At 43.2% G+C, this 232,302-nt stretch overlaps 6 protein-coding genes across 17 annotated transcripts; 3 read left to right on the top strand and 3 right to left on the bottom strand.

Moving 5' to 3' along the window:
• Positions 1-3,172: 3,172 nt before the first annotated feature.
• On the bottom strand, positions 3,173-72,588 carry CAB39L (calcium binding protein 39 like). Of its 2 annotated transcripts, none has more exons than XM_075421649.1 (9): positions 72,564-72,588; positions 50,828-51,051; positions 28,573-28,737; positions 23,995-24,113; positions 18,377-18,545; positions 14,797-14,856; positions 13,176-13,241; positions 12,347-12,490; positions 3,173-5,119 (listed from the first exon to the last, which is right to left on the bottom strand). In XM_075421649.1, exons 1-9 carry the CDS (start codon positions 72,571-72,573, stop codon positions 4,940-4,942), a joined length of 1,137 nt encoding a protein of 378 aa, XP_075277764.1. In that variant the 5' UTR covers positions 72,574-72,588; the 3' UTR covers positions 3,173-4,939. The 2 variants fall into 2 exon arrangements, with proteins under 2 accessions (XP_075277764.1, XP_009941088.1); XM_009942786.2 differs by lacking the exon at positions 72,564-72,588 and adding an exon at positions 39,978-40,126 and having other exon boundaries at positions 50,828-50,917.
• Positions 72,589-73,027: 439 nt separating this feature from the next.
• SETDB2 (SET domain bifurcated histone lysine methyltransferase 2) lies at positions 73,028-94,436 on the top strand. Of its 9 annotated transcripts, none has more exons than XM_075421571.1 (16): positions 73,028-73,089; positions 73,296-73,676; positions 74,482-74,541; positions 76,838-76,960; positions 78,311-78,376; positions 79,132-79,234; positions 79,919-80,485; positions 82,780-82,899; positions 84,103-84,272; positions 84,706-84,931; positions 86,735-86,819; positions 87,818-87,926; positions 88,719-89,050; positions 91,409-91,497; positions 92,416-92,463; positions 93,488-94,436. In XM_075421571.1, exons 2-16 carry the CDS (start codon positions 73,661-73,663, stop codon positions 93,603-93,605), a joined length of 2,232 nt encoding a protein of 743 aa, XP_075277686.1. In that variant the 5' UTR covers positions 73,028-73,089; positions 73,296-73,660; the 3' UTR covers positions 93,606-94,436. The 9 variants fall into 9 exon arrangements, with proteins under 9 accessions (XP_075277686.1, XP_075277676.1, XP_075277722.1 ...); XM_075421561.1 differs by lacking the exon at positions 73,028-73,089 and adding an exon at positions 73,134-73,218; XM_075421607.1 differs by lacking the exon at positions 73,028-73,089 and having other exon boundaries at positions 73,148-73,373; positions 73,528-73,676.
• A 4,565-nt stretch (positions 94,437-99,001) lies between these two features.
• PHF11 (PHD finger protein 11) lies at positions 99,002-123,304 on the top strand. 2 transcript variants are annotated; one of them, XM_075421632.1, is made up of 12 exons: positions 99,002-99,142; positions 101,917-102,060; positions 102,622-102,735; positions 103,625-103,760; positions 105,612-105,719; positions 107,500-107,633; positions 110,568-110,614; positions 113,889-113,947; positions 115,278-115,344; positions 117,077-117,199; positions 118,519-118,590; positions 122,455-123,304. In XM_075421632.1, the coding sequence occupies exons 4-12, from the start codon at positions 103,653-103,655 to the stop codon at positions 122,592-122,594; spliced, it is 858 nt and encodes a 285-aa protein (XP_075277747.1). In that variant the 5' UTR covers positions 99,002-99,142; positions 101,917-102,060; positions 102,622-102,735; positions 103,625-103,652; the 3' UTR covers positions 122,595-123,304. The 2 variants fall into 2 exon arrangements, with proteins under 2 accessions (XP_075277747.1, XP_075277755.1); XM_075421640.1 differs by lacking the exon at positions 101,917-102,060.
• Positions 123,305-124,794: 1,490 nt separating this feature from the next.
• RCBTB1 (RCC1 and BTB domain containing protein 1) lies at positions 124,795-151,719 on the bottom strand. Of its 2 annotated transcripts, XM_075421530.1 has the most exons (12): positions 151,541-151,719; positions 144,500-144,670; positions 143,534-143,684; positions 142,889-143,055; positions 140,082-140,240; positions 138,872-138,979; positions 137,830-137,972; positions 134,589-134,779; positions 130,329-130,455; positions 129,686-129,837; positions 128,853-128,983; positions 124,795-125,734 (listed from the first exon to the last, which is right to left on the bottom strand). In XM_075421530.1, exons 2-12 carry the CDS (start codon positions 144,641-144,643, stop codon positions 125,594-125,596), a joined length of 1,614 nt encoding a protein of 537 aa, XP_075277645.1. In that variant the 5' UTR covers positions 144,644-144,670; positions 151,541-151,719; the 3' UTR covers positions 124,795-125,593. The 2 variants fall into 2 exon arrangements, with proteins under 2 accessions (XP_075277645.1, XP_075277654.1); XM_075421539.1 differs by lacking the exons at positions 124,795-125,734; positions 129,686-129,837 and having other exon boundaries at positions 128,859-128,983.
• Positions 151,720-162,507: 10,788 nt separating this feature from the next.
• Positions 162,508-163,706, top strand: ARL11 (ARF like GTPase 11). Its single transcript, XM_009942834.2, has one exon. The coding sequence runs from the start codon at positions 162,513-162,515 to the stop codon at positions 163,116-163,118; it is 606 nt and encodes a 201-aa protein (XP_009941136.2). The 5' UTR covers positions 162,508-162,512; the 3' UTR covers positions 163,119-163,706.
• Positions 163,707-179,233: 15,527 nt separating this feature from the next.
• On the bottom strand, positions 179,234-231,966 carry KPNA3 (karyopherin subunit alpha 3). Its single transcript, XM_075421519.1, has 17 exons — positions 231,761-231,966; positions 212,479-212,523; positions 199,318-199,407; positions 199,076-199,105; positions 198,944-198,996; positions 198,759-198,854; positions 196,343-196,428; positions 193,302-193,388; positions 192,735-192,904; positions 191,633-191,677; positions 188,949-189,080; positions 187,680-187,808; positions 185,922-186,026; positions 185,715-185,786; positions 185,447-185,609; positions 184,434-184,528; positions 179,234-181,842 (listed from the first exon to the last, which is right to left on the bottom strand). Exons 1-17 carry the CDS (start codon positions 231,842-231,844, stop codon positions 181,744-181,746), a joined length of 1,581 nt encoding a protein of 526 aa, XP_075277634.1. The 5' UTR covers positions 231,845-231,966; the 3' UTR covers positions 179,234-181,743.
• Between the last annotated feature and the right edge of the window lie 336 nt (positions 231,967-232,302).

Below are 232,302 nucleotides of genomic sequence, written 5' to 3'. Positions count from 1 at the left end.
GTGTCTCACAGCATGTGCTGGGACACTCCCCATCCCCCCAGTCAATACCAAGCCAGACAGGTGTAGGTGTTGGGGGGTGGGGGAAGCCCCCTCCCTGCACAGCTGGGCACGGCCGTGGCTGCCGATGGCAACCTGGGCACAGGCTTTCCCCATGCTCCTGCCACTCGTGCTGTGGCACAGCCTGAGGTGGAAAAGCTGATTTTCACCATGGCTTTGCAAAGCCCCTCACAACGGATGCCATAGGAGAGGGGTTGCTCACGCAACTGTTTTTCCTCCTTTCACTTTCCTGGAACGAGGGACCAGCGGGCGGCAGGCGCAGGGGTGCAGGACCGTGACGCAGCAGGGCTGGGCTCGCCACCGGCCTCTCCCTGTGGCTCCTGGGGAGCCAAGCCATGCCACAGCCCCGCGAGATGCTTGCCTTACAGCAACCACACGGCCAGGACCTCGCCCCGTCTTCTCCCTTAGCCTCGCCCTGTGCTGCCTGCCCAGCACCAACCGTGCTCAGCGCTGGCTCGGGCTGCCGCTGCCTCGTGGCCTCACGCACCGCAGGCTGAGGGGTCCCAGCCTTTGCTGGGGTCAAGGCTCCCCTTCGACACGGGCTGGGGTGGCAGGGGCTGTAGCTCCTTCTTCTGCCCAGGCCACAGCAGCTCTCACGGGTGGGACTGGCCCTCGCTATGGGGTTGGACCTCTCACCAGAGGCTCTGGGAGACTTCATGCCCAGCCTTAACAGCTTGTGCTGCTCCACGTGGTGTCCGTGTATGGAGTAAGTGTTCAGTGGGCCTGAGTCAGTGACTCCACTGGGACTGTCGCTCAGTGGGAGGGGAGCCCTGGATTTGCTCTGTCTGGGTGGAAAGGCTGGCGAGCCCTCCGTTAAGGTGCTGGCTGGGAGGGGCAATGCACCAGCTCCTGAGGCTGGGCCTGCTTTTACACCAAAAACTGATGTAAACCAGCAGCTCCGGGACTTCGGCTCCAGCAGGGAAAGCCCTGAGGAGCCTGCGTTCATCACCAGGCAGCAGTGAGCGCTGGGTGTCTCCTGCTCAGACCCTAGGAGCACTGCAGCCCAGCAGAATTTCTTCCACCTATCTGCTCTGATGGGAAAGCACCTGGCCACTTTCGGCCCCCTCAGCATGAGAGCTTGAAATGGGCTTTCACTGCTTGGCAGTAAATGCAACAAATCCTTCTGGTCTACGTAGTCCTCCGCTGCCTGATGCTGTTCAGCCGGAGGCCGTGTGTACGCATCCAGCGGGCGACGCTCAAGGCAAATGCAGAGCGAGTTCCACACAGGGAAATGGGCAGGTGCCAAAATGCAACTCCAGAAATGGCGGAAGGCCACGGAAACTCATATTTTCATGCAAGAGTGCTTAGTCAAGGAGGAGAAGAGCTGGGTACAATTCCCTTTTGTGTCATAGAAACCAAAACCTGCATCTTCCCTGCCTTGTAACAGCCTGCACCACCAGGCAGAAGACATTCTGCAAAAAGGTGCTTCCAGCCAAAATGGTGAAGTGCTTCAACTTCAGACAGAAGAATGAAGCATTCGTTGGCCCAGAGAAGCAGCCTCTTTACTGACCAAACATCACTGCACCCCAAGAGCCTGAGGTCTCTCAGCCCTCCTCCAATTTCACAGAGAAGAGCAGAGCAAGCACTAGAGAACAAATGGGATCCAGAACTCCTCTCCCTCATGTGAGTGCTTTTATCATTAGATTACAAGGTCCCAGTCATTCTTTCCTTCTCATGTGATCTTGCCCCTGGAGCACGCAGATTAAGAGGCTCAAGCGGTCTTAACGCCCACAGTTCTTGACGGCCAGCGTCCCACCTCCTCCCTTGGCCTCACACCGGCTGGCGTACGTGCCGTTATAGGCAGGGGAGGCCGCCACCGCTCCTCATCAGATTTTTCTTAGTAGCACAAGCTGCCCAAACCCCAGGACAGAAGCTTACGGTTCAAAGATTCCTGGCACTCTGTTGTGTCAAACGAGGTTTCACATGCAGGATCGTACATCGTATGTTGGCAGAGATTCACTCGTACGATCCGAACCCCCCTGACTGCTGGGTGGGGATCGGAACGGAGAGGCTGCAGCCCAAGCGTCCTCTGGCTTCTTTCTCGCTCCGGACTAGAGTCTTCTTCCCTGTCCTCACTGGGATGAACCGTGTCCTCCAATCACACAGCTCCCCCTAGATACTCATTTCGGAGAAATGGTGAGTTCCTGGTGGGAGCAGACGCCTAGGCAGAAGAACCACCTTGACTGAATGCACCAAAGGAAACTGGAAGTGCTATTGTTACTTCAAAGTTGCATTAGAAAAGACCTCATTTTCATTTAATTAGGGATGCATCCCCACCTGCTGTGAAATATTGTCATGGTGCCTGATTTCATCTTCACCACTTCCTTTTCTTCTTTCAAAGAGCGAAGCAAGTTGAGCTTGGGGAAGACTCGATTACTTCGAGGTGTGTTGCCAATATTTACGTCAGGACTGGCTTCTTGTATGATAAGCTGCAAGGGGCCTGGCACACGGCATTTTACTGGAAGCCCACTCCTTCTTTTTGCTCCTTTCTCTTGCAGGCACACATGCCCTCAGACCCCTTTTTCACAAGCCCTCCTTACCACGTACCCCCACGCTCTGCTGGCACTGGAAAAGGCTGCCCTGGCAGGGATGGGGCCCGCCGCGCTGGTCGCTGTTGGGCTGCCGCGGCTCTGCCGGCGCAAACACCAGGCTGCGGGTGTCACCTCACTCCTCATGTTACAGCCAGGTTGTGGTGTCTTCAGCTGCACCTCGGTGTCCTGACCCCGCTCAGAGATGCGCTGGGCACCTCTGCGCGGGTCACACCCACGTTGCCACGGGCAGGCACTCCCCAGCAATAAGCTGTCTGGCATTTTTCCGAGCGCGGGCTGGAAGCCCGATGGAAGCTCGCTGACAGCGAGCGCTGGGGGTGAAGATGGCAGTCGGGCTCAGCTGCATAGCAGCCCCGGTTGCCAGGCCCCCTGCCAGCCAGGGCTCCAGATGCGATGCTTGCAGGGTGCGTTAGCCCTGAAGACGGTGCTCACCTCCCTCTCTCTGTCTGCATCTGATGAAACTGGCTGGCAAAGGAGAGAAAGAATTTAGTGCTGCGCGGAGCCTGGCTATCCAGAAAGGCAAGAGGAAAAAAACAAAGACAGAAATATAGGGTGATCAGTAATCATGCCTTTAATAGCTTGTAAATTTTTATTTTTTAATTCCAGGCAACAAAGATGTACATTTGTTGTGTGTATCTGACATTTGAAAAAAAAAAAAAAAGAGTCCACAATCTGTTCTGTTTCATCCCTTTTCTAAAGCACATAAATTAAAGAATCGGTCACCCCAATATACAACAGACTTATGAGGGAAAAAGTCTTGTTCTGTTTTTACAATTCAGTGTCACCTTTTTAACTGAAGCATTAGCTAGAGTTTTAGCTAGGTAACTATCTTACAGCAAAGAGGAAAACGCAGAAGTTAGGCTGTCCAGAGAAATTCAAGAAATTTCCGCTCCCTGCTCTCAAACTCCACTTCCTAATAAAGCATCAGAGTAACATTTTAATTTCCCGCTAGAAAACAAAAGACCCCAAAAACTCTTCAAACTCAACCTGGGAAACACTGTTTGGACCACAGACCTTGCTAAACTTAAGCATCAACAGTGCAACTATTTCCGCTTCTACAGCTTCAGTGCAGAACCTGAATTCACATCGGGATGGAGAAGGACAGAAAACGCCAGACCACAAGCAGCCTTTGGTGCCTGGGGTACACTCAGCTTGGGTATCCAACAAACGCCCTCAGCTTTGAGCAAACCCGCAGACTCAGGGACCCTGGGCCACTCAGCGGTTCAGGCCGAGGCCGTTTCAGTATCCCCTTGCTGAACTCGGCTCAACCCCGGCTTGCGCAGCCGGGATTTGAATCTGGGTGGGAAGACGCTGAGGACCCTCCTCTCCTGCTGGGCCTCAGCGCTTGGCATGACTTGGCTGGGAGGGCTGGACTAGATGACCCACAGAGGTCCCTTCCAACCCCTACCATTCTGTGATTCTGTGATTCTGTGACTCAGCCACGTAGCTCTGGTCACCACCCAGTATTATTCCCACTGAAACTGGGGACAGGCTTCTCTGCTGATTTTAGTAGGTGCAGGATGACTTTATTAGCAATACAGCACGGGCCTTGACGGAGGGGGGTTGCTCTTGCTTTCTTCCCACTGGGGAGTTTGTGGGCACCGTGTACCCGGGGCTGCTCCTCGTCGCTCTGCTTGGGAGCTGGTGGGAACAGCCTGTGCTCTAGCACAAGGTGGAGTGCGTACAGGAAAATGGGAGGCAGGCAGAAACAGCTCATCTGGCTGGTGTCTTCATCCATTCCCTAGCACTGAATAGAAAACCTCTGATCTAGGGGAAAAGAAAACTTAAAAGATGAAAGAACACAAAAATAAAGCAAACACATGACCTTCACTGCTTTTTCATCTCCCACTGTTTTGACTAAAGAACCCGGTCTGTAAGTGCAGCTAACTCCAGAGACGAGCGTACTCTTTCACAGTCTTGCGTGTGTGCAGCACTAGAACAAAGTCACAGCTATGGGTGCAAAGGAACAGCGTTACAGTCCTCGGAAGACCTACTCTGTGCACTCACCAACAGCTCGAGTTTGCTGACAAAGTTAGGCAAAGAGGTTCATTCTTCTTGAGCATAAACGAAAATCTGTCAAACCAGCTTCTATTACAGAGATTCTAAACTGACATAAATAATAATAGTCTTGATTAAAAATAATATATTATTCTAGATTTTTGTAGTTTTTTAGTTTTCATGTAAAACCCCTATACTCTTGACATCTAGGAACAAAGACAAAATAAAAATCAGGCACTTGCTGTGCCTTCTCAAGCACTATTGTGGTGTTTAAGGGACACAGAGGAACTTAACAAATGAGATTAATGCCTACAGTGGAAAACGAGAGGACTTCTTCATGCCGTTGGCTTTTTCAAGTCTCGGATTTGCTTGATCAGGTAGTTCTTCTCATCAGTGAATTGTTCATCATCCGTCCTCTCTTTCTGGAAATTGCTCAGAAACTCAATTAGCTTGGGTTGGTTTTTCAACAGGATCTCCACAATAGGCTGTGTTTTGTTTGGACTGGCCACAAAAACCTAACATGCAAACAAAACCAGGCACAGCAGGACAGAGAGAGAAAGAGAGAGGAGCATCAGTCACAACATCCCCAGACGTTACCTTCCACCCAGTCAGCTGCAGGCTGGCAGGCAGACCCTCTGCTGCTGCACACCTTGTCCCAAGGCAGAGGAGTTACAAACACGCTGGTTCGACAGCAAACTGAAGCAAAGCTATGCCTGCGTGTGGTGTCGCTTCCCTTTAATTTTGCTCTCTGTTGCTAAAGCGTCTGATTGTAAACGCAGCTGTTGCGAGCGGGCTATCAATTCTCAGTCTCTTCCACATGCAAGACTTAAATAGACAGAAATTAATTATCAGGAGAACGGAAAAGCTTTGTGTCAGTATTGATATCATTTCCATACTAAACCAGGCCTAAAATTAGACTTGCCAGCTTTGTTTTGGTTTGGAAAAATACGTCAGAGGCTCCACTTCCCTCTGCCTAATCCATTCATGGGAGCATGGAAATTTCCAGCAGCAGGAGCCCCGTGGTGTGCCCGGTGCCGTCGCTGCCCTCGCCGAGAAGAGCAAGAGGGCAACGCAGGGAGGTGATGTGAGACACGGATACTCACCCAGCACAGCCAGCCCAGCGCTGTCAGCTTATTGGTCTCCTCAAATAGTAAATTTTAAGAAAAAACCTAGCCATGACTGATTTTTGCTCCTGCAAAAAGCCTAAAGCCACCGAGTTTCCCAGCTCTGAACACAACCCCCTACACCGCAACGCTGTTTCCTTAACATTTTCTCTGCCATACGTGCTGCCTGACGACAGGAAACTTAAGGCCGGTTGTAAAGGCCGGCGTTGAGAAGCTCTTCCCAGGGACCCGGGGCTGCCGCGGAGACGCAGGCGCTTCGGACGTCGGTCCCGGGGGCAGGCGGTGGGAGCACCCGTGCAGCACACCCCCGGCCACCGCCCGAGCAGCTCCCACATCTGGCACGCACCAAGGTTACCATGGCTGGTCAACAAAACACCGCCCGGGCGCTTGTGCAACGACATAAATAACTCGAGTTATTCTCTACCCGAAGAGAAGAAATAAAGGATGGACAGGACTGGAAAGCGTCCAGTTTCCCTCCAAGCCTGTTCAACCCAGAATGAAAACAAACATCTGCTGACGGTACAGAATGGCATGTTGGCCGGCCGAGCGCAGGCAGCACCACCACTCGCCCAGCCCCAGAGCCGCTGGCTCCAGAGCCGGGGCTCTTCTGAGGGTTCATTTATCTCCGCTGAGGTGGTGCCCACAGGAAGACCTGGGCCGTGTCGAGCTGCACAGGGAGCTGCCGTGTTACGTGATGAGGACAGGCACACACCATCCCGGAGGGCTGCGGTACAGCCCCTTGCCCCCAGAAACAACACCTGGTAAAGCCTGGGGCAGGATTCAGACCGGACCCATCGTTAGGCTTCGTACGTCCCAATTAGGGGATGTTATATGAGTGGTGGGGAAAATGCCACATGTGGGGAATGTGTGGAAGGAATGGGGCTCGGCACATGTCAACAGTGCCACACTAAGTACTTCTGCCCAGACAGGAAGGTGAGGCTGCTTTTCTTATTCCATGAAGGTGAGGCAAAGCATCTGCTCTTAAACCTCGGCATCCTGATGCCTTAAGAGCCCTAATCCCTTCTTAGGCCTTTGTCTCCTCTGGATCCCTCCTCCTCAGGTGGCTCCCAGGAGTCCCTGCTTCAAGGTACTTTTCCTTCTCCTCTGGGGAAAGAGCTGCAACCTCTGCCACGCTGGCTGAAGGCTCCCTAGCCCAGTCCCAAAATCTTTTACAAAGTTTTCCTTGATCTAGTGGCCAGGCTGTGGTCCCTGTGACAGTAAAACACCTACAGTTATCCACAGTCTCTTTGTACAGGTCTCCACATTGCCTTTCTCTGATCACCCTGAGCTATAATTTCAAATAATTTCTTTTTATGCCCACTTGTCACCTAAAGCTTCTGAAGAGTGGCACCAACAGCCCCAACTCCCAAGGACCCGTTCAGAGCGGCCGCTCTAAAATAACAGCTTTCCTGCGAGTGCAGCATCTTAGTGGGGACCCATCTCTCAGTGGGTCAGACATTCGGTTCACAGCTCTCACTACACTTCATGGACTGCCGAGAGCCGATTGTTCTGTCGCTGCCTGCAGCACCTCAAAGCAATAGCTCTTCCTTTGCAAGTCACTTTGATATGCTGCTACTGATGCTTTGATTCCCCATATGAGAAATACAGAAGGGTTGGGGATGTAAATCGCCACTGAAAGTACTTTACAGCTTTCCAGTCTGTGCCTTATCTAGGGAACAGGAATCTTGAGATCTCGTGGGTATGAACGTTCGGCTCTGGCTGAGATTGCGGCAGTTCATGTGCTCAGCTCTAGCGGCCCCACGATGCAGCTCCCCACGTGCTGACCTACAGCAGGTCACCATGCTGACGGAGGCTGCACACTTCCAGTATATGGACCGTGATTAAGCCCTAAGTTGTCGGGACAAGCTTCCTTTGAGAAAAGCAGTACGTAAGCCTACAGGCAGGGATGAGGAAAGTAACCATTACAGATCTTCATTTAAAGTTTTAAATTTTGGAATTCAGTTCCCCCTTTGTGACCAGGAGCAGAAAACGATAAGTAAACTGAAAGGACCCAGATTTTCAGAAATAATCTGATTATGGCCTGAGCTGGAAGGGCTGAACATCTTCCTTCAATGAATATTAGGCCTCCTCATAAAGATAACTGAAGGCTGACTCTCAAAATGAAGAAATCTAAATCATCCTTCTTGTAAAAGCTATCTGGTCTGTGAAGAGAACTGGAAGGTTTTAGTGATAAACATAGTAAATACCAGCATTTCGTATTGGTCATAGAACTGGTATTACCAGAGCAAATAATTAAAGAACTTCGTTTAATAGAAGACATCACATCCTGTTTATCTTCCTGCTCGGTTATTTATAGATCATAATCTTCCCCTTGCAAAACTGTCAAATTCAACATTCAAACAAAGATCATCTTGATTGTCAGCCTTGCTCAGTGTCAACAGGAAATCATAAAGAGAGAATGTTAAAGGACCAGAAAATTCCTGAAATGTTATTCAATACTTTGGCTAAGCAAACGGAATCAATTCTGCCAGTATCAACTAATCAGCTTCACAAAGCCCAGGATTAGGACCACCATGAGACTTTACGTTTAAAAGAGCCCTCCATATTCAGATCTCTGTATTTTCACAGAGGAGAAGATAAATCCCTGAAAACAGAAATAATGATTAACACTATCTGGAACATTTCTACTAAAATGAAGTACAACTGAAGCTAAAACACTTCACACAGAACTTTGTTTCACCTATGGTTTTACTATGAAAGGCTGTGTGTTCTAGAACTCTTAATTCAGATAGATGAGAGAGGCAGAGACCAAAACAAAGAGAGTACCCATGTTAAAATTCCAACTCCAAAAATAGCTGTTTCAGCACAGTTCCGTTTCGTGAATATTTGCTAAAGGCCTGGAATGAAAATCAACTCTGAAGCTTCAAAAGTTGTCCAAAGTTGGACTGTCACTCTCTTCTCCATTAAAAGTCATACGCTGGATTTCTTCAAACAAATACCAAAATCACTTGATTAGAGAATCTGACCTTGTTTCCTTACAATTAATAACCAGGAACCACCAGCCTCTGGGACTACAGCAGAGCAAAAGCCATTACAGAGGTTGGGTACGCTGGATTGAGTATTTTAAGACTTACTCAGGGGTCACGCACAATCTTACTGTGTCAGGAAACTGCACGCAGAAGTGCGTTATGGTTGGCGTTGCTTATAGCGTAGTGCTTCACGTAACGCTTCTTGCCCTGTAAACTCTCCAGCTAAGAAACAGAGAGGACACATCCCCACAGACATGGTTTCAGCTTCGTACCAAGAGGAAACTGTCAGTGCAGTCAAATTACGTGAGACCATTTGCAGAGCAAGCTGCAGGAGGTAGCTCTGTAATGTGCATGAAAGTGAATGGAAAAATGAAACCAAGGTCACAAAACACAGTGTACCCATTCTATTTTTAGATTTAAACAGTAAAATACATCTTGCTAAATGTCTGCTTAAGAACAAGAAGGTTACATAATCCAAATTCACCGCTACAGGGTGTTTTCCTCAAAAGAATCTAATTGTTTACGTGAAAGCCAAGAGAGGTTGCTATTAGCCTTTACTCCTAAACGCATAACGTCAAAGGAATAGCTGCACCATGTTCACATACGTCTGAAAGCTTTGCTCTCCCCTACAGGGAAACTCACAGCAGCCTCCACTAATAACTTCCACAAATCTATCACAGGAGCTGGAGAGCCCTTCCCAACATTTGGTCTTCAAAGTGTGCATGCTCAAGACTGGGACCTCTCCACTGAAATCAACGCAGAGAAGAACCGGTGACTCCTGAAGCGTACAACTCCCGGAGACCCCACTGAATTATTTATGGAGGAGGAGGAAACAGGTGAGGTGCGTTAGCTTTTCCTAATGAGTAAGTACTGGCTAATCCTCATGCATACATTGTCTGGGACATCCAGATTTCCAAAGCAGCTGCAGGCCTTTAGGATGGTGCCACAAGGCAGAAGCTCCATTTTGCTCAGGCAAAAGGAAGAGAAGGAGCTGGAGCTTGGAGGAAGATGAAGCATCTCCTCAATGGAGAACGGAAGGACGCACTGCAAGTGTGCGCTCAGTTTGTCTTCAGTTTCCCACCCAAAGCATCCTGGATGAGTGGAATGTTCTCACAGCTTGAGGGGGTACTGGCATTTTCAGCCATGAAGTGTGCCTGCAAAATATTTTTGCACTAGAGGTGCTCATAATTTTCATCTCTATCTTACAGTTTTGAACCTTCAATAATTAGAAATTGCCTCAGAGAGGTAAGAGTTGTACAGCTTTTTGGGGGTTAGCTGGGGGCATGGGAGTGTTGGAATCTGGATGCTTACAAAACAAGCACTTTTTCATTTCAACTGTGTCTAACTGGCGAATCATCTAAATCAGGTAATTTAAACCCAAATCTTCTGGCAGCTCAAACAGAGCAGCAAGTATCCACTTCTCAGTAGTCCTTTGATTTCAAATCACTGTGGTTAGTCTACTGTAATTTCAACCAGGACTGCACAGGTATTTTGCAAGAAATAAAACGCAGACGTAGTTTAAAATTTATGAGAGTGAAAGCTGAGGACAAGATTCCTCTCCCAGTTATGTTAGCATGGAATTATTGCAGCTGACAAGAAACCAGGCTGAGAGGCACTAACCCAGAATCAGGAGGCAGGGACACTGAAGAACAGGGTACAACCAGCCAGCAGTGTTTTCCCCCATTCTCTTAAATATTTAAGGACTTCCTTTAGCAGCTCTCAAGAAGTCAGAATTCAATTTAAGGAGTGAACTCGGAGGAGAACACTCTTCTCTGACCCGCTGTACAAAGCTAATTCACAATGCAATTTTCTGTAACACTCCCTGAAACTCCCCTGCCCACCAGGGAGAAGCTGAGTGCTTCTATATCCAGCTAGCCCAGATCCTCAGTGAGGACCTAAAAGGGGAGCTCTGCTGCACCTCTAGATTTACTCTAGTGTGCTGCCGGTGGTTATAAAGAAGCAAATTCCAGCTGATCAGGTTCTGCTCTGGGTCTGTGTGTGAGACAGCATGAGACACACCATGGCACCACTTAAATGCTGCCGACAGGTATTGCTGGAAAAAAACAACAACATCTCATGGAGGTTAGTGTCCAGGGAGGGAGTTTGGCTCTTTCAAATGAAGAGACACAATGTTTCCACCACACACTCTTTGTTCTGCTGGGCATCCCAAGTCCTCAGCATTATGTCCACAGGGTAGCAATTGCAAGTGGTCAAGCAAGGCTGAGCCTACAGTATCTCCTCTCTAACTGGAAATGGGATGCAACACACTGGAAAAGGAAAGGAAGGGAGGAATGGGAAGGCAGAACGGGAGCAACAGCAACGCGTGACATGGTTGCACACTGCAATCCTTTCAAGTTAGTCCAAATCCTTTCAAATGCTTCTTAAAATAAGCGAAATCAGCTGTTCCCAAGGCCTATCATTAATTCAGAAACAGCAATCCACGTGTTTCATACATAAAAATCTTGCATTTATTCACAAAGTGGCTAAGAGCCCAATCCTCTGGTCCCTTCCCTCCATAGGCATCTCAAAGGCTGTAAGTGTTTGGAGCCTGACTGCTCACTTATCTTGGAGCCACATACCTCCTGATAAGGAGGATGAGCAGAAGTTACAGGGGTTCAGCTGACTACGGCAGAAGTCAGCAAGGGAACAGCTTATGAAGCTGCTTATTTCGGGGAGTGACTTTTTTTTTTTTTAATCCTCCTTGAAGCTTTTTTTTTGGCAACAGAAAGCTTTTTGGAGAAGCTGCACATCCTCTAAGCCTCCACACCGAAGATCTGAAAGCCTTTTTCCAAATCAGAAATGGCAGAAGAACAAAACCCAAGAAGTGACCCTGAATTAGTGGAGGGTGATGTAACCTTCTCGCAATAGATCTGGTATCTTTCTTAACTATCTTGGGCAAGAATATTCTTATGGGCTCAATATTGCTTTTCTGAAAAATCATTAACAAGCTTATTTACACAGTTTGAAATTAACGTGTTCATTCCAAATTAAAGGAAGTTTTACATAATAACAGTCCAACGCCCTCTCTGTCCCAGAGCAGAGAACTTTTCTGACAGGAAAACAGTAAACTTTTCACTTATTAACATTAAGCATCATGAAAAAAGGGACACTGGTTGGGTCTGGTAGATGTTTAAGACTGAATTAATGATTGCTGCAAAAGGACAGAAGGATTAAGCTCATTTCAAGCTCAGATTTACCAAATCTTTTTAATACCTTTAAAAGGAAATTTAAAAGCGCCAGCATCATCTACTTTTATTCTTAATATAGAGGGGTGTTTTTTTTATCTTTACCCGGAATCCCATTGTAAAATGACCTAAGAGTTGGGGGAAAGTACCCTGGATATGACCTAGAAGCTGTGTATTTTGTTACCTGTAGCATCCACCTCATCACCATTTGAGTGACTACACTTTGCACAAACCAAAATGATGATACTTAAGACCTCACCTGAAGAAAGGCCAACAGGTATCAGAGGCTGAGTGATAGAAACGCTTTCAATTAAGACATTCTCAAACACCGGAATTGACTGTAAACCCCAGCCTTCAGCCTTCTTTTTCTTTTGCCCACCTTGAAAATCACTTATATGAGGAGAAGAGAAAGTCTGCCATCTCTACAGCTCATACTAGCTCACCTTGAACACGTGGAATGCTTCAAACTGAATGTTGGGGCTTTTATCTCGCAGCAAGTTCATCATCAGCTTCAGATTTTCTGGTTTGCTGATGTATTTTGTCATGATGGCAAAGTTGTGTCGGTCCAGAATCAATTCACCCAGCAGCTATAGACACAATTACAAAATAAACATTTTTTTTTTCAGTTCACCACGTTATTTTTGAATGCAAAGAAAGTGGCCACATATTTTAAGGCTTGCCTAAGAGGTTTCAATGTCACTACCTTTAAAAAAAAAAAGTAACTAGACTTGTTATCGTGCAGCGAGTTACTTAATGCCCAGTAGTGCTCATCATCTAAATACTACAGAGAGGGATCCCACACATGGGCTGGGTGCAATAGGAGCTGGTGTGAGCCAGCTGGGACAGAAGCAACCGCAGTGCAGCTGTCCCACAAAGACACCTTCACTTCATTCGGATGTTACATTAACAGGCCTATCTGGTCCCATCTGCAGGTCATGTCAGACTTGGCGCTGCAGCAGCAAGCAGCACCAGACAGAGACTATCACGATACTCCAAACTCCATTCTAACCTATGTTCTGTACCAAAGTACAGATTTGAGGTCAGAGGAAAAATGACAGTGCTTGTTCCATAGAAACTGCCCAATGCTTCGCCAGAGATCCAGGAAACAAAAGACACAGCAAGCTCTTGTGCATTGTAAGAAAAGCATCCCAAGCCCTTACTTCTTTTTTGTTAGAAACTAAGTGGCTGCTGCATTGCCATACATGCATCTTGATATTCCACATAACACGGAGTTCAAATTCAGAAGGAAAGTGCCAAGAAACCTTACTTTACCTTCAAAGATTGTCTCTTTGTTACGTAGTTCTCAGAATGAAGGAGTTTTTCATAATCCTCAAAGATCTAGAGTAACAAGAAAACACAAATGCATCCAACTCACGTTCATCCTTCCTCCTCCTGGTCCTTCCCAACCCAGAGGAGCAGCAAAGGCCACAGCAGTGCCACCCTCTAATGCTTCCCTGTCATGCCAGGCCCAGCTCTCATGGCCTTTTTTCTTGGCTGGTTATCACGCAGTGAATTAATGCCCAGGAGCACTCCTCTTCCAAATACTGCAGCAAGGGATACCACATATGGACTGGATGTAACGGGAGCCAGTGCGAGCCAACTAGGACAGAAGTAAGCCAGCGCCTGTACAGCCTTCTCTTACGAGAGGGTGAATCTGCTGCCAGGACACACGGGTCCAGCAAGTAATGTCCACTCACTTGTATCATCATCATGACTTGTTTTGTGATTTAACGCAATACCCCAGACAGTGATGGTGCATCCCGTACTGGTGTATGCCAAAAATTCCTCTTGTGAGGTGCCACCTGCCTTGAGCAGCTCATTAAAGCCGTTTGCCCAACGAGGGTCACTAGGAGTGGAGCGCTTGCTGGCTTTTGCAGGATTGGGCCAAGGGAATCTTGTGGTCAAAAAGACCAAGAGAGAAGGCTACAATATGTTTGAACCATCTAGCAAACAAGCAAAAAACTCCAACACTGTTGTCCAAGAATCATCTAAAAAATGCTCATTTCAACAATTTATACTTAAAATCTTAAATGTTAAATAAAGATAGAACGGGGACTGTTCTAATGCAGCACTTCAGTACAAAGACACAAAATTAGCACAGACACTAATTTTGCTCCAGTTAAGCTGCATTTGTGACTCAGCAATAATAAGCCTGATCTTTATTTAACCTTCTTGGTAATTCTAGAATAAAAGAAATCGTCTTCAGCCTTTTCACTTTGGCAATGAAATAAAGAATACCTCAGGTAACATGAGAACATAAACCGTAGTCTAATTCCATGATCTGTATCAGTCCAATTTAGCTGATTCTAGTGGAATTTTTCTGACCCACGTTTGATTCAAAACCAAGCCAAAAAAATCAAAGTGAAAAAAGGCAGCAAAGCAAAGGAACTAATTGCCTTAGGATGGTAAGAAGAATACTCACACCTCAGTCCCCCAGTTAGGTACATGTAATTTCCAGAAATGATAAAACTTCTTCCAGTAACTCTTCTCCTCTGTCCAAAAGTATTATATATGACACTGGAATGGCCCTATCGGTGCTGGAATATCACATAACTCTTTAAAAATGTGCACATTTTCTCCTCTATGATCTATTTACATACAAAGTTGACAGTTCCATTCATATATGAGGAGATAAGATGCATGCAGGGAAGAACAAAATTTGCTTTTAAACTATGAGTGCTCCTGAAGCCTTGGCACATGTCCCCATGTGTGTGCAGAGGGGGAACCTGTATTTCAAACACCATGTGACGACTCTGCTTTAGTAAAAGCAATGCTTAGTTTTGCAGTCTTATGTGACTATTTTATGTGGAGCATGAAACCCTCTGCTATTGAAAGCACACTTTTTCCAGCCAAGCATGATTTTTAAAAAAAATGTTCTGTGATTTACACTTACCACATCATAATTTTGTTCCAGAAATTCTGCCACCAACAATTTGTGTCGCGTCAACAGGTCCTGGGGAAGAACAGAGGAAGGTTACCTGAGAGAGCATGCTCATTTGATCGTCCCTTGATTCTCAAATGTATTTTAGCATTTTTTACCAGGTCATCTTTTACAAGGTATTTATAACGTGATTTCTACAGACAGAAAGCATTTAAAAACAATACTGCATTGTGTGGAAATTAGGATTTTAAGCAGAATTCAGTGAATGCTCACAGAATTAATATAGAACTATTCTAATGCTTGCTTTTTATATTCCTTTTCATTTGCACATTTTCTTAAGGTCATTGTGCAGAGTACTTACAATAAACCACGGTGGCGGAAAGAAATAAATTAAATTAAAATAAACCCTTTATGGAGGGATCAGCTATGGTCCCAAAGCCAATCATGATCTACATGCTACCCCGCAGTTAGAAAATTATGCTAAGTTTGACCAATTGCTATTGCTCATCTCCAATGAATACAACAAGGCAGACTCAGATTCAACCATTCTATATATACATTTATGTATTTAAAGCCTAAAAAAGTTAGGCACCAATCTAAGCCAGCCATCCAGGCTCCCTCCACAGCCACTCCACCCCCCGAAAGGGGTCTCAGGTAGGTGAGATGAATCCCTTCTGCAGCTCTTCTTCTGCCCAAGGTGGGCTTACTGACACAAGCAGCAGCAGAACCTTTAGTCAGCTGGATGCAATGACTCCCATACTAAAAGGCCAACTAATTAAAATTTAAATTAAAGCAACCTCTCCCACAGAATAGGAATGCTGGTGCTCCACGACAAAGATGCAAATGTTCAGCTCCAGAAGAAATCAAGTCTCTTTACTGGATGAATACCTACGAAATGAAGTGTCCAGGCCAGTTAAGAGGCATTTTAGTTTATTTTTTATCTTATTGCCTCTTTTAAAACATAACATTCATCACACTAAATGGCTGATGAAGTCCATTCAACCTGGTATTTTTTTGGTGAATCAGTTTCTGCTATCTTTTCATCATCTTTTCCTTGGTTTACCTAGCAGTCAGAGATGGAACTTGATAAGCAGCTGAAGCAGATGCACAGACACATCCTCTACAGCATTACAAATAAAAGAAATCCTTTACATACTAATCTTCTAATTTATTTTTACCATCAATTATAAGAGGAAAGCAGAGTGCTATAAAATGCAGTACATGTTTTTAATACATTCCTTTATTTAGCAGGACTGCAATGATAGCAGTTTAAAAGGCTGAGTGCAACAAACATGATTCATAAGCTTTTATGCCAGGCACTTAGGAGGCAAGCACAACATTTTTCAATAGGGGGCACAAATAGAATATAATCCAAAATGAGTTTTTCATAGCAAATCACAAGAGAACGTGGAGCAGCATTATTCAATCAGCACGCTTTCCAACCGCTGCTGCTACCTTCCACAGCCGACTGTATTTCAAAAGACAAGCTGCTTTCCTCTGCATTTTTAGCAGTTCTGTTTCCTCTCTGCAGTGCACCTGGCTGAATTTAATTAAGAAGTACATCTCCAGATCATCAAAAATTCCACCACTTCACTACTATAAATATCCTCAGACTTTAATGCACATTTAATTAGCCCTCCTCTGGTTGCACAGACTATCCAAGGCTTTCAACTCTGAACCAGACACCCTGGTCGCAACACTACAAACCCAACATGGGGGAAACAGAACTGAAAACACAACTTCAGTAATCCAGCCAGCGAGCAATCATAGCACTTATTTTTATGGCATTAGAAATGAGGTAGCTCCATATTTCATGATTCAGTCACTTCCACATCACTTCTTCCTGTTCCAGCTATTCAGAGTAACAGACAAATAGGAGATGAGATGAAGACCTCATTTACTTCCAGAGCTGACCATGTATCAGGTCAGGCAATTTAAAATAAGTAATTTTAAAAAATGCGGTTTATAGATTTTCCCCAAGCATTTTAAAAGGCGATTTCTACCCTATGTCTGAGGATGAACTGCCCTCATACTCCACTCTTTCCAGTGCACATGAGGATGTAGAATCCTGTTTCTAAATCCTGCTAAAAATACACTCAGATCACAGGGGACAGAAGTAAGTTTCACAGCTGTAGATCCTTGAATGACAGCAATCCCTCTTTTCTGGGGAGGGTCGCAGCCGTCTGCAGTCCCTGCCACAGCTTAACTGACCCTTGTCCCCATCCTGCTTCCTGGCTGGGCTGAAGACTGTCCATCACCAACCACACACTGCTGTCCTACTCAAAGCAGGGCCTGGGGAAAAGACACAAATCACTTCTGTCAAGCTGGGAACAGAGTCCAGGAACACTTTTGCTGACCACAGACAAATACTCTCCCGAGTGCAGGGTAAAATGTCAGAGACAGAGGAATTAAATATCTGTTATGTTGCATTTTTATACAGTCCTATACTTTTACTTTTCTGTGTTTCTGTGCTACTTCCGCTTTCATAAGATTTAGCTAATGAATAATGGAAAGATGTTGCTGTCGATTAACAGGTGGTTTGAATTGGTGATCCTGCTCAGCTCATTACTGAAGAACACAACTTCATCTCCATTATGCAAATCTTTACCCCATTCAGTAGGTTAGTAAAAACTAAGGCCGGGTTTCAGTATGCGTTGAATTGCCGAGCTGAACTCTAAACATTCCTTACAGTTATTCCTAAGGTCTGTCTAATCATGCTCCTAATTAGCTTTGAGAGGAAAGAATGAACATCTTGTTTCTATGACAGCAAGGATGAAAAATGATAGAAGAAAAAAGGAGTTATGTCCATATTTAGAAGAAGTCTTTACCTGAAAAGAACTTTCCCCAGCTTTCTTACATTATTTTTCAGAAATAAACTATTCTTCCCTGTACATTAAGCTCACAGGCACCAAATTTTGCTCAAAGACTATACTAGCACCTTGCAGGAAAGATGATGGTCACATACAAATGCCAAAAAATTTGGCAAGCTTCACCCAACTTCATTTTTAATACAACACAGAGACTCTATATAGAGCCTAACCGTGCTTTCACCTCCTTAGCTCTTAGCAGCATGGTCCTTACACTGAACACAAAAGTAAACATATGAATACGTTGTAAATCAATCAGGGGGCACAGCATTAATCTAAACTTGACTGCTGTACTCAGAAGGGACAGCAAAAATTACAAGGATTTCAAAAGTGAGTTTTAAATGATTCCTTCCCTTTACTGGTTGTGGTCATGATGGGTAGTGGTTTTGTATCCAGGGGCAGGTAGGGAGAGAAAAAGGTTAAGCATTTTGCAAGAACCATATGTAACACATGATTAATTTGAGTTTTAAGTGGTTGCACAAAAGACTTTGGGTTATCAAGATGAACAACATTAATTCAATACGGTTTTACATTTCACTAAAGATTCTTTGCAGACTTGATCACTGTTGTGAATCCTGCTACAAACAGACCAAGGATTAATTATATCCTTTACCGAACAATAAAAAAAGCCACTCAGTTTAAAGGCAACATAACATTCAGCGGTGACTACTTGATGGAGTGTCATTTTTGACACAACGCTATGATGCAGGTATTAAATAATTTACCTTGAATGTAGCAAAGGCATCAGAAGCTATATCAAAAGTTGACATCTCCACGTATTTAAAAAAATCTCTGAACTGTTCCGAAAAAAGTATGATTTTGGCCAAGGGTTCATGCCGGATGCACTCTCTCAGCATAATTCCACAGCGTAAGGCAATATTTGGGGATTCATATCTGAAGAATGAAAATAAATGGAAAAGATCAAAATGTAGAAGAACAAAGATAAACGCGCACTTTTGCAGCAACAGGGAACTTTGTAGCATAGGGAATGCGTGCGCCAGGGGTGACACAACACACGGACGGCAGCTCCCAGCCACGGTGCTGCACCCAGCTTCAGGACCTCAGCCCAAAGCCAAGGAGCAGACGCACAGATCAGGCTGCCATTGCAAACCTCTGCCTTCTCAAGCCAAAACACATTTCGGTGTAAATGTGCTTTTTACACCTCCTCTCTGTGGAAAGACTGTGGGGAGCGTCTAATGTTCCAACAGAGCTTCTCCACCCTTTTAGATTTATGAGAAAGCAAAGCCCATATAATATAACAATCTCCCTTTGCAGATTGAACTCTGAGCTCCTCAGTTTATCCAAGAAAACTATAACACCTCATGACCATCCATCACCTCCCACTCCTCTTCTAGAGAACGTTGCTCTAGAATATTAATGTCTAGTGAGGAAGGTAGGAAGAGTCTATCCAGGCAGTCTACACAGGATTAAGCTTTCTGTAGCTCTGAAGATTTTTTTTTTTTGCAGTTTAGGAGGAATTCTGCTCAATCACTCCTCTGCAGAAGCTACAACTTTGTTCAGGAGAGAAGTATTCGTTCCTCAAGTTACAATCCTGTTATGGCACAGACATTCCAACGGCCAGGAGCCAGTACCCTTCTGGATCTTGGAGAGGGAGGGAAGGGGTGGGAAATTCAGATAATCTTCTATTTCTATAAAGTTTTGATTTCTTTAAAGCTGAAATTAATCTGAAACAAAACGGTGACAAACACATTTAAAAAAAAATAAAAAAAGGATGAAATCCAACAGTCAGGAAGGACTTAAAATGAGCTTCCTCCAGCAATCTTCAGTCACGCGAAAGTGGTGAAGTGTAAGGGGACAGAAAGCATGCTCTGTTTTAATAAGCTGGGTATACTATATGAGAATTGTGTATTATCACCCGGAGCTTATCAGCATCGTTCTTCCTTTGCAGAATTAATTCTTAGCACTAGGCTGAGACACAAAAAAAAGAAGAAAAACACAAAATGCCATCTGTGCTGTAAGTGAGTGGGCCCTCAAATTTACCACCAGCTTGCAATTTAAAAGAAGGGTAGTGTTTTGCGAGCATACCAGAGCTGCATACTTCAACCTGATGTCAACAATAGTTGGCTTAATGAAAAATGAATTACTATTCCAAACAGGCAAATGCAACTTCCCACCCTCAAGGAAATGCAGGCACTCCAGCCCCTATTTGATTCCTTTTGGGAAACATTTGCAAATGTGAATTTATAACTCTGCAGATAATGGAGATTCGCTGATGCTTCTCGTTGAGGCACACCTCAACTCCATTAACAGCAATACTAATTTTCAAGGAAAAAAAGGCGGAGTTGCTCCTAGGAGCGCAGCCAGGAAAATATTTAATAGTTGGCTAAGGAATATTTTGGTTGGAATAAAAGCAAATTACATTGTTTCTAGCACAATAACTTTTTCAAACATTAGCATCAACAGAGTAATTCTTCGTCAAATGCTCCATTATCTGGAAGTGTGTCATGGACCTTTGGCTGCTCACATAAGCGAGGGAAGTTGGGTTTGGCTCCTGGAATATGCCTGGAAGCAGTTTACAGGCTGCCCAGTCATAACTGGCATGTTCCCTGCACCCACACTTACATGCAAAGCCACCAAGCAGGAATGATAGAAATGCGTTTCAAAATCACTTCTAACGAGCAATTAGTGCTCTGTGCTGACGCATTGCCGCAGCAGAAGAAAAATATTGAGGAGTTCTCTGTTCGGATGAATTTACAACCTAAAGAAACTCCCATATACTGACTACTGAGGGCAACCAGAAAAGGAAATAACGGACTTGAAATATTTCAAAACACTTATTGTGGAGGCTGAAAGAGGCAAGACTGAGAGCAGACATGCATCTCAGTGCAAAGGGAGTCTTACTTGCATGGCTAGTGCAGAAGATGGTACAAGGTAAAGAACACAGGCAGGAGACTAGGAAGGCATCAAGCCTGGGAGAAACAAGGTCTTGACAAACAGCTATATTCTGATCTGATTTTACACTAACTTCTATAGCTTGAGTTTATCCTCGGATAAGGAGTTTATCCTTGGACAAACTCAAGGGGAATTCTGTAACTTCAGCCAATACACCATTAAAGCTTTCACTGCACTGTGATATGAAGAGATCATCACAAAACAGATCAGGGCAGTGACTGAGTACATTAGATAGCATGCGGCATGATACATATTCACAAAGGACCTTACAAGTTTACGACTTGTGAGAAACAATGCAAGTGCCATAAACTTGAAGTCCTCTACAGTACTGTAGTAGAGGGAAAATATTTTCGATTACAAAGGACCAAAGTTATTTCTGGGCTAATGCAATACGCTGACACTGGAGAAAAATATTGGCCCAGATATATGCATTACTCTATATACACCAAACCTTGCATTCATCTGAAATCCTGCTCATACACAAAACCTGCACACACCAAAAATAAGATACTATTCAAGCAAGTCCTCATGCAGCAGGAAGGTCAATTAACCTACCAAAAAAAGGTAAAAAAAAAATAGTAGTAAACTATGTGCTGTATGTTTTTCTGAAGCTGAGAAGCTGGAAGGAAGCAGCCAACAAGTAAAACGAAGCCTAAAAGGTAAGAACAGTTATCTTAAGCTGGCAGTGCCGCTGGAGTATCAGGCAGGAAACACTGGACGGGAGCTCTGATGCAGGATCCTTCCCACTCAACAGAGCTCATATTATGCAATGAAAAAGCAATCTTGTGTTGATGCTGTTGGGAAATGACTGTCAGGGGGCAGAGGAAATTTTGCATCCAATACAAGTAAAACAATGACAAGCCTTCACAATAGTCCTGGGCTGTTTCTTTTATAGTCACGGTAGAAATTTTTTTTTTTTCCTTTCTCCAGATAATGTCATATAACAAACGCTGAATGGTACAAGCCAGCCAAGCCCACTTTTCCTTTCCTTTAAGCAGATTTCTATTTCATATATTTCATTTAGCATTAAATAAATATGAAAACGTGTCCTCAAGTCATGTTTTCAAGTAGTGGTGTCTTACATGAAGTGCATGTTTCCCAGTCTCATAGCTTATTGCACACAAGCACCACACACTCCCTGCATGCAGCAAGCTGCGTGGACAGGGCCCTACACTTGCTGTGGGCAGACATTTCAAGTATAATTTTTAGACAGTCCCAAGCAGCAGGACATAAGCAAGTAATGCAGCATCGTGTTTGAGACCATTACACTGCTCTGCAGCAGCTGCCCAGATTCCATCAGGGCTGGATAGGACCGTCGTCTGGATTACCACTGATGAATTCAACAGCACTTTCTAATGAGAAACTCCAGAAATGGCAATTCTGGTACAGAGCAGTGCTGTGGACAGATAGCCAAGAAATCAAGAATAAGGAGCCAGAGGCCCAAGCCAACATGGACACGCTGCCACACGCAGCAGCAGTCTCCTAAGTGATGCCATTTAAACACATCCTCTGGCTCAGGTCATCTACAGTAAAATGTCTGTCAGCAGTACCTATGCATAAACAAAATCTTCACTATCATCTTAATATTGTTACAGATGCCAAAGAGTATCTGGGACGTGATCCAAAAATATTTTTTAGCTTTAAATAAAGCCCAGACATATGGTAGCAATACATGCACAACGTGCAAAAACAAAATGAGTGAAAAAAAAACAAAGACAGAGAAAAGGGAAGAAAGTTATTGTATCTATACATGAAATTGAAAATAGTTGTACAACTTCATGACAACTGAGAGAATTATCACCACTGTGCTGAAATGACTAGGTTAAGGTTTATATAAATGGTGAATTTTAATGAACAAATGAAACTAAAATCCATTTAACTAGCTTACCCACTTCCTTTCTGAGGAAGCTGGCATTTAGTAACAGAAAACAAGTCAAGAGTGTCAAAATTAAAGATAAATCATAACAAATCACTATACTTGTAAGAGCAAGACCTAACCCAGGCCAGCCATCTGCTTGGGCTCCCCATCGCCCTGCCTGCAAGGAAGGCAGCGAGTCCAGGCCTCCTCCCGCCGCAGGAACCAAGAGCTTTGCCACCACCTTCAACCACAAGCTCCCAGTCCTTCAAATCCCTGGTACTGACTAGTTCTCTTGGTTACTCTTTTCCCCACTCAGCTGTGCTGGAATGTGGCCAGTTTTGAAGGAAATAACTATTTCAGAGGACTCCTGTGCCTATCCCTGTCCTGGCTCCGGTCTGCCCCTGGGAGAGGGGGAAGGCTGAGGGGAATTTTACGCTTGGGGCTGCAGCCTTGTCCTGCACAAATCTTGGATAGTGCTTAAGTATTTTCCTAACTCTGGCTGTGGAGCAAAGGGCAAAAATGCAAATCTTAAGCCTCAAGAGCAAGAAAGACATTTTAAAAATTAATTCTCTTAAGAACCATTAGTTTGAAAGGCTTATGTCATGTTTTTGAATGGCTGTTGCTAGTGTGACCATACAACTACTATGAGAGTCCGTGTTGTTTCATACTGATCAGCTAATAAATGCACTTATTTCTACATCAGTTCTTTAATCCCAATCACATCTATTCTCCTTTCCTTATGGGGAAAAAAAAATATCCTGAATCTTGCTTCTTTGGCTTCTGCAGTTTAGAAAACCAAGCAGAAAACAGTAGACTTCAAGGACTGGAAAAGCCAACTTCTTGGCCAAAAGAAAAGGGGACAGAAACCTCAAGAGTTTTAGGCCAATACTCATGCACTGCTGAATACCGCTACAACTGATGTGCTCTCCACACAGCAGTCTGTTCCCCCTCCTTGGCTGACTTACTTGGGAACCACTGGGTTACAGCTGAGCACTGACTCCCTCAGAGGTTAAAAGACAGAAAAAAGATTTAATGCTGAAAGTTGTGGAGTTCATTACTGAATTAAAGTTGAAGTTCACATGTGGCTACAAGCATTGGAGAAGTCTGCCCCACAGACACAACTATTCTTTTTATGCATTTTTCCTTCCCTCTGTTCCACCACATGGCGGTCCAGCATTTGACTCCAGTTATTTACAGACACCGCTATAAGTCAATCCTGCAATGCAAAAAAGGTCTAAATGAAACCCAGCAGTTGTCAACAATGCTACAAAAGAGTTTAGGGCAAGAACTGAAGTACACATCACGTGGGGAGCAGTCAAAAACAATCAGTGCATAATTATTCCAACATGAAGTTTGGTGTAGAAATAATGGCCAAATAAAATACTCCAGTCATTAAAATGCATACAGTTATGTAGAAAGTCAATATGAAACAAAATAAGAAATCTGGAAAAAATAATCTGAAAATCCTTTTTTTTTTTTTTTTTTTAAACTAAAAGTGAGAAAGTAGATCAACTGCAATGCCAGCATGTTCCAGGCAATGCTCTTTAATGAAAAACAAATTAAAGCACCCACCCTTTTAGAAGCATGAATAGGATATGTGGATGGGCACTAATGTATTCCACAGTAGGGCTGCGTGTGCCAATTTGTCTTCTCAAGATGTTGTTAAATATCTGGGAAACGTCCTTTTTGCCCTGTTAAAGAAGCAAAATGTATCTTCAACTGGAAAAACATGAACAAATTACCATTTACTATAATCTCTATTTAAAGTGGAAATGAAATTGAAAACAAAACAAGTCAGTCTCTTTTTTCTGGGCTCTCCACAGCCCCACCACCTCATGCTTGCTGTTTCCTCAATGCCACAAGAAGAATTCCTCCGTTGGGTGGCTCTGAAGACTACTGATCCCCCCACTCCCATTTACATCTCTCTCTTTCTAAATGAAGATGTGCATCCCCCTTATTCTGTCAAGCAAGTCCCTGGCTATCTTAAATAGCAACATTAAAGTACCAAAAAAGCAAGTCAGTGTGTACTATTGCTCCCACAGCCTCCAACTTCAAGATGTCAAGCTAGTACCAAGTACACCACCTCATAGCCTAGATTTAAAAAGCTAAAGGTTTTCATTATTCAAACGCAATCCACGCCAAGTGTGATTGCGTTTTTGAAAATCAGAGTGAAATTTAAAACTGTGCCCATTATTTCATCACGAAGAACAAAATAATTACTACTGATTAAATGGCTGCACCACAAACATGTCTTTGTTTTAGTCACAACTAAGATCCTTCACTTTGTCCCAATTTTCTCCTGTATCTACATGTATCTGCACAATCGCTTTTTGTCTTTGAGGGCTTCCCTGCGCAAACAGCTTTTCAGAAGGTCCCTCCAAATTATGTTCTATTCAACCATAGAGTTTGCCAATACGTCTTGCATTAGAAGTCCTCTTCCTCCCCCAACATTTTCTCCCCCGGCCGCAGGAGACAAATTGATGTGTGAAATTAATGTAGGGGGGAGACCACTGCACTATTGACCAGTAACCAAGGCACTGGGTCAGCAGCGGGTCACTATGCACAGGGCAAGCTAAAGTAAAAGGTTACTTCTAATCTGTGAATGCTCATTGATCTCTCTCTCGAGGACAGACATTCCTTGGTGGAGAACTTATTGAACATTTGAAGCCAAGGAGCAGATAGTTTCACACAGATGGAAATTCCCTGGTTTCACCTCTGCAAATAAATCACTGCTGAGAAACACAAAATATTCTGCTTTCCTGCTCGTTCCAACCCAGCTGGCTTGGAGACTTGGGGAATTGGAGAATCGAATCAGAGCAGGTCAGTCCATCTGCCTTTGTCTGCAACACTTCTGACCACTGGACATTCTCTTAATTAGGCTAATTCTTTATAAAGTCATCCCATTCTCCCCTGTCCTTACAACACCCATAATGTATGTCTGGAACCCAGTGATCTCCAGCTGCTTCAACAGTTACTCCAAGATTAAAACAATCCAGACAAGAGAAGAGCTGTTAAAAGGGCGAGGTGAAAATGGCCATAAATTAAGTGAGCCCCTCTGCTATGCCAAATTTTACCTTGGTTAGTTACTATTAGGTGCACTGCAGCATTATACCAAATAGCAGAGAGGAGATATATATATCTCTACATATATCTCAGAGAGGAGAGAGATATATATCCAATTATATCCAATTTTCTAGAGACCAGCTATCGGGAAAGCCAAAGGTTGGTCTCTCTGGGTTCTCCTGGAGGGAATGGAGTCAGATAGGAGGGAACAAAGGCAGACTTCCCTCACCACTAGACATCTATAAAAATTGTAGGAGTACTTTTGCAACACTCCTTACTTGGATCTGTGACTCGATTTTGCCATATAATGAAATACATATGGCCACTGAAGCACAAGATAAAGCAGCATGGAGAGAAAGCGGCTAGACAAGAACAAAAAATCTGCACAGGATGCCATTATATAAATAGCAAATTGCATGACACTTATACCATAATGTAGCTCCTGTTTCAAGACAAAGTAAGGGAAAGCTTCTGATGTCACTGGTCCTGGGCTCGTGGCTATCTGCTGCCTCTGAGTGGCTTTACAGTTTGTGAACCTTTAGGCTTACATGCACTTAGTAACATAGTTTCTTTTAACTAACTTTTACTCTATGCACACTTTCCTCAGTTCTTCAAAGTTCAACAATAAATTTCATATTTTAGATTTCAAAAAATCCAGTCTGATCTTGATTCTGGGCTCCTGATCAAACCCAACTTTCACGCTTCATAACAGTATCATCAGCAGAATTATATATTGTTTCTTGAGTGGCAGAAGCAGCAAACCTATGTTTTCTATTGACGCGTGATGGACACATGCAAGGACATGACAGTCTTCCCCTACATGCACACCCACCCTAGCCACACATGCTGTAAGTGTACTGGCAGATGAAACATGAATGAGATAGGACTTGAGTATCTGCTTCTGCCTTTTTCTCGGTGGGGGCATTAATTCTAATTTCACTCACAGCCATCAAGTTTCATGAAGTCTTTGAAAACATATCTTCAAAAGTTAAGTACAGCTGTGCAAAATTTGGATCACAGGGGACAGCAGGGTTGGTGAGGAGGAGATGGAGTCAGGATAAAACAAAGTAACCTACATAAACATTATTCCCTTCAGAAATTACATTTTCAAGTAATTTATGATTCTGCTTTCCATCATTACATGCGGATCAAAAAAATAATTTGCATGTTTTAAAGAGATGAAATTACTTGTTCAACAAAGAAACCTAAATGCCAGCTGTGGCCACCAATATAACAAAATGAAAGCAAAAATGTTGATGAACTGAAAAAGTCTATGGGAATATAAATAGAGAGCAGCAAATGCTCCTTTATCTTCTTGTTCAATAACATTTCATCTCTACTGTTTTGCCAAAAAGAGTATCTATAACGGTTTTGTTAAACGATTGAAAAGCTTTTATCATGGAAAAATTCATTTTGCAATAAAAGTTATTAGAACTGTTTGTAATACCAATAATTCAGTAACACATTTGGTATTTTATTCAGTGCTTGCATTTGAACACTGTGGGTTCAATAAGTTCAGACAGAATTTTTTGTTTGACAAAAGCAATACAGACTGTCAGGCAACTAAAATAAGGCAGGAGTTTCCCTTCCGTGGTGTATCTGCTAGTAGTATCTTCTCTCTTGTAACTGAGACATTTAACAGTAACCAGAGGTGGCAGGGAGGTAACAAATGAAAGGATCTGAAGAAATTCTAGCATGACAAAAAAAAAAAATCTCCTGAACTCAAGACCTTAGGAAGAGTGAGAGAACTCCACTAATAACATTTTCAAAAAGTAATAATAAATAAATCAGTCAGTCCCTTGAATCTTGGCTTTACTGGAGATGGAGGGAAGAGAAGGCATAGCAAACATTCATCTCCCATCATTCCTCCCTTTCATTCACTTACAAAATGGAAAGGAAAGAAAATTAAAGCAACAACAAATAACTTCAATAAGGGGAGAAATCTTCCACAAGAAAGTAACTCCCACAAGAGGTGACTCCGAGAGTATCAGACTCTCTGGGGAACCGATCAGATGTCTCTGGGGAACTGCATTTTAAATTCAGCAGCTGCCTGTCCTACACATTCAGTACTGCCCCTGCTTCAGATCTCAGTAGCGGAAGTTTGGTTCCTGGGAGCCAGGGACTTGCCCCTGCTCAGAGATGCTTGGACACTTGTGATGATTCACTCGTGCCCAGAAGCCATAGAAATCACGGGACTCATAACAGCAGTCCCTGGGGACCACTATCCCGGCTGACTGCAGACCACAGGAATACTATAATGACCTGCCAGTGACTAAGTTTCTTCCCAGTTCCTGCCAGTCAAAGATCAGTTAAAAGGGTTTATATTTATCCTCAATTACTACAATCTTTTCTACCATAACTCTTCTTCTCCTTAGTTATAAGTTCAGTTGTCTTAGTAGTTTATCTGCTAAGTTCTTGGCTTTAATAATAAAACTGGCAAGGAGTTACATGGAATATATAATTACTGTTATATAGATTTTTTTTTCCATCTTTCTGAAGATCTTTCTGCTGGCAAAAAAAGTTATATTCCTTTCTTCTTTAGTCCAAAGAAATAAATGGAGGCAATCCAATTTACCTTGCAAGCTGCTGTCAGTTCTTAACACCTTTTTCAACTCCTTTGCTCTCAACTAAACCGTCTCATTTTTTTCAGTCTTTTTCACATGAGATTTTCCCATGCTTCAAGTTATTTTATTCCATGTCCCTGGACCCCTTCTAAATCAGACACACTCTTCAGAGATGGCAGTTGGCTCTAGCTGCACTATGACAAAGTAAGAGGTTCATCACTGCAGCTTACAAGGTTGGTCACAGACAGTATTCTCAGTATCATTTCCTACCTTGTTTGGATACACATGGCAGTATTTCTTTATTGGTTTTGTTTTAATTAAAATAAATCAGATGCATTGCATTTACTTCCAGTATATGAGCATGTCTAGCAGAACACTGACCAATGTACAGCAGCCACTTTCTTCAGCGTGTGAAAAACAGTTTCGAATGCAATTAAAATATTTAGACTTCAGAAAAATACAGCTCTACTCACTGACAACGCTGAGACCAAGGAGATGACAAGGTTTATGGATGCCGACCTACCTCAAAATCTATCAGCTGCAGGTTGGCAATAAGCGTCACTAGAAGGCCACTGTTGTATAGCTCTTGTGCCAGCTGAGCCACTATTTCTGTAGGTGGCTCCTTGTCTGTGGTCCCACACAGAATTTCCTTCATTGCTTGCAGAGATTTTGACACTTCCTCCGATGCCTGTTCACCAGCAGACAAGGGTTTTGTGTAAAAAAAGAAAACAGAAAAGAAAAAGTACTTTATTTTAAAAGACGAGCAGTTCAAAACAAAAGCTTCTAACCATATCTATGACGATCATTCTCTATTGTAAAATAGTTTTAATAATTTTATGTAATCACTGAGGCTGGAACGCACACACCAGATCCTGCAGGTTCTACACAAGAACATAGATATGTTCAATTTCCATACCATTGCTTACAGACCACGGGCATAAAACAGCGGCAGAAGTGCAATTACCAACTGGTGTCAGCAGGATCCTTCACAGATCGTTCCCCTTGTCCTCCCCAGTGGACTCCACCGACACACACAGGGCGAGAGGTGCCAGACTGAGGTACCGAATCAGTCGGCTTCTGGCACCAGCAGGGTGGCAGCTACACAGCTTCCCTATCAACTGCTTGCTGAGGGACTCTCGGCTCCTCTACTGGCAACCCAAATACATCCTTATACCCTGCCAGCTTTGCACTGACAACACCTACACCTACTTCTCTTCATCATGTGTGGTTTGAGCCAGCATCTTCTGCAAGGGATTCACCTACTGATCACACAGGCACTTCAGTCTCAGCTTGGGAAAGTAATTAAACATTTTGCTTTAGTAAAGCTTGACAGCTGCCATCAACCAAAACAAAATAAATCTTTCAGCTTTTGCTCCCACCTAATTCCATGCAATGTTTCAGGTACCTAATGCAGGTGACAAATCAGGAATTACCTTACAAAATATCTCAACCAGGAAGCTTACAATAGGAAAATGAAAGAGAAGCACATAAAAGCGGGTAATAGCTTGACGTTCGTGGCAGTCAGCAAGTTTCAATCAGATGTGAATGATAATGTCCCAATTCTCATGGGAAACGACCGCTGGCCGCAGCGCAGCAGCTCTGGCTCGTGCTCTCAGGTTCACTCCGCTTCGTATAAATAAAGACTACGTAGAGGAAAGGCGTTATTTTTCCACCTGTGTGTGTGCTTTAAATCCCACCTGCTCTAGCCATGGGGCTATGGAGGCAATGACTCTTTCTGGGTCGGGATATATTTAACACACGCGTGACCCGCAGCAAGGCTGGTTGGATTCTTTGGCAGGGAGTGGGAAGGAAGTAAGGGAGAGGTTTGAAAGCAAAGCTGAGAATGACAAGAAAGTGCCAGCCAAGATGGTTAAAGATGCTGATGATAGGACAGCATTTCACATCTATACTGCAAAACATTTCTTTGAAATGAGCGTTTTGTTAGCTTAGCGGGGGTGAGCAATCCAGACACATACAGAAAACCCAAGAGTAATTTGTAAAAGCTAGCTGGACATTAATGGATGTTCAAAGCTAGACCAATAATCTCAATACATTCCTCACAAACTGAAAGGAAAAATGTCATGCTTTCAAATACCACTCCATCAACCTGCATAAAATAATCCCACAGTGCTATGGAGAGGCATCTCTCAACTGTTGCTGATCCCCCAACACTTTAATATTGATTTATATCACAGATTTTATCCACATTAGTGAATAAAAATCCTAGAAATCCTAAAAAATAAAACAAAAAAAACACACCAAATGAAAAAAAACAAACAACAACAATAAAAAGCCACTTTCACATTGCATCTACGTGGAAGACTCAAGCATTGATTTTGCACAGCATAAAGAAATGTTCTTTCCCAGTCTGCTTGTACCTACTCTCAGTTTTCTGCTAGTTGAGACAGGCGAACATGAACGGCATGTAAATGAATATGACTACGTGATGACTTTAACCACAGCAGAAGTCTTATTGTTCCATACTGTCGCTCAGCAAAAGAGCCTATTTTTACCTCAAATGTTAGTGGTATGTCACTAGAGATATCCCACAGAGTACAGATGGGATTAACAACAGGGGTGCTATCTTGGAAACTAAAGCCCTAAATCTTTAGAAGAACTGTGCATATATTTTAATATCAAAGGAAAAACCCATATATTTTTGGCTTTTCACCCATTCTGCTGGGCAGGGCGTGAATATCTCTGGCATTCTGTGGTTTAAAAAAAAAAAAAAAACCACATTACTACCTTTCCTTTCAAGAATAAGTAGTCCTTTCTGACATGTAGCAAAATGTCTACAGAACACAGCTTTGTTTCTCAAAGAGGAGGCCAAAAAGTAAAGTGCTGCAGGAGAAAAAGAAACCACAGAACACTGCCGTGTTGATGGGCACAACTGGGCACCACAACTGTATTTCTCTAATCATCTGCCATCCCATCCACTCATCTTCTCAGCTATTCTACATGCAATTTACATTTCATGTTTAACTTCCTCCCCCCTCCATATCCTCTGGATAGTCTGTGGTTTGACATTCAACTCGCCACCAAAAGCTATTCCCAGTCAAATCTAAGGAACGCTCTTCTGTGTCTATCCCTCATCATCTGTCTGGAGGAAAAACATAATCCCAAACACAAATTCTTAAATTAACAGCCACTTCTAGCCTTCACTTTGGCATTTCCACTTAATCTTACAGCAGTTTTAGAACATAAGCACTGTTTCTGGGATAGAAACTTGCTCAAGACTCAGTGGGGAAAGAAAAAAAAAAAAGAAAAAGAAAGAGACATGCCAAGATCCAAAGACCCAAGATCTGTCCAAAACAAATGACAAATACATACATTCACTTGACTACATGGAAAATACAAGACAACAGAAACACAGCTGCAGAACAGCTTATCGTAAGAAGCCAGACTGATCCTGACCCTCTTTAGGAATATTTGCAAAAAACAACAAAAACCTCAGCAAGACACCACTCCCCCCAGTGATGCCACAAACAGAGTTTCAGTGACAAAAGAGAGAGAGATTTACTAGAAACTCCAAAGTCTACTATGAATTCCACACTACTTTTTATTTTCCATCAGCAACAATAGCAAAGTGCTGCAACTGTCACTTCAGAAGTTATAAAGCAAAAGAAAAGGTTCCATGAAATATCTAAGCACTTAAGCCATTTGCCTCGTTCTTGCAATTAAGCATGATCTTATTTCCAGCAGATTTTCCTTTTACCCTCTAGGTACGAGTCCTTCACATCATGACCGAATTTATGCCACTAGATTTAGACAAACTGATGTGAACAGAGGGGAAAAAAGGGGGAGAGGAGAAAACCAAACACGGAATCCTAAACAGAACAGCTTATATATATTACACACAAATGTCAAAAGCGGGATATGCTGAACTTTGGACAGTTGCAGACAGGGACAACAAAGCATACAATGAAAGGCAAGGTGATTCCCAGCACACACATGAATTCAGCATTTGCGTTGCTGTCACTGCACAGATGTCAGGATCTTGACCTCCTAAAGCAGCTCACAGGTTTCTAGTCTACAGGCATCTCAGTTCACAACATCCAAACTCGGGAGGATCCGATTCCACCACAGAACACTAAAATTCCGGGTGGGTACATGGGTCAGCCACAAATAAGGCACAAGGTTGATTTGCAATAGCTGTGTAAGGGGAGTGAAGGAGACCACAACCCGTACCGACCTGTGCAATGAAGGCAGTTTTTTCAGTGATGGCCATTTCTTCTCTACTTTCACCCAACACAGGATTAACAAGTTCTTTCCAACACGCAATAACTCTTTATCCACAGAGCATAGTTTATAGTGACCAGCAACCCACAAGAGGTTTTCTGGGTCCATTTTGAAATACAACATTTTATGCAAATGTTGAAATCTAACAATCCTTGGATTACTCTGCTAACCCTACTGGACTAGATGACGTACAATAGCCTTAGAGCTGGAAAACTGTCAACATAGATAAGCCTATGTAACTTCTCTAAGTTAAATTATAAACGTATTCAACCTCCCCTGCTTATAAAGTTGTTTTTTTGTCAGCATTAATGTGTCTTTGCAAACCTAACAACAGCTTCAAAAACAAGAGTTGGAAACTTTATGAGTTGAAGATACTTGTCTCAAGCTTATTTTCGTCACAGATCCAAGTCCTGTCATTGTTGACTTAACAGGATCGCAACACAAAGAAAGGAGTGTACAAAGAAATAATTCCCTGAAATTCCATATGGGGGGAAAAAAAAAATCTTCCCTGAAAGACCTCAAGACTCTCCTATCCACAGCCTAACACATGTGAAGACCAGACGATTTTGCTGGAAACGTCCAGTCTTTATTACAGAATGGGTAATACTACTATGCTTATATTGAAATCTTTCCGTACTCCAGTGTTAATCTTCCTTCCCCACAGTGGTAATACTGGGTTCTTCAGTTTAACTTGCTTTGCCAGGTCTAGAAGACAATTTCTGAGTTTTATCTATTTTTTGGGACTGATCTTTAAAGGAGGGCGAAAGTCCGTAACAATGTTCTTAGGCCAGTAATTTAGCACTATTTAAGGAATGCTGCAAAATAGTTAAATTTCTCTCTATATTCCTCAATTATACAAGACAGTTCAATAAGGAGTTTCCTGTTTTTTTCATTAAGGGATTACAAACAAATCCTCCAAGTCTTAATTTTTTTCTGTTCTTCTAAAATCTTCCAGAGAGATTTAGCACGAAGGCTAAAACAAAGGTCTTTCATGCAGAAAGCTGAATTTTTATTTCCATATTTACATGAGTTGGGACTTTCCGTACTCAAAAGCTAAGCTCTTCTATATGCAACACTGCTTGTACGCAATATAGCAAAATAAACAAACTAGATCTTCTGTTTCAGAAATCAAAACTTCATACAGGCAGTTTTTTAAAAAACCCACAGCACAACAGAGAGATACTTTACCAAGAATCCCCAACTTCAGAAACTTAAATTTCTGGCTATTCCAACTGGCTCATAAAAATTACCTCGTTACTAACCTTGCCCTTCCCCTCTCCTTAGCTACTTTGGGCAATTTTACATTCACATTAAAAGTGTTGTAGTAAGTGCTCGTGATCCAGACCTACTATGCCTGTCAAAGAGAGAGAGAGATGGATCTCCTGTTACATAGTGTAGATCCATGGCATCTTTTTACTCCTCTCCAAGGAAGATTACACAAACCATAAAGGGAAAAGTGTTTGGCCTTGAATAACCAACAGTCTGAGCTCCTACACCTGAACTGCAACTTTCCATAGCTTTCAGTGGGTTGTTTCTATTTTCTCTCTGTTTCACGGGCGGGTTAGAGGTTTCACACTTATGTACATATGTTCCAGGTCAGAAGGGCTTATTCTTACTTTTATTCGTCTGGGGACTTGATATAACATTTATGACTAACCATAACAGTGAAGAAAAAACAGATTGTATGAACTTTTTCCACCTTTCCAAACTCAGATACCAAATATACATAAGAAAAATACAGGATGCCTGACATCTGGCACCTGCACAGCGATCACAAAACCCTCAATTGTTCCTAAGCATATGGAAAATAGGATCATACCGCTTCAGATTGTGTACCTAGCATATTTCCAGGGCAAAATATTCTTCTAACCTATTGCACTCTTACACAGCAGCAGACAGTAACACACACAGATGCCTGCCAGCGTGACGCAAAATACTCCAATGTGTGATTCAATGAACTGCCAGTACTCCACGCTACACATTATAACCAAAGGCATAAAGCTCCTTGGCTTGGCTTTGTTTGTTTTAACTTGCAGTCTTGTTTAAAAATATGCTCAGTGTGTGATTCAAACCATTTTTTCTCCTAAAAGAACAGTGCCAATGCAACTCTATCTATATGCAACTCTAAGGACTCCCAATACGAGCCATTAGCAGAGTCTGAATCCAATGTCGACGCAGCTTCAGGATCATCCCAACTGACTTATTCTTGGTACAATTTCATGCTAAAAGGATATATAGGAATAAATTGTGGACATTTTGGATCAGGAGGCATGAACTCTATCATTTAGCAAAATATTACGGCCTAGTACTCAAGGAAGATGGCAAAGACCATTTGGCCAAGCAGGCACAACAGGGAAACCCCTTTTAAAAGGTTGTATGATTAGATGAAAAAGACAGGTTTGTCCCACCTGGACATAAATTCCTTTCCCACTGTTAATCCTGCACTTGAGACAAAACTAAAGGTTGTAAGGTCCTTAAAAATAAAAAAAATAAATAAAAGGCAACCAGAAGAGACATGTTTTAAACTCCTGGCACCAGCACCTGATAGTATCTGGAGTTTCTCCCATTTCTAGAGCAGTAACAGGCCTTAGCAGAACAGGGAAGCTGAAACATGAAACGTTCCACAAAACCCCAGGACATGCAGAGCTAGAAGCCAAGCTCTTCTTATCTCATTTGCTCGGTTTCAGTGTGCAGCAATGAAGTTGAAAGCAATCTTGCAACTGACTTTGGCAGCTGCAGAATCGCATCCATGGGTATTCACGCTTGCAGTAGTCACGCAACCATTCTCCCATGCAAATACACATCATGTCCTCCTCAAGCACCTCTTCTCACACACCAGTCCCCAGCTGCTTTACCAGCACAGGAGGGAGCAAGGTGAACAGGAGCTGATAATGGCTTCACTGGTGCTACGTAAAAAAGCAGGATTTATTCATATAAATATTTGTTCTGGAAATCTTAAAGTCTTTTTACTGTAGCTTTATTTAAAGGCTGCTCTCTTGACCCTTCTGAACAGTACCAAATTTGTTACAGTACACGGAGACGAAACAGAGGCCAGACTACAGTGATCCACCCAAGCAAGCAGTCTTGTTAGATGTATTTTACATCAGGTTATTTTACATCTTGCTTCACTATGTTTCTGAACACTGACTAAGAGCGCTGCAGCATGTGGTTCTGCCTGCCAGGAAAATGCTCAGCACAGCACCCTGAACCAGCTCTAACTCACTCAGGTTCAGCTTCCACGACAAAACGAGCTATGGATTTGGACCAGCTATGCCAGAAACTGCAAATCTTTCAGCCCATCTAGGGCGAGTGCAAGGAATTAGGCCAAGTTTCAACTGACCCCAGATCCTTTTGCTATTCTAAATTAAAAGCCTGTGACACTTTGAAGGCTTTTGCCGCAGGGCGAGTTCAGACAATGTTACCAAACCTGTAGGCACCGAAGATGGCACTGAGTCACGGGTGCCGCACCCCAAGGTGTTTGGTTAGCAACGAGAGGGTGATGTGTTCAAAGACATGCATCAGTGACATTCTGAATGCCACCTGCGCTGCTTTGTGCTGACCAGGCTCGGAGGCTGAATAAGACTTGGAGAGGTCGGGATGTCACCCCCATTTGCTTGTGAGATAGGTCAGGTATCCTTTCTATTGATGTTCTTTTACAACATCCATCAACAAAAGACATGGTGGTATATCAGTAATAAATGGAGCAGTACGACCAGCGTGTCACTTGCTGCCCATTCTTCCTCAGGTTCAACAGATCCATTCACCTGATATCAGGGTTTCTCCTCTCTTGCTCCACATTTATGTACATCCTCCAAACACTACAGGAGCTCGTGCCAGAAAGAAGGAAGGGAGCCTAAGTTCTGAAGGCTTCATTTCCTAGGCATTTAAATACTTCCCCGCTTTTCTAGTTAATTCCGGAATGGGTATTTCTTGTTCAGTCCAAGCACAGTTTGGTTCTACACGACCAAGATTAACTTTTTATGGCATTTATAGAATTCTGTAATAAAAAGTAACTAATTATATGATTCTATGAATTGCTCTTCACTGCATCAAAGCCTGAACAGCATTGTCAGCAATTGTACATGTAACAAGAACACCTTATTTATTTCAGATGTTGGAAGAGAGGAGGATGCTTGATAGAGAAGGCTTTAGTCCACTTTTCCAGCTCTGTCTTACCTTACTTAAGCCCCCTGTTGTTACATTTGATTTGCCAGTGCTGCAATACCTTCTTTAAAATAGATGTTATTTTAAAAAAAATTTAAAAGAAGGTATTAGAAAGAGCACTTCAGAGGAAGAGAAGCCATGTGTGGTGGCACTTCTCAACCTGTGGTCTATCAAACCCACCAGCACATAGCTGAGAAAACGCAAAGCTTTAAGCCCACACACATCCATGCAAGCAAGCAAACAAAAAACCCTACCCACAAAATACAAGTGACAACCAAACATTCAAACTTAGCCTATTTTTCAGTTGAGACTGTTTTAAAAGCATTATGGCAACACTGCACACCTTAATAGGTTTTTAAAAAAAAAGACACATGGAGGAACTAGGTCAAATTCAATCCTTATCTAAGACGACAGATGCCAGTACAGCCAACAGAGTTCAGTCAAAGTCTGAATGGGGGCTATTATCCGACTAACAAAAAGCATCATTAAGAAAGAGTGCAAACTTCTGTATATTATGTGTGTACATGGAAATGTGTCTCGGAAAAGATGTATAATTGCCTTTATACTTACAAGTGGCTTCTCTGCATCCTATCTATCAAGTTGTGTCCTCCCTGCTCTTCCCATTACTCAGAAAGCCTTAACTGATCTGCTGTAAACCTCCCTCTATGTGGGCACTGCATAGCGAGGTAGGAATGATCATTTCTGCATTGTTTAAAAACAGACCCTCTGAGGCACAGATGGTTTCTGGAGGAAGTTGCACAAAGTCTTATTAGAAGCATCAAGCCTCTCCCTGTGTGACCTCACACCCCCCCAAGCTGCCCAGGGCATCTTCACCTCGTACTTAGAATTTCTCAACTGGGAAAGGAAACGAGGAGGTTCTCTGCTAGCCTTGCGGTTAATTTAGGCTTTGCCACACTTCTCTGCCAATTCCGGCTGTATTAGCAGCTTTTAGCTGTCTCAGCCCACACACCACACTGGCTGTGCTACAGTAACAGCTCAATTGTCACCGGATAAATCTTCTTGTTTAAACATCTGAGGCAAGTCCTAGTTGGAAGCTATTCTGCATGTGAGCAAAATCAAGGATGCTGTGGAGCCATACTCTGGAAGTCCTGGGAACCTTGGTTTTATGGTGAGGCAAAACAGCACCTCCCCAGTCCACATGGAAGATGACAAGCAGCCAGAAATCTCAAAAATCGGAGAGCCTTGATTCCCAAACTTCCGCGTTCACAGGCCCACAGGATCCGAAAGGAGCTCTGGGATATTCAGGATCTGTGGCTCTTCCAGGAGCCAGACCTCTGGGCCCTTTCATGAAAGTTTGACACATTTAATCTCCCTTTGGAAATCAAATTGGAGGAAAATTTCAAAACCTTGTCAGGTTTTGAAGAGCACAAAGTGCATCACTGTGCTCTGTTTTCCTTTGCTTTTGTTTTCAGTTAAATTTCTACAATCACATTCATGAAAAGACAAGATGTTATTCACTAGAAGAGTCTACTAAGTGAGTAAATTTTGAAAACCTGCATGCCATTGGAAGTCTCCCCATCATCTTTTCGTCTCTAATTCAAAATGCAAACAGCACTCAAAAATGGTTTTACTGAGCCCGCAAACTGTATGGATACTAAGAGATGTGATGGGGTGATTGTTTTGGCAAGAGTTATGTTTCCTGTCATTTTTTAAAGCTTATTGTTGTCACAGTACTAAACATATTCCTTATGATTTACTCCCCTAAACTGAGGAGAATGAATCCGGCAATTTTCTTTAATAGGTATTTATTTCAGGACAGCTCAGTGCAACACTTTAGATAAAAGGTAGCATTACTAAGGAGTCTCACATCTTCCCTTCTGACGGGAGAGAGGCCCTGTGTGCTTCCTCTACATGGCGGCGCAAAGTCCTGAGTCAACAAGTCACATAAAGCATATGTGTAAATACCATCCAAAAGAAGGCTGTTTTCTTCACTTTCTGCCTTGCTGCTGAAGCAAATGCCTTGTCCCCACTCCCCTCCCCCAATCACCCACATTCACCCCAGAAAGAGCTTCCATCCCACAGCGATAAAGTACAGCAGAAAATACTGAAAAACGACCTCCTGTTGTAAAACAAGTACCGTCCTTGAATTTGTGAGCTGTTGCCACCCTAATACACCAGGGAAAAGCTCCTGTATCTTTTGCTTTGTGAGGAAAACATGCAACAGCTGCTCTGACTTTTATGAAAAATTTACATCGAGTTCTCAATTTTCTAAGAAGTCTGAATTTTTCCTCCTTTGTCACTGACACCCAAATAAACAAACAGCTCAAAGCCAAAAATCCTCAAAACCACAACCCAGAAGAGTCATTCTGCAAAGCAAATCGAAGAGAAACCCGAGTCTAGAGCTTCTGCTTTGAACGTCTTCTTTAATCAGGCTCCTAAGGATGAATTCAGCAGGGGAGGGCAGACTATGTTGGCTTATTTAGTCACTTATTTTAAGTTTTAGTTCAGAGTCAAATTCTCTCAGTACTTCTCAGTTAACTGAAGGTATTTCAGCATGAGACATCAAATACCAGAGGCCTCCCTGAAATGCTTGTGACTGATCTTACATAATTAACACCATCTGAGCTACTTGCTTTGAACCAAAGCTTCAAGACAGTTTCACTACGGGCACGAAGGGCTCCGTGCTTACCTTTTGGGCTGGGTTCGTTCTAATACAGACTTCTGCACAAGGTGGGGGAAGCGCAACATGCACACACAAAACATCAGCTGCACAAAAACTGAGTTAATGTCACTTATCAGCTATTTCTGTTTCCACTGACTTTCAGTTTTTAAAGTTTGTTGTTAATTGAAGTTCTATACTTCTACTAGAGCAATAATATAAAGGGCCAGAGTCTCAGATGCAAAAAAAAATATTATTTGCTGTTATGGAAGCACGAATTTCCAACTGGGAGCATTTTGTATGCTGGGGTGCATCTTCTCAACCGGTTAGTGGAGGAGTGGCAGAAGTAACTCAGGTCTGTATCACAGAGTTAGAGGAGAGCAACAGCATTAGCAAAAACCTAGCAACATAATTGGAATATGAGTAGCACAGCTCATTTAGGAAGCTCTAGCACCCAGAAGATTGGAAAGGATTGATAGAGTGGATCTCCTTTTATACATCTGAATACATACAGGTTTGCTGGTCTGTGCAAACAATGTTCAGCAGAAGTAAGTTTTACTCTGTGGGTACCTACACATTAATTTGCAGTCTCGTTTGTTATCCTGCTAAACCAATTAATGGTATAATAGTTTTCAAATCGCCTTCCAAGCTGTTTTGTTAGCTGTGATCACGCTTTTCTTTTGGCTGAGGCTCCTGGATCTCAACATTTTCTGTCTGACCCCCAGATCTGTTGTACTTCACTTATGCAAAAGCCCCCTGATTTCAGAACTGTTCAAACACAAAGCTACTTACATGTGCAAGCACTTGCAGATTCATGGCAGTGAGCAAACACACTTTTACTCCCTTTATTCTGTTTCTTCCCCAGCATAAAAGACTTATTGGTCTTCTACAACATTACCTCATACCTTGTCTGTCTTTTTTTCTTGTTTTTCCAATATGGCCATATTTTCTTTCAGAATTTTCACAATCTCAGCAGGATTTTTGTGTGATTTACTAAACAAAGGCATGGTTTTTCTTCACCTGGATTTCTTCCTTCAGGAGTGAAGAGGACTGCCTTAAATCAAACAAGAAACAAAAATAGCTTTTAAGGCTTATATGAAAATGCAATAAAAACACACAAAGACATTCTGAACAAGAAAAGGTTATGCCTCAGGCACCATATTTTGCTTCAGCTACTCAGCAGAGCAGTAGAAATTCTCACATACAGTCACAAGCCACTATTAGCATGTGGAAAGCAACTACTCAGCACCTGCACTGAAGTTGGATGCTTCCTAAAGCCCCTGACGTACAGGTCAACGCTCCAGCGAGTCCATGTCCAACTTTTTTTTGGACACTGCTTATCTGGCAGGTTACACTAGATTTCTGATAGGGGTTCCTGCCAAACTTCACTGGCTTCATCACGATGCAGGTAACTGTAGATGCCAGAATACCAAAACGTCCTTTGTTTAGGGCATCACAAGATAAGGTCCCAGCTTCTCTGCCATCACTTCTTCTTCTTCAGCTGCTTTCCTTTTGCAGCCTAAAGCTTCTCAAGAAAAAATAGCTGAAGCTACCCCCTAAGTCTGACAGACTTAAAGAATCTGTGGGTCAGATCTCACTTGTGTAAAACACTGCCTGAATTACGTAAGGGACAGAGGATCAGCCCCAAATACGGACATGTTTTCATGACATTTAAATGAAAGACTGAGCATTTTAACGAAAATGGGTTTGTTTAGTTTAAAACATTCTTCCTCTGTATAGTTAGAAAGGGAAATACCACATCACTGTATTTATACATGAGAGAAACCAAGTAGCTTAGTTTCTGAACCTACAGAGCACTAAGTTGCAAATTTCCACAGGTTTTGCTGAGGGTCTGATACAAAGTCAATGGACAGACTACAGATGGGAATATGCTCTGGTTAAGGCAGTACCACTTGCCAGGGAGACCGCAGCACCATTCTGGGCTGCACTCCACTTTGTACAATAACAAAGAAAAGGAAAAAACCAACCAAACAAACAACAACAACAAAAAAAAAAAAGCAAAAATAATCTCAAGGTTTCATCTCTTTCCACAACAAAAGACAATCACCACCATCCCTCCCCACACAGATCTGCAAGATCAGTTGTGAAAACATACATATATACACAAAGCACTTCAATCTTCTTCTTGTTCTTCAACTTTTAGAATTTAACAAAAGCTTTATACAGGAGGTTTTCAAGGAGAGAATTAAACGAGTGCAATACACACAGTATAAAGAAGAAAACAGAATGGTGTAATGCTTTCCCAGAGGTCCCAAAGAATCCACTCCTCTCATGCTTTGTTGTTACTACTGACATACTACACGGTCCATCAGGAAGTGTGACCCCATTTGTGCCATACATCCATGTGTTGCTAATCCCCCAATATCCTATGGAATTAACACCCAGATTAGATATACACTCTATCACAACTATAAATAGCAACCATACAAAACAGCCAAGTACAAAATGTAAACCATAGAGGAGTACTCTAACAAAAAAAAAAAAAAAAAAAAAATCTTTAGACTCTGTCCTAACGTCTTACTAAAAACATTTCAAAATATTTTTGCAGATTATCTTTACAAGAACAGTTTCTATGACATGGAGGAAATATTTTTAATGTCTTATTTAACCCAAAAGTTCCTTTATAGTGTCCAGAGCAGGTGAATTTGTATACAGCTTCTCATTTGTTGCTAGGTCAGTTTTACAGGAATATTTTCATGTTCAGCATCTGAAACCTCACCTTTTTCAGATTTCCATTTTCAAGCTCCTCACAGTTCAGTTCAAACTCATTTTTATTTCTGCAGTTTTGGCTATGTAACCTTCACTCCTTGGCTGAGCTCTCAGCTGTGAAGTCCTGCTCCCATGGAGCTCACAACTGCAAGCTTTGGCAGCACCATCCAGCTAGCAACAATGCAGAGTCACACCTCAGTCTGACCATATGCAAGACTGAAGACTGGATATACTAACAACTAACTCATCTGAGCACGTTCAGCTACACAGAAGCACTGGAAAAGACTGGGATGCCAGTACCATACAATAGATTTCTTTAAATGCTGCTAGCAAGCACCAGCCACCCCATAATCCCACACGTGCTGCAATTAGCAGCTTAGTAATTCACAACACACTTTGAGAAGGACCTGATTCTGCATGTTTTTATTATCCGTGAAGACACAGCATGAGGATATGAAGATGGAAGAGCAAGTCTGAGCAGGAGCTTAACAAGCGCATTGCATTTTCAGAAAAGAAGTATTTGCATCCAAGGTGGGGTAGGATTATTCAGATTGCTGAAGCCATCCCTTCAGCCTCCCCTTTAGAAGGAAGGGGAAAACACAAGGAAAAGCAAAGGGGGAGAAAATCTGATTTGTAAATTGGAGTACTCATGAGCTAGAGGTTATGAGAGTTTAAAAAAATGAAGTCCACATTTCTAACTGAAATGTTGACTATAAATTATAAACACATTTTCTTCCCAAAAAGTAACTTGCATAGCTGTCTAAAGCATGGTGCCTGTACTTCAATAATCATTAATTTTACCATAAAACTCTAACAGCCAGGCTAGCATTTTTCCATTGTATTGTTCCAGGCTCAACACCAAGTCACCACAGCACTGCTTAGTGATAAAATACCATTTCTCTCCACTTCATACCCTACCAGCATCCTGATCGCAACAGCAAAATCACCAAAAATAGGACAAGAAGGGACTCAAGAGACTGTTTAGTTCATCCCTCCACTGAACAGAGCCAAGTCTCTGCTTCACATTTACCAGTCTTACATATAAAGCAAAGCATCTGCTGTATGCAAGTGGAGAGTGACAGAGAGAAAAAGGGGAATAGCCCCAGATATGCATTGAAGAACGTTTTTGGATTTATCCCTTTCCAGGACACAGTTATTAACCCATCAGTATCTGGCAAAAGATGATCCATCACTTCAGAAAATACATGCTGGTAGCTGCAGGTTATGGTCCCTTTTCACAGAATCACAGAATAGTAGGGGTTGGAAGGGACCTCTGTGGGTCATCTAGTCCAACCCTCCTGCTGCAGCAGGGTCACCTACAGCAGGCTGCACAGGACCTTATCCAGGCGGGTCTTGAATATCTCCAGAGAAGGAGACTCCACAACCTCCCTGGGCAGCCTGTTCCAGTGCTGCGTCACCCTCAGAGGGAAGAAGTTCCTCCTCATGTTCAGACGGAACTTCCTGTGCCTCAGTTTGTGCCCATTGCCCCTTGTCCTGTCACTGGGCACCACTGAAAAGAGCTTGGCCCCATCCTCCTGACACCCACCCTTCAGATATTTATAAGCATTTATTAGGTCCCCTCCCAGCCTTCTCTTCTTCAGGCTGAACAAGCCCAGCTCCCTCAGCCTCTCCTCGTAGGGGAGATGTTCCAGTCCCCTCATCATCCTTGTAGCCCTCCGCTGGACTCTCTCCAGTAGCTCTTCATCTTTCTTGAACTGGGGAGCCCAGAACTGGACACAGTACTCCAGATGAGGCCTCACCAGGGCAGAGTAGAGGGGAAGGAGAACCTCCCTCGTCCTGCTGGCCACACTCTTCTTGATGCACCCCAGGATCCCATTGGCTTTCTTGGCAGCCAGGGCACACTGCTGGCTCATGGTTAACCTGTCGTCCACCAGGACACCCAGGTCCCTCTCCGCAGAGCTGCACTCCAGCAGGTCCACCCCAACCCTGTACTGGTGCATGAGCTTGTTCCTCCCCAGGTGTAGGACCATGCATTTGCCTTTGTTGAACCTCATCAGGTTCCTCTCTGCCCAGCTTTCCAGCCTATCCAGGTCACGCTGAATGGCAGCACAGCCTTCCGGTGTGTCTACCACACCTCCCAGTTTGGTGTCATCAGCAAACTTGCTGAGGGTACATTCTAACTCTTCATCCAGGTCGTTGATGAAGAAGTTAAACAAGACTGGGCCCAGTACTGACCCCTGGGGGACACCACTTGTTACCAGCCTCCAACTAGACTCAGCGCCGCTGATGACAACCCTCTGAGTTCTGCCATTCAGCCAGTTCTCTATCCACTTCACTGACCACTCATCCAGCCCACAGTTCCTGAGCTTCCCTAGGAGGATACCATGGGAGACTGTGTCGAAAGCCTTGCTGAAGTCGAGGTAGACAACATCCACGGCTCTCCCTTCGTCTACCCAGCCAGTCATGTCATCGTAGAAAGCTATCAGATTGGTCAGGCATGATTTCCCCTTGGTGAATCCATGCTGACTACTCCTGATAACCTTCTTTTCTTCCACTTGCTTCATGATGGCCTCCAGGATAAGCTGCTCCATCACCTTTCCCGGGATGGAGGTGAGGCTGACTGGCCTGTAGTTCCCTGGGTCCTCCTTCTTGCCCTTTTTGAAGATTGGACTGACATTGGCCTTTCTCCAGTCCTCAGGCACCTCTCCTGCCCTCCAGGACCTCTCAAAGATGATGGAGAGTGGCTCAGCAATGACATCCGCCAGCTCTCTCAGCACTCGTGGGTGCATTCCATCGGGGCCCATGGATTTGTGGACGTCCAGATCGCTTAAGCGATCCCTCACACAGTCCTCCTCGACCAAGGGAAAGTCGTCCTCTTTGTAGGCTTCTTCTCTTACCTGCATTTGCTTCTCCATGCAGGAATCTCCTAGGTGGGCATGTGCTAGTCTTACGGCTGGCTATTCCATCAGGCACACAGCAAAAGAAGGACTTCTCTGCTCCAGCTTTGCTCCTCATGATTGGATTCTCTAGCACCAAAGAAAGCATGAGCTCTTGCTAAAGCTCTTAACGCGGCTTGGGCATTTCTGCCCTGCCCTCCTCATTAAATCAGCTCTCTAAGTTTTACTTGAAAGGTCTTATCTTCAGTAGAGGCAATAATTTGGTTTAAATTCCCTGTTCCTTTCATCACCCATTTTCAGTTTGTTTTTTTTGAATTTGGTATTTTCCAGGCATCTAGCCCTCTGTCAAGATTGCTTGAAATCGTCCGGTAAGTTCAGAAGTTACCATGTGAAGAGAAGTCAGATGAGAGATGGACAGCGTGACCACATAAGCTTCGTTTCCTCAAGTAACCAGTCTAAAAATAACTGAAACAGAAAGATGAATGACATCTGAAAAGACTGCAACACAGGCTTACCAAGGGTAACCCATACTACAATCTCTTATTAACATATTTTAGACAGAGAAAACACTGTAGAACCCATGCATCCGACATGGAAACACACCAAACTGAATATAGGAGAAAATAAGCTAGTTGAAGGAAAATTGCCATGTAAAGGAAGACTGATCATCTGAGAAGATAAGAGCAATCTGGAGGTGGGATCTTACTTAGAGAGGCATGGGAATTAAGAGCTTACCCAAAAATTGTAGTGACTCAGAATAGGAAGATACTAACATAGAAGAGGACTGGAATATCACTACCTGAGAAACTGGATGGCCTCAAGGTCTGAGATAACACAACTGGGATAAAAATTAAGAGTAGCAAGAATCAGATAATGCTGAACAGAAGAGACAGAGACGTGGCAGATGCCCCATCCCTGGAAACATTCAGGGTCAGGTTGGATGGGGCTCTGAGCAACCTGGTCTAGTTGAAGATGTCCCTGCTCACTGCAGGGGGGCTGGACTAGATGATCTTTAAAGGTCCCTTCCAACCCAACCCAATCCATGATTCTATAAATATCTGCTTCAAGCTGAGGACTTGCCGTGAGAAATGGTAAGACACCCAGTGACTACACTGGTACTTTATAGACAGGAGAAAGACAGACACAAATCCATGATGAATTAACAAAGCAACCAGTATAAAGTACAAACCAGTACAAAGTTATGCATGTCTTCATGTAAAGTTTTGATGTAACTTCATACGGAACATTGTATACAATCCTGAACATCCCCAGTCAAGTAAAACCAACAGCGACTAGAGCAAGTCCAGAGAAGGACCTTATGCTGGCCAGAAAAACAGAAAGATCAAGCATCTCTAGGAGGCTAAAACTGCTCACCTTTAAGCGTAAGCTTAGAAGAAAAATACAGGGAAACCCAAGAAGTTATTTCAGCTCAAATAACAATAACACTTTATTTATGCAGAAGCAAGTGGCTATAAACTGTCAGTGAACAAACTTAAGCTGAAAGTGTAAAGGTTTCCAACCATTGAAGCTTGAAGATTTTGAAATGACCTGCTCTACTAGCCACACTACAGAGCATCTGTTCATAAATATTTGACACTGCTGTCTGGCAGCAAGGGACACAGTTGAATGAGCCCCTTTCTTTCCTACTTTCTAGGAAAACTTTTTCCATCTAATGGTTATTCAACATCACATGCTTTTATAACATCAGAAACGCATTGTGGACACCCCTGAATTTGTAATGGGGGACCAGCCAACTTCTTAAACATTTAGTTGTGATCATTTTATTTCACTGGTGCTCTTGTGAGGAGCTTACCAGACCAAGGAAATAAACAGACAAATCTCATCAGACCGACTCTCCCAGCCTCGGAGGTTGCCTTTCCCGCTCGTGGGGGGAACGCCCTGGCAGTACTGTAGGAGGAACGGTGGTTTCCAAAGCCTGCTGTTGCCATCAGTATGAACAGGACATTTCATCCGCCAGAGCTGGAGTGTCCAGCACATCTTATGAGCCTTACTTTTACAAAAGTACTTTCAGGCAATATAATTCTGTGATTGTTTGGGAGAAAAAAAGGGCACTGATTTTATTTTAGGTAAGTGACAGAAACACCACAAGGCATTTTTAAAGCATCACTTTCTAAATATTTGGCTGTTTCTGTTCAAGTCCAAAAAAAAGAAAAAAATTACACAGACTAAAGCAGCAAGGTGAAACCAGAGGTGCACAAGGTTTACAAGACATGAGTTTTAGGGTATTCAGTAGCCTGTCAAAGGTAACATAACATCCCTTCATACCCAGGGCATGGCTTCCCTCAGAGGCCTCTACCAATGCAAACACTTAACCAAGATGGAAAACACACTGCCAAAAAAAAAAACCTATATACCTGCTGTTACTCTACCCCCTCTGCAAGAGGAGAGGCTAACGCACAGACAGATTAGAAGACTTACCTAAGGCCACATTAAAAAAAGTCAGTGGCTGTGTCAGGTATGAAAACTAGACCATTCAACACCAAAGACTATGCTTTATTAGTCTTCAAAATACTTCTTCTGGCAGTTTATCTGATCATAAAGGGAATGCACTAAAAAAAAACTTAGCGTAACTTGAGCTCTTTAATAAAGTCCACTAAGAGATCTAGTTCTGTTTATAGGCACTCTCCCCAATTCCTGTGCTCTTAGTCATGTATTTTCTCAAAAGATTACAGTGCAGCTGAGCTTGTAAGCATGATGAAGGAAAAATGCAGATGGCAACATCACTCTACTCTCCTGCCCATCCCACTATGAAGTGACTCAGTTAAACAGCTCGGTAACAAACACTTCCTCCTGCCCACAAAGGCAAGAATGAGAGAGGGCACGTGAGCTGATCCATGCGCTCTTCACAGACATTCCTCTGGATAAGCCATTTGGTCTTCAGAAATGAGTAAGTGTTTTGGTTTCGGCTGCCGCCGGCAACAAAAGCGCCACGCGGCCACCCCTCCCCCTGCCGCGGTGTGGAGGAGAATGGAAAGAAAACAGGCAGAAAACTGGTGGGTCGGGATAAGGGCAGTTTAACAGAACAGCAAACAGAGGGAACAGTAACAACAACGATACAGATAAGGAGAAAACACGACAAAAACAGACCCGCTCTCTCGGACTGCACCGGCGCCGCACCCTCCCGAGCCGCGAGAGCGTTCCCGCCGCGCCGCCCCCCCACCGGAACCCCGCGTGACGTCACATGGTATGGAATACCGGGCTCTGTTTGGCCAGGTGGGGTCAGCCCCCACCCCCCGGCTGCGCCCCTTCCTGGAGTCCGGTGAAAATTAACCCTGTCCTGGCCAAACCCAGGACAGTAAGTGAAAAAATTTTCTTCCCTTCAAGTACTAGACACCTGTCTTGTCATAGCTCCTAACCTTCATCTACTTATTGATCACAATCAGAACATTTCAGTAGCTCCTTTGGGTGAGAGCTTCTTTAACGGAAAAAAAGACCTTCATTTTCCATTCACTCCAGTGTGCCTAAGACTCTCATATTTTGGGCCTGAATGAGCACGCTGTCTTCATAATTTTGCCTTCATAATAAAAGTGAGGCCTTATTCCCTCACTTCCACCTCCTGCAATATTTGGGAAAGCTTTTGCAACTACAGTCACGTACTCAAACCAGGGGATGGAAGCCACTGGATCACCTGGAGAAGTCCAATCTGTTCTCCCACACACAGTCCCCTCACACAACCCAAATTTCATTCGGTACGCAGAAGGAATCAGGGCTACACAGTAAGTAACTTCTCTGCAAATCCCCAATGAGTTGCAGATTTTGGAACATACATTGCAAACGAGACAAGAGATTACCAGGAGAGAGGACAGTTTTAGGTTAAGCTGAATGAATGCTGTCTCTGCTTGGCAACAAAATAATTCCAAAACCTCAAGAATTTACTCATCATAAGCCTTGCTACTGGCTACTTGTTGCATTGCATGGAACCAAGGTGGATAGTGGCTGACACTTCACCTGACACACAAAACATTGTAGTAATGCCTACCACTGCCACAAACGCCTGTTTTTAACAGGCATCAAGCATCCTGAAGATCAGATACGGAAAATCAGTAGGCAGCTCTGCCCTTAATCTTACCACCTCGACAGAATGTGAATAATAATATCACGTAGTTGTTCGATACTGTTATGAAAGTGACGGCATTCATAGTGATGCTCCGCTCCAGTGCTGTGGTGTAGCTCTATGGAAGCACTCCAAGAAATTAATAATTCTGGTTTTAACTGAGTGCTTGAATGCCCATTAAAGAAAAACCAAAAAGCCTATATGGTCTCTCAGCAAACACAGGGAATAAAAATGAAACACTGAACAGCTATCTGGTCACTGAGGCCACAGTTTGATAAACACTTTGTTCCACGATGGTGCGACCCTGCTCCACATCTATTCGTGTCTCTACAGCCTCTGTTGGAGGGGTACAGCTGTTTGTACAGCCATGTGTAGCCTGGTGGGGAAAACAAGGTCACACGGGTTTCCAGTCCAGTTCTCCCCACAGCCTTACAAACAGCTGTACCAGCACAACAGGGGAAGAAGGGGATGGAAGGAGAGCAGAGAGACGGTGCTGCTGGAGCAGATGTTCTCTAGGTGTTCTCAGCTCAGGCATTCTCCAGCCAACCCGAGAAAGAGGCAGGGATGGTGGGAAAAGGGGTATAAATGTGTGATGATATAAAACAAGACTGCCTAGTGTCCTTATATTGCACCATGTCCTGTGCTACCACACCTATTATTATTATTATAAAATATTTATTATAAAATAGTATTTGCACACTGCAATGCCAGGTAACATTCAGATTCTAAACCTAGCCAGAAGCAGCATCTTGTAGCACCATACTACCATACCTGCAGGCAGGCACCATACCTGCCTCAATCATCCCTATCACAGGTTTATCTGTGATACAGAGATGCTCCCAATTATGCTAACAAACTAAATAGAAGTAGTAGGTTATTACTTTATGTTGAATACAACTAGAAAGATAAGAAATCGGCAGATTTTACAGCCACCAAATATTCAGTATTGACGAGTCAAGAATATTTGGGATCCTCATTCCCGTTTGTCACCACGGAGGTCTTTTAAACATAAAAAAATTAAGAATTGAATTCCATGCCTAACTGTAGTCCATAGCAAAACTCCCACAAACTCAGTCATGCAGAAGGAGGTCTCTTAACTAACATCTCTGAAGTACGCACAATTCTAAGGTAACAGCCCTTAACAGCTTTTCACTTACTTAAGTAAAAGGGAAACCAAGTTCAATTTCCATTTCTACTAGCAATAATTACTGTGGAAATAATTGAAACTGATAATATAATTTAAATAACATAGGCAGCAGCCAAGAGGGAATAGGACTTCCTCTAAACCCATTAGCAAGCAACGTGAATACTATTTTTGCTTTATGTTCAGTATTACCAAAGTTACCTCTCTACACAGCATTCACTTCACCATGCCTTTAGCAAGCCTGCTGTGTTACTTTCATTATCTTCAGAACACATTAAAATAATTTGCTACAGCAGTAATTTCACTTTACTACTAATAATGGCCCAAGAAAGAGTCTTTGCTCAAGAAAAAAAAACTTTCCTTACGATCAATGAAAGTTCTGCCTGATATCAACTTCATGAACAGCCCATTGCATAGAATTAGCATTTCAGGTCGACAAGACCTATTGACTATAAATAACAAGATGGTTAATTTACATATGCCGTTTCTTGTGACAGTTCACACGCACACTCACCTTCCCTTCATTGCTAACCATTTCTCACTGTCTTATGCAAGTGGTTACGCTCTCATTCCTCTGCATCTCAAGAGCCAGTCTGCAGCTGCAGGCAGTCAGCGGAGAGGAGCAAGAGAAATGATATATTGCAGATATTTTATTTTTGGAAACCACACTGTAAATAAAGCCATTTCCAGAGATATTCCATGGACACAGAGCGCTTGGTCGCGGAGCTAGCGCTTTATGTAACAAGAGGAGTATTGTTTAGGGTTGCCTGCTTTAAAAAGCCACTCCTGGTAACGCAGTTTACAAAGCTATAAAAAGCTAACAGCTTAACTATCGAGAACAGGCAGGCAAGCGGTTTATTAGAAAAAGGCTGGTGCTAACTGGAAAAAGTTTTATCAAATCATTGAACTTTCTGTCACTGGGAGGACATCATCTTGGCTGACACTTACTGCGTGCAGAAAGGTGGGGGCTCCTAGGCAGCCCTGCGCAGCCCCATGGCCAGGTGCTGAAGACAGCTCTGCCGCCTCCTCACAGCCACGCCACCAGCAGCCGCCTTCAGTTATCTTCCATTTAATGCCGCTTTTTCCTCCCTGCCGATTATCGACACGTGGCAGAGACAAGGGATCCCGCGACTCGGCCTCCCGCTCTTCTTCTGCCGAGCGACCGTCAGCCTCTGGAAAAGCAGAAAGGATCGCTTGAACATGCACAGGCGCTCACAAGCAGCTGTAAATTTCCACTCCCCGCTGCCTGCGGCCGGACTCCCGGCCTCGCTCCGGCTCCTCGCCGTTCCTGCTCCGACTAACTCCGTGGCTGGGTGTGCATTTTTTCCCTGCTGCCCTCCCCGCTCCCTGGCTCGTCTTGCTCACAGGCTCACACCCCCCCAAACTCCACGTCACAGGAATGCGTGGAAAAGCGAAGGGAGAAGCGATCGCTCCGCCGAGAGGTTTCTCCAGGGTTACGGGAGGAGATGCGACGATTTCGCATCACTTCTGTAAGTTTCCATTCCCCTCCGAAGTCTCTCGGTGTCGGGAGGCAACGCTGACGGGTCCTCGCACCATCACGTGGCGGAGCCTGCTGGAATTAAATTATTCACCTCGCCGCCCTGCTGAGAATGCAAATAAGGGAGCCCAACAGGGGGCTGCTGTTACAAGATAATAAAATCAACACGCTCACGCACCACGTCTTTCAGCGGAGTCCTGCTCAGAGACGCCAAAGTTAAGCTGCTTCCTGCCTAACTATATGCTATACGTGTATGTATATACATAAAGATAATCCTTGTTCACAATAATACTGGGGGGGTGGGGGAATCTGCAGTGTACTCTAAGCAAAATTTAAATCCCACTGAAGAAATGCATTAGCCTAAAGTATTTTTTCAAATGCTAATGCAAAGGAGAAAACAAAAAAATGCATACAATTAAAATATTCTGAAACAAGTGCTACCAGCTATTATCAAGCACACAAATAAGCGCAAAATGCAATTAAAGGAATTTTTAATGCTTCACTCTCCTCTCTTGGCAGCTATTGCTCAGCAAGTGCCACATATTCCCAAAGGGAACTGCGAGTGCCTCTCCCCCAGCTCCCCGCCTTGGCTGTCTAACAGGCGTTAAGAGCAGGGAAAGGAGGATGCTTTACCAGCCGCCACAGGCACTGCAGGACGGGATTTAAATCCCATCCTCACCCAGATCTCAGCCGAGCCCCAGAATGGATGAGAGCCCAGCACATATTTATGCTGAGCTCACCAGCTGAGGGGGAGATTTCACCTCCCATCCCCTCTTCCTTAGGGCAAAGCCCAGATAAACTCCCACATTATTAAAAATAAATCTGTATACTACGTTTGCTTGGGGAGCTAATCTCAGCCCCTGCCGCATACCAGCACTCCAGTTGCATCAGATCTTAACTTAGGGCTCACCTGCAGTAGCTATGCACAGCCCTACATCAGTGGCAATCAAAAAAGCATGAGACACCTCATTTCTGAGGAATACAGATGAAGCAGACACCTTTTAAAGGGCTAACATCCTTTGCTAGCGATCCCAGCTCCTAACCAAGACAAACAGGAGTATCCTAAACCCTCACTCCGAAGAGCCAAGAATCAGCAGCCTGCCTGGCTTCAGCCGCTGCCCGTCCCTCCCGGGCTCGCAGAGGCAGAAGCAGTCCCTGCTCCCTTAACCTCCCTGCATTTGCTTCTGCGTTTACGCAGGAGGTGCCGAGCCGACCTCAGATCAGCAGATCTGTGCTCTCGACTTATCTGCAAAGCACGCCGCCGTCTGTGCTTACATTTTACTCAGCAGATCATCAGGATACCTCAGCCTCATGTTTTTGGACTCCCCTGAACAGTACTGGGAACAGGCACTAGCGCTGCTCCCGCTGCACCCAAAAGCGCTGCAACAACTGACACCAAGTGGCAACTTCTGCTCTAAACGTGTAGTGAGATATTGCTCCAGCACAGAATTAAACACTTCACGTTAAGACACCCAGGCCAGGTTTCCTCTCCAGGCCACCACCAGAGAAAGCTCAGCGAGGGACGCTGTGGACACCAAGCTCGGAGCAGGACAAGCTGCCCTCCAAAGTGTCATCTTTCTCCACGAAGCTAGCAGGCACGTGGGCAACCAGCACAGGCCAATGTTTCGCCACACAAAGGACTTGGGGCAGAGAGGGGGGAATCGGCGCCAGGCACCTATCTATGGGCGCCTTGCTCTCCCCTAGCTTGGCGGGGAGAAGGAAGGAGCGATGCGCCCTACTGCACCTTACCCCCACTCCGGGGCTGACCCTTTCTTTTTTATCAGATACCGTGGCCTTTGGGTAAACGTCATAGTGAAAGTCAAACGATAAAAACTCTGCCCTTGGACTACTACTGAAGGTACCGGCTTTTCCTAAGGCAACACAAAAGTTTAAGCACGTTACGTCGTTAATTTGCACTGTGTGTTTTCCAGAGAGTAACTCCTTCTTTTCCTCTCTCGAGGGAAATTATATCCTTTCCACAGTGCATCCACCACTACTTCAACAGATAAAGACACCCCTCTGTCGCCCTGTGGGGTGCAACATTGGTGGGCACCACCCTGCAGTTGAATCATCACAAAAAAGACTGAATAATCAGCAAAGAAAGATGGTTTAGGTGCACATTAAGTGGCTCCGCTGGATAATCTGTGTATCATGGAGTTCTCTGAAGTATTCACAGCACATTCCTAGTAAGCAGCCCTTTAGAAGCACAAGAACTTTATCTAAAAAATTATTATCCTCTGTTTTGGTCTAAATATGCCTGTTTTCTTGGTTCTGAGTAAACGGAATATGCACTCAATTTACAGTCCAACTCTGCCAGTCTTTTATCTGCGGAAATGCTTTGGGACTTTAATAAGAGCCCTCTACACACTGGGAGAGCAAGAAACACGCCTGCCCCAATCCCTGCATTGGAGCATGAGAAACAGTGCAGAGTAGCTAAAGGGAAAAAAAATCTCTGCTTTTCCAACACTTTTTTTCATCTTCAGCGCAGTTTATTCTCAGATGACAGGAAAAAGTCCTGAACCATCCAACAGGAATTAAGCTGTAATTACTTAGCGCTCTTACATGATGGGGGGCTTTTGTTACCAAGAGGTTATTAAAGTATTTCAAAAGAAACATTTGCTTCAATTCATAATTTGTAGTCATCCTAAATCTGGAATGATGTAATTATGAACAGCCAACAATTCTTTAAAGTCTCAAAGTATGCTGAAAAAAGAAATCTCTGTGCACTGCTAAAGGACTCCAACCTCCACATATTTAAATTCCATTATATTTGTTTCTTCTAAACTGAGCAGCGTCCTCAGGCTAAAGCATGGTTAGAGCACTTTTAAGATACATTTGTCCTTGTTTTCATAACTTAAAATCAGGCCATCTAATAAAGACCAAACCCCAGTCCATTATTCCTGCCCCTTCCACTCATTTTCTAAAGTGGAAAATAGGAATTAGGGAGCTTAAACAATGAGTGTGGTAGCAATAATTTACAGAGGCAGATGATAAACACACAGTACATATATACCAATTCTGCTCACTTAATCACCCACTAACCAGTCTGTCTACCTCCTCCAAGATGACTTCCAGCACTTCAAAGCCCTAAGCAGCCTCAGATAATGACAACATAAAATTTCCTTCTTTTCCCCCAAAACTCCTCAAAGCCAAGGCTCTAGGCCATCAAAATTCCAATTCTCCACAGCAACAGGTTTAGTTGTGCAATACTGGATTATTAATAAGAAAAACTTCAGCACACTAAAAAGCTTGCCCCATCCCCCAAAATCTAAAAAGTAAAGAACAACACCCCCATCCCCCCCCCCCCCCCCCCCCGCCCCGGGATTTCATCCTACTCTTTCAGATGCCAAGATATCAACATTATGGCAATTTATCAGGGTGGGGGGAACTAAAAACAAATTACTTACATTATCTACATCATAAAGCTTACACTTTAACTCAAGGCATTTAGCTTTACGACAAAGCAACATGGAAAGTGTGCCCAATGACACTTCTAAAACCTCATGAAATGAGAGACTTTACAGCGACTTTGTGCTTTTATGCTATTCTACAAGCTTGCATATACTAATTTTCCTCAGATCCCCTGCAAGAGCAATGTGGCCACTCCAAATTAATACTATTAACATTCTTCTTCATCTAATTGATACCAAATACAGACATACAATAACATCCCCACTTTCTCTCTTTCTCTCCCATGTAATCTCAGAGGGCGACAAGCTCACAACTGAGCCTATACACCAATCCCCCCCCCAAAGCCACTATCACCGAAAGGCAAATTAACCTTTGGCTGCTGATCTAAATACAAAACAAGGCAGAAAAAGGGGTACGGTCTACAGAGGGTCAGGTAGTTTTCCCTATGGCCATTTGAAAAGCTCCTGGCCTCCCTCAGGACTAGAAAACTGACATTTCTTTAGCGAAGCGTGGGGGAACAGAGAGCAGCCAGAGGCAGCAGCTGACCTGTTGCTGCATTTTAGCTGAAGTAAGAGGGAGGATTTAAATGGATGCTTTGTATAAGCTATTCCTAAAAATACAAACATGTCCTCAATGGTTTTCCCCTCTTCTTCCTCCTGGCTCCCTCTAGTGCTTTTAAGCGCATACTGTCTTTTTCTTCCTGTCCTATTTAATGCAAATATAAACAGTTGCTAAGATGATTTTTTGTTTGTTTGTTTTGTTTTTGTTTTTTTTTTTTTGTTTGGTGGGGTTTTTTGTGTTGTTTTGTTTGTTTGTTTGTTTTTTTAAAGAGTTGCACCAATTCTCATGAACAGCGCAGGAGCTTTTTCTGAACGTATTCTTCACATGTACATCACTCCAGCAAGCATGCACTGACACTGGCCTTTCTACCAGAATCCTTTATGTATTAAATACTTTACATATGGCCAGCATATTTGAACTTTTACTCATTCTAAAGGCATCCATCAGCTCCATCCTTAGAGATTAACCCCTTTCCCTGCAGGTTCCCACCCTGAACAGGAATTACATCTAAACAAGAGGTTACTAAAGCCCAACAGCTGAAAAATAAAACAGATCAAAATTTTACGTATGCTCTAAAGGGTTACTTATCATGTGAATTGCATCCCTTATCTACTGTGTGCCAACATAAAACACAGTTAAGAACCATATGTACACTCCCACTTTTACGTGTGTAGGAATGGTGAACTCATGACGACATCGTGACTTTTACCTGTGGATGTACGCAAACAGAAAATAGTCCTGCAAAATTAGTAACTCCCTGCAGAACTGAGCAGGTATTTTAAATACACTTAAAGCCTTCACCTCTCCAAACTGCTTCTATCCCAGCTCTGCACAGTCAAACACTTCAGTGGACATGTTTGTTTGTTTAAGGTCTATCCACAGAATTAAAAATATGAAAAGTAAAGCTCATTTCAGAAGGAACATGAAAAAGAACTTTGCTGAAAATCTAAAATTTAACCTCTCATCACGTGTACCAAGAGAGGCCCAACCTTACAGTTCACACTGCAGCACTAAAAAAAGTTATTTACAGTAGCAACAAATAAAAGATGAGCACAACCAAGTAAGCCCTTGCTGTCTAATAGGCTGGAAGACAGTCCTTGCATCACTGCTAGCAGTTTTCTTCACTAGATTGCAAAAATTCTTTCATGCAAGAGCATTTATCTGCCATCTCCCATTTCTGAAATATCCAAATGATATTGATACTGTTTATTCTTCTTGCAAATACTGAATTTAGTTGCTGGTTTCCACATAAGTTCAGCAAGCAATTTTCTGAATGTTAGGCACGAGCTAGTAAGACAGCGTGGGGTACTGCAACTCAACACATCCCCTTCCAACATGCTCACATATGAAAAAAACCCTGTCTGTGTTCCCTACAACTTCCCTGGTGGTAAAAGACAATGGAGCATCGCTAAACAGAACTCTAAACTTCCTAATAGCGCTTGAAGCTGAAAGCTGTCTTCGTGCACATTCATCTCACTAACGTTGATGTGCAATGAAAATACTAGGCATATCAACTGAATTTTGATGACAGTAATTCTTTGTACCTAATGTGTGGCTCTGCTTCTGGGAAGGAAGAAGGCAGCTTTGGAAAATAAAAACCAGTGGACTACAACTTTTCCTCTATTGACCACTCCTATAGAAGACTAAGGCATTTTTCATCAGATGCTCTCAAGCTGACTTGCAAACACACAAAATGAAGCTTAATTTGAAATGCAAGTTAAACACTCTTGTGAGGCATTCACCGTAACACCCACTTTAGTATGAGGAAATTGAGGTGGCACCAAGCAAACATACACAGACGTGCACTCTAAAATGTATCATTATAGAATGTCAGTAAACAGGAACTGTCATTCTGGATCAGATAAAGCTCCATCAAATCCCATCTCCAAGCGTAGCTGACACCAAGTGCAAAGTACAAAAGCAGCATGTATCAGAAAGGGGACCACTCTACTCTTCCAGCTTCTGGCAATTCGCACCTTAGAGGTTTGCTGAACTGTCATCCAAAATTGCTATGCTAAAGACCTACAAATGGCTCCACACTCCTTCATTTTAAAAATTCTAGAAGAGCCAACTATTCCTTTTCTTGGGAGACTTTGAAATCATATCTGCAGTACTTACGTATAACAGATTGCTTCACATTGCTTCTGATTCTCAAGACTGAGCAGTCAAGAGAGCTCAGAGACAGCTATTCTCACTAGGTGAGAGATCAAACAAGAAATCACCACCATCAATGATTTACTGCATCCCAGTTAGTTACTTTCTCAGGGCAGCAAAGGCCAGGGTTTACCTACAGAATCATTGTACTTCTCAAGTGATTTTCTCAGACAAGAGAATAACTACTACCACAAAATCCTATAGAGAGTTAGGGTATTTTACCAATGAAAAAATTAGTTCAGACCAAAGAAGCCAAGAGTCAGTTCTTATTTGTGCTGCACATTTCTATGTGATCTTGGAAAAGCCACTTCGTCTCCCCATGGGAAAATGAATGCATTCAAGACCACAAGATGCTTTGACACTACAGTGCTGGAACAAACAAACATATTAGGCAGTACCTAGCTTGCTGCGTCCTTTTCTTACAGACAGTCTTGCAGTTTGTGTGATGTACATCCCTAAAAATCATACCTGCGGACTTAACAAACTTCTGAGTCTCTTCTCATGCAAGTTAAGCATCCTACTAAAGCAGAATGGTTGAACCAAAAGTCTAAACTGCTGCTTTCAGATGAAGAATTACAGTTTTTTCCAGTGTCAAACAATTAAACCTCAGCATTACTATAATTCGTAAAAAACCAACTGATTTTTCAAGCAAGTGTTGCTCTAAACTGACTTGCCCAAAGTCACACAAGAAAATCTCCAGCAGTCAGCACTGTTCCCCCTGAGAAAGAGAACCCAGGTCTTCTCACATTTTGCTACTTACCAGTTTTTGTTCTGCAACAATGTTAGTTTAACATACTACATCAGGATAGGGAACCTTGAGAATTCATCAAGCTCAAGTTGCACACGGAGACATTGTCTTCACAAATACCCCAAAGTCATTTCTCCAGATAAGCTATTAAGTATATTCATCACTTGTCAGACTGCAAATATAATTGGCCTTCATGTGACAGATACGTGGTCAGTCAATGCAACACTGGATGCTTGCACTTTTTGTCCCACAATAAGGATCACAACATGACTTTAACGTGATCATTCTACCTCTTAGGTGGGGAATGGTCCCTGTTGCCATGTATCCCCTATCACAGATGTTACTCACACATTCTTCTGGTCCCAGGATGGAGCCTCCAGCACCTCCCTAAAGAGCTATGTAGTCCATACTGGCTAAAAGTCGGCTATATTGAGCCAATTAACCTGTATGGTATTCTATGAAGCCCTACACTGTTACTCCCCAAAGGGGAAAACCTAACCATGCACATTCCCATTCAATTAAACCATCTGCTGTCTTCCCCATGTGTGCTGTCCAACAACGACACTCCAAATTAATTATTATGTCAGATACACACAACCACAAAGCGTCCCATTAAGGGCTGAGTTCCTTCTGTTCTAATTAATAAAACAGGGTCATTCCCTGAATTCCTTAAATGGCAGCAGGCACGCTGCAGGCTGGCATCTTTTAGTGCAGGAAGCCTGTCCTGAACAAGGACCAACATGCAGCAGTGTGCTTGTCTTCAGCATGATCTCTGTTTTGGAGGGAGCGCAGCTGATGCAACTGGTGTGCTTTGATTCCACTCTGCTCCTGGGTAGCCTCAACGGTGAACATACCTGACAGGCTCTGGACAGCTGGAAGAAAATAACTCCCCACATGACATAAATGACAAACTCTAGATATATAGGTTGTATCAGGTCAAATACACTGATGGAAATCTTGGCAAACATCACTCCTTTACACATCTCAATGAAATCTGACAGCTCCTTTATTATGCAGCACATAGATCTATACTTACAAGCATCATCACATGCTCTGGAAGTAATTTAAGTAACAGTTTTCTCATGTTAATGGTAATTTACATACCTGCTCTCTTCCTGCGAAAGCAACTGATAATTTTTCCTCCTCTGTGTGTTTGCAGTGTGCATTCACAACACAACTTAATCTGCCACCAAAACCTACACTTCTGCAGGGTGAAAGACTGCTACTGTCAAAAAAAGGTCATGATTAGCACTTTCGTAAGGTGTATCCCCTCACAAATGAAAAAGGAGTCTAAAGCTGTATCAGCCCTGACATGAGAAGTTACCCAGTATCTTTGAAAAAAAATAATGCCCGTATCATCGTCAGAAGATATCCAAGTCTGAACACCAGCAGAACACATTTTCTAATATCAAACATGCATTCAAGACCTCAATTCTCCCTCTCATATGACATTCCTCAATGTCATGTCCAAGCCTAACACCATGAGGAGACAAAACTCCTCTACTAAATGGAGTGGAGATTCCCAAACGCAAGGAGTCAGAGCTGTAGGCCTTAAAGCAGAATTGAGAGAAAAAAAGTCCTGAAAACATTTCTTTCAAAACAGCAGTACTCATAAGGATATAAAATTATGTATGGCATTATTGCCGATTTTGGAGTTTCCACCCAAGTGCCAGGAAAAAGAAACGGCTTGTTTTCTGAGAGCAGGCAGAATCCTGTGACAAGGTCACATAGTAAGAATCATACCAGTTTAACTTTCCATGACCACAGCAAGACAGTCTCTACTAGCTGTCATCAAGGGATGAAATTACTTTCACAAGCATTAAGAACTTTCATTGAAAGATTTTAGCACAAAGACTCGTATCCAAACAGCTGCATATTAGCCAAGTAACTAAAGACATAAACCTAAGCTATTTAATACCTTGTCATTTAACCCAACAACCCCACTACCTATTTTTACATTATTCTATTTAAAAAGAATATAGATGGAATCGTTAAGAAGTTTAAAAGTAACACATAATGAGGATCTGTGACAATTTACACAGAACTTCAAATGCAAAGAGGTCCAATGCTTCCTATAGACTAATGAAATAAGACCTTCTTCGGGGAAAAAAAGTTGGTAACAGATTTTTTTTCCTCTTCTCAAATCAAGAAATGAATGTTATTACTACCAACAAAGGAATTTAAAATTTGCAAATATCTACTCTGGTTCTCACAAAGCAGGAATTATTGTCTGAAGTAGGTCAAATTCTTGAACAAGAGCAGTTTTTTAAAAGATCTTGGATCTAGACATGATTGTCAAGTGTTGGAGCATCTATGAAGTCCATCAATAAGCTAGTGCAACAGTTAACTAGTTATCACACATTTTGTCATTTTACATAAGTTCATACTTTTTTACTTGCCGCTTCTTGCTGCTGTGACTCCTGTATTTACAAATATATACTCTTTGAAGGCTCTCCATTTCGTTCATGTATATGATCAAATCACTTCAACAAACTCCAAATGTACTTCTTCGTCGCTATCTACATTAAGTGTTTAGACACATTTTTCCAACACCTACAACCAGAAGTGATTTTTATTTAAAAATGTATCTTGAAGCGAATTCATCAAACCTGACGATATTCCAGAATTGAGGTCAATAATATTGGAAAGGAAATCTCACATTCTGTGTTCAGTGTATTCAACTACTATTAGCTCTTGGCTGCCACTTACCTACAGCAAGCGTCTTGTCCACTGACTGTTGCCCATGAGCCTCGATACCTTGCAGTGTTGTTTATTAGGATAGCATTCCTCCTCCTTAAGGTGCAACCAGCCTTCTTCCATAGTGATTAACTTCCCAAAGGTTTGAGTCCATCTTTCAAAAGAATCTGCTAATGTGCTCTTTAATTCAATCAAGCATATGAGGCCATGCCATCATTTGTCATTTTTCTACTCTACATGGCCTAGATAAAACTGTCAGGAAGGATTTTGCATTTTCTTCCAACTGTGTGTTCATTTGGGATTGCTTTATTTTTGCAAACAAACATCCAGTGACTGAACATAAGAAAATTTTATCATAATTCAATGATTCTTCATTGAGTGTAGCACTTTCAGGAGTCAGTTTCTTAGACAGATGAGCTCAAACCCTTAATCTAACTGATATATTAGATATTTTATAATACCTGTTTTCTATTAATCATATTGAATAGCATTTGTTACATGTCAATCCTTACTATTTTGGACAGTTTTACATTAGCCATTTAAAAATAAATAATCCTTAGTCTCCATAAATTTGTAACACAGATTTCAAGAAGTTTTCTTTCACTCTTTATTTATTGCTGTAATATGATGGATTTGTTCATCGTTATATGATCAGTTGTAATACTCAGCTTTGTTCTCACTACAGATGTATATAACAGTTCTGTCTTTTCCGCTTCGCTGTTGACAACTTTAGCACAGCTATCGGTTCTATGTCACTGTTCTTTTTGTTCGTGGTTTTTTTAGAACTTCTCATTAGCCCTAGATCCTAAAGAAAATCTGAAGAGTTTTCTTTAATCACCTTCATAAAAAATTACTTTTATTTATTCCTATATACGGGTTGCTGCCCTTGAGCCACTTATAAATCAAGATGGGACTCTTCCTTTGCTTAAACGACCTTCTAGTATTTGTCTCTGCACATTCTAGATAGCCACTTTTGCACACTTTCCCCCCCAACTTTGAGAGAGACTCTCATAAACAACGTGAGAAATATATTAGTGATGTAACAGCACGCCACGTCACACAGAACTGAATATTTGTTTAGTCCGCCATGTTTTCCAGCCTCAAAGACAGGAATGTCACATACTTTTGCAGACATCTTCTCCCATGACCTCATGAACTGAGATGAGGAGACACTCAGTTTACATGGTAGACAGAGTTCAGCAAGAGACAGGAAAAACAATGGGCAACATCTCTGTGCATGTCTTCTTAGCATTTAACTACTGCCCAAGAAACTAGAATAGCATGAGGATATCTCCGCTAATCCTCTGGCAAAGTCTTCCTTTCCCTCACAAAAGAGGGCAGAACACAGATTAATTGTAGGGGCATGTATGTCCTTATATTAATTGAGAAAGAAATTGAGCAAAGGAGGCAGGAGACCTGCATGGTTAAACAAGGAGCTTCTAGCGGAGATCAGGTGGAAGAGAAAGGTCCATGGAATGTGGAAAGAGGGACAGGCCACTTGGGAAGAGTACAGAAACATGTTGAGAGCATGCAGGGATGCGACGAGGAAGGCCAAGGCTCACCTGGAATTGAAGCTGGCAAGGGATGTCAAAAACAACAAGAAGGGCTTCTTCAACTACATCAGCAGCAAAAGGAAGGCTAGGGACAACGTGGGGCCGCTGCTGAATGAGGCGGGTGTCCTGGTGACGGAGGATGCGGAGAAGGCAGAGATAATGAATGCCTTCTTTGCTTCAGTCTTCAGTGCTAAGACTGGCCCTCAGGAATCCCAGGCCCCGGACGTAAGAGAAGAAGCCTACAAAGAGGACGACCTTCCCTTGGTCGAGGAGGACTGTGTGAGGGATCGCTTAAGTGATCTGGACGTCCACAAATCCATGGGCCCCGATGGAATGCACCCACGAGTGCTGAGAGAGCTGGCGGATGTCATTGCTGAGCCACTCTCCATCATCTTTGAGAGGTCCTGGAGGACAGGAGAGGTGCCCGAGGACTGGAGAAAGTCCAATGTCACTCCAATCTTCAAAAAGGGCAAGAAGGAGGACCCAGGGAACTACAGGCCAGTCAGCCTCACCTCCATCCCGGGAAAGGTGATGGAGCAGCTTATCCTGGAGGCCATCATGAAGCAAGTGGAAGAAAAGAAGGTTATCAGGAGTAGTCAGCATGGATTCACCAAGGGGAAATCATGCCTGACCAATCTGATAGCTTTCTACGATGACATGACTGGCTGGGTAGACGAAGGGAGAGCCGTGGATGTTGTCTACCTGGACTTCAGCAAGGCTTTCGACACAGTCTCCCATGATATCCTCCTAGGGAAGCTGAGGAAGTGTGGGCTGGATTAGTGGTCGGTGAAGTGGATAGAGAACTGGCTGAATGGCAGAACTCAGAGGGTTGTCATCAGCGGTGCTGAGTCTAGTTGGAGGCTGGTAACTAGTGGTGTCCCTCAAGGGTCAGTACTGGGCCCAGTCTTATTTAACTTCTTCATCAATGACCTGGATGAAGAGTTAGAATGTACCCTCAGCAAGTTTGGTGTCGTCAGCAAACTGGGAGGTGTGGTAGACACACCGGAAGGCTGTGCTGCCATTCAGCGTGACCTGGATAGGCTGGAAAGCTGGGCAGAGAGGAACCTGATGAGGTTCAACAAGGGCAAGTGCAGGGTCCTGCACCTGGGGAGGAACAACCTCATGCACCAGTACAGGCTTGGGGTGGACCTGCTGGAGAGCAGCTCTGCGGAGAGGGACCTGGGTGTCCTGGTGGACGACAGGTTAACCATGAGCCAGCAGTGTGCCCTGGCTGCCAAGAAAGCCAATGGGATCCTGGGGTGCATCAAGAAGAGTGTGGCCAGCAGGACAAGGGAGGTTCTCCTTCCCCTCTACACTGCACTGGTGAGGCCTCATCTGGAGTACTCTGTCCAGTTCTGGGCTCCCCAGTTCAAGAAAGATGAAGAGCTACTGGAGAGAGTCCAGCGGAGGGCTACAAGGATGATGAGGGGACTGGAGCATCTCCCCTACGACGAGAGGTTGAGGGAGCTGGGCTTGTTCAGCCTGAAGAAGAGAAGGCTGCGAGGGGACCTTATAAATGCCTACAAATATCTGAAGGGTGGGTGTCAGGAGGATGGGGCCAAGCTCTTTTCAGTGGTGCCCAGTGACAGGAGAAGGGGCAATGGGCACAAACTGAGGCACAGGAAGTTCCGTCTGAACATGAGGAAGAACTTCTTCCCTCTGAGGGTGACGCAGCACTGGAACAGGCTGCCCAGGGAGGTTGTGGAGTCTCCTTCTCTGGAGATATTCAAGACCCGCCTGGACAAGATCCTGTGCAGCCTACTGTAGGTGACCCTGCTTCGGCAGGGGGGTTGGACTAGATGACCCACTGAGGTCCCTTCCAACCCCTACTATTCTGTGATTCTGTGATTCTGTGATTAATGTTGGGTTTTTTGAAGGGAAAAATCTTTCCAAACAGCACATATCCTAAAAACCACCAAGCCAACCTGACCTAGAGTTCACTCAAACTACCTTTGACCAAAAGCACTTTGTCTTTTACTTCTGTATTTTGCCCAAGGCTGTGTGTGATGCTTGCAATAGAGGAGTATAGATGTCACAGGCAGTTACAGACCTAAACATGGATTGTCATGTAGAAGACAGGACATTAATGGCTTGCATATGAGAAGCAGAACCAAAGGTCAACACAATTTCTATGCAATAAGCTTGCATTCAGAAGGTTCAGTCTTACTTAGCTCATTTGATAAGAAATATTAACCGATTTGTCAAAAAAATCCCAATAAAAAACCCCAACTAAAAATTAACAAAAAAATCCAAACCCACACTTTTCCCAGAGATTGATTATGTGATATACATAATATTTACCTTAACAGACGACTAAAACCACCCTGCAATCCTGCCCTAACACTATAAATTTCAGTTTGTTGCCTTATTTGTAACAAATAAGTCATATATTGCAGATAGCTTCTCCTGTCTCCAAAACACGTAAGTAGTAAACTACCACCACAAATTAGTAGTCTTGCTCATTTGCAGAAGCAAAAGACAGCTGTGTGACTCCCAATGAACTCCAGAAAGCAAGAGTACACAATTAAAAGGTACACCTGAGGAGGGAAAGTTGATACAGCCGTGCCTCCCTGCTGACATGTGAAAAAAAGGCATAACAAAGAGATGAATGTTATGTGTTGCTAGGTTCACTACAGATGCTGGAAGTGAACCCTTTCCGCATTATTTACCCTTTCTGTATTCAGCAGTCTCCAGCATCCTTACTGAAAAAGCTCCACACAACTTCCTTCCAACACTTAAGACCAAGTCAGCTGTATGTTTTGCTGCAGTAAATTTGTACATGTAAATTTGTACAAGTGCCTTTCTGCTAGATTGACATGGGGTCTTTAAAAAAGGACCACCCAGTCCAATAGTTGTCACTCAACTGTCCCCACATTTCAAAGTCAAATTACGCAGCAGCACTTTCTTCCATCTTAATTATTGTCTCTTGCAAAAGCAAACACAAGGCACAAACATCACTGATATCAGAAGTTATTTTTTTTCAAACTCATGCTGTAAAATCATTTAAAGACGTTGTTTCATAATTGATTAAGTTGCTCTAAGATTACATTGCTGCCAAAAATGAGAGCCATGCCCTGCCTGCCATTACCTCCCTCACACCAGTTCTAGGAACAGCATGATTGCAGAAGGAGACAGATCAGCCTGCCGGCCACCCTGAAAATTTAACAGCTGGAAAAAAACAAACCCCTCTTACTTCCCTTAAAAATGCAGCTTTTGGAGAAGTCAGACGAACCGTGGAGTCACTTACTACATGTAACTCACACGAAATTTTTGGAACTGCCTTTACCAACCATTTCTAAAATGGACAATCCAAGCTACAATACTAAAAGAACAACAACAAAAAAAATCCATCCACCCACTAACACTTTTTTGGAGGAGGGGGGATACAATTTAAAAATATTTCTACAATATGTGGCAGCAAAAACAGTGTAAAAAAAGTTCCTGACCCTTCTTCCTCATCTCTATACCCAGGCTGCAACCACACATCTTGATCTGCTATTGCAAGGGTTGTAGCACTTTGCTATGATTTTGTTAAGAAAATCAATTAATGTTAAAAATAATCCTTCACTTAAAACTTATGGTACCAAACCACAATGCACTTAATTGATTCATCACAAACCTGACAGAAACCGTATCTGCACACTAAACTAAGCTAACCAGCAGTATTCGTGGAATCTTTTTTTTTTTTTGGCAGACACACATGAAATTTATTTGTCTAGCAGCACTCTTTTTTTTTTTTAAGATGTCAGTCTACGTACAATCTAAATTGGTTTTGGTACTGCTTTGTAACAAAGAGCATATGTATCCACCTCTGAAAGGAGCACCACATTCATACATTAGAGTAATTTATGTAACATTTCTTATGAAAAAGGGTTACAAAGGTTTGGGTCCACAGTTTAGTTCACTTAGTGCTGCTGATAGCATGTCTTGCACATTTTCAACACAGCTTCTTTGGTTCCAGTCATTAAAAAATTTTAGAGAAAAAAATAATAATGAAGTTAAACTCAGTTGCGCCCCAAAAAAGCCTGTTCATCTCAACTCTCTGTAAAAGGCAGGAGGGGTTTTTGGTCTAGCAGAACCGAGAACGCAGAGAGATCCAGGCTTTGGACAACATTGCTGTGTGATAAAGACCATCTGCAGTAACCCAGACACAGTAAGTGTTCTGGCCATTCCAGCACTTTGCTCATACTAAATTCACTGCAGATACTTTAAATTGGGATAAATGACACTGATGATAAAATTAGAAAGCAATCCATCTACCTCCAGATGCTCATTTTGCCCCTATGCTACCCCCGATTCCCTGAGAAAAGCAGAAATACCAAGTAGGTTCACAGCAAATTAGATGGGGAAAGTTATTTAGATAAAATTAGCTAAGCCAAATAAGTAACTTTTTTAAAAATCTCAACCAGTTCCCCAAGCAATGACAAGAATGAACAGGGGACGGCTGAGAAGCACAGGGAGAACAGAACTGTTTCTCTCTTGGCCCATGCCAATTCAAAATGCTCAGAGGACTGTGGCTTGCCTGACCCTTCATAATCATAGAATCATTAAGGTTGGAAAAGACCTCTAAGATCAAGTTTAACCATCCACCCAACACCACCATGCCTGCTAAACCATGTCCCGAAGTGCCACATCTACACGTGTTTTGAACACCTCCAAGGACGGTGACTCCACCACTTCCCCGGGCAGCCTGTTCCAATACCTGACCACTCTTTCAGGAAAGAACTTTCCTAATATCCAACCTAAACCTCCCTTGTTGCAACTTGAGGCCACTGCCTCTTGTCCTATCACTTGTTACTTGGGAGAAGAGACCAACACCTGCCTCACCACAACCTCCTTTCAGGTAGTTGTAGAGAGCAATAAGGTCTCTCCTCAGCCTCCTCTTCTCCAGACTAAACAGCCCCAGGTTCCTCAGCCGCTCCTCACAAGACTTGTTCTCCAGACCCCTCACCAGCCTCGCTGCCCTTCTCTGGACATGCTCCAGCACCTCAATGTCTGTCTTGTACTGAGAGGCCCAAAACTGAACACAGTTCAGTTCGAGGTGCGATAATGCTCATTAACAAAACTAAACGCAATAAATATTAATAGGACAATATTGCTTCCCATCCTTGCTCCTCCTGTTCTCCACACTTTACTGCCAGTTTCCACACCTCTACAAAGTTAGGCCAAGCCAACTGCTGATACAGCACAGTGAACTGGATCAGGAAAAAAGATCAACGAAAAAAAACGTATTTTCTACAGCTAAATTAGTTTTCCCATAGGAGGCTGCAACTAAGGACTGTTTAGTCCAGAATTTTCTTTTCAAGAGCCCTATTAGTGAGCCTCTACACCGCGACATGTATTTACCATGTTTTCTATGGTTGTAGTCAAATTCCTTGTATAATATTTGAAACCTTACAGGTTTCAGTTTTATTTGAAAGTGGTTATTCTATCTACACACAATAATGACTTCAACCTTTTGCCATATGCTTCCTTTTGATGGCTTTTATCAGGCCAGGTCCAATTCTGTGCTAGGCACTCACTCCTTTGCCTTTGGACAGCTGCTACCAAGACCAGCACTAACTGATCAGCCTTACAGTAGCTGGCATCACCAGGACAGCTTCCTCCACACTTTGATTTAAAAAATAAAAGGCAAATCACAAAAGTTGCGGAGCACTCCACAGAACATCTTTTAAGAGTGGGAACACTGCAAATCCACTAAATCTTGAAGACTGCTTAGAAATTTTTGTCTGCTACATCTTCATTTAATGAAAATACTTTGTGCACATACTTTAATCTGCACTCAAACCTGCAAACAGAGCTCAGATAAAGGGTCAGAATACTTTACAACTACTAGATTTACTGTGAAAAATACCAGCAAAAATTTATTTCAGATAAATACATAGTTACATTCACATGAAGAAATGAAGATAAAAAGGTTTTTAGGCATCCATTTATTTTGGGTTCCTTTCATCATATATATCTACTGCCCGGTTTCCAGAGATCTCAGGCCCTTTCAAGTACAACTGTAATCACAGGCTTTCAGATCTTGCTAATTCATCCGAATCACCCAAAATTAAGAGCACACAGTTTTAAGTCTTGATCAATGTCTTGTGGTGAGGCTGTGTCACAGCAAAAACAATGCATGCTGCTCAACTTGGTCCAACATTATCTAACGTTTAAACCAGACCTTGCTTTCTGTGTTCACGCAACTACCTGGAATCCATGCTGGCAATGAATACTGAGACTGTATAACAGAAATATAGCTAAAACTGAAAACATTTCTGCTACATAAACAGTCTATGAAGATGAAATCCATTACATTACCAGTCTCCAAATGCAGACCTTGAAGGATATGCCAGATAGTGGATGGTTAAGAGTTTCCGCATGTTGGGCCAGACTCCAAAACCCTCAAGCCAGTTGGTAATTAACAGACATCTAGGTCCTCCACATGAAAGAAGTCTATTGTTTAAACAGTGACACAAATTTTTCCTTTCCCTTTCATAGCCAGTCTCTGCCTGTGTTTTAAGATTCCCTTAGGACCGTAACAGTCCATGATTTTAGAATCTCCACTTCCCAAATAGACAATTTGTTTGACTTTTAGTTGCCAGGAATGCAAACGTGCTTACATCACAGGTAGACAAAAACCATTTTACAGGCTTCTCAGAAATCCCAAATCTCTCCTTCCTTTGATTTAATAGCTGGAAAAATTAATACCCAAATAACCTAACTAAAACCTAACATATCTACAATAGCAACAGAATTACAAAACATAGTAACAAACATACTGAGGGCCTGTAAATATTCTGTGATAAGTCCAATTAGTAAGCAACTCACCTACAGGGAATATTAGTCTGTGTCTTCAAAAACAGTGATGTGTTACAGCAAAACGTCTGAGATAAACCAAAGGACGCCCCACTGAACACATTTTGTAAAGAAGCAATGATCTGTGATCTGTATAAAATTGCCTGTTCTCTGATCTGTTACCTTACTTAAGGTAGATTAGATGTGTGAAAAACTACATATAAATAAACCATACCTAAAATAATCAATGTAATAGAAGATAACATTATGTTAAAGTTGCATTTTGAAAGAATGAGGTGTGGACACTTCTCTGTAAGGAAGAAACTTAAATCACCAAGAAGGGTAACAGAGAGGTCAAAGTTTCAACTGATATGAAGATACTTTAAGAAGAAAAGAGTCACTAAAACAAAAGCCCAATCTCATCAGAAAAGGCCAAAAGCTAAAAGAGAATTAGAAAACATTTTTCAAATGCCCATGGCTTTCCAAAATCTACGGCTTTGACTGCTTTGCTATTTTCTGGAGTCTGACCAATGTCTCTGTACCTCACCCAAGCCTATCTGGCCCTATGAGGAAACATGCAAATCCCCACCACATACAAGATGATAAAAACACCCCCAAAGAATAGAACTGGATGAGATAGTTCCTTTTGGACCAGCTTCATCTCCTCCCACTCAAAGCAGCCATTTGCCATCTGCCTGTCTACACAATCGTTCATCTGAAGTCTCTAAATACGACCAGGACTATGTAACACAAAAGTGTAATTCAGTGACTCAGTCAACAAGCACCATCCACCAGGACAGTCAGCCTTTTCATTGTCATCCCAACAAAGGTGCTAGCAAATGTGGAACGGGCTGTCCTCACCTCCAGATGCAGTTAGTCAGTCCAGACCTGGACTGCAGAAGCTGCTGGGCGAGCCCCAAGAATCTTGTACCGCTGCTAGAGGAGTGCTGCAGGCAGGTTACTGGGATGTCAGATGAGCGTCGCTTGTGAGCTTCTGCCACCCGACAAGTTTGGGAAGAACTGAGCTTGCTGGCTCACAGGCAGAATTTGCTGCTATGTTGCAGAAAGCATTTCTTACAGTTCTAGATAAAAGCAAAACCAAGGAAACTCAGGTATGTTTCAAAACTGACTCAGAGTCATCAATCTTTGTCTGAAGATGTAATTCCCATTCCTTTTCGCTTCAGGTAACAAGCAAATTGTATTACTAACTTCTGTTTTGTCCGAGAGGCATGCAGTCATGTGCTGCCAGCTTCTTCCATCACTCCCAGTTGCTAATAAAAGCTTTTGAGTGCTACTAACACTTCATAGGGAATAACACAGATTACACCAGCGTTACCTCTTCACTACATACATTCTCCATGCACTTCCTAAAATACAGAAAACTGCATTTCCAATCACACTGACATAAAACACATTTTTATACACGTGAACAACACACAAATCTAACTTCAGCCAGTCTTTAATTTCATTTTAGTAGATTCCTTGCATTAGTCTCCAGGGTCAGCCTCTACACTTCCCTGCTTTCTTTTCTGGAGCTTGGCCTCACCACGAGTGATCAGCACGGAGCGTGTTCACTGACAAGCGCCGGGCAATAGACCCTGCTATGGCAGACAGAAAAAGCTCCAGCAGCTTGCTCAAAGGGGCTGCTTTCCTCAGTGCTGCCGGATAACGCCACTGGCTGCTCCCAAGTAACATCATCATTGGGGTCAGATTCCTAACGCTCACATTTCAATGAATTACTGATGGAAAAAGGCTCGAGCTCATGTGCTGCTTGGAACCATGAAGCATATGGCAACTTTATCATCACGAAATCCCTATCATTTCCTAGTCGTATCAGGTAAGCAGACATATACAATCCTGTTATCCAACTGTAAATATGATTATTTAACAACACTCATTGCTCATGAGAGTTTTACACCATCTCCATATTGCTGATTAATGCTTACCACACAGTTTCAAATCACGCAGGCAAACACAGGAGGCAATTTAGGAGACACTTATTGAAAGAATGAAAACTTTATGAGGAAATCACCTTTTAAAAGAACTTCTAACTAATACAATCATTATGATGCTGGACTCCACCTCCTCTGTGTTTGGTATATTCCTCATATAGAATTTGTAACACTACAAGTGTTTCATAACACTCGGTATTCACTTGCTCATGCCTATATATTAATAATTCAGTAAAACAAAATTACATAATCCGCAACCATCATCTTATAATGCCATGTGTTTTAAGAGCAAGAAAAGCTTGTACTTATTTTTTAAATAATCACAGGAGAGAAATCTTTCTTTCAAAAACATAAACTACTGTTTTTGTCTGGAGACTTGTCAGCACATTAGTAATGCTGAGCCATGCTGCTCCCAACGATGTTAGTTGTCTGATTTCTCTCTGTAGAGTTAGGCAGTACTTGTGGGCTAATCAGTGAACTTCAAACACAGGCACAGACATGGGCATGCCTATGTAAACATTTAAAAGGTTTTATAAAAGTACAAAGCAGCTGCTGGACTTCAAATATTCTGGAGGATCCCGGGTCTGACCAGCGCTCCAAGTCATGTAAACATACTGTTCCCCCAAAGACAAGTTAAATTTCTATTCCCCCCAACTAAAGAAATACTTTTAATAATATCCCCAAGATTGGAAATGCTTTGACAAGCTATTTAAGCATATCATGTTTATCTCTACAGTTTAAAATTTTGGTAATGAAATTAGTGATAAATAATTGAGGAAAAACCACCCTCCCCAATTTTTAAGAGTGGGTTAATTTTTGTGTCTCTGGAAAAACCCTTCACATAGCCACAAAGCAAACACTTTTAAAGTAATGTTGCTGAAAACATTAACAGCACTGTAAACTTTTTATTTTCACACTTTGAATCAGAAAAGCAGTAATAATTTAGCACTTCATAGGGGGTACAGCTGTAACCATCACAGACAAATAGCAGGGGCCAGCAGTGAAGTTAAGCAACTCATTCACTTACCAAGTATTTTAATTTGGTGGACTGGAATCTAAGGCCCAAACGCCCCTCAGTACCTTCCTTTTATTCTCCCCTGCTCCCCACCCGTGTGCCTGCAGCCCCACTGAGCTCAGCCAGCAGCCAGGACGACATCCCGCAGAGGCCCGGACTCCACAGCAGCTGTGGGAAGTCCCACAACAGGCGGGAGGGGGACACAGCAGGCCGCCTCACTCCACCCTTAATGAGGCACCACATCCCGCAGCACCTCAGGCCAGGTGAGCCCCAAAACAGCGGCCGGTGCCACCGCCGCAGCCTAACGCTCACCCAAGCGCATCAGCTGCCTGAGCCGGCCCTTCGCCCCTAGCCCTCCCCGGCCAGGTGCTGCTGGGCCAAGATGGCGGCGCCCCCGCAGCGCCCAGCACGCCTCGCCACCGCCACCAAGCGGTGACGGCACGGCACGGCACGGCACCGCCCCGCCCCAAGATGGCGGATGCACCTGCTGTCCCTCAGCTCTCCGCCGCCGCCGCACGGCCCGCCCTCCCCCTCCCGCACCGCCCCAGCGGCCAGCGCCGCGCGCGCCGGCACCCCCGCCGCAGCCAATAGCAACAAAGAAAGCTGCGCGGTCCTTGCGCGAGCGGCCCGCTGCCTGCGCACAGCCATTCAGCCGTGCGGCCCGGCCCCGCCTCGCGCATGCGTAGTAGTGAGGCGACGCCGGAGCCGATGGCCTCGCTCGTGGCGGGGCGGCGCCCCCTGGCGGGCGGCGGTGATGCTGTGCGCGCTCCCGGCGGCGGAGCGTAACCCGGGGGGGGAGGGGGGAGCGCGGCTCGGCCCAGCCGAGCGCCGCCCGCAGGTACTGTGCGGCGGGGGCGGGGGCGGGGGCGGGGGTGAAGGAGGGGGAGGAGGAGGAGGAGGGTGGTGGCTGGCCGTGGCTCCCCAACCCCCCCAAGGAACGCGAGCCTGAAAGAATACGGGGTAACCGGTGAGGTAACCGGCGCGCCTCAGCGTCCCTCTGTCGGCGCCTCACGGCTTTAATCCTTCTCTCTCCTTAATCCCCAGGCGAGCCGAGAGGAGCCAGGCCAGAGGAGGGCGATCCCCAGGCGAGCCGAGAGACGCCAGGCCAGAGGAGGGTGGAAGGTGCTGGGGCGAGGCCCCGAGTGGGGCGCGAGTGTCCCCGGGTGGCCCCCGCGCAGAAAGCTTGGCCCCCGCCGCAGGTTTGCCCCATGCCAGCCGTTGGCGAGCGCTGGCCCAGCGCTGCCGGCCTGACGGGCAGCCCGGCTCCCGTCCGCAGGCCCTGGCGCTGACCCTTCGGCCGCGTCGGAGGACAGCGAGCGACATCGACGCGCCGCTCTCCAGCCGAGCCGGGCTCGGTTTTGGCGATACCCCGACCAGCGGAGCAGCCCTCCGTGCAGCCGCCCCGGAAGATGGAAGAGAAAAGCAGTAAGCCTTAAACAAAAACCCAAAAAACCACCCACATTTTGAACGGTCATTAGGCAGATCTTGTCAGAAGGTTTTATAGGAATCAACGTTCTTCACTTAACCTTTTTTCCCAGTCAACCAAATGAAATTTCTGTGCTGGAATAAGTGGAAACGTTTTTTTTTCAGTTGTAGCATAGAAAAGATGAAGTAGCTAACTTACAAGTAAGGTATGTTTTGTGCACTCTGTGTCATTAGTGTTGATGGTCAGAAATTTGGTATCTTCAATGTGGCTGAGAATGCTGCCTTACATTTCCTTACTGCTATTCTAGTGGGGATACGTGGCTTTGTCTTGCATCCGTTGAGAAACAGATTCAGAGGTTTTTTTACCTAAATAAGCCGTATTTTTTTCTTAGGTAAGTTAGTTTAGTTGCAATACTGCTGTGCTGACAGCATTAATTTAAAAAAAAAAAGAGAGGAATGTGAGCTAATAGGAAATGGAGATTATGTAGGCTCAGCTGAATGTGCTGGAAGGTATAGGTCATCTCATGACAGCTTCGTTCTTGAGGGATAGTAAGAAATGACCTATGCAAAAAACATTCCCTCACATAGCTTGTTTCATTTGAGCATTCTTCAGCTAGGGTCTTGACAAGATGTGAGATGACTGTTTGAAAGTGGGATGACTGTTTCACCACAACACTTTCTCACACAGTGCTCCACGGATATCTGCTGTAGTATTTATTTGTATAAATTTTGAAAAAACTAAGTAGCTGCAACCATTTCAATTTCTCACCTGATCTCTAACTTGTCTGTTCTGTGCCTCTTGCAGTGTTGTGCAACTGCGTTGAAGTGGAGAACCTTACCAGTTCCAGGGAGGAGAGGACTGAAGGTAGTATAATTTCGATTTATGGAGGGAAAGGGGAAGATAGTATATATTTGGCACCACTTCAGGTGTGAAAATGATAACTGTAAGACAATAGTTTTGCCTTTTATGGTGCATGTGTAAGTTGTTAGTCAGCAGCACTATAGGTCCTATATAGGAAACACACACCCAAGGTTTTTTTCCAGTAGCTGGCATAAGCAGCCTGGGCCTTGGATGCTTGTTTCTTGCTCTAGCATCGTTCCTTGCATGATGCTGAAAAAAGAGAAACATGACCACAAGAATCCTATAGAGGGAAAACAAAGTCCCTTCATCAGCTGGTGAGATCATTGTGAATGCTGCCAAGGTAGATGCATCCTCTGTCTGTTCATTCTCAGTCCTCCTGGCTGGGGTTGACAATAGCAGCATTAACACTGGAGAGATTAGTGATGTGGACATCTGTCTTTTTTTGAAATGAAGATTCTACTGTGAACTTCATATGCAATCTTTGCTTCTCAGTGCAAAACCGAGTTTTTGCTGTTGGAGATTTGAGGCACTCCAGCATGAGAATTGGGGAAGCATTTCCAGGGTGAGTGAGTGGTTTGAGCACTACACGTGGTAGTATATGTGTTATTTCCTTTTGGCCTACGCAGGTTTATAACTGATGACCCAGAAATGAAAAACTCTCTTCTGTCACCCATCCTCCTAAGTAATCTATCCACCAGTACTATCCAGACTTAGTAAATGTATTGAAATATATGAAAAAGTATAAGAAAGAAGGACGGCAGTTTTAATCTGCAGTGGTGGAACTTCTTGCTAGAATTTCTGAATGTGTGTTTTTAAACACAGGAGTTTTATGTACCTATTTCTCGGTATTTTAAATTCGTGACACTGTCATGCGCAGCAAAAGGGTGGGAATGGTCTGGGACAGATGTTGTCTCTTAGAGCTGTAGTGTAGGTTTCCAAGAAGAGTTGTGGGCATGTTTTGTAACGAGACTTTGACCTTTCCACACTTGTCAAAAAGTTCTGTGAATATAAAAGCTCATCAAATGATGTTGAGAGTTAGTGCCAAATCAGTTGTTTTATGAGATAAAGTACTTTCAGCGTTGCCTGTTAATATCAAATATTATGCTCTTAGCTGCTGATGACATAAGCGGCTGGTGTTGTGGTGACAAAAGATTGTTACTCTCTTCACTGCTGTCCTGACACTTTTGAGAGTAGCCATAGACTCTGTACTGCCATAGCATTACTTAGTTTCTGGTATCTTGGGCAACAGAAGTCATTCTCTACTAAGGAAAAAATTAAGGAAATACTTTTTTGCTAGTCTTACCAGAACACAGAATTTCATGAGTGCCGGGGAGATGTCACTGTAGCACATTTGCCGACCAAGATTTGCTGTCTGAAAGCAGAGTGTAAACCTAGTATGGTGACAGTGGACCCTACCTCTAAAAGTGGAATAGGAAAACAGATCTACTTACTCTTTTCTGCTTGAATGTTGAAGAAAAGAAACATTAACCATGAGAGAGAGCAAATTCTCTTTTCTGGCATCATCTGTTGACACACTGAACCATATTCCCTTTTCAGAGTCCTTACCAAAGATGCACTGCTAATGTCTTAAGAACAGCTTTCATGAATGGGCTGTACTTGGAAGGGAAGAGATTTTGAATCAGTAGCTCAAAAAATATTTATTTAAACAAAATGTTCTTTATAAATATTTCTAGTGAAGGAAGGAGGCACGGTATAAGGGGTGTATTAATTATGGCAACTGATATTGCTTGGTGAACAAAATTTATCAAACTGCTTTTATCTGCAAATATTTTGAACATTTTTTTCCCTAGAAAACATATCAAAATAGTGATGGGATAGAATAGTCAGCTTGTGCAGCTAAGGGAGGTTACAGCTATAAAAAAATTTCCAAATGTCTTTTGGTTAATAATGTGTTGAGTTCATTCCATTGAAAATATTCTCCTGTTTCACTTCTATGAGTTTCAGTGGTGATTAATTTATAATGGAACTAATTTGCTAGCGTTTGGAGAAAGATTTCTACAGCACCTGTGTAGACATGCTAGAAAAGTTACCTGAAGGAGCATCATGGACCATCAGAAGCCACTTCAGTTTGTCGCTTGACTTCTGTTTCGCTTCCGAGGTTTAGGAATAGACTTCTGAAGGTTAAAGCCTGCAAAAGAAGACAGCTGTCCTGGCTGTTTTTTCAGAAGTGCCTCCCAATGAAAGGAGTGGGAGCCTTTGAGAAGTCCACTAGGAGCTACTTGTGGGTTTAGACTTCTTGGGAGCCATACAGACTTGTAAATGGAAATTTGCATTTCAGGTGATTTGAAGACATTTTGGACACAGTTGGGAGGTAGAAGAGTGGACGTCATATTTGAGCAGGTGCAAAATGTGCTGCTGTTGCTAAAGCAAAAGATCAAGAATGGAACTGCCACAAACCAAGGTTTGAAATCCTTGTAACGGTTAAGCTAGACTGCAGGGGAGCTGTGGCCTGCTTTGTGTAGGGCTGTGTGACATCTGCCACAATTCAGATTCTTCCGAATTTAAATTACTTAGTAGCTGGTGGATTGCCTGCATACTTTTCAAACAATGGGTGGCTCTTAAGCACATGGAACTGAAATGTTTATTCTTGAGAAGTAATGAAATATCTGCAGTACCTTGTGTTTTGTTTATTGTCAGAAGTTTTAGCCCTTCAAGCTGATCTCAGTGAACTGCATGGTTTTGGGGTGGGATTATAATCATAGGAGTATTACTTCATGTCGGAGACACCATTATAACTTGAAACATTAGTAGAAAAATGTGGCAGCAATGCATTTAAGATTGTTACTGGTTTTCATGGAAAGGAGTTTCCTTTATCTACGTCAAAATTAGAAGTTTGATAAGCCTAAAGCAGTGCACAGGCTTCTTTTTACTGGTTTATTTAATCCAGAAAAATTACTGTTTTTTAGTAAGACATCTATGTAAATGTAATCTATGAATCTTGTTGCTTTTTTGTGCAAGAAAATGTGCAGTAGTGTAAGATGCTTTTGATCTGGCACACTCTGCATTGTGCTGTTTGCTCTAAATCGGTAGCGCATTTTTTTGTGTACTTGAACTCCCAGATTTTGGTTTTTATGACAAAATATTACAACAGTGCATAGGTAGAAGTTGAACTTGAATCCTCAGATGACACAATGAATTGATGACATAGTTAAATTTGAATTTTTCTATGCTTTGTTCTGTAAATATTTTGAACTAAAATATTAACATAGATTTTGCTGACATTTGGCACCTTGTAATGTTTATTACTTGGGTTAAGAGGTTGAGACACAACTGGTCTCTCCTTTGTGTTCTTATTACCCGAAGACCATTTCCACCAATTTAGGAGTAGCATTAACTTGGTCTGCCAAGATCCAGCCCTTCTTAGATAGAAGATGACTAGTCTGATGACAAAGTAAGGAGAGAAACTTACATTAAATGGTTTTTACGTATATTACTGCCACGGGAGGCTAGTGGTTTGTGTGCGTTTGGAAACATTCCAACAGCTTTCCAAAAGCCAGAGGACGTTCGGTGCTGATTCACAACTACTAATATGAGCTGTAATTTTATTGTAATTCGTAGATGGGTCTGTTAAGGACTGTGGTGCAAAAGCGTTCTAATATTATGAGTCTTGCAATGCTCTAGATTAACATACTGAGGAAACAAGCGTCTCTGAAGGACTTAGGCTTTGTTTTCCCTTTTAGTAGTCCCTATTATTGTTGTACTTATTACTTAAATTACACTTCATATCTGTTTTGGTTTGGTTTTTGCGTAGAATGCTGGCAGGCTTGGGCACTGGTGAATGAAGCTAATCTAGGTGATCTCTTAACCTTGACAAATGGTACGTGCATCTCTATTGTATTGATTTGGTATGTATATTTAATTTGTCTTGTTTTACTCACCAGGAGCTTATTTTCCTTTGTTGAAATCAGTAAAATAGATCTGAGAAGCCTGTTAGCATTACAAGGGAAAAAATATATTATTAGTGTCCTCAGGTAGTGAACTGTGGACTTTCACCTGCATTTGTACTTTTGTGGTTTGTATGTAGGAGTGTATGGCTTGTACCAGCTGAAGAGAGTTTGAACTGGTAAGCCCTGATGAACCCAAGCTGACTGCAAGCAGAGCCATCTTGTGCATGGCTCCACTAGCTGTAATACCCTGGCATATTACCTCAAATAACGAAAAGAACTCTGTATGTGTGTTTCATATGTGTGTTGTCTCGATGCACTCTGAAGGCTACATGGAAGACTTTAATGTGCAAATCGCCAGATGACCTGTGAAGAAGGGCATTTCTGCCCGAAGTTTGTCAATGCACACCCTCTTTGGCAAAAGGAAAGCAGAGAGAGTGAGGGAGAGGAGGAGCAAGAGAGAGAGTGTGAGAGTGTGTGTTGTGTGTCAGCTAGTCACTCACTTGCACACCTATATGCAAACAGATGACTTTCGTGTACGTTATAAAAAGCAGCTGCTTTTTTTTAGTAGGGCACTTGCTAGCATGCTCTTTGTTAGATTGGCAGTTATCTCTTCAGTAACTAAAGTGAGTTCAATTAAATGAAATGTGGATTGCTGAAGTTTTTGCTTGCGTTCATATTTTTTCAGCAAGTGATGTGTTTGATGGAAATGGAATACAGGAAACCAAACCCACCTTGCAGCATTGTCTTAAAGATGAGAACACTGCAAAATCTGTAGAAGGTTCTGACAGGTCAGTGTGTGTTGCTAGTTTATTCCAGTTCATTGTTTGACATACTGTGTAGTGCGTTTGAGAGAGATTTTAATCTCTCTTTTGTATTTCTGAATTCAAAGTTTTAAACCCAGTTTTGAATCCTGACAGTTTTCAAAGTGAAAATATTTTTAATTTGACCTACATGCAAAACCTGAGGTTTTCAGTAGTCTTGTATGATGTACTATGTGAGAACACTGCAGAATAAAACAGGGGCTTCGGTTGTGAATAAAAGTCCATGAGTATTAACAGGTTTATTGAGGTTAGGACTTAACAATTTTTGACTTCTCAGGGTTTCACAGACTGTGCAGATTGTCAGGCACGTGACTTAAGTCTCTCTGTGTTTAGCCTCAGGTACTGGTTTGGAAGATGGGGCTAAAGTTACTGTTCCTTTTTTTTTTTTTTAGTTGTCCTTGCTGTGTATCTAAGTTCTTTCTGGGAAGAAGCTGTTCCCTTTGTGTTTTTTTTTCTTTGAATGCCCCTGAACATGTCTTCATATGATGTAAAGACAGTAACACAATGCAAGCAGTGATCCGGTGAAACCCTTGAACTTCTAGCAATGGGCTGTTTCTTTTCTGCACTAGTATTGAACCACTGAAAACCTGAGTGTTTTACTGGTTGTCTAAGATACTGCTCTTTCTTCTTTTTCTTTTTTTTCCCAAATAGCAAAAAGGAAGACATGGAGAAAACAGGTTCAGAGAGTAAAGAAGCATCTAGTAAAATTCACAATTTACCTTTAAGCCTGCAGTATCAGAATCACAAATGCTCTAGTGCATGTCTTGCCAACAGAGCAGCGGGCTCTTACAAGGGTGAAAATCCTCTTAAGATACCAATCCTGTTTCACTTTCAAAGACGCCATGCAAAAGCAGACTGCTTTTCGAAATCACTGGATGTGAATTACAAAGCTCCTTGTGGCCGAAGTCTGAGAAGCTTCCAGGATGTGCAGAATTACCTGTTTGAAACAGAGTGCAATTTCTTATTTGTTGATCACTTCTCCTTCAACACATACGTACTGCTGGGCAGGAACACTGTAAATCCTGAACCACTCGTGTTTGATTTTGATATTAGCAATGGAGCTGAGTCTGTGCCCATTTCCTTCTGTAATGATCTTGACCGCGCAAGATTACCTTATTTCAAATACCGGAGGGCATCGTGGCCACGTGGATATTATCTCAACAATTTCTCTAGCATGTTTGTTGATTCGTGTGACTGCACGGATGGCTGCATTGATAGGTAGGTGGAAGAATCTAGTCCCAGACAAGTGCCACATGATGCCTCAATAGCACAGTGGTGGTTTTAAGTGTGAAGGTGCGCAGTACCGAACGGTGCCAAATAACAAAAGGCCAACGCTGATGGAATATCTGTGGTAGTTGTCTTGTGCCACGCTCCGTGTTGCCTGACACCACTGTGTCTTTGTCTTCTCCAGACCTTGGGTGCTCCTATCTGTCCCGCCTCTGTTGTAGGGAAGGAAGCGATCAACAGGTGGATTATTGTGTTCCTTTCCCTTTCTTCCCAAACTGGCAGTGGTTCTCCTCCAGATGGAGCTGGCAAGCAGATCTCTCAGCTTTGGGAAAGGAGTGGGGAAGGGAGAGTCTTGTGCCAGCAGGGGAAGGCTCATTTTCCTGGCAGGCAGGGAGGGATCCTGCGTAACAACTGCTGCTGCAGCTCCTGCTGTGGGATAGTGTCCTAGAGATGGGATGGGACAGCCTGGAGAGATCAGATCATTTGGAACTGAGAAGGTTACTGAGGGCGAGGAAGAAACATCCCCATTCATAACCTCTACATCCCATCCTTCCCCTTGCCTAAACAGAAACTATGAAACCCTGTGGTCACAGCATTTGTGTTCTGAGCAGTTCAAATGGTGTCGCTCATTGGTGTCACCTTCTAAAGCCCAGTAACTCTAGGCTACATAATTACTCTGTGGGAACCTGTCACAGTTAACACATGCGAGTTTGGTGATAATTTTGTCTGCTCTCTTGAAGGGTGTTTGTCTTTGACCTGCTCTCTGCCTGTAGGTGTTACTTGGCATTGAATCCATTCTGTAGTATTGATAACTAGGGCAGCTGCATGTGGTTGTGTGCAATATAATTGCCTATAACCCCCAAAAAACTCGAAGTCACAACCTAGTACAATGAAGTTTCAGTAATTAAAGTTATTTCATTTCAGCTGAGTGGTGGGGAACAGCAAGCACATAGCATGCGCTTCTTTGCACTGAACTCCCCCAAGACTTGAAATGCTTTTGATGTGCGATTTTGGGGTTCGGGGTTTGGTCCATTGCTCTTTGCACAAACACTGTGGGTCTTTGGACATGTTGTAAGACGGTGAAGACCAGAATTATTACTTGAGTTCTCCACTTCTCACTTTCTGGGGATTAGCGTGGGAGGAGGGTAACGAAGTAGTGGCTAACAGGCAGGGATGCTGTGCCAGAACAGGTGATTTTCATTCATTCATTCAATCCATTTGACAATGTCCTGTTTATAATACATCTCTGTTGTACTTCAGCTGTTTGCATGTGCCTTTTGCAGAGCTTGGCAGAAGAATGGGGTTGGAGTGAAGGGAACATGATTATTGCAAAGCACACGTAACCAGGCAAGAGATAAAGACAAGGGGAGGAACAACCCCATGCATCAGTACAGGCTTGGGGTGGACCTGCTGGAGTGCAGCTCTGCGGAGAGGGACCTGGGTGTCCTGGTGGACGACAGGTTAACCATGAGCCAGCAGTGTGCCCTGGCTGCCAAGAAAGCCAATGGGATCCTGGGGTGCATCAAGAAGAGTGTGGCCAGCAGGACGAGGGAGGTTCTCCTTCCCCTCTACACTGCACTGGTGAGGCCTCATCTGGAGTACTGTGTCCAGTTCTGGGCTCCCCAGTTCAAGAAAGATGAAGAGCTACTGGAGAGAGTCCAGCGGAGGGCTACAAGGATGATGAGGGGACTGGAACATCTCCCCTACGAGGAGAGGCTGAGGGAGCTGGGCTTGTTCAGCCTGAAGAAGGGAAGGCTGCGAGGGGACCTAATAAATGCCTATAAATATCTGAAGGGTGGGTGTCAGGAGGATGGGGCCAAGCTCTTTTCAGTGGTGCCCAGTGACAGGAGAAGGGGCAATGGGCACAAACTGAGGCACAGGAAGTTCTGTCTGAACATGAGGAAGAACTTCTTCCCTCTGAGGGTGACGGAGCACTGGAACAGGCTGCCCAGGGAGGTTGTGGAGTCTCCTTCTCTGGAGGTATTCAAGACCCGCCTGGACAAGGTCCTGTGCAGCCTGCAGTAGGTGACCCTGCTTCGGCAGGGGGGTTGGACTAGATGACCCACAGAGGTCCCTTCCAACCCCTACTATTCTGTGATTCTCTGGTAGGGTGTCTGAAGTGGTCTTGTGGAGTAAAAGTGAGGGGAAAAAAAAATACAGGTATATATAAAACTCTCTGTGTGTGTGTTTGTGTTTATAGTCAAGTATGTTTTAAATTACCTAGGTTTATGTTTTATTTACACTGCCCTGAATACATTCTGTGATGTTTTACTGTTGTCTTCTAGGTCAAAATGTGCATGTCTGCAGCTAACTGCAAGAGGCTGTAGTGAAATTACTCTGTCTCCAAGTAGTAAAACATCCCGTGGATACAGTTACAAAAGACTGGAGGGACCTGTTCCTAGTGGGTAAGAAATACAGAACTATTAACTGTTACTTTGTATGCTCTTATATTACTCCTGTAGCGTAAGTACTACAGGACTAAAATAACTGCAGTTTCTACATTACTGAAACCTTCCATTTTTGTCAGAATTTTGCTGACACATCAGGATGATAAAAAATAATTAAAGTGACTTCGGTAACAGGAGGGCAAAAAACACTTTTGTACTGTAGATGCTCAATTTTCACAGCTTAGTTGAAGGTATAAGAAGAGTGTGAAGAGTAACACGGTATTAGCTGGTCCAGGAGCTCAGGCCATATCTGGCCCATGTGCTGGTTCGTTCAGGCATGCCAGGGGGAGAAGGGAGGGGGGAAGGGAACCTGCCACAAAGGAATGAGGTCTATCACAAGACCATCACAGTGTCTGTCAGACAAAGAAGTGGGAAGCAGTAGCCACGCTTGGTTTTTGTCCTGTATCTTGTCCACCAATTTGCTCTGTAGGACCGGAGTCCTAAAGAAGTATCAGCCAGCTGCTGTTGCCAGAGTTGGTTACGTGTGACCCTTTCAGGAGTCTCCAAAGCTGTCCCAGTGTCTCCTTTTTTCTTGTTCAGCTCCTGTGGATTAATATGTGACCTGAGGAAGGTGCCAGTAACCTCAGGTGTTAGGAAGAGGAATTGTGCAAGGTAGCTTTCTGCAATAGCCGAGGGCTGAACCCATAGGCTTAAGGAGCCCCTTTCACTCCTTTCTTGCTGTATGATGTTAGTTTATGGTTGGTGTGCAGAATTAAAGCTGCCAGTGAACACAGAAACAAATGGAAAAAAACACAACTGTGAATTCTATTAGAAATATTTCATTAAATCCTAAAACTCATGACAGCTACACTGAGGTCTGAGCAGACAGATTGTCTTTGCTAAAATCTGTTCCAGCATAGAATGAAGTGCTTCATAGTGGTTTCTGCTTCTGTGTGATTTACTCCTAGAAAACAAAAAGGTAGCATTAATTTTTCTTGTCTACATGTACCAAAATCTGGCTGAGAGACTCTTAGAATTGATGAATCGGCATTCAGGAAAGTCATGAGCTTCAGAGCACTGCTGCACAGTCAGTTTTAGCCAGAGTCTTTATCTTTTCAGTCAACTGCCTTATTAATGCTCAGGAGGGAAATTAATAATAGCAACTTTGTTTTGGTAATGCATTCTTTTATATTGTGTTTTTGTTTTGCTTCCTCTTGACAGAATTTATGAGTGTAGTGTGTTGTGCAGGTGTAACAAGATGATGTGTCAGAACAGAGTTGTACAGCATGGCATTCAGGTCAGGTTGCAAGTGTTCAACACGGAGAAGAAAGGCTGGGGCGTCCGCTGCCTAGATGATATCGACAAGGGGACGTTCGTTTGTACTTACTCAGGTAACAGAAGGAGACCTGTGGAAGATGTATAGTGTAATTTTCCACAAAATTCCTGTGGCCTGTGCCCTGGAATTTTTCTGAGAACCAAACAGGGAAATAGAGGATTGAAAGACAAGTGAGTCAACATAATCTTAACTTGCAAATGATAAAACGGATAGAAGAACCTTGAAGAACTCTATAATGCAGTAGTGCCAGACAAACAATCAAAACATTCTGGAGCAAAGCAAAGCCTGTCTCAGACTGTTGGTTTTCCTCTCACAGGCCTGTGCATCCTGTGCCAGGGATAGTTTTTTTCAGTGTGAATGCATTCGTATACTGCTTTCCCAGATAATGTTGTTGTATTTTTTAGTGTAAGTTTGAGCTATGATAGTGAGTGTGCCTCGTGTTAGCAAACAAATAATTTTAAAACCCCAAAATTTTCTTTTTCTTCCAGGCAGATTAATGAGCAGATCTGAAGCTCAGGTGTTGGGAAATGCTGGTGAAGAACTGAAAGAGGAAAGTGTTGTGAATGACAGAGGCCATGGCTTTTTTTCAAAAAAAAGAAGACTTGACACTGATTCTTCAGATTCTGTAATTGAATTAGTGCAGACTGGCAAAAATCACATTGAGAAGCAGGAATCTTTGTCTCAGGCTATGGATAGTGAAAATAAACCAACCCTGTAAGTTTATCAAAACAAACATAAGCATAACGAAACTAATATTCTGCTTTTTTAAAACGTAGAGTAGAACTGAATGTCCTCAGCTGAGGGTGGGTTTTTTTTCCTTCTCATCGTTTTTATTAATTGCTGATTAATTCTTCTAGTGGGACAGAATTTTTCCTCTATATTAATTTTACTTACTGTGTGTACCGCTTGGCATTTTCTAGAAATTGAATTCATCTCCTGGGTGTACTTGATCTTTTCAGGGCATTAATCATTATGCTAATTTGAAAGAATTAGTGAAAGATACTTGAGATAAATGATTTAAAGATACTTGATGACACTGAAGGGTTTAATAACAAATTTGCCACTAACTGCCCTGTCCTTTGCTCCCAGTCTCTAAATCTCTTGTTCTTTGTAACCTTTCCTGGTAGGAGTCACAGAATCACAGAATGTTCGGGGTTGGAGGGGACCTCTGTGGGTCATCTAGTCCAACCCCCCTGCCGAAGCAGGGTCACCTACAGCAGAGTCTTAACCTTTCCTGTCAGGAGTCTGACAACACCTTGCTTATGCAGTGAATTATGCAGAAGTTCTGGTCTTGTTTTCATTTTACAGTCAGGGTCTTATGGCCATATCAGGATTCCTAAAATAAAAATACTGCAAGATAACCATGTAGCTTTGTCAATAGCACGCTGTAGTCTTTTCAGAAGGAAGTCAGGAGTTTGTTTTCTTAAAATTTATTCCTTGCTCTGCCGCACTACTTTGTAAACAGTTTCTTTGTACTACTCATAAATGATTGCAAATTCTTGCTTGTTTCATAGTGGAAGATTATTGTGGATCTTTAAGAAGCACCATGAAATGCAAATGGAAGGTTTTTAAAATATCTGCCAATATATTCTCATTTGCATTTCGTTATCTTGGAACTCTAATGAATTATTAATTTTCTAAATCACAGAATTATCAGCAATCAGCTATATTTTACTTCTGCTAAATGCTTTTACTAAAAATCTAAGGGAAGCACAGATTTAAAGTTGCATTTATCATACTTTAAATCTCATGAATTTCCTTTCCGGACAATAAAAATGTTTCACGTGTAGGCTGTGTAAAAAATGTGAGAGACTTGTTATTCTGCCTCTTAAGAAATGACAATCCAGCTGATCTGAGAGGACATCAGTGTGCTAAGCCTGACATGTCATTCACCCAGATTGCCTTTGTAAGAATGTAATCATGTAATAATATCATAATTTCTTGTGGCTGCTGCACCTTCTGAATTCACAAAGGGGTTTAGATCTTAAGAAAGCCTCAAAGAGTAGCAGAGAGGGAGGTTCTTTTGTGGGAGAGTATTTTCTGTATCTGCCATGTATTGACTGTCTCCCTCTCTGTCTCTCTCTCTGTCCTTTGTCCCGGCAACATCTTTGGTTTCCTGTTTGAAAGCTACACTGTCAAAACTGTTGAAGGTGGTAGCAGGAAAAAGGCAAAACTCCGTCTGTAGCTGCTCTGTGTTGAGATTATTTGATGTAATGGTAGTAAAACAACAGATAATTTGATTCCCAGCAGGGGAACTGGGAAAGCAAGTAAAAGCAGATGCTGATCTCTCAAAAAAAGTATGAACAACTGTTTTTTTTTCCAAAGACTATCAAGAACCTAACCTAGCCCCTCAATTCTTAAAGGCAAAATAGTCACAGAACCTGGGATGAGGCCAGGCTGCAGACTCTGGTGTAGTCTGTTCTTTATGAACTAGAGACTGTTAGAGAAATGTGTGTTGTGAGAGTTACTTATGGGTCCTTTTGTCTTTTATAATTTCCTTTTGACCTTTCTATACAGAGTTCATCCAACGAGTTTAAGTAGTGCAACTGCAAGAAGACCTGGAACTAGAATAGCTGGTTTTCATAGTCACCAGCTAAAAATGGTAATAATAATAAGTGACTTTAACAGATTAATTTTTCATTGTGCTGAGTATATATATGTTATTTTTGACCTTTTAATCTAATACTTTTAAATAGTATTAATGATCTTTCTTCATGAAATTGTGTCACACTGTGAGCTAAGCTGATGTGCTCCAAGCTATACCCCATCCCTTCTCTGTTATCAGTCCTTCAACATGTGCCCTGACACCAGCAGTAACTACTCTCACAGCCTTCCCTTCTCCACCCTTCACTCACACTCCAGCCTTGAGAGTCTTAAGAAATCGTTTTCCCCCTTCACCCCCCGTTGTAACTAACTGCAGGGTTAGGGGGTCAGAGTGATAGTATTGTTGTGGTGTCTCCCCAAAGAATGACATTGCAGGGAGAGAAGAGAAGAAAATCTCAGGAGTTGGATGCAGTTCTCTCATGCAGTGGCACAGTTGGGAGAATTTGATCTGACCTGGGTGTGAAGTGTTGCCTGCAAATACGTGCCAAGGAAACCGGGGTAAACTTACTCTATAGGTTTCATTGGTTTTGTTGCACTTAAGAAATGCACGTGGCATTTTCATGCTAACATTTGGCGGTGCTATCCATTCTGGAACTCCTCTAACTGTTATCCTCTTTGTGGTGGGGGAGGAGAAATCTTGCCACTTCTGTTCATTTTATTGAAACCATGTGAGAAGCATGTTTGGGCTTTGGTTCAGCAGCTTACACAAACATGTTTAAATTCTGGTGAAATTGTTGGGACTTAAGTGCTTATTTAAATGTTTTATTGAGTGGGGAGTTCCTTCCAGGTTATTCTGAAAGATAATTTGAGATTAAGAAAAATGTTGCATTTTAATAAATGTGTGAGCTTTTGAAACTTAGGATAGCCATGCACTACGGTAGTTTTGAAACTTCAACTGTAGAGTCCTAAAAGCCACTTGGTGCCCTGTGTTGACCCAGAGGTGCATACAGCAACTGTACATCACAGCCTGTTCATTGTCTTTTATTCTGTTTAAAGGAAATTGATACACTGGTGCACAGCACCAGCTCAGATGAAGATAATAGTTCTCAGATCCATCGGTCAAGCAAAACAAAACTAACCAGTGGAACAAATAAAGGAAAAGAAAGTAGGTTTGCAGAGCTATTAATACTGTGCTCTTAGTACACTGGTGCCGCATCGGGTGATAGCCTTAAAATGTAGAAAGTGATCTTTGGATGCGGGCAGGCCTGTTCTCAAAGTAGAATGATGTCTGCATAACGCCTAGGCTGTCTGAAAAGAGCTCAGCAGTACAGAAATTATTGGTGCCTTGCATATTACAGTGCATTAACTGGTACAAGGCAATCTTTTGCCTGCGAAGTTGATCTTGGGTCATGTTGAACAGTCCTGGCAGCAGCTTCTCAAATACGGTGCAATTGCGGGAAAGTCAGTCTTGCAAATCCAGTTGTGTCACACCCAGTACGTGTTCCAGTCAACAAAAACTGAACAAGTTGTAATGGGGTGTGGGGGTGTGGGGTGTGTCTCAGGCTGGAGAGGCAGTGTGAAATTGATGCTATTTAGATATAAGACATCTAAAAAATTACAGTTTTTTATTCCGGATTTAAGGTGGAGAATGATGATTAAATGCTACGTGGAAGAAAGCCATTTTGAATGGGATTTTAGAAGAAAGGATAGACTAGATCAGTCACAGGAGAGCTGACCAAATCCTTTAGGCACCACAGCAGGGAGCATAGTTATTTGCGGGAGGATTGATGAGAGGCATGGAAAATGGCAGTTGTGCTATGGACTTGTAAATAGCAAGGAAGCTGTGTACATTTTGGAGAACAAAGAAGGGTGGGTGGATAAGAGTTCAGAGGCCAAACAAGGGGAAGGCTTTGGCTTTAAACTGGCATTAAAAAATAACTTGCGTATCCATTGACAGAATCCACTCAGCAGCAGAAGGAAGATCATCCGATGGAAATTGCACAGACTGAGTCTGCCGACAGGGACAGTGCAGAATGCAGAAGAAAGAGTCTGTCTCTGCAGGGTGTTGATTGTGACAAGTCAGGTGTGCTGGGTGACACGTGTGTTGTGAGGCCATCCAAAAATGTACCGCTGAAAGCTGACTGCAAAGAAGAAGATCACAGGCAGTCAAAACAAGACGCATTTTGTGAGGAGGCTGATGGTGACAGGACACTTCTGAAGAATGCTAATGGAGAAAATATTTATGTACTGGATGCCACAAAAGAAGGAAACGTGGGTCGTTTTCTTAACGTAAGTAAAAGGTTGCATGTGTTCTCTTAGTTGCCTTTTCTTCAATAAATAAATGATGTATTTGCATAAACTAGAAAGCTTTTGTGCATAAACCATAAATGTGGTAGGCACATGACGAGGCAGGCTGTGTGGTGCTCCATGCACTCTGAACTGATGGAACAGCAGGTTGGGCCACAGCGGCTGTTAGTGCCTCCATAAGGTGATGCACGCTGCATACAAGTTGTAGTTTTTGGCACCACTAGGTTCCTGAGTGAAATATTCCCAAGTAATGAGTGAAATCTTTCTCCTGGATTTTTGAACAGGCTTTTTTGGGGGTCCAGAGAGCAAATGGCACATTTTGTTGAACCACAAGTCTTTTCCCAGCCTTGTTTTTTTATTCCCCAACCATCGTAAATTCTAGCTTGTGCTGATTTAGGAGAAGTGTTCTGATACTGTAGGAAATTTCTGTGCCATTCGATCATAGGTTCAGAAAGTGGTCTGTCATACTGTGCTACATATCTGCTTGTTGCGTTATAAGGGATGGAGTAATTTGGCAGAAAGTAAACCCCCTTGCTTTCTAACTCTCCTCACCAGAGTGAGAGGCTAGGTGCGGCTAGGTTTAAATTCTGGGTGATACCCAATTTGCCACTACCAGTCCAGTCACGTTTAATGTGTATATTAAACTACCACGATTCTGGATACACTAATAGCAGTCTGCACCTTCAGTTCAGTTGTGCTCATGAACTAGCACGGCCACGCTTAGGGTTTGGTCGCGTTCAGTGAGAAACTGTGACAACTGGCCACTGAAACAGTGCCGTTTTATTTGTGCAACAGGTATATTGGTTTTTTGAATTGCTGGTGATAGTGACTGTCTGCAAGAAAGCACGTGCAAATATGATGTTATTAAGTATAAAATGCGTGAAAAGGCTATAAATAATACAGCCTGGCTATAAATGTTAGGGAGTAACTCTCTAGAGAGGTTTCAAAGATTCCTGAGAAAAGAGCTAAGTCTCACCCAAGGCGTCCCAAGGTAGGGAGAAGCAAGGCTCAGCCCATCGGCCGATCCCGGTAGTCAGAGGCAGTCTGAGATGGAGTTTCCCTTGACTTGCTCACAGTGATATCTTCTGCCAGAATTCCCCATTTCCCTGGCTATTTTTATATCCTTTCTACATTCAAGGTGGCGTTTGAGTGACTGTAGTCATACATACCTTTTATCATGATTGGTGTAAAATTCTCTCACTTCGCGTTTAAAGGTATAGTTTACAAAAAATCGAGGACGCAGACTCAAAGAGGGGTGGTCGCACCTCGGGGGTGGGTAGCCTTCGGGATGGAGATGTGTTTTGGTATTAAAATGACACTAAAACAAGCAAAGTTCACGAGAGGATAGCACTTTGGCAAGGTCTTGAAAAACTGTTGGCTCAGGGGATGAGATGGGCTGCTTATCAGTTCTAGAGGACCATCTCTTCCTGCTTTATCATCACGGAGCATGGCCATGGAGTCTCCACTCCGCTCCAGCCTCTATGGTACATTGCAGGGAGTTGCTGTGTTAGTGGATTCCTCGCATGCCTGCTGCAGCTGTGTCCCATCCTCAGAGCTCCTTTTGATTTTATGCTTTTCCTCAATGGGTGAACAATGCTACATTTTCCATATAAACCTTAATCTTCAGATGTAAACCTTAATTTTACTAATAATTCCACACTGCTAAATAAGTCTCTCAATTTTGACCTGCCAAGAAATAGTAATGAATTACCAAGTACCTCCAGCGAAGATTAATGTTTCATAGACATGTCTGCATGTACTCTGAAAGTAACTTGTTTCTCTTCATTGGCATGAATATGTGTCTTACAGCAAAATCCTTGCCTATGTTTAAGCTGTTCTTCATTGCAGAGGTAATATGGTGTTAAGATTAGTAGTGTCTCTTGCTGAAACTTGTATTCTGCGTCCATGACCATACACGTGTGCCTGAATGACCTTCCATGTCTCTTTGCCAACATACACAATGATTTAATCTGTTGCTTGCTCCCTAGCACTGCTCCCCTGGCTGACGGTGAGATACATCTGTCACATACTGATCATTTGTGGTGCATCCTGAATCTAAGATGAATTCTCACCATAAGTTTCTGGAGGACAGCTTGATAAAAAAACCTTATTTTTCCTAGGGGAAGTGTACGTTCATAATGTGATGGAAATAATACTTTAGAGAGACAACGTTGCTGCAAAAATAAGTGGCAGTGGCATCGAGTAATAGAGTTTCTGTGTGGGCTGGAGAAGGGAAGGAAGAAACTACCATTGCTAGTGACAGATATCTGACACAAAACAGGTTCTTCAGCCAGCGATGAGGTGTTTCACTGTTTCTAATTCAAATATTCTGTTTTACAGCACAGCTGCTGCCCAAATCTCTTTGCACAGAGCGTGTTTGTAGAGACTCACAACAGAAGTTTACCATGGGTGGCGTTCTTCACAAACAGGTGAGATTTTTGAAGTTTAATGTTGTTCATTGAAGGCACTAGGGGAAAAAGCAGTGCTTAGTTATTAGGAAATAATTATGCTAAGGGGGGCAGATGCTTAAATCATGAAACCATAAAACTACCTTCTTATTGGTGACTCCTTACTGTGCACGGAAGACTGAAGAAATACAGCGGTTGATTATCTATTACATCTATTATACTAATGAGTTTTTCTTCAGTTTTGCACTGAAATTTAAAGTGGGATAGCTTAATTTTGATGCATCTATTTCAGTGATAATCTGCTTCAGTGGAAAAAGAAGTTTAACTCGATACAGTCATTTTGAACGCCGAGATTCATTAATCCCAGTGTTGTGTCTGAAGGAACGGCCAGCACATCTGGGTGCAATAGGGCAGGGCTGGAACCTACAGTGTCTTAAAGCTGAGATACTTTGTGGGCCAAATAAGCTGGCTCCAGGACACCTTCTCACAGCTACCAAGAGAAGCAGGACTTTGTGTAGCCCAGCATGCCCTGGGGAGGTGGCACTAGGATACTCAGAGGTGAAAACTTCCTTTGAAAGCAAATGATGTGGATCTTGCCGTAGTGGATGACAGAAAAGAAGGTACAGAAAGCTGGTGCCAGTGAGACACAAGAAGGCAGCAGCTAAACCCAGGAGGGGAAAGATTAATTGTATGGATGAAGCTAGCTAATGGATGTGACTGTGGGAGTACTAGGTGAGAACAGTAGAGAGGAGAGGATTCATTCCAGACAAACCAAACCCAAGGAACACTGATCCTCTGTGGAGTCTGCAACCTTGGTCCACGCTGACACAGATGCTGTGGATTGCACTGTGAGGAGGGCTTCCAAGAACTGTGAAGATAATGCTTCGAAATATGTCAGAAAAAAAAGATTCTGTTTTAGCTAGAGTCTTTCTTTCTCAGGTACTCGGTAAAGAAGTGTGTGGTGGGGACTGAGGCCGGTGGAGAGAGGTAACAGTGGTCAGCAGAAGACACTTAGGGGGGAATATTGTTGAAGGAATGTTCCCCTGGCTGGCCCTCTTGCTTTCTGACAACCACCCTTTTACAATTTTGTACATTCAGGACTGCTTCTGGATCATCAAGCTTAATTGTGTATCTTCCATGAACTTGCCCAGTCACCTTTTTATTTGGTTTACATTTCTGGCCTCCAGAACATCCTAAGGTGGCAAATCCCAGGTTGCAGTTCTGTGGTGTTTGAAAAGTCCTCATTTTGTTTGTTCTCAGCCTGCTGCCTGGTAATTCACTGGATGTCCCTTATATCGCATCCAGTGAGAAATATCAGAGAATTACTCTCTTCTCTGTAATACACGTATTTTATTGTATTTTCCCTCAGTTGTCCCTCAGCATCTTAGTCTCGGGTATTTAATTTGACATTTATTTGGGGCAATGAATTTCCTACCATAGAAATTTCTCCTCTTTCATGTACTGTCAGAGCAGCTGGTTCTTGAAAGGCATGTGTTTAATTCTGAGTCTTAGGTTTTGTGCACATAAATAGTGCAATTGTGTGAAAACATAGCTTGTCAGACTAAAGATGATAGTCTTCATCACCAGTGTATCTAGAGATATCTTCAAACCTCAGTGATGCACTGTACACAGTAAAAATAACAAAACTGTCCGTTCTCATTTAGATGTATTCACTTATGTGTTTTTTTCCTTCTTTTTTGTTTGATTTTTGTTTCCCAGGATTTGCCTCAAAGTTAGAGCAGGTTGTTTAGACTCTGACCCTGTCACACTGCTTGATAAACTCTTTTCTCCTAAGTATGGTATTTGTACTCTCTGTGGCTCTGATGGGCAAAGCAGCATGCATGTACCAGAGACTTGTTGTATCTCTTGGTTCTCTCCCAACAAGCTGCCTGTGTGATGCTCCCTGCCCCCTACAATTTTTGGGTTTGCATGTGAGTTGTCGGTGACAAATTGTAAGCACAGTACTGTTTCACTCAGTTCGGACAAATTGACCAAGTGTTTTATTTCTTAGGCATGTGAAGGCTGGAACCGAACTCACGTGGGATTATGGTTATGAAGCTGGAAGCATGCCAGAGACAGAGATCTCCTGTCAGTGTGGAGTTCAGAAGTGCAGGAAAAAAACCTTATAGGCAAAGCTTTCCTACTGTCATCACAACGTGTACCTGGAGATCTTTATGCTGGGAGGGGCTATTACACAGTGAACAGTACGCTTCAGTCTGTGGTGCTAATTGCATTCAACTAAAATGCCTTTCACCTGATCGTTTTTGAAATTTACATTTAAATGTCACTTTTGTAGTTTACAGAATTAGAACTGTTTGTCATAAGAACAGGCATCAAACTTTTCCTAGATAATTTCTGTGCTCGTAGTCTTTTTCCCCCCCCGCTCTCTTTTCATTCACAAGCAAAGTTCGCAGTGCGCCGGAAGAACTCATGCTTCTGTGCCATCTGCAGCAGAGGCATGACTGGTTGGTTAGCTGACATTTCCTCTGCCTTTCCGCAATGCTAAGCTACCAAAACTCAGTTTTCTGAAACTCATCATGAATGCAAGTCTGCCTGTCTGGGGGCTAAGGTTTATTAAAATATACCTAAGCCTGATGGATCCAGTGGGATGGATAAGTCTTGAACAGAAATGAGATTAATCAGAACAGTTTTGCAGAGCTGTGTTCATGCTACAAAGTGAGCTGGGCAAGTCTTGCTGCTGCAGGAGAGAAGTGATGGAGTTTTGTGGGGTTGCATCCCTCCATGTTTGTGACACATGGAGAAATCTTTGAGAAATCCCAGTGTGCCTCATTTCAGTGCCATATTGTGTAGTGTGGGCCACAGAAGTCCTTGCCAATGTAGTTTGTTGGTGAGAGAGAAAAAAGCTACATTAGATGACTCTTGAGTGCAGATGCAGGAGGCGGCTCCGAAACGGAGCAAGGGGTGGGTGTGCAGGTGTGTGGCTTTTGAATGCGTTGGAGCCTTGTGCAAAGAAGGTGATGTCACGGATGGGTGATTTAGACTGCTTGAAGAACCACTGCCAAAGGTATCAGCAAAATTGGTTTTACTGAAGATGTTGTAAAAGTGAGACTTAAACTTCAGTGGCAAGGTTCACTCTGCTACTTACTGCAGAGACTATAACAACGATTCAGAGTTACCAACACAAAATCAAACTTACCGATACAAGGTTATGTGCCATACCGGTCACTTACCACAGATACGCGGTTGGTAAGGGGTCTCTCAGCCTAGAGGCGTAACCTCGAGAGGCGTCCCAGCTCAAGGGCAGATCACCGCTGTGCAGCCAGCTGCTTAGCAGGGAGAGCTCAGAGGTGGCTCGCTCAGGCTGTCACACTTATGGAATCAAGTGGCTGGCTCGCAGTCAGGTTACCTGGGATGGAAAAGGTAAGCGTGAGACTCCTTGTACCCACAGCTTTCTTTGTTCCTCGATAAATGAGTCTTGGAAGAACCACGTGCTATTCATGTGTCAATCGCATGACGGTTGTTCCAGTTTCCAGGCCCATACGCACTGGTGCTTGACATGTCACCTTGTTCCTGTGTGGGTTTTCAGAGAATGGGTTGGAACTAAAGAAGTTTTTGGCCCAGTTACAGCTGAGGCGTTTGCTTCTGTTGGAGACTGAACCAAACACCACTAGTTTGGTCAAGGAGTCGAGTGCGTCTGTCACAGGTGGATTTAAAGCTGGCCCTGCAGTTTACCTTATCTTCGCTTTCTGAATTTGTTGGAGGCTGTGCATGGCAGATCATGCAGAATTGTCTGTTGGTATTTGCTTAGCTGTTAGCAGATTTTGTCGTTGGATTTTCTGTTTTACAGAGCTGTCATGATTTAACTCGGCAGCCAGCAACTAGGATTCCAACTCCACAGAAATGAGAAAGAAAGGTTCCTGCCCCCTGGGCGGGACAAGAGCAGAGAGAAATACTATTTGCAGGAGTTAGTGATGATTTAGGCAATTGTATATGGGAGTGAAACATGCCAGTGAGAGACTGTCATGGCCACAGAGTAGACATTTCAAGCCTGCAGCTATACTGCAAAATGAAAGAGAAGCAGGAACCAGTTCTCGGCCGTGAGGCCAAGAGGCAATGGATGACTTGTGTCCACATGGCTTAGGGTTAGTCCTCTTTCAATTGGGTTGCCTCTCTGCTGTGTAACGGTGGGCGAATGTGGTACGTGTGGCCCTAAGCTGGTTTTTGAGTTTGTTTTGGATACTACAGGCTTAAAAAACATGGGGTTGTGCTGCAACACACGATGCTGTTGAATTTCTCAACAATCTGAGCATGCGTGAGGAGTTTAAGCCTGTTAAAAATGGACCCTTAACAGAGATTACAGACCTGTGAACCATTCTGCTTACGGTGAAACCTCAGCTCTGCTCTCCCACGGCCCCGTTCGAGAGCTCCACGTATCCATCAAGCAAACTCCTCCTCAGCTTTTGTCCCAGTCGTCACACTACAGGTTTGTGTGTGGTTTCATCGTGCATCTTCAGGGCTAAATGCAGAAGAGTGAGGTTACCTTGGTGTTGGTGCAGTGCTTCAAAGGGTCAGAGCCACCCACTCTTGCCCTGATCAGTCCCCTTCCACCCCTCTGTCACTGAGGAGCACCACCATGTTAGCAGCAGTTGGCATTCAGCTCAGTTGCTTCTTGCTTTGAAGATCTGTCCCCAGAGGCAATATGCCTTAGGATAGCATCACGTCATGTAAAAACCACCAAAGACATGCCAAACTGCGTGGCGGCCACACTGGTGGCCTTTTAAACAAGTGAGGATGCGAAAAACATCTGTCTCTAAGCTCGAACTGAATGTGGAAAAGCAGATGGGAATGTCATTAAAGCATTGGGGGAGGGGGGAAGTACATTTTACGGCTGTTGATTGTATTTTCCAGATCAGTGGTAGGAATTATGGTACTGGGCTGGGCTGGTGAGGAAAAGCTGTTTCTTGCTGCAGAAAACTGACCTGATATTTTAAAAGATAAGACACTTGCTCTGTGTGGTCTGCAGCTATCCGAGAGCCTGCTGTCAGCGTGGATTTTACAGTAGGTATTTGTGTGAGGTGGGGCTTTTTGGCTAGCTGTGTTTATCGGGTCTGTCTTCAGGCTGGTGCTTCTTCATTCTCCTCCACATGAGGATACACTGGATACAGTGATTGCAACCCGGCTTCTAGTCCCCTCGCAGTCTGATGCTTTCACTGCTTGTGAATCCAACATACCAGACTAGAGATCATAACCTGTCCTCTTGCTAACGTACAAGGTGTGTTTTCTGCCTATTTTTGTAATTTTATTAGAACGGCTTCTGCTGATGGTGGCTGGCAAGTGTCATCTGCAGAACATGGCTGTGCCAGTTCAATAGACGCTGTGAGAGTGCTCCTCTGAACTTGCTCTCTGCTCAGCCATCAGTTCCTCTGCTTGCGCTTGCACAGCTCGGAGGTGAGCGTGTTTCTGAACGTAGCCCCTTGGGCCACCCGCACCTGAGCAGAGGATCGCGTAAAAGCACCGAGCAGAATCACGGATGGAAGGATAGGTGGAAAGGTGGAAACACTCGAAAGCGCCTGTGGAATGACACATTTGGGACTTCTTGTCAGCCTGTCAGGGCTATCAAAAGAGGAGTGCCTGATGGGAATTAGTCACATTGAGACCAGAAGCAGAGCTCTGGAGATGCCCTGAAATCACAGTTTCTATTGACCTGCAGGGGAGCACAGGTTTTACAACGCTGGTGGAGGACCAGCAGAGGGCATTTCTGAAACCAATTTAGGCTTTTTCAGTGTGGTACCTTCTTCCTGTGAAATGGTGTCATCCAGCCATGCAAGGTGGAAATTGCTGACTCTTCTTACAGTGAGCAAGACTGTCCCAACGGAGGAACAGTAGGGATGTGAGGACATGTAAGGGCTCCATGACCTACAGGGGAATAAATATTAGCTCCCAAGGTGAGCACTCAAATGCAAAGACAGCTGAAGATCACCTATGGCACAGGTATAAAAGAAACCTGACTGGAGCACACCACACTGAGGGTTTGTTTGTGGTTTTTTTTTTTCCCCCAAAAAATTACTGAGCACTAATTTCCAGCTACCCCTCTTTCAGCAGAACTATAGGGCTATGTAGAGCAGGGGTTTGGAAGCAGAGCTCACAAGGGATTTGCAGTCAGTTTTCCTCCACAGAGAATTATTTTTTCTGTGTTGAAGAGCAGAGTTGTGTTAGGAAGATTTTCCTAGTTTAAGACTTGTGCAGCTGTGAGGGTGCTTGAATCCGGTTGACTCGTTTGAGTGCCGTCTAGATAACAGGTTCGGGAATTGGTGTTGCATAGCAGCATGTGGCTAATAGATGCAATCTAATTGCAAGCCTGGAGACAGGGGCTGGCCTCAGCTCTGAAATGCTGCGCGAAGGGACTTGGGAAACCAGCCAGAACAACGCCAGCAGTGCCGACAAGCTGTTCTAGCCAGTAAAGGGAACTGATCGAAAAATACTCCATGTTGCGTTTGGTGCGGCCTCCCGAGGGGCCAGAACGTGCCTGCGATGTTGCGGCCGGTGAGCTGTCTGGGTGTGGAGGTCTAGGGTTTGTTTAATTGTCCCATGCAATGCAGAGGAACTCCACGTAAGCCTCAGCCTTGGTCTTGCTGGTACGATTTTGCCCTAAGCCTTGAGCTGCTGGCGTTCAGAGCGCTTGGCAGAAACACGGCACCTGCAGAGCAGGAAGAGGAGATCTCTCGGTGGCGCGTGTGGTGCTGAGACCTGCAGAGCAGCGAGGTTCTCCCAGCGCTGCTCACGCTTCGCGGTTCGCTAGTACGCGCTCGTCATGTTTGCAAGGGCAGCTGGAGAGGATCAGCCGAGGTCTGAGCTGTCAGGATTACGGTCAGGAAGCACCGGCAGAGCCCCGCAGCGAGGAGCTGGCATGGTAGGAACCCCGATCTCCCCGGTCGCCTGAGGACAAGCCCGTCTGACCTCCTGGTGAAAGAAAGTGCTGACCAGGGGCAATGGGACGGTCCGGACCCTGTGTGCGGGGTGGGTGCTGTGATGACGGAGTGTGCAGCCACCTCCTCCTCCACCGCGGAGGGAGCGATAGAATAAAGGGCCTGATGGCTGCGGGAGGCACACCACCACGTCCCGGCCTTTCCTCTATCAGCTGCGTGGGCCCATGTAGCACACTGGGCACCGATGGTGACCGGCCATGCCCCTGCCCGCACTGACCTGCTTAAGGGACGTGCAAAAACGGACGGGGTCGATGGCAGAATGCAGGATGTCCCCCTTCTCCTGGGGAAATCCCTTGGGAAACGGCGGCCCGACGGCGGTCACCGGGATTGCCGGGCGCGGGTATCGAACCTGGGTCCCCCGGTCCCGGCACGCCCAAAGATGCGGGGGATGGGCCGAGCGCCTCTCCCTCACCACGTGACCGGCGGACCGGCGGCGCGTCTCCACCCCTTTCCCCTCCACGCCGGAGCCGCAGCCAATCAGCGCCGGGACGGGGTGCGCCACGCGGAGCGCCGGCTCCCTCCCTACGCCCCTCGCGTCGGGAACGGCCGGGCGCCCACTGAGCATGCTCCGTGCCGCGGCTGGGCACGCCCACTTCCGCGCGGGAGAGTTGTGAGGGGTGCGGGAAGGTGGGGGAAAGGCGCAGGAGGCAGGGCGGAAGCGGCGGGTTCTTGCGGGCCGGTGCGTGAGGACGGGGGTGGATGGTTCCCACCGCCCCGCGGTAAGTCTCGCTGCCGAAACGGGGCGGGGGTGGGGTGGGGGAAAACTGGGACCGCCTGGAGTTCGGCTTCCCCTCTAACCCCACCCCCCCCCCTTCCGGAGTCTTGATGAATGGGCCCGGCTGGAGGTCCGGGCTGGGAGGGCAACCACGGGTTTCCCTCAGCGGTGGTGGCCGTTGTCATGGATGTCACCTCCCCATCCCCGCAGCCGGGCCTGCCTCCCGGGAGGCTCAGGCCCGAGGCAGGCCCGGCCAGGTGACAACTCGCCTTGCTAGGCCTCGAAGCACTGAGGCGTGAGGGAAGGTCTCAGCAGACCCCGCCCCACGTCAGCGCCCAGGTGTCAAAATCGGTGGAGAGTCGATCCGTGTTCTTTCTCCTCGAGTTCTGCCGTAGCGGTCGTATCAAGGCAGGAAAGGTTAGTCCCTTAAAAATGGCACTGCTGCGTTTGAAGTGCTGGAAGCAGCAGCGTGTCAGTGGAGGGTAAGGTGTTACTGTATGAAGTGCATCACGGAGCAGTTGAGGACCTCTGACAACAGAAGTCCAACCTGGAGTCTTGCGTCCAGCTCTGGAGCCCGCAGCACAGGAAAGACATGGACCTGTTGGAGCGGGTCCAGAGGAGGGCCACCAAAATGATCTGAGGGCTGGAACACCTCTCCTGTGAGGAAAGGCTGAGAGAGTTGGGGCTGGTCAGCCTGGAGAAGAGAAAGCTCGGGGGAAACCTTATGCCAGCCTTCCAGTACCTGAAGGGGCCTGCAAGAAAGCTAGAGACAGAGTTTTTACAAGAGCAGGTAGTGATAGGGCAAGGGGTAATGGCTTCAAGCTAAAAGAGAGTAGGTTTAGATTAGCTATACAGAAGAAATTCTTTACTCTGAGGGTGGTGAGGCACAGGTTGCCCAGAGAAGCTGTAGCTGCCCCCTCCCTGGCAGTGTTCAAGGTCAGGTTGGATGGGGCTCTGAGCAACCTGGTCTGGTTGAAGATGTCCCTGCTCACTGCAAGGGGGTTGGCCTAGATGATCTTTGAAGGTCCCTTTCAACCCAACCATTCTGTGGTCTTGTGAGTAGGTGAGAGTTTAGATCTGATGAGGAGCCATCCAGTCACCCCTGTCACTTGGATCAGTTGTGTTAACAGATCCCTTTCGAAAGAAAATGTTTTTTTAGGTCTTTAAAAATATTTCCCCTGTAGCAAGTGAAAGGTGATCAGAAAGATGGATTTTTTTGTTGATTTTGTTCTGAAAGCTTGGCAAAGTCTGGGTGTGTTTATGTTGCTGATGACTTGGGGAAGAACAGGTGGGGGGCTCATGCGGGTTGTGCCTCGTTAATGCATGACTGGCAGCGCTTCTTTCCCTGCAGAGTGCAAGTGGAGGATGCCATGAGTGTGGGGTAACAGGTGCATAATTTCCTTCTTTCTCCGTACTTCAGTAAATCAACTCCTTCATTATAATGAAGCGGAGAGCAAAGCAGGAGCTAGGACAGTGGGTTTCCGTAGTGTGTGGGAAGTTGGGGAACTTGGGTTCTTTTCCTCACTCCCCTGCAGGTATGCTGAGTGGTGTTCTGTTCCTTAGGTTTCTCCTCTGTAAAATGTGTGTATTTAGGTGCAAGGATGCTTTCAGAATTGGCTCTGAAGAGGAAATACTTGGAAAAACTGGTAGTGTTTCAGCAAGGTGTATTTGGAAGCAGCACAGTCCTGGCGCACTTGGCAGCAATGTTCTCCTCCCTTTTTACTTTTTGTTTCCTGTTTTCTTCCATTTTGTCACTGTTAAAAAAACAAAGCAAAAACAAACAGAAAAAAACCCACCAAACCTGCTTATAGGAAATGGCACAGGTATCAGAGAAGCAACCAGAGGCACGTGACTGTTGCTTTCCTGCAGCTGCTTTCCTCTGTTTTCTGTTTTGCAGCTTCATTTGTGTTGTCATTAGTAGAGGCAGTGGACGGTCCTCCAGCTCTTACAGATGAATTAGTCACTGTAGGTTCCCACACTCCGCTTCTGAGGAATTGAAAGTGAAAGCTGGCTGTGGAGAATTGCAGGATGAGTTTGTGACAGCGAGTGATTTGGCTATAAAATAGCAGGTGAAAATCTAAAAGAAGGGGAAAATGATGCATGTCAGAACAACAATCAGAGCGTTGATGCCCTCCATCCTATCTGATACCACCTAGGAAAGAGATCTGAGGGACTATAATATGTAGTTCTATCAAAGTGTTGACTGCGCAGAAGCAGTGCAAAATGTGATTGAAATATTAAGAATTATTAAGAAAAAAAGAAGAGTACAGAGCGCCATTGTGACTTTCTATTGTGTATGGTAGCCCACCCTTTTGAAGGTCGTTTGCTCCTATTGGAACACAGCAGGAGCAGAGAAGAGATCGAGTAGTGACAGGGATGATCAGAGATGAGGAGCAGCTTCTGTACAAGGAACAACTAAATAGTCTCATATTTTTCAACTTGAAAAAGAGACAGTAGGAGAAAGAATAACAGATTTACGCTGTTAAAAAGCATCTCCTTTCTCACTCAAGAGCAGCCAGCCGGATCCACTGCCCCGTTTTGCACAGTGTCATGTCCCTGGCAGTAATCTGTAGGAGAAAGCTAGGGAAGAGCACAGGGCCAAAGCACCAGCCCTGTGAGGGACAGGATGCTGAGCTAAACAGGGCGGCGGGCGTGGGCTGGCTGCTTCTGCAGTGAGGAATGGCCAAGAGCTGTCTTTCCACCACATCAGGGTTCCTGCAAAGGTGCTGGAGTAACCCCAAGGCTGACCGTGACTGAGTGTCCTCTGCTCTCCTGCAGCACCGGGATTTCTTCTGAGCCTGTAAGAGCGCCAGGGACTGTAGACTCCTCCTTTAGCCTCTTCCTCACAAAATTCCCAGAGCCTCCGGAGCTGGATCCTCTGACTGGGCCTGAGCAGGGCCTATGTATCTGCATCAATTCCAGGTATTAGCTTGCTGTAGAGAACTTTTTCTGAGTTATGGACTATTCAGACTCTAGCTTGTTCTGCTTTTTAATTTCTTTCCATCTTTGTTTTCTGTTTCTAATATTTCTATAAGTTTCTATTTGTTTCTATCATGTTTAATGCTTAAGTTCTGAGACTGATAGATAGATATTGGCAATCAGTCCCTACCCTACCTTGCTTACAAGAGATAGAAGGATGGGGGAGGGGGGAAACCAGATGTGTGTGGAGGCAAAGTGAGTGGCTGTGATTAAGTAAATTCTCAGTGGCAGAGCCAGGGGTGGGGGGGTGAAATCCCTTTCTATGCTGGTAGTTTTCTCACTTGAGACTGCCCCTCCATTTTATGGAAGGGAGATGGGAACTTATCAAAACAGAGGCTGGCTGCTGAAAGCCACAGAAAGGTGTGTGAGATTTGTTGGACTGTGAGATTTCGTACCAGTTTTGGACATGGACCTTACTGCCTCTCTCTCACTAAAATAATTTAACTTCAAATCTCGCTTATTTCTTGAAAGTAACAGCAGACTTTTCTTACCCTTGTCCTACAGGAGTTGTGCTGTCAGAGGTGACGTCTCCAGCAAAGGGCAGTTTGGAGTATTGCACCTAGTAGGAGAGGGAAATTGTTGAAGATTTCCACGGTGGACTTGCACAGAAACCACAAAGTAAAACTTTTGCTACTGCTGTGTGGTGTGATGCACTGAACTGCTGGTGGGGGATGTGGGTAAAGGCTTATCTAGAAGCGTTTAGGCTGTTGTGTGAAATAAGTAGCTGGCCTTAAAATTTTGCAGCTGCTGGGGGAAAAGAGGGACTGTGTGAAGAGGAACAGTTAAGACTTGAGTGGGTATGGCCAGAAAAAGAGAACAGATGTCCATGGGATACATCCCAAGGTATAGAGGAAATTATGTCACTCATGTTAGTGCTTCACCTCATTGAGAGAGAATGTTCAAATCTCTCGTTTCTGACTCTGTCTTCTGTCCCCTTTTGCTTGCAAGCCTCTCCGCTTCTTTGCTACATCTGTTTTACAGTAAGGAATTGGTGTTTCTTCCTTGTTTTCTGTGAACTCCTGGAAGGCACTGGAGAAGTTTGGGAACAGCTATTTTTCTGTCCTCAGTTGACTTGCAGACCAATGTGTGGCAGAACTAGCTTAAGGAAGGCACTGCCATGAACAACTGACCTCCAAATAAAAGGGGTTTCACACCTAGGACATGACTTGCTGGCCCATTCTTGGGCCTGTTGTGGGAGCAGATATTGCTGAGCAAGCTCGGAAACACTTGTGTCGCCCCTTATGACTTGTTAGTGACTTTCCAAGAGGAAATAAACCAGTTGCTTGAACTGCTGGAGCTCCTGGGAGCTGTTTTCCATCCCACTGCTGTCCCAAGAGCGGGCTTTGCCTATTCTAGTAATAGTTGTTGCTGGAGCAGCAAAGCACCAAGGTTCAGGGGATGCAGGTGAAGGACCAGTTAGAGGGCAAGCGCTAGCAAGCTCTGCTTTCCTCTCTTCGTCCTGCTTGGTGTATGATAGCTGCATCAACTGCTTTGTGTTTTGTTCCAGTTTTCCTGCTCTAGGTGTTTTCCGGATAATGGCGAAGATGGTGAGAAGAACGTGTGCGTTTTGTTCAGAAGGGGAGTCTGGTTCTGTAATGTATATTGCCAAAGAGAGAAATATTGCAGCTCACCAGGATTGTCTGGTGAGTGGCTTGTAGTTGGTTGGCATCTGAGAGGAATGGAGACAAAGGGCTAAAGGGGAAGTTTCCACTACTTGTCTATTTTTGGCTCTGCGATGGTGTCTGAATTAAAAGGATTAAAAGCAAGCTTATATTAGATTGAAAAGCAACAGGGCTAGGCCGGAATTTCGGAGAGGGGGAGGACACGGCTGCACAGCTGGACACGTTGATTTGTGGTGTTTTCATGAGTGTCTGTTCCTGATCAGCGGTTCTAGGCACACATACAGTCTGGCAGCAGGAATAGGTCTGCTTGAGACACTAAATTGAAGGAGGCTTCTCAGGCCACAGAAAGTTGTGTACTTACTTAAGCCTTTGCAGGAAGATACTCACATTGCTTGGTATATCAAGGTAAAAAACTTCCCAGTTTGTGCCTTATATAAAATAAGAAATAAAAATATCAGAATCTGATTAGATAAAAATATCTGTGAAGCTCTAAATGTGCTGTGATCCTGGAATGTATTTACTCCCCTTGCTGTCAAAAGGCTTCCCCTTTGTTCTGGGATCATAGTGGAGCTGGTTCTTGGTGTGCAGAATCGATTACAGATGCCATATTCTCCCTTTAGTGAGGGTTACTTAGTGCAGGAGGTGCATCTGCTGCTGGAACAGGTTGCCCAGAGAGGTTGTGGAGTCTCCTTCTCTGGAGATATTCAAGACCCACCTGAATGAGGTCCTGTGCAGCCTGCTGTAGGTGACCCTGCTTTGGCAGGGGGGTTGGACTAGATGACCCACAGAGGTCCCTTCCAACCCCTGCCATTCTGTGATTCTGTGAACAATTTTCTGGCTTTTGCCGTTCCAGCCTTCTTATTCTCACAGGTTTTATGTTTTCATCTTTATTTTTCTAGTACCTTTTTTTTTTTTTTAGCAGAATGTTTCAGAAACATCTGATAATTATTTCACAGAGTTACGTGGACGTTTTGTTTGAAACAGGGTTTGTTAGGTCTATAATGTTGCTTCAGTGTTGAAACTTTTGGGTTTTGTCTTTTGGGGTTTGTTTGGTAGGTGTTTTCCTTTTTTCTTTTTTTTTTTTTTTTTTGGTATTTTGGAGGGGGCCAACAACTTTACTAATTTCTCTGGCTTAGTCTTCTCTGCACTGTTTGTTTTTTTTTTGCAGTTAGCTATCGCCTTCTGAGCAGACAGACTGTGCCTGTCAGTTGACATAAGGGTAGCTCACTTTTGTTTGGAAACTATGTATAATGATTATATAGATGTATATTATATATAATGATTATATATATGTAGCTATATGTAATTACTAGAAAAAAGTTGCGAAGAACTTCCCTTTCCTCACTTATTGTTGTGGCTTAGCACTTCTGTGGGAATTAAAGTGGCCCAAATGTGCATGTATTTTTTTGTGGGTTTCTCCCAGGCTTTGTACGGTGTTCCTATGTTTTTCATGTAATCAACTGTTGTCAGTATTGGACTGTATGGAAATATTATTACAGAGAAGTGTTGCATCCAGCTGTAAGCCTGAACAACTGGGCAGATAACAAGATGTTCAAGGTGTGGAGGTGTGTCAGCCGAAGAGCTTCTCCTCCTTAGTCTGGGCAGCTTGAATTCCAGACTTTCTTCATTCACTTTCTCACCTTGTTATCTTTTCTTAGTTCACCTTCAGGCCATGTGAAATCTCCTGTATAGACAGAAGAACTTCTTTTGACTGGGAAAAGGTTTAAGCACAGCTCTTTGTTCAACGTAGGTGAAACCTTGTACAAACACAGAGAAAAAGTCAGCCTTTCTTAGGCAGGGCAAGTGCGAGAAGAATGCACTGGTGACTGAGTCACTCTGTTAATTCTTAATATCGTCTCTTTTTGTCTTTAGTTGTTTTCCTCAGGATTTGTGGAATCTGAAGAGTATAACCCGGATAATCTGGATATAAGGTTTGATGTGGCATCAGTGTTGAAAGAACTCAAGAGAGGAAAGCGGCTGGTAAGGATTTTCTTTCTGAATCTGTGTTTAGTCTTATCTCATAGTACTGAAGGTTGTCTGGCCTCTTTTATACTTGGAAAAAAAATGCAAAGAAGTACTTGGTCTTTCTGATCTACTGAGATTAGGGAAATTACAAATTCAGAGGTAGAAACATTGATTTGACATATTTGGTGAAATTTAGTTCCCTTTGTATTAAAATGTGTTGGTTGTTCTGACCTTTTCTCCACCCCACCCCCCACCCCACCCCCCGCCAAGAGAAAAGACTGAGAGACTAAGTCCTTAGTCTAAGTTTCCTAAGAGACTTTGGTAAAGGACTAAAGGACTGGTTGTGGAGACCAGTGACGTCTGGTATTCCTCAGGAGTCAGTAATGGGACCAGTGCTGTTTAACATCTGTATCGGCAACACGGGCTGTGGGATTGAGTGCACCCTCAGCAAGTTTGCTGGTGACACCAAGCACTGTGGTGTGGTCGACATGCTGGAGGGAAGGGATGCCATCCAGAAGGACCTGGACAGGCTGGAGAGGTGGGCCTGTGTGAACCGCATGAAGTTCAACAAGGCCAAGCAGAAGGTCCTGCACGTGGGTTGGGGCAACCCTAAGCACAACCCCAACCCCAATACAGGCTGGACAGAGAATGGATTGAGAGCAGCCGTGAGGAGAAGGACTTGGGCGTGTTGGTTGACAAGAAGCTCAGCATGACCCAGCAATGTGCACTCACAGCCCAGAAGGCCAACCGTATTCTGGGCTGCATCAAGAGAAGCGTGGCCAGCAGGGCGAGGGAGGGGATTCTGCCACTGTGCTCTGGTGAGACCCCACCTGGAGTCCTGTGTCCAGCTCTGGAGCCCTCAGCACAGGAAAGACATGGACCTGTTGGAGCGGGTCCAGAGGAGGGGCACCAAAATAATCCAAGGCCTGGAGCACCTGTCCTGTGAGGAAAGGCTGAGACAGTTGGGGTTGTTCAGCCTGGGGAAGAGAAAGCTTTGGGGAGACCTTATTGTGGCCTTTCAGTGCCTGAAGGGGCCTACAAGAAAGCTGGAGAGGGACTTTTTACAAGGGCAGGTAGTGACAGGACAAGGGGTAATGGTTTCAAGCTGAAAGACGGTAAATTTAGATTAGCTATACGGAAGAAATTCTTTACCCTGAGGGTGGTGAGGCACTGGCACAGGCTGCCCAGGGAAGCTGTGGCTGCCCCCTCCCTGGCAATGTTCAAGGCCAGGTTGGACGGGGCTTTGAGCAACCTGGTCTGATGGAAGGTGTCCCTGCCCATGGCAGGGGGGTTGGAACTGCCTGATCTGTAAGGTGCCTTCCAACCCTAACTGTTCTGTGACGAAGTCAGTGCCTGAAACACTTATGGATTGCGTAATTTTGTTTATATGAGGTTTCTCTTATTGGCTTTGTCCTCAGTTTCCTTCCTTCGTTTACACCCTGGGTGGATTCTTTTCATTGTGAAGTTAGCCCAAAAAACACAAATACAAGCACTAATGCCAGTAGGTGTAGAAATAACTTGAGCAAGATTTAGGGGAGGGAGGGAAGTTGTCCAGTGCCCTCACATGGCTCTTTGCATCATTTTACAAATTCATCAATATGAAATAGAGGTAAAATAGCAAAAAGGTGGCTGAAATAATGACCAGTTTGCAGGAGCGAACTTGCCTGTTGAGTGACACAGAGGCAACTTGCAATGAAAGACTTGATTTTCCCACAGAGGGTAGTATTTGCCGTGTATGGCAAGATGTTCGGTAGCTGTCTGCAGTGCTTACCTGCCAAACCTCATCCTGTTGTAGATGTGCAACTTCTGTCGCAAGAAAGGAGCCACCGTGGGTTGCGAGGAAAGAGCCTGTCGCAGAAGTTATCACTACTTCTGTGCACTCTGCGATGATGCAGCAATAGAAACGGATGAAGTAAATGGAATCTACCGGTATTTAACCAAGTATTTTCTAACTAATTGTTGTCAAGATTTTGGTGGTGGTGTCAGGAAGAGAGATTTAAAAATTGCATGGTTTTTAAAGTTTTTTAAAAAGGACATATGCTCTCCTCTCTTAAAGTGATACTCAATCCTTTGGTCACAATCAATAGGGGAAATGTTTTGCTTTCACAGGAAAACATCACATCAACAGTTTGGTGTCTGACCCTGCAACACACCTGAAAGATCACTAGGGCAAAACTGAGGAAGTCAGTCTGTATGGCTTTCTAGATAGTCTTCAAGAACCAACATTTTTATTAATGTCACTCAAATTCTCAATTTTTGTCGGTTCAGAAGCTTCAGTAAATGTGGTCTGAGCACAGAGCAGGCTATAGCACTTCTGGATCTGTTCACATTAGGGAAATTCTGGTAATTTTCCCTCAGTATGCTGCCAGAGAGCTTTGTATTCCCACCAAAGACAACCTTAAATTTGAAATACATTGCTAGCATTAACACAGTTAAACAGACTTCAAATAAATTTTCTGTCCTGATCATGCTAGTCCTGGTGTTGGCTGCCCTTGGGCTGCCTGCGTTGCCGTTAGTAGATGGAACGAGTTGTTTGAAGGATGCAGATGAAGGAGTTGAGAAATTGGGTCTCTAGGGACCTTTTGGAGCGTTGAAGTTATAGTAAAGTCTGAGGTGTAAAAAAAACCCCCAGTGTCCATTTCTGTGCAAGGCCAGAGAGATCACAGGCCATGTTAGTCTGAGATTAATCTGGTAGACTGTCTAATCCCTACTTATTTCAGGAAGAGGCAGACTAGTGCAGTCCTTACGAGAGGACCCATCTTCCACTACCAGTATCAAAACACTTGCGCTCCTGGCTGTTTCACTAGGGCTCTCAGTCCAAAATAAATATGTCTTTCTGCAAGGCTGTAAGCCCAGCCATATATGGAAGATGTGTGTTTAAGCTTATGCTTATAAAGTCTTCGGGATTCTGCGAAGCTCATGAAAGAGTGTAGCTGGGAAGATGGAAACTTTCCATGATCGCAGAATAAATCGCTCTCATCATACAGCTTTAGAAAAGATACCTCAGGCTGAAGAAGAGTGAACGTCTCAAGATGCTGAAAAATGAATGGGACTAAGAACAGTCTAGATAACCAACTGGTAAAGAAGTGGTTGTTTGGTGGTTTTCCGAGCTGGTGACCTTGGAGGTTTGGAAGAGGGACCCTTAAAATGTCTCGCTGTCTGAGACTCGTTGCTTGTCCTATATAGAAATACAGGAAACTAGGCTATAGCAACCTGTGTTGGAGATGAAAGAGGACTGGATTAGAGAAAGGTAGTCAGACAGGTTTCAGGGATTTGAACCCAAAGACTTTTGCGCTGTGTCAGTGGTGTAAATAAAGCACAAAATTTGTAGCTAGCCTGAAATTGTTGGAGAGAAGACGAATAAGACTTGAAAAAGAGTGGGCATGGATTGGCAGTCCCCTGCACTTTCTCATGGTGAAATGCAACATGCTGAAATGCATATCAAAAGAAAGAATTCCTTCAAGAGAGATAGCTGGTGTTTTTAAATTTTGAGTTGCTATTGTTGTGATGGTGAGCAGTGATTATCAAAACAAATAGAGCAGAACAAAAAGAGAAGACATACAGTGCTATGGAGGTGACTCGTAAGAGCAGAGGCGGGGAAACAAGCGTAGTTTGTACTGCCATCTTGTAAAAATGATAGTAGGGAAGTGCTTCCAAATAAAGTGGCTTGAGTATTAAAAGGTATTGTCTGTTCTTTATAAGATGTTCTTATACTTAGGAAGGTTGTTTTTAACTGGGAGAGCTGGCTTGTCAAGGAAGCAGACTGCGTTTCTAAGGTCAGTGCTTCTATGTTGTTAAAATAAGAGAATGACAATAATTACCAAATGTCCTAGAAAATACAGTTCCCTTTAAAAATTGCTTCCAAACGCTGGAGGATTAGTCTTGGCAAAAAGATTTGTAACGAAGAGATCGGCTAAACCACACTCAAGACAAGGCAATTTTGCTTAAAAAGTGATTTGGGATCCTTCTGTAAGAAAGGCATATTGTAGAAGCTGGTTCACGTTCTCTGCACATGACTGTATCCAGAAGATAAGGAAAAATTCCAGCTGTATTTGTTGCCTTTTGCCTCTTCCAAGGAATTTGCATTGCTCTCCTAGACGCAGAGAGAATATTCCCATCTCGCGTGTTACCAAAGTCTTTAAGGAACGAATGGATCACACAGCTTTAAGCTACTGGATCTCAGACAGCAGGGTGCCCTGCTTCCTCGGGATTTGGGGACCACCTCATCAGCACTGGGCAGCGGAGAGGGAGGGGCACAGAGATCTCCAAGCAAGTAACTGGTACTGGGCATGGCCATGCAGTGCCGTGTGGCTGTGCCGGCACAGCGTGCAGGGCCTGTAAGTTCAAGCTGCCTGGTAAGCAGATACATCTGGAGAGGTTCTGGACCTGGCCCGAGTGGTACAGGGCGAGGGGTCAGAGCTGCAGTAGCTACGATCGAGCAATATTAGTAGTGTGGTATTCCATCTCGAGGGCGTTAATTTAATTTTAGTAAGGTGTTTCGGTAAGAGTACCTCTGCCACAGCAATCGCCACATGGAACGAAGTGTGTCTGGCTCGGGGTTTGAACAGTGAGCAAGTCCAAACAGAGTGGGGTAATGGAACTGAGAATTCAAAGCTTCAGTGTTCAGAGTCCAGTGAGGCTCTGAAAGACAAATACAAGCTTGTGCATGTGTGTGACTTGACAGCAGGTGCTTTGCTAGGTGGGTAATGCTGAACAAAAATCCTGATAATTTTTTTGAAGTGTCTTTCAGTTTCCATACAATGAAAAGAGGGGAAAATATCTATTAAAATCAGTCAGCATAACTCTGTTTACATATTTATTAATACTTTTTCTCTTTTTCTTAAAATTTAACTGAAATTTTAGAGTGTTCTGCCCAAAACATGACCCAGGCAGTAGGACCAATCACTATGGTGAGTTTCTTTAATGGCTTCATTGATTTCATTTGTTTTAAAAGTTTGCATCCTACAGTTAATAACTCGATTGAACAAAACAAATATTACTCCACCTGTGTAACTCGGTGGTGGATTTCTAATCTTGCAGGAGTGGTTTGGTTGGGATCTATGCGTATGCACAAAAATCGAGAAGGTTTTTTGAAGAGGGAAATGTTTATATTTGGTCTTCCCCGAATCTCCCTCAAAACTGATGTAAAACACTGTGGACCTGATCCTTCATGGAATTGTTCTGACTCTGGGCCAAGCAGCTGTAAAATCCCTGTGAGATAGGAGAGCCACGCTGAGGAGGGATGCACAAGCTTGCACTTGATAAGCAAAGAGAGGGCTGCTACAGGAGCGGTCACCTTGAGGTTTTTATCTGTAGTTAGACTAAAACGTTCACATTTGCATTTCTGTTTTCACTGCGGTGTTTTTTTTTAAATAGGGCCTTTCATTCTGAAGGATCCCAAAGAGCTTTTGAAGTGTAACAAAAGGGTTATACAACCCCTGTTTAAGGATTGTTGCATTTGCTATAGAAATGCAGCTTAATTTGGCAGTCCTGGTCCTTGCTGATTCAGAGGTAGTGAGGAACCTCACTGAAAGCTGTGGCTTTGTTAACCTGATGCATACGATCCTGCTCAAAAGGGAGTGGGTCCTAGGCTGGCCTTCGCTTTGCCGTTCAGCTCAGTCGACCTGTGAGCAGTCATGCTGAGAGCAGTGTGCTCCCACTGAAGTCTAGCGGGCTTTGGCTGATCTTCTTGACAAAGTCTGGCTTCGCCCTGGTGCCGCTCTTGGGGCAGGTTGGATGATTATCATTTAAACTTTTAGTCGTAGGGTCTGGGGCTTCTTAGCCAGACACACAGTCCGTTTAACACCCAGTATCGCTGTGATTCACTAACCAAATGAAGCTTCTCATTTCACTTCGTAGTTTTGCTTCTTCCTTATCCATAGTTTTGAGGCCTGACATTCCTTCCCTTTTCAGAATGAATTTGATTTTGTGGCCTAATGATTGCCAGTCTGTTGGGTCTGTCCAGGGTCCCAGGTGGTCTCCTGCCCAAGTAGCAGACCGGGCCAGGATTGCTTCATTTCCAGTACGAGATGAGATTATGGCATTAGGCACAGCCCTATAGACTGCCTCCGTCATAATTAGGAAAAGGCTTAAGTATTATAAAGTTGAAGGTCTTGGTGCCTTCAGGTGCAGCCTAAACAATCTGTGGCCTGTTATCTGAGCAGAGAGTTTTTTCCTAGAGGAGATCTTCCAGGGCACTGTATTTGGAGACCCTCCGTCTGTGAGGGGTAAATGGATTCTGCTGGCAGTGCCGGCCCTGCCTCCTGAACGGGTTTCTCCCAGAAAGCAGCTGTACCCCAGGAGGCGGGGAGCAGCTGTCAGAGTTGGGTAGATGATGCCTCGTTCCCCAAGCCCAACGTCTCCTCCTCCTCGGCAGCTCTCGGGTGCGCGTGTGGCACTCAGAATAGCCAGGGGCGTCTGCGGGCGAGGTGGCTGAAGCAGCAGGCGCTCTGTCTGGCCCACGCCTGGCCCGCTGCGGCAGGCAGGGGACACCTGTGCTGAGCGTCTTTGCAGGCCCGCGCGGGGCGGGGAGTGAGACGGGCTGGGGTGGAAGCGCTGTGGCTCCACAGCAGAGTTTTGACTTTCAAAGTCCAACTCAAGAGAAGTAGCTCAGCCGTTCCTCTGGGGCAGGCTGAGCTGGCACCAGGCTGTGTGGGAGCAGGAGATGGTAGAAAAGGGCTGCCTCCCCTGGCTTGCTTTCCCTGGTAGCCTGGAGAAAATTGGGTCAAGGAGCATCCCCCTGTTCTTGGTCCAGACAACGTTCCCATGCTGAAATGTTAGGGCTCTGCTGTGTGATGGGAAGGAGACGGGGTGCCTTAGGAGCCAAGAGGTCTCCTTGCAGCTCTGTACAGCGGGGATGGGAGGGCAGTTTGGACTTGGAAACAGGCTCCAACCTCTGCTTAACTGGAAACGTTGGATCCATTCTATCAGTACCCAGAGTAAACGCTGACAAAAGCAGAATAGCGGGGAACACTGTGGGAAGTAGGAAGAGGTGGGCTGCTCTTCGGACTGTGTTCCTCTGCTTTTATAAGGTGTCACTAAAGCAAACATCAGGAAGAGCTAAGAAAATCCTACCGTAGATCAAAGATACCGTGCTAGACAGCAAGCAGCACGCTTTGTGCCTACACCAGCATCTCCGAGAGTGCTCTGCATTAAACCACCCGATTTTGGATGATGTGAGAGGCTGTGATTTCCTTTCAGGCCATGAAAAATGCAAATGTACAGCACCATACTCAACGAAGAGTACCCAAAACCCAAACTTGTTGGTACAGGAAGGCCGTTGAAACAGTAACTCCTCATTCTTCTTTTTTAACAGGATGATTTCTAATATGAAGAAACTTACTAAGCGCTGCCCAAAGGGTGTAGAGATAAACAGGAAGGGGGCATATAACCCTGCTGCGCTTAAATCCCTCAGGTTTTGGTGGGTGGTTGAACTCCTCGCTAGCTTTCTGTGCCCCTGTGCTGTTTTCCTTGCCGGAGTTACCCTCCTCCGCGTTTGACGCTGTAGCTGTTTTCAGCAGCTGCCAGTTGTGCCATCGGAGAGAGGCTGGTGCGTGCTGCTAGAAAGGACAGAGTGAAAGCAGAGGGTTTTGCAGAGATCTCATACCACATCACTAAAAACTCTTTGTAGCAAAAATAATATTAAACTTACAAGTCAGATTGCTTCTAGAGGCTTTCTAGGAGGGTCATTAGATCGATGAAAAACCTAATGCCATTTGTATATCTTTGGGACTTCTGAAATAATTCTTTATGTAGTCTTAGTTTTGAGGGTGTATTAACCTAAACAAGAATCGACTGAAAAAAGTCCATCATCTTTCATAAATTTGCCTGAAGTTTTTACCACCTAGAGGTAGTGCTGCTGCCGGGGAGAATAAGTTCACTCTGCCACAATCAAAAATCTTACATTAAAAATCTGGGGTTTGCTTTATACTGAGTTTAAAAGGCAAAGTGATAGGTTAATGCTACAGTGATTTGCACTCCTTCCTAATGGTTCAGGCTTGTAATTTTTCTTACATGGAAAGAACGTGAATTCCACTGAAATGTCAGATATTTGGGGAGCTGAAACATGCTCTTGCCTTGCCATCCAAAGTGCCTCTCTTTTCTAGCTTTTTGGGAATAATGATTTGAATGATGTGAAATTGTCAGTCTGACGCTCTTGTTACTTGGTTGTTTCTCGATTCCTAGGTGCAGCTAATAAAAGGAGAAGGTGTGCATTGAAGTCTTCCACCATCACAGAACAAATGGTAATTCTGAATTTAAGTAGTTCTAAAACAGGAACCCCCATCTGCCACAGCAAAGGACTTCTGTAGTGAAGTATTCTGTCAGTGTGCTCGGAAAGAGACTTCCTTACAGAAGCAGTAACTTTTCCTTTACAGCTCAGCTATTTTGACCTTGCCCTTCTGTCAAAACAAAACTGTTTGCAGTTGGAGCTGCCTCAGGCAGAGCCGATGCTGCCCTCGGGTAACATGGCACAAATGCGATGGGAGCCTCCGAACCAGGCTGCCTGGGTGACTGGGATCTTGACGTGACCAGAAAGAGCTTCCCTTTGGGGGCTCCCTTTCTTTGGAAGTGCTGTGTCCCTTAGATTTGCTTAGGCCTTGACACCGTTTCCGTGAAAAACTGTTTTTGATGAGTCACTTGGCCTTTTAACTGGCACTTACTCGTCTCCCAGAATTTCTCAGCTGTAAATCCATTTCTGTTCCTGGTATTGTAACTGAGATTCATTGACCTGTTGCCCACAGTACTGTGCTGTTTCCGCTGCTCTCCACTGCTAGCGATCTCGGAAATCAATACCAGCACTGCAAATAAGAAGTTGAAGGGCTCCAGGATTTATCACTGCAAGATAAATTGTTTACCCTTGTGTAAGCAATGCATTTTTACACTGGTGGAATTTCGTGGCGGAGCCTAAGAATTGTTTGTTGCACTTTGGTGTGATGTGGAACAGCAGAGAATGACTGCGTCCTGTCCAAAGGAAAAGAAAAATATTCCCCCCCCTCCTCTCAGATCCTTTCTAGGGAATGAAACGTGATTTGCACTGGGCATTGGCAGTAAGCGTTTGTTAACGTCTGTGCTGTCTGCAAATGCAGCGTTAATTGAGGGTCGTGTCCCAGGTCTTGGGTTTTCCTTGAAGAGTTTTTGCTTAGAAGCAATTTTTGGTTACGTGTTTAAAAACTGGTTATCTCTTTTAAAAACTGAATATAATTTTAATTTGTCTTTATATTTTTCAGTTCATATTATTTATGTATCTGTACATAAATAACAGAACTATAAATTATAAATATAAATGGATTATAATTATTATATATTATTGTATGCTTTATTATACTTATAAATTAAATTACATGCTATTATATTATTAATATATTATGGTTTTTTATTTTTTTATATTTGCTTATATATTTATTTATTTCTGTTTATATTGTTAAAAACTGAATATCATTAGCTGTGCAGAGAAGCTGACCGTATTCACAGAAATATGTGCTATGTTACAGCCTTCTGATGTAGGGGAAAGATAATGAAAACAGCAGGAAATGTCAGTATGATGTAAAAATGTTGTTTTGATTTTTCTTACAGAGCACAGAAGAGACAGCAGAAGAGAACAGTTTACGAATACTGAAAAGGAAAAACAGCAGGCATAAAGGTGTGGCTCGCTTTAGAGAACACCCGGATGATACTGTGATCCGTTACGCTGAAGTTCAGAGCTTGGGGGTGGCTGGTAGCAGCGGCGCTGCAAACATATCTGTATTATTTGCCTGAGATGGGTGGCTCTGTGTGCTCTGCAAGGCAGCGCAAGTCTGCTCTGACGAGGGACTGTTAATAACTGTGCAGCAAACAAACCTCTGTGCGTTGGCCGAGACCTGCTGGTTGATGTGAGCTGGTGAATTTGCTTGGGGTTTTTACAACAGCCCCGCTCTGGTCGGCCGCTGTGTTCAGCGGTGTCTCTGCGGCAAACGGGGTGGCCTTTGCCTGGCCTTCTCCTCCATATCAGCACAGGCAAACCCAGGATGTCATCGTTTCTTCTTCACCTCGCTCTCCTTGCGCTGAGCCCCTCTGGAAGGAGAGGGGTGCAGCTCTGCCCGGTGGCACTCAGGAATGGGCTGGCAGAGGCCGTGCTGCGAGGAGGGGACGTTGGGCCCAGCAGCGAGAGCGGGGTAGCCCAGCAGGGAGGGAGAGGGGGGTTCAACACACCTCGTACAGGAGCTTTAGCTCACTGGGTAGGAACGGGGCTCGCTGAACCCTGCTACCGCTGCTGCTACCACCGTGTGCGTATCTTAACCGTAGGTGTACAGAGGGTGCTTAACACAGTGTAGTATTTTGCCACACAAATGTGGTATTGCAAGAGTGAAATCAACCCCTGGACCCATCCTTCAGTTCTGCAGTTTCCACGTTACCCCGAAAGCCCTGCTGCAGTTGCTTGTTGGCATTATGCTGTCGCTTGGAAGTTTGGAAGGCGTTAGTGGGGATTATTCACCTTCCCGTGGCTGTGCTTAGCATATGGGCACAGTATCCTGGCAGTAGGTGGCTGCCTAATGTTGTTTCTGAATTTTTACTACCACTGTAAAGAACAGGGAACCTATAAAGAATCCTGGAACACCTGCAGGGCACCTGATGTAAGTGAAATGACAGTTCTTTTCTCACAGATGTCTCCAGTAAAAAGTAACATTGTTTTTAATGGAGTTTGGCAGACTTCCGTGTGCTGTCCGATAGCTCTTTGCTTTTGGCCAACCCATTGAATCGATCTCACTGAACCCCGTTGCTGACCTGCTGCTCTGAAATGAAGAAAAAAATAGGTAGCTATTTCCCTAGCAACCCAAATCTGACAAAGTAGGCATATAAAATGGGCTGTAATAAGTGAATTTAATGCCTGGATCACTTGGAGTAAAAGTAGCCTTAATTCTCCTACCAAATGCAGTACTGATTCACTTCTGGCACTGTTTTGTGCCCTTTAGCCTGTTCAGTCCATGGCATGGTCCTGAGGACTGGAAGAAAAAAAAGCAAGACAAATCAACTTGCTTTCCTACACCAGGAGATGTGAAGAGGCTTTAGGAATGGTGCATTTAGAGTTGCGGAGATACTTGGTTTTGATGAGCGAAGCCAAATCTAGAGCTTAGATAGTTTTATGCCCAGAAACCAAATCTAGAGCTTAGGTGATTTTATGCCCAGTGCAATGCTTATGTTTGTGTGACCAGATTTTTGTTCCCACTGAAAAGGGCTGAAGGGGCAGCTGGAGGAGCCAGGGATTTGCGCACATATTTGTTACTGGAAGGGGGACTTTAACCCAAGTTTTTGTTTCTGAAGTGAGCGAGTGAAGCCCGTGCAGCTGTGGTCAGGATCACTTCTGCATGCCAGCGTGTGTTTTTGTCTTTCAACAGTCCGAATAGACTTTCTTAGGAAATGCAAGCAAGCCGGGCTTCTGGATGACATATTTGAAGAAATGCTGGACACGCTTCACCTGGCGCAGGAGAAACTGATGGATGACAACACTTCAGAAACAGGTATGGAGACCCCGGGGGGGCTCTGCTCTCGGAGCAGAAACGCTGATCCGAAAGCCCAGGCGCTCGGCCCTGGGTGACCTTCCCGAGGGTGCTCCTGCGCTGCCAAAGAACTGGGTCCTGCCTTACGTCTGCAGCCGCACGGCAGGCGGAGAGTGAGGGTTTTTGGTATACCCGTGACAGTAGAGGGGAAGAGCTGCCGACTCCGCATGCTCTAGTAAGGCCTCCTAGCTTTGAATTTTTGAAGCCACCTTCTACCCGGTGGCATACATAGGTTCAGCCTGATGTCCCAGGCCCTGAAGAGAACTGGAAGGTTTTATTTGGGTCATAACTCTGTGCTGACCTTACAGCTTCACAGAGGGACCAGCTATCTGCTAGTATCGGCACTCTTTTGAGGGAAAAACCCCGAAGTATGCGACACGTCTTAAGTCTTTGGATGATTAGTTAGAACTTGATTGTCAGCTGTCAGTGTGTATTTGGGGGTTTCATAAGTTTAAGTATCCACTTGTACGAAGCACTTGGTTCTTGGAGGATTCCATGCTAATGTTGCTTTGCCCACAACACAGCTAGAAAAGAAAATTTCAAACTTTCCTCTCCTGTTGCCCTCCCAGCTTTACAAAGTAATGAATACCTTTGGATAAAGAATGCTAACGTATGCAAAGTAACCAAAGCACATGCGTGGCAAGTGAAATGTCTCACCTGGCAAAATCTTCCTCACGAGCAGCTTCTGTGTAACGTGACAGCAGCTGCTGGAAACAGCAATGACATCCAGGACACCTTAGGGGGTCAGAGCCCAGCCCTGTTAAGCAACCTCTTAGCGGTCATGCGACCTCTGTAGGCTTTTTGTGGTTTGTTCCACTGGAAGCCACAGTTAGGAGACTGAGGCATAATTCTGGGCTGGTTTTTAACATCAAACAGTGGCAGTGCTGCCCCACGTCACATGATCTGTCAAGAGGAATTGGTACAGTCAGCCCCGCCGTTAGACGTACGGTCTGACACGATGGAATGAAATATGGCTTAGGTATATTGCTCATTTTTAAATGAACTGTTCACATGGTGCAGACCCAAAAAGGGAATTACAGGTAGGTCCACTTTCCTGTTCTCTGTACAAAATTAAAAATAAAAAAGGGTAGAATTGACAGATTGATCCTTCTTTCTCAGGATAGGCTATATGAGAAGGAAGAGGTGTAAAAACCTCAAGCAATCAGCATGATATAAGTAATTACTGTGGTGTGGTAATTCTGATGTAGGGCTCCGCATTAACGCGAGGGTTCTGTAAACCTTTGCTCAGTAATATTAAGTCAACTTACCTCTTTCCCCAGAGTATGAAGAGACGGTGATGTCACTCTTTGACTGTGGGCTGTTTGAGAACGTACTGACAAATATTCATTCAGGTATGTCAAAAAAACCTGTCGGAGCAGTAGCAACTGGTACGGTTTTTGGCACTGAGGTTATTCCTCTGAGCAATTTGATAAAAAGACCATTTAAAATGCAAATTCCAAGGAACTTTTGTCTCTACATCATATAAACAATTGAACAAAAGCCATTGCTAGCTGAATCTGTAGAAATACAATGTGTCAAATCTGGCTGGCTACCGGAAGGGGAGGCAACTGACAGTTCCAGAGTTTTAAAAGACCCAGGGGTCTCCACCCCAGAGGAAGTCCCCTCTCCTGCAGCGCGCACTCCTGTCCTGTGTCTGCAGGTTGTTCCCTTCCTTCTCCGCAGCTCGCCTGCGTTGCTCCTTTCTGAGGAACGCTGTTCAGACTGGCTGTTGTGTTTCAGTTAGGAGCACTAAACACGATGAGCAGAACTTGCCTGGACCTGATGGCAGTTGTAGCGTGCTTTGACAAACAAGCTGGGAATGCTCGGTGTCAAATGAAGACGAGGGCAGGAGCGGGTGCTTGCGACCACCGCTGCGGAGGGAAACTCTGGGGCATGGACTCCAGTCTCAGCTGTTGTAAGCAGCAAGGTGAAAACTGTGTTTCAGATAGGCAAGTCTCTTGCTCCCATTTCCCTCTCTAACAGTTAGCAGCCTTGTTGTACCTTCTGCCTTAATTAATCCCTGTGAAAAGGGAAGTGGGTTTGAGTTAGCTGACGCTGAGGTTCAGCGTGTGAAGGTGATGTTTGCTAATGTTTGCTGTTTCCGCTTCACTCAACTGAAAACTCCTCTGTTCAGTCTCCTGTTCTCGCATCTAAATTCCTCTTTTGGAAATGGGAGTGACCGGTGCTGCAGAGTTATCTGCCACAACATTCCACCAGCACCTCGTCTGAGGGCATGAAAACATCTCTGCTCAAAGCTGCTCGTGTGACCCAGCCTGGGATCACACTTGTTTCTTTCACAGCTGCATCGGTTACTTCATCCTCTTCTCAGCTTACAGGAGAAATCCTTGATATTGGCACCTATGTACACACAGCCGTGTGATTCTCATGTGTAAAAGTTTTCCCCTATTCAATTCCCCACTACCTAAGCAGCTCAGGTCTTCCTGTACTTCTTTTCTGATACCATCAGCCTACTTTTAATTTCAAGGTCAATAATGAAAACACAAATCAGGGTTGGTTCAAAAACTGATCCAAGAAGGAGCTCTAAAAATGAGTCAATGAGAAAGGACTGAAAACCGTGTTAGTTACAAAGGAAACTGTAGGGAAGGCAGGAAATCACCAGCTTTTTTTCTTTTTTCCTTTTCATCCTAATCTGTCTTCCAAGCTCTAGCTAGCAAGTCTCTGTGATGACATACAGTGTCTAGGACTAATTAAAGTAGGACTTGTATAAATACTGTGTCATCTTTGATACATCTCCTGGAAATGACAGGTTTTTGGGTCATCTGACGTGCTTCACCTTCAATCCATTTTTTCATTTTACCTTTTTTTCATTTCTTGGATCATCATGCACAAGCTGTTCTAAAGGCTTATGCGTTGGCGCAGCGGGGTTACTCTGAACTGAATTGTTGATACTGCTTTTCTAAATCCCTGTTATGTATAGGGATAAATGGTTCTTTTGCAGCATGGAGCTTTACTGTGAACTTGACTGCTTTTAAACCTTTTCATACGGTACCTGCTATCACTTTGTCGGTAGTTTCAAATTTCTGTGTTGGAGGTTCTCATTCCCTCCTCCAAGGAAAAGTGACTTCCTTTAGTTTTGCTTTCTGTCCTGTTGGCCTGTGTCCTGTGTGGGATGAGACCTCCCTCGGCTTTCACCTCCCCTTCTGGCCGGTCCGCAGTCTGCCCGGTAGCTTTTGAGCTCAGGAGATCTGTAGCGGTCAATTCCGCAGTTCACTTGTGTGGACAAAGGCGGTGATACTTTGTTTTAAAACTTCACGGAGAGCCCCTTAGCACTTGTACAGAACGACGAGTGCGGTCGTTCCTCAGACCATTCCCAGTTTTACAGAAATGCAGGTTCCTTGCCTTTGGGTCGCTCCTGTACGAGGTGGGAGGTTGCCCACCTGTCATCTGCTTTCCCGTGGGAGCGCTCCTGTAGGCCAGTCGTTCCCATCGCTGACATCTTTCTCTGGGCCCTTTGGGCAGGAGAGAAGTGGAGCCGTATGTCTTCCATCTGTAGGTCACCCGTATGCTGAATGCAGTGACACAATTGTCATGTTTGCTCTTTATTTCTGATAACTTATTAATTCATATCCAAATATATACATATATCCATATCAAAGAATTTTTTCTCTCACTCCCACTTGCACATGCCCAACTTTTTCTTCAGCTGTGTGCCTGCTAGTTCTTCTGCCCACCCAGGCTGGACACCCAGTAGTAGTGCCGTAAGGCTGCCTGTGGCACGCAGGTGTGGAGCAGTGGGCACAGGCTGTGGTGGGACAGCGGGGGGGCATGCTGTCATGTCGAAGTACCACCTGCCTGCAGAGGACAGCAGAGAGAAGAGGGGTCGCCTGCTTTCTTTTTCCAGTTAGAGGAAGGGCGAGGTGTCAAGTCCCTCTTCAGTGAACCCCTGCCCAGGATTTTCAGGAGGCAGCAGGCACCACTGCTGTTCTGGCTGCCCCTTCTCAACATCCGCACTCGACCTCACTGGGCAGCGCACTTAAAAATGCCCGATAAAAGCGTGTGCACATACATCATCTTCCATGTGCGCACACTGCGAGCAGCGGTGATGGGCTCTCTGAACAAAGAGGAAGAAGCAGGGGGGACACAGATGGCCAAACACCTGTTTTTTTTTTTTTCTTGTTTTTCTTAAATAAATTACAGTTAAGGGTGGCTTGGGCTCTGTGAATCAGAATGAACAGGGGTAAACAACGTCTGGAGCTCCTTTGCCCACTCTACCTGTTACAACTTGGGAGACCTCCTTCAAAGTCTTCCCCCCTCCCCCCAAAAAAAAAAAAGAGGACAAACATGTTTAAGGTTTGTACAAAACACCTGCTGCTGCTTACTAAGATCTTAGCTCTGGCATTCTCGCTCACTGTGAGAAAAACGTGTTTGCTGTTCACTAACTTTGCTGCTCAGAGGTCATCAGCAGCTCTGTGTGTCTTGTTGCTGAACGAAGCAAGTGCTTCATTTAAAACCTGCAGTTAACAATATGGGGTTATGGTTATGCCTGGGAAGTCTAGCGCAGCCTCTTACCGAGCTCTTGCCGATTTCAGTAGTATTTAACGCTAGGAAAGGCTGGGCTTTGTAGGTAAGGTGAGGAACGTGGTGAGTCCCATTGGCATGCCACCAATCACTCTTTTGCCAGAAGCAGGAACATTAAACACTCTTGGATGTTATTTTTGAGAATCTGCCTGTTGAATGCTGTCCTCCATCTCTTTTTAGGTTTAAATTCTGTTGTTGTTGAGGCTTGAAAATGTGCTTGAAGTGTGTAGTTCAGAGATGTTGTCTTTAAAGATTTGAAATGCATCTTTATTGCAGGAGTCCCCATACAAATGGATTCTGAAAATGAACTGTTAAAGCTCATGTGCCAAGTAACAGTGGGTTAGTAACTAAACTAGCAATTTTTATACTTGTTGTGATGGCTTAAGTTAAATCTGTGCCATAGCTAGTTTTGAGATCACAGTATCTGGATGACAGAGTGCACAGCTCCACTGCTTTGTGTTTTCTTTTGGCACTGTGGTACTTCAGCTCATCTCCTGCATAGGCCACGCAGCCCACCCCTGACAGACGAGACCAGGCGTGCAGGAGGTTAGGCCAAAGAAAGGCTTTTGTGTAGGCTAAATTAAGCAGCAGTAGCCTCTGCAGTGTCAATACGTATATAACGTGTATTATAATTAGTTATGTATGAATAAAAGTTTTTATCCCTTTTTCATAAATAGGAACAGAAGAAAAAATCCAGGAACTTCTGGAAAGCAGGAAAAGCCTGGATAACAAGATTGAGCTGCTGCAGGACTTAAAAGAAGTCGTCCTTCCTACCCCAGAGAGCACCGCGAGTACATCTAGTACAGTGTCCGAATAACCCCTGCGTCTGTCTGTAACAGTGTCGATATTTAGGGTTTTCTAATGATAGAAACCATAGAGCACGTCTGGTCAGTGTCTGATTCCCTCCCCTCCGCCCAAGACAGGGACACAAACAAGAGCTGGGTGTTTTACTCATTTTTATACCTCACTGTTGCAATAATTTTAAGTTGTCCCTTTCTCTAAATTTTACTATGGATAATGAGTGTTACACACCAAATTTAGCTTTCTTAAAGCTTGACAAACCCCTCCACTGAAGTCTTTTTTTCTCGAAGACAAGGGAGCAACTCTTGTTAAAGTAACTGTGGGAGCCCTGTGCTGACTGGGGGCGGTAGCTGCTTCGCTGTCTGCTCCCAGGCAGCGCTGGTTTAAGGATCACATTGCTGCTCTGGCATTCCAAAGATGATAAATCAGCAGCACTTGCACTCAAAGAAGCCTTCTGAATTACAAACAGGAGTTTGGGTTTCTTAAATAATTAAATGATTCTTGATTGACTGCTTAATATATAACTAGTCCTGCTGTACTGGCAGTGGTGAAACAGTGTTTGCAGGCAGCCCAGAAATGGTTGGGCATCATACTCTAAAACACGTACAATGTAAAGTGGATCAAATAATGGACTGTATTTTCCTTTCTTCATTAAGAAAGGATATGATTTCCATTTGTTTTGTCTTAAAAAAAAAGTTTGAATACAGAAAGATTGTTTAGCTACAAAAGGATAAGTTAATCAAATAAAATGTTTTTAAGAAAGCTGTGTATTTAGTTGTGCTTACTAGCTCTAGGCTTGACAGCTGCTGTGATGTTACCTCTGGTAATTTTAACTGAGTGGAAGCTTTCACGTTTACTCACAACTGTGTGAAGTGTAACACAAGCAGGTGCCAGGTCCTGCACTGGGGATGGGTGATCCTGGTTCTACCCAGGCATGGGGGGACCAGAGGCTGGCGAGCAGCCCTGCAGAAGGAGAGCTGGGGCTTGGAGCTGAGGGCAAGTTCAACATGAGTCAGCCTTGGGGTCAGCGAGCACAGCACTGCCAGCCTGTCCCACCTACACTGCACTGGGGCAGCGCTGGGCCCCTCAGTATAAGGAGGGCATCAGGCTGTTAAGAGTGTGCCCAGAGGAGGGCAGCCAAGCTGGTGGAAGGTCTTAAGGGTCAGACTCACCAGGAGGGGCTTGTTCAGCTTGGAGAAGAGAGGGTAGAGGGGTGACCGCACCCCAGTTACACCTTCCTCCCAGGGGGCAGCGGAGCCAGAGATGCCTATCCCTCTGGTGAGCAGCGATAGGATGGAATGGAGCCACACCAGTGGAGAAGCTGAGATGGAACAACAGAAGGTTCTTCACCAAGAGGGTGGTCTGTCACTGGACTGGGCTCCCCAAGGAAGTGGTCACAGCGCCAAGCCTCTCAAGAGTTCAGGGCATGTCTGGACAATGCCCTCCATCATACGATTTAGTTTAGGCAGTCCTGTGAGGAGCAAGGAGTTAGACTAGATGGCCCCTTCCAACTCGAGATATTCTATGGTTCTATGGGATAAGGCTGTCACACCACAGTTCAACTACTCCCTAGAGCAGCAATCAATTTCTGACAAGCCTCAGAACAGCTTGGAGGGTAAGTCCTGCACTCTTCTGTTCCACCCCCTACCACACTAGACCTTCAGTCTAGAGTTTGCAATCACCAAACAAGTTGTTTATGAGAAACACTGGTGACAGGTGTGGAAGCACTGTCTCAGACTATCCTAGACTGAGCTCCCAACGATGTGCTACAGAAGCTCCCTGGCCTCTATCAAGAATGTGCAGTTCTTGGCTTTCCAAAATTTAGCAAAGTCATAGCCCCAAAGTCAGACCCGTAGTTCACCTGAACTTCAACTCTGAAGTTCCAGGTCCTCTCCTCTACCCTGCAGTTGGTGCAAACGTAACACCTGAAAAGCACACAATAAAAACAGTAAGTGCCTATGTCTGTACGTACCTGCTGTAAGGTTACAGCCACATACGGACTCATGTGCAAAAAAAAAAAGTCAGCTCCATAGATTGTAATCACTGGGGTCTAAATTGGTGCCTACACAAGTTTGCTGTTTTCTGAAACTGAGATCACAGGCATTCATAAGCACAGCAAAACCAGTAAGATTATAAAGAAATAAAACCACTTATATGCTCTACGTAACACAAAAAGCTTGCCAATTACTTCAAAGTCCAAGGAAGTTTGCTAGTGAACAGGTACGAAAAAAGTGAATTTTATTACATGTAGTTTAAATTTATGCAACACTTAAATGCAAACCCCCCACTTCCAGAGCAGTGTATCCCTTCCCCTGCAAGGGAACCAATGTAATCCAAAGTCACCAAAGAGGGAATTTTTTCCATTAACCATTACAAATATTGCTCGAACAGATTACATTACAACTTATATTAAGGTATACCCAAATATAGAGATTTACTTCCAATTAGATTTGCTAGTTACCCCTTTCTTCAAAGTCACTTGCGCAGGCTTTGAGGATGTATTATTTTTGCACCAGATACACTTGGTTAATGACACACAGCAAATGGCAAATTCATTCACAATCATGCAAATGCAGTAAGAGAGATCCATGCCATTTGCTTCTACGCTCCCCGGGAGTTAATGATGTAAGTGACAGCATTCAGTGGCTCAGGTCAGACTATTCTCCAAGCCCAAGAAGTAAACTGAAAACATTAACAGGTGCTGCTAGAGTGGAGATTTCCTAGGCTAAGAAGGTAAAACAGCAGCTGGTACCCCTCACATGCTGCAGGGCTTCCTCTCTCCATCAGAAATCCCGAGCCGGTTCCACCATCCAGGTCTGCTAAACGCAAGTGAATAGTTTGCTTGACGTTTTTACAACAGTTCCCTCGTGAGCACAGAAAACCTTCATTTTCATGGCAGCCTTTCATGTCTTCTGGTGCAAGAGACCAGGTAACACTGGCTTTTACCCGTACGGTTACAGCATCCTGTTATACCTGCAGGAAACCCTACAAACACCCGTAACTTACAGCTTCATTTCAGTTCTTAAAGGCTCCACATTTACTGGCTTTAGCAATGAACTCCTTTAGCAGGGGACCATCCATCTGCCAAAACGCTGTAGTTTGTGTCACTTCCGTCAAATGATTGACACAAAACTTGAAGCAGAATTCCTCTAAGTCCTAAATAGAAAAAAAAAAAAAAAAAAAAAAGAAAAAAAATCTTATTATCTTTGCTTCCATCACAGAAAAATACATTCAGGCATGTATGAGTGCCTGTACATGCTTTATTTTTTCAGAGAATTACACAAACACATTAACGCAGTGGCTCTCAGTGTTTTTCCCCCATGCTGCATCACTACATAAATGCAACAGAAAGTAATAATTCTACCCATGTAACATGATTACCAGGGGAAAAGTAACCACAATTTGGTTCTCACTATATAGCTGCAGTCACAAAAGTCAGCTAATTCTGAGAAACACATTTTAAAAGTTTTCCCACTCGAAGAGTTTCATCTGCATTCAGACAGCTATTAAAACCCAGTGCAAATAGGAGATCTTGGGGTAATGATATATAACCAAGGCTGTAGATTAAAAAAATTCAGCTCTTCCGTTCCACAACATAAAAGTGAAATCTATACGTAAGGTTGCCTAACTTCCTGCTTAGTTAAGGGCTTCACTAAAGCCTTGAAGTTGCATGTCACCAATCTCAATGCAAGCGCGTGCTGACTGGATAGCTCTAAAGCTATCCTCTAGTTTTGGCAGAAGGCCTTTCTGTGCATTAGAAACCGACACATTACAAAACATTTCACAGAAGTCCCAAAAATAACTCAGAAGTACTGCAGCACAATACAGCACAGAAATTCTTGCAGAAAGTCGACTCCAAATATCTGAGTCTACTTGGAAGTGCCTTCCTTTTACGGATCAGCAAAGCCTCACAGCCAGCCATCATTGCACCCATGTGATGTCAGAGAGAAAAGATGTCTAAAAAAAACCCAAGACAGTCACCGTCAATATAAGGTTGACTGCAGAATGCTTTTCACTCAGATTATTTGTTTCCAGCTCCTCTTCTGAGGAGGAAATCTAGTCTTTGTGGTGCAGATCGAAGCTGCTGTAAGAGGGATGCTGCAGCCCTAACGAAACAGCAACTCCCCATCCTGTTCTAATTTCTTTATTTGTTTGTACGTTTGTAGAACCAGTACTTTATACACGAGAACACAGCCCTCCTTAGCTGCTCAGCAGACTGGGTGCTGCAGTAAGGCATAAAAAATTTGCAGCTCTAAGCCACATGATGTATGAAAGACTGATTAATACATTCACATTTTCACTTAAGGTCAATACTGAAAGCTAGAGCAACTGTGTTCCAGTGAGAGTTCTTGACACAACAATAACATAAAAATGTATCCTGGCCTAAAACCAGGCATTCTGAAGCTGCAGATCTTGACTTGTGTGGCATCTGTGCAATGAAAAAAGACAAGCTTATTAGAACTGAACACTGAGAGTTTTCTGTTTTTTTAAATAACAGAATGAACTAGCATTTAAAACAAAAATACATCGTACACGTTACAATATTTTGCACTGCTTTATTAAAAAGAAATCATATTCCAAGTCAAAGCAACAGAAGCATACAATAAACAGAAGTATTGAAGCATTAGTAACTAACTTTGGAAAATTCAAAGTTCTTTATTAAAAAAAGGCTGAATTTCATTTGCAGATGGATGCACTCCCAGCAAACTACTTAATATAGACTTCAGTGAATAAAGGCACAAGGTACATCCAATCACTACTTTAAAAGTTACAGTAAGAAGCCAAACCTGACCTAATTCTAGCCACTTCAATTCAGTCAGTTGCCAAAAGAAAGACAGTATAGGAGAGTTTCATGTCATGAAGGCATTTCAAATTAGTGAAGCAGCTTCTTTAAACTGTTGTCTTCCAGACACACAGCCCCTTGAACAAACTACATCATCCAAGCAATTTCAAGCCCCTATCTAGCATAACTGCACATTTTACTAAAGCCCAACCCCTCAGTGTCACCCATTCTCTCCTCGATGCAGCACTTAAGGCCACCATTCTAACTTCACTTAGCTAGTGAGGTACAGCCAAGGCACAGCAACTGGATTTCTTCTACCCTTTGCAAGTGGAATCAATCACACACTGAAGATTCCTCCTGGAAAAAAAATCTTCTCAGGCTAAAATACGGAAATCTTTCTACTTTCCATGAATTCCCATCAAAGAAATTGTTACTCACAGTAGAGCTGAAGCCACAATCTGGACTCCAACACAGCCCTTTGGGTAAGGTATATCAAACAAGCAACACACTACAAGGCTCTGAAATAAGGCATCTGCATGTCAATTGCTGGATATTAAGTATAAGAAAAAGCAATGAGTTGATTTATGGAGTACCAAAACTGCTTTATAAGCATAAGTAGCAAGTTAAAGACCAGCCTCACAAAGTTGCAGACATGACGCACAGATACTATGCTGAACACAAACAGCCAAAGCAAGCCCAGGAATACTTCCTGATTAGTTTACGAAGTAGCAAGTTAGCAATCTAGTAGTGAAGTCAGACATAATGCAGCAGGGGAGTTTCGTTAGCCTTCCACCCTTTTGCACACTGTTTCTCCATCTTCAACATTTATTAGGCCCCGAACACAGTTCTTATCCTGCCATTTCATTAGCATACTGTGAAGACTGGAAGTATATTTGACTGCAGCTAAACAAAACAAAAAAGCCAACAAAAACACTCTGCCAAACAAAAAAAACCCAAATGCTCTCAATGCCCAAACCTACCATAATATGACATCACACACAACACACAACCTTACAAATAAGTAACTTCAGGCTTACAATACTGTTATGGGTTTTGCTTTGTATTTAAACCCTTCCCTTGTTTCAGAGTTAGTGTTATCATCCTCAGGATTTTTTTGTTCCTGTTGCTCCCCACAGCCCCAGAAAAACAGTCATTCATGAAGCTTGGCACAGCATCATAACCTTTTACCATGAAACTAAGCAATGCAAGCATTTACGGATAATGAGTCTCAGCCTTGGACTTTACTCATCTTTAGATACCTGGCTACTGGTTCACTTTCCCAGTACTGGTTTATGAAAAAAAAAAATTAAGATACATCTCTCATGGCAAATAGAGTTTTTATAATTCAAACATTCTCAAATTCTGCAAACGGCAAATAGTATTACCTGATAGTGAGAGAGAGTTTACATGAAAATATAACTGGCTGCTTCTCTCCATAGTTTAAGTCAGATAGCAACCACCTATTTAAGAGATTCAAGTTTAGAAGTTTACCTCTGCATCATATCTGACAGCAGCAGAGAGCAATGAAAATGCGTTTTCCACAGTAATTCCTCTCTTGATAATGTGTTGACACAGTTTTTTCAGTCTAGTTTCACAGTACGAAGTAGCCAAATCCAAAAGCCCTGCAATTAAACAGCCATCGTATTAGTCAGTTGTAATGACCTCTGCTCCCTCAACAACAATTTATGCTCCTAGGGCACAGGCTGCATCTGTATTCTGTATGCAATGTTCTATATGTCTATCACGTGCTTTTTGCAAGTAGGTCACTATTCAGAAAAATGTATTTTACCATTACACAGGAAGAAAGGCCTTTTATTACCTCATGCCACAATCCTGTTAATCTCTGTAAATATGCAAGCTGTTCCACTGATCTGCAAACCTAATTGCTTGTGAGAGTGGGACTGTCACAAAACAGGCACCACAACACAAGTAAAAACCTACCATCATAAAAATCTGCATTTGAATCACAGCTTGCTCTTTGCTCTGCTGTCCCATTTTCCCCCATTAGATCTACTGAGATTCTTTCATCTTAACCTAAACAATAACTGACTCAATTTAGTAAAATATACAAGTATTTTAAGCCAGAGAAATAGTTTCTCTCCCAACCTTGATAAAACTGCTGATAGTTTATTTCTAATTATGCACCACTTTTGTTGTAGTAAGTTTGCTACAACAGTATTTTAAATTAATCTTAAGCTTAATTAATCACCGGTTAAATGAACTGTAGGCTAGACTAGAAGCCTGTATTAACACAGCTATTCTGCATCCCCTGTCTCAGTTCTTCCAGATGCTGCTTTCCAACATAATTGGACCATAAGCAATACCTATTGCATCTTCAGGCGGAAGGTCAACACTGTCTGTATACAAGTACTCAAGAAAGGCACGATACACAGGATAAGAAAACTGGTCTATTTCTATCACTTCCTTCATATCCTCATTCCAGTATGACTGGAACATGGTTCTGAAGTGTTCACACCTAAGAGACAAAGACATCATCTGGAACACTATGACATGAACACACAAACATTACATTACAGTCCCTGTGAAATACATATTTGGTACACTCTGCAATGTTGACAAATATTTTACCATACCACATCACAGCCAGTGGTCCACATTTTGGTTCCTAATACTGTGGGCGTTGTTATAGTTGTGCATCAAGATAAAACTCTTATTTGATCTATGCTACAGAAACATCTGTGTATACATTTGCAATCAGACCAACTTAACAGAATTTATTACCCTGGAAACTACAAATAGGCTTAGTGAAAATTGAACACGAACCATTTTAAGACAGTTTTGATTCAGCTCTTTTTACAATCACTTAATTTAAAATTATTATGGATACATAGATGCTATATATTACAGGCTTATGGGTCCCTCCCTACCCCTTACTTTCCCCTGCCCTTAGATGCAATACTAAGAGGTTATTCTGTACAAATAGGAGCTGTAAAACGTGACCACTACCTGATTTTCAGAACAGCTTTGTGGACATGGATGTATTTTCCATCCACACGGAACTTTAGGTCTGAGGTTTCTGGACTGTCAAACTCCTTCTTCAGAGATTCTGCTACCGTTAAAAAGTCTTCATGCTCTACAGAAACAATTTTAAAATAAACAAACCAAACATGTTAAACATCTGAATTGGAACACACACATCACTAACTAAAGCTAGCAGCTTAACTAAGAGCACATCAAGGAAAATAGGTCAGTATCAGGGCTCACAGAATCACAGAATGGTAGGGGTTGGAAGGGACCTCTGTGGGTCATCTAGTCCAAGCCCCCCCCACTGAGGCAGGGTCACCTACAGCAGGCTGCATAGGACCTTGTCCAGGCAGGTCTTGAATATCTCCAGAGGAGGAGACTCCACAACCTCCCTGGGCAGCCTGTTCCAGTGCTCCATCACCCTCAGAGGGAAGAAGTTCTTCCTCACGTTCAGACGGAACTTCCTGTGCCTCAGTTTGTGCCCATTGCCCCTTGTCCTGTCACTGAGCACTACTGAAAAGAGCTTGGCCCCATCCTCCTGACACCCACCCTTCAGATATTTGTAAGTATATATTAGGTCCCCTCTCAGCCTTCCCTTCTTCAGGCTAAACAAGCCCAGCTCCCTCAGCCTCTCCTCGTAGGAGAGATGTTCCAGTCACCTCATCATCCTTGTAGCCCTCCGCTGGACTCTCTCCAGTAGCTCCTCATCTTTCTTGAGCTGGGGAGTCCAGAACTGAACAGAGTACTCCAGATGAGGCCTCACCAGGGCAGTGTAGAGGGGAAGGAGAACCTCCCTCGTCCTGCTGGCCACACTCTTCTTGATGCACCCCAGGATCCCATTGGCTTTCTTGGCAGCCAGGGCACACTGCTGGCTCATGGTTAACCTGTCGTCCACCAGGACACCCAGGTCCCTCTCCACAGAGCTGCCCTCCAGCAGGTCTGCCCCAAGCCTGTACTGATGCATGGGGTTGTTCCTCCCCAGGTGCAGGACCCTGCACTTGCCCTTGTTGAACCTCATCAGGTTCCTCTCTGCCCAACTTTCCAGCCTATCCAGGTCACGCTGAATGGCAGCACAGCCTTCCGGTGTGTCTACCACACCTCCCAGTTTGGTGTCGTCAGCAAACTTGCTGAGGGTACATTCTAACTCTTCATCCAGGTCGTTGATGAAGAAGTTAAACAAGACTGGGCCCAGTACTGACCCCTGAGGGACACCACTAGTTACCAGCCTCCAACTAGACTCAGCGCCGCTGATGACAACCCTCTGAGTTCTGCCATTCAGCCAGTTCTCAATCCACTTCACCCACCACTCATCCAGCCCACACTCCATTGGCTTAAGTGGTGAAATGGGAAGAATGAATTAATCCAACACCATCTCCCGTTGGCAAGTACTGTCGCACAACAGCTACAGGCAGCAGTGGTCAGCAGTTCCCATTCCAGCTCATTACACAGAGGCAGCACAGCACCAAGGAAAGTACCTAGAGAACATCCTTTCCCATTCTCTGCCTGGGCATCCCTCATGAAATTGCCAGCCTCCAGTGGTAGTGCTGGGTCAGCTCAGCTCTGCAGCCTGCAAAGTGCTGGTAATGGAAGTCTACAGCATCCCCTGCAACTCACTTGAGATGCGGTGTACAGTATTTCAGCTGCACTGACCTGGTGTGATCTGAGCCTAAAAGCTAAGAAAACACGTCACCAGCTGACCTCTTTTCTGTGCTGGCAGATTGGATATAGCCTGCAGGTTGTCTGTTAAGGTCTTTGCCAGGGCTCACTAACGTGAACTGTCACTGACACCATCATACTCAGTTTGCTAGTCAGTTATGACAACAGAAAAATCTAAAAGCAGTGCTGTTGAAGACAGACAGTAGATACTGTGTTCTTGGTACAACCAAGGACATAGGACTTCAGCAGTTTTGCAAGTCAATTAAAGCTAAGATATCACAGCTCTTTGACAGTTCTTTATATTAAGGCCTATGGCACTGGTCCCACAGAAGTCCCATTCTGCATCTCTAGAAATCATACAAGAGTTGCAGCACAAGTTGGCTAAAGCTTGTGGCAAAGTAAGAACTCTGAAGTTCTAGAAAACCTAATTTAACCCACTATTTGAAGCTTCTGTTGATGCATCTTTCAAGTGTCTTTCAAAACACGTAGCTTCTAAGAAGCGAAGTATGGAAAAGAAAAATCAGTAGATTTCACTATAATGAGACATGGTCTGTCTTCTGTGTCCCACAGAACTGCATATTGTTCATCCACATATAATCCAAAAAGTTATTCTTCACCATTAGGGACAGCTAAATTAATTGACAGTTAAAAAGAAATACTGATATAAGAAACTGCTGTAACAGACAAGTCATGTTTGTGCCACAGAAGACCAAACACTCCTCCAGTTTACATGGATCATCCACCGAACCTGCATCTCATCAGGCTTAGACCATGGTCCAGTCCCCCTCTGTTTACTCATGTGATTTTTCTAGGTCACCAGCTTAGCTTAAGCTATGCAGTAGATCAACTTTCACTACAAATACCTTAAGTTCATTCCTCAAAAAAGGCTGCAGATTTGTACTTCACCACAGCCAATCCTGAGTGACCAAATCATTTTTTTGGCTGAGACATCATATCTGGAAGTAGAACAATAACCTTCATGAAGAGCTAGCTTGCACTAAGGACGGAAAAAAAAGGAAGCAACATAAAGAAAAAAGGTGGGTTTTCAGACCTATATGAACAAAAAAAGGCAAGGAAGGAAAAAAAATGCATATAGAAGACAGATTAAAAATGCCCCCAGAATTAATGCTTTTGACTTAAATATTCAATAAGTAGGATTATCAGAATAAGAGCAGAAGAACACCCAAAGGCTAAGAGGAATTAAAATATATGAACAAAATTCAAATACTTTGTTATGCTCCATCTGGGAACACTTCATAAAACTCAGGAACTTGAAAGGTACTGAAACCAGGGAGATGTCATTTTAACAACCTTCACCATCAGACCTCTACAGAGGGCAAGACTAACACATATCCTAGAGGATTAGAGAACGAAAAAAGTGAGAAGTAGGATAAAACAAGACTTGAATTTACCCAGAAGCAGATCACGTCAAGTTAATCTTCTCTCTCTTTAGTAAAACTATTCAGTTTTCCTCTATAGACAAATGCTATTATCTGGACCTCTATAAATGTGGTAACATGCTAAATGAGAGGTTAAGATGGAGAAGCTGGGTTAGGACAAGCCACATACAAAGATAAAGTCTGAGTCTGGAGAAAAGTTACTTAGGATGTCACCCCTCCACAACAACAGTTCAGTACATGGACTAACAAAATTAGGATATGTTGTAAATATGAAAACAGATTAGATCTCCTAAATGATCTTGAGAACTGAAGCAGCAGATCTAAGATGAAAATATCTTCATGTTTTGAACGTGACAACAGCTTCATGTTTTCAAGGAAGTGCAAGCTAAGGACTTTATATCATATTTGGGGTCAAATAAGAATTGGCAGCATGTGAATCAAAGATAATCAAGACAAAAGGCTTTGGCTTATTTGTTGATCAGAAAGACTGCATCCCTAAGTGTAATCCAAGGCAGTATGAGAAGACAGTTCCAACAGAGAAAACAATTATATTAGGATCTTCTTACACAGGGACTATTATTTACAAGTTTGCCTGTCTTTTGGGAAAGTCAAACTAAACCGAGTTGAGAGAAATCACCTCATGAAATGAAAACTTGGAATTGTGTTACTTTACTTTGTTAACATGAAATATAGGAGAAAGAGTCACACCTTCATATTCATATTGGAAGGGTAAAAAACTGAGGAAAAGCTAGAGACAACACTTAAAATTCAAAGTTGCTAGATATCAAAGTAACAAGTGTCAGGAACAGTCTTCCAAGTAGGCATAGTTTTAAAAGACAAAAGAAAAGTTATGTTTAATGATTCCGGAGTCCTTCCTAGTCCTGAGATGGAGCTCAAACAATACAAATGTAGGAAATAAACAATATTCACAAAGCAATGGTAAAACAGGCTTCTCTCCAGATGTAAACTGGCAAGCAAACAATCTTGTTAACCCTATTCTAGATCCTTAGCTGCTGAAGTAGACTCTTTTCTTCAGAAGAAAAAAAACGTAGCTAAGAGCTAGTTTTAATTACAGGCTCTCCTTAAAGCAAGAACCATCCTGCCACCGAAGTGGTGTCCTGTACTAATGACTGAAAATGTACACAGAGATTATAGCATTGGCTGCCATATCAGAGCTTGTTCTCACCTACTGACAGAAGACGCCACATAACAGCAGGGGTAGCAAAGCAAGCAAACACGTCGTCCGTGCAGGCAAAGTGGGTGAGGTGGGGAAGGATCACTGACTGCCCACGGCATTGGCCCCACATGTACACCTGGCCACTCTGCGTCTTGGCAGCCGACGTGTGAGCAGAGTGGCAGGCTGCAATCTCCACAACCCTGCAAACAGAAGAAACCTCATGAGATACTTACAGGTACGGAATCAAGTGACTTTCCAAATGCCTCACCAAAATAACAGCTAACTGAACCATATATCTACACTCCTGTACTTCTTTCCTTGTCCTGCATAAATGTGATACTGTTTCAATGTTTTCACTAAAAAACTGCAATGACATTTTCAGATTGCTTGTAGATTTTATTGTAATCAGATATTGCTTTAATTGTGTCATTCTCATCATTTGACATTCATCCTTTTCTTCCATAACCATGGGAAAGGGATGAAGAAAAACAAAGTTTTGTTTTTCCCTTTTGAAACCAATGCACATCAGACACTTCTTCACTTCTTCTCAAGAAGAAATGCTTATGGAGCTTATGAAACTTCCAGTTAGGGAACAGGCAGGAAAGTTCTACTACTAAGACTTTTGCAGAGCATTTTTCAGAACTTCTTTCAAACAGATGTTGAAAAAATTCTCTTATTTTGAGATTAAGATCCCATGTGTTTTTCAATAAATCCTTTATTAAGCAACCCTTCTACCCCCTCTCAAATCCGTTTTTTGTATGTAGACGGAGATCTGACCTACTGCCTGTATTTCTGACTTCTTATTTTGCTGTTAAGTTTCCTTTCCTCAACACTGAGATTCAGCACGCAACATAGACTGGTTTTCCTTCAAGGAGAGGTGAATACATGCACTTAACTCCACATTCCTGAAGAGCTATGGTTGTTTTTTAAATAAAGTCTATATATTATTTTCACCCACGTCACATAGTTCCTTAAAATATTAGACCTGCCGATGCACATTTATCTATTCTGTTCTCCCATTGCTCGCACAGTCCTTATCTTGCTATCTGAAACATTACAGACACTGAGTAGAATTGCACTTCAGTTAAAAGGGCGGCCAGGACCTTTCCAGTATCTCTTTTCACACAATAAACAAAAGCCAGGGGAAGTTCCAGCATTAGTTCAAAATAAAGGCTATACTCTCCTGTTTCCTCTCCATACTAAAAATGCATCAGAGGGTTTCATGCTTTTGTGCCAGAAACAGATCACTGGGACAGACAAATGTCTTTCCAAGCAGTCTAAGAATATAGATATAAAAATGTTTATTCCTTTACAGAACAATATCCATGAAGAGTTAGCTGTTTAGGCAAAAAGCTTCTTCAGCACAAAGCCCATATTTTCAGTGCAAAAATTATTTCAAGATAAAACACAGAAAGAATCTACAATCACTTTCAGTATATGTATCAATAACTTCTTCCAGATAAAAGACCGATGGGTTGTTTTACACCATTACCAATTTCTGAACCTCCATGCAACACCAAGATCTTTCACCACCTCTGCATGAGACATCATAAAGTAATTATTTTAGGGACAACTTATCGTCCATCATAGCTATCCACCAAAACCACTTCCTTCCCCAAACTTTCTTTCCTTAGCAGAACAGATTCTTACTTTTATAGTAACTATATGACACTTCAGGAGAATAGCAGAACGTGTACTATAACACCTGTATACCTGTATAGTACATGTACAGTACACTTACAGGATAACATGTTAAGCATATACTTAATATCAAAACTCAGGAAGCTGACCTTCATAACTGTTACTCCAAGCTAACATAAAATAAAGCCTAAAAGTTCCTTACAAGCTATTTGTGCATTATTTTTCAAGACAGCACCAAATGCCACCTCCTAATAAACTGTCACTGCACCAGCAAATAAATGACAAGAGAGTTATATAAACAAAAGGACCAGGAAAAGCAGCATTAATATGCTTCATGGGAAATGACAGCTCACCTGCTTATAGTACTGTTTCCAAGGGAGCCAAGTCAAGCAAGATGAGTAAATTCAAGTGACTTATCTCTCCCTTCAATTCCAAGCAGAATTCTGTATTTTCTCCCTCCTCCTTTAGTCACTGAACAAACACCAGTTCTATTATAATCCCCTGCTTGAGTTCACATACAGTTTTAAATGCAACAGTTCCTCTTTGTTCCCTCAAGAAATCAATCGCTAAGAAAAAAAGTTGATCTATTTGCAAACATACATTTCTCTTCCAGTGTTTTTTTAAAGAATGTTTCATTTTGCTCTGTAGTGTCAGTTCCTTCACAGACAAGTCAGCCTCACCTCAGTGGTTTCTATTGTGATGGCTCCTTTATTCTCCCTCCTCAGCCCCACCATTTTTTAAGCTCTTAAATAATCTCAGTACTGTGCAGTTTTTAATTTAATGTTAAGTGTGAAAAACAGGAAAAAATAGGAGACTTCCCATAAAGACAGCTCAGAAATGGAAAAGAAAAAACGACAAGTGTTCCCTAGTTAAGATGAGATTACAAGTTAAGAGATTTACAGGTTAAGGGATCTATAGACTAAGAGGTTTACAAACTGAGGTACATTAATCTACAGGTATACACATAGGTCCAGAGAATGGGACTGAGGTCCAAGTTTGTACGTGAACAGCAGAAGAGCCATCCCAAATACGAGGACGACAAATGTGCTGAAAGAGGGTGGGCAAGGGTTAGGGTCATTCTTTTACAAGTCTAGGAAACTAAGAAACTACAAACTACTAACTGGTAGTATTATCTGCCCTTATCTCTAGCAACCTTGCAAACAGAGGGTTTTTTTTTGTGGTTGGCTACTGTCAGCCTCTCAGAAAATTGTTTTTTCCTCATGTGTCACTTCTTACCAAGGCGGTGTTTCCTTCCCCTCTTTTTTTTTTTTTTAATGTGGGCCTCAATATAGCATAAAAGTTTGGCTTATTGGTCTCACAGCTCCAAATTTTTAACCAAAGGAATCATATTTAGACTAGCCTAACACTTAGCCATTCATTATCTTTCAGTATCAGGTAAGCACACAGTATGCTTACTTTCAATAATCATTGCAAATAGCAAAAAGCACTCAGTCTACAGTAAACAGCAAGTTACCATCCTTTCCTATGTTTTTAATATTAGCAATAGAAAAGCAATCCACCAAGCCCCACACACATATGCTTCCAGTTCTAGAGACTGCATAACACATGCTCAGACTTATCAATCCAGAAACAGCTTCAGCAAGATTACCTTTCTTTTTCCATCATGATCTGCACCGGGCTTAGCTGGTTACTTTTATTGCCAGTTCCCAGCTGCCCGTAAGTGTTAGCTCCCCAGGCATAGAGCAAACCCTCATCTGTTAGTGCTAGTGTGTGCGCGTAGCCACAGGCAATCTGTAAGTAAATGTATAAGCATTACTACTGAACAAAACAGAAATAAGAAACAAAATTATTGCACACATTACCTTAGTCTAGCTGATGTTAAATATCTCAGGCATTCTTCATTTAACACTACAGTGTGTTATTTCTTGGTACTTAAAGCTAACACAAAATACGTTAACTGTAGGTACCAGAAAATTTCCAATTTCATTAATTTAGCGTTCATTGCTTACTCCTAAATAATTTACTGCACTCCTGCAAAGTCTCCCTAGCCTTTGCTTGCTTTCAGTTGCTGACTTTTCACACAAAGAACAGCGAGATTCATTATCACGTCTTGCAACTCTGAAATACTTTCAGAATTTTCTATGTTGAATGCTATAGAAACTATGAAAGCTGCAGTTCAACAGCCATCAACTGTTCAAGTTATCATATGAAACTCCACAGAAGCTTACTAAAAAAACAGGAAATCTTAATTTTTAGTTTTATTCTTTAGCTGGGAAAAAACCCCAAGCCAACAACCAAACAACCAAACCCACACCCATTACTCTTTTTCCCTCTTCCTTCACTTCTGAAAGGCTAATTACAATATTAATGTAGAATCTAATTTGAGTATCTTGTTCCCCTTCATTTCTTATCTTTGCCTAGTGCATTTCATTCATTCAGCTTCGTAACAAAGATGCAATTTGTAGCCATGCATAACTTATAGTTACACTAGCTACCTTTCAATCATTCAAACGTTTATAAAAGCAAGTATTTTACAGCTTATTGCCATTTTATAAGCCTAATATCATTTCCAGGCACTAAAAACTCAGCATTCGAACTGTGAAATCCAGAAGCAGGTATAAGATTCTAAAGATCCAGTTTTAGCAGGTGCTAGCAACATGAATGCATCTTCATTTCCATGTTAGACATACCTGGAGTATGCATGCACCATGTAACGCGGCCACCCTGCATGGTGTCAGTTGATTGCCATTGTTTCCAAGACCTAGCTGACCATTGCCATTGTAACCCCAGCCATAAACCTCATTGCAAAAGGAAAACAAAAATTAAGCCATTCCTCTACAGAAGTATAGAACATTTAAGACTTAGTATTAAGCACAAGTCAAAAGAGTACATCTTATTAAAAATCTGTATGCTATTTCAAGAGCAATACAGATAAGGCTAAAATCTACTAAATACACTGCAATGACTGACTATTCTACTTTTCAATCCTGCATTTGCCTTTTAAAGAAGCTTTCTAAAATAATTTGTCTTTGAAGTACTAAGAATTTTGCAAAAAGCTTACAATACACCAAGATCTCTCCCACAGCGTCAACATTTTAGTTGACTTTTACACCTTCTTTTCTCCTTATTACTTTTTCTTCTTTTTATTGAAAATAAGAAATTACTTACTTAGCTGATTAGCTATTGGATTAGTTTAAACTGAAGTCCTCAATTTAGCTCTTATTTTTCTTTTAGTTTTGTTATGGTGGACACATCAAGACAAAAGTATGTACAACGAAAGCTCATCTCAACCTCAGGGACGTTTTCAGTCCCTCCAGTCACAAAGAAAAGCTATGCTCCAAGTTTGGTACAATGTAGTAAAATTGAGGTTACAGTTCATGCCAAGAAGCAACATAGCACCAAAAACTTACATGAAACAGAACAGTTGCACAATACTAGGGTAATGTTCAAAAGCGTGGTTTGGTTTTATTGCTGGCAATTAAGTGATGTGTTTAAGAACCAGGCTCAGTCAGTGTCTTCTTGCAGAAAGATTAACTATTTAATTGTGCATGCTTTCAAAACATGTAATTAAGACATATTTTAAACAATCTATTGAAATAAGGAAGACAGACATGCTTAATACAACCTGTTCAAATTCTTGCAGTAGCAGACTCAGTAAGAATCATGTTCCAACACAGTCTTTGCCATAAGAAGGAACGTTTAGTGTTAAGACAGCATCTCCAGTTAATCGCGGAGTTTTGCTTAAATTGATATCATAGAAGTTATCAATATAACTCTTTGCAACTATCAATACAACTCTAACTTTGGGCACTCTTATGTCAGCATTTCTCCGTGTTCAGACATTAACCTCATAAGTTCGGGTAACAGAGAGAGAGAACGTGAGAACGCAGCAATGCTTACCTCGCCATTGTTTACTACAGCCATGGAGGAGGTCTGACCACAAGCAATGCCAACGACCATTTTACCCTGTAAACAGTTTGAAACTCTACGAGGAGTTGGCTGGTTTGCTGTAGATCCAGATCCAACTTGACCACAGTTGTTATAGCCCCAAGCATACAGCTGTCCATAAAAAAAACAAAAACCTGCAGTTTAAGCCTTAATAATAGTAATGATAATAATAAATTGTAATCTTAATTATATCTAAATTAATGTAGATATTAAATAAATTAATCTAAATTATAATCTCTGCATCAGATCGGGTAAACTATCCTATCTAATGAGCTAAAATGCTTAGAATTAATTTTCAACAGCTGAGAATTATAAACGGCAATAGGACTGATCTAACAGATATAAACATAGCACTTTTTGTGGCTTCGTGCTACAGAACCAGAGCATCTGACTACTAGAGGAAACAAAAGGAACACATTTCCATATTAAATATAAGTCAGACTATAAGACAAAGAGCATAGCGAGTGGATTGTCTTTATACTTTCACGAGGTTGGAAAACTGAATGCAAGCCAGAATGTCATTTGTTTCCCACACAAGCTGAACTCCCTAGTTTACAGCTATTTAGTTTTCTTCACAGAACACTAAACCAGCTTATTGCTGGACACTTCTCATACCTCTTAAGTATTTCAAAAGCTGTGAAAGGAGATGGTTTTGTCAGCCCATGTTTCACAGTAGCAAAACTCCCCTACACAACGGCATTAACAAAAAAGCACCATCTCTGACAGTTCAAAGTTAGCCAGTGGCAAACTATTAATAATAAAAACAAAAATATCGGTTCCCTTCATCTAAAAGTCCAGAAGACAGGGAAATAGTTTGCAATTTAAAAAAAAAAATACTTCTAGCTTCATATTTTCAGTTCCTTCAATTTTTATTATCATTCTCTGGTGCTTCACAGTTTGTCCTCTTGGAAATACCCAGCCACATACACGCTAGCCAGTAAAAGCACACTGACAGATACCCTAATACGAAGTCTGCACATCCATTGGTGCCAGAAGGTGCCTGTTTACTTTGACACCAAAAACCCAGTGCCAAAACCCAAAAAATCCCACACCACCACCAACAAAAGAAACCCCACACAGAGAGGAATAAAAAAAACTCCCGCCAACACAACTCATTTACCATGTCTAATATGGCCAGAAGAAAGGATTAGTCCTTTGCTTTGTGTTACTTCTATTTGCTGGACCTTTGATTCCTACTGAATATTTGAAGACGATATATAAAACACGTTCATTTCTATAACACAGAAAAAACTCAGGTAGAGAACCTCAGAGGGTAGATCAAAACACCAAAGAACTAACTGGTTTCCTCCCTCAGAGAAGCACGAATGTCTGCAGTCCTTTAAGTCTATTGTTAAGGTGGTTTTTTTTTTTTCATTTGCACTGCATTAAAACTGCATGGAACCAACTGTACAAATCAGTTATGCCAAGTATGCCCATGAATACTTCCAACATCAATCCATCTCTGAAACTCCAGATATATCAAGTCGTACAGTTTTTTGCAGCCAAAGCTTTCTGTAAATAAAACTCCACTTAACACATTTTGCTGTTTTCAGTATAATGAATACTGGTACAGATAAAACCTCAGAGCACAAACAGACTAAGCTACTGCAAGGTACGCTAGGGGTGGATTTATAGTGCATTAGCTAGCCACAATGGCGAGTGAGCTGCAGATATCAACTCCACGGTAAATACAAAAAAGCTTCCCCGCTTCCATGGATATTTCAAGCATGTTACATTTATTATAAGAGACAGCACGATCATCACAGGCAGCTACCACACAGCAGCTGGCACCACTCGTTTAACTAGTACATGAACACCCTTGCCTTCCTGCATGTAAACCAAATTGTACAGATTAACAAAGTAAAATGTGACAGCATGAACATCTTTCCTAAGCATAGGCTCTCCTTTCCGACACAACACAGACCACTCTAATTAACCCAAGGTCACTTTCCTACCCTCAAAATACGGATTTGCCACTTTGTATTACTGTTGCACTGTGGCTCCATTCTGAACCATAACACAGCCACGCTCAGATCACTAAGATGAAAAGAATCATAGTTAGGAAGGTTTTAAAATTAGAACTCTTCTTTTGTTAAAGCAGAGCTGAAACCAGGCTTTCCTCCAAGCAGTAACATGCAACTCACAGCATACACACATGCACAGGTCAAATCTGACTAACTGGAAACTAATTGTACGCATTTCCCATGACACATAGCCTTAAGCCATGTAAACAAATAGCATAAAGCAGACTTGGATATAAACCAAGTGCTCTTTCATTAGCCACACATACAAAGGTATTCAGAGGTGTGCAGAGCAACGTTTTTTCACAGTACCAGTGTGGAAATCATGAAGACTACAAGAAACAGACCAAATATGTCAATATATCCCTTAAATAACAGAATTGTAAGCAAATAACAATGTTACATTCTGCACCTTACAAACTATTCTCTAACTTGTAAGTGGCACAGCTTTCTGGTCTCATCCCTGTCAGACGTACAACAAACAAAAGACACAAAAGTTTACTAGCCTTTTATTCCCTTGTTTTTGTGGTTGGGGTTTTTTTGTTCGCGTTTGTGAGTGGGATTTGTTTTGAGTTGTTTTCAAGTCTGCTCTGAAGAAAAGGACACCCTAGTTTGAGGCAGTAGGAGAAAAGGTTATGTTGTAACTACACTGTAGAACAACAGAGAACTTCAGAGTGCAAGGTCACCTGCGTTATTCACGTCAAACAGATTAAGAGGTTTGAACAGGTTTCAACTTACATCCCCATCAAACGACAGCGCCATGGAATGATGAGAGCCACAAGCTACTTCCACCACTTTCTTTATTAAGAGATTTGTGCAAACTTGAACAGGAGTAATGCCCTGATTGGTTGTGCCATTCCCAAGCTGGCTGTAACCATTGTGTCCCCAAGCATACACTTCACCATCTGCAAAAATGTTTAAGTTTGTGATAAAAGCCATCAAAAAATCCCAGGAAGCTAAGATGGATAGAATTCTAAGTAGTTAGAAAATGCCAGCATGAAAATGAAAGGACATTAACAAATAGTGAAACTATTACAAGAATAATCTTTATATTAAAAAATTACATTATTCATATACATTTTATATACATATATTGCAGTATAACCTCTAGATTTATTGTGGAAACACATGAAAGTGCACAGGTAAGACTGAGTATGTCATAAATGATACAGTAAAACTCTACAGTTGCAACATAATGGAAAAGTAACAGAAATTTACCTATTACAGAATACACTTAGTTCCACTTAAGACCAGTGAAAACCCCTTAATGTGTATTACCCAATTAACAAGTTAATACAATTACACCTTAATCCATTCTTGTTAAGTGCAAGTGGAACTCAAAATCCACAACTTATATTTCTATACCAAATACTAATTTTCTACCTTCAGTGCAAAGCACAACATGGGGTCCACTTCCATAACTGAGACTGGAAACCTTCTTTCCACATAAGGCTTCTAATTTCTTTGGTACTATTGTGCTCTGATTGTCTCCAGTTCCCAAACAATTGCTGCAATTCAGTCCAAAAACAAACACCTGAAACACAGAGAAATACTAATTTCAAGTGATTTACACCCGGGTATGCACAGATGTGGTAATCTCCAGGTCTTCACAAAGACACAGACTCTGAAGGGCCGGAAACTTCCCTCGTGGAAGTTAATAAGAGTGAGCACAGAGACACTTTGGAAGTGAACTAATGAGTCTGAATTCTTCAGGTCCATGCAGGTCTGGAAGCTAAATTTCTCATTTGCAGAAACTGTACTATAAAAAGTATTAAACTGTGAAACTGGAAGGCACCACCTTCTATTAAAAGCAGTCTGTAAAGCGCAGCCTCAGCTGGGAGGCTCACACTACAGGCTGCTTTGATAGTACTTAGCAGGGAAAAAAAAAAAAATCCTGCTCTATGTAGTCTCACAAGAAACCCATCACAGACCAGCTGGCTTTCCTTTTTGCCTTTCAGCAGCACAATGCTAACTCGCATTGAGTTTTTGAATCGTTACAACCCACATATAATCTTCCGCTGTACTGACACTTAGCAAGCCATAACCTCATTTTATATCTTCATACCTGGAGTACTTAATTTCTAGCTACCACAACTTCTTTTGAATTCTGATTGTCTTCAAAAGTACATGTAATCCATCCTGGCCTCTGTCATTTGTAAGTTTTCTAAATACTCCATCTAAATTGTCCCCATACAAGACGAAAAAAAAAAATTACAAGTTACATCCAACATGTTTTGAAATATACAAATTTCACACAATGCTTTTGAGAAGCTAATTATGTACAAATATTCAGTGGACTCTGAAAACAACTAATTGTAGAGTATATGTTCCACTTTCTTACAGCCTTACCTCATCATTGTGCGTTACGTACAAAGCTTCATTGGCTGATGTACCAAATACACATGCTTTCCGAATAGATGCTATCTCTTGAGGTGATAGTAAGGTAAATATTGGCCACTTTCCTACATCCACCATGATGCTGCTGTGTGTCATGATGTTTCTACAACTAAGATGACATTGCTGTAATAAAATAAAAGCTTATTAAAGGGTGTATTTCACAATCTCGTCAACAGGCAATAAGATCATTTCCTTTAAATGAAAGACACTTGTGTCTCTGAAAGTATAACATCCGATTCTATATGCAATACGCCATTACATTTCCATATATTAAGGTCAACAAATAGCAAGTCACTGGTAGGACATTGAAGAACACCTCTTTTCTTAACAGGATATTTAAGTAAACTGTATACAGTACAGCTGAACATCAGCTGCTCCACAAGCAAACTTCTTAAAAAGCTCGTGACCTAGTAAATATCCACTGGTGGCACAGTGGATTTCTGAGGGCATTTTCATAGGGAATTTCAACTGAAATTTCCATTTATAAAATTTTCACTTGTGAAATTGTTTTGTAGTCTTACAACTTGTATATGCCATGTAAGCAAGCTGTTGATGTATAAGTGAAACCTGCAAATAAAAATAAAGCTGGAGCTGCTGCACATATGGCCCAAATCTGTCATGTTTTGCGTAATCAAAAGCTGTTATGGTCAAAAACCATTTGTGAGAGCACAAAAGCATGAGATAAACTCATGAGTTTGTAGAATTAAGCTGGAAAACACATCAGAGAAAAGTAATTATGTAAAATTGTCATAATCTGTTACTTAGAAACAAGCTGGACCACATCAAAAGCTGGAAACATGACTGAGTACAGACATTGTCTGTCAGCGAACATAGATGTATACAATCCATCCTTCCACAATGCTCCTTCTTCACAGATTCCCCAGGGCAACCGCACCAGCTCAAGAACAAAGCTGACAGTCAACACAATCCTACAGAGCTTATTTAGGCCTTCACTCCTGCACATAAAAATTGTAACATTACTCATACCCTGAAGGGATTCTGCCACTGACAGTCTATGATTCACGGTCAGGGGCATCAGCAAGTTTCATGGAATCTGAACAGCACTCAGTGGAGAATTCTACAGAATGTCAGTGACATGACACAATAAACCATTTTAAAAAGTGGCTAAAGAACCTTCAGATGGGTAAGAAATCTAGTCTCTATCCACATGCCATCCTCTTATCAACATTTAGTTCTTTCCTTTTCACTTGTTTGCTCCAGTCCTATCCTACCCCCCTATCATTCTTTGATTTGTTACTTTCAACTCAGGCTTCTTGATGACGCCTGAGTATCAGATACAGACAACAGGGAGAGCACAAGAGAGCCTCTGTCCTTTGCTTCTGACGCTTGGTTCTCAAAACTGCGCTGGCAACCAAGACGTGGCTTCAAAAAGCTACTCAAGACCAGCAGTCAATCCTAAAATACAGGTTGTTCAGCACAGACATTTGGTGGAAGGAGGGCATTTACTATTTTTAAAAAGTTTGAGAAACACTGAAGTCACAGTGGAAGTATATGTACAAAAAAACACCGAACACAAACAAAACCCAGACATCTCCTTATCAAATTTCGCAACCTTGCTCTGAAAAACCCAGCTCTGCTCTACAGGCACCTCTCTCACCAAGACTCTGACTTCACTCTACGTTTCACATCTTGAAAACGCCTAAAGTCTCCAGATGGCACACTCATAATAGACGTATTTGTAGAACAGCTTTTGAAAGCCTACCTGATGACAAGACCACAGCACATTCTACACAGCTAAACAGATTTGAATGCATTTAAGCCTTCTTAATTTCTAGTGCAGTTACAAACTCAGGCTAGTTAGCTGCTAAGATTTGTTACCTCACGTTGGCAAATCTTTTAATGTATGACACTATCAGTCAATTAAAAGGAGACAGCGATGACTTGTTCTTTCGAGCAGACCAAGTAATTGTCCCTTCTGACTTTATATTTCATTTGCCGCATATAATAGATAATTGTCAGGGCACAAACATGTCATAAACTGGACATTAAGGAAAATATTTTATTCACTGAAGTTCTTTTCAACACATCCCATCAGTTTAAGACATGAAGGCAAAATGTTATTTTGATTTTGTCCCAGTAAATAAACATTAAAAAGTTTTACAGCACCCTAAAACACTACTTTAAAAGCAACCGGTTTACAATACGCTTTCTCTCTCCCTTTCTGATCTTTGCACTAGGTCTGTAATCCTGTATACTGTATGACTCAGTTAACCACTCCTCTTTGACAAACCTATGCAAGTTACACCACATTTCCCATACCCAGTTGAGCTTTGAGGTATCTTGTCAGACAAACTAATACCAGTAGATAAAAGCAAAGCTTCCAAGCACACAAGACTTCCCAGATTGAAGACATGAGCAATGAACTCCATTCACAGATGAAGAGCCTTAGAATTTTTTGACAGGTGTAACACTGCTTTATCTAAAACAACACTGTGCATTTCCAGTTTGAACTGTTACTACAATCCTACAAAGTTATTTCAAGGGTTTTCCCTAAAAGGTTTTTAACGACAACTCATCTGCCACTGGCAGGTTAGTTTCTTTAATAAATCTCAATCCTAAAGTCTCTTCAGGTTTAGCAACCAACAAAGTTTCACAAAAATTCTTAAAACCAAAACCAACCAAACAGCAGAAAACACCTGTTGCCTTTTATATAATATGTACTATTTCTCCTCAAACATACAGCCTTTTCCTCTCCTCTACAAATATTAACTATAACTTAGATGCTGCCATTTGCTGGAGTACCTGTCATCGAGCGGCAACATTATAACGGTAGCAACAGCAGCTATTTTTTGTTTATGCTTATGTCTAAATGAAATAACATACAAACCTAAAAGTTCTGGAGTTTATATGGAGACTACCATTTCTTCGCTTTAACTGTGGACAGAAAGTTGTTTTAACTACTTGTTCTCCATCTTCCACAGAAAATAAACGCCCAACCTAGGCATAAGCACTACCTTTTTCCTCTTTAAAGACGGACTCCTTAATGACCGTAGCCACTTTCCTAGTTTTCCAATAAAAGTCCTGATTGACACAGGAGGGAAAAAAAGGTCTATAGTGGAAAAAAAAGTATTTGGAGAATATATATTTATATATACTACTGTAAATGGAGATGTCAGTAAAGTAACTCAGTGTTATCAAAACACATATCAAATTAATTTTAGCATTCTCTAAGACATACTGCAGACTTTCCAAATGGGTAGACACTCTGCAATACTGAGATTGACCTCTCACACCAATCACACTCCAACTTTATCCTTGAGCAACATTTGTCCGAATATCAGGGGGAAAGGCTTGCACAGAGTTTCTCCTGGGCAAATCCTTGCTATGAAAAGCTGATCTAGGAGACTTCAGTCATGTCATTGCAAGCAACCGCAAAGAAACACAGTGTCCTTCTCTTACCCTTCCTGTACTACATGAATAAGAGAGCTAAGTTTATTGTTTACTTCTCCTGATAACAATATAGGCCTGGACCCCACTACATTACATACTATGCAACAACTGCACCTTAACTGAAAGTTTGTAAGTGCAATGTAGTGGCAAAAATACCAGATGGAGTCCAGAGTAATTAAGTTATTTTAATCTGTATGCATATAGCTGTCTCAACATATTACCTCTCAAGCCATTGTTTAGATTCTGTATGCAACATGGCAACAGCATTTCTAAGAAGTATTTATCACTTAGATACCAACATCTAGATTTTAAGTTAACTGCAGTTAAAAGCCTTTTGACTGTAAGTGTCATAAGCTTAAACTTGGTGCTCTGGTAGATCACTGCTTTTAGAAACACTGCATGTCACTGCTTTCAACTGTCCTTTAATTTCTGCTGCATGATTCGGTGATAAACAACTACACATCACACAGCTTACTTTCTGCTGCAGAACTAACCAGCAGAGGGAGCTTATACCAACAATACCTCTTCTAACCGCTGTGACATCTTTGAAGTTATCCAACAATATCAGTATACAAACAGGAACAGAAACAAAGATGATTGTTTGAATTTCATTGAGGCTAAAAATAAGCAAGAAAAGGTGACTTGCAGAGAAGGAAACTGAACTGGCCACATACTGTGACAAAAAGACTGAACTCAGAGCAGTCGCCAACATTAGGGCAAAAAATCTAGACCCGCTCACAATTAAAAAAAGCCACACGCTTTCAGAGACAGAAGCCCTTCAAAAATTCTGCGCTAAATTGCTGCCTATGCATTCCACTTCTTACTAGTTTGCTTTCTAAAGAAAATGCATGTCGGCTGATGCTTTAGTGATACATGCAAGCAAATACAAATCCCTGCCTTAAAAAAAAAAAGACAGCGTTTACAAAATGTTTTGTTAAATTATTATGATTTTAGACAAAGTTTTACAGAGTTTATAGTTCAGCTACACAGATCCATGTTGGAGAGGACAATAGCCTAACACAACATTCTACTGGGAAAACAGTACCAATTGCCATTGCAACAAAAAAAAAAACCTTATAAAACCAAAATGAAAAAAAAAAGCTACAGTTAACTCTTCAAAGATTATCCCCTTGTAAAGGCTATTTGAACACAATTGCATGTTTGTTTGTTTCATTTTTTCCTCAGGCTCCAATGCTGCAGTTTGTTCTCGCTGGGCAAACTGACTCCTGCACAGAAAGAATCTGTAGGCTCAGGCCTTCATTTCTCCTAATTGCCTACCAGAATTATAAACAGCAGTAAGAACACTAAAGCTGGGATATCTGGCTTTCAAACAACATGACATGACCAGCATGCTTGATCTTTTTTTAAGTACACCTCAACCACAAAAGAGTCAAATCCTTGACATTACACTAGTCTTCCCCATATTTTCTCCAGTTTATGTTTGTTTTTTTAATCTCATAGCTCAGTACTGAGAAAAGAACAGGGGAACAATACATACTATTGACATTAATCACATGTGTGAATGAAGCGATTTTATTGAGGCTTTCTTCCTGACAACAAAAAGATATTCGCGCTCCCTGAAATCATGTGTCTTAACTTACTTTCCTTAGACCTTACATAAGACAAGATTTCTATGACAAAATCTATGTGTTCAAACCTCTGCACAATTTATTTTTATATGCCTTTTACATGCAATACAGGGAAAGAAAAACCTGCTGATCTAACAGCTGACAACTAGACCTCCTATTTGGTTTGAGTAACCAGCTGAGACACCAGCAAGCAAAAAACACCATGTACACGAATACTATTGAACATAAGACTGTTTAGCTCTAGCAAAAAACCCTTTTAGTAGGATGACAGTCATCCGTCCACCATAACAAGAGTGTAATTACAATCACAGTATGCCTTCCTATTCTTTTTTTCTTAAGCTGAGCCAGCCGTTACTGCAACTAACTGAACCCATTCACTCAGGACAAGACATCTTCTAAAGCAATACCTATATTTCAATCTGACACACACAGAGACAACCATTCAAAGGAAAACATTCATATTAAGGGTCCAAAGAAATATTGCATCTTCCAAACACCATTTTTCCTAAAAAACCTTTGTGCTCCAGAAACATTTCCATTTAGGATGTTTAGCATTTTTTTCTCACAACCCCATCCCTAGTTTAAACGATTAAAGCCCATTTTGCCTTTCATCAGCACACAACACACTTTCCCAAAGAGGTCACTTAAACTGTGTAAATTAGAACTCTGAAAGGTCCTTTAAAAAAAGTAAATACGCCTTTAATATTTAGTTTAGAAGGACTATATTAAGAACTGAAGAAATACTCATTATTTATATAAAGCTGAGGGGCAAGTGCAAAAGCAGGGCTTCTCAACAAGCTAGACCTCAGCCTCCAGGAAGCAGGCAACAAAGGGAAGGATGAACTGAAACGCCATGAATCAAAAAAAACCAAACAACAAAACCCTAAACTGTAAGAACAGACTGCGATCTGCGCCAGGCAGGACGAGGGACTTTGAGCACCGCGTGGGAGAAATTCACAGCCGGACCAAGGGAAAGCTTTGCCAGGGCGGGCTTGTTCCTCCGGACGGGCATCGCCAGCCTCACAGACCCCCTCCGGGATCTCCGCCGTCTCCTCCGCCCGGCCGCTCCCCGCGCCGAACTGCAGCCCTGAGGGGAACGCCAGGGCCAGTAGCAGCCCGCAGCCCTCACGGCGCCCTAAGGGGAACGCGAGGGCCGGGAGGAGCCCGCAGCCCTCACGGCGCCCTAAGGGGAACGCGAGGGCCGGGAGGAGCCCGCAGCCCTCACGGCGCCCTAAGGGGAACGCGAGGGCCGGGAGGAGCCCGCAGCCCTCACGGCGCCCTGAGGGGAACGCGAGGGCCGGGAGGAGCCCGCAGCCCTCACGGCGCCCTGAGGGGAACGCGAGGGCCGGGAGGAGCCCGCAGCCCTCACGGCGCCCTGAGGGGAACGCGAGGGCCGGGAGGAGCCCGCAGCCCTCACGGCGCCCTGAGGGGAACGCGAGGGCCGGGAGGAGCCCGCAGCCCTCACGGCGCCCTGAGGGGAACGCGAGGGCCGGGAGGAGCCCGCAGCCCTCACGGCGCCCTGAGGGGAACGCGAGGGCCGGGAGGAGCCCGCAGCCCTCACGGCGCCCTGAGGGGAACGCGAGGGCCGGGAGGAGCCCGCAGCCCTCACGGCGCCCTGAGGGGAACGCGAGGGCCGGGAGGAGCCCGCAGCCCTCACGGCGCCCTGAGGGGAACGCGAGGGCCGGGAGGAGCCCGCAGCCCTCACGGCGCCCTGAGGGGAACGCGAGGGCCGGGAGGAGCCCGCAGCCCTCACGGCGCCCTGAGGGGAACGCGAGGGCCGGGAGGAGCCCGCAGCCCTCACGGCGCCCTGAGGGGAACGCGAGGGCCGGGAGGAGCCCGCAGCCCTCACGGCGCCCTGAGGGGAACGCGAGGGCCGGGAGGAGCCCGCAGCCCTCACGGCGCCCTGAGGGGAACGCGAGGGCCGGGAGGAGCCCGCGGCCCCCAGCCCGGCGACGGCCCGGCCGCGCACGCTACCGTGCCGGGCGCTGCTCACCCGGCCGCTGCGGCATCCCCCGGCCCGACAGGCTCCCTGCGGCCTCTCCGCCCGGCGGGCCGGGCCCTCCCGCTGCCTCCAAGGTGCCCCCGCGCCGGGGAGAGCTGCCCTCCACAGAGCCGCCGCCGCCGCCGTTACGGCCGTTAGGACCGCAGAGAGGCGCGTCACGTGACGCCAAGCTCGGGGAGCGGGGGGGGATGGGGGGGAGCGCTCCCGCTTGACTGTTCGCGCGCGCCGTCACGTGGCCGGCGATGGGTGGCTCTCCCCGCCTTTCCTCACCGCCTATTGGGCGCTGTGGGCGGGGCCGTGCGACACCCTCCCCCCCTCCCCCGGCCGTGAGGGGGCTGTGTCGGCCAGCGCGGAGCCGCCGCCGTGAGGGGGGAGCGGGCGGTGCACGGGCCTGCCCGTCGTCGCCGCGCGGAGCGGGCTGCTGTGAGGCCTCGGGGCGGGGTTCCCGTGAGCGAGCGGCTCCGCGGGGCCAGGCCGGCGGGCGAGGTGCCGGATGGAACCTGACTGTCCCCGGATCCTCGCCGGCGGGAAGCCCGGGGGAAAGCGGGGCGGGCCCCGGCCGCGACCGAGGGGGAATCTCGCAGGGCTGCGGCAGGGTCCGTGCTGGCCGTGCCTCAGGGCAGCGCCCGAAGGCAGCTGGATCCCAGAGACAGTGCTAACGGTCGCCTGAGGCAGTCATGTGGAGGCCTCTCTCCCTCCAGAGGTTTTTAGCCAGTTTTTTCAGTGCCCGTGGAAACTTCGCATTGACAGAATCTCGTCTCCGCAGCTCTGCCTGCCTCTCTCCCTGCAGATCAAGGAGGAGACCCGGCCGTGGGGGAGGATCCGGGAAAGGGAAGGTCGGAGACCAGCCCTCCCGAGAGAGCTCTTTTGTTACGCGGAGTTACCAGGAAATGGGTTCCGCTTTTCTGAAAATTCGCCGGAAAATTCCAAGCTCTGCACGGGGTCAGAAGGCAGCTGGGGTTTGCGGTGGTCGATCTGAAACGTAAAGCGGTAGGGTAAGGCCCACTGGAAGTATCAGTCTTTGGGGGAGGTCAGTTTAGGAGAAAGCTATTTAAAGAAGAAATTACAAATTTTTTTTAAAAAGGGGGGGAAGAAAAATAAATATCAGTACCGAGGAATCAAGCGTGGATGGGTTGCTCTGAGAAGGAATCAGTGATGCTGAAGAAATTCTGCCCTGGAATATGAGGCGAGGAAAGCACAGCAGTAGGTCCAGGGTAAAAAGAGATTTTCCCTGCCAAGTTCCTGCTTACTGCGGTGTTGAGTGACTTTAGCTGGCATCAGGAAGGCACTGCTGAATAGGCTGCGCAAATTCTGGAGCAACAAAAACAGAAGGCATAAATAAGAAGATACGTGGAAAAGAGTCATCAGAGCCTCCGTGGGAAGCCCTGAAAGAGCCGGAAAGGGAACGTACACAACACTTACTTTCTGCTTGTGTTTGTGGCTCTGCAGAGGAATCATCTGTCAAGAACAACTGCCTTTCCTGACATTGCTAGGAAATGGTGTGAAGGTGGAGCTGTGTAAACAGAACTTTGATCCTATTTAGTACTGTAGAACAGACCTGCTTAACTGTAATATACAGAAACACAGTTGTTTTAACCAGTACTGGAACACAAGCCCCCCAGTCAGGTTTCTTATTCACGTGGGTTGAAGTTTCTTGTTATTAGTTAACACTAATTAGTTTTTACTGGGTGCAATAAATCCTTACACAGTAGTTTTAGGCAGTTTATACTGTGTCTAAGGTTTACAGTCGGCTGAAACATTTAAAAAAGTGCTCTGTATGGAGCAGAAGTAATTTTACACCCTCGCAAATAACTAGTTTCTATTCTCTTTCTTTCAGTTTGGCTTTGTGTAAAAGCCAACAATAACAAAAAGCAACTTCCTCCCATCATTTTTTTTCTAGAAGGAAAAGGGATATGAAAACTTATATCCGTCTTGGAAAAGTTACAACAGACTGGAAATGTTATGAAAGCATTAAATAGGTCAACCAGGCAAAGCAGTGATATTGAGAGACAGGTTTTGTAGAATAGAAGGAATTATTGCTTAAGACAGTAAACAACATATGTAACTCGTTGCTGACTTTGGTGGGTTAGCTCAGATGTTAATCCCTCCCTCTCTTACACTGATAGTCTCAGTTTACATCTCTTTTGATAGCCATAGCAGGTGACTATGAAGTGCTTTTCTCAAGTGACCAAACTGGGGACATCTGAGATTTGAAATGGATAATAGCATGGCATGGAATTACACCCCGAACCCTAATGCAACCTGAATCAGCCGCTTCACTCCTGAGTACACATTGTCAAAACTGGAGACCACAAAGGTGTGCATAGTCACAGATAAATCCAAGTTTAGCAGCATTTGTAATCTTGTCGGTTGTAGATTAAAAAGTCTGTTCTGTATCTGCAGGTCTATAAGTGACCACAGACAGTGAAGATTCATGAGGGCAACTGTCAGTGACCTGTTAAAACATATTAAAAGAAGAAAATTCTTCAAAGTGTTTCTCTCCTCATTCAGCCTTATTTTTTCCAGCAGTCAGTTAACTGTTTTTATTTAAACTGCAGAGTCCTAGGATACAATGCCAGCTAAATCCGATACGAAAACAATCTGGAGCGACATGTCACCTGCACATAGCCGGCATCTTATTTCAGCTCCGTCCCACCATCCTCACCATCAGCTTTCTATGGATGTGAAAGCACAGGTACACAAAATATACGTACAGCTGTTGTTCAGCAAAACCTCTTCCAAAGTGATCCTGCCACCAAGGGGTGCCAAAGGCCTGAGGGCTCCGAGTCCTCCCCTAATCAAAGCAGGAGCTCTGACATCTGCGGTTTGGCAGCAGCCGATTCCGCTGGAGAGAGACTCTCCGTTGAGAAATGTGTGGGATAAGAGTGACACTCTGTGGCCAGCCAGCTAAAATGCAATTTCTGATTTTTCACAGGTTTTTGCTTTCATCCATTTTACCAGAGAGAAAGGTAGTTAAGATCCGTTGGTAGCTTTCACTCTTGTTGCTAATTTCCAGTATATTTTCTATACATTTCCTTTATTGTTATAAAATGTCCTAAACATGTAAGCTAAGACAAGAATAAACGATCAAACAAAATTTTGCATCCAAACCCCCTGAATCCGAGGAGGACTGAGAGTGAGACTCCACTGTTGCTCTGGAACTTGACAAGTTGTACAAAGTGCGCTTTCAGGTCCGTGCTTCCATTGTCATTTTAATCACATTTCTTCCTGTGGATCTGGAATGAGGGAAGACCCCTTGAGGGGACCTGGATTTGTATATTGCAAAGTACAATTTCTGCCAGTCTAATCACAGAATCATAGAATGCTTTGGGTTGGAAGGGACCTTTAGAGGTCATCTAGCCCAACCCCCTGCAATGAGCAATTAGACCAGGTTGCTCAGAGCCCCATCCAACCTGGCCTTGAATGTTTCCAGGGATGGAGCATCTACCACCTCTCTGGGCAATCTGTTCCAGTGTTTCACCACCATGGTAAAATATGTCTTCCTTATATCTAGTCTAGAACTACCCTCCCTTAGTTTAAAGCCTTACTCTTTGTCTTATCACAACAGGCCTTGCTAAAAAGATTTTCCCCACCTTTCCTGTAGGCCCCCTTTAGGTACTGGAAGGCTGCTGTAAGGTCTCCCCACATTTCCACATCTGGAGAGCTGAGCTCTGTCAGCGTACCGACAAGCTGTAATTTTACTTCCCGTAGAAGTAACAGATTCGGATAAGATATTGCCTATATTATATATAGTGCAAGTAGGCAGTGTGCTTAAGCATTGTTAGATAGCCTCTGCAGGGCTTCCTCTTGACAGCAACAGAAGGAATAGTAAAAAAAAAACAGTACTTGCTTCATAGCTTTTACATTCAACAGATGGAGGGGCGAATACTAGAATACATGAGAGGATGGAGTAAGAGCTTTTTTTGGCACACAGAACATTGTTGTTTTTGTATGTGTACTGATTTTTTGCTCTTTTTGTTTTTTCCTTTCAACTGGAAACATTGAGAATAACGAAGAATTGAGATTAAGGCATTTCAAGATAGTCAGAGCTACTTTTTGACTGATTTCTAAAGTGAAAACAGCATGTATTCAGTACGCAGCATAGACAAATGCATGACTTAAACTGGGATAGAGACCAATAATAAGAGGAAGAGCTAACAGATATATGTAGGAAAGGGAGAGATGATGTTAAGATAGGTAAGGAAGCCTAAGAAGCTCTATTTTGAATTGCCCCCTGAGATGTTAAGAGTCAAGGAGGAAGAGATCTGTGAATTTAAGATGTACGAAGAAGGACCTGGAATGAGAGTTCCAGTGGTATAGACAGGAGAGTACAGAGCATTGCCAATTTATGTGGGAGAAACCAAAACAATTCACGTAGCACTTGAGTAGATGAGTCTACAGAGAGGACCTGCATCCTGGTAAAATTCTAAACATCTTTGAAAATCATAAATTGGGGTAACAATATTTATGAAAAATATTCTACAGTTGTATACAAAAGATGTAGTATTTCAAACAGAAATCAAAGCAAGGTTAAGTACTTTTCCTTTCCTCATCAGGTGTTGCAACACATGCCAGCTAAGGCATGAGAACATGAGGGAAAAGTCTTTGCTCTGTGCCTTATTCCTCCACATTTAACTCGCTGTCAGGGCAGGGTCTGGCAGCCAGGACCCGTCCCACTGCCCCCAGCCAGAGAGCAGGCAGGTCAGGGGGCATGCAGGGACAGCCCCAGCCCTGGGCATCAGGCACCTCCCTGAGAAAGGGGATGGGCTGAGGCCCTCAGGGCCCCGACATCTTCTCAACAACTTTCTGTTCCAGCTGTGTGAGGCATACAGAAATTAACAATAGGGAAACTGTCACTAAATAACACCAAAAAAAGCATCAAACCTTTCCCAGATACCCTGGAGCATATACCATGTCTTTTCTGGAAGGCTGAGGACAAACAAATCAACGTCATGTCATGGTTGACACCATTTCAGGCAGTGCTGGTCAGTGACGATGAAAAGAATATTGTTCATGGAACTTCAGATGGAGACTCTTATTTGGACCTGTCCTGTTCACTCTTGACATTTCCAAGTATGAGGACCAGCTCATTGTGTCCATTCAGCCTGCTGTGAACACTGAGCCCAACCACAGAACGAGCTCAACTTCTGTTGTGCCACTGAACTCATCACAAGCAGGAGGCTGCTGGAGTCCATAGCCACAGGCAGGGAAGGTCTTTGACTGAGATTTCCCATCCTGTAGTTTTCAAATCCAAACCTGTGACATGGGGGGAAATTTGTGTGGTTGTTCTACAAGGCAGAGCTCAGAAGTAAGCTCTTCTCCTCAGAGCTTAGCCGTGACCAGTTCAGTGCTCCTGGCCAAACACCTTTGGGCAGCTGGTAGGCACCACAAGCTGTATTTTTTCTTTTGCAGTTTGTCCATCTCACTGATAGCAGGGTGCTCTGAAATGAAAAGCAAACAAACATCCAGCCCCTTTCATGGTATCCAACTGTGTTGAACAGGGAGCAGGACCTCACACCTGTGGGCGTGTTGTGTCCTAGTGGCTGCCGTCCTTCAACACAGGGGTAATCGCAGACCAGACAGGAGCGGACTAAGAAGAGACAAGGACCAAGCTTTGTCCTTTGAAAACGGTGACATGGCATCAGCAAGGGCGCAGCAGGTGACTTTTTGTGCTCTCCAGCTAGAGTCATAGCAGAGTTAGCTGTAATAAAGCAAGTGCAAAGCCGATAGCATATCCACTGCCAGTTATGCTACCAAAAAGCATTCTCCTTCATCAAACGTTTGTGCCAAGAAGCAGGGCCAAAATAAAGACCATGGAATGAACTGGGCTGAGAGAACAATGTCCTATTTCCAACCCCATCAGGAGTGCCCTGGAGGTACCAGCACCTCTCTCAGAGTGCTTGATGGGCACCTGAAGGGCAGGTCCCCAACATCTGCTGCATGTTTTGTTGTGTGAATCGTGTCACTGAAATTTTGGGAGTCGGTCAACAAGTTTGAGTAATCATATGTTGTCAAGAGACATCACCGCAGGCAGGTTTTTCTGAGGCACATCAAAGCTTATGGCCATATTGTGTAGCTTTCAGAGTACACTAAGCCAGTTTCAAGCCTCTGAGACTCCATCTCAGGAGGAAGCAACTTGTCTTCAGCTGCTGGCTCTCACAGCTACCCGTTGACCCTGATGGGACAGGCAGCTTCCCAGCCACGTGCCAAGCAAACCAGCATCAGTCTGTTAGCAGGAGAGTCCTGAGGAAGAGTGTGAGGTGAGTTTTTTATGGGCACGCCAGAAACCAGGGGCAGAACAAGAAGAATGGGCCAGGATGCAGAAAAGAAAAAGGCCAAACTTCCCTAAGCCTGAACCATCTCATTTGTCTTTGTTGTGGCTTTAGCTTGGAGTCCTGGCTAGGTCAAACCCAGAAGTCCCCTGCAGCTCTGCAAGGAGCTCTCGCAGCCCAAACTGGGAAGAGGTCCCCTTCAAGATGACTGCCAGCAGGTAGACTGGTGGGCTCTCCAGCTCAACACATCCACCTGTGTCCAGGCCCTCCTTCAGCTCTCAGCAGGCTTTCTTGACAGTTTCTAATCTGAACATCCCCTCCGTTGGTGGTCCTTCCACATATAATATAGTGAGGAGATCTTGCAGGAAACACTGGCAGGGCAGGGTGAATGGCAGCTTTGGTGGCTTTCCTCAGAGACACAAGCAAATCTGCATGGGGAGGTACGCTCTGCCTTCACTGGACTGGGATCTACTTGTTGCTCCAAGCAGATGCCATTAGGACGAACGCTCACTGTAAGGAATGGATTTACTCCTGCTATTCCTGTCTCTGCTGAGGGTTGTGTCCCCTGGAGCTCCCTTCCAAAGAGGTGACATGGACCAAATATTTGATGCTGGACCAAACCCTTACCCCAGCTCTTTCCACCACTAGGCAGGGAGATGCTCTCCGGGCCATGCCTGTCGGGGGGGTGTTCTTGGGGCAAAGCACCTGTCTCCTGAGATCCACAGCATCACTGCTGGGGACACTGCCTGGGGACATGGCAGAGGCACCCCCAGGGCAGCTGGTGAGGCCCCTCAGTGCCCTCAGCACTCTGACACTGATGCAGATATTGTGAAAATTATTTGGGTAAGATTTGTGAGGTCATTTAGAAATGACCCATATTATACCCATGTTATCTGCAAAAAACCAATCAGTTTTGGATCAAAAACTATTTATGATTAAAAACTATTTATAGTTTTAGTAAAGATAATCCTTTGGTTTCGGTGGCATGGGGGAATAAGCTTTCACATGCCTCTAATTACATCTGATGCAAAGGTCACTGCGTGTCTAACAGAAGAGACAGAGCAGCAGTGGCTGCACAATGCCTGTGAGACTGCTAATGGGAAGAGTTTTGCACTAATAAAAAGGAAGGATCGATGCACAGTTTGCTTGGAAGTTTCTGCCTTGCTTTTGGGATACTTCTGGTAGTTTGGTAACATGTAATAAGGGGCACTGCCTTCTCCAGAAGTGTTTCTGATGGGCTCAGCTGCACCTTTGCTACATGATTGACACTGATTTCCAGTGAACTGGTTAGAATTAGACCTGCCTGCTTCAGAGCTCACCCTGTTTCAGTGTATGGCATCACAGCCATGAAGACTGTCTTGAGAGCCATGCCAAGAGCATTGTGGTCTAACCCTGAGATGGTGTGGTCTCTCTAGGCAACCATCAACTATCGGCTTGTTCTCCAAAGCCTGTGTCTCATGTCCTACCGCAGGTCACAGAACCGTAGAATGGTTTGGGTCAGAAGGGACCTTAAAGATCATCTCGTTCCAACCCCCCTGCCATGGGCAGGGACACCTTCCACTAGACCAGAGTGCTCAAAGCCCCATCCAACCTGACTTTGAACACTTCCAGGGAGGGGGCAGCCACAGCTTCTCTGGGCAGCCTGTGCCAGCGTCTCACCACCCTCATTATAAAAAATTTCTTTCTTGTGTCCTATCTAAATCTACCTTCTTCCAGGTTAAAGTCTCTTTCTTCCTCCTGTGTGTGCCCAATGGAGCGAGGGCAAAATGCTTTGACAGTGAATATTGTGATTGGTACAAAATTCCTGTTACTGGAATATTTAGGGTATGGAGAGGAGAGGGGGTTTTCTCCTATAGAACTAGTCCTGACTATTGCTCTTTGTGATTAATATCTAGGAAACAGGGGAATGCATACCTAACAAACAGCAAACTTAAATTGACTGAAATTCTGTGAAATTATAAATGGAACTAACAACCACTGGCTTTGCTTCTGTGAATTCGGACATATGAAACGCAAGGCAAGAACATTTGTTCTGCCTACCTAAGATGTAGCTGGTTATCCTTGTCTCTGAATACAATTTGTGAATTATTTAGTGTATGGTCTTTCTGCTCCAGCAATAGACTCACTCAGAGCTCGTCTCATCTGATTTTACTTCCTTTTCTTTCATTCTTTCTTAAACAGACTTCAAATTGCTCCCATGTATTATTTATTGGAAATACTATGCTTTTATAAGATAGCTGTGGGTTGAACAGGCTCTGTAGGCACAGTTTGCACCCCATATTTGGAATAATTAGCAGGAAGAAAGAAAGCAGGCTGCAGTTCAATGCACAGGGAATGAGAATGTAAAAAAAAAAAAATAATATAGAGTTGTCTCTATTTGCCATGAATTACTCTATTCTGTGCCATAGAAAACCTGAAAGCAATCTTCAATAAAACTGTACCCTAGTTGCATTCGTTATTCTGGCTTTATTCCTTCTTTTTCTTTTCTTTACATTTTTACAGAAGCAGCCTATTTCTGTGGCATGTTAGAGTGATGCAATAGAGACTCCATTACATCATATTTCAAATACTAATTATTCATTGGGTGGTAGAATCTCCTCCCTTGCTTCCTGTATCTTTGTTTTCGTTTACTTAAAATAAATTTCAGTGCTATGAACGTCTGGTCAGATGAAACAAATGTGTACCACAGCCTCCTGTCAAGCCTCAGAGAACACGAGCAGTAGCAAAGGCAGGAGAAACACGAAAAGATGAAAAGACAATTGACTCGACCCACTGGTACGTCAAAAAATACCAACTACATTGATCTTACAGTACAACGCAATATGGGGAGGAAGGTTTTCCCAAAATGGGGAACAAGAAGATTAAGAAGCCAGAAACAATTTAATTTATTTTTAAAAATGAAGAACTTGGACGAATGGGTAACCTTCAGGCAGCAGCATGCGCTGCAGAGTGTGCAAAGAGTTCCCTGAAGGATCGGTATCCGCTGCACATTGTAGTTCTCTTTTTTAATTCCCCTCTAGAGAGCTTCCTGCCCTTTTTCCATTTATAGGCCCGTTTCAGAAGAGATCACACATGAACATATACTGCATGATTTATCACATGCATGGTGGTGCATTTATGCTGTTAGATTAACTCTGCAACAACTGCTGTAAATAAGCATTGGATTTTGAATTAACCTAAAGCCTGACCATAGCAACCCATCTTCCATATCCACAAGATGCACAGACCTCTTGGAGGCTCTTGGTGTCGACCAGCCCTGTGGGCTAACTGTGGGAGAGACATGTATCACAGAAATATCTTGCAAAATGTGGTCTGTAGGACCCTATCTGGGCTGGAATCCTTGTTTTGTTTTGTTTCTTATTCATCTTCCTTTCTTTAAAAGATGGAAAGCTGACACATCTTGCCCCCAGGGCAAGAAATATGTCTCTGGTTGGCCACCAGTGACCTGGTCACTGACCAGACAGTCCTTTCCACGTCCTGCGCTGAATTTCATCCCCAGCAATGGTGCCTTGCGACATGGAGGCATCATGCGGAGATCATCGCTGGGGAAACCGCATCTCCCACTGATACATGGAAGTCCCCTGTGGTCCCAGGGAAGCACAGATGAATCACATTTCCTTCTTCATCCTCAAATAAAGGTGGCTGGAGAGCAGCTCTGTGTTAACACCGCGAGGTGAGGTTTATAGCTGCTTTCAGTTCTGCACGCCTCTGAGCAGCCTTTCAGGAGCAAACCCCAACCAATAAAGAAGGTAAATACTGGCTTTGCTGGGCCTCTGCCTGGCTCAGCTGCTCTTGCACAAGCAGCTCTCTTTCAGCAGCAGATTTTTGCCTCGAGCATGTAAAATTCAAGTGGTGCTGTCTCGCTAAACATTTTTCCCTTCTTTTCCGGGATTTTTTTACCCTCTCAGCCACAGAGGGCTGACTTTGTTTTACTTACAAAAGTTAAAATTTATTAAATACCTTGATGTAAAGAATTTTATAGATTTTCACCCCAGGGAAGGTGTTTTGACCGGCCGTATTTCAATGAGACAGTAAAAAACTATGCTTGTGTGCATTTTTAAAAATCGATGTCATTACCACCTGCGTAACAGGTAGTGAAAGCTGATGCTAGAGAGCTTGGTTTTGTACCTTCTGCTTTAAGACTGGCAGAGAAATTGTCAGTTGTCTTGTTGCTCATGTTTAAATCCACACCCTTGAGCTGTGATTCAGCAAATTCCCAGAGTAACTCTGGTCTGAAACCCGGGTTCCTCCTTGTACTGTCCTGCTGGGGGTGGATTTCCCCTAGAGAAGCCAATGAACAAAAGCTCATTTATTTCTGTATGCGATGAGGAGGAAGCTTGCTCCACCATCTCCCCACCTCTTCCTGCAAAATGTTGGCTCTCTTTTGCACCGATCACTTGAGGTCATGAATGAAAATGGAAGTTAGCGGCAGCGGAGCTGGGATATAGAAATTGTTGTTTCCAGCGGCAATCCCTGGCTCTGCTCCACACCTCATAAATAATAGCTCTCACCTCATTTTAGCTACGAAGAGAAGCAAAAGCAAGCTGCCTGCGTCTTTCTTCAGCTAACCTAAGGTGCTGTGTTGCAGAGGCAGAACCGAGCGCTCTGTTATTAACTGGCATTATCGAGGAAATACGCTTGCTTTCTTTTTTTGGCTGCAATTTTTTTGCCGCGGTTGCGACAGCATCTTGATGGGGAAGCTGATCTCCAAAGGCCGGCACAAAAGAGATGCTCGAGTTGTCATGCTGGGGCTTGACTTCGCTGGCAAATCCACCCTTCTGTACAAACTGAAGAGCGGCCGGGCTGTGGAGACCTGCCCAACAGTGGGCTTCAACGTGGAATCTCTGCAAACACCCTGCCGCATATCCTTCACCCTCTGGGACGTCGGCGGACAAGGCAGCCTGCGGGCAAGCTGGCCTCACTACCTGGAGGACACCAACACCCTCATCTTCGTGCTCGACAGCGCAGACGTGGCCCGGCTGCCTGAAGCAGCAGCGGCACTGGAGGAAGCGCTGAGCCACCCCAGCATGGCCGGCATCCCCGTCCTCCTCCTGGCCAACAAGCAGGAGGTGCCTGGAGCACTGGCTCCCGACGAGCTGCGGGAGAGGCTGCGGCAGGGGCGGCTGGCCGGGCACCGCTGGGTGCTCCAGGGGTGCAGCGCCCACACCGGACAGGGCCTGCAGGAAGCCCTGGCTGCCCTGGGAGAGCTACTGCGGGGTCTGGAGCATGGCTTCCCGTCCCAAGAGCAGCCCCTCGCAGGGCCAGTGGGGAGGAGGCAAGCCCCTGGGCAAACCTGAGCAGACCCTTCCTGCTCATCGCTGCCTGGAGGTTTGCCACAGAGCATCCCCGCCTCCAGGTGCCCCTGAAAATGAGCAGACCTGCTGCTAGCACATGCCAGGCTAAAAACACCTGGCTGGTCACCACTGAAGCCCACCAGGAAGACCTCCGAGCAAAACCCCCAGCATTTGTGGCTCCATCTCTTGGACGCTCATCACCAGCCACAGCTTGTCCTACAGTTGCCAGGCTCCGCTGATCTATGGTGTGTGTGTCCAGTGCTTCAGCAGGGATGTTTTTTGCCGGAGCGATATAAACCATACCAGAGATGCGCACAAGGGACAGAGGGGGTTATTTCCTTTCCACAGCTCCCAGCCCTGATGCAGCTATCCTGATGGGGTGATCCCCACGGGGGAGGCTGTTTGAACGTGCCCCGTGCCGCTTCTCGCTCAGCTGAAATCACACATTCATCAGATGGAAAAGCAGCAGCTGCTAAAAGGGAATGGCTGGAGTGGAGCAGTGGAAGCACAGGACCTCAAACAGCTGATGGCTAATTGGTTTTAATGCAGCATCTACGGGTATAAACTTTGAGCTATGGACATGAGTCAGGATTGGATGGCGTAATGCAGTTTAAGGATGCATATATATTAATTTCTGCATTTCTTGTCTGAGGTCTTTCTTTTCCATTTGTTTTTCTTATCAAATACTGATTTCGTGAAAATGGTACCTCATTTTCCTTGGATTATATTTAAATGTAAAGAAATCAGATCTGACTTCTAGATGTTTGGAAACACGTCTGCATGGCCAGTCAACTTCTAAATAACCTCATGGTGTCCTGAACAGCCAAGATGAAGCCCTCTTTCTCAGACTTTTGGACACTGGATGAGACCACTCTAAGGACAGTGACTGGTAACCATGGGCATCTATAAGCACTGGCAGGGTGGTAACCAAAGGGCGGTCAAAATGCCCCTGGCAGCTCATGACGGGGCCGGGTTCCTTGTTGCAATGATGGTCTTTGTTGGATCCTGCTGAACCTGCCATTGAAAAGACCTACAAAATGTGTGCCTGAGGGCTCCCTGTACTCAAAATTCTGTTTTTCAGGGTTAAAATTAAGAAATTTCATGGTAGCAGCAGGGGACAGGGAGAGGAAGAACATAAAATTTTCAGGCAGCCGAAGTCAGCTGCTTTCAAGGAAGAACTTCCTCAACCTAGAAACACTGAGGAGAAATCCTCTTCTGTTCATACCAGAGCATTTTACAGTTGTTAAGAAATTTATTGTCCAGCTGTTACTGCTGCTGTTATTAGCCTCATTTCATAGAAGGCAGCAGCTGGAAAACAAGGCTTAAACAGTCATGAAGAAACAGAATATGACATTTATAGGAAGTTCTCAATAAAATAAATCCTTCCCAGTGGAAAAAGTCACATTTTTTAGCTGCGTTAATGTATAAGAACTGTTATATGCTGTAAAATAGTACTTCAGTGTTGATCTGACCCAAGTGGTCATGGTTATGAGTATATTTAAACAGTACTGAATCGTATAATGAATTATATGACAAAGCTGTGTGCATGGTAAGGAGGACAAAATCACGTCTTTAAATCTTTAGAATTAGCACAAGCAGGTTGATCTGCCTTTGGCTTGTTGTAGGTGGTCATCACTTACTTCAAACACACAAATCTCCAATGCATGTGTTGAGTATTTGAATGTCAGAGGTGGACCAAGCAGTTTTTGTGAGACAGCACACGTGTCGGTATCTAAATAGAGGTGAACGAACTCAGGTTATCTATGCAACCCGGTCACCAGTACGTGAAAAAGGCACGTCTTCTCAGGGGCCCGTCCAGCCGTTTTGAACACCAGTCCTAGAGGCAAAATGCAAAAGGCTCTGTGTTGTATTGCCATGCCAAAAGAAAATCTCTTTATTGAGTTCACTGGTGTTTCAGTCTTGCATCTCACATGGTACAAAGCTGTGTATTGTATACTAGGGTGGGAGATCAGCAATAATTTAAACTCAACACAGACTGAAGAGTTGTACTGATGATATTTTACTCTTATTTGGCTCTTGAGTCGTGCATTTGACTCTACAGGATTGTCTGCTGGTGGTTAAAAAAGGTACTGAAGCCTTCCCACTCTCCCGTGAGTGTTTTTTAAGCCACTTAAAGGGAAGAAACAGACTCTGCTGGCAGCAAAGAGAGGTAACTACCAGCCTTTGGTAGTTACCACCAACTGAAAATTGAAGTAGTGATGTAGGAGGTGGGAAAGAAGGGGTTGTTCTTGGCAGTGAGAACCCTGAATGCCTGAAACTGGTGAAGCAACATCCTGGTTACTGAAAGTGTTCTCACTTCCCCTGAAGCAGTAATTTGGCAAAATACCCCATCTCATGGGGCATCATGTGATTTACCATCCTTGTTTTCTGGAATAAGGCTTTTCTAGATGCTTGGTTACATTACTCAGCTCATTTATGCCATTGTTAGAGACTGTCAAAATGATGCTGGGTCAGAATGTTTGAAACAGCAACACAAGAGTTTACTTCTAATTATTTTCTCTTTTCTCCTGCGCTAGAAAGCGTGGTAAAACAAGTCAATCTAATGAGACCTGCACTGTTCTAATCAAATGCTCACAGGATGCTCACCCAATGGCACCTAAATGCTTCAGTGTCAAAACTCCTGCCCAGTTCAAAGGGAGAAGCTTGGAGATTTGCAGGAAGAAACCAGCTCTAGGAAGGGAGGTTTGTTGCCTCTTTTGGTAATTCTTGCAGGACAGCTGCTGCCACTTGGAGCTGTATTAATCCCTTAAACAACCACACTTATGGTCTCTAACCAGGAAGACACCCTCAGACTTACAGTTTACATCTTCCTGGGTGTGTGATAGACCTCGCAGCCTCTGCACTGATTTCTAAAATAACCCAGCTTCTCTCCTAGTAGCAGGCAAAAGAAAAACCCTTAGGGCATTTTCTTGTTTCAGGTTCCTCAAAAATTTGAAGTATCATTTGGGTTATTGGCCCCAGAGCCTGCTCTGGTTGCTCAAGGTCCCTTTTCAGCAGCTTTTCTGGATGCTAAGTCCATCCACTTAGAATCATAGAATCATAGGTTGGAAAAGACCTCTAAGATCATCAAGTCCAGCCATCCGCCCAACACCACCATGCCTGCTAAACCATATCTCGAAGTGCCACAGCTACACCTTTTTTAAACATCTCCAGGGACGGTGACTCCACCATCTCCCTGAGCAGCCTATTCCAATGTCTGACCACTCTTTCGGCAGAGAAATTTTTCCTAATTTAATAACTTGCTATCCCTAATGTTGCCTGTCTCAAAGCCAAAAGGAGACATTTCCAACAGCAAGCTGTTTCTTTTTTATTTCCTGTTTATTTTCAGCAACAAGTATTTATTTGCCTCTCTTTATAAAGGAAAAGTATTGCTTGGGAATAGTTTCACTGTTAGTTTTTTTCCCCCACCACCCTTGTTATAACTTGCATCTCACCTCCAGACTCACAAGTAGCTTCCTACAGATGCATCAGCTGTCTTTATCTGACCTGGTCAGTATTTAGTTGTTAATGTGGTCTGCTTTTCCATGATCTTGAATCTGGTGGCTAGGAGCTAAAGGTATTGGCAAAGTGGCCGACCCACAGGACAGCAAGGTTTGGAAGGGACATCTGGTCCAAAACCCTGCTTAAATCAGGTTGTTCAAGGCCAGGTACAGCAGTTTTGAATGTATCTTAAGGATCAAGGTTCAACAACTCAAAACCTTTAAAGGCACTCCTGTATGTATTAACCTTTACAGTCGCTTTACTGGAAACCATAATTGTGCATTAATCACCACTCCACTGAGAAGAGCCATACTGGTGAGTATCTGCCCTTGCTTGGAGCTGTCAGAGCAGCCTGCTTGCACAGGACCATCAGCGCCTCCAGCCCTGGGACCTCCCATCTCTTCTCTGCTTTGTGGGGATCATTGCAACAGGAGCTGCCTCTGGGTCCTGCTGCCTCTTTTGAGCACACCAAGACACTTCAGTCATCTTTGCCTCTTTTGAGCACACCAAGACACTTCAGTCATCCTTTGCACTTATGAAAGGACACAGCTAATTACTCACTGATTTACTAAGCTTTTTGTGGTTTTTAAAGCAGCTTCAACATAGCCTTGTCATGACTAAGACTGGCCCTCAGGAATCCCAGGCCCCGGAGGTAAGAGAAGAAGCCTACAAAGAGGACGACTTTCCCTTGGTCGAGGAGGACTGTGTGAGGGATCGCTTAAGTGATCTGGATGTCCACAAATCCATGGGCCCCGATGGAATGCACCCACGAGTGCTGAGGGAGCTGGCGGATGTCATTGCTGAGCCACTCTCCAGAATCTTTGAGAGGTCCTGGAGGACAGGAGAGGTGCCCGAGGACTGGAGAAAGGCCAATGTCACTCCAGTCTTCAAAAAGGGCAAGAAGGAGGACCCAGGGAACTACAGGCCAGTCAGCCTCACCTCCATCCCGGGAAAGGTGATGGAGCAGCTTATCCTGGAGGCCATCATGAAGCAAGTGGAAGAAAAGAAGGTTATCGGGAGTAGTCAGCATGGATTCACCAAGAGGAAATCATGCCTGACCAATCTGATAGCTTTCTACGATGACATGACTGGCTGGGTAGACGAAGGGAGAGCCGTGGATGTTATCTACCTTGACTTCAGCAAGGCTTTCAACACAGTCTCCCATGATATCCTCCTAGGGAAGCTGAGGAAGTGTGGGCTGGATGAGTGGTCGGTGAAGTGGATAGAGAACTGGCTGAATGGCAGAACTCAGAGGGTTGTCATCAGCGGCGCTGAGTCTAGTTGGAGGCTGGTGACAAGTGGTGTCCCTCAGGGGTCAGTACTGGGCCCAGTCTTGTTTAACCTCTTCATCAACGACCTGGATGAAGAGTTAGAATGTACCCTCAGCAAGTTTGCTGACGACACCAAACTGGGAGGTGTGGTAGATACACCAGAAGGCTGTGCTGCCATTCAGCGTGACCTGGATAGGCTGGAAAGTTGGGCAGAGAGGAACCTGATGAGGTTCAACAAGGGCAAGTGCAGGGTCCTGCACCTGGGGAGGAACAACCTCATGCACCAGTACAGGCTTGGGGTGGACCTGCTGGAGAGCAGCTCTGCGGAGAGGGACCTGGGTGTCCTGGTGGACGACAGGTTAACCATGAGCCAGCAGTGTGCCCTGGCTGCCAAGAAAGCCAATGGAATCCTGGGGTGCATCAAGAAGATTGTGGCCAGCAGGACAAGGGAGGTTCTCCTTCCCCTCTACACTGCCCTGGTGAGGCCTCATCTGGAGTACTCTGTCCAGTTCTGGGCTCCCCAGTTCAAGAAAGATGAAGAACTACTGGAGAGAGTCCAGCGGAGGGCTACAAGGATGGTGAGGGGACTGGAGCATCTCCACTACGAGGAGAGGTTGAGGGAGCTGGGCTTGTTCAGCCTGAAGAAGAGAAGGCTGCGAGGGGACCTTATAAATGCCTACAAATATCTGAAGGGTGGGTGTCAGGAGGATGGGGCCAAGCTCTTTTCAGTGGTGCCCAGTGACAGGACAAGGGGCAATGGGCACAAACTGAGGCACAGGAAGTTCCGTCTGAACATGAGGAAGAACTTCTTCCCTCTGAGGGTGACGGAGCACTGGAACAGGCTGCCCAGGGAGGTTGTGGAGTCTCCTTCTCTGGAGATATTCAAGACCCGCCTGGACAAGATCCTGTGCAGCCTACTGTAGGTGACCCTGCTTCGGCAGGGGGGTTGGACTAGATGACCCACAGAGGTCCCTTCCAACCCCTACTATTCTGTGATTCTGTGATTCTGTGACTATAAACCCAGTGCAGATTTATTTTTTAATTTCTGACAAGGAGGTTTCCATCTTCCCCCAGAGAGAAGGAAAGCAGTGATCCGGAAAAAAACCAACAAATGTTAAAAACTAGCACAGGAAGGACTACTCATCTTGTTCCCTTCTCTTCGCCAGTACAGGAAGGACGATTCACCTTTTTCCCCGGTCTCTTCACAACTTCCACATTTCAGTCAGTCCTGGATACAAAATAGTTTCTACTTGTGTGTTAGCTCTTGGTGCTGTTTCTTTGTTTTCAGACAGACCTACATGGTATTTTGCCCCACGGTTACCGATGGGGCTTCTATGATGGCTTCCAGTCTTGCTGAAGGGCCTGAGATCAGAGGGGAACCAGGCGATCCCAGGGCTGCAGGGCAAGGGCATGAACTATTTAAAGAAGGAACAGGCAGCAACGGGGCACACGAGCGGGAGCTGTGACTGGCTGTAACGCTGGGAGAAGAATGTTAGGGCAGCAGCCAGAGACCTAGGACAGGCCTGGGGGAAGAAAGGTCAATAAGAATTTGAAAAAAAGCTAAGAGCAGCTTTCTTTTCAAATACAAGATGAAAAAAAGATTGCAAAAAAACCCTTTTGTTAGGAAATAGGCTGTATAATACAGTGGAATGTCTTAATTATCGGTTTAATACACCTAATGGCTGTAAATTAATTTCCTCCTCTTAAAGAAACCCTGAAATGCCACCTATAAAGATTGACCACATGTAACTCACCAAGAACAAACAAGGAGTAAAAGCATGTGTAATGCCGTCTCTTAAAAAAAGTAATACCACTGCCAAATTGTATTAAAAAACAGTCATCCAATTATGACTAAGACAAATGACAAACTACAGTTCAAGACATTACAGCCTTCAAAGCGTTAATTAACTGCCTTCATCTAAACCTTCCAATATTTGATTTTTTTGTGATGCATTTGCTTGAGTCACAGCCCTGAGCTTGCCATCCGGACATCATTAAAAATGTCTGGTGAAGGCTGGTGTTTGTGTTAGGAGATGCATTTGTGGCTGGGAACACGCCAATCCCCCACCTCGTACTTCACACAATGTGATTAGTATTAAATTCTTGCAGAAAGAAAAAAAAAAAGATGAATTAGTCAACTGCTGTGAAAGGCGATGCTGACCTGGACCCAGCAAGCACGGCCTCCTCTGATCACACCCCTGTCTGCCTCTCTGAAGTCAGACCAGAAGCACAAACCCAATCCGATGCTTGTTGCCTCCAAAGCCCTAATGCTTTAAATCAGTCCTGCACCATCAACGTCTTGTCTGCTCAATGTCTGTGAGAAACAGTCTCCTGGAGCTCCTGGAGCTGATGAACTGTTCCGAAATTCTCCCTCAGGCCTCAGATTTTTATTAATTTTTTTTTTGTCCCGTGCTGGCTAACCACATTTTGATGTAGCAATGCGGGTGTTGTCACCAGGCCACAACCACTTGCAGAAGCAAAAACCACTCGGCAATCGCTGGCTCTGCAGTAACGCTCCGCTTCGCCTTGGACATAGGAACAATATTTGCTTTTTAACCAAACCACGGCAGGGTTACAAAGCCACCGGTTTCTGCAGTGAGAGGACAAAGCCACACAGACCCACGTGAGGTTTGATAGTGGAGGAAGAGGACTTTGGAAAGACCAAACTGGAGGTTTCCTCACGAAGAAAAATACCAGCTGAGAGCGGAGCTGGGGCCCTCATTTCCCAGGGGCGTACGATCAGATGAGGGGCCATTCTGCTTGTAAAGACACGCACTTTACACCTCATTATTTTTTGGCATTTGACAGCACTTCACAGTAGTCCTTTTCTTTTATAATAGCATAAATGAAGACCAATGGTGTAAGTCCATCGCCCAACGCAGGCAGAGTTTCCAGAGACATGAGGTTTGGGTCAGTACAGGGCTGGAGCAACAGCTGTAAGGTATCTGCACAGGACGCCTCAGGGTTGAGCTTTCTCGAGGATGGAGAAGCACCTTCCCCATCTTCCTGGGGGAAGGTCAGTACGAAGGCAAAATATGACAGACCATTCCTGAGGATGCCCCATTTCTGGAAGAGGCATGGGCCTGTCACCAGCAGAGCAAGGAAAACTCAGCAAAGAGCAGGTTTTGAGCTGCAATCACGGGAAAGTGGTCCCGAGCCTCCAGAGGTGCCCTGGGAGGGATGGGGACAATGTCCACAGTGCCCCCAGGAAACAACTCTTCAAAGACAGCATGTGGGAACAACCAGGAATGTGGGGGACACGTCCTGGTGGAGGTGGCTGCAGGCAGCTCCACGGCTTTGGGTGACGTGGGTACCATAGCCCAACAGGAAGGTGCTGGTTCAGCCCCTTGGTTCCCCCTGGGCTTTCTCCCTTAGAGAACTTTATTCTCGCATATTTTCTCCCTGGGAAGAAGTGCTTGTGACTCACTTCAATCAGACACCACTCTGTCTTCGATAAAGAAAACAGCCTCAACACTTTTGTTTTTCTTTTCTTCACTCTCTCTTCATCCAACATAAAAAAATTTCTCATATCGCCATCTGTCCCCCCAGCACCATCAGCAGAGGTAATAAGTGACCTGCTTGTTCCCTCCACTTACAGAGCTGAAGACCCCATTAGCTGCCTCCAAGCTGTATAGGACCTCACGTGTTGCTGCTGACAGGAGAGCACTAATGCAGGAAAACTGCAGGAGAACAGGTCCTTAGAGAGTTAACCCTCCGGGAAGGATCAGAGCCTCGGCCAGAGCGAGAAGCCGAAAATGCCGCAGACTGGCTTACGGCAGGCTGGGCCTTGCCACGTCCTCGGGGCTGGCCCTGGCCCACGTTGCTTTTGCCTGTCAATTTGATCTCGTCACCAGCAGCAGTCTGCTGAGATGAGGTCCCCCGACCGCCCCATTCTCGGCCACTCGCGCTCCAGCCACACAGGAGCATCTCACAGTCTCTGCCGTCTTCCTCCTGGGAGGTGCATCCTAATTAAATGATTTCAGGCTCATTTTGGTGCTGGAAATCAATGGAGCTTCTTGCCATTTTCTTGAAGGTGATGTGCCCCAGGAAAGAAAACAGGTGCAAGGAAAGAGCTTTTGAGAACACACTTGCTGTGAATTTCAAGACTGCATGTTATACCCATAGCGCTAGTACAAGTACTGCTCTAAAAGTCACATCAACCTTTAAAAAAGGTAAAAAAGATAAAGTACCAATGTAAATAACACACCCGCAAAAAAACTCAACAAAACAGAGCCCAAAACCCTAAAAACGAGGGACAGTGCAGGAAGTTTCAGCTGCAAAACAAAAGCTGCACCCAAACGAGGCTGCCCCATTCAAGTCATCAACTACAGAGTCAAGAAAATCAAGAAGTCAAGGTCAGCCTGTTTGCTTCTTGTCATGTCCTGCCTGGATTTTGGTTTATTTATACCTAATTTGGGCCACAGCATTATATATTCCCAGCACTGCGCATCTCTGTGTTCAGGGACTGCAGCCAGCACATTCAGTCCAAGGGAATGAGCTGCAGCCGGTACTGCGCACGCGCTCTGCAGTGTAGCTTCAGGACAAAGCTCTTCCCAGCAGTAGAAACTGTTAGTGCTCCGTAAAAGTTTCATTTTAATTTTTAGAGGTTTAGAAGCAGTGACATAAAGAGCAATTTTTGAAAGCTACAGTAATTTTTTTAAGAGATGTCATCACAGGTTTGATGATGCGCGGGTGATGCTCACTTGAGTCAGTCGAAGGAAGCGTTGCTTGGTAGGACTCTTGCTGCACCTTCATGCTGGTTTAACACGTTTAACACTTGGAGGATTACAGCCACGGCAGGCTTTGTGTAAGGAGGGCATCTCTTTTTTTGGAATGAGCTGGAAGCAAAAGAACATGTTTTTCCCCTGCTGTCCTATCGAAGCTCCTCCTTGGCAGCATCCTGCCTCACGCTTGCTCTTGCCTGGGCAAACGCCCTCACAAGCAGGAGGAACCAGAAACAAGGTGCTCTCAAGCCAAGGAACCCATCTGGGGAGCAAACTTCCAGAAAACCTGGAAGATGCCAAGTGCCCTGGCTGCAGCAGGGAGGGGTGCGGGCGGCTGCTGCAGAAGTCCACAGACCCTTCCTGCCCCAACACGTACCAGGGGCCCTTGTGGGCGCAGACTCCCCTCTCCTGTTACCTTGCCGTGCTGCTGCCCGCACCGACATGACAACTGGCTGTGGCTTTTGGAGCCTTCAGGAGAGGAGCAGCACTGCGAAGCGCCTGCTGCAAGAGGGGAAAAACTCAAGCTCCTTTTTGCAAGAGAGATGTGAAATGAAGGAGCCAATAAAAGGGGATTTCTCCATCTGGGCTCACCTGCCCTGCGTGTTTGGAGGGGTGGTTTGAGCCTCCGGCCAGCCACCTTGCAAGCCTCCAAAGCGGCTGGGCACCACCACTGCTGCGCTACAGGCCAGGCACATCTGTCCCATGTCCCCCTGTGTCCTACAAGGCTGCACAAAGCTGTGGGGCGGGGATGAGGGAATGCCTGGGGTTTTGCCCACCAGGGTAGCCAGGAGGGAGCAGGGGCTCGGCTCTGCTAGGACCACGCAAAGCTCTTGTGTGGGAGATGGTTTTTCAGCCCTCAGAGTGATGTTCCCCTGAGTGCCTCAGACCTTTTTATCAAATTTGGGAATTGCTCTGCACAGGAATACCAAAGGCATGACTTCAGTATGTGTGACAGGTTGACGATAAACTGGGGAGAGACCCCTCCCTAATAAATTTTCCTGTACTGCAACTGGGCCAGAACTGTCTGTTCACTGCCCAGCTCATAGAGTCAGGTATCAGTCTAGAGGAGTCACTCATGTCATATCATCCCAGGGAAACGCAACTTCTGGTACCCACCAGGCAAGAGGAGACAGCAAGAAGGCATGGCCATGCCCTGGTCTGCTGGTCACCCCCCTGCTCCCTCCCATGGGACTTCGCTGACTCCTCCGCAAACAGGGTGGAAGATTCAGGTTGTGTATTTCTCCAGTGACTATCCCTAGGAGATTTTCTAGCATCCCTCCTAGACTCCTTTGCTGACTGCATTTCTTGTATTCCCAGTGGGCACAGAGACCAATCCATTCCTTTCAGCTTTGCAGCTGCCTTTCATATACTTAAAATGTTACGTCTCCCCTCAGCATTTCCTTCTGACATTCTGCTTAAGGAGACTTTAAACTCTGAGATTAGGTTGAAGGTGAGGTCTATGCTGGGACATGGCTCATGTTTGTTCCAATCTCTTCACCCAGTTGGTGGGAAAGACACTTTTCGGCAGAACTGGCGGTGTTGGAAAAGTGGAGACATCCTCCAGAAGCTGTGTTGATAACCACAACGGCCCCTGCAGAGCTGGAAGAAGGCTGTTGCACCATAAGGGCGACTCCTGGGCTCCTTAGAAGTTGGCAGGTCCTTGGTGCTGGGGCAATGCATTGCACCACGTGGAGTCTGAGGCCAAGGACTTCACTGGCAAGTGTCCGAAGCACTGTTGTCCCACAGGGGAGCATGTGTCACAGAGCCACACGCCACCCAGACAGGTAGTTTCTGAAACGTGTACAGAGATGCCACCAGGAAGCACCAGACCTAGCCTGTAACCTTCAAACTCAAAGCCTGAGCGTACGAAGCTTCCCAAAACACTTTCTTCACCTCTCGTCTGCTGGGAGCATGAGAAACAAACTCAAACAAACTGAAATAAAGGACACTGAGGAGCGGATGTTTCCCTGATCTGCTCAGGCTGCTGCATGGAGACCACGATTTCCAAGCTAACACCCCAGGGGTGAGGTGCTCTGCTCCAACACCCAGCGATTAGCAGGCAGCAGGTTAGGGAACGGGAAGCTGGATGTCCATCGCTACCAACTGGCCGCCTTTACCACTGGCGAAGGTGAAAGAGTTTATTCCTTGGTTTTTAGCAGAAACCAAGGAGCCAAGTCACGCGGAGGAAGAAGGCAGCTGCCAGCCAGAGCTCCCATCCCAATAGCGCGGAGCTGGTCACTGAGCTATTTCTCCCAGGCAGTTTTTCATCCCTGAAATGAAGCAGAAGTGCAGACAGGAGCTCTGGCTGTTGCAGCCCTGCATGAGCTGAGACCAGCTAAACTCCCAGCTTGGCTTTTGTCACTGTACTAAATCTGGTGACAGTAACCCAAGCTCCTATTGCAGTGATACGCCCACATGAGATGCTGCAAAGGGGCAGCTTTTAACCTCTTTGTGAGCAGGCAGTCACTCCAACGTGCAAAGTGCCACCAAAAGCCTCTTAAGCAGCAAAACCCCTCAAGTCAGTTGTTTGGTTCCTAGGGGCAGGAAGCGAGCCCACCTCCATGCAATCTTCCACTTTGCAACTCTGAGCAACTACCCACCAAGTAAGTCAGGAGCAAGCTAAGCGCACACTGGGTTTCTCAGGTGCAGCAGAGGGGAATAGCCTGACTCAGGAGGTCGGCTCCCGGGCACGGAGCTTGCAGCCGCCAGCAGTGAAACCTGCCCAGCGATGAGGTTTTGCCCCTCTACCACCACTTCTAGCTCTCATGAAAACTTAGCTTGGGAGAAACACTGATGCAGTTTAGCAACTTGTTCTTCTGATGGTTTCTAAGTGAGAGGGGAGAAGAAAAGAGTGCCCAAGTCCTCAGTACTAACGTTTTAATGCTTGTGGTATTTTTCTTTGAGTAGGAATTGGGGTTGGGGTAAGAGCAACAAACTGGTGGGCTTGAGGGCTCTGAGGAAGACTTGCAGCTAGAAGCGTGAGAAGCAATCCCCGGGTTACACCAGGAATAATCATGGAATTTAACAAACTTCCATTTCCAAGCCTGTAGGATTCACATTTTCAAATTTTCTCTCCCATCTTTAAGGGCCAAATCGTTCTTCTAAATGTAGGCTAATATGCAACTGCTTAAATCAGTTAAAACTCCTGGAGGATTTCAAGAGCTCAGATGTCGACTAAAATACCAAAACCAGAGAAAACTGTGAACACGACAAGCAGTGATTTCTTCCCTTTCCATCTGTTTTTAATATTACAAACACATCCCTCTGGCTGAGCTCCCCTAAAAACACCTCTCCGGATATCGACAGCCCCGCACAGCTCGGCGCAGACGCTTGGCTCCGCACCACTGACGGTCAGGCAGGGTTTAAAAGCCCCGCGGTCTGACAGCAAGGAGAGCAGGAACAGGCTCCCGCTGCAGCAGCACCTTGCTAGCTAAACACTCCCCTGGACTACGCCCCTTTCTCAGCAAGGGGTTCAACACTTCGGCGCAGAGCCCGGCAGCGCGGAGGTTACAGGCAGAGGTAGCAGGGAGTGTTGAATCCCTGTCTGCACGCCCAGGTCCTTGTAAGTGTTCACCAACCACCCCTTTGGATGGAAATTTTTCCACGCGAGACACAGGCATCAGCATATGTTTTAGCAGAATTGAACCATTTTTGTTCGCTTCCAAACATGCATAAAAAAGGTGGGGTTTTAACCTCTTTTTTTAATTTTTAGTATTTATTCTAAACCAGTCAAGGCAATGGCTCAGAGACGTGAAATGCGGCAGGGCCTGAGGGATGCAAAAACTGGAAGACCACCTTTTTTTTGACGAAACTACACATTTTTTGAAATTTCGTACATATTTGATTGAAACATGAGAATTCGACAAGTCCATGGACTCCCCCTACGCACATTTCATCCCCTGAGATTTCCTATGTGCTGCTGTGTTTAAAATGACAACACTCCAGACCACACAAAGCGCTCCCAGAGAACTAAAGTCAAATACTCTCCTTCACAGTTACGGAGATGGGGCCAGACCTCACTGCGGTCCTTTCTCCCGTAAGCTAGGGTCACCATAGCAAGGAGCACAGAAGGACTTTATCCCTTATTTCCAATTTTACAAAATGCAGGGAGTGTCTAGATTTCAGGGAGCCCTACCAGGATGTAGAAGGACGAAATGCAGGGGAAACCAGCTGCAAACTGCATGGAATAGAAATGTTTACAGTGATCAGTCTAATCCCAGGGCAAGAGACATGCAGCTTCCCTAGGCATCTCCCACACAAATCTAGAACTGAACTTACTGAAGCTGCTGGCAAAACATTTCAATTTCATCCTCCCTTTTATGTACAGAGAATTTAAGGGCAAGGGGAAAATCATTTGGCTCCATAGGGTAGGGCTAAAAAAACCCAACAAAACCCAAACTGGAAAAAAGCCACTGAAGATGATCAGCTTGCAAATAATTCAGATGCAGACATGAGCTCCCTTATGCTTCACATGAGAAAGACCCAATCAGTGCTGTCTCCTGGAGGATCCCACGCAGTAAAGAGGATGGTTAACCCACCTTCCGCATTGTCCTGCATCCCTGGGCCCTGCCTAACGCAGACTGAGCAAGCTGAAAGCGAACCTCCTCCTGCAGTTCCCTGCGCAGTATCTGTCTTCCTGCGGAGTATCCAAATGCCTCACAGAATTTTTCCTCTGAGGTTGCATGGTGACATTCACCCTATTTTACTGCTGATGGGTGAAGGCAGAGAGCAGTAAAGACTTTAGCCTTCATTTTCGAGCACAAGAATCATGGTTTTCATATTCTTAGGTGTGATGCACAATGCTGCAATGTCCCCAACATACTTTTTTAAAACTGAGGTTGGAAAAAACCATCTCCTATGTTCCCTCACGAGCTTGTGTGCTGCTCAGGAAAGCTGTACGATGGACGCATCTGCAAAGGAAGCTGCTCACACTGATGTAGCGGCAGCCAGAGATCTCTGTGTCTGAGCCAGCAGCACCGACCAGACGTGCCTGTCACCGCCCCTGCGGCAGGACAATGTACCCGCAAACCAGAACTGGGGAGGTGCAAAGCTGCTCTAGTCCCTAGCTCTGCATCTCAGCACTCGGCAGCTTCCCCGAGCAGCCTGGGGTAACATACCAGCCCGAAGCAGACCCAAGCACTGCGGGCTGTCCCAGCTCACCCTGCCATGCAGTTGACAGTGGCAATCACAACAGACGCCTGCAGTAAAATCTTCCAAGGCTTTGCCTGTTGGAGCCCACGGTTTTCTACTGTTTTTTCCTTTTCTTCTCGAAAATCACTTCCTAATGGCTTAGCATAATTTGTTGTCCTACATGTGTTTGAATAGAAGCATAATTATGCCACAAAAGGGAGTATTTTTTTACGCAACAAAACAGAAGGAACACAATGCAACCAGGTTGCTCTGGTTGAAAAGACTAGTTTGAAACACACTCGGAATCCAGAGGACATTACAGATCAGATCAGAGTAACAAAATGGGCCTGAGCTATCATTCAGTCCACTGAGATTTAAAAAAAATTAAAAATATGCCTGTTAGTGGATCATCTTACTCATTTCTCTGTTTAGCAGATCAAGCAAATGAAAGTGTTTGTATTTTTACAAGTATGGGGAACTTCAAGATTTTCCCTAGGCTTTATTCTTTCTAAATAAGATATCTATTAAAATCATGCGTTCTTTATTCCAACGTAGTGTCTTTCAAGTCATCTAGGTAGGACTTGCTGGATGATTAACAGGTTGCAAAAAAATCCCACGACTTGAATTTCATTCTGTCAACTGGAAGCTGCAGGAACCAAAGAGATTAAACTGCTTTTGGAAATGGGGTTTGGGTTATTGTGAGATCTTTATATCCCCAGGAAGAGCATTTGCAAAGATTAAAATAAGGTGCTGGAAGTCCATCTCCATCATCAGCCTGCCCTTGGAGAGAGTGGGGCTTCTCCAGGTGACTCACCCGACTGACAGGGAGCAAGGACAGCAAAGCCATAGCTGCAGGGTCGCAGGCACCCTTCAAGCGTTTTTTCCTCCATTATTTAAATAAAATGCAAAGTCCTGCAATTAAAGCAGGACTGTACTAGTTAGGGGGCTGCTGGACAACGCAAATCTCTGACTTGGCGCCAATCCTTCCCCATCACTCCCAGCTGCAGAGAGCCACGGGAAGCGCAGTCTCCAGCCCGAAGCCGGTCGTGGTGCACACTGGGCAGAAGCAGCGCCTGCTTGTGCAGCATCTCGAGTTTAAGCTCAGCGCTGCACCCATGACCGGAGCCTAGCACTGGGAGCCTGGAAAGGACGTTTCTGGAGGTAGAAAAAGACTCTGAAAGTTTCACGACGCTCTGGTGCACCTTCAAGCCTTTAAACTGAAGTCACTGTTCAATAGTTACATGGATCAGCTGCAGCCCACTTACCACAGCCTCCTGTACAGGTTTGGGGAACATCTCCTGAAAAAGTATGAAACTCCGTACTGAACAGCATCCAAAGCTTCGGAGATGACTGCACTAGCTTATTCAGTCTTGTAACGTACTTTAAACTTTGCCGCAGAGCTCTGCTAACTAATACCTAGTCAAAGACAAAAACCCCTAAGTCAATCAGTGAAGACTAAGCAGTTTCATAATCTTCAAAATAAGTTCTTGAATTTTTTATAGTATTTGATAGCAGCTTTTTATTGGTTACAAAACCTAAGCCCATATACAAAATTAGGAACACATTTAGATGCCTCTTTGAAAGAACGTTTTAGTCTATTTTAACTGATAGTTTAAAAAAATAATAAAAACAATGCAATTTTAAACACTGTTCTGAAAACGTAAAAGTGCAGCAATATACTTTGTTTCCTTTATTAACTATGAAATGGTGCAATCCCAATCAAAAGCTGATAAGGTCACAACAGAAAGAACTGAGGAAACGCTTTGTCCTGCCTTACCCAGTTCTCCGATGTTCACTTTCAATGTAATGCATTGAGTGCAAGAAAAGGACCAAATCTTCACAGTAGTGGGAAACTGTTGTTTCAGTATCAATTCGTACGTAATCTCTAGGGTAATAGCGAGTGCAGGCCGAACAGGGTATCTGTCAGTCTATACGGCATACAGGGAGACTGAATTGAATTAGAAGGGGGGAAATATTTGTTCACAATAACATCTGCTGGAACTCTAATTTCACAAAAACTTTGTGACCTTACCTAACTTTGACTTTTTATTGTTTAGTTTTTTAGCGAACACCACACAGTTTCAAGATTTTTAAACTATAGTGTGTGAATAGGATGCAGTTACCATATGAAGCTTCAACTCAACTTCTGGGAAAAGAAAAAAGGCACAATGAACTTCAACTCAATTTTATGTGCACAAGAGTTGAAAAATCTGAGCCACCTTAAAGAGAAATTGATTCTAAAATTTATAAAACCTATAAATAATCAGAGGCCAAACCACTATATTAAAACAGATTATCTAGCAAGTAAAAATCTTGCAGTTTAAACATACACTTGTATCCAGCTGAGATACAAGACAACTCACTCTTTAAAGTGGCTCCACCTTGGCAGATATATATTTAATGAATGCACACCTGCTATGCGTTGTTCATCAGTGGAAAAACAGCTGATCCACAAAGCTCTGATGGCATCTGTCCTTATCTTCATCACAGTAAATACAACCCACATCCAATAACTAAGTTAGTTTAGATTTTTCTATCCCTTCACATCAATGCATTGGGAAATTACACCCAGTAAACAACAGCAACAAAACCAGTTTGTGTGATAGCTTACAGAATTTCAAAGTTATCAATCTTCACCCCAGCAATACCAAATTCCCTTTGAAAATGACTGGGTCAGATGATTTTCCAAAAGCAATGACCTCACATACCTTATGTAAAGTTATTTAATGTGCGCTGCACATCAGGTTTATGCTGAATAGCGGCAGCTTTCATACAGCCTCACACATCAACCAGTTTGCATCTTTTTTTAATCACATGGATAAGATTTGAGACTAATATCCGAGTTACTCTTCCGATACTCCAAGAATGAAGCTTTTATGACGCTTCTACGTAGTTGCTGGTTTGTTGCCAACCACATCATCATAAGCACTGGTTACTAAGTAAAAAATAGTTTAAGACTAAATTACAGTAAACATGAAAGCTCCACAGTTTAAACCCAATATAAATCAACCATATCCAATTATCAATTTAAAACAAAATATACTGACTACTGAAAGTTGAAAGCAAGATTCTTTTTAACTAATACATTTTTTGGACAGATTTTTTTTTTCTCTCTCTACAGTCTGGGACTCTTGCTTTCAGCTTAAACAGAAGTTCAAGTCCATAACAGGTTGTAGCTCAGGTAAAATACCATGCACAGCATTTGATTACTTCAAAACAGCAGGAACACACAGGCTGAAGTGAGTGGTCAAATAGGGCTCGCTGTTCTCAAAAATTAGGTATAATGGCAAAAGCTTTACCAGTCCAAATCTACAGTTCATTCTCCAACCCTGGTTTCTGAGGCAGTTAATGAACACACATCAATTACTGATAGCTGAAGTAGTTTTTTTTGTTTTTTTTAAACTTAAGTGTTTAATCAATTGCCAAGTGTTGGTTTTTTTTTTGGTTTTTTTTTTGTTTTTTTAAGTTACTTTTATTTCAGTTTCACCATTGAAATTCATTTGGCTTGCATTTTCGAATCTATTCTTCCACATAAAGTATATGAAAATATGTTTGTGGAGGATGATGATGGAGGCTCAGAGCAAACTGGGCCCCTGTAAAGTCTTCCAAAATGTACGCATCATACCAAAGTGTCTTGATCCACAGCGCACCATTTTCCAAAGAAGCTGCTTTTCCGTGGAAAGCCAATGTGCCACCACTATGGAATATTCTTAACAAAACTGCAAATTGCGGTTGTCAGCATGTGGCACCAGGAAAAAGGCAAAAAAAGGTAGTTGGGACTGTTAAAAAGAATTCTGAAACAGTTTAAGAGATCATGCATATGCATTTACAGTCCATGGGATAGTGACGTTTGGCAACTGCAAAGTGACCGATACATGGCTTGCTTTAGAAGCATCAAAACGAAGAGGCATGTGTGTCTTGGAGCCTTTTGTTTCTTCACTTGGTAGCCATCTGGTGGTGCTTCATACTGGTGTGGGACAGAGAAGCTGCACTTTTTCGAACTTAAAAATTAAATTCTTTTGTTTGAAGGTTGGCCGTTGGGTCAAAGTTGTAAGTACCTCCTTGAGTAGCTTCGGGAATGAGACTGGGATCTTCATCGATCTATAAAATACAACAACAAAAGTGCATGAGAGGCCTGTTTCCCTCACAGTTCAGCACACGTAGAAGAGATTCACAAGTGTTAATATTTTCTTTTTTAAAATATTATTGCAATAAAATTAGATCAGTTTTCCCAATTCAATTCTCAAATATGTTTAAAAAGAACAACACACCAACTCTGCTCTAATACCATTAGGGAAACAGAAAATTGAAATGGTTAGAGACTGGGCTGCTGCTTGGTCAAAGCAGTTGCTATTTTAGTTGTGTGATTTAATTTTCAATGCCAATTTTTAGTACTTCTGGAGCTGGCTAATCACCAGTTGTGAATTCCAAAATTAGTTTTGTACTATCTCCAGTTTTCTTTCAACATGAAAATAATTTTTTTTCAGCAGCTGATAGAAATACTTACATAAAGCTTAAAAGTATTCAGTATCTCCTCTTTCCTTCAGATTTTGATAGAATTACTCATTTCAGAGCAGTTTTATATAGCTCTCATAAGTGCAATCTGAAATTTTTTAAATCCATTTTATATATATATATATATATAAAATATATAATCCAAATTATATCATTACTCCATGGATATAGAATGCAAGGCATCAGTATCCAACTTCACCCAACTTCCTCTGAGCTGTTAGAATTTCAGTATTCACTGCCTCTAGGAGCAAATAACCTGGTCAGTAGCATCAACACGCACAACTCCAAAGCCTACCCGTCCTCCTCCAAATCACCAGCTGCATCTGTTCTCTGGGCACACCACCCCTACAAACCAGACTGCAGGAACCACACCTCATTTCAAACTGAGTGTCATTCTGCAGCAGTTAAGAGCCCTTGTGTGGGGGCCTAAATAGCTTTCTGAGATCTGGCTTTGGAGTAGATCAGACAGCAGAACTGACTCACCTAAAATCTTTGTTTCCCTTTACTTTGGGTGACAATACCTAAATTGGAGGGAGAGATTAAGGCCTTTGGTGACAGCAATGATCCTCAGGAGGAAGAGCAGGGCACGTCATGATGACCAAATCTGTTTTAGAAATGCTTTGCAAAATGTTTGTAAGTTGATAGATTAGCACTTCTGGGTACTACAAAGCAACGCTACCTAAGTTCACATGCCTTCAACACAATAAACTAAAGTCAGGAAGCCATTAGTGCTGGTCACAAAGTAGATGCCTGTGCACTTTACAGGGCTCAGCAAAGGAGCAGATGGGATTAACAGCGAAGGGATATCTAGTAGCCAGCAACATCTCCTGAGAATACAGAAGATCCTGAAGTGACAGAAGGCAGGAATACTCCTGGGCAGTCAATCTGAACACTGCCAAGGACACTAACATAATCAGTGTCTTGTCACCCTAGGGCAATTTGGACTTTCTGGGTTTTTTTATTTGTCTGTTTGTGTTGGGGTTTTTGTTTTGGTTTGGTGTTTGGTGTTGTGTGTGTGTGTCCCAGTCCTCAAATGACAAGGGTTATTTTCCTACTTATAGTTAAAGCCAGACAAATTTTCAGGCAGTATGTTATAACTCCTATCTCCCAGTCATGGAATTTCTATGATTTTGAGTTTCAGAAGCCCCAGAAAACATGGTAACAGTATAAACAATAATCTGAAGTTTTGCTCCTGCGTAAAGGAGGTAAATTCAGCAAATCAGGCACAAATCGAGTTGCATTAGTTTATGTAAAAAGTAAATACACAGAAGGGAGTACTAACCTCAAAAGGGATATTTTTCCACCCACACCAACTAAACTGCTCTTCGGTTAGCTACAGAAGTCTCAGAGCCATTATGGAGACTATTAGACATTGCTCACAGAATCACTAAAAGCATAGGGAACTTTTATCTTAACTTCTGATGGCTAACTTTACAATCACATATGATGGGCCCATGAATTGAAAATAAAGGAGGTCTAAAGTTGGAGCTGGCATCTGGAGAGTTCAATTTAAGAGAAGAACTGAAGACCTAGTTCAGCTAGGCTGCAGAACTACAGACACCCTGAATGGCCTAGAAAAGGTAATTATTATTTGTCTTCAAATTGCTTGTTGAAGTACTTCTGAGACACTCACAAGCAGCCAGCAGCAGAAAGAGCGAGAACCCAAAGGGTCAAAATACCTAATCAGGGTGCAACAAAATATCAGATGGTCTAGATCAATCAGCTGCAGAAAGCATTACAGTTTTGATGCCTCTCTTCAATGCAGAATTCAGACTGAGCAACTACAGAGCTGAAAGTTATCTATCTGAAAATAAGGATCCACCCCCCACTCCAAAGGCTGATGTACAAGAAAGTAAAAAGGAGAGCCAGAGAACTGTTTAGATTCCAATCACAATTACATGTCAATTTACATGTTAGTGTGACAAAATTAGGTCAGTGTCAATCAATTTATTAGACAAAATGAGAGCAGTCATCTTGATGTTGCTGAAGAAAATTCTTGGTATTGAAAAACTCTTCAAAGATTTTCAATTATGGGAAGCTGTACTGAAACGGGAACAAGAAAACCGACTTCCCAGATAACCTATGCTCATGACAATTGGAACTGAGGAACAGTGACAATGTACATACTGAGCTAACAGCACAACACACACACTCTCTTCAATCTTTAATGTACTTACATCATCACCAGAGAAATACTGATCTATGATTTCAAATGCTAGTTTATAAATGTCTTCATTCTCGTGCTGTTGCAAGGCTTCAATTTTCTCTAACCCTGGATAAAAGAAAATGGAGAAGAGTTTTTACAAGTTTAAACTAAAGTGAATTACTGACTATTTTGAAAAAACTAAACTAAGAAAAATAATTACTACATTACTATTGAAACATACGAGAAAAGACATAGGTTCTGTTTGCAAACATTGTCTAACAAAATATCTGTCTGTCTCCAAGATGGAAAAAAAAGTAGTTTGTGAACCTTTGCACACCATGGAATATCACAATTTATGAAGAAGGAATAATAGAAACTTCTTTCTTTATAGATAAAACTACATACATAGTACGTACTACATATGTAAGCTACTACATAGTTTTTGTTCCAGTTACTGTGCTTTCTGTACATCACCAAAAGGAAGTGGCTTGTTTTGTGTGTTGCGTATGAGTTTAAAACAACAAGGCGATAAAGTCTCACACCAAGAGCTGGATATTGTATGATACAAGGGAAAAATGTCCAGTATAGCAAGTTCTTAAACATCCCTTTACTGCTATCTTACTATGAGACATTAATTAACATGTGTTAAAACTTGGATTGCAACAGTCCGACTCCTCATCCTGCTTTGGTCTGTAATGAAATTTGACCCTAACAACTCCTTCGAAAGCCATAAAGCAAGAATTGTATGTTTTACCACAAAACGAAGTATATTCAGTAATCAGATGAAAAGTAGTACAATTATCATTTAAACCTAAAAAATATCTAAGCTACAGAAAGCTCCTTCAACAATTGCCTCCAACATGACCATCCCTAAACCAAACTAAACAGAAAAAAAAGCCTTTTCTCTCATTACAAGTCTCACTTGCTTATTCAAATAGCCCATGGTTAAAAAAAAAAAAGCTGTAGTAAATATCAAGGGCAGCAAGGGGAATATAGAATGCTGTCTAGCAAATTGAATTTTTTAAAAGCCTAATAAGCACTTACCTCCACACTCTTCTATAATTTCAGCTATTGTGCTAGCCTCATCACCAGCCATTATCAGGATATTTTTCAGACCATCCAGCACCACCTGTACCACTTGAGAATCCTTTACTGAGAGTAGATTGCAGAACGGTGGGATTACATTTTGCTGTACAAGGTATTCAACCTAAATAATCAAAGAATAAAAAAAAAAAACTTTCAACATTGTGCTTCCTACAAATGGCTGCATGTGGAACATTTTAGTGGCAATTTGAAATCCCACTACACATACCTGATCTTTTCTCCCACTTATTGTCAAATTGCTAATTGCCCAAGCAGCTTCCTTTTGTGTTCCAAAGTCCCCCTGAAAAATAAAATTAATATCTCATTAAAATCAGCATGGAAACATCTGTCAAGCTTATTACTAAAAATCACAGACTCCTCATGTCAGATTTATAAAAAGAGGATGACAACTTGCATAGCTGATAGTTTGACTGACCTTAGCCAGCTGGTGTATGATCATAGGGATTAGCCCAGCATCTATTACAGCCTGAACTTGTTGCTGGTTTCCTGCTGTGATATTGGAAAGGAACCAAACTGCTTCCTACAATTGGACAAAACAAAAAAGCAGAACACTTTTAACAACTAGTCAACAGATGAAAAAAAAAAACCAACCCAACATCCAAACTACACAAAACAACCTCAAAACCTAAAATCGTACCATGACCGATCACTAAACACAGCCTCCAGGTTTCCTCCCCAGCAGCACTTCTAGCACACAAGTCTTTATCGCACCTTGAAGCCAAACATGCAGGGGATCAATGCAAAATTGGTATGATTAATCCATTGGGCCAGATCATTACTTCCACAAGGAGTGTCTCCATACATCAGGCGCAATACTGACTTAAACCTTACATCCACTTTGCACTGCTGAAGTCGCAACCATGTTTTAAACTTTCAATCAGTTTTGCAAAGAAAATAGGAAAACTGGTAAAACCTCATATAAAAAAGGAGTAATCCTACTACTGACAGCTCATCAGTAGCTCTCTGTGCTGATACAAGGAAGACCAACTCCAGATCCCGTTTTTTTCCTGAAACATGAAGCGGAGCTCACCAAGCTCATCCAAGGATCAGACAGGACTCTCAGTCCCTAGACTTTACTCAGCAGTTATCTCCTTCAGGTGGTTCATCAGCATAGCTAACACCTGTCTAATGGCAGTTACAAATTCCTGGTTACTCGTCCAGGCAATCCAGAACATCTTAAAAAGGCTCCAGTCTTAAGTGAAAGACAAACAGATGTGGCAAGCAGCCAGTTATGAAGTACTACAGGAAAAAACTGTAATGGGTTCCATTTTTAGGGATGTCTATCTTGCTTTTATTTGTATTTACCCCTAACAACATACACTTAAAGCATTTCTAGACTCCCCTTATACATAATTCCTTTCTTGGCATTCAAAAAGAACTCTTCAAGGGCAGGGAGAAACAAATCACAGCAGCTTGAACTGTCATAGATAACTTCTTCAGAGTTCTCCACAGTTGACAGGGCCTGAAGAAACACAGATTTCTCACAAACAGATTTTCTCTCAATGGCACGCTAAGTGGGGGAATCGCGTAAGCTAAACAGAAAAGCCGCTGCCTCAACCAGTCCTATCTTTGCAGTGGAATACAGCACAATGATTTTTTTAAAAAATGCAAATAACATGAAATACAGCTCTGGAAAAGAGTGTACTGATCACTTTCTTTCACCTAACTCCCCCTATTCAATACAGTCCTTGCAGCAGTGAAGTTACCTCAGCCAAAAGGAAGGAAAGTAAATGCAGTGAGAGTTTTCAGAACAGGACAGTGGCACTCCCTACATCCTTGAATGTGAAGACAGACAAAAGAACGAACTCCACTATGAAAAGGTGGAGTGGAAAAACTGACTCGATCAACTCACTGGACTCAACCAAAAGTAACACACTCTAGTTACGAAAAGCTATAATGCAAGTTAGCCAGTTACTCACTTCGCAAACGAAAAAAAGTATCACACTCCAAAAACCATCAGTCCTCCCCAAAAGCACTAGGCATCAACACCAATGCGTGGATCCTCATTATGCCTGTTTGGCTTTAGCCCTAATTAAGCACCAGCCTCAAAGGCTGCGTCTTTATACAAAATTGCTCACATGCCAGAGATCATAGCTGTAAGAAATTCTTCTGTAACATGCCACTGTTTTATTTCTTAAACAAAAACATCTCGTTACGAAGAAACAAATCATACCTTATTTATCTTCTCTTTTGGATGCGTCAGGAGATTTGGGAAATAGGACAAAACATCACAATTGAGAACAACTTGTGTCTGTTCATCAGTACCAGTTACTATGTTGCCTACTGCTCTCAGTGCTGCTGTCTGAATATCCAAAGTGGGAAAGAAAAAAAAATTGCATGTTAAAGACATTGCTGTTACTTATGCTAAAACAAAGAGTGTTTTAGGACATCTCTTTACAAAAAGAATTTGCAAAATACAATTTAGCACTTCATCCTAAAAATGGGTACTGTTTCATCAAAACAGAAACGCACAGTACAGCATTTTACTGAATAGACGCACTGCAGCTCAACTCAAAGTGTAAAGATTAAAAATGAAAAGAATATGAAAACAATAGAGGAGTTAATTCATCACATATCTGATCTGAGTTACAATTACATCAACTGTTTCTAGGCTTTGACTGTGTCTGCCAAGGCTGATTACTTCTCCATTCAGCTCTCTGCTACAGAATTAAAAAAACCCATGACTACTTTTCTTCTTACTGACTCCCAGTTGACTTTCAGAAGTGGACTTTATGTCTTTATGTATCGGTTATTAAATGCTTTACAAGTGACAGAATACTGGAGAGACTCCTTTTCATCAAGTGAACTGGTCTGACAAATTGCAAGACAGCCAAGTCTCATCCAAAGTACAAACTAAACAAACACAACAAACACACAGCACCAGTTACAACAGCTGGTTTATAAAAATCAAGCACACACTAACTTCTAGTTTCCTTTGTCTTTGAAATTCTTCAAACAAGCTCAATTAACCTACTTTTTGTAGCTAATTAGAAATTTACTTTACTACAAGGACTCTGCATCTGCAAATATTTTAACATTCAAAAGGTCCCAAAATATTCATTGATTTCTATAAGCTATTCAGACAGAATATGCACAACCATGTATGCAGCAACAGAAAAGAGCATATAACTTGAATTCTGCAAAACGTAGAATCTGCTGTCATTAAATGTTTCAGGACTACGAAAGGAAGGTGCCCCTGGTAAATCACACAATGGAAGTTAAACATGTCACTGAAAACTATATTAGAACTGTTTTGTTTGAGTTTTCGTTCATTTTAACAATCTTTTTTCCCAAGTGTAGGTAACCTCTTTTGTTCAGTTTTACCTGCAACAAACAAATCTATAAATGCTCATCTCAGTACTCCACTAATAAATGCTCTCAGGCACATTTTTTAGAAAATAGCTTACAAAGGACTATTCAATAGCAACTGAACCAGACTTACTTGAACTTTAACCTCCTGATGACTCAGAAGGGGAACTAGAAAAGGTACAACTCCTGAATCAATCACCATTTGTATCTGTTCATTTCCGCCGTCTGTTAAGTAGGACAAAGCCCAAACAGTGTCCACAAGAATCTACAAGTTGGAAAGAACATGGTTTACACATTGAACAGTAAAATCCATACAATGGAGTCTTGATTTAGTGATCAACATTCCACATGTCTAGGGGGGAAAAAAAAGAGCTTGCAATTTAGTTACAGGAAAAACTCAAACATTACGACGAGACTTGATTAGTAAAATCTTAGATTATTGTGTACAGCTATGGAAACTGGGGCCATTTGTCCCATAATAGTAATTCCTGTATATCCCCTCTCAAAAAAATTTTAATTAATTACCACATTTTGGTGCATAAAGTGACAGCATACAACATATCACACAGGTAAACTGTTGGACTTGATTTGCATTGCAAAGATAGACAACCAGCTCAGACAAGTACTTGTGCGAGTAACTTTCTAAAGAAAATACCAACTCAGCCTCCTAGCACTGCTGTAATTTGTTAGCTGTGTTATCTTTTGGTTACAGAATACCTAAATCCCCTTAGTCTCTAATCAATCTATCTACACCTTAGCATTCCTGATCCACAGTGCAGTTCTGAAGTCAAACTGCAAACTGTTCTGGATGTGTGCCTTTTTTTGCCTTCACATTAAGATTAAAATCCACAGCAAAGGAAAGGAGTTCTTATACCAACTTAAAGGACTAGCAACTATTGCAAGGTGACAATTGTTCAAGCAAAGTGAAAACCCACAGAGAAATGACTATCACGCAGGGCAATCTTGGTATCTGAAAGAAAATGGAGACTAAGTCTGATGACTTGATCAGGATGATTTGAGAGCCCTCAAAAAAGCAAAGGTACAAAAGTTGCAGTCATTGAAAGGTAGTATCTGAAGCAGAAACAACGTCAGGAGAAAGCGGGATATCCCATTGCTTAGAGATGACATTAGGAACTGCAGGGAGAGAAACCTGGCCCCCACTGAGGGCATGATCTGTTGAGGTATCTAGATCTACTCTACTTTTAAAGCAGACAGCCATTTAAAATTTCCAGCTGTTAAGATATCTAAATAATACAGTACTGAAACATAGGAAGGACTTCAAAGTCCTGAGCCACAGGCTGCTTCCACCCAGCTCCACGGACAAGACAGCACAGACCTAATGCTTTCTTGACACAGCCTGCTGTTGCCCTCGCCTGCTAATGCCGCAGGGACAGCAGAATGTGCTGCCGTGGAGTCAGTATGGCAGCAGAAGCTGTGAGAGATGCCTCACCAGTTTGCTGTCCCACAGCCCTGTCAGTTATGGGAGCAGCAGCTGCCAGAAGCACTCACAGGACTGTTGGCTGATGCACCTGCATCACTGACTCATCTCCAAAGATCGGTCTGCCGCTCCAGTGCAAAGAGGTTGGGACCAGACTGGTACGTCCACACTAGCACCTGACTCTCAGGATCAAAAAGACGGGCACACTAATTGAGATCAGTCAAAACCTGGCATCACAGTCTCGTATCTGCTTCAAGAAGCTCTCACACAATCATTGCTTGCAAAAGCTTTCAATTTTGTTAGGGGAAAAAAGTCTCTAGGTTAGAAGTATGTTTGGTTTTGCTATGAATTTCCACTCAGGTTTGTCCAAACTACGAATTCAAAAGTCACCATGTGCTGTCTCCCACTCACATTACACCGGGAAAACCCTGGCACAATCCCAGATTAAACTGTTCACAAATCTTTTGCAGAGCCAGGCCCACTTCACCATTAAAAGAGCAGCAGAAACACCACTATCACAGTGTGGAAGTAACAGAAGACAGTTCTACCAATCTTGCACTCTATCCCCAGACCCACCACAAGGGTTCAAGTCCTGTTCCCTCATTGAAGGATCACTATAGGGAGCAAGAGCCAAAGATACACAGAGGTCTGACAAGAGGAGGAGGAAAAGAGCAGCTCAGCATCCCTTGGTTACACAGATCTTTGTTGCTGAAGTCCCACTATAAGACTTCAGAAGGAAAGTCCACCCCTCTGGGACTTTACTCGGAAAATATATGTAAACCCATGGATCAGGAATATGGGAAGTACTGAAGGTTTAGTATTAAAAACCTGAAGAAAAGTTGTCAAAGGTGCCACATATTTAAGTATATTTTCATATGTGATTTTCTTAGTTAAACAGGTTGCAAAATCAGGCTCCCAACAGGTTACGAAAGTCAGATTTACCATATGTTCACAGTATTTGGTTGGACTGATATGCAGAATTTTTTATATATATATATATATATATCTCTTCTACACATGCATTATATATCATCTATGCAAAATCATAAACTGGGGCAGAATTAATGTGAAGCTGATGGTAAAGCTGGCACTTTAAATTTCTAGTGCTAAATTCCACAAGATTTTTTTTTAATGTAGTTTCTAATATAAAGGATAAAAAAACTTTTAAAAAAGACATTTCAGAAATGGTGTTTGCACTTTCTTTGTCATGCTCTGAATGACTACAATTATATTAGTCTTCATATCTAGTTGTGCGTTTACTACTTAACTGTATATAAATTAATACACAAAAACAAGTTTGCCACAAACACAATTTTGCAGCATTTTCTCTCTAGAGAAAAGGAAGAATCTAAATATCTAAAACTTTAGAAATTACTTACGTTTATATCTGTATGGTAAATGAGAACACACAATGCTGGCAAAATCTGAAAAGAAGTTCATCGGTCATTACTATAGAATAAAAATGGCTGTACAATCATGAATCCAAGTACTGTAGTCACAAAGCTTAGCTTCAGACTGTATTAGCATATTGCATTCACACACCTCCCAGCAGCTGGTCATTCCATCAAAGAATGTATAAAATATATATTATATTTAAAATTTGAAAAAATACAAGCCAGTACTATATTTCAAAGACACACAGAGAACAGACTATATTTGACTATATTTTGAAAGGAAACAAGCAGAGATAAGACATTCCCCTGCTATTTTGAAAGCTTTGTTACTGCACAATACAATAATTAGCCCAATATCAATACATAAAACCCCCTTGGATTAAAGTAAAATTTTAGTTTTCTTTAATGTATGAAGAAAATATAAAACTGTGCCATGATAAGACTGCTCAGAGCAGGGTTTTTTATTTGGTAAAGTATCACTTGCAGAAGTTTGCCCGTTGTCCATTTCGTTTTTAAAATTTCATTAAAGTTTAGTTGCTAATAGTATTATATTTCACATGGCTTCACTAGCTGTGCCCTACTCTATAAACACCGCGTTTGCTCTGTTCACCAGTTTAAATGGATTTTCAGATGCTCCTCTTCTCACATGAGGACTTGACACCAACTGCATGTTCATAGCTAGTCGAAACACAAACTACACTACATTCACTAGTTTGCTCACATTGCCTCTTACTGAAAATAATTACATTTGAATACTTCTATATGCAGAATCACATTCATAGCCTTTTTTGATAAAAACATGAAATGCTGAGTATGTTAACACTTTCTAGTGTGTTGATTTTTTGTTGTGTCTACTTTAATATACGGTTCATCAGTCTTTAGTCTTACTCAGTTTCAAATGCTATAAATACCTTTTTTACAGCCTTAGTAAGAAGAATCAAATTGGTCAAATTACTTCATTTAACAACTGGTAAGTGGCACAAGACAGTAGCAAAATACATGCATAAATTCATAGTATGACAATGTAAAACATTTGGCCTCTAGCCCAGAATATAAGAAATTATCTGTCTCGCAATTCTTTATTTACCTCCTGAACTGTCTCCATAGGCGGTGGGGGGTCCTTATTCCTGCAGAGATTTACAATGACCCATGTGACGTTCCGAAGGAAGGTGATGGGAATGGAGGGATTGATGAAGGACAGAAGAGGTTTGACAACTCCCAGTGATATGACATAATCTCTACACTGAGGACCATCACCTACAGAAATGAAAATTGTTGTAAAAGAAATTACATTAAGAATGGAAAATCCTGAAATGTATGCAATGACATGTTGGGATACTGAAATTCTATGTTTCCTCACTGATCATCTGCTACTAACACTTCGTGTTCAATTAAATATACATACGTACAGATATGTATGTATATTTTACTAGACACAAAATTTATCCTGTTAATATTTTGTGCCGCAAGTGATACTATTCTTTAGAAAAAAACCAGGATATACATATGTAACTCTGGCCACATGAAAAATTATATTAAGCTACAGAATTTAGAGGAAACATAGTCTCATATGATAATGCCAATGTTCAAAAAGTCAAATTCTAAAATGAAACGCTCCCTGAATTCAAATCATTATAACAACAGCAAGAGTTACCTATAATATTTCCGAGAGCCCAGACAGCTTGCTCACAAACATTCTGGTGTGGTGAATGAAGTAGTCTCAAGAAAAGCGGTACTGCATCTACAGAATGCAAAGATCAGATCTGTTTTTACTGGAGCAAGGTGTATGCACAATATTTTCATTGATTAATACAAAACACTTTCGCTACCATTCCTTATGCCAAGATACAAGTTTCTACTATGAAGAGCATACAAAACCTCAGTTCTACATCTCCATAGATATATACATAGGGGAAAAAACAGACTTGAGAACAAGCAACTACTAAACAGCAGTGCTCCCCGCATTTAAACATTTCCCTGTATTTCTCAAAGTGATTCACAAGGGCCTCAAGCATGTAGGTGCTAGGTTTATGTCCTGGTAATTCAGATTTTCCAGTTACCCAAGATCACAATACATACATAGCAGAATGACATGCCTACTCGTGCAAACGTGTTTCAGATCTTGACTTTAAGAAAATAGCTTCCTCCCAAGAAGCAGCTATAGTTAGTTTCCATATGCAGTGAAGATTTACATCCATCTGCCAGTCCTAAGACACATTTTAATTTGCTCTTGCATAACGCAGGCAACATACCAGATTAAGGAAGTGGTACTGATTTTAGATATCAGTCTCTGCTGAATTAGATACATTTAATAGAGCTAAGAAACCATCCCTCTACTATTCTCATGCACTACTTCCCTTCAGACAACCCATAATGACTGAAAGACAGTAATTCTTGCAGCAATTTTTGAAATCTATATATGATCATACTCGTCCTATAGTCTTTCTGAGCAAGGTAAAATGGATCAATTTATACACTGTTGAAGGAAAGAATATTTTTTCTTGCGGAAATAGCTTCAGAAATTTTAAAAAATTGGAACACAATTTGTGAACAACTGTGAATCAATACACTGTTGATAATTTTACATGTGATAAGCCAAAAACCCAATGGATTTTCCTGAAAAATACAGCGTGATGAAGAATAAAGACAACGTAAAATTCCTTCCCCGCCTTAGATGAGTAATTCAGCAATTGCCTACATGTGACAAGTCTGGAGGGACAGCAACACACTGTTGCTAAAGAACACTCTCGCTGTTCCTGTAACAATCCTCCCACTCCCATTAGCTGAAGTGGAATATTCTACCTTCCTTCTCAGCGATTACTGAGATCACACTTCAGCCATACGTGTAGTCAACACATTTCAGAGAGGAGGGTCAAGTATGTAGTTTATATTAGATTGCAATCCTGGTATGCTTTCAAAAGCATGAATGAAATTATTTCATACCAACACTCAAGCAGGACGACAGTCTGTGAAAGCACGAGTTGCAGGTAATCTGAGCTACTTCTCTCAAAAAATTAATTACTTCTGCTCCAAATTGGCCAAGATCTATTCTGTGTGTATAGTACTTCTCCTCTTTTGCTGGGCCTTCCAATTGCCATCTGTCCCTCTTGATTGCAGGAGGCCACTGCCTTTTGCACTTAGGCCTCACCAGCCTCTCCCATAGCTTCCAGGGCCTATGGCTTTGTTTCCTCAGACTGTCCCTTATCGAGAGAAAGTAGAGCTGGGAGGCTGTTTTCCCTCAGTCACCTCCCAGCCAAAGCAGCAAGGCTTTTCGACTCAACTTCTTCCATTTTCTTTTCAGGAGTACAGCTGGGAAAATGCTTTTTGCTTCTTCGAAGTAATTTTATCACATTTTCTCCTTCTCAAGCATTAGCTAAACAGATTTTGGGAGAGATGTATCCCAGCCTGAACTTCTAGTAACTGTTCAGGTAACAGCAATGCTTTTGGCTGTGCTGTATCTGTTTTCATTCCAATTTTCATTTTTACTTTAAGATTGTTTCCAGATTTTTTTCTGCAAAGCTAATAATATACACAGCCTTTTCACTAGATTCATTCATTCAAATATGATTACATCCTGGGACTTGCAAAAGGACAGAAACAATGATTAACCAATGACCACGTTGGGAAGGACGAAAAACCTCGGGAAGAGATTTTCAAAGCTACTTCGACACCAAAAAAGCAATCTAAAAACAGAGGTGCCCAAATCATGTCAAGATTTTTTGAAACAAATTCAAGATTATTATTTTTTTTAAAGGTTTTGGATTTTTATCCAAATCTTATTTTGATAAGCATTCTTAATTTTATTGATCCAATATCTTATCTATGCAGAATCTAACAATTAGTTAGATATTTTATTAGCTACTAAAACGTACAAAAGAGCATTTGATTTGACAGGCAGGTTCATATACTTTGAAAAAAAAGAAATCAAATAACTAAGTCACCATTTTCCCCATATAAAAACACTGAATATGAATAAGGCAAGAATTTATTATATAATTGTTTATCTACAGTCTCCTGTTTAGCTACAAAATGTTTTATTTAGCATAAAGGTGATTGTTTTAAGATAAGCATGCTGATGCATAAAAGCTATGTATATAATCCCAAAAATTAATTTTAATAATTTGTCTTCAGTTAATTTCAGAGTTTATTTCCTATCTCTTCATAATGGAAGTCTTACTGGCTGGTTACGCAAGAAAAGGCAGCACAACAAACACACTGTGTACTGGAGATAACAATCATAAGCTGAAAGAAAGGATGGTAATTTTCTTAACTCTGTATTTAAATGGGCAACCTTACATAACTATGTATCTAACAACCTTAAGATTTATGAACACACCTTTGAGGTAGAAAGAATTACTTCCTAACATAAGTTTTAGCCATAGGGGAATTAACAGTACATGATTTCAGAAATCAACCCAAGAATTAGACAGGACTAACATTTCTTGTCATACTCATTATATCATATGTCATTATCTTCTTTATGGGAAAATCAGGTCTGGGATCCTTAATATTTATTGTTAGTGACAAACAGATTAATGTTTAAGAGGAAAGGTAGAATTTTTTTGAGAAAGTAAACAGACACGCAGTTATTATTTTAATGGTTTTGAAAACAAATGGCATGTTACCCAAACACCCTCTTTTCCCTTTTACCCACAGTATCCACCACCTCCCCAAAACCCAAACTGTGATACTTACTAGACTGTACAACAGCTTGAGTCTGTGCAGAAGTGCCTGATGCTATGTTAGTCAATGCCCATGCAGCTTCAAATTGTAATGAAGGACTGTAATGAAATAATTTTATAGTAATAAGTTGAAACATGATCTGCAGATTATTTTATGGGTCATTTCAGGATTATGAGCTGTATCCACTCTGAGACACTCTACATTTAAGCAGTGCCACTGGGCTAAGTTTTTCAAAAAAAACCTCTATGCCTGGACATTTCACGGGAAAAGCTGTAAAAAAAAAAGTTTTTACATTCTAGGACCTTTGTAAACCACTCATCATTCTGACTTCATATTAGTAATAAAAAAAACCCACCAGTAATAGTTGTTGAAGCACATACCAACCAGTGAAGCTGACCGCTACTGTAGACAACCAACTATCTCCTGTATGAAGGATTTTGAGCAGTCATAAAATTTAGTTATGCCTCTCTAATGGGTAACAGAGACCTCTTCACGTCCAGCTGGTCCAAACACCATTCATATTTAGTAAAGAAAGTGTAACTGTCTTGCTGCCATTAGTAGTTCTCAGTAAATTAACCATGTCTGACCATAACTAATAAAAACTTGGCTCTTCTAACATTACATCCCAGATCAAGTGTAAGCTGGTACACATTTTTCTGTTTCATCACAGACAGGGAAAACATCTAGCATGCGTATCAAAAGATAGCATCATACCTGCATTAAAACTGACACACTAAATGCAGATAAAATCAGTTACAAATATTACAAAAGCTGGGGAAGCATCTCTTCCAAGATGTATGTCAACTGTTGCCTATGCCAACAGCAGTGCAGTAAAACAGTTTGCACGAAAACTGTTGTTCAAGCAAATTCTAAAGGTTAGGGGTTCTAAAAGCCATAGAAGTTTACAGCTTATGGTGGTCAGCATAACAGTAAGGTGCCTGGCTTTGGGAGGAGCAGAGAATATTTGCTGTTAGGTGATTATCTTTTATTTCCATGCTTCTCTGGGTGTTTATCAATTATGTTTTATATATAGCCACAGCACCTGCTTCCTTTAAGCTTTTTTTGTCCATTAGTTTGCAAAGCATTTTAAAGATTTATTGGGGATGGGATTAGAGAAGAATTAGACAGGAGGGCCCAAGACGTGTAAATAAGGGTTTGCAAAAACAAGTAGTACCTGTCAGCAGTTATCTATAAACCTTTACATTCTAGGATCAAATGTGTTAAAATTCTAGTTCTAGGTCAGTCCTTTTCATTCTTGTGATAAGCTTTCAGTTAAAATATGAACAGCAGCTTTAAAGATATGTTATACAGTCTTTGCAGACTTTACCTCTACTAAATATTATATAGCAATCATAATTAAAAGGACTGCTTAAGAAAACGTTGAGTTGAGGCTCATTAAACATTTACAAAAGTAAATCATACAAAAACTGGCCAGAAAATTCAAATTAAAAGAATTTTCACAGCACTGAACCCTCTGCTTCTAGAACAGACAGGCATTCATGACCCATTTTAAAACGCTATCCTGATTTGAACATTATTGCCAGCTGCCTTCTAAGCAACTGTTTTGTTGAACAAGCTAGAAACAAAGCTACTCACGCTTCACATTTTTGCAACCACCAAATTATACCCAAAATGCCAATCTGCATTTTGAAGCTTCCAGCTCTTATGGCTGCAGAAATAACCTTGAAAATGGAAATACTGTAAATACACTTATGGCTGCCTGAGAGCAAAGATAGACTAAAATATTCACCTGGAATGTGTTAACCCCTATCTATCTGAACAATGGGCTCATGGACTGTAGAATATGGCATTTTTCTTACATGTCATTAAATTCGTGCAACTACATGCTCAATGTTCTCTACTTCTTTTACTGAAGCTCTTGTTTTTCCAACAAAGAATCATAACAGTGAGCACGCTCACTGTGTTGTACCATCACATGAGAGCGCAGCACAGAGCCAGAAGGAAACCCACCTTGCAGTGAGAACAAAAGAAGCTAGAAACTTTAACTAATGAAAACTTCATTACAACTTCAACCTTAATGAAAAAGATGACAAGTGTATTCTGGCAAAGAGAAGAGCCCTGTTCACAACCAGGCATGTTCTCTACCTTCACACAAACCCACACAGTAAGTCTGAGACAAGTTTCTTAGAAACAGTTAACAAAAAAGTCCGGACTAGTCAAAACCAATAAGAAATTTAGCAAGGTTTTCTCCATTCGCTGGATATGCTCATGCAAGCTCTAAAAAATAAAATGACATTTCAGCAGGAGAACAAATAGTCCTGGAGAATTTATGGTTTATCATCATGGAATGTGATCCACTGTGTCAGATTATATGGTGATATGAATCCGCAGTTTCATTTGAAATAATGAGATGATTTTTTGGATGCAGATTTTCAGTAAAGGTGAAAATTTTTAAAAGTATACTTACTTATCATCCCTTTCTAGGCATTTTACCAGAATTGGTAAAATTCCTGATTTTATTAAGTCATCAATAGGTGGATTTCTGTCACTGGATAGGAGTTTTCTGTGAAATTAAATGTAAAAGTAAAATAAGTAAATTTAATCATGGAAAATGTGTAGGAAACATATTTCTGTGCCTTTATTTATTTTTACCTTGCAGCTTGGACAGCACTCAGTTGGATCACTGGGTTGTCACTTGTGGCGTTCTGAAAAAAATAGCAGTGAAACCTAAAAATGCACAGAACACGCATTTCTAATTAAAAAAAAAAGTTAAACGTAACATACCTGCAGGATAGCTTCTAGTGTTACGTTTTGCTTGAAAAGAAAAAAAAAAGTTTTAGCAATTTTGTGGCTACACTACATTCTTTTAAAAAATTTAATACAAGCAAACTAATTTTAACAGTGCATCAGTTCATAATTTTGCTTTCAAACAACTGTAAGACTTCCAGTGTTAAAATAAAAACAGAATACATTGTTTTGAGACACCATTGAAGTTTTAAAAGTAATTCCAGAATCAAGGAACTTACTGCTTTGAAGTCAGCATCAACATCAGAATCTTCTAGACTTTCTTCTTGGGGAACATTTCTTTTTTTCAAAAGATGTTCATCTCTCTTGTTCTGTAAAGGAATGACAAAAAATAAAGACACTTAATCCTTTTTAATGCAGGGTGAGGCGATAATGGCCCCTTTCAAAATAAAAGTTTAGATAAGATTGGGTTTTTTTTAAAAGGCATTTGTAACTGCAAATAGAATTTGCAGTATTTCAGCTGTAAGAATCTAGCAGCTTGCTAATCACAGACAGAACTATATCAAACCATGACATGCAAGTGAAGTAAAACCTACAGTTTGGGGATCCATTTTCTAACAGACATTTATAATACACATACATCTGCATGACATTAACATTTAGCCACATGTAACAAATTATTTTCCAGCCTAAGAGTAGTTTTCAGCTAAACCTACTTCAAAGTTCCCTGGTTACATGTATCTTCTTCTTGTGTGTAAAGTAGCACGCTCCATGTACAGACACTTGTACTATTTCCCAGTCACACTGTTCACCTAATTTCTGACTTAAAACAAAAGCACCCTCCAGCCTTAGCTCCTTTAAGGAATTACTGAAGAAAAAATTACCTTTTCAGTGCTAAAGTACCCATTCAACGTTTCTACCTTGCTTAATTAGGCTATTTGAACACCTAAAGCCCCAATTTAAAAAGAATCAAATCATCAATTGTAACTGTATCCAAATGCACTTTTTCCCAAATCTGAAATGTCTTCAAAGTATTATTCCAAAAGTATGACACAGTCTTCTCTAAATTTCAGACTTTATCTTTTGTTGGGTATATCCAGAGGTACAGTCAAAGACAGAATGGGCAATAGAAGATGATGATGCAGAATGTATATATATATGAACACCTTTCTGTGGTTGTTTTTTTTTTTAATAAGCACATTAAGATTTCAGTCTCTAACGAGGCAAAACATTGAAAAGGTGTAACAAACAGCTACAACACCTAAAGCAAATCTATTATACTAGCAAGGAAAGGCAGGCTTTTCAGTCTCCAAACAATTATCTGATAATCAAACAGTACTGACTATAGACGTCATATTACACCATACTTTGCTTGAAACATGAAAAAAACTCTAAACAGAATCACGCTTCGAAGGAATCCTCGATATTTTATTTTATTGTATGTTACAAAAAACAGCAAGCTCATTTCCAAAATTTGTTACTTGCTTAATTTTTAGACATTTTAATAATTTAAAATAACTTTTCCAGCCTCAGTTTGAAAGGATCACAAGCAATATATTAAGATTTTTTTTTTTCAGATAAGAGAGTGCTAAAACAATAAACAAGCACCAGAATTAAACAGCCCTTTAACGCAGAAGACAACATTCCACAAACTTAACATAGTTTAGTTTTTGTCAAGTACAGAAACTAAATCCTTGAGGAGCGCACAAGATCACATAGATCAGCTATGGCAGCCTCTCCAGAGCTGTTCAGTAATGGCAGCATACTGAGAGCACATCCATTCACACAAGCACTAAAGATACTTTGCTGTCAAGTGTTTCTGGAGGGAAGGAAGACTGAAATGAGCAGGCAGTTAAACGCTGAGAAAACAGTGCTATGCAGACAAACTGCATTAGGTAGGTACGCACTGAAGAATGCACTCACTGTAAAGACCTACAATATATTCCTCTCATATTTCCAAATAAGTACTTGGCAATGCCATTTTAAGCAAAGAGGAAACATCATTCAACCCCAGTCAACCTAGCTTCGCTCAAGTAGAATTCCTTTTCCTATTATTTGTCTAAACCATAGCCTATACTTTGGCAACTGCAGGGGCTGGACCATGAGCGGGTCAGCTTTCTTCAGCACACAGCTATCTCCCCATGGAGGAAAGGCCTCCCTCCTGCCTCAGATGAACGGACCAGCTGTGCTGTTACGGTGAAACGAGCCAATCCTGGGAGAAGAGATTTAAGCTGGAGGAATGTCCTGATGTTTTCAGTCCTACTGTCCTTCTCTTCCCACCTGAGGTATCATCACAGTTCATGGTGGTGAGCAAGACAACACATGCGCGGATGTACAGGGAGACAATTAGTTATGAGGGTGGCCCAGAAGACATTCTCTGTCTACTGAAAAGGTGCAGACTGAAGGAATTGAGGTCTTCGTGCAGAACCGCCACCCACTGTCTGCTGGAGTAAGTTACAGGATTTATATTAAATCATTTACTGGGAAGGGCTGAGTTTCTTTGTCATTAACAGTAAACTACTCCAGAGCAAGGCAGGGTTTTCTGATTCTGTTCTGCCTAAAGTATTTGGTTGGATTTTCTAGATCTCACACTCACAAAATTCAGAGCAGGAGCTTTGCAGGGTTTTTGGAAAATGTGCTTGTTGTGAGAGTTGTTATTCACAGATTCAGCTGGTGGTATCTACTTGTTTTTCAAACAAATGATCCGGTATCAGCAGCACTCAACTATGTGTTTTGCAAGATCCTGCAATAAAGACAGGTGATCTCTGCTTTTAAACTTTTGTAAAAAAGCCTTTTAGATGCAGGCCTCTTGCAGATTCTTTGATTCAAAAGATGAGATACATAGAATAGTCAAGAACTTAGCAAACTATTTTTATTGAACTTACTGAAAACAAAATTCTAGTTAGGAAATGTCACAGTATCTCATTTGTTATTTTCACGATTCTTCCGTCAGGAAAAAAAGATAAAGCTTTTTAAGAGCTCAAACAGTAGATTCTCCCATTTAGCTGTTTCACATCACTGTATTAGCAGATTCCCTCACCACCAAGTACTCCGACCTGAAGGAACTGTCCTCATATTTGGGAAGAGAAACCGGTACACTACCATTCCACATTGCTTCCCACAAAAACATCTACGCTGGCACAGAATGGATGCACCTCGGAGAGCTTCGACCCTTGCAGAGCGTATGCAAGAGCCAATTAAAGTCATAGTACTTCACTGCTACTATAAGTGGAAACTTAAATAAGGCCAAAGCCTTCTCATTTATGTTGACATTAAATAGATGGCATCCGTTCAGAATGAAGACCACGTTATTAAAATGGATAAGAATATTCGACATTCACATACTTGTGGGCTGCATCTATCATGCACATTACTTCCACCCTCAATATTTTTCCTCCCAAAGACATTAACTAGAAACAATTGAAATCACATTTTCTAGCTTAAAAGATCTGGAAGTCTTTGGATGCAAAAAGCAAAGTCACACTGCAACAACTCTGGTACTGAATATGAATGCATATCCCTCTATAGATGTGTCTATCTCTTCAACATATCCAATTACATCATTCTGAGTGATCAGTGTTTGTCAGAGTTGTGCCTCTACTAGCATGTAACACAAGGGCTAGGGTATCCATTTACTCCAGAAAGCAAGAATGAAGATGTATCTTGAGATCCTCTCTCAAACATCCTGAAATAGCAGGATGACAGTGGCTGGAGTACAGAGAATATAGCTGGAACAAAGCCAGAGTCCCTCTGCAGGTGACCAAACAGTGTCCTCACACAAAGTCAGGAAGGAGCTGCATGGCCTTCAGCAGCCAAACAGCTGGAAAAATCACTTTCCATAAACACCAGGCAGTTAAGTCTAGAGAACGCCAGTGGACAAAGCACTAGATTATTCCATGCCACTTAACCTGAAGAACTTCAGAAAGACTACCTGCCTGTAACCATTATTCGACACACATTTCATGTTTACTCACAGTAGGTGCACTTCTATGCAAGTACCATTAGCTGAAATAATTTGCTTGAGCAGTATTTAGAGGGGCATGCACAAATTCTCTCTGCTTGCGGCCATAAAATGGGTGGTGAACATGTTTCTTTTTAAGTTCTTCCCATTTCCTAGAAATCTCTCAGGGACTTGGACAAACAAAGAAGAAAGAAGGGCAGGCTGTGAATGAACACATAGTTACCAAAGAACTTGTCTGTCTCCTTCAGCAATTACTCACTGCGTCAATGTATGCATGGACATCTCCAAACAGCACACAGTACTACTCAAAAAACTCCATTCACCTGGAGAAGAGTTCAACGAATCCCTAGATGAATACATACTGAAGGACTGTTCTCCTAATGGCTGTAGTAGGCCGTGAGGTGGAAGAATATGGATCTCCAACTAACTGTCCTGCAGCTATCAGGAATGCAGACATCCCACTCGGAGGCCATGAACAGTGAAGATGGTAATAAAGGAACAACATGTCAAACTCTTACCCATCAAACATACATAACCCAGGTTTAAACTCCACTGTGGGACAGTGTCTCTTGACAAGAGGAAACCTGCATCAGACTAATTAGAAATCTTAGCCTGGTAAGACAGAGTAACACTGAAAAGCCTTTTATTTGCAGCTGTATATTAAAGATAGCCATAAAATACATCACGACTGAGCTAACCAAGAGGCTAGTTCCCACCCATTCCAGCAAGCAAGTTAATAAGTCCTTAGAGAGCCTTTTATACCTGCGTGCAGAATTAACTAATTCCTTTGGCAATGTGAGTATGCCTAAGAGAATGCTTCCTAACGTAATGTTAACCAAAATAAGCATGAGTAGGCATGTATATTCTAATGCCAAAATATTCCACCCTCCTTCACAGGATGTAACTGACCACAGGTTGACGCTGGAATTTCTGTGAATGCAGGCAACATCTTCAGACTGTCAGTCATATGGTGTAATGGGCTCCAGAAAAAATTACCTTAGGCAGGGAAAGTAAGAACAAGCAAGAATGTTCCTGTAGCTACTCACTGTTTGCATATGGCTGGACTGCAAGTTAAGAACATGTATAGAGGAGCTTCCACAGAGAGGCTAGTACTTATCGAGAAGCACTAAAACTTTCTTACTAAGGAAAAGCTATTCTTACTAGCATTTCTTATGAAGTCAAAGTGTTCATGGAACCTTCCAGTCCTAAAAAGTGTCTCTAAGGCTATTTGAAACAGCTCTGTCCATTTGCAAAGGTGTCCAATTCCTGGACAGCTAAACCACTGTATACAGTAATTTGATAGACCAATCACTCCCCTGCATAAGGTAAAAGAACATGATCTGCACCTTGGCATGACCTTAAAATGCTTGCATTTTTGTCATACTGTGACAAACTCCAAAGTTTTTTCCTAGATCACAGCACCAGCTGCTTCTGTAGGTTCCTGTGGTGAAGCTGAAGACAAATAAGCAGACCTGGGTACAGCTCTTCTGCTGAAGGACTGGTGACAGATTTTTCAAAGGGACAGGCATCAAACTAGAATCCCTGATGAAGGGTAAGACCTTGCCACCAACGAAACCAAGCAGGTCTCCTTTAAAAGTGAAGATCCTCAACCACTGCCTGAACCACAGCTGCTATGTACAATACGGTCTGAGAGTTTATAAACAGCAGCTGATTGCTGGTTATGAGCTTGTCAGCACTCTGGTAGAGATCACACTACAACAGTATACAATGGTATCCACATGAAAAAAAGGTTTGTGGACATATATGCCAGACAAAAGTGCCAAATGGTTAGAAACAACACTAATGATATCACAAGTGCACTTCCTTGTCCAGAGTGACGATCTATTAAAGAGTTTTTGATGACATAAACCTATTTTGTTTGCTTCACTGCCAGTGGAAAGGTTAGGCTGCATGAACAGTAAGCATGCAAATACTGCAGATTCCAGTACTTCTTGCTGACTTTCTTGGGAGATGGCCACAGGATTTAAAACAATAGCTATCAATGCAAACAAGTTTCAAAGACAACGTGATTAACAGCAGAAGAATCCTCGCGGACAAAGAGGATGTCCATCAATTTATGCACTGCATTACACTTAGTACTATAGGCCAATAGCATACTCTAATGGAGCTGTGGAAGGTGTTGAATATGATTTCATACATGCTTTTCAGCATTTTACACATGGGAAAACTCTATGAAGAGTCTCAACTCTGTTGGAAAGCTTCAAGATCAAAAGAGAAAAGAAATGAAGATGAAAATCTTTGCCCCCAGGGAACAAAGACTATTATAAAATGCTTCTTCAGGTCAGGGAAAAGTTTAGGAACTCAGTGGCTAGTAGGAAGAAGCTCTTTTGGCTTGAAAGTTAGGATGTTTGAGTCCTCTGTGGACAAAAAGCACAACTTCCAGAACATCTCAACATTAAGAACTGGAGTGCTAACCAGCATTAACTATAATCATAGATAGCCAGCAGCTCTTGCCTCCACTTTCACATTCTAGGAAAGACTAACGGATCATGCCACTGAGCAAGGTAGATTCAAGATGTCTGGCTGTCCCTTTTAAGCTACCACTGCTGTGACAGACTGAGATGAATTTCTAAGGTTTCAATGACATGTAATCACCAATTTTGGTTTTGGGGGGTGAAAGCACCTGCCACAAAGAAAAAGTCCATCATGAAGAAAAAGAAAATGCCTGTCACTTGAACCTCATCATGGTAAAGGCATGCTCTGAAAACCTCTACTGAATATCCTCTTAATGAAAGTTTTCTTAGGTGGGCTATCTAGCCTGACTGAATTTCTAGTAACAGCTCTTGGATTTGAACCTGGGGAAACACTCAATTTCTTTAACGGCTGGGAAAGGACCATTAGCTGGCTCTACTTACCATCTTAGAACTCATTAACACCTAGCAAGATTTAAAAATGTAAACCTCTAAAAAGGCTGAACAGGTCAATTTGATTATCCTACAATCCACGGATATCAAATTCATACCCTACATGCTTAGTGAGCTGGGTCCCTCGCATCCAGAGACGGTCAAATAGATTCCAAGACTGTTCTTCAGACACAGAGCAGAGCTACAGATATGCAGTTTGAAGACAAAGCCAATTTTTCTACATTTGAGTTCTGCTAACTCACCCTTGTGACAGCAGACAGTAGTCACAATATTCCTGTTTGGCTAGTGCACATCCTTCTCTGAAGATACACAGGTTGACTGATAATAAGTAGCCACATGCGTGTGCACCAGTGTGTGGCCCAACAGCCCCAAGCACAGGTTGCAAGGATTGAGGCCTGTGAAGTTAGGCAAAAGCATGCTTGTACTAAAATGGATTCAAGCAAGCCTCCAAGGGATTTCTTCACAGCCCTTTTCAACTAACCGTCCAGAAGAACGCACTGAGAATGTAATTTTCCTCCTAGGGCTTTTTTTTTTTTTTTTTTTTTTTTTTGAGGAATCAGTCAAGGCAAGGTAGATGCAAGTTCTGCCCCAAGAGTTTGTGCTACTAACACTGGATAGGGAAGCCTCCAGAAAAAATACTAATAGTGCTTCAGCCTCCCTGTGATTGTAGATGTTTCTTTGAAGTTGGTAGATTTATGTCCAAAAAAAGTATACTTTACAGTGAATAAAAAGCTATACGTTCACATCGAGCTGGAAAAGATACATAACCAAAGCAAGTTCTACTATCCTGAACCTGAAAATGTGGAATGTTTTTTAATTTTGCATTCTCAGACTTCCTGAGAATCAGAAGAAGATTATTCCCAACCCTGGCTCTCCCAGCAAGATGAAAACAGACTCCTTTCTTCAAGGCTCACTACTTAATATTTAGGAGCTACTGTGGACATAAGGAATCCTATTTAAGAAAGATCAGAGCAGAGACAACAAGTACAGTATACCAGAGAAACAGGTAAGAGAGACATATGCTCATGGCTCCTTAATCCACCACCTGTTTAGCAAATAATTGCTTTGCCTTGCATCAAACTTAATTGGCAATTAGGGCTTTCATGAGCTCATGCCTATGAGCGCTCAGAAGCCCCTGAGTTTGCCAAGAAAGTAAAAAATAAGCCTTGTGAGAGATCCTGGAAGTTCTTAGGATTCCAGTTAGTTAGCAGGCCTTAAAGAAGGACAGGATCCTCTGTTTCTGCTGAGGTTTCGAGTGTTAAGGCTTCCTTTGAAGGGTGGCATCTAACTCAATGACCATGGCATTGATCTGGCTAAAATCTACCTTTCCTAAAGCACACAAGTGGCCCAAGTCCAGCTTCCTCCTCAGAGAAAGCCGAGCACCTAGAATAAAAGGATCTCTCGCATCAATAGAGTTACAGGCTTCATTTAGGTAGGGAACCTTAAACTGAATCCTAACCATTACTCACCCACCCTACTCCCCTTTAGAGTGAGATTAATCAGCTAGGTTAGCCAATAAATTCTAAGGTCCTTGTTGCTAACAGAGCCACCTTTGGGTTTCACTGAAATTAAGTGATAACCATTATAAATAAAACATCACCAAGACACCATACTGAGAAGCTTAAGTTCTAAATCCTGAGACAGTGTCCATCACCAAAACTGACATTGTTGCCTTGTCTGTCTGGAGAGATGGCTACTGTTACGAGCTCTTAGGCCCACTGCCGCATAACAATATAGCCAGAGACCAAGACCATCTTTCCAGAAGTGTAGAAGGTCCATTCCCAAAATGCGTAAAACACATGTTCAGTAAGGTCAATATGGAGTGAGAAAAGGGCACCTGACCATCAGATGAGTGTCATCTGACTGGCTCACGGTGCTAACCCACACCTCGGCCAGTATTCTGCTAGACAACTGCTACTCTTTCATGTCAGAGATAGCTTTGTTAACTCAATTCCTAATCAAATAATAAATGATTGAGAAAAGAAAAAAAAGGACACAAGTAAAGTTTCTTTCTGAATTAGGTGTGAAGATGGTGAATAGAGATAATATCTTCTCAAAACACAAAGTGCTGCAAACGCACCTTGATGTCTGTAATCTCAAAAGAATAAACAACTCACACTAATGCACGCAGAAATTGTTTACTACTGTCCAAACCTGTGTTTGTTTTTTTTTTTAATTTATTCTATCTCACAAACAGAGATGTAAGCAACTTCTGGATTTTTGTAAAGCCTTTGACATGGTCCCCCACAATTTGATGGGTGGACCGTTCGGTGGATAAGGAATTGGTTGGATGGTCGCAGCCAAACGGTAGTGGTCAACAGCTCAATGTCCGGATGGAGACCAGTGACGAGTGGAGTCCCTCAGGGGTCCACACTGGGACCGCTGCTGTTCAATATATTTATCAATGACATGGACAGCGACATCGAGTGTACCCTCAGCAAGTTTGCAGATGACACCAAGCTGAGTGGTACGGTTGGGACACCAGAAGGACAGGATGCCATCCAGAGGGACCTGGACAAGCTGGAGAGGTGGGCCTGTGCGAACCTCATGAGGTTCAACAAGGCCAAGTGCAAGGGCCTACACCTGGGCTGGGGTAAACCCCGCTATCAGTACAGGCTGGGGGATGAAAGGACTGAGAGCAGCCCTGCTGAGAGGGACTTGGAGGTACTGGTAGACGAAAGGCTGGACATGAGCCGGCAATGTGTGCTGGCAGCCCAGAGGGCCAACCGTGTCCTGGGCTGCATCAAGAGAAGCGTGGCCAGCAGGTCGAGGGAGGTGATTCTGCCCCTCTACTCTGCTCTGGTGAGACCTCACCTGGAGTACTGTGTTCAGCTCTGGAGCCCTCAGCACAAGAAGGACATGGAACTGTTGGAGCGGGTCCAAAGGAGGGCTACAAAAATGATCCGCGGGTTGTAGCACCTCTCCTATGAGGACAGGCTGAGAGAGTTGGACTTGTTCAGCCTGGAGAAGAAAAGGCTGCGGGGAGACCTGATTGCAGCCTTTCAGTACTTAAAGGGAGCCTATAGGGAAGATGGGGACAATCTTTTTAGTAGAGACAGCAGTGACAGGACGAGGGGTAATGGTTTTAAGCTAAAACAGGTAGGTTTAGGCTAGATATAAGGAAGAAATTCTTTACAATGAGGGTTGTGAAACACTGGAACGGGTTGCCCAGAGAGGCAGTGGAGGCCCCATCCCTGGAAACATTCAAAACCAGGTTGGACAGGGCTCTGAGCAACCTGATCTAGTTAGCGGTGTCCCTGCTTGCTGTGGCGGGGTTGGACTAGATGACCTCTCGGGGTCCCTTCCGACCCAAAGCTTTCTATGATTCTATGATTCATCAGATCCATTCATTTAATATTTATACAAAAGTTAATTCAAAAGACAAGCCCATGACTATGTACTGCTTCAACTGTACAGATCAAGAACATGCTTAATTTGCCTGTTTTCTCTAAAATGCCAGGTGTACGCTCTGCATCTGGATAGCTGGGATAAAGGGAAGATACCCCTTCGTTCTGAAGAGGCGCTAGGTCATGGACTACTAAGGTCACATCAATACAAACACTTCCTGAATTTGCCATACTTACACTAGGGTAGCACTGTTAGCCATAACGATGAATCACAGAATCACAGAATAGTAGGGGTTGGAAGGGACCTCTGTGGGTCATCTAGTCCAACCCCCCCACCGAAGCAGGGTCACCTACAGCAGGCTGCACAGGACCTTGTCCAGGCAGGTCTTGAATATCTCCAGAGAAGGAGACTCCACAACCTCCCTGGGCAGCCTGTTCCAGTGCTCCGTCACCCTCAGAGAGAAGAAGTTCCTCCTCATGTTCAGACGGAACTTCCTGTGCCTCAGTTTGTGCCCATTACCCCTTGTCCTGTCACTGGGCACCACTGAAAAGAGCTTGGCCCCATCCTCCTGACACCCACCCTTCAGATATTTGTAGGCATTTATAAGGTCCCCTCGCAGCCTTCTCTTCTTCAGGCTGAAGACTGAAGCTACAATATTACAGTTTATCCTTTCCACTGCTGAAGCTTATTAAAATATATCCCTTTACATTTCAGCCCCAATTCTGTACCAGAAGCAATGGCCTTACATCTGCCACAGAGTTCCCACAGCAACTAGGTGCCCACCAGCACCGGTTCAGTTGCTGCAAACCAACTACTTGGACACACACTGAATCTCTTATTAAAGCAGACTTCTTCTGGCCTCTACAGCAGATGATGTCCAGTAAACACTCCAGAAGAACATAGCTTCCTGCATTTAAGAGTTCTGCAGCTGCTGTTCACTCTTGATTTACGGTCTGACCTACATATAGCACTTAGGATTCTCTAAATGCTTAACTGATCTTTGCATGTGCAGTTTTCAGTGAAAAGCCACTAGCAGCTCAGAGGCTTCCTCTTCCTCATTTTCACTCACGTATTACTGGCACATACAAGATTCCTGCCACACAGAACAATCCACTGTCTTAACTTATTACTTGCTCCCCACCATGCTTCTGTAATAAAATGGCCTTGAAATTGTGACCTGTTGCAAAAACCAATTATGATAATTAAATTAAAATTAAAACTCTCACTTTGCACTGCAAAGCTCTCTCCAAAGACTACACTGGAATGCTTGCATGCAGTCTCAATTTAATGAGATGTATGAGGACATGCTGCATTAGCTAAACCACCTTTTACAGAATTGCTTTGCTAGCAGGCATCCGCTGCCCAAGTGCAGTGAAAGACTCTTCCCAGTACAGATCTCACAGTTATACAGTGAGTTTGACTCAACACTAGTCCTGAACAGAGAGGGCCTCTAATATGTCATCATAAACTTCAATGGCTGATAATTCAGGTATCAAAATTAATTGCCTGAATCATTTTAAGCAAAAAAGTGAGTAATTTCATTTTTCACTTGGTATCTGCCCCTGTATGTTAAAGTAGCTTTCTCCTCACCTCGGTCATCTGCCAGTACTGATGAGGCCACAGTCAGCTTAAGCCACACAACATATTCAGACATCTTCAGCTAGTTTCTTTGATTAAGAAAATATTAGAGAAAAATTTTTAGATGACACATCATGCTCATGTTAAGTATTAAGATTCCCCCCCAGTCATCTGGGTCCAATTAGGTTTCTTGAACTAATTCTTACAGTCTCGAGATGAATCTTACAAATATTCATTTTTGATACTGTAATGAGATACAGACGTTTTTCTCTAAGACCTGAAAAAAAAGAAAAAAGGTCTCTCTTTTTAAGAGGAGCAGAAGGATCCCAGGAAAATACTATAGCACAAGATTTTTGGTAGCTCCTACACAAGCAGGTGATAAGTGCAGACAAAATTTCTCAAAAACAAGTCAAGCTAATTTCTACCAACATAACTTCCATTTACAAACCCTTCACCTTGATTTTAGCAAGGCTTTTGTCTTCTCTGTTGGTTTGCAAACAATGAAAAAAAAAATTTAGATGAAAAAGGGTGGGTGTGCACTCCTAAGTAAGCGCCACTCAGACTGTCAATAAGTCAACCGGCAAACTGGAGATATGCATCAAATGGGAGACCCAAAGGAGCTTGGTCTACATCTACAATATTGAAAGCACATCATCAAGTCATCAATGAAAATATTAGAAAACATGGGTAATACCAGAGTGGGGAGGCCTTGAAGCATACTGGGGAACAGAACAGCAATTTGGGTTAAGAAAGTCTGGCAAAAGCAGACGTGGTTCAAAAGACAAGCAGCAATTGTGTTTAAAACTTCTGTATTTATTCAACTATGCAAAATAGAGAATGTAAACAACCACCCACGCTTTGCAGTACTGTAGGAAATGTCCGAAGGACGTAACAGATCGCAGATTGAGTGCAAGTCAACAACATACTCAACATAAACAGGAATACTGTGTTAAGAATTGTTTTTCACTGTCCCATTTAAATCTCAGCTGTGGCCTGCATCCTTCCAGAAGGACACAGGCAATTTCAGTCTGAGGAGCCACAAGACCCTTCTCTTCATACACATAGTCCAAGAGTAGTCTAGCCTGTGAAAATGTCCTTCGGCAGCAGACATTTAAGGTGTTTTGAAAGGCTGTTGGAAGTGCTATGAATGACAACAGTGTAACAAATTGTTTATGTAGGCAGAGCACTGAACTAGATCACCTCTCATGCTCATGATCTTCCCAGATATATTGGCATTTACCCAATACAACCAAAATTATATTTTACGACCCTAAAATTAACTCCCTCTACAGCACAGAAGCAGTAATTTCCAGAAAACAAAAATAAAAAAACATCCACACTTTCTAAATGCTGAAACTCTCCCTTTTCCCATTTGGAGACTTTAAACATTTGAACAGCTGACAGCTTCACTGTAATAATATGAGAACTGGTACAGAAACTGAACATGGATTATTTCCAAGCGATACACTGGAGTAAAGCAGTACTGTTGTGCTGTACTGAGCTGAAGGAGTTGGAGAGTAAAACTAACATTAGAATCTGCAGTTAACAATCTACAAATTTACAACTTTGCTATGTAAGTTTGGGGCCATAAAGCAAAGCTTAAGGCAAAATATTTAGCTAAGACACATTATTAGCGAAGTGACAAAGTTGATAAACAAAAGCAGACTCACCTTCCGCAATTCAATCGTAACTTCATTTCTGTGTCTTCTCATAGTCTATAAATAAAAAATAAAAAAGATCTGTATGAAAAGAAAGAATTGTTTTGTTCTGGAGTCAGTTGTTTCTAGGTCAAAAGTGCAGCTATTCATCACAAAGATATGGAAAACTGTGCGTAATTTTTAACTCAATCTTTCCCAGCAGGATGCACAAGTTGTTTTTTGGGTTTTGTTTTTAAGATCCTACACCTTACAGAAACCTTTGTCATAAACAACAATTAGTAACCCAAAGGCAGAAAACATTGACTTCCCCATGAAGTTTCAGTGGAATGACTCTCCAGGTGTTCATATGTGCACACCAAAAGCAGCAGTAAATACAGGTTAGACAGTTTCACACTCACTTATGATCACATTCACAACCTAAACATACCACCCATTGCAGTTATCTGGCCAAATTCAACCACGAATGACAGAAGATGACTGAGCTCAATGATAACAAGACCCATTAGGCTTGTGGCAAAAGGAAACAAAGCAGTACAGTGGCACTGAGTCTACTTAGGATCTATAGCCTAAACACTGTAAAGGAAAATCAGCCCGTAAGTATCTCAGCTCCTTAAAGATACTGGGCACTCAGGATGCCTTTTCTACAACGCTGCTATACCTCTTAGCTAAAAGAGATCACAAGATTGAGAAAGAACAATTTTAGCCTAGTAAAGGCAACCTCCCTAGGTTCATTTTACAATCAGTGGAAAAGACAATACCATCAGAATGCAATTCAGAAAAAATTGGGACTGGATGACTGCTGGCAGCCTACAAAGATCACCCACACTAACTAAAATTAGCCTTTTAAAATACTTTCTATGTCCTGTCCTTGCTACTGACCTTCACTGCCGCTATCACGTTCCTTCCGAGTTAGGGCAAATAACTTCCCTAAGCTAAAAAGCATCAGCAAAGACCAGCAGTACACAGCAAACACCAGCACTGCCCATCAGCCATCTCAGGCATTACTAAACATGCTAAAGCTCAAACACAGATAAAATGAAATGAGCAGACTGCACACCATGAATCTATAGAGGGTGTAGTTGCAGTGCTTAGAATAGTACCTTAGCCCCGCTGTTCTCAACAGACTCATAGAATCATAGGCTGGAAAAGACCTCTAAGATCATCTAGTCCAACTGTCACCACAACACCACCATGCCCACTAAACCATATCCCAAAGTGCGACATCTACACATTTTTTGAACACCTTTGCACAACAGTACTCATTTAATTATCTTAGGTTGACCTGAGAGTAAGGCAGGCTTGTTTTCCTGTCCACTGCTTGATTAGCCAACTCACTCAAGTAAACACAGACACAATTCTCCTTTTACATCTACAAGTGTCAACCATACTACTTTAAACAAAGCAAGTCCTTGTTGCAGTGAGGACACTAGGACTACTGCATCTACCAGAACTACACTTATCTTCTGCCTCATTATTTTGCTAAACCATTTGATCCTTGTGAGCATCTAAGCCTACTGCAAAAGCTCAGTATGATAGGACTGGATTGCTGGGGAACAGGAGGGCATTGGGTAGGCAGGGAACGGACCAATGAAGAACTGGAAAGGCCATTGCGTACAACTAGCAAGACCAATCATTCAAATTTCTGGTTATATTAGAATTTTGTATCTGAATCATCTTAAAAACTGCATCGAATTTAAGGGTGGTAAATAGCTAGACACCAAAGTCCTTTACGGAACTTCCCACTAGCAACAACCACCCACTCCACCCTAGAATCTAATCTTTTATTCCTACTTAACTTTTAAGGGGTACCCCAACACATGACAAATACGTTAACTCAAGTCAGCATTTTCTCCCCAAAATCCAGAATTGTATGTGCCAGGTTTGAAATCTCAGCCATTTAATGGATGCAAGGCACAATTTACTTTTAAATTTGCTCCCTAGTTACAATTTACTCCTACATTTTCATTTACCTATGTGATAATACTCTAGAAAATTTTCTATTGAGCAGAAAAATCAGACCAAATCTGAAGCTCTTTAGTGAACAACCGTAACATTTGCCACCTACCATTCTTCTGCAAGCAAGACAGATTTAAGAAGGACTATATGCTGTGTTCAACAGTTCAGCAGCTTAATATTTTTGGTTTAGAAAAAAACAAATACAGTACAGCCCCAGGCAAGGCATTACTATTCGTTTCATCAATTTACTCTAAAACCTCCTCTAACAATGCTTTGACTAAGGACAGTTACTCAGAGTCATTCATCCATAAAGGCTCTACTGGAAAGACTCTAAGCTTCTTTCTAAAGGCAAATAATTCACTCAGCTTTTCAATTAGGGTTTTATCTTTGTTTCATACTTCCATTATTTCAGCCCCACTGATCCTACTGTATTGCAATTCTGTCTCAATATTTTTCTTAATAGTTTTTCGATTTTATCAAACTGATCTTCAAAATATGGGACTACTACATTATGGTTTTACATTTAATGTGCAAGAATCTCTCATCTTTTCCTCATTTAGAAAGCTACCACTCTTTAGAAAGGTTCTTCAAAAAGGTTATCAACTACATGAATGTTTTGCTGACTAGTCACATACATTTTCTGAGCTTTAATACGTGTCTTCAGGCAATCTCCATACTACCTGGGTTTTACCCTTTTAGCTGCTCTTTCTATTTGCCTTTAAACTTACTGTATGTAGTTTCTCTTTCAAAGCAGCTCTGGCACATTTTCATTTTTTCCTTCCTCCTTTAAAAGATGGAATAGTCAGTACTCACCACTAAGTCTAGAGCTGCTTCTCCATTCACAAAGCAAGTAGGTTGATAACTGGGGACTGCACTTATCCTCAACATGACAGAACTGATGAGTTATTTGGACCTCACTGAACTAGGGGCTCCCAGTCTTACCAAGTTTCCTGCTCGCACAGCATCTTTAAAAATTCAGCAAGTTGGGGTCACCAGGATCATCCATGAATCAGTAGTACGGTTTAAGGCTAGAGTCTTCCTACAGGTATACGTGACAAATTCCCAAAGAGCCTATGGTGCATTCTGGCAGTTAAATGTGGTTGCCAAGGTCAGATTCAGGCCAGTGCTCTCACCTAGATGTACGCTGGCATTACTTTGAACTTGATACTAGTGCTCCACTTCATGTCCCCAACATGAGATGACCATTGCATACCAATATATTTAAGACCATGGATTACACTTCATACATGCCAACTGTTGCCACTGTAGACTGTATGTGAAAAACACACGTATACACTTGACAGTGGCCCAATTTTAGTTTTACTCCTGCTATTTAATTGGGATTTGTTCAGTGTTCTCCATCTTGATTTTCTCCTCTTTACCACTGGAGCCAATACACTGGACCACTCTGTGATAGACCTCTGAACATTTGCAATTTGTCTATCCTTGCTTTGAGAGACCATACTCTTAAGACCAAAAACATGCTTCAGCCTCATGTGATTACAGGAAATGCAGGTATACGTATAGCACCATGCTATATACTCGACTCTCTCGATGGGCTTTTGCAAGCTTCATTTTAAAACCTACAGACCAACAGGCACAATTTCTAATCTTACCTGTTGGTGGGGGAAGGTTGGCACAGCCCAAATTGTATTCCCCCAAAACCAAATCTAAGTGATCTAGTTAATTTTTTTTTCTGATTTGAAATTTCTAAAAGGGTAGGTATTTAAAGCTTGTGTTTCAGATGAAGCATTTTAAATATACGGCAAGCTATCTGCACCTTCCTACAGCCTCAGAAGTAAACATACTATAATCCAACAGCACACAAAAGAAGCAGTCTTAAGTATCACTGCAAGCCTCCCTTTAAGAAAGCATTACCACTGTAAGCAGAATACCACACTTTTATACTACCTGCAAGCCCCAGCATGCAGGGAACCGATAGGCATTTATGAGAGATTTATACAAGTAGTAGAAAAGTTAAACATTTTCCCCAGCTAACATAGGTCAGCTAAAACAAACAGACAAAATAATTCTGCAACTTAACCCCACGGATTCATTGCCAGCTTTCAGGCTGGGAGGACAACCATCTGCTAAAGCCTACATAAGCAGCACCTGCTGAAGCCTAGCAAGATGTTACCAATAGATCTAATGCAGTGTTTGACATCCACAGCATCTGACTACGGTCACCTCTCAGCTTAACATACTCAAACGAGTAACTTCAAGTCACATTGAAACAGCACATTTCAAAACCACTCCCCAAGACAAATCTGAACTATTTCACTGAATGTTAAAAAAAATATCAGACTCCAAATCCCAGAAAGGGAAACTCCACATAGGCAAAATCCTACAAATCACAAAAATGATGACAGTTTATTCCTGCAGTATCTGAACTGTGAGGCTGCTTCTAAACACAGAGGAATTAATGCACCATACGCAAGGTGTAGAAAGTAGAAATTGCAGATAGTAACTATCAACCAGCACATACTACCAAGAAACAAGAACATACAACACTTAAGTTGTGCTACAACATTATTTCTCCATTGTTACACATGACTTAAGTCAGACTTAAGTGCATAAGGCTTTTGTAACAAGAGACTGCTACTCCCAGTTCACCATCTACGAAGAACAATTACTTACCAGTGTGTTTGACAGGCTGACATAACCACAGTAATGCACCAAGTGCTGTCAAGTCTTGTAACAAGCCAAAAGTAGATTTCAGCAATATTTCTAATTTCAATTTCCCTGGCATTTTGTTATTTTATAAAATATACCAGAAAAAAAACCCAAAAGATCTAGTAGATGCTGTTCGATAAATCAATGTTCTCACTTCTACCTTGAATTTCTGAATACCCTTCCAAAGCCAGATATCAAGTTTACATGCCAAGAAGTTCTCCCTAACAGCTTCCATTTGGAAGAAAAATTATCCCTAGTTCCGTCAAAGTATCAAAATTGAAATTAATTTTATATGCCAGTAAAGAAAATCACTATGCACATTAGGGCTGTTGTGTTAAGGGGTGCAAAGGAACCTTGTTTTCAGGCCGATACAAAACACAAAAATGCTAAGGTGACAAAAGACAAGAGATTTAAGAGACACTAGACATCGAAAACAAAGCAGGCCTCAAGTCAATGCCCAAAATAAGGCTTAAAGGAATGCCTCAGTCCCTGTAAAACTGCCTTTGACACACTCAATGGGCAGAAGTGACACAGGATAGGGCCACCCTCATCAGATCAGTCTTTCAGCTCTGGCATCTCTCTCTTCCAATACGAAGCTGACAAGAAACTCAAAGCTCAACTTCAGAGCCACCTGTGAAGAAGGGAAATGTCTTCCTGATTTTTCATTTAATATTTGGTTTACGACGACAGAAGACAAAACTGTACATAAAACTCTTGATATCAATAAGCAATGGCTAAAGACAAATCTGCAATTCTGAATCATCAGTGTAACAGTAAGCCCTAGCGCCAGCACATCCAAAGAATTACTTTTCAGTGACTAAACATCTGGGACCCTCTGGCTCAACCACACATACTTCACAAGTACCATTCGTGAAACCCTGCACAAAGGTGCACAAGATGCTCACTACATGTTAAAGAGCAAGTATCACTGCTACAACACTACCACTTGATGTCTTAAGACTACCCATCCAGAACCTTCCTGGCAAACAAACAAACAAACAAACAGATTACTTTGAAGTTCTAAATAGCATTGAGATTCTAGAGGAGAAAATGAAGTCTAGCAAGCTTCTCTGGCTTCGCGAGCCTTTGTTTAACATAGAAAATGTTTAATTGCATAATACATTAAACTACCTGAAAAGGCAACTCCTATAGCTTCTATAAACAAAAAAAAAAAAAAGGAAAAAAACCCAAGGAATCCTGAAACCAATCAGCTGTACCTGTTCAACATACATCAGAAGAAGATAACACATTTTCCAAAACCCTCTGTAGCAAATACATGATGTAGTGTGTTTTTTCCTGGGGGAGGGGAAACCCAAACCAAAACAACTCTACCTAAATTATGCAAGACTACAAGAAAATTCAGTCTAGTTCAAAAGGACAAAACCACATTCGACACATAGCACCCAGAATAGTCCCTCTATTTATGAAAAAATTTAAAATATCGGTACTATTCTGTGCAAGTTAGATCTCATTTACAATGAAATATCGGGACTAGTCTTAAGGTTTCTGTTAATTTGAAATCTCTACTTCATATCTAAAAATCAGTCTTAATTGATTATAGGCACTTTAAGATCCCTTAAGTACATAGCTTTCACAGGCAAGAAATTCTGGATACTTCACAAGATCACTTCATCCCCAGTTACAGTACAAACCAGAAAAACAAAACTATTTAAACGTGTTAATAATACAACTAGTGAGACGCTCAAATCATTATATTCTCTTTGTTATGCTGGGATAAAGATTTCTTATATGAAATTTAAAATTAAGTTTCATGTACAAGATGTTTAATAATATACATTCTCTGTACAGAAAATATAATTAAATGCTGCAACAGTAAGTGGTGTGAATTTGAAACATTTTAATCATTTTTAGCTATACCAATTGAGTCAGATAGAAGATTAAAGCATGACCATCATTAAATACCTAAAAATCTACCTATCATCATAACAATGAGATCTGGACCTTTATTTCTGCTCTTGCCTCTCAAGATTACAGGAACTGGTCTCAGAAAACCAGAAGATACAGGCTTACAGGAAAGAGCTAACCTGAATCATAGCTGGGACAGTAAAGTAGCTTGATTAAACATGTACCCACAGAGCTTAGCATTTGCAAGTCAATTCCAGACTACTTCCACCTGCCTAACTGGCAGAAAAAGCCTGGCGCAGTTTCAACAGCTGGATTGGATTTAACTAATACCTCCCCTCTTGCACATGAGCATATCCTTGAGTATAGTTTAAATACTTTACAATGTAGGTGTGGGTGCAGTACAGTGAAAGGCGAAGGTGTTTGCATTGATGAAGTAAACACTGTTCATCCCTAGAAATCTCTTTATTAGCCTTTTTTCCTTATTCCTTCTCTGACACCTTTCAACAAGTATGAAGCACTGCAATGCACATGAAAATGCAGAAGCCTGGAAGCTGGGCTGGTTTTGGGCAGAAGGAAAAAAAATTCAAGTGCTTGTTTGTATACAATAGTTGAGATACCAAGGTTGTCAGCAGCTTATCTTTGGTTAACATTAGAAGTTAAATATTCCATATTTGCATAGGAATATAATCTGTTAGTATGTGTAAAACTGAGGCTTAGACTGATGATTCTGTTCTACTTGTTCTGGTGTAACTGGCTTCAGCCAAAAACAGAGACAAAGTGATACTGACAGAAAGAAGGCGACACTGCTGTTCTACCTACTCACATTTCTAAAGTGCGTATAGCTTACTCCAAGAACTGCAAGCAAATCGCAATACGTGAAGCAAAAATTCTGGGACTACCAGATCAAAACTCTGGGACAGCATCATGATGGTCTGAATGCAACTACTTAATCACAGCTGAAAGAACTAAAACCAATCATGCTGTACACACCGACCCCCCGTATTTCTTTTAGACATGCAAAGAGATTTGACATCTATGCCAAATTAAATCAAATGTTTAGTCAAAATTAACCCTTTCTACTAGGTTTATTCCTTTAGTTACAAGCATTATGGATTACCACTCAGCCTTCCCCTCCCCCCTCAGTGTATGTTCTAAGCAGACTCTTCTTCCCCACACCCAATTTTGAGATTCACCTAATTACCAAGCACTTCCACAGAGCTCCAAATTGTCCTTCTAAGAAAAACAGTGATGTTTTTTCAGCCATATAGACTACAAAGTTAGAACACCTTCACCTCCGGCCTTGTTATCATAGCTCCATATTAAATTATGCTGACCCAGTTAGAAATGCAGGCAGGGGGTATGGATTCCACAGTACAAGCAACACATCTACCAAAGCAGCTGAATACACTTATAATGTGCCTGTACCCTGACCTGAGACTCCAAGAGAGTTTTATTTCGCTCGATTACTGTTTGATCCAAAAGGTATTTGCTCCTCTTTCAGGGAAACACTCTATTTTGCAGAAAGTATTAGAACTTAGTTCAGATTCTGTTTGCCGCAGAACCTTAATACTACAAAGTTTCCTTTTGGCTTGTAACCTTTAACGCAATACTACGTACATTACGAGCAGAGTGCAGTGTTTACTGTATTTTATGCCATAATCTGTCTGGGACTTGTGTTCCTCAGGGTTAATAAAGACCACTGAAGAAAAACTAGCTCTTCTGCAGCTGGAGCTGCCACGCTTTTTTTTTTTTTTAATCCCCAGTTTGGGGCCCCTAAAATTAATACCAGCTGCTGTTTGTTAGCCCATCTGTGGCAACATAATTCAAGTATCTGAATCCAGCTAGTCTCAGCAAACTGGATCCATGAGATATCCACTGTGAGTCTTTTACTTAGTGATGGGTAATGACTCAATGAAGTCAGACATGCATGCCAACATGGAAAGCCACAAGCCTCCAATTACCATTGCTTATGGTGCTGACTCACCTGAAAGCCCTATGGAAGCAGACAAAGCTGCCCATCCACATTATCCACTTCTACTGCTCCAAAAGATCATGGCAGAAAAGCAATTGCTAAGTTTATTTCTTACCAGCTCTTTTGTAAGCATATTCTTTGAGGTCCCAATATCCTCTCTGCATTTGTTTAACCTGCATACTGAGCCACTACCAGCAAAGAAGTGAGATATGAGCACTCATGTTTTAATTTCCGTATCCGAATTACCCAGTTTACATCTACAGACCTATCAAACAATCCTCAGGATTCTGGACCTGAAGCAATTTAGCTGGCTGCATTCAACACAAATTGCACCAATATTGAAGGACACAAAGCAGTCCAGAATAGAATCAACCTGTTATCTGCTGTTTTAATAAAAGAATGCTGGAATTCTCTATTCAACATCAAAACTCAGCTGGGGGAAGCAAGACAGAATCCAGCAGACATCCAGTTATTGCTGCTGTGTGAATCAAGGACGTTATACCTAGTCAAAACTTTTACAGCATTTCCATTCAGATGTAGATCTTAACACTGTTCATCACACCTTTACTGACATCAGACCAAAGACCATAAACACAGCCATATGGGCGCCACCTGAAGTCAAACCAAATTTTCCAGGTAATCCCACAGTACCCCAAGATAACTCATCACCGCGCAACAGTTGGTCTGCACAGACCAACAGGCAGGCAGCAAGGATCATGAACTAATTCAAAGTATTCGTTTTGTCCTGTCATCCTAACAGGGCAAGGAACCTGTATTCCAAAGAAGCAGTGGCTGCATTGCCACCGCTTCTCCACTTTGACAAAGGCCCACCTCGAAGAACTTAACTGTGGAGTTTTGTCATTCATGCTACAGCCCAAAAGAAACTACTGGTCTGAAGGATAGCTGTATCAAGTCCTCCTTCTTTTCCTGTACTTTTTGGAAACAGAAGGGCACACTAAATTTTACAATGATGCCAGCTCTCCCTTATCTGAATACTGTGATATGCCAAAATAAGCACCAAGAACACTGGATAACCAAGATAGCCTAATTACAAGTGACTCCTATTCACACTTTTTAAAAAGTTAGCAGATTAAGGCTTCTTGACACACTCTACATACATACAAGGAGTTGAAATTTGGTACAGTTTTATGTTACAGGAATCTGCTTTCGCCAGTACATGAGTTTCTATTTAGTCGTGTGAACATTTAAAAGATATCTGTCATTTTCCTGTACTGCATGATCAGTGTAGCAGAAGCTTCAGAATCTCCTAGAAACAGAAGTTTATCCCGTCCTTGAGGGAGAACAAGCAAAGCACCTATATGACTCCTTGGCCTCTCCCAAGCCACGACAGCACCTCTTTCCTCTCCTAGAATTTCTAAGCAAGCATTCCTCCCACTCCCTTACCGAGGAGGACAAGTTCACTGACCTGTCTATTCAAGCGGAACAGTTGATTGCCACTGCAAAAGAGCATGAGTCCCTTTCTTCTTCTACAGTGTAGAGGACCCCAATTCAGAGGTACAGGTTCAGTTTTTTCTAACAAATGTTACCAGAAAGCAAATCCACCACTTTCAATGCCATACTTCACAGCCAAAATACCATCTTTGCTTGTGTACAGGACATGAAAACAGAAAACAGCAGGGCAAAATTAAAATGACTGTTCATGGTAACAAGCTGCAAATATCAGGCTAAAATATTGATCTTTAGATCAGCATAAAGACTTCAATTATTTTAAACGTAAAAGCTTTTATAAAATTGTAGATAACCACTTTTAAGAATCTAATTACCAAATGAAGTGTTTGGTCAGAAAGGCCTCACACACTTCTTGGGCAAACACCACAGAAGACCAACATTCTTAAGCTTGCCAAATATTTATACTAGTTTCCCCTAGAGAAAAACAAAAAAGAGAAAGAAAAAAGAAAACCTACCAGGCTAAATACTAGCCAGATACCTTCTTGTGCAATCAATGTTTGAACAAAGACACTCCCTTTCCAGATACTTAAACAGTCTTCAACTGTAATAAAGTACCTCAGACAATCATTCTGTGATTCTATGATGTATTTCTAAGCACCTCCCTGTGAGGACAAAAAAGTCCTATTATTCCATCTATAAAATGGTAAACAATAATTGCAATTTGCATACATTCACAGGGTGCCATGAAGGAACAACAAATCAGGTCCCTAGAGAGCTAGTCTATATTCAACCACAGCAAGCTTTTTTGGTATAATATCACATGGCTGAAATGAATCAGATTTTTTTTGTATTTTTTGAAAGATATAATCAAAAGGCAAAAAAAAAAAAAAAAAAGATTACACATGTTCTAGCTGCCTAATTAAATCTATGAGGAAATCATTCTGCTCAAGATGCAAGAGAAAAAAACAAACTCATCTGACAACCCAGGAAGAAGATGGAGCATTAGGAATCAGAACATACACTCCAGCAACATACCATGATCTATTATGAACCCTGTCAGCAACCCTTCTGATTTAGTAATTTCAGTAGTATCATGAATCCTAGATGTTTCCACCTCATTTCTCAACATGACTTAAGCCCCGATTCCATGTTTCTGCTGTTTGAAAATTCTGGTATCGTATTTCTCTCCTTGAGGATACCTTCAGTTTTATCAAAATCCCAGTTTATACTTCCTTCCATAAAAAGGGTATCAGATAGCCCTAAGAAGTCATTTATATCACCAGAAGTGGTCTAGTTTTGATAGACAAGAACCAATATAAAACTCCTTCAACCCTCACACTGGTAGGGCCCACCAAAACCTCACACCTATAGTGTTACACGGAGCACAGAGGTGTAGTGGGTCATACCGGTAGTGGGCATGGGAAGAGATACTGCCAGATTCTGAACTGCCGCTGGCAGCTCACGTTGCTCAAAGGCACTGTCACATTGACTGCCTGTGTCAGAGCTCCCAAACATCTCATCACAGAATTACAGAACGGCTTAGGCTGGAAGGGACCTTAAAGATCATCTAGTTGCACCCCCCTGCTGTGGGCAGGGACACCTGCCACCAGAGCAGGTTGCTCAAAGCCCCGTCCAACCTGGTCTTGAACACTTCCAGGGAGGGTAGAGCCACAGCTTCTCTGGGCAGCCTGTGCCAGTGCCCCACCACCCTCAGAGTAAAGAATTTCTTTCTTATATCTAGTCTGAGCCTTCCCACTTCTAGTTTAAAGCCATCACCCTTTGTTCTATCACCATACACCTTGTAAAAAGTCCCTCTTCTTGTCTGGGAGATTGCTCTTCACTGCTGTTTGTTCAGTGTTACGAACACTACCCATGACCAGCCTACGTTCTTCTTACACGCCTGATGAACAGGGGTTAACAGGATCCTGCTGACTCCTAGCAGGGTTCTCTCATTTCAGGATTCTCTCTTGATGTGGAAAGCCTTCTATATCTGGCTGCAGGTCAGATTTTTGGTGCAGAGACATCACTACCACTGATTTTGCATCTAGTATTTGTGTGCATGAAGAAAAAGAGACCCTAGTGCCAAAAAGCTGCATGCAACAACAGTATCTGCTGGTTAGGGTTACTTTAGCTTACCCAGGAGAGCGCTACAATGTCTCTCTGCATAATTACATCAACTTCCTGATTCACACTGTAGTTGACTAAGAAAAGGCAAGGCCTAGGACATTCTGAGAACTACAAACTTGAAACCTCACACTGCACCTGGCCAGGAGTCCCTCACTGCATCTCTAAAAACCTGCCCACAAGTCACCCTAGCTGACCACCTTCTCCTCATGCAAACGAGCTCTGACCACGTTCCACACCAGCAAGTTTGCAATGGGGCTTGAGCACTCATTAAAACACACCTCCATCAAGGCTAACAATTTAAACTACGAGGAAGCCATTTCTCCAAGTTGATTTTGCAAATCACCGATTCTTTCACTACCTCCAAAGTCCACCTGTTACTGAATCTGACAATAATCAAGGCTAAAAATGCACAAGAGATCATCAGCTGGTCAGACACGACGGAATACGGGCAAAACAAGTAATTCAGTAACAGATGTTTGAATAGGGAAGATACTAATTTTGTCTCCTGTTCTGCAGCCATTTGTACAGTGTATGTTCCTGTGTTATACTTGTATTTATTAAACACACACACAAAATCAAGTTTAAAACTGACTAACATTTGCTTAACCTCAGAATGGAGACAAGTGTCAGCTGATTCAGAAGAAATTATATGGAACTTACCCAGCAGATTTAGTAGCGTCAATCTGACTGTGAAGGGATAACAATCCAACAGTTAAATATCACTAGACAAGGTATACCTCCTCCCCTTCACACTGACCTCTCTGAGCCAGCACTGGTCTTCTGCAGACATGAAGGGTTGGCTCAGGAAGCTAAGGGAGCAGAAAACTAAAGAAACATGAAAAGCTTTGCAAAATAGTTCACTCCAAGGCACAGCCAGTTCTCATGCAGGACTAACTTATCGGATGAAAACAGCTCTTTTGCCCACCCATTTCTGTGAAATTGAATACAAAGCCCACAGCTTCTGCTGTTACACAAGTAATCAGGAATACCAATCCAGTATTAGTTTCACAGTGCTGGGTATTTCAGAAACAACTGATAGACCCTATTATTGGAAAACATACAGGGTTTATATTTCTTTTTCATTTCAAGTCAGTTGACTTTGCATTTTGTCTTTACTGCTTGATGATGTGCCCCATCAGCTTCAACCGGTTCACTGCTTTTTCTGGCCTAATCTTATAAATTAAACGCCTCATTCTACTTCCAGTCCCACCATAAACACAAATCTGATCCCTCACTTGTAGCTGGTACATCCTCCTAATAGCTGTCTTTTCAGATAACACCGTTTTAGAAGGCAAAATGCCCTGTTTGGATCTGTGCTGGAACTGCACAAATATTATGAAAGCTGCAAAGAACTTACCCATAAATAGTTAAAAAGCTCTTAAAACCAGTATGACAGTTATGCTGCTACACCTTCGACCAGATTTTGATAGTTTACAAGTTAAAACTCAATCCTTTAACAGAGGCAGCTTTAGAGATACCAGAGCAACTGCTATAGTGTTAGAAACACACAAGAATGAAGAAAAACAAATTCTGTAATTACAGCAAGATTAGAAAGGCTTGGTATATCACAACAACAAACAGCAATAATTGGGCCTCAATACAGCAAGCACAGATCCCAATCAGCTTATAAAGATTATGTTCATCACGAGATTCCATCCCCAAATTGTCTTCTCCACAGGTATTTCCGAAATAAACAATGACTTCCCAAGTTATCTGTGTTTTTAAACATTTTTAAAGCAAGGTATTCAACTGATTTTGAACCTCACAAGGAAACTATAAGACAGTATATGTAAGTGGACTTATTAGGTGTTTGTTTTCTGCCCAGAGCCACACACTTCACAGCATTGTACTGTTTACTTGCAGACTAAAGTTTGGAGAAATCTGTAGCAGCAGCAACCGAGGAGGCTTCCCGCATCTACCTCTTGCTTCCTACCCATGTAATTCTTTCCAAGGTACAAAAATGTACACCTGTAATCTCCCAAGAATATATATACATACCTGAAAGGGTAATAAAGAAGCTGCAGGAGTCAGAGCTTAGAAATTCTGTGTGAGAGTACTGGATCTTATATTAAATCCAGTTCCCAGCAGGAAGCTACCTGACACCCATGCTTTCACTTAAACTACTGAGATTCACTGAGACAGCGAGGCGATTAAAACAGCAGGTCCACAGCATCTTAAACCAACCTAAATCAGCTGTTACAGTCCTATTGCCTACAGAATCACTAAGGTTGGAAAAGACCTCTAAGATCAGAAAGTCCAAATCGTCAGATGCTTTTGCCATTATCAGTTCCTGTGCCAGCAAAGCAAAAGTGGAAAGCTGATCTATCTGTAAAAGGGAGTTCCTGAAAGAAACCGGGTTGTTGTAAAGTAGCTGGGAGTAACAGGCTTCCTGTGATTGCTACAAGCCTTATTTGTTTCATGTAGTGTTTGAAGGAAGTACAGGGAGACAGCAAAAACACTACTCAGTGCATAGAACAGCATCAAGAAATGAGCTGGTAGCAGCACGTCTGCTCATTCGTTAACACTGCACAGCTATGGTACTTCAACTGCAACAGGCCTTTGACATTTGACAGGAACGTGGCTTAAACCTTTCCCAGATGCCCAGAGACTGTAGAGATTTGGCCTTCCCAGAATGATATTCCTCTACTTGCAAAAAAAGCCTCACAGCAGCATGACAGAAAAATGTGAATAAATTCAAGCATCCTCAGTAACTAGATCCACACTGTTAGCAAAGCAGCAACAGTAAATACACTGAAGCTGCCAGAGCGAACGGTGGAGATCTGGGCTAAGACCAGTTTCTTCCTTGGCCTCATCCAGGGTCTGGATGCTGAAGGTACAGAATAAAAATGGATCCTTCAAACTCCCTGGACCCAAACGTGATAGACCAAAATGTGATATAATTGCCCCCCCCCCCCCCCCCCCCCCCCAAAATGTAACTGGGCAAAAGACATCAGTAGCCAAGACCTCTGAAGCTTAAAATCACATAGAGCAGGAGTAAGTGAAAGATGAGAGAGTGGCTATGTCTCCTTTTGGTAAATAGCCTTCAACAAATTTCAGGAGGTTAATCCTATGGCCTAAGCAACAAAAGTTCAATGACTGGTATTCTTTTGACTTATGACGAGGGGTATGACAAGTATACAAAAAGGAAATTTTAATCCTAGTCATTATAGTGTTTTTACAGAAAGTTATTTACGTTATAATGCACTAACCTCTCACTAGCAGCTGTTTTGTTTGATTTTTTTTAAATGACTGCACATGGAGCTTTACTTTCGATGCAGTATGCATTTTACCAATTACATGAACACATAGTCTCACTGCACCACACACAAAAATAACCGTAAGTCATGCAGACAGCCCTACAAATTGTAACATCTCCATTCATCACGAATTTTTCCCTAGTTTTAGTCAGAGATGCTGATTAATCCTGACAAAAAGAAATGGGCTGAATTGTTTGATCTGTCACCTTAAACATCAGAACAATGAGCCAACACATGGATTCCTGCTGTCGTAGTAAAGAATAAGTAACACTTCTGGTCTGAAAAGTTGGAGAAGTAGAAAAGTCTAAGAAGGATGTTACTAGGCAAAGAAATTAAACTGAAGAACTGCAAACACAAAAATCAGAAGGTTCAAATTAGGTTTTCTAAAAGCTTGGTTAGCTTAGATATCAATATAAACAACTAAATGCAGCAGTTACAAGGGGTATTACGAATTAAGTGACTGCAACTGTTTAATCTTGTCCTGTAAAGCCTCAATTGTATTGGAATAATCAGTGCCGTACATTCAGAAGAAACCCACTGAGACTTAAGACTATGTGCCTATGATCAATAGAGGAAAGCTTTCTCTTCATGAATGGGACAATTTACAAAGCCCTTTCACATCTCTGGAGAATATAAAATTATGAAGGTTGTGAGGAGAAACTGTTCTGGCAGTTGTTTGTCCAGATGAAGCCACTAGTGTCTTGGCTCCTTACCACTCAGCTTTAGAGGTTCTGGTTAGCTCTGTCTGCTGCTAATCACATGTCAGTACCTATAAAAATAGAAGAGTCTCACTACTAAATGCAAGAACACAAACTCATATTAAGTGAGCAACACAAACTCATATTAAGTGAGCAACACAAACTCATATTAAGTGAGCAACACTGTTTCCAGCACTTCATTTTGCTATTATCCCTTTTGGGGACTACTCTATGGAAGTATTAATACCTCAAAATCAAAATTCTGGTTCTATATACACAACTCGACCTCCTTAACAGAGGGAGCCAACAAAAAACGTAAGAAACTTCGACCCGAACCTGAAATGAGAAAAGGCAGAGTGAACCTGTGCAGGCCATGGAGTCAGAAGCTTTAACTTCTGCTTGACAGATCCACTTCTTTGCTCCTAGAAAAGGAGCACAGTGAGAAGTTGCATGGGGTACTAAGGTCTGTCTTAACATAAAACAAAAGTACTTGCTCATCTTTTGTTTCCATTAAAGTTGCATTAACAAAAAGACAGACAATTATATGGCCTAGCAAATCCAGTAATAAAATACGAGTTAACTACAAATTAAAGGAGTAAGTATTTTGGTCTGCCAGAAGAGTCTGTACCCAGAGTGGATCAATAACAACTCATCAATGTTTATTAGAAGCCAAAGATTACTGAAAAATGTCTTCAAGCCTGATGAATTCAAAGGCAGTGATTGTCTCCAGGCTGAAGGTGACTCAAACACCGCTGTTTTCAAACTGAACTTGAGAGCATACAGCTTTGAATATTTTAGATTTTCCAAAGGATATAATGTAGATACCAGACCATGATTTACTACTCCATCATCCTAACCACTTATTTTGTCATTGGTGGAATTTGACAAAATGTGCAGATGCAGATCAATGCCAATAACAGCACTGATTATGTATAATATTTGATTTAGAAAAGAAACATTTTGTGGAGAATTTGTAGTGTTGTAATTTTCACTAAACACAGACAAACTGCCGAGTCAGCAGGTCAGTCTGTGTAGCGGTATCTCAAGAAAAGCACAGTAACTAATGGCAATTATGTAGCACTGCCGTGCTCCTTTATTTTCCACTATAAACTTAGCTTACATTGTTTTACTTCTAGAGACTTAAATTAGGTAAAGTTTACTTAGAAGGGTACTTCTAACATGAGCTTTTAATCAAGTGCCATGATCAGAAGAGAATCAAAAGGGAACTGTAGCAGGAAATTTCAGGCATTTAATACAAATTAAGTTGTTTTGAAAGATGCTGATGCATTTCTAACCTTTTACAGTCATTTATATGACAAATTTAGCATATGTCCATGGGTGTACAACTTTTACATACTCCTGCGTTTCACCTGTTTGTTGCACCCAAAAAAGAAGCTTCTTAGATGTTAACTCTTTTGAAAAGCATGGATGAAAGCTTTAACATTAACATTATTGGAGTGATCTGCCAAACAGTGTTAGGCTCAGCCACAAAAGTCAGTGCACTGGAAGATAACCCTAGAGCATATACTTCTCCCTAACAGCAAATATCCTATTCCAAAATAACCACTCCCCTTCAGGAATAAATGAGAGCTAAGCTACCTTAGTCCGGTGTAATTAATTTCAGTAAAGCTTAGGCAGTCAATTTCCTTCCCCCCCCCCCCCCCCATACAGGCAGATATTTAATTCCCCTAGTCTCGGGCATGCTATAATATAAGCAAGGATGGATGACAGATCAGTTCACACTAGGCACGAACATACCTAACCTTTCCCTGTTTAGAGCTCTGATGGATTCAGGCCAGTGACTGAGAAAGCAGTAACAAAGCCAGTAACCAATACGGGGAGATGAGACAAGGACAAAATGAATGAGGAGCAGAAGGAAGAGCCTCACTGGATGAGAAGGGGGAAAAGAAACCCACCACGCCTCCTCCTTCCCCTGAAAAGCAACTGCTAAACAGAAGGATGGGCAATTTTTAGTTACTTTCTAACGTTGACTAATGTTAGCCAGAAGTGTTGAAGTTATCATACTCTTTGCATACAATATTTTCTGTGAGAAAGATTCACTGTCACCAAGTTAAACAAAAATGAAGATAAAGATTAGTTTACACCGTGAATGTCATCTTAAAGACACTGCTGCTGCTAAGACCGACCTGCATAAAATTGTCTCCACCCAAACAATAGCAGCAGAGGTGTGAATTCTGCTAAAATACAAAACGTGCTTTCAAAGGACTAAAATTCCAGCCCTATTGATTACAGAAGTGAATTTAAGTGATAACATCAACAGAAGCATAGAAAACACCCTCAGGTGAAGTCAAAGTAATCTGACACATATTTAGGTTTTCAATCTAGCGAATCCTAATCCGATCTCCATCCTAGCCCGATCTCAGAACAGCTCCCTCCCCCTTCCTCGCCTATTTACAGAGACCTAAATGCAAGATTTGGGATTTCCTCCCTTTCCAGTTGCGAGGAGAACTGAGGATGTCCCCGGCAACGGCAGACAGACTCAGTAGACCTTCGGAACACCTCCAGGGAACCAGCTTCTGACCACCCAGCGCCTCTCCAATCCAGGGGAGCAGACTACTACCCCAGTTAGCCTTAGCAAGCACCACACTCCTCCCCGATTTAGGTGGAGACGCCCAGCAGACGATTACTTATTTGCCTACCAACATTCTAAAAATGAAGAAAAAAATAATAATAGTTAAAAAAAAAGGTTGATTTAAGGCAGCACAGGGAGCAAGCTCGGCCCGCACCGCAGACTGCAAAAAGGCAGGCCGGAGCGTGGGAGCGGCCCCTGCCCCCAGCCCAGGCCTCGGTGCGCGGCAGCGGGGCATGGCAGGGCAGCCCCGAGTGGCTGGGACAAAAGGCAGCCGGCACCATTGTCCGCCCCCTCCGAGCACCGATCCCGCCGGCCGCGGGGAGGGGTGGGCGGCTGGCGCGGAGGGAGCGGAGCGCCGCGGGAGGAAAGGCCGCGGGGTCCCCCCCCCGCTTCCCGCCGGGCCCTGCCCGCCGCGGGGCCCGCCGGGGCCTCCCGCACCTCAGCAAGCCGGGGAGGGGGCACGGCCGGGCCCCCCACGCCGCCCGCCGGGGCCGCGCTCGGCCCGGCCGCGCCAACCCTTCCCCCGCCGCCGCCTCCTCCGCCCCCCGCCGGCCGCGCCCGCCTCACGGAGGAGAAAATACAACCCCACCCCCCATCCCCTCCCCGCGGGCGTTCTCCCCGCCGGCCCCGGGAGGCCGCTCCCCGCCGGCGCCGCGAGCGCGGCCAGGCCCCGGCCCCTCCTCTCGCGTCCGCCGGAGGCGGAGGCCCAGCCCGGCCGGGGCCCCGCCGGCCCCGCACCCACCTCCACGTCGCGGCCCTTGTTCTTGAAGCTCTTGATGCGGTGGTTCTCCAGGCCCGCGGCGGCGGCGGCGGCGTTCTCGGCCATGGCGGCGGCGGCTCCCAGCTCCTGCGAGGCGGCTCCGGCGGCGGCTCCCGGCGGCTCGCGCGAGGGGAGGGCGGGGGGAAGCGGGACGCTCCGTGACGAGCGCGAGGGGGGGGTTTGGGGGGGGAAGGGAAGGAGCCGGCGGGGTGGGGGTGGGGGGGCCGAGCGCGCGCGCCGTTGCGGAGCGACTGGGAGAGCGGCCTCCGGCGCACGTGACGCGGCGGGCGGGGCTCCACCAATGGCGGCGCGAGCCTCCCGCCTCGCCCGGCCTCGCGTCACGATAGGGGGGCGGGGCGTTGCCGGGCCGGCGGCGGGGGACTGCGCTCCCCGCCAGGCACCGCGCTCCACCCCCCCCCCCCACCCCCCCCCCCCCCCGCGCTGCCTTCTGGGGGTTGTGGTCCCGGCGGGGAGCGGGCGGGGGCGCCGCCGCCACCCGGCCTGCGCGGGTCCGGTTGTGGCGG

Source organism: Opisthocomus hoazin, chromosome 1 (assembly GCF_030867145.1).
Source record: "Opisthocomus hoazin isolate bOpiHoa1 chromosome 1, bOpiHoa1.hap1, whole genome shotgun sequence".
In the NCBI taxonomy this organism is placed as follows: domain Eukaryota; kingdom Metazoa; phylum Chordata; class Aves; order Opisthocomiformes; family Opisthocomidae; genus Opisthocomus; species Opisthocomus hoazin.
This window is presented reverse-complemented; position numbering and strand designations above follow the sequence as displayed.

Coding starts and splice junctions, on each gene's coding strand:
- ARL11 (XM_009942834.2), top strand. CDS start 162,513: ATGGGGAAGCTGATCTCCAAAGGCCGGCACAAAAGAGATGCTCGAGTT.
- RCBTB1 (XM_075421530.1), bottom strand. CDS start 144,643: ATGACACACAGCAGCATCATGGTGGATGTAGGAAAGTGGCCAATATTT. Junction 130,456..134,588: donor GTGGCGTCTTCTGTCAGTAG/GTGAGAACAAGC, acceptor TTGTTTCTGTAG/AGCATGAAGACTTTTTAACG. Junction 129,838..130,328: donor AAAGCTGTTCTGAAAATCAG/GTAGTGGTCACG, acceptor TTTGTCTCTTAG/GTGTGAACACTTCAGAACCA.
- KPNA3 (XM_075421519.1), bottom strand. CDS start 231,844: ATGGCCGAGAACGCCGCCGCCGCCGCCGCGGGCCTGGAGAACCACCGC. Junction 196,429..198,758: donor TGCCTAGAAAGGGATGATAA/GTAAGTATACTT, acceptor ATTTCATTACAG/TCCTTCATTACAATTTGAAG. Junction 184,529..185,446: donor AATTATAGAAGAGTGTGGAG/GTAAGTGCTTAT, acceptor TCTTTTATCCAG/GGTTAGAGAAAATTGAAGCC.
- SETDB2 (XM_075421571.1), top strand. Junction 76,961..78,310: donor TGGAACTGCCACAAACCAAG/GTTTGAAATCCT, acceptor GTTTTTGCGTAG/AATGCTGGCAGGCTTGGGCA. Junction 86,820..87,817: donor ATAGTCACCAGCTAAAAATG/GTAATAATAATA, acceptor TTCTGTTTAAAG/GAAATTGATACACTGGTGCA.
- CAB39L (XM_075421649.1), bottom strand. Junction 24,114..28,572: donor TGCAGCTGATAGATTTTGAG/GTAGGTCGGCAT, acceptor CTTCTTTAACAG/GGCAAAAAGGACGTTTCCCA. Junction 5,120..12,346: donor AAGCATTCCACGTGTTCAAG/GTGAGCTAGTAT, acceptor TTTGCATGTTAG/GTTTTTGTGGCCAGTCCAAA.
- PHF11 (XM_075421640.1), top strand. CDS start 103,653: ATGGCGAAGATGGTGAGAAGAACGTGTGCGTTTTGTTCAGAAGGGGAG. Junction 107,634..110,567: donor GAAGTAAATGGAATCTACCG/GTATTTAACCAA, acceptor CTGAAATTTTAG/AGTGTTCTGCCCAAAACATG. Junction 110,615..113,888: donor CAGTAGGACCAATCACTATG/GTGAGTTTCTTT, acceptor CTCGATTCCTAG/GTGCAGCTAATAAAAGGAGA.